The sequence below is a fragment of the Balaenoptera musculus genome, chromosome 7 (genome assembly GCF_009873245.2).
Source record: "Balaenoptera musculus isolate JJ_BM4_2016_0621 chromosome 7, mBalMus1.pri.v3, whole genome shotgun sequence".
Classification (NCBI taxonomy): domain Eukaryota; kingdom Metazoa; phylum Chordata; class Mammalia; order Artiodactyla; family Balaenopteridae; genus Balaenoptera; species Balaenoptera musculus.
This window is the reverse complement of record NC_045791.1, coordinates 55,411,614-55,668,167: the sequence shown is the minus strand read 5'-3', so window position 1 is coordinate 55,668,167 and position 256,554 is coordinate 55,411,614. Positions and strand designations below refer to the sequence as shown.

The 256,554-nt window shown below is 42.4% G+C and overlaps 2 protein-coding genes, 1 non-coding gene and 1 pseudogene across 6 annotated transcripts; 3 read left to right on the top strand and 1 right to left on the bottom strand.

Moving 5' to 3' along the window:
- Positions 1-9,895: 9,895 nt before the first annotated feature.
- On the top strand, positions 9,896-25,906 carry CHRNA1 (cholinergic receptor nicotinic alpha 1 subunit). Its single transcript, XM_036856972.1, has 9 exons — positions 9,896-9,976; positions 15,483-15,628; positions 15,732-15,776; positions 16,844-16,953; positions 19,360-19,555; positions 20,050-20,287; positions 22,710-22,933; positions 24,099-24,338; positions 24,645-25,906. Exons 1-9 carry the CDS (start codon positions 9,934-9,936, stop codon positions 24,774-24,776), a joined length of 1,374 nt encoding a protein of 457 aa, XP_036712867.1. The 5' UTR covers positions 9,896-9,933; the 3' UTR covers positions 24,777-25,906.
- A 37,468-nt stretch (positions 25,907-63,374) lies between these two features.
- On the top strand, positions 63,375-182,722 carry WIPF1 (WAS/WASL interacting protein family member 1). Of its 4 annotated transcripts, XM_036857739.1 has the most exons (10): positions 63,379-63,496; positions 100,431-100,513; positions 106,680-106,747; positions 158,004-158,092; positions 162,057-162,186; positions 167,552-167,680; positions 170,731-171,522; positions 175,251-175,463; positions 176,177-176,290; positions 179,680-182,722. In XM_036857739.1, exons 4-10 carry the CDS (start codon positions 158,042-158,044, stop codon positions 179,733-179,735), a joined length of 1,485 nt encoding a protein of 494 aa, XP_036713634.1. In that variant the 5' UTR covers positions 63,379-63,496; positions 100,431-100,513; positions 106,680-106,747; positions 158,004-158,041; the 3' UTR covers positions 179,736-182,722. The 4 variants fall into 4 exon arrangements, with proteins under 4 accessions (XP_036713632.1, XP_036713635.1, XP_036713634.1 ...); XM_036857740.1 differs by lacking the exon at positions 100,431-100,513 and having other exon boundaries at positions 63,377-63,496; XM_036857737.1 differs by lacking the exons at positions 100,431-100,513; positions 106,680-106,747 and having other exon boundaries at positions 63,375-63,496.
- A 9,267-nt stretch (positions 182,723-191,989) lies between these two features.
- Positions 191,990-192,584, top strand: LOC118898027 (annotated as a pseudogene).
- Positions 192,585-212,902: 20,318 nt separating this feature from the next.
- Positions 212,903-213,006, bottom strand: LOC118898654. Its single transcript, XR_005020794.1, has one exon. It is a non-coding gene; the product is annotated as a U6 spliceosomal RNA (small nuclear RNA).
- Positions 213,007-256,554: the final 43,548 nt, after the last annotated feature.

Here is a 256,554-nt window from a genome sequence, read left to right as displayed (position 1 = left end):
CAACAGTGGAACATTCTTGGTCCAAATTGAAACTAATTAAAAGTTATTTAGGGAACACAAGTGAATAACAATGTTTAACAGTTTGCACCTCTCAGAATAGAAACTCAGGCAGCTGACAAAAGGAAATTGAAAAACATGCATGGTTTTGACTCTTCCAGATGACAGCAAAGACTGAAGTTTGCTTATGTAACCGATACAAACCCAGAATCCTACATGGTCCAGTCTTGGACCCAGCCCTGCAGGAAAATATAATTAAAACAATTCAAATCTTTTCTGTCTCTTGAGAAAATGCCAAAGGTAGGAGTGTACTTTAAATCTCCAGCAAAGTTCCTTAACAATACTGTTTGGACTCGTCTCTCTCGGACTAGCACTCTCTCCTTCTCTCTCTCCCTTCCCAGCTCCAGAGACCCAGCCAGAGGCTTTTCTCTCTCCACTCCCTCTTTCTCTGCCCCAGTTTTTCACTTGTCATTCAACTTGGCCTCAAAGGCTTCTTTAGTTTTCCTTCAACTGCTATTACCCAGACTCTGGGTTACAAAGAAAAGTTCAAAACACACCCTTTGTTACAGGCAGAGAGTGGGAGCGGGACACATTTGATTTTGCATCAGATTCATTTTCCTTGATTTGCGTTTGTCCCAGAGAACGTGAGAAGCCGGTTGCAGAAGGATTTTGTCATCAAAGCATTTCCTGAATTAATCAAGTGGTTAGACCCTGGCGCTGCAAGGGCCAAGGCCTTGCTGCAGTTCCTGTGAACTTTGCTTTGTCTTATAGCCAGTGCACATTTCTGCCATGAGTCACGTGTCAGAATGCATCCTGAAATCAACATATCCTGTGAGGCTCAGAACTTCTGCTTTTATTTTATATAAGTACATAAACTATTATGTAAGCTTTCCTTTTAGAAGGAGAATATATACACACACACACACGCACACCCATACGTATATAATTTTTTTCTTTTAAGTCCAAGTGCAGTTGCTCTAGATGAAGCAAAGGTGAGAGGCAAGAAGCACCACCCCTAGGCCACATCTCCCCTCTGAGCGGCCTCTTGGAGCACAGTTTGGACCATGAGTGTAGTGGCCAGAGCACCATATATGGAATTAGAAATATCTCTGCTACTTTCGACCTAAGTGGGCTTGGACACATTAACATACACCCACCCCTCTGGGTGGCTGTGAGAGTGAAATGGTAGACGGCTGGATCTCGGCAAATGGCGATTTCCTCCCTATCATTAGTCTCAAGGGGACAAAGCAGAGAGAGAGAGCAAAGGTGGATGGGGGCAAATCCATACCAGCCTCTGGAATAAAACAGCACCAAGATAGGGTGGACCCATGGTGAGCGGGCAGCAACCTGTTTTGTACGTCATAAGAAGCATTTCTGTAACCCAATGATTACAGATCCAGTAATTCCTACAAAACCGTCAGCCTGAACTGCCTGGCACTAAGCTTGGCTGAAAAAAAACTGAATTAAAAGAAACTGACCATTTCAGATAGCCTGAGACAATGACAGAGGTGGGTCAGTTGGTGTGAACTGGATAAAATCTCAGAGCCAGAAGAAGTCCAGGTTTTCAAATGAGTTTCATTTAGCTCTTGAGCTGTCCAGTAAGGATTCTTGGGAACTGTGAACTATAAAATAGACTCTGTCGGGGGCCTGAGAGCTGACCCCTCTTTCCCAACTCTCCCGAGGGGAGACCACTGCTCCGGGGTCCCCAGGAACACATGTGAGCCTCCTGCCTTCAGGTTTCCGGGTGGACGGCACCCCGACAGGCCCTGGGGACCGCGGGCGGTGCTCCAGGCAGGAGAGCCGCCCCACCGTCACTTCAATGACCCACTGTTGCCACCTGCTGGCCGCTGGAAGGAGGCGCTCAGCGCTGGGAACAGGAGGGTTTGGCTAGGGGGTAGCCAAAATACAGACACAGACTGAGGGTTTTCTCCAAAGAAGTGACCTTGGGAGGATCCACAACTATTCCATTCGCTAAACCACACAAGAAGGTGGACTTTTGTAAAAGCAGTACCCTTCATTCATGCATTATTTAATTAGTCAATTACAAACACTTTTGTAGCTATGTACCAGGTACCCTGAGAGGCACTGGAGCAATTGATTGCCATCCCTCATTCTACCTCCAAATGACATGATCAGTGTGATCTTCTCCCCTATGCATTGAACTAAGCTTTACATTTATTCATTCCATCACCAATAATTATTAACCGAATGCCTACCGTGGGACAGGCTCTGGGCCAAAAGCTGAGGATACAGCAGTGAGCAAAATCAGGCGCTGTCTCTGCACTCACTGGTCGGCAGTCTAGTGGGAGAGACAGACATAAATCAGATCATCACACAAATAAATGTAACAGTACACAACTGTGATAGGTATAACAGAAAAATATAATTGTGATAAGGGCAGACCTGAATGGCTTTGATCAATTCTAAAACAGGGATTTGGGCTATTTGATATGCATTAAAATTATTTAAAATCTTTTCATTCTTTGACCCAGTCCTTCCACTTGTAGGAGCTTATCCTAAGGCAACAATCAGAAAATTACCTGGTTTATAAGGATGTCCACTGCATGATTGCATATAACAGCAAAATAAATAAATAAATAAAGGAAATCATCCAAAAGTCCAGTGATAAGGGGTTGGTTAAACAAATTATCATACACTCAAAAAATAGAATATTCTACAGCCATTAAAAATGAAAATGTAGAGACATTATTTGACTGGGAGCCTATTATATACTCTGTAAGTTATGGAAAAGTATGTATAGTAAATCTCATTTTTGAAAACATTTTTATGGGTGTTTTCTTCCAGCTCCCTACTACACAATCAATTTTTTTTCTTGTTACTGTTGGGTCATTATGATCATCATGTAAATATGCTGTTATTTTTCCCTTCCCCAAAAAGGGCACAAAACAAAAAAACTTCTATTGACGACTTCTCTCAGCAGCTACAACCTCATTTCCTTGTTATGCTCTGCAGTAAAGCCCCTCTAATTCCTCCCCTCTTAAACCTACTCCAGTCAGGTTTTGTACATGTCAAGGTCACCAGTGGCCGCCATATTCCTAAGCCCTGTGGTCATTTCCGTCCTCGTCTCATGGGCTCCATCAGCAGCATTTAACACAGCGGGCCACACCTTCTTCCTTGCAGAGCCCTTCACCTGGCTTTCAGAACCCCATCCTCTATTGAATCTCCTCCTGCCTCAGTGTTTCCTCCTTCTCAGTTTTTGCTGCATCCTCCTCTTCTTCCCAACTTTTTTTTTTCAATTGAGGTATAGTTAGTTTACAGCATTACATAAGTTTCAAGTGTACAACATAGTGATTCACCATTTTGAAAAGTTATACTCCATTTATAGTTATTATAAAACACTGGCTATATTCCCTTTGCTGTAGCTTATTTCTTTTATACACAGTAGTTTGTACCTCTCAATCCCCTACTCCTGTCTTACCCTCCCCCTTCCCTCACCCCACTGGCAACCACTAGTTTGTTCTCTGTATCTGTGAGTCTGCTTCTTTTTTGTCCTATTCACTAGTTTGTTGTAATTTTTAGATTCCACCTATAAGTGATATCATACAGTATTTGTCTTTCTCTGTCTGACTTATTTCACTAAGCACAATATTCTCCAAGTCCATCCATGTTGCTGCAAATGGCAAATTTCCTTCTATTTTATGGCTGAGTAGTATTCCATTGTATATACATATACCACATCTTCTTTATCCGTTCATCTGTTGGTGGTCACTTATGTTGCTCCATATCTCGGCTGTTGTAAATAATGCTGCTGTGAACATGGGGGTGCATGTATCTTTTCAAATTAGTGTTTTCATTTTCTTTGGATATGTACCCAGGAATGGAATCACTGAATCATAGGGTAACTCTATTTTTAGTTTTCTGAGGAACCTCCATACTGTTTTCCACAGTGGCTACACCAGTTTACATTCCCCTCAACAGTGCACGAGGGTTCCCTTTTCTTCACAGCCTTACCAACATTTGTTATTTGTGGTCTTTTTGATGATAGCCATTCTGACAGGTGTGAGGTGATAGCTCATTGTGGTTTTGATGTTAGTTCTCTTCTCTGCCCATACTCATTCCTTTGATCTTATCCAGTCGTGGTTTTAAGCACCATTTACACTAGTCTAGACCTCTCCTTTAAACTCCTGACTCCCTAAATCCAACTGCCGGCTCAGATTTCCAATAGACACCTCAAACTAACAGAACTCATGATTTTCCTCCCTTTTAATCTGCTCCATCCACAGCCTTCCTTAATTCACTTGTTGGCACATAAAACCTTCATAATGTTCAAGCCAAAACCCTGCAAATCATTTTTTTTTTTTTAAACAGATTGGAGTTTATTTATTTATTTATTTATTTTTGGCTGTGTTGGGTCTTCGTTTCTGTGCGAGGGCTTTCTCTAGTTGCGGCAAGCGGGGGCCACTCTTCCTCGCGGTGCGCGGGCCTCTCACTATCGCGGCCTCTCTTGTTGTGGAGCACAGGCTCCAGATGCGCAGGCTCAGTAGTTGTGGCTCACGGGCCTAGTTGCTCCGCGGCATGTGGGATCTTCCCAGACCAGGGCTCGAACCCGTGTCCCCTGCATTAGCAGGCAGATTCTCAACCATTGCCCCACCAGGGAAGCCCTGCAAATCATCTTTAATCATCATCCTCTTTTTTTTTTTTTGCATCCAGCTCCAATCCTTCAGGAAATCCCGTTAGCTCTAGTGTCAGAATATAGTTCCCAGATCCAACTACTTCTCATGGCCCTCACTGCATCCACTCTGGTCCCATCCACCACCATCCACCTCCTGGATTACTGTGTAGCTCCTAACTTGTCTCCCCTACAGCCTCCGGTCGCCACAGGAGCCAGAGTTGCCCTTTTACAACATGTGTCAGATCATGTCACTCCCGCTCAAAACCATGCAGGGGCTCTGCATCTCACACGGAGTAAAAGTCTACAAGGTGTGCTGAGTCCCCTCTGCCCCCAGGCTACTCTCTGACTTCATCCTCTGGCCGTCTCCCCATCACCCACTCTGCTGCTGCCGGGCTGGCTTCGTTGTTCTGCCTTCAGCACGCCAGGCCCATTCCCCTTGGGGACCTCTATTGCTGCTCGCTCTGCCCAGAATGCTCAGCCCACAGATATCTGCGCCTCCTTCAAGTGTTTGCTCAAATGCCTCATCCTCATTGAAGCGTACCCTCGACCTACCACGTTTACAATTGCGATCCCCTCTCCAGCTGCCCCGATCCCCCTTACCCGGCTCTACTTTTTCCATAGCATTTTGACCTTTTAAGATACTAAACAATTCACTTATTATCTGTATATATATTTATTTTTTTAATTGGAGTATAGTTCTATATATTTTTTTATTGATAATCTCCGCCAACTAGAATGCATTTTTCCTGAGGAACAGAAATCTTCATTTTATTTACTGATGTATTCCAAATGCCTAGAACTGTGCCTGGCACATAGCAATGCCCGATGACAAAAATTTTTAATAAATGAAGGCATGGGCGGAATGCTTTCACAATGGATATGGATGTCAAATCATCACATTGTACACGTTAAATATCTTACAATTTTATTTGTCAATTACACCTCAATAAAACTGCAAAAAAATTCATCTTTTCCTGAAAATATCATTTCCCTAGCATAAAAACCTAAAACTTAAAGGAAATCTTTTGACTTCAAGTAACATAAAGCAGGGTTTGGGGTCAGTGAAAATAAATACACAAATACATAAAACATACATAAATGCATGGAAAGAGTCTGAATGTATATAAAATAACCCATTAACCATAGATATTTCTGGTAGAAGGATCATGGGTAAAAATTTTTCTTTTTGTTCATCTGTGTTCCAATTTTTCTATAATAAGGTTGAATTACTTTAATAATAAACTTTTCAATGAAAAAAATAGGTTTACTCCTGTGGATGATAGCAGTTATATTTTTTTTAGTCTGCAGTTCCAGTGGTTCACCCACAGAAGAGAATAGGTAAGATGGTGGAAACGTGGGAAAGGCACCCACTCACGTCATCGTGACGATCCCCTGCCCAGACAGCACGAGAAATTCTGTCTTGATTTGTGTTTCCCCAGAAGCAGACCCAGCAAGGGGTTTATCAGAGAGGTGGCAGGGTGGGGACACTGAGACAGAAAAGAGATGGAAACGAATAAAGGCAAGGCTGTCAGGCCACGTCCACTATGGGCAACCAGGACTCCATCCCATGGATGAACCCTGGGACGCAGTGCAGAGAGTGCCTCAGTTATCCCATCCGAGGCGGGAATTTATCCTCCGACAGTGGTTGAGGGCTGTTTTGTGGGGCATTAATTCCCTTGCACTTCCATCACGTCCCGTCCTACAGCCAGAAAAAAAAAAAAAAAAATCTCAGGTAGAGGGTTGCAGGTGTGGGCAGTCAGTAGATTTCTCCAGGTCGAGGTGAAAGCCAAGGGAACGTGGCTGGGCACTGAGAGGTTCTGCAACAATTCCTTGGTTAAGTCTCTGATTTTGCTCTCTGGGCGGAGCTCCCTTGTCCATTGCCCTCCGTGGCTCCTGGATGTGCCCTCTGCGGGGCTTCTTCCTGGTCCGTTATCTCCAAGGCCGCATGTGAGGTGAGCAGTGCGGAGAGTGCCCTCCTGCAGAGACTGTAGCTTGCTTTCCCCCAGTGCGTCTTTGGGCACCCAAGGACTGATTCAAGGCTTGGGCAACCAAAGTTTTGGTAGTCTGAGTTCAAGAACTCTTTGGCCCCTTCCCCGTGTCCTCAAGTCCATTCTCTACGTCTGCATCTTTATTCCTGTCCTGCCCCTAGGTTCATCAGAACCATTTTTTTTTTTAGATTCCATATATATGTGTTAGCATACGGTTTTTGTTTTTCTCTTTCTGACTTACTTCACTCTGTATGACAGACTCTAGACGAAGTGAGAGAGTGGCATGGACATATATACACTACCAAATGTAAAATAGATAGCTAGTGGGAAGCAGCTACATAGCACAGGGAGATCAGCTCGGTGCTTTGTGACCACCTAGAGGGGTGGGATAGGGAGGGTGGGAGGGAGATGCAAGAGGGAGGGGATATGGGGATTATGTATACATATAGTTGGTTCACTTTGTTGTACAGCAGAAACTAACACAACATTGTAAAGCAATTATACTCCAATAAAGACGTTAAAAAAAAGTAACTCTTAAAAAAAAAACAGAATTCTTTGGCCATACAATTCCTTCAAATATTTAGTAAGCTTCTGAAATCTTTCTTTGCAGTCATTTGCACGTGACAGTATGCACACCTAGGGTTCTTTACCAGACACAGTTCTCAAGCCCGATTTACCTCTTTGCACCCTAACCCCTAGGCTTCTCTCCTCCAACTTAATGGAAATCATCCTGAAGCCCTCTGGGAAAGAAATTGGCCTGAGCGTGAAGAGAGCAACCTTAAACGATTTTTGCTACAGTGGTGAGACCAGGTATTGAGAAGTCCTAATGGGCTTTTGTTTCTCAGGGCCTTTTTTTTTTTTTTTTCCATGTTATCACTTACTCTTAGGGTTCAAAGCAGAAAGCTCCAGATTTCTGGACTCATCCTATCCCTTTCATTTCTGTTCTTGAACCAACCAATTTTTGCCTGAGCTTGACTCTTCCTTGTACAGACTCCCTAAGCAAAGCCAAAAAGAACTGGGAATTCCCTGGAGGTCCAGTGGTTAGGACTCTACCATTCCACTGCAGGGACCATGGGTTCGATCCCCGGTCAGGGAACTAAGATCCTGCAAGCCACACCATGTGGCCAAAAAACAAAACAAGCAAACAAACAAACAAAAAACCCCCAAAACCCTAACACTGACTTTGTGTTTTCCAACCTCTTCTAGAGCCACTGGCTTGGTACATACTTTGCTCATGAAGAAATCCAGGACAACAGTTTTATTAAGTAATTTACTATTATCTTCATCTTTTCTGCCTCCCGTACCAATTTTCTTACTTTCCCCGCTGTGCTACATGTTTTAGGATCCCCAATGCAAGGGAGTAAGTTTTGTATTAATAATGATAAAACTACCTTCTGTACAAATAAACCCAAGAATTTTGATGGCTTGACACAGTCAAAGTTTTCTTCTCTCTCATGGAATAGAGCTGGGTGGTAACCAGGCCAATGGGGCGCCCTCCTCCCTGGAGTCACTCAAGGATTCAGGATATCAAAAGCAAAGCCCCCTTCAACATGTGGTTTCCAAGGTCGCCCTGGGTGTCATGTCCATTCCATGTCCATTCCAGCCAGTCAGAGACTAGAAGAGCATGGACAAGCTCCAGTGGGAGGATGGTGAATCTCAAAATTTCCCCTCCCATTTCATTTTCTAGAACTCAGTCCCATGGCTCCATGTAGATGTAAGGGGCAGGGTGAAAGGATGTATTCCTGGCTTTGTAGTCGCAGTGCTATGCTATGGAAAGGAGGGAACCAATTTTTCCGTTGACAGCACATCTCCCACAATTTAAAGCAAAAAATATATAAATAATGCAGACTCGGGCTTCCCTGGTGGTGCAGCGGTTAAGAATCCGCCTGCCAATGCAGGGGACATAGGTTCGAGCCCTGGTCCCGGGAGATCCCACATGCTGCGGAGCAACTAAGCCCGTGAGCCACAACTACTGAAGACCGTGTGCCACAACTACTGAAGCCCGCGTGCCTAGAGCCTGTGCTCTGCAACAAGAGAAGCCACCACAATGAGAAGCCTGCGCCCCGCAACAAAGAGTAGCCCCCGCTCACTGCAACTAGAGAAAGCCCGCGTGCAGCAGCGAAGACCCAATGCAGCCAAAAATTAAATAAATGAATAAATAAATAAATTTATATAAAAAAAATAATGCAGACTCCAAGCTCTCTTCACTACACTCCCAGCCCTTTCCCTAATTATTTCTTTGGATTCACTGGAATGGGGGAATTGGCCAGGATGCTGTTTTTGGGCTTGAGGTGAGGGACCTTCTTCACCTGATTCAATTTGAGAAGGAAGCAAGGAAGGAACCGGCAGGGTGTCTTTAAATAACTGCTCCCTTTTCTATTTTGGTAAAAATCCTTCTCTGACTGAGCAATTACTAATGACTGGCTTTTGGGATTTTTTTTTTAAAACAAATAAATTGAAAACCTGAAGCACTCTGCTCTTTGCTTCCCTGAGTGAGAGTAGGCAGAGGAATGACGGCAGGAAGTAGGAGCCTGGAACAGCGCTTATGCAGTGGGACAATTTTCCCATTAATTACTTCTCACTTGAATAACAGGACATGGGAGGTGGGCTGTCTGCTGTCGCTAATGGCGCACTGCAGGATAGGTATTGCCTGATACAGAGACAGGGCTGGGGACAGCCACTCCGGGGACCATTGTAAAACCGGTTTTACGGAAGAAGCCACCGTTGTTTAAAACCAAACCCAATCAAACATGGAATTCTCTCCAGCGGCACCAACCCCACTCTTCTCAAATCCACTCCCTCACAAAAGCCCCAGGCATTCTCAGCCTAGAGGGAACCAGAGCAAATAAATTTTCCTCTTTGTAGAACGTGGACTTTTGTGATTTAGGATGATCAGCGTCTTACACACACAGCTGACTATCTACTCAGACCCAGTGACCCTGATCAAATCAATCCACACAGATGAGGCTCTGGTTTATACAAAAGGGAGGGAGTTGCTCACGGGGCAAAATAATTCATTCCCTGCTCTAACGTGTTGGTTTTTTTTTTTTATGAAGACCTGACTCATGGTGCATTGAAAACAGAGTGCAGTTCACCCTCAACTTGTCAAAGGTCCAGCAGTTGTGTAAAGTGTACACCCTGCAATAACGTAAGGACCTCAGCCCCGGGGCTCCAGGGCTCCGGGCAGCCCAGCTGTCACTGCCGCAAACAGGTGGTGTAAACGATAGCTTGGCTCAGCCCACTCACTTGCCAAACCCTCCAGCAGCTGAGTGTCCAGCCAGAGAGCGGCAGAGGCGACCACTCCACCACCAGCCCATGGAGCCCCGGCCACTCTTCCTGCTCCTCGGCCTCTGCTCAGGTAAGTGCCAGGGCTGCGGGGCTCTCCTTCGAGGCTGAAGCACTAGAAGCCCCCGAACCAGAGTCTTGCTTCTTTGATGGGAACACAGAATGGCAGGGCTTCACCAGCCCCAGGCTGCTCTGTCAGTTTCTCACCAGATGTTGGCTTGATTGGGTTTGTGGATAAAGATTTTTAGTTGGGTTATCCAATTAAAATAGGAGCTGCCTGGTCAAAAGCTACAAAGTAGACATGCAATCTCTCTTTCCTTCAGTGCCTGCATCTTAGTAATCCGTATGATCTGATTCACCTCTTCTACCATCCTGGAGCTGCTATCATAGTTGAACAACTATAGGAACTTAGAAGGGTGACTTATAATCACAAGCAATATGGTTAACAAATCTCTTTATGGCTCTAGGAGAATTCTGAAAATGAACAGGATAGATTGACAGCTCCATGTGCTGGAGGGAGAAACCTTTTCATAACTGTAACTAAACTCTCTCCATGAGAGATGAAATATTTTGTAATTTTTTAAACTTCTGAAGCTAAAAAAAATTCATATGAATGCATTACGGCCTACTTTTTTTTTTTTTTAAAGGACACTACTATATGTAGGTTTGGGTTTGAATTGAAACCATAAAACCTTGCACAGCCCTTGACCTGCATTCAACTCTGGAATGTGTCACAACACAGCAGCTGAAAAGCTATCGTGAATCCCAAACTTCCGGTCGAGGGAAATAGATGTTTGCTGATTGCTTCATATAAAAGTTTACTGGTGATATCATCTCAACTGAGAAACAAGGCAGCTGACATTCTGTGTTTTCTCTTCTCTAATATTGCTCTGACAAACACAGGTCTTCTGAGCAAAAGAGGTGAAGAGCTTTATTATTAATGTTTTTCAATAGCAGAATTGAAGGAAATAGCCTAAACTCTGATAAACTATATATCCTCTGGGATTTGGACCCGATCCAACCAAAGCTGGCTTGGTGGTGATGGTGGTGGGGGTGTGTGTGTGTGTGTGTGTGTGTGTGTTTGCAAACACTACACTCAATGGAAATTCTTAAGTGATATGTTTATATATAAAAATCCTTAAGAGATCTTTTAGGACACCAAAGATCTCCAAAAATGCAAGTTTAGCTATTTTTTGAAGTATGTGATATGTATTTAGATCAAACCTAGAGTTTGCTGGTGTCAATTCACATGGATAGTTAACAGAAATTTAGAGCAAGATGAGGCAATCCAACATCTTCAAATTTATATTATAGGGAAACTGAGGCTAAAAGACATGAACTGACCTTCCCAAAGTCACTTCATGTACAAACTTTGGAATGTGATCAGACTCCATTTTTTATGTGCATGGTCAGAAAACACAGCCTGAAATTGAAAAGGTAGCAAGAAACACAGCACCAGGCTGAGATAAGAATTACCCAAGGTGACTATTAACAGGACAGAATTCCTTTTGTCCAACCCACCAACCTGTTCCCCACATAAAAATACAGATTGGACTAGTATGGTACAAAAGAACATTTTAAAATTGTCGCTGGGTTCCCCTACTTAGATTCAGTCCTTTGGGGGCAAAAGTGAGGGACACTTTTCCCTGTGTTAGTGGAACACATAATGATCTCTGTTCTATTTTTATAGCACTTTCATTACAACTTTTCCTCTCCCCCAGCTCAGGAATCCCAAGCACTTCATTACCACCTTTCTTATGGCATATTACTTCCCAGCTTGTTTACAGTTATTTATGTAAATGGAAAATATCAATGTCCATGAAGGTAGGAAGACAGGATCTGTATCAGATTCATGCTGGAAAACCTCAAAGCTCCTCAAACAATGCTTTGCACACAGCAAATGTTCAACGAATATGTGAATGAATTAATGTTACCACCATCTGAATGGGGATGACCAGCATGATTTTGCTGAAAAGGGAGGCTCTGACATTACGTATGTGTTTGTCTGTGTGTTTGTTAATTTACATCCTGCCTTTTAAGGAAAGTATTTACTGTGATTTATTGAATCCGGGAAGAGATGTTCCAATTCTCCAGACCATACTGGAGTTGGGAACAGAATCCTAGAATTCTGAGTTCAGGTCCTATAAGTTTTCTATCATTCTACCCTGCCTTGGGGAGGAAAAAAGAAAAGAATACCAATGAATATGGTCTAAGAAATGGAGACCTCCTTGGAAATTCCTTAAAAGTTCATTACGAAAGGCACAAGGCCCCTTGGCCTTGGCGAGGGTGCAGAGGAGGAAGTGAGTGTCCCTGGAACCCTGACCGTGCCTGGCTCCCCAGTGCTCCCTACTCCCTAGCAGAACTTAGGGTTGGCCTGCATAGTTTTCCTGCCACAGAATGCTGAGCATCTGCTCTCTCTGTTGCTTTCTAGTATGTTCTTCCTGTCAAACTGGAATAAACGGTCACTTAAAAATAAGCAGTCCAAGGTAACACCAAAGCAATAACCTCAAACCCAGTGGCCAAGGCACTCAGTGATCCACGCCAGTCCCCCACTGCTCCCACCGTGGGCTGGGTGGGCCCTGGGATAGACAAGGCGTGGAGGACAGAGGACAGCTGCATCCCAGGGGCTCAGTGGGGCACCTGCAAAACCTGGGTCTTTGGACAACATGCTGCTCTAAGGGTCCTCAAATGCAGGTAGTTTGGGGGAGATGCCACATGAAAGCTCTGCACAGACCCTTTTAGGTCCAGAAAATTTGGGAAACTAGAAATGAAGAGGTAGGCTAGGTAAGGCATTCAATACATAGAGTCCAGGAAGGTCATAATGAAGATATCTGAGCTATACTGAAACCTTCAAAAATCCGAATGGACGTGATACATTTGCCTTTAGGGAGGTGGTGAAGAGCACAGGCCCTCTCGTCAGACGGCCTCCACTTATAATCCCACCTCTAACTAGCTGGGAGCCATGAATACATGGCTCAGCTCTCCAGACCTCAGTTTTCTCATCTGTGAAGTAGGAGTAAAGACTGACCTCATAGGATTTTTATAAGGATTCAATAAGGTAATACAAATACAGGACCTTTAATAAAGCTCTACAGGCTAATTAAAACACATACTTTTGGGAGCATGAAAATGTTTCAATTCATTCCATAGCATTGGTTATTTCAAACTGATATAAAGTTCTGGATGAGAAATAATGGTTGAGAGCATGGGCTCTGGGTGTCCATCCTGGCTCCACCATTTATGAAATCTGGGCCTCAGTTTCCTCATCTGTAAAGCGAGGACCATGATAGTACATACCACACCCAGTTATGAGGATTGAAAGACTTAGTACATATAAAGCACATAGAAGAGGGGCTGGCACAAAACAAGTTGGGTGTGTTAGTTATTATTTTTGATGATCAATAAAGATAGAAAACGGAATTACTTTTTACTTAATAATTATTTTGTTGACAAATGCTTCCAAACTTAGGATCCAAGGAGAAAAAAAAAAAAACCTGCCTTAGCGGTGATCGGTTAACACAACTGGGAAAAAAGGGAAAGCATTTCACTCATTTCATTTTTAAAGTTGTCTTGGCCCAGGGAAAAAGTGTAGTTTCAGCAATAACCTGCGGAAAGGGGAGATCTGGTTACATGAATCCGGGCAAACGGATTGGGTGTCTACTTCCTCTCCCAGCCCTGAACAGGCAACCCCTAAACCACAGCAGGCTTGAGTTACGGAGATTCTTCATAAGGCACTTGTTGGAATTTGGAACACATTTTCTCATAGGAATAATGGCACATGTAGCTGTACAGTTTCCAGCACATTCATAACATTAAAAGTGAGCGCAGGAGCACGGCACAGAATGACCGGCTCTAACTTCAGCTCTGCCCTAGCCGCATGACCGCAGACAAGTCAGCCCACTTCTTGGAATCTCACGCGAGAATGTCTGCCTGCCTGCCTGCTGGTGAGGACCACATCACGTTGGACACACAAAGCCTGTGGGCTCTGAGAATACTGGATGATATTGCCCTCCATCCTGAAGGAAAATGTAGTAAAGATTCCTTGGAATCATTCATGCTCCAAATAGGAGCCCCAAACCCAGGTCAGCAGAACATGTGGTTTTCACTCTTAGCAACTTAATTGGGACATGGGCCCATCAGCAGTGATTATTTTTTTATTTTTAAAATTATGGAAAAATATATAAGTGAGTAAGATTTACCATGGTAAAATATACATTACATAAAATTTCCATTTTAAAGTACACAATCCAGTGGCATTAGGTACATTCACAATGTTATGCAACCATCACCACTAATTCCAGAACTTTTTCATCACCCCAGAAGGAAACCCTGGGCCCATTAGCAGTCACTCCCATTCCCCAGTCCCCACAGTCCCAAGTAACCACTAACCTACTCTCTGTTCTATGGATTGACCTATTCTGGATATTTCATATAAATGAAATCATACAATATGTGCCCTTTTGTGTCTGACTTCTATCACTTAGCATAATGTTTTCAAGAGTCATTCATGCTGTAGCATGTATCAGAACTTCATTCCTTTTCATGGCTGAATAATATTCTACTGCATAGATATACCACAATTTGTTTATCCATTTATCCGTTGATGGACATGTGGGTTGTTTCTACCATATCGCTATTGTAAATATTGCTGCTATGAATATTCATGTACAAATTTTTTGTTTGCTTTGGGGGTTTTTTGTTCGGATTTTTTCTTTTATAAATTGAAGTATAGTTGATTTACAATACTGTGTTAGTTTCAAGTGTACAGCACAGTGATTCAGTCATATATATATGTATATATATTCCTTTACAGATTCTTTTCCTTTATAGAGTATTGAGTGTAATGCCCAGTAGGTCCTTGTTGGTTATCTATTTTATATATAGTAGTGTGTATACGTTAATCCCAACCTCCTAATTTATCCCCCCCCACCCCCACATACAAATTTTTGTATGACCAGTTCGTTTGTGGATATACCCAGGAATGGCATTGCTAGGTCATATGGTAGCTCTGTGTATAACTTGTGTGAGAAACCACCAAACTGTTTTCCACAGCAGCTGCACCATTTACCTCTCACCAGCAACATATGAGGATTCCAGTTTCTCTGTAACCTCACCAATATTTGTCAATTTTAACTTTGTTAATTATGGAATAACAACCTAGTGGGTGTGAATCAGCATCAGTCTTGGGCTGTTCATAGCATCATGAGCTCTGAGGCCAGCCAATCTGAGATTTCATTGCATCATGACCAGATTCTGAAATACCAAGACCGACTTTGTGTGGACCTTTCTTCTTGTGTGTGCGTGTTCCTAGCAAACTTGATGCAGTCAGATGCTGGGTGAAGGAATGTCATCTGTCCAAAGTACAAGTGCATGATAATCTGGCATGCCCCACTGGGAAGGGACCACACTGGCAGCTGCACTTGGAAAGGAATTCAAGGCAATAATAGCTGCATCGGGGAGCCCTTCAACGAGGGGGCCTGCGTGCCTTCCATGAGCTGGCCACACCTCAGTTACTCACGTTAGTGTGTGTGGAGGGTGGGAGCAGACTCTGACAGTGAGTGTGTTGTTTGCTGTCTCAGCTGGCCTCGTCCTGGGCTCCGAACATGAGACCCGCCTGGTGGCAAAGCTATTTGAAAACTACAACAGCGTAGTACGGCCCGTGGAAGACCACCGCAAGGCCGTGGAGGTGACGGTGGGCCTGCAGCTGATACAGCTCATCAACGTGGTGAGACAAGAGGGCTCCAGGCTCTCCACACCTCCCGCCCCGGGGCACCCTCCCCCGGCTCCCCTCTTGTCCTCCTAAAGATGGGGCCTTATCTTTTTTTCAGGATGAAGTAAATCAGATCGTGACAACCAATGTTCGTCTGAAACAGGTAACTCAGCTAGATAATTGCATTCATGTTGTTTTTATTCACCCTGAAATTTAACATGGGCCCAGAGGGAATCAATTTAGGTAACAGGGATATGTACCAAAATGTTAAAAGTAGATATTTTGGGGTAGTGGGACTGTGGATCATGTTTTGGTGTTTATTTTTTTATTGTACTTTGTGCTTTTTCTGTGTGTATTAGTTTGCTAGGCCTCCTGGAACAAAGTCACAACCTGGACAGCTTAAACAACAGAAATTTGTTGTCTCACAGTTTTTGAGGCCAAAAGTCCAAAATTAAGGTGTTGGCAGAATTGGTTCCTTCTGAAGTTTGTGAGGGAGAACCTGCTCCAGGCCTTTCTCCTTTGCTCAGAATTGGTTGTCTTCACGTTCACATGACTTTCTTCCTGAATATGTATCTGTCTTCACATGTCCCCATCTTATAAGGACACCAGTCATATTGGATTAGGGCCCACCTTAATGACTTCACTTTAACTTAATAACCTCTGTAAAGACCCTAACTCCAAATAAGGTCACATTCTGAGGTCTTGGGGGTTAGAACTTCATATTAATTTGGGGGAGACAATTCAACATTGTGTTATCCAAATTTGCTGCATTGGGTATATGTTACTTTCATAATGTAGAAGAAAATATAATACTTTAAAAAAAAATGATGTTGCCTGCTTGAGAAAAACATTCCCAATAGGGTCATTCTCCTTTCCTAAGGTGGGCAGTGTACCTGGTAGATCTGCTACCACTTGGTGGCGTTACTTGGGGCTACCTTTGTTTTCTCAGGTGTAAAATGGGGTCAATAATCACTCCTGCCTCATGGGAACATTGTGAGGACTAAATGATGAATATGGGTAAAATGCTTACAACAGTGCCTGCATGTACTCAGTGCTCTGTGTTTGCTCTTACTTGTTACTAAAGGGAAAACTGAATTCTGAATCAAACCCTTCTTACTGGAGCACAATTTCTGTCCATACCTGAATTACCGTGCTCATCAGAGCTCTTGATAACCCTAGATTTAAAAAATATTTTTAGTTTTTTAATCAACCTAATGTCTTCATTTCTAGCAATGGGTGGATTGCAACTTAAAATGGAACCCAGACGACTATGGTGGCGTGAAAAAAATTCACATTCCATCGGAAAAGATCTGGCACCCAGACCTAGTTCTTTATAACAAGTAAGCACAACAGACAGGATGAGGAGGCGGACATTACAGGGGCAGGTGGAGCCCAAGTGCCCTAACGGAAGGGCTGCCACTCTTGGCATGCGTCTCACCACGGTTCACATTAAATAACCCTTAAAAACCAAGAGCCAAGTTGACATGCTAGGGTTGCCATATGGTGTCTCATGTTATGAATAGAAACAATTATCAGAGCCAAATTGAATCAGGGCTGCAGGGTGGGGGACATTTAATCCCTGAGAGCTCCTGTAGGGTATATGGCAACTATCCAAGGAACCCAAACATCATATAATTGAGTTCCTTGGAATTAAATGTCCTTCCGACCAATAGGTCTGAACCTCCTGGGGTTGTTATTCATCACATCTTCACAGCATCCCAAGATGCCGCGTGCTGCTGATGGCCTGGGATGCCTATGCGGCCCATCCGCTGGGCTCTGTGACAGACTGCACGTTGTGAAATTATAATGTGATTCAAGACACTCCAATTTAATGACACGTTCATTATCATACGCCCTTCATTTGTCAGGGAATGTTCATTGCAAAGAGCATCCTTCCCAGGCAGGAGCATTCAACACTGGCCTAGAGGATCTGTGGTCTGACATCCTACAGCACGTGTCTGGAGCGAGCAGGCTGTGCGTTCTAGCAGACTCACCAGGGAAGGTGGCCAGGGCTAGTGAGCAGAAATGATACCTTTTAAGACGACCCTCCCCAACTTTGATATTTTATTACATATTTTCCAATCCGACCTGGGATTCAAACTTGAGTCAAAGTACACAATCATTTGTGTAAACTTTTGGACAAGTACGCTCATAGGACAGAGTGTCTATCTCTCAGAGTTAAGTTTCTCTTTCACTTAGAATCTGAGGGAAGCAATTAAAATGCTCGGGTCCTTTTGATAAGCTCACTCAGAAAGACCCTCATAGGGGAGAGAATCCTGTTTCACCTGCTTAGAAGGAGAGACATAGACCATCCTTTCCCTCTGCTCTGTTGGGAGGGTCTCAAGCTGCATGGTTTTCTGGATAGAGCCTCTTCTCAGTCCCAAGGAAAAATTAACGAGAAGAAAATCTCTTGATTTATGAAGTGAGGCACAGTATATACCACATGTCCCTGAAAGCCCAGCAAGGTAGACCCCACCCACTTTTCAGCACCTATTATACTGTCCTGCTCTCTGCCAAGGTCCTGGGGCACGAGCTGTTTTGGGGTGAGCAGACCACCCACTGAACAAGCCCTGCAGAAACAGTTTGTTATTTTTTAGTATCTACCATGTTGTCTTTTTTAACGAGAAATTATTGCCAACATTGGAAAATTGGGACATTAAAATCTGAATTTTTAACTTCTCTAGAAAAATCCAACATTCAAAAATATGGCAATTTTGGATTAAAAGTCTTGATTCCCAGCTTCCAAGGAAGAATCCAATATCAGGCAACATGGAGCCTTCGCTCCCACGCAGACACCATGGCAGAGCCGAGTGGCGCCTTCCTCAGAGGAGAGAGGGTCTCTCCCCTTGCCAGGCTCAACCCTCCCTCCTTCCTTGCCTGCCTGGCCCTGGAGGCATCTGAGTTTGTGACCCCCACCCCACTGGGATCTAAATAGTTCTTTAAAGGTAATAGACCCCTTCTTTAACCTGCTTGTCACTGTAATGAGCCACTAGATATGTTTTTATTTAAAATTCCTGTTTTTTTCCTCAATTAACTTTCAAAGTATATCAGAGAAGGGATACATGGAGATTAACATCACAAATACTACTGAGGACTGGGAAGAAAAATCTGGGATGCAGTGAATCCGTGTCACCTCTTATTCCTTTAAAGCTATAGATTCTCAGGTTCGTCCCCAGATATCTTGATTCAGCACTTAGATGGTGCTCAAGAATCTATATTTTATTTTATTTTTTATTGAAGTATAGTTGATTTACAGTATTGTGTTAGTTGCAGGTATACAGCATAGTGATTCAGATTTTTTGCAGATTATATTCCATTATAGGTTTTTACAAGATATTGAATATAATTCCCTGTGCTATACACTAAATCCTTGTTGCTTATCTATTTTAAGTATAGTAGTTTGTATCCATTAATCCCATACTCCTAATTTGTCCCTCCCCCTCCCTCTCCCCTTTGATAACCATAAGTTTGTTTTCTGTATCTGTGAGTCTGTTTCTGTTCTGTAAAGATTCACTTGTATTATTTTTTAGATTCAGGAATCTATATTTTAAACAAGCACCCCAGTGATCCTTATTATCAGACAAATTTGAAAAACATTGCCACAGATAAAAAGTGATGCAGCGCAAAAGAAAGCTTCTATAATTAGCACCTGAATAATTAACAACTGTCTCCCGTTAACATCCCCAAGCAGAATTGAAGGCTCATCTGTCACTTGGATCCCTGTTCCTCTTTTATCCCAACTGTAGTGCAGATGGTGACTTTGCCATTGTCAAGTTCACCAAAGTGCTCCTGGACTACACTGGCCACATCACGTGGACACCTCCCGCCATCTTTAAAAGCTACTGCGAGATCATCGTCACCCACTTTCCCTTTGACGAACAGAACTGCAGCATGAAGCTGGGCACCTGGACCTATGACGGATCCGTGGTGGCCATCAACCCGGTAGGTGGTGACCTACTGTGAGGAGGTTGGATGCAGGACAAGCGTGATTCAGTCTCCAACTCTGCTCCTCCATTATCATAGGCTCTCAGCACCCGTTCGAACTTTGGGGATTGTCTAGTTTGGTGGTTCTCAATTGGTTGGGAAGGTTCTTGATGCACTGCATAAGAGAATGACCTGGGGCTTAAATAATTCTCTATGCCCAGGCTCAGGCCCAAGAATTCTGATTTAATCGGACTGGGGTGGAGCTAGGGCACCCATATATTTTAAAGCTCCCAAGTGACTTGAATGTATAGTCAACATGGAGAATCCCAATAGTCCAAACCCCCTTATTTTACAGGAAAGGAACCTAAGACCCCAAAGCGAAGGTGAGCCAGGGTCCCTCCTGGGTATGTGACAGTGCTGGGATCGGCTGCCTTGTCACAGCTGATTAGGAAACCCTACCCCTCCTCGGGGTGACGAGGCTGGGAATTCAAAGTTTCATTCCATCTTCTCAGGAAAGCGACCAGCCAGACCTAAGCAACTTCATGGAGAGTGGGGAATGGGTGATCAAGGATTCCCGGGGCTGGAAGCACTGGGTGTTCTACGCCTGCTGTCCCTCCACCCCCTACCTGGACATCACCTACCACTTTGTCATGCAGCGCCTGCCCCTCTACTTCATCGTCAACGTCATCATTCCCTGCCTGCTCTTCTCCTTCTTAACCGGCCTGGTGTTCTACCTGCCCACAGACTCAGGTGGGTGCAGTTGCCATGGCGGCGGCTGCTGACCCTGATGGATCTCGGGCTACTATTTTGGGGGAAGCCAGAAATAACTACGGCTAATAGACAAATACAGGCAGACAGACCCAAATCACCATCCCTGGGAGGACGCATGTACTGAGTGGCCATGTGCAGTGGTGAAGTCCCAGCTGGGGCAGACTACAGAGCAGGCAGAGAGCTGAAGGGGACTCTGAGGATGCGCATACATAGCTCAGTCTGGTTAAGTGAATAACCACCAGCACCTATTTGCTGAATACCTGCTGCGTGCCCCGAAATGTGCTGGGTAAGGCGTGTATCACAGACACTACCGATGCCTCGTACCCCATGAGGTCACTTGCTGTATGTGACTAATCAGGTCTTGCCTCCTTTGCCCATTGCTTGCCCCTTGAAAATAGCTTTTGTGTATCTATTCTCCAGACGGCAGTATCTTTACACACAACACCATACTTCCCAAGTGGCAATTCTTTCTCCCATATCAGCCTGGACGACTTACTTACCTCCTACTGAGTAATCACATCTGTGACATAATTTCACCAGACACCAACAATCTACAGAAAAGGGGGAAAGGGAACACATATGCCTGCAAGCAAGTCATTGCTCTTAAACGATTTACGGCAGACAAGCAGGGAAGAAAGAAAGGTGGTAAGGTGGTCCTCAAACTTATGACAGATAACAATTTCATCAAAAGGCCGAAAAAAAAAAAAACCCACAAAAGTCTAAATCCAACTTTCCAACAAGGAAAAAAAACTTACACATTCACTCACTCAACATATACCGTTTAAACAACTGTTACAAGACAGGGATAAGGTAGAGAATAAGGCAGAATTTTCCCCACAGAACATATGTTCTAGGGATTGTACTCATTCTTAAACAAATGATCACAAACAAATATTTTTTTCAACTTTCTAATCAAATGAAGCTTCTTAAAGTGAAGAGAGAAAACTCTAGGCAGGGCAATATGGAAACTAATCAGAGTTTCTATAAATATTAAATGATTTATGCTTGAAAGGCATTTAGAACAGTGAGACAGCTTGATAATTGTTAGCTATCATTATTATCATTAATCAAGAAATTTGATGTACCTTGACCAATATTTTATATTTATAATTCTGTTTTCTTTTTTACTTCTGAAGACTTTCCTACCCACCAGAAACTGACAATTTCTTGTTTGCATCCATTCTGGATCCTGTGTATATTCCTAGCATCTGGACGCGTCCAGAATGGGAAAAGCTCCACACTGGAAAGCAGGGCCACACGAGGGGTTTCCCAGGACACAAACACCAAGATCAGCCCAAGGAAAGTCCCTTCCAAAGGCTCTCTACTGCATCTGAGCTGGTCAATCCCCACAAAAATATTCCAGTGCCATCCAGCCCCTGGCTTTCTTGTTTACTTGTCCAACCAAGACACCATCCGGGAATTGTTCACCCTGAAACTGTAGGGCCTGGAGAAAATATTCAGGGGAAGGGGAATCCCTCATCCCTTAGTATGAAAAACAAAAAAAGTCAAAACAAGAAAAAAAACCCAAATCATCCCCTTAGATGAAGATGAGAAAGTGAGTGGTGTGAAATCATTGATTTTGTCCTTTCTTGGCTTTGGTCTTGCAGCTTGTTCCCACAATGAGAAAAAGATACATGTACTTCTGGGCTGCCCATCCAACTGCTGAGTAACAAGTAGGCCAGGCTGCAGTTCAGTTTTGTGAGGTTTAAGACTTTCTGCTGCAGATGGAAAAACTGCCATCTGGGGTCTCGATTACAACCCAGAACATCTCTGGGTTCCCTGAGTTCCACCAAGAAATGGAATGCTGGGCAAGAGGTGAAGTAGCATTTCCTGCTTGGCAGCCTCTAATGGAAACACCTGCCACTTGCCATCATCAGCAGGGTTAAGTTGCCAAGGTCTCATAGGAAATTCTGCAGAAAAAATTCCCCACAACGAGACCTTGAGAACATGCCGGTCACATTCCTCTCACCCTTGGGTTTTGGTGGTGTGCTCATTTGCTAGGGCTGCCTTCACCAAGGACCACAGACTGGTGGCTTAAGCAACAGAAATTTATTTTCCCACAGTGCTGGAGGCTGGAAGTCCAAGATCAAGGCATCAGCAGGGTTGGTTTCCTCTGAGGCCTCTCTCCTTGGTTTGCATATGGCTGTCTTCACCCTGTGTCCTCACATGGCCTTTCCTCTGTGTGTGTCTGTGTCTTAATCTCCTTTTCTGATAAGGACACCAGTCATATTGGATGAGGGCCCAACCTAAGACCTCATTTTAATTGAATTACATCGTTAAAGGCCCTATCTCCAAAACAGTCCCTGAGGGGCTGGGGCTTAGTGTTTCAACACATAAATTAGGGTGGAAGAACAATTTAGCCCATAACAGGTGGGTTGTGTTTGTTTCTTCTTTTGTCCAGGAGAGAAGATGACTCTGAGCATCTCTGTCCTGCTGTCCTTAACCGTGTTCCTTCTGGTCATTGTGGAGCTGATCCCTTCCACCTCCAGTGCGGTGCCCTTGATTGGCAAGTACATGCTGTTCACCATGGTGTTCGTCATCGCATCCATCATCATCACCGTCATCATCATCAACACACACCACCGCTCCCCCAGCACCCACGTCATGCCCGAGTGGGTGCGGAAGGTGAGCGAGCAAGGCCCCGGCACACTTTGCACAGGGCCGCCCCTCCCTCAAGGCATCCGCAGGTCTACTCTTCTGTGTGGCCAGTGGCCTCCTAGGTAACCCTTGTGGGCACTTAGGAACGGAAAGTCCTTTCTGGGCTGTAGGGGTTTTGGGGAAGGAACTTTCTTTGGCTTCTTGCTGGGTATAAATAACTCAAGCAACCGCCCCAGGGAGATAAGAAAACCAGAATTAACAAAGCCCATTCCAAACTCAACCTTAAAGAATCTCTTTGATTAGAGAAGATGAATAAATCACTATCCTTTTATTCAAATGCTGTGAAATCTTGAGATGTCTGTTTTTATGTCTTCCAGTTTGTGAACAGACTGCTTATATTTTTGCTGGTAGAATCATCTGCTGAGACTAGAATAAGGGCTAGAAATTGGGAGTCGGGGTAGGGAGCGGGCTTGATGAGAGACTGTCAAAAAGTTTTAGTGAGAAACTTGGTCTCAAATATTTACATTACTGAATTTTAAAATGTGTTAACATTTCCAATATGTTGGTTCTTTTATACATCTTCACAGAGACACTAACGTCCAGTCTTTTGTGCACAATGCAAAAGATTTGTTATGAATTGACAGAGAAACTACTGTTTGCAATGTATTCTTTTGAGAGGAGAGACAGTCCCTGCTTCTCTAAAGGCCAGGTGACTCCTGGCAATACCTATGTTGCATTTCTTCAGGAACAAGAAACAGAAGAAAACAGTCTAGCTGTTTTGTGGGGCCGGAACCTTATATGTATCTTTTTAGTGGGAGGGGCCCTTTCTTTAACCTTTTGATCATGAGGACACAGGCCTTGAAAGAAGTGGGTGCCTACAGGGGATCTGGAAGCTTAAGCTTCATTCGTTTCTTATGAGTCAGTAGCTGCACACAGGCTCCCTCCAGTGGCAAGCTGCTGGCATTACAGAATCATCTCTGTTAGCCTTAGTAATTTGACAGGTCACAGGATACAGATGAGGAAGCTTTGAGAAAATCTAGTATAGTCCTTTTGTTTTAGGGACAAAGAGGCTGAGGCCCAGAGAAGCTGAATGATTCGCCTAAGGTCACATTGCTTATTCAAAATCAGAGTTTGATGCTTGCCCTGCTGACAATAATTCCCATACGTGGACTTCTTTTTTATTTTATTATAGGTTTTTATTGACACTATCCCAAATATCATGTTCTTCTCCACGATGAAAAGACCATCCAGAGAAAAACAAGACAAAAAAATTTTTACAGAAGACATTGATATTTCTGACATTTCTGGGAAGCCGGGACCTCCACCCATGGGTTTCCACTCTCCCCTGATCAAACACCCCGAGGTAAAAAGTGCCATCGAGGGCATCAAATACATCGCAGAGACCATGAAGTCAGACCAGGAGTCCAATAACGTAAGCTCTGTGGCTTGGGATCTGCACCTCTTGTTTAAATGGTCAAATGCTCGAGCACAGAGGGATGGGTTTGGCTTGATGGGAAGGTTGGCATTCAAGGGGCAGCTACTGACCTAAGATGTGCCCAGTGACCCCCAGGCCATCTTAGCAAGTCATCATATTGTGAATAACCTATTTAAAAAATAAAGATCATAATGCCAGTGGAGGGAGGATCAACAGATTGAAGGGCGCCTAGATGATGGATAGCATGAACATCGTGAGTCCGTGATCGTCTTACGGAAATTCTAACACATTTCTCTCTCCCAGGCGGCCGAGGAATGGAAGTACGTTGCGATGGTGATGGACCACATTCTCCTCGGAGTCTTCATGCTCGTCTGCATCATCGGAACGCTGGCTGTGTTTGCAGGTCGGCTCATTGAATTAAATCAGCAAGGATGAGCAGAAAGCCGAGCTGAACCTCAGTGCCGGGGAAATCTGTCTACTTGGATACACGCTCACTTATCAAACATTTAATTTTCTGTAGTTATTATTCATGACAAAAGTTTCTGTTTACATAAGGTTATGGCCTCAAAGTGTCTTCACATTGCTTCTCCCTTCACTCCTGCTGTGGCTGCCTGGAGAGCGAACCTTTTGCAGTAAATGAATCTGGATTGCTACATGAAGCGTTCATTTCCAACAGTGTCCAGAAGAATTTTGCCCAGGATAACTGAGCTTTTCTGTTAGTTTTTAATTTTTTAAATTTTACCCAAAGAGTCTATCCTTTGCTTAAAAGTCAGTTTTGTACCTGCTAAAAAAGGCCCATCTACCAGTCCCAAAAAGATGAAACATTTGACTTGGAGAGAAAGAAAGCAGTAGAAGACAATAGGAAAATTCTAGAATGGCCACCACAATGGCCACCATGGCAAACTGTCTCAAAAACTCACGTTTTAAAGTAGGTTTCTAGAACTTGGAGGTGAGGGAAAGTCTTCCCAGTCTAACACAGCACCTGAGCTTGATGCTCGGGGTTTGAGGGAAAAGAGGTCCTAACCTGTATTGAGTGTGGGCCCAGGCACTGTGGGAATGGGCTCACAGGCATGTTTTTATTTATCCTCAGAACTCTCATGACTGTCCTTGTTTTACAAATGAGAAAACTGAACTTGAGGGAGGTTAAGTTCACAGCCCAAAATAACAAGTAGAGCTGACATTTGAACCTAGACCTTGTGGGTTCAAAGCAGCTCCGGGCTGGGCCAATTCATCTGCTCGCTTGCTCTTTGGATCAACTCTGGCTCCATCTGGGCCATTCTGCGACTCTGGTCAGTGTTTCTGAGAGGTTCAGTCCTAGTGTCAGCCATCTTTCTGCCTTCCCAATTAAGCCACCTGCCTTTTCCCCCAGTCCTTACCCCACTCCTGTTTGGGGTTCTAGTTCTATAAATGAAATCAGAAATGTGTGCACATATCATCATCATTTCTGCAATTCTGGACAAGGAGAGAAAATTATTTCCTTTCTCCATAGCAACCTATAAGCCACAAGGCAGTTCACCCCAGAACTAGAAAATGTGCAGCCCTGGGCTCAGTAATGGCCATCAGATCCCCAGAACACATCTGATCCACATCAGTACCAGGGAGAACGGGGAATGGCAGTGCCAGGCAGCCTGTCTGAATGCAGGTGGGTTCAATCTACATCTCCATGGGACTCCCCATCACACACCCGTGGCAGGACTGAGTGCCTTCATTTAAGAGTAAACTAAAGGGAAAAAGGTTTGGCAATTCCTCAAAAACCTAAACGTAGATGGGAGGGAGGCACAAGAGGGAGGGGATATGGAGATATATATATATAAATATATATATATATACATATAGCTGATTCACTTTGTTATACAGCAGAAACTAACACAACATTGTAAAGCAACTATACTCCAATAAAGATGTTAAAAAAAAAAGCTAAACATAGAATTGTCATATGATCCACCAATTCCACTCCTAGGTATACACCCAAAAGAACTGAAAGCAGGGACCTGAACAGATACTTGGACACCAAAGTTCACTGCAGTATTATTCACAATAGCCAAATGGTGGAAACCACCCAAATGTCCATCAATAGATAAACAAAACGTGTGTATATATATATATATATACACATACATACATATACATACATTTATAATGAATTATTCAACACTAAAGAGGAATGAAATTTTGATAAATGCTACAATACAGATCAACCTTGAAAACATTATGCTAAGTAAATATGCCAGATGCAAAAGGACAAATATTGTATGACTCCACTTACAGAAGGTACCTAGAGTAGCCAAATTCATTAGACAGAAAATAGAATAGAGGTTACAAAGGTTTGGGGAAGGGGCGAGTTATTGCTTAATGGGTAGCGCTTCAGCCTGAGATGATGAAAAAGTTCCGAAATGGACAGTTGTGATGGTTGTACAACACTGTGAATGTACTTAATGCCACTGATTGAATGGTTAAAAATGGTTAAGATAGTAAATTTTATGTGTATTTTACCATAATTAAAAATAAAATAAAAATGAAAAAAGATGGCCAGTTTCACATTCTGTATATTTTACTACAATTAGCCAAAAAAGAGAGGGAGAGAGATTCAGCACCTAAGTCTGCTGCTTGCCTAATTTATCACAGTCTCCCAGGACTCACTATTGATTCAGAGGAGGAACTTAAAAATCATGTTGTCCATTCTAAGAACAAGGAAACTGAGGCTCAGAGAAGTGACCTCCCTCAGCTCACAGAGGTAGTTAGTGACAAGCCAGGTCTCTTAACTCCTGCCCTCATGCTGTTTCCTTTACATCAAATAGCCCATTTCTCCCCTAAAAGTGAGGCCCTCCAACATGTTCCCTGCTCACCACCTGTCCGGGAAGCCAGCAGGGTGGCGCTGAGTGGGTACAACAATGTCACAGTGTGAAGCCCCACCAGCCCCTAAATTCCTGTTGCATCAATCTGTCACCAAGTCAAGGACTTTCACCTTTGGAATCTCTTCCCTTCATTAAGGGCTGATCTCCTGATGAAATGGGAGGGGAGGCTGGGATCTGTCTCCCCACCTAGAGGTGAGAGCCCAGCCCTGTCCTGCCCCATGTGGCTTTATTGATGAGTGTGTCTGGGTAAAGGGGTGACTTCTTGGGAAATAAGGAGCATCCTCAAACTGGAACAAGACGGGTAAGTTTTCCTGGGGGATGGGGATTATAGACTGAAAAATGGAAGCAGAAATTATTCAGAGCTCGAATCCTGAAGTTATTATTTTTTTTCTTTTCTGGTTGTCAGAACTGGGGTTTTATCAAGTTGGAAATTGTATTAACAATTAAACAAATCAGATGGGGAGACGTTTCGAGGCTGAGGTGGGAGGTATTTGGTTTTGCTCCAATCACTGTGGACCACGATGCCGTCGTGTTCATCCTGGGGGTAGGGGGCGAGGCGGAGGAGCACAGGCGGCTGCCTCTTTCCTCGCTGCCGTTCGCTGAGTTCTCTCCTCACACCCCAACAGCTGGGTCTTGCTTTGAAGCCTGAGTTCCCCTGCTCCTAGTTCTCAAGCCACCATCTTCAAAGTCATTTCTCCCACTGCTACCGCTCGAGTCCTAGCCCTGCTCCCGTTCTTCAGCGGCCAAAGCCACTGCAGTCTCTCTCCTCCGCCTGAGTTCTTCATCTCTTGCTCCCCCAGATCACCTGTCACTGCCTCCGGCTGCCGATCACTATGACCCATGGTCTCCACTTCCGCCTGAGTTCTACCTCTGCCGTTGCTGTAACTTTCAGCCGCTGCTGTCCAAGTCCTTCCCACCAGCCCCGTCCAGGTCTGTGCTGACTGCTCCACGAGGACACTTGCACTCTGCTGCCTGAATTCTCCAACTGCTCCAGCCCACGGTCGGTCTCAGTGCTCTGCCTGCTATCTCTTCTCCCCGTTCCCACCCGCCAGTGTACCCTGCCCCCGCTGCTGGACCGCCCAATCTATCCTTTCGACTCGCGCCCTCACCCCCGCAGTGGCTGTCACTACTGCTGCTGCAGAAGCTAGGCCTGTCATCCTTTCCTCAGCCTCAGATGTTCCGTGCTCGGAAGAGCCAGGCGAGGAGGGGGTGGGCAGGAGCAGGGCCGCCCCGGGGGGTGCACACGCGTACCTGGGGGCAGCAGGGCCCAAGCCTGCCCTCAGGAGAATCTCCCACCAGTCAGCTGCTTGGGTCTCCACCGCCGAGGGCAGGGGGCTCCGGCCTCACGCGGGTTCTGGTTTGTTGAGGTCAGCTCAACCTCCTGGGAGCAGCTGGACCATCTCTGCATCTTCGAGGATGACGGCGTGTGGAGTGGGGCGTGGCCCTCATAATTTTCAGACCAGAGCTGCAGTTTCCAGTCCTCCTCACTCTCCGCTTCTCTAAGTAGGTTCCAGGTACAAGGCAACTGAGGCATTTGGTGCTGGGGTGTGGTCAGGCCCTGACTGAGGTAGGCGTGGGCAGCTCCTCCGCGCACCAGGTGGGCACTGGAGCTGCGACGTGGCAGAGCAGGTGCAGCACGGTGTGGCCCCACCATGTGCAACCTGGTGCCCGCCACATATGACTTCTGCACCCTGGATGCCTCCCCAGGACGGCTGCCGGGTGCAGGGCTGTTTGGCCCAGCTCATCTTGCAGGCCCAGGCCGCAAGCCTAGGAGGAAATCCAGGAAGGGCTCATGCTGATGAATCACCACCAAGTGCAGTGCCAGGTCCCCCTCCTCAGTGATGTGGCCGAAGACGAGGGGCAACCACGACAGCCCCCAGCTGCCCAGTACCAGTCCTCCCAGGGGCACTTAGTCTGGACCCAGAATCCAGGCCACTGTCACACCATTCATCCACATCCTCAGCTTTCCCCAAGCATGCTACCTGCCTTGGCCCCGCTGAGGCCCGTAAGTCTTCTTTTGGACTGGTGGTCTCACTGAGGAGGGTGCCTAGGGAAGTGGGGAGGACCACTGTCTCAGTTTCCTAAGGCTGCCGTAACAAACTGCCACAAACTGCGTGGCCTGAAACAACAGAAAGTTATTTTCTTACAGTTCTGGAGGCCTGCTATGGACTGAATTGTGTGTCCCTCCCGCAAATTCATATGCTGAAGCCCTAACCCCCAGTGTGGTGGTATTTGAAGATGGGGCTTTGGGGAGTTCAGGTTTAGATGAGGTCATGAAAATGGGGCCCTCATAATGGGATTAGTGCCCTTTTAAGAAGAGACACGAGAGCGCCTGCTGTCTGTCATTCTCTCTGCCATGTGAGGCCACAGTGAAAAGGCAGCAGTCGGCAATTCAGGAGGAAGGCCCTCACCAGAACCCAACCATGCCGGCACCCTGAGCTCAGACTTCCAATCTCCAGAACAGTGATAAAATTAATTTCTGTTGTGCCTTGTTATGACAGCCAGGGCTGACTAAGACAAGGCCAGAAGTCCAAAATCAAGGTGTTGACAGGCTGGTTCCCTACGGAGGCTCCGAGGGGGAATGGCCTCCACGCCTCACTCCTAGCTTGTAGTGGCTGCCGCAACCTGTGTCGTTCCTCGGCTTGTGGCAGCATAACTACAATCTCTGCGTCTGTCTTCAATGACCTTCTCCTCTGCCTCTGTGTTGCCTCCTTTTATGTTTCATAAAAACACCTGTCATTGGATTTAGAGTGGGCCTAAAAGATGATCTGATCACAAGATCTTCAACTCGGTTACATCTACAAAGACCCTATTTCTAAAGAATGTCACATTCACAGGTAGCAGAGGTTAGGACCTTTTGGGGCCCCCATTCAACCCACTACAAGCACTAACCAAGAAGCCATGTGGGAGAGAGTGGCCATGAGCAAGCGAGAGATCCTTCCAAGAAGCCCCAGAGGGAGCCAGGAGTGGAGAGAGCATGCTGAGCTCAGCTCCTGCAATCTCTCAAACCAGACTCAGAATATCACCCCTGCACCCTCAGCCCACCACCCCTCCCCGACCCCAACCTGGAGAGAATTAAAAAGCAGCTGAGCCAACTCATGGTTTCTTCCTCCCTCTGTGGCCGGAGGATATCCCAAGTGGTCATCGCAAATGCCCAGGGAGAGAGCTGAGCCTGTAACCTCCAGCCTCTCTCCACCCCCAAAGTGTCAAGCTGCCAGCACCTGGAGGAGCTTTTTAAATACACAGGAAGCACCGGGAGGAGGCCCCGCCAGAGGCCAGAGCCCTCGGTCAATCAGGTCAGTGCCACCTACGGGGCCAGGAGCACCAGGACTCCTCTGGCCAGGGCAGGCCTGGTGGCAGAGCCTCCTCCTGACGGCCTTTGGCAGCTCAGTCAGCAAGAGGCACAAGACCTGGTGCAGGGCAGGGAGGCCAGTTGGTGAAAGGAGGGAGGCTGCAGGCTTCAATGATAATCCTTTTCGTGGGCATGAAGCTTTACAGCCCACAAAGCACTCTCACCTCTTCTATCCACTCAGTCCTCACCGTACCCTGTGGGTAGAGGTTGCTGCTATCGTTGTTCGCATTGGACACGTGAGAAAACTGAGGCTCAGAGAGGAGAGTGTCAGAAGGGTCTCAGCAAATAAAAAGCTGCTGAGCTGCTGCACAGCAATGGAAACCATCAACAAAATGAAAAGGCCGCCTACTGAACTGGAGAAAACATGTGCAAATCATGTGTCTGAAAAGGGGGTAATATCCCCCAAATATAAAGAACTCATATAACTCAATAGCAAAAAACAATCTGATTTTAAAATGGGCAGAGGACCTGAATAGACGTTTCTCCAAAGAAGACATACTGATGGCCAACAGGAAAAGATGCTCAATCACTAATCATCAGGGAAATGCGAATCAAAACCACAATGAGGCATCACCTCACACCTGTCAGAATGGCTATCGTCAAAAAGACAAGAAATAACAAGTATTAGAGAGAATGTGGAGAAAAGGGCACCCTCCTACACTGTTGGTGGGAATGTAAATTGGTGCAGCCACTATGGAGAACAGTATTTTAAAAACTAAAAATAAAGTTGCCATATGATCCAGCAATCCCATTCCTGGGCATATATCCAGACGAAACTATAATTCAAAAAGATACATGCACCCCAATGTTCACAGCAGCACTATTTACAATAGCCAAAACATGGAAGCAACCTGTGTCCATCGACAGATGAATGGATAAAGAAGATACGGTATATATATAATAGAATATTACTCAGCCATAAAAAAAGAATGAAATATTGCCATTTGCAGCAATCTGGGTGGACCTAGAGATTATCATACTGAGAGAAGTAAGCCAGACAGAGAAAGACAAATATCATGTAATATCACTTATATGTGGAATCTAAAAAATGATACAAATGAATTTATTTACAAAACGGAAACAGACTCACAGACATAGAAAACAAACTTATGGCTACCAAAGGGGAAAGGGGAGGGGGAGGGATAAATTGAGAGTATGGGATTAACAGATACAAACTACTATACTAAACTACTATATATAAAATTGATAAAATACATAAATAAAATAAACAGTAAAAAGGATTTACTGTATAGCACAGGGAACTATATTCAGTATCTTGTAATAACCTATAATGGAAAAGAATCTAAAATATATATGTGTATATATATATATACACACACACACACATATATATATAACTGAATCACTTTGCTGTACACCTGAAACTAACACCATATTGTACATCAACTATACTTCAATTAAAATAAAAGACAAGAAATAACAAGTGCTAGAGAGAATGAGGAAAAAAGGGGCCCCTCATGCACTGCTGGTGGGAATGTAAATTGACACAGTTACTATGGAAAACAGTATGGAGGATCCTCAAAAAATTAAAAATAGAACCTATGATCCAGCAGTTCCACTTTTGGAATTTATCCAAATAAATCAAAAATACTAACTCAAAAAGATATATGCACCCCAACATTCACTGCAGCATTATTTACAATAGCCAAGATATGGAAACAACCTATATATCCATCAATGGATGAATGAATAAAGAAAATATCACACACACACACACACACACACACAGAGAAGAATATTATTCAGCCATAAAGAAGAATGAAATCTTGCCATCTGAGACAACATGGATGGCCCTTGAGGGCATTCTGCTAAGTGAAATCAGTCAGACAGAGAAAAACAAATATTGAATGATTTCATTTATATATGGAATCTTAAAAATAATAATTTATAATAAAAACCCAAAACCAAGCTCATAGATTCAGAGAACAGATTGGTGGTTGCCAGAGGTGAGGACTGGAGGGGAGGGGGACAAAATGGGTGAAGGGAGACAAAAGGTACAAACTTCCAGCTATAAAATAAATAAGTCAGGGATGCAATGTACAGCATGGTGACTATAGTTAATAACACTGTACTGCATATTTGAAAGTGCTAAGGGAGTACATCTTACAAGTTCTCATCTCAGGAAAAAATTTTTTGTAACTATGTATGATGGATGTTAACTAGACTTATTGTGGTCATCGTTTTGCAATGTATATAAATATCAAATCATTATGTTGTGAGCCTGAAACTAACATGCTGTTATCTGGCATTCATACCTCTATTTTTAAAAAAAGTTAAAAAGCAGATATGCTTACTGCCATGTGGTGTCTGGATTAGACTCTGGAACAGTTAAAGGACCTAGTGGAAATCTGAATAAAGTCTATAATTTAGTTAATAGTATTGTACAGGGCTTCCCTGGTGGTGCAGCGGTTGAGAGTCTGCCTGCCAATGCAGGGGACACGGGTTCGAGCCCTGGTCTGGGAAGATCCCACATGCCGCGGAGCAACTGGGCCTGTGAGCCACAACTACTGAGCCTGCGCGTCTGGAGCCTGTGCTCCGCAACAAGAGAGGCCGCGATAGTGAGAGGCCCATGCACCGCGATGAGGAGTGGCCCCCGCTTGCCACAACTAGAGAAAGCCCTCGCACAGAAACGAAGATCCAACACAGCCATAAATAAATAAATCAATAAATTTATTTAAAAAAAAAAAGTATTGTACCAATCTTAACCGCTTAGTTTGGATAAATGTACCATAGCTATGTCAATAGTGAGGGAAGCTGGGAGAAGGGCATATGGGAACTACTGTTACGATGGTCTAATTGCTTGTGTCTTCCCCAAATTCATGTGTTGAAATTCTAATGCCCAATATGATGGTATTAGGGAGTCAGGCCTTTGGGAGGTACTTAGTCATGAGGGCGGAGCTCCCATGAATGAGATTAAGAGGTCCTTGTTCAAGAGGCTGCAGAGAGCTAACTGGCCCTTTCTACCAGGTGAGGACACAGCGATAAGTCTGTAGTCGGCAACTCTAAAAAGGATCCTCACCAAAACCCAACCATGCTGGCACCCTGATCTGGGACTTCCAGCCTCCAGAACTGTGAGGAATAAATTTCTGTTGTTCACCCAGTCTGTGGTATTCTGTTATAGCAACCCAAACAGACTAAGACTACTATCTTTGTAAATTTTCTGTAAATCTAAAATTATTCCCCTATAAATATTTTATTAAAAAGCAGAGCTGGGAAGGGAAGGGAGTAAAAAGGAAAAGCCAGAAACGGTACTTGACTTCTTTCAACTCAAGTTCAGGATCCCTTCCACATTCTTCTGCAGTTGCTATTGATAAGGATGTGAAGAAATTGAAACCCTTGTGCATTGGTATTGAGAATGTAAAATGGTGCAGCCACTATGGTAAACAGTTTGGTGGTCCCCCAAAAAGCAAAACAGAATTGCCATACGATCCAGCAATTTTACTTGACGGTATAAACCCAAAGGAATTTAAAGCAGGAACTCGAACAGATACTTGTACCCCAATGTTCAGAGCAGTGTTATCCACGATGGTCAAAAGGTGGAAACAAGCCAAGTGTCCATCAGTGGATGAATGGATAAACAAAATGTGATGCACACATGCAACGGAATAATATTCAGCCTTAAAAAGGTATGGAATTCTGACACATGCTACAACAGAGCTAAACCTTGAAAACATTATGCTAAGTGAAATAAGCCAGATGCAAAAGGACAAATATTATATGATAGCACTTAAATGAGATACCTAGAGTAGTCAAATTCAGAGAGACAGAAAGTAGAATATGGTTACCAGGGGCTGGGGGGAGGGGCAAGTTATTGCTTCATGGGGTACAGAATTTCAGTTTGGGATGATGAAAAAGTTCTGGAAATAGAGAGTGGTGACGGTTGGACAACCTTGTGAACATACTTATGCTGCTGAACTGTATACTAAAAGATGGTTAAAATGATTACTTTTTGGGCTTCCCTGGTGGTGCAGTGGTTGAGAATCTGCCTGCCAATGCAGGGGACACGGGTTCGAGCCCTGGTCTGGGAAGATCCCACATGCCGCGGAGCAACTGGGCCCGTGAGCCACAACTACTGAGCCTGCGCGTCTGGAGCCTGTGCTCCGCAACAAGAGAGGCCGCGACAGTGAGAGGCCCGCGCACCGCGATGAAGAGTGGCTCCCGCTTGCCACAACTAGAGAAAGCCCTCGCACAGAAACGAAGACCCAACACAGCCAAAAATAAATAAATAAATAATTCTTTAAAAAAAAAAAATGATTACTTTTATGCTATGTGTATTTTACCACAATAAAAAGTATTGTTTTTTAAAATCACAAACTGCTCCTTTCTTATCCTTGAAAATAGGCCCTGAGTGAGGGCTGGGTGAAAGTGAGGCCCAGATAGAGAAACTGGTTTCCTCTTGGGGGAGATGAATCCTATCCTTAAGGGGCCTGGCTCCCTCCTCCAACCAGGCCCCAACATATCTTCCCTCAGGAAGTCACTCGGAAAGGGAGAGCAGAGAAATTGTCCCACTTTACATTTAAAACCACTTTGGGGCAAGTGGCCCACCCACCAGCCAGGGAGCCCACATGAGCAGAGTGAGGAGGGGTCTCCTGTCTCTTCCCAGCCCTGGATACCTCTTCCCCAAGCCTTTCTCGTCCTTCTATCAGCTGGGAAAGGCCCTGTTAAGGTACTTTGCAAGAGTATACGTTTTAGCCAGAAAAATAAACCTCTTCAACAATCTTTATTTTTTGAACATCAACTGAACGTAGTGTTTCTAAGTCTGTGTTTCCATTCACCTTTCTATAGTCCTTTGCTATATATCACTTATCACTTTGTTTTCTTGTATACCTGTCTGACGTCAACTCCTAGCTTGGAATCTTCCCGAAAGGCAAAGATTGCATTTTATTTCTGTTTATATTCTCAGGTATTAGTCAGGTAGGCGCTCAAAAAAAAAAAAAAAAAAAGTACTGAATAAATGACGAAAGAAGCAAACGGGTGGTGAGTCAAGCAAATTAAATTGTGTTTAGATCCTCCTGTTCTCTCACTGACATCCTACCTTGGTGTCATTGGTCCAAACAAATGCCTACGGCTTCAGCTGTGTCATCTGAATGTCTCATATGCCATGTTCGTTAACATGATCACTATAAGGCTTTCAACCTGAGAATAGGCATAATTCTAGGAAAAGCAGGTCGGGGAGCACTTCTTACACGTCTAGGATGCCTACTCCCACTGTGACTCACACGCACAAATCTCCCCTTTTTATAAAGACCCCTCTAAAGGCCTTTGCCTCCCCTACCACTGGCTGCTCTTTTTGATTTTCCTTATCCCACATGTGGGGCCTGATGACCTCCTGTGATGTCTGCTTCACTAGTTACTCTATAGATGTAAATCATCTGTCCTCGACAAGACCGTCCCTACCTGAAGAAAGCAGCTGGGTTCCTGCTACCCATATTTCCTGTGGGACCTTGGGCAAGCTACGTAACCCTTCTGAGTCTCAGTGTAAGAAACGTGGAGAGTGATGTCCTCCAGGACGCCGGGGAAGGTGCCGATGACACTCCGCAGGTGCTCCTTAAACAATACCCTCCAGAGCAAAGATTATGTCTTAAACTGCTTTATATCCTCCACCGAGCCCAGGAGAAGGTTGAGTACCTGTTATGTGTCCATAAATATTTGTTGAATTGAATTTTTCTCCATTACATTTTTGTAATTGAGATATAATTCACATACCATAAAATTCACTATTTGAAAGTATACAATTCAGTGGTTTTTAGTATACGAGGCTATGCAACAATCACCACTATATAATTCCAGAACATTTTCATCACTCCACCTCCATTACATTTTTTAAAGCTTTATTTGGCTTTTAATGAACAACGTACACTTTGACTACTTCTCAGTCAATATAATTATTCTATTTTATAATCACTAATAGTATTTACTGTATGTCAGACACTGTTCTGCACATTTTATGAAGAATAAACCCTATGTGGGAAGTTTCATATCAGCATCGGCATCATCCCGTGTTACTGAATAAGAAACTGAGACATGGAAAGGACAGGAATCTTACTCAAGAACACATAGCTAGAAGCAGCTGAGCTGTAATTTGAACTCAAGATGCCTGAGTCCATGCTCCTCACCACCCCTGCTACCTCTTGACTGGAGCATTAAGATTTAACAACCAATCAACCAGAAATAAGCAAACATATAACCCTTAAGCATTAAGAGCCCATTTTCTTCCTCCTTTATTTATTTATCAGTCACACTTGGCTGTGATTTTTTTCTAAACGTGAATGAAGAGCCCACCACTGGCCCTGGGCTAGGCTTTGTAAGTGACACAAAAATCAAGAAGCCCTGGTCCTTGCCCTTCAACAGTGAAGAGCATGGAACAACAGTACAGGTAGAAGGTGATGTACAAACACGGGCATTCAGACATGGGAGAGTGTGGCCGTTGGTGATGGCAGAAATCTGGGACTTACCGTTCCAAAAAGAATCATAAATAATGAAATAGTTCTGGGAAGACGAGAGGGATTGTTTTCTTTCTTTAAGATGAAATTCAGATTTCTTTACATAGGTTGAATTTGGTCATGAATTGGGCAAATGTTCTTTCACTTTAAACTCTTTCTATTATTTCATTCGCAGGTGACTAAAAACACATTGCTCTCCGTTTACCTTAATAATGCTACCTCCCACATTTAAATTTTCTATACACTGTCATTTATAGGGGCTGTTTTTAGATAACAGTACACACTTTGACAGAAACAATGTCACTGAAAAATAGTATGTAGATTTGATTTGGGGAATTCAAGTGTTTTTTTTAAATGTACAGTACTAGGAAGCTTGCTGTTGGAAAAATTCTGTAAAGAATCTGTTAGTAAACCAAGAAATCCTTTGAAATCATATACACAATTACTTGCTAATTTCCCCCCTAAACTCTGATTACTATAAATATCAGGTGTTCTTATTCAAGACACACCTGAATTTTGGCTACTACGTAATCTACACTTTGTAGCGCTTTGCAAAAGAAATTGCACATCCTAAGTTCAAAGGTCTGGACTCAACTAACATCTCTCGTAGACTTTGATCCTCATGAAACCTTGGGCACGTAGAAGTGACTGTTATCTCAGATTTGTTGCCCACATATGAGGTCCTAAAGCATTTTTATAAGCAAAGCTCCCATTACTGGGAAACCCTGGATTATTTAGGGCTCTGAAGAACAGTCCGCCTGGTCTAAGGTATTTGTTTATAAAACATTTTTTTATATATTTTAAAATATTTTTAAATATATTTTTTCCTACTAATCATGTAGAAAATAATCATTCAGAAAATAATGCACCATCGATAATAATTTTATTGTATTGTGATAGGAAATTTGGGGTTGGTGGGCTATTTGGGGGGAGGGTACTTAAGTGGCACAATATATTACACTGTAATTTGAGAAAAAATGGGCAAACCTAGAGAAATACTACTATTTTAGTTAAGTAAGCTGGGCAGCAGCTCCCTCTTGTGCTGAACAGTAAGTACTGCAGCCACTGAATTGAAATGTGAGAAAGCATCCCTTGGTATATACACACAAAACTTGCTTAAACTAAGAGCTTTCCCCAAATGCTCTAAGCCCAAGAAAAACATAGTGTTTAGTAACTCTTTATTTTAACTAGCACATATACCACCAGTAATACTTATTTAATTAATCCTTCAAACATTTATTGAGCACTTACTGGGTACAGGGATCTAGGGACACTCGGGTGATTACACAGTTGCAGCTCCCACATTGCTCACATAGTTTGGTCCATCTAGATGTCACCTTTCTCATAATGCTTTTGCTGGTCCCCTGTCAACTGTGACCTCCGCCTCCTCTGAACTGTTTCCCTTTTCCCCACCACCCCCCTGAGACTGAGTCATCTCATGCCTTTCCCCCACTGTCCTCCCTTTACCACAGTTGGTCATTTTCTTATCACCCTACTGGGTTGTAACCTCTTGGAAGGCAGAGGCCACATCTGATCCACTCCTAGTTTTCCCACAGCCCCTCATTCCATGTTTGTTCAGTGAGGATTCAAATGTATATTTGTTCAATTTAACAAAATTAGAAAGCAACAGGGCTAATTAAAAGCAGATTCCGGTGGAGAATGTATTTCAGCGGCTTTGTACACATAACTCTCAAAAATGGAGCAGGTAGCGTTTTGTTGCTGTCAAAATGCATGTTGAATTTCTCATCAATTTCTGTGGTATAATAAGGACACCAGTGGAAGTTTAGATTTATTCTACCCTAGAATCCATGATGTCAGAAAGAGTCTGCTCCGTCACCTGCCTGCCTGTCATGAAAGGACGCTGCAGTGCAGAGGTGTGCCTGTGAGTGCCACGTCGGGTACCTGAATGTGAATGCTCGCTCTGACCCAGACACCTGGGGCACCAAGGTTCTAACTCAGTGCTTCCCGGACTTCTGGATTTCAAGTGTAAGCGTAAAATATTTCAAAGAAATTGTTTTCAGGGACTGACATGAGTCTGCTAACATCTTATATCACTAACTATGAACAGTTTTTAAATCATCATTTATTATGACCTTCATTTTATGGGAAAAAAAAGAACTTTTAACACCAAAAATAAGGAAGGGCATAATCTCAGAATAAAGAAGTTTTTTTTTTCTATTGAATACATTTAACTCAAGTTTTGGACTGCACATGTGAATCCAAACATGGGAGAGAGAAAGCGGAGGGCAGACGCCAGGGCACACACCTGACACCCATCTTCCGCCCACGTTTCTCCTAATTGGCTTCATAGTTTCTTTTCATTGGATAATCCTCTCGTTCAGGTTTGCCTTGTTGTGTGTGAGAATGAGCAAGAAGTCACGTCCCTGGGGAACAGGAGCTAAAGTGGAAACCAGCTGATGCTGAAACCCGAGTGAGGGGATTGTCAAATGAAAAACTCTGAATCCGATAGAGGAGAAAGGCGGGCGGAAGGTGGGAGCCAGGTGATGGCCTTCGGTGCCACCCTCCACTTTCTCTCCAATTTCTTGGTCCCAGTGTGTGGTTTGGTTGGCTGGGTTGTAGGGGAGCATGCGGACGGCCTCGTGTGGGTTATGGGGAGGAAGGGGAAAGAGAGAAGGAACTGACCCCACTTGCTGGGAGCTAACTTCTCTCCTGACCACGAGGTAAACAGCCGAATAAGAGCCTGCAGCTGTCTTGTGCTCTGCTTTCTAGAAAGGCTTTCAAATAGCCTCTTTTACTGCGTCACCTCCATACAACCAAGCCGTCTGATCTCAGGAAGGGACCGGTGGTGGAATTCTCTCCCTCGCACTCCAGGACTCAGATTAGAAAGGGGAAAGGCTCTCAGTTGCTCCTCTCACACCCAGAAAAAGGGGATACCTCTGTGTGTGTGTGTTTGTGTGTGTACAGGGGCTTAACCCAGACTGAGTGTCTGCGGGCAGTAGTGAGAAAGAAACCTATAGCTTGCATCCCTCGCATCACTCCTTAAATTGCCTTAAATACACCACCCCCTCCCAAAGAGGGGGAGCCCATCAGTGAACGGCCAACGGGGCTGATGGCCCACCGAGGCAACATCCCAGCCAAGAGGCCAGTCTTCCCAGGTCCCTTCTGCAAAAATGACAGCCTCGGTGCTCACATTAGTCCTGGCTCTGCAGAGTCCAGGGGGAGCCCCGCCACCAACAAGCAGGTGTCCCCCTGAGTCAGACAGGACCACTGCGGAGCCCTGGCCTTGGCGGTGGACACCTCTTCCCAGACCCACTCCTGCCCACAGCACAGGCCCAGGACTGATTCTCACGTGCGCCTGCAGCACTCAGTGTGTAGGTGACCATGGTTCATCTCCCTCCTTCTCTTACCGTCTTTTCTCACACCAACAGGAGAGAGAAAGCTCTCAAATCACCTTTGAGGTAAAAAAAGAGAGCAAATGAAGTAAAAGCCCTGCTAATCTTCTCCTCTGAACATTCTGGGTAAATAACATACTGAAAATGTCAGGGTTGAGATAGACAACACCTAAAACTTTACACCAGTTACAGTAACCATCCTCCTGCCTTCAGGGCATTGGACGTACAACTCATCGCCTCACTCTGAGCTTTCCAAACTCCTCTTTATCTTTCCCCGAAAGGGCTCATTCTGTCCTTAATCTCTTAAAGCTCCACGCCCTGAAAGGGTCTGAGGTTGTCTCCATTTGTTCCTCAGGAGATCTTAGTCATCTTCCCTCCAGTTTCCCTGGACCTTCCATCACCTTCCACCATTCCCCTCACCCTCATTTGGTTTCTCTTCCCCCTTCTCCTAAAGCCAGCTCCAAAATAACCTGTGACTACTGGGAGAAAAGAACCAATGCAACAGTTTGTTTCTAAGAGGCAATCCCTCTTCATGGCATTGGCTGTAACAGAGTTTTACTTTTATAACTTAAGTCCCTGTGACCTGAGACTCTTAAACAAGAGTTGCCAGATAAGGTACAGTATTAACCAGTTAAATTTGAATTTCAGATAAACAACAACTAATTTTTTATTACAAGTACGTTCCAGGCAATATTTCAGACCCTGTGTTATGATGTGATTTCTTTCATGTCATGATTCCTACTCATCTGGTGTGAAACTCATAGGATTTAAGCTGTGTTAAGTAATTCAAGATGGAATTGCAGTGGCCAACACGAACTTCCAAATTAGTTGTTTTGGAACATCCGGTATAGGACTGCGGTGTCTTCGTGTGATAAATTAAGTGTTACTTTAGATAAGGAAATTGTTTGGTAATGTCCTCAGAAAAACTTCACTGGAACAGGAGGAGCAACTGATAGAGACAAGACCCCCTGGGGCGCAGCCTTATTCGTTTCTGGCAGACTCCTTAACATGGGACCACTGAGTCCAGGGACTTGAAGGCTTTTCACTGGAGAACCCAGCTCCACACTGCTGAGAGCTGATCCAGGGACACCGGAGGCCCTGTCAGAGCAGAGGGTGACTTTCTATTCACGCTTGTCGCAAGACCTGTTGCTGGACCAGAGACCACTGCCTGTGTTAGACGCCTCCTTCCCAAACTTCTCCTGGGAGTGATTTATTATCCACCCTCTTTTCCTCCCTACTTTGACTAACCTGTGTTTCATGCTAATTGTGTGCAATAATCCCAGTGATTCATGAATTGAATCTTGGCTACATTTACTTTAATGTAAATTTAAATGTAAATGTAGTTTAAATGTAAATGTAGTTTACTTTACTCTCTAACCCCGTAATTCTCACCTTACTGCTGGGCCCTGTGACACAACCTTTCTTTGCTAATCTGGCAATCCTGTCTTAAGTAGATGTAACGATAGAAGTGACCTACCACTCACTGAGCACCTAGCATGTGCCCTTTAATTAAGGAGACCACATGCGCCACTTTGTCAGGGACAGTGCCGATAGGCGGGCTTCTGTGGAATTACTAATAACGCCCCGTTCACGCTCTCAAGTGTTTCACTTTGGATCCTTATAAAGTATGTTCCATTTTCATTCCCATGACAATGCTACACAAGGACGTTTTATTACCTTCATTTTGCAGACAAGTCAATTGATTTTCAGGAGAAAGAAATAATTAGCCTAACGTCATGCAGGAAGCGAGGAAGTAGCAGTGCCAGGATTCTGGCCCAGCCTGCCTGCCCACTCAAGGCCCTTCTCTGGGCAGACGCTGCCCCTCTTGGGAGGGAGGCCGTGGAGCTGGTGAAGAAGTCCCAACTTCCACAGGGCTTACTCCCTTAGTCCCTTCTGGACTTGGAATCAAAACTGTGCCCACCTACAGAAGATCTAAACAGACATTTCTCCAAAGAAGACATACAGGTGGCCAACAGGCACATGAAAAGGTGCTCAACATTGCTAATTATTAGAGAAATGCAAATCAAAACCACAATGAGGCATCACTTCACACTAGTCAGAATGGCCATCATCAAAAAGACCACAAATAATAAATGCTGGAGAGGGTGTGGAGAAAAGGGAACCCTCCTACACTGTTGGTGGGAATGTAAATTGATACAGCCACTATGGAGAACAGTATGAAGGTTCTTTAAACTAAAAATAGAGCTACCATATTATCCAGCAATCCCACTCCTCAGCATATATCGGAAAAAAACTCTAATTTGGAAAGATACATGCACCCCAATGTTCATAGCAGCATTATTTACAATAACCAAGACATGGAAGCAACCTAAATGTCCATCAACAGATGAATGGATAAAGAAGATGTGGTATGTGTGTGTGTATATATATATATATATATATATATGTACGAAACCCCTTTTACAATCTCAGACAGGGTCTATGGGTCAACTTGCTTCGTAGCCACAGGCTTCCATGGATTACATGTAATTATTGGATCCACCTTTCTTATTGTTTCCTACGCCAACTAAAATTCCACTTCACATCCAACCACTTCGGCTTCGAAGATGCTGCTTGATACTGACATTTTGTAGATGTTGTATGACTATTTCTTTATGTGTCTATTTATCTATGAGGCTCATAGTTCTTTTAGTATTAGTTAGTACAACTGACTTCCAATCAGTTAGTTTCGGTACACCCCAAAAAAGAACAATAAACCTAATATTGACCCTATTAACAAACACAATACTAGCCTCACTACTCGTACTTATTGCCTTCTGACTTCCTCAACTAAACATCTACACAGAAAAAACAAGCCCATACGAGTGCGGATTCGACCCTATAGGATCAGCTCGCCTACCTTTCTCCATAAAATTTTTCCTAGTAGCCATTACCTTCCTCCTTTTTGATCTAGAAATCGCCCTCCTGCTTCCCCTTCCTTGAGCTATCCAATCAAACAACCTAAACACAATACTCACAATAGCCTTATTCTTAATCTCCCTACTAGCAGCTAGCTTAGCCTATGAATGAACTCAAGAAGGCCTAGAATGAGCCGAATATGGTATTTAGTTTAAAATAAAACAAGTGATTTCGACCCACTAGACTGTGATCAAATTCACAACTACCAAGTGACCTTAATCCATATAAATGTTCTCATAGCCTTCAGCATATCCCTTGTAGGCCTATTAATATATCGATCCCACCTAATATCCGCATTACTCTGTCTAGAAGGCATGATACTATCACTTTTCGTTCTAGCAGCCCTCACAATCCTAAATTCACACTTCACCTTAGCTAACATGATACCTATCATCCTCCTAGTTTTCGCAGCTTGTGAAGCAGCCATCGGACTAGCCCTACTAGTCATAGTCTCCAACACATATGGCACTGACTACGTACAAAGCCTCAACCTCCTCCAATGCTAAAATTTATTATCCCTACGATTATACTAATACCCCTAACCTGATTATCAAAAAATAATCTAATCTGAATTAACTCCACAGCCCACAGTCTCTTAATTAGTTTCTCAAGCCTACTCCTCCTTAACCAACTCAACGATAACAGCCTCAATTACTCACTAATCTTCTTCTCCGACCCCCTTTCCACCCCACTCCTAATATTAACAATATGACTTCTTCCCCTAATACTGATAGCAAGCCAATCCCATCTTATCAAAGAACCACCTGTCCGAAAAAAACTCTACATCACAATACTAATCATACTACAAGCCCTCCTAATCATAACATTTACTGCCACCGAACTAATCCTATTTTACATCATATTTGAAGCTACACTAATCCCTACTCTTATTATTATCACCCGCTGAGGTAACCAAACAGAACGACTTAACGCAGGACTATATTTCCTGTTCTACACATTAATTGGATCCCTCCCACTATTAGTAGCACTAGTATATCTACAAAACACAACGGGGTCCTTAAACTTCCTACTTCTACAACACTGAGCCAAACCACTATCCGCCTCCTGATCTAATATCTTCATATGACTAGCCTGCATGATAGCCTTCCTAGTAAAAATACCCCTTTATGGACTACACCTCTGACTACCCAAAGCACATGTAGAAGCCCCCATCGCAGGCTCCATAGTCCTTGCAGCCGTACTACTAAAACTTGGAGGCTACGGCATACTACGAATTACATCCATGCTTAATCCCCTAACAGAACACATAGCATATCCATTCCTCATGCTTTCCCTTTGAGGAATAATCATGACCAGCTCTATCTGTTTACGCCAAACAGACCTAAAATCACTCATTGCGTACTCCTCAGTCAGCCATATAGCACTCGTCATTGCAGCCATCCTCATCCAAACTCCCTGAAGCTATATAGGGGCTACCGCTCTAATAATTGCCCATGGCCTTACATCCTCTATACTATTCTGTCTAGCAAACTCAAACTATGAGCGCATCCATAGCCGAACTATAATTTTAGCCCGAGGCCTACAAGTCCTCCTACCACTAATAGCCACCTGATGACTACTAGCAAGCCTAACAAATCTTGCTTTACCCCCAACCATCAACCTAGTCGGAGAATTACTCGTAGTCATATCAGTCTTCTCATGATCAAACCCCACTATCCTTCTAATAGGAGCAAACATTGTAATCACCGCTCTCTATACCCTATATATACTAATCATAACACAACGTGGCAAACACACACACCACATCAACAATATTATCCCCTCCTTCACACGAGAACATGCCTTAATAGCCCTACACATTATTCCTCTTCTACTCCTATCACTAAACCCCAAAATCATCTTAGGTCCCCTTTACTGTAAGTATAGTTTAAAAAAGACATTAGTTTGTGAAACTAGCGATAGAAGATTAAAACTTCTTACTTACCGAAAAAGTATCGCAAGAACTGCTAACTCATGCTCCCACACCTAACAGCTGTGGCTTTTTCAAACTTTTACAGGATAGTAGTTATCCATTGGTCTTAGGAACCAAAAAATTGGTGCAACTCCAAATAAAAGTAATAAACTTATTTACCTCCTTCGTCCTGCTTACACTGCTAATCCTATTCACCCCTATCATAGTGTCCAATACAGATCCACACAAAAACAACAAATACCAATCCTATGTAAAAAACATTGTCTTTTGCGCCTTCATCACCAGTTTAATCCCCGCAATAATATACCTCCACACAAACCAAGAAACACTCATCTCAAACTGACACTGAATCACCATTCAAACCCTCAAACTAACACTTAGCTTTAAAATAGACTACTTTTCACTCATATTTATACCAGTAGCCCTATTTATTACATGATCCATCATAGAGTTCTCAATATGATATATACACTCCGACCCCTACATCAACCAATTCTTTAAATACCTACTCCTTTTCCTAATTACTATACTAATCCTTGTTACAGCTAACAACCTCTTCCAACTCTTTATTGGCTGGGAAGGAGTAGGAATCATATCCTTCTTACTCATTGGCTGGTGGTTCGGACGAACAGACGCAAACACAGCCGCCCTCCAGGCAATCCTATACAATCGCATCGGAGACATCGGACTCCTCGCATCAATAGCATGGTTTCTCTCCAACATAAACACATGAGACCTACAACAAATCTTTATACTCAATCAAAACCCCCTAAATTTTCCTCTTATAGGACTCGTACTAGCCGCAGCTGGAAAATCAGCCCAATTCGGACTCCACCCTTGACTCCCATCAGCAATAGAAGGTCCTACCCCAGTCTCAGCCCTACTCCACTCAAGCACAATAGTTGTAGCAGGAATCTTCCTGCTAGTCCGCTTCTACCCCTTAATAGAAAATAACAAGCTAATCCAAACAGTAACTCTCTGCTTAGGTGCTATCACAACCCTATTCACAGCCATCTGTGCCCTCACCCAAAATGACATCAAAAAAATCATTGCTTTCTCTACCTCTAGCCAACTAGGCCTAATAATAGTAACAATTGGCCTCAACCAACCTTACCTAGCATTCCTACATATTTGCACACACGCCTTCTTTAAAGCCATATTATTCCTATGTTCTGGCTCCATCATTCATAACCTAAACAACGAGCAAGATATCCGAAAAATAGGAGGACTATTTAAGGCCCTCCCATTCACCACAACTGCCCTTATCATTGGATGCCTTGCATTAACAGGAATACCATTCCTCACCGGATTCTACTCCAAAGATCCCATTATTGAAGCCGCCACTTCGTCTTATACCAACGCCTGAGCCCTGTTACTAACCTTAACCGCCACCTCCCTTACAGCCGTCTATAGCACTCGCATTATCTTCTTCGCACTACTAGGACAACCTCGCTTCCCTCCCTCCACAACCATCAATGAAAATAACCCACTATTAATTAACCCTATCAAACGATTACTCATCGGAAGCATCTTCGCTGGCTTCATCTTATCCAACAGCATCCCCCCAGTAACCACACCCTTAATAACCATACCCCTACATCTAAAACTAACCGCCCTCACAATAACAACTCTAGGCTTCATTATCGCATTCGAAATTAACCTTGACACACAAAATCTAAAATATACACACCCATCAAACCCCTTTAAATTCTCCACCCTGCTAGGATACTTCCCCACAATCATACATCGTCTACCTCCTCACCTTGACCTATCAATAAGCCAAAAACTAGCAACCTCCCTACTAGACCTAACCTGACTAGAAACTACTTTACCAAAAACTACAGCCCTTATCCAATTGAAAGCCTCTACACTAACCTCCAACCAACAAGGCCTCATCAAACTCTACTTCTTATCTTTCCTCATCACCATCACTCTCAGCATAATCTTATTTAATTGCCCCGAGTAATCTCCATAATAATTACAACACTAACAAACAAAGACCAACCTGTAACAATCACTAACCAAACACCATAACTATATAGCGCTGCAATCCCTGTAACTTCTTCACTAAAAACCCCAGAACCCCCAGTATCATAAATAACCCAATCCCCTAACCCATCAAACTCAAACACAATCTTCACCTCTCCACTCTTCAAAGCATAAATCACAATTAAAGATTCTACCACTAGTCCTAAAATAAATGCTCCTAATACAACTTTATTAGAAACCCAAACCTCAGGATACTGTTCAGTCGCCATAGCCGTCGTATAACCAAACACAACTAACATTCCCCCCAAATAAATCAAAAATACTATCAACCCCAAAAACGAACCACCAAAACTTAAAACAACTCCACATCCAGCACCACCACCCACAATCAATCCTAATCCTCCATAAATAGGTGAAGGCTTTGAAGAAACCCCCACAAAACTAATTACAAAAATAATACTTAAAACAAAAACAATGTATGTTACCATTATTCTCACATGGACTTCAACCATGACCAATGACATGAAAAATCATCGTTGTTATTCAACTACAAGAACACCAATGACCAACATCCGAAAAACACACCCACTAATAAAAATCATCAACGATGCATTCATTGATCTCCCTACCCCATCAAACATCTCCTCATGATGAAACTTCGGCTCCCTACTCGGCCTCTGCTTAATTGTACAAATCCTAACAGGCCTATTCCTAGCAATACACTATACACCAGACACAATAACCGCCTTCTCATCAGTCACACATATTTGCCGAGACGTAAACTATGGCTGAGTTATTCGGTACTTACATGCAAACGGAGCCTCCATATTCTTCATCTGCCTCTACGCCCACATGGGACGAGGTCTATACTACGGCTCCCACGCTTTTCGAGAAACATGAAATATTGGAGTTATTCTACTATTCACGGTCATAGCCACTGCATTCGTAGGCTACGTCCTGCCCTGAGGACAAATATCATTCTGAGGCGCAACCGTCATCACCAACCTCCTATCAGCAATCCCATACATTGGTACTACCCTAGTCGAATGAATCTGAGGCGGTTTTTCTGTGGATAAAGCAACACTAACACGCTTCTTTGCCTTCCACTTCATTCTCCCCTTCATCATTATAGCATTAGCAATCGTCCACCTCATCTTCCTTCACGAAACAGGATCCAACAACCCCACAGGTATCCCATCTGACATAGATAAAATTCCATTCCACCCCTACTACACAATTAAAGACATTCTAGGCGCCCTACTACTAATCCTAACCCTACTAATATTAACTCTATTTGCACCCGACTTACTCGGAGACCCAGACAACTACACCCCAGCAAACCCACTCAGTACCCCAGCACACATTAAACCAGAGTGATATTTCCTATTTGCATATGCAATCCTACGATCAATCCCCAACAAATTAGGCGGAGTCTTAGCCCTACTACTCTCAATCCTAGTCCTAGCTCTAATTCCAATACTCCATACATCTAAACAACGAAGCATAATATTTCAGCCCTTCAGTCAATTCTCGTTCTGAGTATTAGTGGCAGACTTACTGACACTAACATGAATCGGAGGACAGCCTGTGGAGTACCCATATATGGCTGTTGGACAGCTTGCATCTATCCTATACTTTCTTTTAATTCTAGTATTAATACCAATAATTAGTCTCATTGAAAACAAGCTCCTGAAATGAAGAGTCTTTGTAGTATAACGCGCTACCCCAGTCCTGTAAACCGGAAAATGGAGAACAGCACATCTCCCCAAGACTCAAGGAAGAAGTACTACGCTTCACCGCCAGCACCCAAGGCTGAAATTCTATATAAACTATTCCCTGAAAAAAGATATAAGACATTCACAAAACTACAGTGCTATGTCAGTACTAAAAATAATTCATTTTACTACATACATGCTATGTACACCGTGCATGTCTGTATATATATATATATATACACACACACACACAATGCAATATTACTCAGCCATAAAAAAGAATGAAATAATGCCATTTGCGGCAACCCTGATGGACCTAAAGATTATCATACTAAGTGAAGTCAGAAAGAGAAAGACAGATATCATATGATATCGCTTATATGTGAAATCTAAAAAAAATGATACAGGTGAACTTATTTACAAAACAAATAAACTCACAGACATAGAAAACAAACATGTATTACCAAAGGGGAAAAAGGGGGGAGGGATAAATTAGGAGTTAGGGATTAACAGATACACACTACTATATGTAAAATGGATAAACAACAAGGATTTACTGTATAGCACAGGAAACTATTTTCAATATCTTGTAAAAACCTATAATGGAAAAGAATCTGAAAAAGAATAGATATACATGTATGTATAACTGAATCATTTTGCTGTACACCAGAAACTAACACAATATTGTAAATCAACTATACTTCAATATAATAAAAAACAAAAACAGACAAAAAAAACTGTTCTCACGTTCATTGTGCAAGATTCTTCTCCAAGCAATGAGATCCCCACTGCCAATTTAACTGAAGTAGGTGAAAAGCTCTCCACTCACTTCAGAGAAGCCCACTGGAGTTTCGGGTTCATACCTTAAAAGGACACACTTCTTGTGGTGACACCAGAGTCACTGAGAGGAACTGTGAAAACAAGGTGTTAGAGACAACGATGAGATGGGATGACATACTGGCCTTTCCTTCAATCCTAACAGCGCAGGTTGGCAGGCCCAGAACAGGCAGAGACGGGGATGAGTCTCCCGTCTGGTCATCATGTTTATACCTTCAGGATTCTTCTATTCTTTATCCACACAGTACACCTAGCACATACACTCATTATGTGGAGGCAAAACGTTAGACGCTCCCCAAACTTGCCGCTGAGCCCCACCCTCACGGGCTTAGGGGCTAGGGGGGAATCCAGGTGAGTCGCCTGGGGAGGGGTCAGGCTGGTTTACTCACCTGGCCCAGCCTACCCTCTCTCTCTCCTTTGCCTGGAAGGGTTTGGGTCCTGTCGTCCCTGGTACCCAGGGAGTTCCTGCACCCGTTGGTTGGGCAGCAAGAGGCACAGCGCTCCAGTGGGTCAGGGACACGCTTGAGCCTGCAGCGTGGACTCCAATCAGTACGTGTCCATCGATAAAAGCGAGCGCGAGCCTCGGCCCGGCCTTTGCTGCACATCTCCCTCAACGCTCCAGCATCCCCGAGAGCTAGGCACAGTCACCGGGCCAATTTTAACAGAGGGAACACTGAGACTTGGAACAGACAGGTGGCTGTCCAGGTCACACAGGCAGACCTTTCTCCAGGTTGGGGAGCCAGGACGTGAACCCGACCGTCTGGTTCCTGCTGAATCATGGCCCCAGGCGCAAGGCTCTTGCGGTTGGGGGCAGGGCTGGAAAACCGAGCAGCAAAGGCTCCTGGGCAGGGGCGGGGGTGGGGTGAGGCTGGCGAGCAGAGCAGCAAATCCTGAAGGGCGCTTAGCACGTGCAGACGCCACCCTAGATGCTTGGCACAGATTACGTCATTTAACCACCACCTCGGCCCTGTGAGCCAGGGTTTTGTAGATGACAAAAGAAGCACGGGGAGATTAAGGAACCTGCCCAAAGTGACCTAGAGAGTTAAGTGGTAGATATGTCAGTGCTTCTACGTTCTTGCTTCCTGAACTTTAACTTGAATATGAATCACCTGGGGACCTTGTTAAACTCACTAGGGCTGGTGCTGGGCCCCAAACTCTGCATTGCTAACAAGCTCCCCCCCACCCCATGCTGCTGCTGCTGACGCACGGGTCAGTTTTACGCTGTCTCGCCTTTTGGTAGTTCAGCTGCCTTTTTATCATCAATTAAACTTGTCCAAATGGCTCAGGGTGTTAGCAATAACTTCAGCTAATTTTTATTGAGTGCTTACTCTATATCAGGCCCTGTATTAAGAGCTTTCTGTGGATTATCTCATTGATCAAAGGAAGTAGTGTCCCATTTGACACATGAGGAAACCGAGGTGCACAGTTTAAAGAACTTGCCCAAGGTCACAAAGCCAGTGAGTGGCAGTGCTGGCCCCATTTGTTCTTGCAGCGCACCTGGGAAGCAGGGAAAGAGGAGCATTGCTAGCTCATTCTATATATGGAGAGATTGTTCAATATTTTAAAGCAGGGCCTGGGATCCATCTGGTTCTCATAATACAAAATCCAATGCCTTTTCCCTCTCCCCCTCCCTAACCATGAACAAACAATTCCAGTAAGAGATTTCTTCCTTCAGACAGATCTCAAGGAGTCCTAAACCAAACCATTATCATCCCCCTGGGACTTGAAAGAACTTTCCTTGCTCAGCTGTCTCCATTTTCTTAAAAAAATCCATTATGCTGGTTAGAATCCCTGGAGGCCTGCAGCATCTCGGGGAAGTAATCAAAAGCCTCCAGAACTCCTGGAAAGTCCCTTCTATGGCAGACAAGGGTGCATTTTCCCAGAGTTACTTATTACCAGGTTTAATTGGCAGCACTGGTGCCAGGTAAGTCAGGCCCAAGACCCGATGTAAACTTTCAGTGACTTTATGCAAAAATCCACAGGACGTGGTTGTTTTCCCTCCAGCCCCTCAGTCCTCAGCTCCTCTCCCCTCTGCTTTCAGGTACTGTGCCCCTCCCTCCCTTCTTTATTACACACTCTCTTCTCCAACTTGCTTTCCAGAAAGGAGACTGGTGACTCCTTTCTAAACTGCATTCTAAACTGATGACAGATAATGTTTAAACAATTGTATCGGGACTTCCCTGGTGGCACAGTGGTTATGAATCCGCCTGCCAATGCAGGGGACACGGGTTCGATCCCTGGTCTGGGAAGATCCCACATGCCTTGGAGCAACTAAGCCCATGCACCACAACTACTGAGCCTGCGCTCTAGAGCCTGCGAGCCACAACTACTGAGCCCACACGCCACAACTACTGAAGCCTGCGTGCCTAGAGCCTGTGCTCCGCAACAAGAGAAGCCACCGCAATGAGAAGCCCACGCACCACAACGAAGAGTAGCCCCCGCTCACCGCAACTAGAGAAAGCCCACACGCAGCAACGAAGACTCAACGCAGCCAAAGAATAAATTAAAAAAAAAAAAATTGTATCAATTATTCCAAGTGCTGGGAATGGGAATGGAGGACTCAGAGATTCAAACAATTCCTGCACTTGGGAAGTTTACAGTTTAGTAAGGGTAACAGATACAGAAAGAATTTCAGTAGGAAGAGATAACTTTTCAGATGTAGACATCTCAAGGGCACTATGGGAGCCCAGAGACCTTATCAAAGGAGATGCTATCACAGGTGAATTCTGAAGACTGGGCCAGAGGCAGCCAGTGGAAAGGCATTCCAAGCAGAAGGAACAGCATGAGCCAAAGCACAGAGGCATGAAACAGCTCAGATGTGTGGGAGCAATGCCGTACTTTGAGGCATAAAACGTAAAGCAAGGAGTGGCCAAGGACAAGACTGGAAAGTAAAATAGAAGGAACGTCAAGGGGCTTGGACTTGCTTCTGTAGGCACTGGTTCTCAAATTGCGCCTCAGGGTTCATTTTGGAAGCCAAGCATGGACAGACGTCTGAGCTCCCACCCTGCAGCTCCCCTGCCCTTCCACCAGGGCAGCTCGGCCTTGGCTGGCTTTATATGTTTGGTGTTGTGCATAAAGAAAAGAGTTCTGCTGTCAGAAGACGTGTGCAACCACTGCTGTACCTGACGGGGCACCGTCTCAGAGGAACTCGGGGCTTCAGGGATTGGGGAGAGGCTGAATTTGGGGTTTCCTCTAGTTGGCAGATGGCCAAGGAGCTCTTTCTCTCTACAGGCCAGGAAGTGGCCGTTTCATTTCCTAATTCGATTCTGTGATGAGTAAGGAAGTGGGAGCTGCTTCCTTCTTCCCGGCTGAAGGGAAAGCCGAGCTGGCTAGCCCAGCCTGCCCCACTGACCCCTCAGCCCTCACTGGCTCCAGCGGCCACACTGGCCCCATCAGCCCCTCCGAGTCCAATCTCTCGAGTCCAGCCCGCAGGGGCTGATCACTCCAGTGACTCTTGATACCAAGTTATGACTATGGGTTTGACAGGCCCCACCGTGCTGCCAGAACTGGACTTGCCGATGGAATCTATCCATTTGAAAGTTTTGCTGGGCCTCCCCATGACCACCGTGACTGACCTCATTGATGAATAGCCCACGTAAGCCAGTCTTATCTTCCCCTCCTGCCAGAGGACCTGGCTCTTCCAGCGCTCCACACCAGCCTCCCTGGCCTGCCTGTCACTTGGTCAGGTCATGAAATTCTGGTTCTTTGATGTTCTCCACATAAACCAAGCCCCTCAGCCCCTAATCCTGACTGCTGCTCTGCGGGACACGCCCCCTGCAGGCTGCCTGGCTGGTACTGCCCCGGCCCCAGGAAGGCAGCCTCGGTAATTCATCCTCCAGCACCACCTTCCAAGAGTGCTTACCAAGCCACCGCCAGACACTCACTGAGCCAGGCGAAGCTGACCTTCTCTGTGGGAAAGCGTTAGTCCAGAGACCAACAAACATGTTGAATGTGCATAGTATCAACAAAAATGTTTGAGGGTGCAACTCCCCGCCATAGACTGATGATGACTTACAGATTACAATCAGGTGTTACTGTGATACTCCATTGTGTACATTATTAAACATACACAAAAGTATAAATTAAAGTGAATGAGTTAGAGGTAAACAGTATTTTTAAGTGTTTTATTTATTAATGGTACAAAATTTTTGCTCTCACTTTAAAAATGCAACAAAAATATTCTTTCTAAGAGGACTATAATTGAATATGTTTCATTTTTTAAAAATTAATAGACTATTTTGAGGGGTAGTTTTAGATTTACAGAAAAATTGAGCAGAAAATACAAAGAGTTCCCATATACCCACTCAGAACACTCCTCTCCCCAGTTTCCCAGATTAATAACAGCTCATATTAGTGTGGTACATTTGTTATAAAACAATGAGCCAATATATATATTTTTTAACTTTTGTAAAAAATTAATTAATTTATTTATTTATGGCTGTGTTGTGTCTTCATTTCTGTGCGAGGGCTTTCTCTAGTTGTGGCGAGTGGGGACTACTCCTCATCGCAGTGCGCGGGCCTCTCACTATCGCGGCCTCTCTTGTTGCGGAGCACAGGCTCCAGACGCACAGGCTCAGTAATTGTGGCTCTCGGGCCCACTTGCTCCGCGGCATGTGGGATCTTCCCAGACCAGGGTTCGAACTCGTGTCCCCTGCATTGACATGCGGATTCTTAACCACTGCGCCACCAGGGAAGCCCTAATTGTTTTTTTTTTAACATCTTTATTGGAGTATAATTGCTTTACAATGGTGTGTTAGTTTCTGCTTTATAACAAAGTGAATCAGTTATACATATACATATGTTCCCATATCTCTTCCCTCTTGCATCTCCCTCCCTCCCACCCTCCCTATCCCACCCCTCTAGGTGGTCACAAAGCACCGAGCTGATCTCCCTGTGCTATGCGGCTGCTTCCCACTAGCTATCTATTTTACGTTTGGTAGTGTATATATGTCCATGCCACTCTCTCACTTTGTCACATCTTACCCTTCCCCCTCCCCATATCCTCAAGTCCATTCTCTAGTAGGTCTGTGTCTTTATTCCCGTCTTGCCACTAGGTTCTTCATGACCTTTTTTTTTTCCCCTTAGATTCCATATATATGTGTTAGCATACTGTATTTGTTTTTCTCTTTCTGACTTACTTCACTCTGTATGACAGACTCTAACTCCATCCACCTCACTACAATGAGCCAATATTGATATATATTATTATTAACTAAAGTCTGTAGTTGGCATTAGAGTTCACTCTTTGTGTTGTACATTTTATGGGCTTTGATGAATGCATAACGACACGATCCACTGTGACAGTATCATACAGAGTCATTTCATTGCCCTAAAAGTTCCCTGTGCTCCGCCTATTCATCCCTCTTCCCTGCCCCCAGCCCCTGGCAACCATAGATCTTCTTAGTGCTCCATTATTTTTTACAACCTCGGTTTAACCCTTTGTGATAAGATTGGATTTGGAGGTCCCATTCCAAGTACACTACTTGCTTTTGAACCATGCGGTTGGCGTAGCAGAAGCGGCCTCCCAGCGGTTACCTGCTGCCGACGAGGGAGAGCAGAACTGGGTGCACTTAGGAAATCACGGTAATTTTTTCAGTCCCACTCACCTGTTATGTAAAGGTCTCTATTGAAATTCAGCTGGTAAATTCCTCTGTTCCCTGCAGTCAGTAATTTATTCTTGAACGGTTATTAGAATCTGATGCATTTTACAAGTTTAACAAAGGGCTCAGCCGTCCGCCTCTCTTCTAAAATACGTTGATAGGAAGATTTTTAAGCAGATCTAAAATTCTTCTCCAAGTTTTCAAAGTAAATAGATATAAGGGTTTTTATAGATAACATACTTGATTTTTTTAAAAAACAACACCATAGGATGATAGAAATACTTCTAAATACCTCTTTTCAAAAATACTTTCTAGAGTACAAATTTCTTTTCAAAGGCTGTTTCTCTCACATCATTAAAATGTCACTTTACATTAAAGGGATAGATTAAGAGAACTTATTTTTTTCTAAAGTATTAAATAGGTAGCACACTGCTAACGACCATTTATCATCACAGAAAAGAAGAGCAAATTTAGAACACTTGCCTTTTTTGAAAAAAAAGGAGTACACACACTTGAAGTTTTAAAAAGTTTTAGGTTTAGTGACATCTTTAAGTACTTTCACACAGATAATGTCTTCTCAAATTACAGATTTTCAGTCAATCCCATCTCACAGATTCTACTGTTTAATTTTATTATCACTATTTTGATATGTTTTATATTTTTACGTATATTTAACTTTTGTGATTTTTAAAACCTACTGCAGAAGGTTGAGTTCATCACTTGCCTGGGTCCGTGACACATTATCATTCTTCAAAATACCCTTGGGATATTTTAGCAAGTGCCCTCCTCACCTTTTAAAGGGTTGTCTTCCAGATCAATCATATTTTAACAGCATCTTCATAAAGTGTTTTTTTTAAAGTGACTATCAATTTGCCACAATAAATAAAGTAAACAAATTCAGCCTTCCCTGCCCCCTTCCAGCATCCTCCACTTCTGCAGGTGTATAGCATGGAAGAACCATCCCAGCACGGCCACACTTCCACAGGGACTCCCTGTGAATGCTGAGACTGGGAAGAAAAGGCCCACTCTGAGTCCTGGGGGTCACCCCACTTCCTGGTTATGCTATTAAGGGTCCACTTCTCCCTGGTCCTCCAGCTGTGCCGCCTCATCTCACTGAAGTTAGGCACCTGGATCCTTGTTACAGGAGGAGGACATTTGGAAAACCTTGTGCCTTTGGAAGCCCCTAAGGTCTTCGCAGGTACCTGCCCTGGCACCTGACCAATGAAGCAAGGCTTAATCATCCATCAGAGTCATCAGAACAAATGCCTTTCATGTCATTAAGTCCATTCCCCACATAAATAAAACCTACAGCCCACATGATCTTCCTGAGACACTTACTCGGGACCTGCCTGCCAGTTATGAGTTTCAATCCTTGTACCTTCCTCACTGCTCCTGTAGGGGCACCAGAAACCAGCAGTTGGATCAAACTCCTCTGGACTTGTGCTCCCTGCCACCACCCTTTCCTGCCCCCTATGCCGGACACTGAGGATTAACTGCCTTTCAGTTCCTCTTTTATGTGAAGGGACATGATGTCAGGTCCCCGGGAAACATCGGTTAGTGAACAGCTGTGCCTGCCCGTGCTGGCCATATTCCATTCCTCCCTCCAGCCCTGGGGGGCTGACCTGTGCGGACAGCATGGCGGGTTTCCTTGTCCTCTGGCTCCTGGCTGGGTTCACGTGGTGGTGACACTGGCAGGAGAGAAGCCAGGGTACTTATGCCTCCAGTCTCACCCCAGGGTCACCGCGGCTTGACACCATTCTTCATCTGAAGGTCACAACTCCCGCCAGCAGCCCCCTCCCAGAGCTGAAGCTACCCTCTCACATTCTGTCCCCTTCAGGCCTGGGGGCAGTAACGGCAGCGTCCCTTGTTCCTTTTCCTAAACACCTTTGTAAACAATTCCTTGATTAAGCTTTCCTATATTACCTCATTTGAGAAGATTTCTGTTTCCTGATGGAAACTGCCTGCTGTACTGTCCAAACAGCAGCTGTGGTGTAAATGCCATTCTTTTGTTCTTGATGTGATGCTGGGTCAAATAGGAAAATGGGTGTGAGTAATGAACAAGGATGATGATGGTAACAGCAAGAATAATGAACTTTTCTCGAGTGCTTGCTCAGAATCAGACACCATGTGTATTCTTTCACACGCATTCACTCATTTGAACCTCGCAACACTTTCATGAGAGTGGTAGGCAGCCTCTAATGACTCCAATGACCCCTGACTGCTAATATTCACACCCTTGTACTACACCTTCACCCCAAGTGTAGGCTGGATTTAGTGACTTGCTTCTAATGGCTAGAATATGGCAGAACAATGAGATGTCCCTTTCAAGATTACAAAAAGACTGTGGTTTCCATCTTGGGTGCTGCCCGTTGCTCACTTATAATCTGAGGGAAAACAGTTGCCATGATGTGGACTGACCTATGGAGACACCCATGTGGCAACGAACTAATGTCTTTAGCCAACAGCCAGTGAGTGAACTTGAAAGTGAATCCTCCCCCAGTCAAGCCTTGAGATGATGGCATCCTTGCAAGAGACCCTAACCCAAAACACCCAACTAAGCTGCACCCAGATTTCTAACCTATAGAAATTATGAGATAATAAGTGTGTGTTGTTTTATTTTTTATTTTTTATTTTTTTTAATTTTTATTTATTTATTTTTTATTTATTTATGGCTGTGTTGGGTCTTCGTTTCTGTGCGAGGGCTTTCTCTAGTTGTGGCAAGTGGGGACCACTCTTCATCGCGGTGCGCAGGCCTCTCACTATCGCGGCCTCTCTTGTTGCGGAGCACAGGCTCCAGACGCGCAGGCTCAGTAATTGTGGCTCACGGGCTTAGTTGCTCCGCGGCATGTGGAATCTTCCCAGACCAGGGCTCGAACCCGTGTCCCCTGCATTGGCAGGCAGATTCTCAACCACTGCGCCACCAGGGAAGCCCGTGTGTGTTGTTTTAAGTCATTAAGTTTTGAGGTAATTTGTTACATGGCAACTGATAACTAATACAAAGGGATGCCATTTTTATCCTCTCTTTAGAGATACAGAAACTAATGCTTAGCTACCTGCTCCAGCTCATGCAATTAGGAAATCAAAGAGTCAAGACAAAAAACCTGACAGAGAGTCCGTGCACTTAACCATTACACTTATGGCCTCCTGATGAAACAGTTTATGAAGGGAATTTAATTGTTTATAAGAATTAGCTATTTCCATTCTTCAATGTTGTCATTCAAAGTATAAATTGGTATCACGTTTTGGAGAGAAATTTGGCAGGATCTATCAAAAGGTGCAAACCCTGCCACCCTGCACCTCCACTTCTAGGATGCTAATTTACAGAAGGACACAGGTGTGTCGGCATTTAAGAGCATGAATCTTTATTGCATATTTCTAAAAGGCAAATAACTGGAAGCAACATAAATGTCTGCTAATAGGGGATTTGGTTGGATTATGATTCATCATACAGTGAAAGGCTACATAGCTATTAAAAAGAATGAAGTAGATTTATATTTAGGGAAATGGAAAGATAAACTTATGTATCTACAGTAGGTAGGATTCTAGGATGGCCCCAAGATTTCTACTCCCGGGTACACACATATTTTCTCCAAGTTGTTCAATCAAGCACTAATATAGAAGCTGCTGTAAAGGGATTTTGTAGATGTACTTAAGGCCCTAAATTAGTTGAGTCTAAGATAGGGAGATTGTGCTCAATGGACCTAATGTAATCAGCTGAGCTTTTAAAAAGGATTGAGCTTTTCCTGGTAAAAGACACTGAAAGCGTGAGAGGGATTCAATGTGAAGGAATTTTCCATTGCTGGCTTTGAAGATGGAGGAAGCTAGAATGCAGGTGGCCTCTAGGAGCTGAGAGCAGCCACTTGGTGACAGCCAGTAAGTAAATGGGTACCCTAGTCCTATTACCATAAGGAACTTAATTCTGCTAATAATGATTTGAATGAGCTTGGAGGTGGATTTTTCCCAAAGCCTGCAGAGAAGTACTCAGCCCTGGCTGAAACCTTGATTTCAGCCTGTGATGCCTTGAACAGAGAACCCAGTCATGCCATGTCCAGACTTCTAACCTACAGAACCATGAAATAATAAATGGATGTTGTTTTAAGCTGCTAAATTTATGCAAGCTTGTTATATAGTAACAGAAAAACAATGCAATAGATTATTTAGTGGGAAAAGAAAGGCAAATTACAGAAGAAAATGTATAGTATGGCCCCATTTATTTGGCTTTTCATACATATTTGTTGATTTTTTTTAAAAAATAAGGATATATAGGAAAAAATATGGAGAAGAATATATATCCTACTATTACAGTGGTTATCTCTGGAGAATGGGATCGCAGGAGTCTTTAGCCTTCTATACCTATGCTTATGGAATACCTGAATTATTTAGAATGAGAATATATTTTTAATAAGGAAAGAAGATGATTAATTTGCTATCTTGGACTAAGGTTTAAATTCATCACATTCAATTCTTACTGTCTTAAGTTTTTTTGGAATAAGGTATGGTACTAAGTACACCCTGATTCTCTGCAGCATCCCTTGACCTAGCCTGGTGCTCTTGTCCCACATAACATTCTATGTTCTCCTGCATTAAGTCAGAAGAGAGAACCCAAGTCACTTGTCAGTATAGAGCCTTTAACCAGATATACCTGAACCCCAGTAAGTCTGTTCAAAGATCAATAAGTTTTCTTCTTTTGCTATTTGGCACCAAGGAATCTGGATGCTAGTCAATTCAGGTCATTGGCACCAGCAGAAGGTCAGAGGTGGAACAAACACGAGAAGTAGGGTCAAGAGACAGTACGCATAGTAGTTAGAGTCAGGGTGTTGCTGTCAAAATAATCTGGATTCTGATGTTCACAAGCTGAGTGATCTTGGGCAGGTTGCCTAAGTTCTTTAAGTCACAGTTTCCTCATCTGTAAAATGGCGACAACTATCTATACAGTTAATTTGCCTTGAGAATTAAATGAGATACTATATGTAAAAGGACCTAGCTTAATGCTTGGTATATTCATTCATCCAGTGGTCATGAGTACTAGAAATGTGCCAGGTGTTGGGAGTACTGTGGTGAACCAGTTGCCTTCACATGTCCCTCCCCCAAAAGGGAACTACTGTTGGAGGGGTGAGGAGACAGGCATTTAAAAAGTAATTGCAATAAACAAATAATTGTTATAAGAGGGGAGGTTCTAAAACACCACAGGCCTAGTTTAGAGGTTAGGGTGAGTCCCAAAATAGTAGTTCTGAAATGGTAAGCACATATATGTCATTAATAATATTGGGTTCTGGTAAATTTGTCTTAATTTTGCCAATCTCAATGTCCTTCTATCTCCCTCCCTTTTCCTTCTTTCCCAAGATCATTATAATATTTGTAACCTAACTTTGCCTTCAAGCAGCATTCAAGAAGTCATTTTTTCTTCATTCATTTCAAAGTGTCCATGACTGCAGAGGTTTAGCATAATACCTTTGCCTAGTGCCTGGTACGAACTTCATTTCATTCTTTTTTTTTTTTTTTTAATGAATTTATTTATTTTTATTTTTGGCTGCATTGGGTCTTCGTTGTTACACACGGGCTTTCTCTAGTTGTGGAAAGTGGGGGCTACTCTTCATAGCGGTGCGCGGGCTTCTCATTGCGGTGGCTTCTCTTGTTGCGGAGCACAGGCTCTAGGAGTGCAGGGTCAATAGTTGTGGCTCACAGGCTCTAGAGCGCAGGCTCAGTAGTTGTGGCACACGGGCTTAGTTGTTCCGCAGCATATGGGATCTTCCCGGATCAGGGCTCGAACCCGTGTCCCCTGAATTGGCAGGCGGCTTCTTAACCACTGTGCCACCAGGGAAGTCACCTAATTTCATTCTTCATTTCATATCTTTTTTTTTTTTCCCCCTTCAGCCAAGCTTTGTGGCTTGTGGGATCTTAGTTCCCCGACCAGGGATGGAACCCCAGCCCTCGGCAGTGAAAGCGCAGAGTCCTAACCACTGGACCACCAGGGAATTCCCTCAGTATCTTAATTTTAAGGTATAATTTAACATTACCCAAGGGAAGAAGGTATTTGTGGTAGAATTTTAGGTTTTGATCTTTTTAAGACGAAAATTTAACTTTTTCAACTTGAAATTATTTGAAACTTACAACTAAGTTGTGAAAATAGTAAAAAATGTTTCCACGTACCCTTCACTCAGCTTTCCTAAATGTTAACATCTAACATAACCATAGCCCACTCACTGAAACTAGAAAATTACCACTGATAAAATACTATTCAGGTTCTGACCTTATTGAGAGAAATGCTGTCTGAGGAGAGAGAGCCAGGGCACTCTGGACAACTGATCACTGACTTTATGGGTGACTTAAAACAGTAGACAATTCTGAATACCGTTTATTTTTGGCTTCCAATGATGAAATAATGGGAATGGACATATATTTTATCTTCCTAATTTTCTTTTTTGTGTACAAATGCAAAATTTATATGGATTCTTGAAAGACACACACTCAAGAGAGTTCTTATCCCAACCAATATTTAATCAATTCCTTAAAAGTTGCCAGGAGCTCTACTGGGCTTTGGGGAATTAAAGATAAGTAAAAATTCCTGTTCCACTTGTGTGCCGCTACTCTGCTCATCTTTAGAGGGATTATCACATTTAATCCTTACAACAATCCTAAGAGGTAAGAGCTATTGTTATCCCTATTTGACTGAAGCAGAAGTTGAGGCTTAGAGGGCTGATAGGAGCCAGCTCCTGGACTTAACTTCCATGATACACAGTGGTAAGTGCTACTGACTTTTTTTTTCAAGTCTGGAATAATATACTGATATATGAAATCAATGGTCTTCATTTTATATAAAACATTGCAAGCATATGCATATCACTATAGAAATGGTTGAAAAAGAAAAGCTTCGAATGATGAAATACATAATGAACCTTTAAAAGATGGGTACACTTAGGGACAAATTTTGTCACTGGGAAGTTTATCCATGTCACCAACCTCTTTCCCAGAAGAATTACTGTATCTGTTAAGAGCATGTCAAGGTACAAGTGTGCACATGGGAACTGGCATAGGAGCAGACAGCCTAAAGTCAAGGATGAAACACCTTCTCAGCCTAGGACATCAATTCTGAAGTGCCTATGTTCCCACCTTTTCTGCTTTTATTTAAGGGGATACACAGCCTTGATATTTTAACAATATGATTAAATGGTTATTATATCGATCGTAACTTGTTCTTTTCAAATGCACACGTTCTACCATCTCTGTCGTATTAGTGAGTATTAACTTTTCTTTGGAGCCTGGAAACGGCGGCTTTCAGAGCCGGTCAGTAACAGCTCCAGCAACAGAGTAGAGCCTCAGTTTTCTCCAAATGTTTGCTGTTGATGCCACCGTATTTGAGGATGCGGGTGGCTGATGACAAATCCATCCCCACTAGGAGCAAAACCATTCAATCCCAGCCGATTCTTGGTGCTGGCGGTAGGGGGAGGGGGAGGGGCGGGCATCTTTACACGAGAGGAGTAGCACTACTGTCCCCACGCAGTGTTCAGGAAGACAGATGTGGATGGACCCTGGGCCTCTGTGGGCGCCACTCCATTTTAAAATTCATTTTTAAGATGAATTTCTATTGAAGGTGTCTCAAAGCAGGCCCCTTCTTTTGAGAACAGAGGAGAAGGCGATGAGAAAAGGTCTTCCCTCGGGGTTGGGGGGTAACCCCGGCAGCGGGAAGCTGGAGAGCTTGCAGACCTTGGGGGAAAGTGCCCTCGGCTGGACACCCCTTCCAGTTCCCGCTCCTCTGCAAACACAGGGGAGGGAGACGGAGCGACACACGAGCCCCAGACTCCTAACCGCCCCACTACTGCCACGCTCCTCCAGGGTCCCGAGGCCGCGGGGCGCAGAACCTCGGCACCAGGCAGCGCGGGCGCGGCGCGCAGACAGGAGGGCGAAGGGCCGACGGCTGCCTCGCGGCGCGTCCACATGTGGCAGGGCCGCAGGGGGGTGGGGACGGGGAGCCGAGGGGGAGGGTTTACATCCCAGCGAAGTTCCCGGATGGTCGCAGCCTCCCGGCGCTGAGCACTTTTCCTGCCCGGCTGCTCAGCCCTACGGACTGGGGAGAAGTTTCCCAGAAAAAAATGCCCGGTGCGCCGCGAGGCCCTGGAGCCCCACGGAGCCGCTGCGCGGTAAGGGACGCGCCGCCGCCGCCACCGAGGGCGCGACCGGGTTCCGGGGACTCAGGGCAACGCCCGTGGAGACCCTCGCAGCCGCCGGGGACCCCGGGGAGGGGCTGGGCGGCGCGGCTCGGCGCCGGGTGGGCGCGGGCGGGGGCCGCGGGGACGTCGGGGCTGCGTCCGCTGCGGGCGGGGGCGCGGGCGCGCGGTCTCCTGGGGGGCTCGACTCGGGCCCGGCGGCTCGCGCGTCCTGCCGGCTGGCCGGCGGGCGGGGGAAGAAGGGGCCGCGGACCGATGGGCTCCGGACGCGGGCGCCTCTGGGGCTGGGCGCGCTGCTTGGCTCCGCCGAGCCTGGGGCCGCCCGGGGGGCTCGGCCCCGCTCGCGCTGTGGGTACCCGCGGCAGGGGCTTCGCGGGGATGCGCTGGGGCGCGTCTTCCGCCTTGCTCCCCATCCCCAGCGCCGGCGGATGGGGATTTTCGGGCATCTCCGGGGCCAGTTCCTGCTCTGGAGCCGCTTCGCTTTCTTCGCTGGGGAATCGTACCCATCCCGCAACTCGGCTTCCCAAACTCGCCTCCCGCCGGGTGCCCCAGGCTGCTGCTCGCGCAGTGGGCGGTGTAGACGCGCGCGTTCGATGTGTGCAGTGACCTTAGAGGACTTCTAGTCCCCGTCAGCGCTTTTCTCCCGGGGCCTCTCCCGAACTTTCCGGGCAGCTTCACTTCAGTCTCATTCCCTCTACATTTTCTTTTTAAAAAAGAACAGTTAAAGTTGCAAGGGTAAGAGAAACCAGCTGACCCAGTCAGGGGGACCCAAATCTTCAACTCGTGGTTAGACTTTGAACTCTTTGAGATTAACAAAGGGTGCGTCTGCGAGGGGCCCAGCCGGGCCAGGTCCTCTGGTCCTGCTCAATCCCGGAGGAATACATATTCCTTCCTGGGCCACGGGCTCCTGACTTCATCTCAGTTCTCTGGGAAGCCTCTCAGGTTGTCAGCAGTGACTGGATGGACTTGGTCCCTTTTTCTGAAAATTGCGTGTCACTCTTGTCCCCTGCATGGTCACTGGACCCCACCCCCAATCGCTGGCCGTGGGTAGTCCCAGGCTTTAGGCGGTGCAGCCGCGGAGCCCCTGGACAGAGTCCCGCCCTAGGTGGGTTTTCTTTTGCCAGTTTCCCAAGGCAATTCCAAAACAATACTGCAGCTTCATTTTGAGTCATTGGCATATTTTTTCCTCCTCAAAAAAATGCCTTTTTCTCTAGCGGATAAAATAACTCCGAAGGATTTTCCTTTTCAGTTTGTATAAAATACCTTTTGACTTCCGGAGGTGAGAGATCCTGCATAGGCCATCAGTATTTGCATCTTAATCCCTCTTTACAGGGCTTACAACTCTGCCTTCACTCTTGCTGTGTATCTTTACCTGCCTGACATCCCCACGAGGTTGAGTTTCTCAGGGACCAAATCTGCAGCCATCTGTAGGAGCCCATTACCTGTTGAGTGGAATTCTGCAGACCAGACTCTGCAGATGTTATTAAAACATTTTAATATCATCTTCTTCCTTGGGACCTACCCAACCTCTGCCATAATTTTGGCTCCCTAGGCAGCACATAAACTCTTAGGTTTGTGTGATGTAGAACAGAGAGATTTGTAAGCCAGTTAAAATCAGGTTCTGGTACATTTAGAGACAATGAGATTACTTCCAGGTGGAGAGATTCATGCCTTCTTTCATTTGTTTGTTCATTTCAGCAATTAAGTGTCTACTGTGTGTTCAACCACTTTCTGGCCCCTTAGGCATATCATGCATATTGTGTACCTTGAGCCTCACTTATCTCATCCAAGAAATGGGGTTGATAACCTTTGCTCTTCCTCCATCTCATCGTGTGAGGATCAGGTGGGATAATGGCGTGTGAAACAGCAAAAAGCAGCACAGCACAAGGCATTGGAGGGCCACACAGACCCAAGAGCAATAAAGGGCTAAAGTGGTGGGACGGGGCAGTGAGGAGAGGGTGGGATGCCTTTACTTTTTAAACGCACTGTCTTAGTTGCTCTGGCCAGGGATGAGCCCACTTTTGTGGGAAGTATTTGTTACTGGGTCTGTGTCACCGTCTTAGATATTTCAGGGTGTTCCTCACTACGGTTGTAATTTTAGGAACATACATGGCTTTTACAGTGCACATCAGGAGAACAGAATTAAAGAAAAGAGCCTTTCGCTGTTGTTGCTGTAACCCCTTCAGTTTTAAGCATCTGTTATTTGGGATTGTGTCTCCCAGAGCCGTCATCTTCCAGAAGCCTGCCCTCCCGTGAGGTCTACCAAATTCCTAATGATTTTCATACAGAGGTTTCTCTGCCACTGTGACCCAGCAATCCACAATTACGTTGCAGTGCTGGACAGTTTGGTAGGCCTTGTGAATAGCCAGGACCCACGTATGTGAATCGGCTCACAGTTGAAATCAAGCAACATGCTCATTTGGCATTGAGGGTCCCTTTTAGGGGTCACTGTTGTGCCCTGTGCCAGGGTAGAAGGGGAGACCTAGCTCAGAAGGAGATGGGGTTTGATCCCTGAATGCTTACCTTCTGGTAGAGATGAGACATGGTTTTGAACAGCAGGAATGCAGGGTAGAATGTGGTAAATAAGATGAAAAAAAGGTACAGATCAAATACAGGGAATTTAGAGGAGAGTGAAATTACTTCCAGCTGGAGAGAGTCAGTCTTCCCTCATTGGTCTATCTAACAAGTATTTACTAAGTGTCTTCCATGTGCCAGGCATGGGAAGATTCATAGGCACATGTCCATTGTGTTCCATCTTCCCTGCTCCAATTGAGGAACAGTTCAGTTTCTTCCTCCCTGGGAGAAATGAATACTTCCTTATGGGCCTCATTGCCCAGCCCAACATTTATCAATTGTTCTCACCTTGTAGGGATTACGGTCAGGTTAAAATAATTAACTCTGTGCCTTTTATACTTTGAAGTAATAAAAACTCTGAGGCTCACCATATTCCCCAGAATACCTTCAATTAGTTGAGTAATGCTATCTACCTAACACGCTTTAACCAGTATTGAAGTATGCTGGTCCTTAGTCATGGGTGTGACTTAAAAAGGCTTGATTCTGTAAGGCTGGGGTGAGGCCCAGGAATCTATTTTTGAAAGCCCCCCCAGGTGGTACTGACGTACTACCACCTGCAGAGTCCCTAAAGGTAAAACCGTGAGCCTGGAGGTCAGGCAGATCTTCCATTCCCAGCTCTGTCTTCCACATGTTCTGCGACTTCTGTTTCTTTATCTTTAAAATCAGAGTACTGTAACCACCTGTACCTACGGGGTTGTTCTGAGGGTCGGATGAAATCATGGATGTGAATCACTTGGCAGATTATCCAGGACAGTGCTGCTGCTAGGTATTTGTGGGCTATTTTTTTTTTTCTTCAACTAAGACAGCAAAAGAGATGATTTATTGTACACATGTTACATTCAGCCACAGCTGAGAACAGAACTAGTCCAGAATGTCACAAGTCCAGGGCAAAGGACTGAAAGGGACCGTTTTGATACCAGCAAGATGGGTCTCTCGGAGGTGGTCAAGGCGATCAGAATGGCCATAAATGTTCCAGATCCATTGAGACAAGTTCTAGACAGTTGGCATGCAGTCCGACGACTTGTACCAGCGTGCCTGGCCTCTGGCTTCCCTTGTTTCTGCTCCCGTGGCTTCCATGGGTGTACGAGTTTACTTGGACCTCTGCCCCATCTTTCTTCTTTTGCGCTTCAGCCTGCGCCTTTGCTTCTTCCTCCACCACCACCTCCTCTGCTTCTCCCCAAACTATCCTTCCTCTCCCAACAGCTCTTGGGCACCCTTGAGAACCCAGTGATCCGGAACGATGGCGGCCTTCCCTTGCCACGTCTCCTCCCACAATCTCCAGTTCTTACAGCCTCAGCTCACTGGCAGGGACTGCTTACCTTCGCTCTCATGGCGCAGAGGTTTCTCGGAAGATGGCGCCAAGGCCGAGGCTGTGGGTCATCGTTATTATCAGTGTTAATTTGCACAAAACACTGTGTAGGTATTCTTCTTTCCATATGGAAATAAAAAAAGAGCCTAAACATAGGAACTGCTTTGTATATAAATTAGCACGTAATAATCCCTCGGCTGTCTGTAGTTTATTGAGCATTTCATACTGATCACCTCATGTAGTCTCTTAACAGCTGAGGAGGAGGGACGTCACAGAGGAGAACGTCAGTATGGGGGGCGAGGGGAGGGCTACCAGCCTGTGGTATCTGCTTAGCCAGTCAAGCTACTCTGTTGAGACGACCAGGGCAGATAAAGGGCCAGGGGAAGAAAGATGTGCTACTTTCCTGTCCCTTTGGCACCAGGAAGTGCTGGGGTAACATGTTGTGGTAGTCACGTGGTGGCCCTCATCCGTGGGGGGTGACCGGGGGGACTGCCTGTCCCCGGCCAAGCTGCTTTGGTCGCAGGTGTCGCGCCCACGCCCACCGGATGGGAGCAGCACTGCTCTCGTGTTCCCTGGCGGCCAGGAGTCAAGAAGCGTTGACGGATGCCTGGGGAGCGTGCTCAGCATTGCAGCCTTCAGGTCAGGCGTCCATACTTGGTGAGAAGTCAAAAATAATTGACTTTGCTAATACTCAATAAAAGAAGAACGTAGCTAAAATAAACAGGCAAAACAATCACCTACAGTTTTCATTAGTTTAGAAGCTTCAGAAACATGGTTCATATTGTAAAACCATGTTGCTGTGATGTTATACAAGTAGTCATCCCTTGGTATCCGAGGGGCATTGGCCCAGGACCCCCTGTGGATACCAAACTCTGCAGATGTGGAGGGCTGACTATAACATTTTAGCATACTAGGGATATATTGTTTCTCTTCTAATAAGCCATCTTTCCATTGTAACTCAGTATCTTCCTTTTAATTTCCTTTTATTGCTTATATTAATTTAAGTGAATCAGATTTTCAAAGCTCTCTGTGATCTGGCCCAAGCTTTACAAAATCTCTCCTTCCTTTCCTTCCTTCCTTCCTGCCTTCCTTCCTTCCTCCCTCCCTCCCTCTCTTCCTCCCTCTTTCCTTTCCTTTCTTTCTTTAACATTACCACTTACTATGTGTCATTTAATTGAATCATTTAATAGTCACACAGCCCCGTGAGGTAGATTCTATACATGTATGTGGAGCCTGAGACTGAGAGAAGTTCAGTAACTTGCCCAAGGTCACACAGCTAGTGACAGAACTAGTATTCAAGCCTGGGGCAGTCTGATTCCAAACTCTGCACTTTTAACCCTTAACTTCACCTTCTGCTGTATTATACGCCACTTTTCATGCTGTGGACTCCAGCCAAAGATTCTTTTCCATTCCCATCTGTATGCCTCTGCTTTGCCATTTCTCCACTTGACACTGCCCTTCTCCTCACTTGTATGTTGAATCCTATAGATTCTTCGTATTGGCCACAAGTACTTGTTGAGAAGAAAAATAGCAGACTTTGTTAACACTCAATAAGAGAAGAATACAGCTAAAATAAACAGGAGACACAATCACCTACAAATTTTGTTAGTTCAGTGGCTTCGATGAACATGGTTCACATTGTAAAAACATGCTTCTGAAGAAAAGTCGAAACGCCGTCTTCTTCCGGAGTCGATTCCTCCCTCTTCTTAGTAAATTCTCATTGCTGTCTGTTTGGGCCTCACCTGTGGCTCGGAATCCACTCTATTCCGTATTGGAGTCACTTGCATGTGTTTTTTTTCTCCCTCATTAGATTGTAAACTCTTTGCAGGAAATAACTTAATTTTTTTTTTTACATTCTCTCAGAAACAGTAGGTTCTTGTATAGTAGGTTCTCAATTAATGTTTGTTGAATGGCAGTTTATTTCCACCACTCTGGTTGTAAGGTTTGAGGTGAGTGAATTTTTTACAAAGGCAGAGTAGATTTTGATGTTGGCTTCTGAAGATGCTGGGAAACAAGTTTCATCCTAAGAGTGATTTCATCCTTCACCATGATTGATATGTATAATACATTACTTTTCATCACATACATAATTATCTTTAAATGCTGTTTATCTTTATTTCTTCCAAATTGAAAAATAACAATGATCCTAATAATAAAGGAATGGGATTTTGTGTTCTTGTGGGGAATGTGGAAATTATTATTGTAGAACCTAAGAAGTAACATTTCCTGATCTAATACCTGTATGTGGTTCACTTCCACATTAGTGAGTGTTCAGGCTCTCCCACCCACAGATTTTCCATCTTTTTCTTTGAGCTAAGAGGTGATGTACAACTTGAGAAAGGAGTTTAAGCAAAATTGAAGGACACTAGCCTCTCCCCAGACTGCCACAGACTCCTTTGTACTTGGAGGATAAATAGTCCTCTTAGGTAAGAGGTGTCTGCAGGAGGAAGGAAATGGTGAATAAAATGGAAAATTGAGGGCCAAATAGTTTCCTTGGCCAGAGGAGTCAATTACGATTTAAAATAAAAGTTAATTTTACATATGTTCCATATTTCTTACATAGGCAATACACATCTATATATGTTTATATATATATATATATATATATATATATACACATTTACATTATTTAAATATATTTTTTCTCTCATAGGCAATACTTGGTTACTTTAAATACTGAATATGTAATGTGTACACCTTACCTCATTGTAACAGCTAAACACAGTTTGATTACATTCCTCCTATTCTCCCTCCTCCACCCCACATGTTTGAGACTGGGTTGTTTGCATTTTGCTTGCCTGATAGTTTTAGCATTTCTTGGGTATATTGCTACTATGTTCTTAATAGTTGCATGGCATTCTGCTGTCGGCGTGGACATATTTTCCTGTTCAATGACCATCTTCTCATCTGTTCGCTCTTGCTAATGATGCCCAGACAACTAGTCCATTGAGTCAAGTCAGACAACCAACCAATTCAGTGACAGCATCAATATAATCATTTAGTTGGCTTACACAGACCAAATGGGCAGTTGGTTGAATTTCTAGCTTTTCAACCATTTGTGTGTCACCCAGCCCGTTTCTGAAACTTCCCAAGCATTTTTCTATAGGCGTATGCAGGAGATTAGATCTGTTGACTGAAGAATTTAGGCCTGGGAGGGACCAAGAAAGAAATCTGGCCACATCTTTGATGCAATTTTGAAGTGTTGAACATGTTATCAAATAATATTTCAGGAAACTCTGAGACTATTTTCTGCCCTAGGCAGGATAGATTTTGAAAGCAGAGAACCTTTAGACCTTGGAGAAGATCTTGAGAAAACATGTACCCTAGCTATTTTTTTAAAAAAATGTAAGCAGTGGGATCAGTGTCTTCACCACAATAGACTTGTGTTATGGGGTTGGATATTTAAATAGTGGAGACAGATCAGCCAGAGATAGAAGGGGAAGAAATGGGTGCTCTTGAGCAGGCTCATGTAATGTAAGGAGCACATGTATGTGCTGCGGGAGGGACTTTCAGGAAGGACCAGGGTGATGGATTGAGACAAAAGGGTGGGGGCAGAGAGAATAAAACAAGACGAAACCAGTTATCTTTCCCAGGCCCCAGAAGGCAGGCTGGGGGACACTAAGACAAGTTTTCAGATGGTACTAAAATTTCTAATTCAATTTTTGAGGGCCTAGAAAAAGGCAAAGTAGTTGAAGTCTTTTTAAAAATCTTTAAAAAGTAGTAATTTACTTTAGCAGTGCCTATTCTTATCTATTAGAGCTAGAATTTGATTGCCGTGCATGGTTTAAAATTTAACCCAAAGCATCAGTTTAAATAATCACAGGTTTTGTGAGTAAAATTCCACATTATTCTTTTCCCTAGAGTTTTAGCACTGTTTAAAAAAAAAGCCTCACATGTTGTTTGAGACAAAATAAAAAATTAGATCATTGTTAAAATCGGGGATTACTTTACGTGATACTTTACAAAGATGTTGGAGCTAGAACCTTATTAATTAAACATTGTAAACCTTCCCCCTCTTAATCTTCTCCCTTTGATGAGAAACTGGCAGAAGAAAAAGAGAAAACAATTCTCAGTTGGTTAAAGGACTGTGCATGGGGTATTATGGTATTACTTTAACCATAACATTCCTTTCTGTATAGAATTTTTGCATACATCATCTCTACTTTGCTGTGATGAAACATGTCCCTTTTGTCAACCACCAAACCAGGTGCTCAGTCTTTGTAATTCAGTCTTTGCTGAAAATGTGACTCTTATCACTTAAAAAAAAATTACAGTTTTTACCTTGTTGAGATTACAAAAGTATTTTGTGCTTGATATAAATAAAACAAAAGAGAAAGATGTATACAAAGAAAAAGTTAATTTTTCTCCTATGTCTCTCAAATCTAACCACTCGAGGTAATCAATATTACCAGTTTGGGGTGTGCCCTTCTTTTCTCTTTGCTTATAAAACTATATACAAATATATAAGCACATATATAGTTTTTCTATTAAAAATAGAAACCTTATACACATTGGGCTACATGATTTTTAATTGCGGCATAATTGACACAAAACATTGTATAAGTTTAAGGTATACAAGAGTTGATTTGATACACTCATATATTGTAATATATTACCACCATAGGTTGGCTAACCTCCAACATGTCACATAATTATCATTTCTTTTTAGTGATGAAAACAGTTAAGATCTAGTCTCTTAGCAACTTTCAAGTATTTAAAACAGTATTGTTAACTATAATCACAATACTGTACATTAGATCCCTAGAACTTATTCATCTTCTAACTGCAAGTTTGTACCCTTTGACCAACATCTTCCCAATTCTCCTACCTCCCCCCACCCTACCCCGGCCCTGGTAACCACCATTCTAATCTCTGTTTCTACAAGTTCGGCTTTTTTAGATTCTACATTTAAATGAGATCATACAGTTTTTGTCTTTTTCTGACTTATTTCACTTAGCATAATACCTTCAAGATCCATCCATGTTGTCAGAAATGGAAGGATTTCCTTCTTTTTCCTGGCTGAATAATATTCGTGTGTGTGAGATATTTTCTGTATCCATTCATCCATTGATGAACACTTAGGTTGTTTCCTTATCTTGGCTATTGTAAATAATGCTACCATAAACATGGGGGTGAAGATATCTTTTTTGATATCCACAAGATTTACTTTTTATTTATTTTATTTATTTACTTTTGGCTGCATTGGGTCTTCATTGCTGCACGTGGGCTTTCTGTAGTGTGGTGAGTGGGGGCTACTCTTCGTTGCGGTGCGTGGGCTTCTCATTGCAGTGGCTTCTCTTGTTGCGGAGCATGGGCTCTAGGCACGTGGGCTTCAGTAGTTGCAAGCAAGCGGGCTCAGTAGTTGTGGCACGTGGGACCTAGAGTGTGTGGGCTTCAGTAGTTGCGGCACATGGGCTCTAGGACGCATGGACTTCAGTAGATGTGGCATGCAGGCTCAGAGGTTGTGGCCCACGGGCGGTAGAGCACAGGCTCAGTAGTTGTGGCTCACGGGCTTAATTGCTCCGCTCCATGTGGGATCTTCCCGGACCAGGGACTGAACCCATGTCCCCTACATTGGCAGGCGGATTTTTAACCACTGCGCTACCAGGGAAGTCCCAAGATTTTTTTTTAATTTTTTTTTTTAATATAACAAAACATTATAGCCATTCTCTCCAAATTAAAAACTCATTTATATTATAGCTGATTGATATTCTGTAATTTAACCATTTATATTATTTCAAATTTTGTGCTACTACAGTTCTTCACCGAATATCCGTGTGTTCAGAACATACTAACATACAGAAGCTTTGATTTCTGTCACAGTCCCTAAAGTGGTATTACTTTCTAAAAGTTGTAGTAATTCATAGTCCTACTAAAACTATTTGAAAATATCTGTTTCCCCACATCCTTGCCAGTGTAATTCATTTTAGAAGTATAAACTTTCTAATCTCTTTTTCCTGTTTTGTTTCAAGTGATTTCTTTAGGGAGCACTTGTTACTCTCTTTACCTTTTTTTTTTTTTTAATTCCATTCATTTGAATTATTCATGCCCTGTCTTTTCCTTAATTTTCTAATGTGCATATGGTTTGTCTTCTAGACCTGGAGAAGAGAAACTTGAGCCTAAGCTCACTGAGCTTAATTGTTCTGTATTGAAATGAAACAAAACACTTGATATCTACATATAACAAAGTAAATACAGACCTTTTGATTCCAATTTTCTCTTTCTGAAATATATTATGTAAGAAATTGTCTCAGGAAATATAAATGTCTCACCAGGAAAAATGGAAACTTATAAAACGCAAAGATGGGAAATTTTAAAGGAGTTTTAAGCTTGCACAGCTAACTGGGTTTCCCTCTTGAATCTTAAAGTCTGAAGACAAACATTCTTTGAGAGCATTAGTTATAAGTTATGCTGAATTACATCAAGAGGAAAAAGTGAATCATAGCAGATAGGAATTTAAACCTGGAGTGTGGTTGAAGGCCCCTGCCCTTGTGGCTCCTGCTTGTTTTTCTGGGAGGTGAGACTAGATTCCACTGCTCCTGTCCTTGTAGTTGCTGAGTTCACTATAAAATTATTTGTATATAACTCCAGCAGTACATTGGTTAATCAGAAACAGCTGTACAACTGGATTCATTTATATGAACAGAATAACTAAATCAATCTGCAAAATTTCTTGTATTTGGGTAGGTCGGGCCAACATTGTGTAGCCCAGAATAATAACAGTGCTTTGTAACTAACCTGACACAGATGGCAAAAAGATTGTGTCTGGGCAGCAGACATTGGAACTGAAAATTAAGAAGCCCTGTGAGTCCTTGATATCTGCCATAATAAAGTGTTGCTCTATTTTTAATGTGAGTGTTTTAAAGGCTAGGAAGCTTCATAAAGGGATGTCCTGCTTAAGAAAGAACACATCAGAGTTGGACCCTCTGAGAGCTGGATCTCCTGAATGAGGCTGAATGGTCCAGATCAGTGTCCCCGGAAAGATCAGTGTGTACATCCTGCCAAACCGTCAGGACAAGCCAAGGGCCTCCTGCTGGGAAAAGGCCACAGACTAGCCGGGCAAGCTGACGTGTCTGCCTGGAGGGAGCCAGGCTAAAGCAGGGAGAAGCACAAGGTTCCAGGCGAGACTGAGGCTGAAGTCCTGGCATAATGGAACCAGAGGAATTCCTCAGAATGTGTGTTCTTGTGCAGAACCCTAAGGTCCACGGGAGCTGAGTGAGTTCACAGAATGCAGCCTTGTCCGTATGCCTCTCACAGTCAGTCTTAATGGAGACTTCAGTGCAGTAAGATGGGAGGTCTGATGAGAACAGGAAAATCTCTAGACCCTGAGTCTCCATGGGTGGCCCAGTCCTGCAGGACTGAACTCTCCACCACTCAAAAAAACAGGTCATTCTCAAGGCCAGAAATCCACTGGCCCTCAACTAGCCAGAGTCCTAAGTCCGGACTGGGTTCTGGGTACCTGGTTGGCCTTGGTAGGTAGCAGTATTAGATTTTAGCCAGAGAGTGGCAGTGAGGGAAAGTGGTGCCCAGGAGGAACTGGGCACAGGCCATAGTTTTGGCATTGGGATTTGCAAACACTCAGCTTCTTGGGGCCCTCATATGCTGTTGCCTGAGGGCATATGTTCCCTCTGCCCTACCTTCACTTTCACTCTGCCCCTGGTTTTGGATGTCCATCAATCCTCAGAAATAGACTCTTGAAAGTCAAGTCACATTTCAGGTTAAGACCTGATATCAACCAGCTTATTTACTTAATTCCTTTTGCACTGAATCCTCTGCTAAAGGTAGAGTAGGAAAGTGAAAAGTGCAGAAGAGCAGTAGACTACAAATTTACCATTGTTTTATAATCCCAGCTTTGTTGCCTAGTGGTCACATGACCTTGACAACAATAAAACACTGTGCAAAAATAGAGTAGGGGAATTTGTAAGAATGGGAAGAAGACTGAGGCTAGGCTAGGACATTTCCAGGTAAGGCACTGTCTAAACAATGCAGTTGTTAACAGTTTAACTTATCAGTCAGAAATTTGAAAGTCTGAAATGTTACTTTACCTGTTTTTGACTAAGTATTTGGTAAATAAGGGAGAGAAATAGATGTTTATCGCATTCCTCATTTAGCTAAAATACTGTGGCTGTATTACGTGGAACTCATAGGGTTCTTCGTTAATACTTGAATCTTATTGTCTTCTTGAAAAAAGACCATTAGCTATTATCCCAAGATTTTCTTGTAATGTTATTTGTGGGAGTGAGATGTGAGCCAGGTGAGTCCAGGTATGCCTGGCAGATCTTGTTTTATTTACATCCAATGAAAATCACACTAGCTCGTGTGTGCCTACACACATCCATTATACTCACTTTTATTCTGTATTAGTGCACACATGGTCCCAACCCTGAAACCATATGTCCTCATCATCTACCACCCACGGGTGCATGTGTACACACACACACACACACGTGCACACACATGTCATTGGCTTACCCCTTTTAAAGAACACTTCAGATAGAGCCAGGAAGTACCAATTCTAAATGTTGCTGGGAAAGCACATGGATTGCTGAGTTTTGTACACATCTGCCTTTGCAGTGTCTTAGAAAGCAGAGGTCATTGCTCACTAATGTGCCCTTTGTACAGTCTCAGACCAAACACCATATGCAGGTGACTGTAAGTGTGTGCTTTGGAGGATGTTCAGTACGATGGTGGGGATTCCCGGGGGTGGAGAAAAATACCCACTTGGGGCTTTGCCTTGGGAGTTCTGCAGTGACCATTGATTGGTGGTTGTGACCATTGCTGGTTGAGTGTCTTGTTTGTGTTTCTTAATCCTGGTCTGAGGAACAACACATTGCTGTTTTGGCTCAGAGGCAGACCATCTTGGAAGGCATCCAAGAAACTGCACACTGCTCTTGCTTCTTGACATTGGTGCTAACATTACAGGGTCTCCAGTTGTGCATAGAAAGATCCTGGACCAGCACACTGGTAAATGGTACCCCTGTGGACTCTTTGCTTTACAGAGAGGTTAGACAAACTTGGCCACCCGGGAAGCTGAACCTTAGGACTGGTGCCCGAGGGAGCCCAACCACCATTTGTAGATAAGGTGCTAGACTAGGAGAAGATGCTTTCTGAGTTCCAACCCAGATGCCCATGGAAGGATGGAGGCCTAGTAGAAACTTCCCCTTTGTTCCCTTCAGCTCTGGCCCCAGCAACACAGAGGGAGGAAGGAAAAGGGAGGAAGTTCCTGGTGGTGGAGAGAGTACAGAGGTCAGCAGTGACAACAGGGAAAGAATCTGGTGGTCCTGAGCTACGGGGAGACGCCTCAGCAGTGGGAGTGAAGGGACTCGGATCCTAAGCGTCCTCTGCAGGGTGAGAAGCTTCCTGACCTAAGGAGGTTGCTGGGTGGGGGCCCTGGAAGTGCAGGGAAAAGTGGTGAGCTGCACTAAGCCCTTACAAAGAAGTCATTAGGAAACAGAAGCAAGAGGGTGCCTGCCTTCTCTCGCTTACTCACAGAAGTCAGGAATGAATTATTCCTCTTCAGATTTCTAGTAATGATGTTTGGACAAGTAGTAATAATAATAGCATCTAATAACATAGATATTGCTTAGTATGTACCAGGTAATGTTCTAAATGCTCTGAATTAACTCACTGAATCCATGTAACAACCCTATGAGGCAGACACTATTATCTTCATTTTACAGATGAGGAATTTGAGGATAGTCAGCTTGTCCAAGTTCACATGGCTAACTTGGCAGAGGTGAGATTCAGTCCAGTCCGTGTGGCTTCAGAGCCTGCTCTGAACCACAGTGCCCACCTGCCCCTTCAGTAAGGGACATTCAGTTGTAAAGGACCTAGGTGGCCCCAGCTTTCTTCATGTAGATGGTTGACCATTGATCCATTGTTCTGGGGAAGTAACCTGGACTTCCTGTTTCTCTGCATACTTCTGGGTTAGTGTCACCAACACATTGCAAAAAGGACAGCCAGAAAAAATAAAGACCAACAGCTGACCTGTCAGCAGAAGGGCCTGCTCTTTTCATGGTGTTTGGAGTACCACATTAGCTTTACTCCGAATCACCCACTTTAACACCTGACACTCATCACAGCCATACATTCTAAATGACCCCTAAGACTTCAGCAGTCTCTAATGAGGAAGAAAATCTTCCTAGAGTGTCACAAATGCTGCTTAGTATCATTGACTAGTGACACATGATGTTCTCAAGAATAAATGAATGGGGGCTTTCCTAGAGGCACAGTGGTTAAGAATCTGCCTGCCAATGCAAGGGACACGGGTTCAATCCCTGGTCCGGGAAGATCCCACATGCCACGGAGCAACTAAGCCTGTGCACCACAACTACTGAGCCCAAGTGCTACAACTACTGAGCCCAAGTGCTGCAACTACTGAAGCCTGCGTGCCTAGAGCCCACGTTCCACAAGAGAAGCCACCGCAGTGAGAAGCCCGCGCACCACAATGAAGAGTAGCCCCCGCTCGCCACAACTAGAGAAAGCCTGTGTGCAGCAATGAAGACCCAACACAGCCAAAAGAAAAAAAAAAAAAAAAAAGAATAAATGAATGACATTCAACCTGTGGAGAAAGAGTATAATATTCAACTATGAAATGTAGAATCTTTCATAAAATCCCAGAATGTTGGACATGGGAAGCCAAGTGAAGATGAACACCATTTTACCTAACCTCTTGGTAGAAGGAGAACCCCAGAGAAGTCATGTGACTTTCCCAAGGCCAATGGCTAGTTGGTAACAGGCCTGCTGAGTTCCAGTGCAGTTCTCTTTCCCCTGCCTGAGACTGTATAAAATATTCTGTAAGTGATTTTCTTATTAAATTACAGATGAAACATAGAATGGTCTATTTCTTTGCTGGGCAGGGCCAAGGTTAACACTGACTTAAAGATGTGAGGGATGCAGCTGGACACCTCCTTCAGGTACAGGACGCAGTAAGCCCAGGTGAGGAAAAGGCAAGGCAGGGTTCCAGTGGCAGCTGCTCCCAGGGAGTTTGCAGTACTGAGCCTCTGCCTTCTAGAAAGTCCCTGGTACCGTCTGCTCAAGTCTCTTTTGGAGGTTAGGGAATCAAACTGACTCGGCTTATAGCAGAGTTCAGTGAGGGATGTGAGGGAGAAGAGGAAATGGTCACTTCCTATCCATAAAGAAAAAATGTTTCTCAGAACCCTGCTGCTGTCAGGCAGCCAGGCCTTAGCCAAGCTCTGGCCATATTGGCCTTGGGGCCCGAGAGGCCTGCCCGCTACAGGGCTCTTGCTCCACTGCTGGGATGGAGAACATCGAGCCCTTCCTGGAAGAGGCTCAGGCAGCCTGCGGAGGCCTGCCCAGGGGACTCTGGGCAGCCCTGCCCCTTTCTGCAGCCAGAACCACAGGGCTCGACAGCCTTTCTGCAGACAGGGACAACTACAGGTCACCTTCGTACCTGCAGAGCAATGACCCAGGGATCCCCACAGGCAAGAATGGAGAGGAAGTCACATAAAGACAGAAACCCAGGCCTGGAAGGGCATCCAGAGCTGTTTTCCCCACCTCTGGGCTGTACTGCCTCAAAATAAGCCCAAAGTGGGCTGTAAGGGAAAATTGTCAGGGCTGATTTCAGCCCTGGTCAGTGTGATCCCACCCTCAGCAAAAGCATTTGGGGGGAATCGAGGGGCGTTCTCCACAGTGCCTGCAGAGACCTGGACCAGCAGTCCCTAAAGGTCCCCTCCCCAAGGGGCAGGGCTGCTTTACTCCTTCAGGCCCCGCTGGCAGCTTCTCTGGCCATCACTTCAAAGCCCAGGGAAGGACAGAATAGAATAGCTCTTCAGAGAGCAGGAGGTAAAACAAAACCCACTCCATTCTCAAGCCCGGTCCGATGTGGGAAGGTTTTCAGGGAGGTGCGCTGCTCTGAGCCCCAAGGGGCCTTTCCAACCTCAAATCCACAGGTCACTGCTCTTGGTCAGAGGGTAACAGGATCTTTGTGTTTTTCTGATGTGACCCGGAACCCTTCTGTTATAGAGTTAAGGAAGAAACCAGAGGCGGAGCTAGGATTCAAATTTAGAAGGTTGTGCTGCCCAGGTCTGCGGTCTCCGCGCCTTGGCTTGGTTGGATCGACAGTTTCGGTGACATGTGCTGTGCCAGCAGCAGGCGCCCCCTGTCCCGCCTCGCTGGTACTTGCAAGCTGCTGCCGCATTGCTGCTCCTCCCCCTCCTTAAGCCTGGATGGCGTGCGGGGTGGGAAAGTGGCTTCCGGCCCCCTGCGTGGTCACGGGGTACGGAGGGGACTGCTGTGGGCCAGCCCTGGCGGGTGCAGGTGGGGCCCACCTTCTCCTGATCTCACCGTCCCAGCTCCAGTGTAAACTGATGAACTCTCACGAAACCAGCAGTGGCCTGCTTGCCAGGAGGAACTAGAGGGCAGCGTGTGCTTTAACTGACCCTGTTCAGTAAGTCAGCCCAGGGAGTTCTTCCTTTTTCCCCCCATGAGGTACCTCAGAAGGGCCCAAGGCACGAGAGCTGCACGAATAAACTCGGTCCTAGTACAGAGGCCACGGGCAGGAACCTTGTACTGTGAAGATTCTGGGGTCTGGGAATTTAAGAGACTACGCGTGGTTTAGAGTTTAAAAAAACAGCAGAAAGAAGCATGCTTAGAGTGCCTTATTCCTTGAATGTCAGATGTGACAGATCACAATGTCAGATGCCAGATGGCATCTGGGCAATATTTGAAAAGAAATCTCTCTGTGAACAGTGAGTACTCCATATAAAGAAGCATTATCTAAACTAGCGTTTCAAAACCTTTTTTGACCATGACTCACAGTAAGAAATGTATTCTTCTCTGAGATCCAGTATAGATAGATAGATTGATAATAGAAACAAAAGCTTTATAAAACAATTCCCATCCTTACCATGTGCAGTACATTTTTATTATTTTTTTTAAAAGAAAAGAAGCAACAGCTGGTTGCAACCCATTAAATCGATTTGACAGCCAGATAATAGGCAGCAATTTGCAGTTTGAAAAATACTGATTTAAACAGAAATGTATCAGGCGTGTAGAAACCAATTCTCGTTGTAGCTCTGGCAGATCTCTGCAGAAGGAGATCCAGTAACACAGGCTTTGTAGTCCTTGAAGAGGTTTTCCTTGCGCTTCCAATCGCTGGAAGTTGGTGAGATGGTGATGGAGATGGAGGACCAAGGAAGGGAGGAGACGAAGCTGAGTTTTAATTCTGCTCATACAGAGAACACTGAGTGTCCCTGATGCCTTGTCCTGGCGCAAGTAAGACAGACCCTGCTTGTCCTGCAAGGGTGCTCACAGTTGAATAAGTGTACACTCATCACCATCCAACACGGTTTATAGTGAAATGGAAGCATAAACAGGGTGATACAGGGCAGCTGAAGCCCCTTCGTTCCGAGTTCCCTAAATGGAGGAGCCACGTTACAGGGAAGGGTATATATTCAGTGTTACATCCCTAGTTCTGTCTCACATATAATAAGTATTCAATAAATATTTATTGAAAGACCTTGTTATCTAATTAATACTTGCAATGAGACTAGTAATAATCCTAATTATCTATGGTAGTATTAAGAAAACATTTTTGAAGGGCACTTTAACACACTTGATTCATAATGGAGCATAAGAAGGGACAGGACAGTTTAAAAAGACCCCAAAAAGTTGGGATTAAAGAGCAGAACTGCTAAACCCCACCCAGGCTTCAGGTCCTCCGCATAGCAAGCCTTTAAAAAGTTGAGGTTGGGCTTCCCTGGTGGCGCAGTGGTTGAGAATCTGCCTGCCAATGCAGGGGACACGGGTTCGAGCCCTGGTCTGAGAAGATCCCACATGCCGCGGAGCAACTAGGCCCGTGAGCCACAACTACTGAGCCTGCGCATCTGGAGCCTGTGCTCCGCAACAAGAGAGGCCGCGATAGTGAGAGGCCCGCGCACCGCAATGAAGAGTGGCCCCCGCTGGCCACAACTAGAGAAAGCCCTCGCACAGAAACGAAGACCCAACACAGCCAAAAATAAATAAATAAATTAATTAATTAATTAAAAAAAAAAAGAAAAGAAAAGAAAGCAGAATTCCCTAGTGGCAACAGGCAGAAGGCTGTAAAAAAAAAAAAAAAAAAAGTTGAGGTTTGTCTGCCCTGACTTGTAGGTGTGGGCGACTCATTGGTGGGTCTTGGGACAAGTTGCTCTGGCTCTTTGCTTGGAGGTGAGAAGTCAAAGTGGTGAGGCGCAAGTTGCCCCTGGCCAAGCAGAGAACACAGGCAGGAGTGCCTTCTGACTTTCCACCCCTGCGCATCTGAAACTGCTGCGTCTACCCACTCGGGTCAAGCAGTTCAAGATGATGTGATTCAGGCCTAAATCACCCAAGGTTCTGGGTGGTAGGTTTCTGGAGAGAGGAAGGTGCTTGCAGACCACTCTCTGTCGGGTCCTAAATGGAGTCTTTCTTTCAAGTTCTGGACCAACCCAGCACTAACCGGGCATTAAGGCTCTGAAGTGGTCAGGAGCCGTGGAGACCCTGGTGTGGGTGCCACTGCAGAGTGGGAGGAGCTCCCTGGCGCCCTCTGAGCGGAGCTTCCTGTAAGGGTCCAGCCCCTAGGGCCAGCCTTCAGTATCTAGCTGGGCCTGTTGGTCCAGACCCCAACCTGCCATCCTGCTGCTACACTGAATTAACTACAGGTCCTTCTTTCAAGCAATTGTGGGGCGAAGGGTGGGGGAGTGGGGAGTAGGCAGGGAAGCAGGGGTGTGAGGAGAGGAGAGGGAAAGACAACATGTGACCTGAGAAAAATACTTGAATAAGGATGGTTTCTGTCCAAATGAGGTCACCTCACTTGAAGAGCTTGGACTAAGGAGACACCCCTAAAAGTAGGCAAATTTAACCTCAGGGTGACTGCTGTCCATTTTAGACATTAGTTCAAGTTTTACATGGCCCAAGCCTAGAGAGAATAGTTAGGGATGACCGGGAACTAGGATCCAGTCACAAATAATAGGTAGCCCTTTGGCTCTGGAGCTTGAATACGGGCTTGGGACCTTGGATGCATGAGGGGCTTCACAGGATGGCAGGTACACCTAGCAAACTCCGTCTGCGTTTAATAATTTGCCTAGTTACTTACACCTATTTAAGATAAAAAACGTTCTTGGATAAAACCAAATCTAAATGCAAAAGAGCATTGAAAATAAGAAAGGCAGTCCCGGCGCCCCAGGTTCTAGCTCCAGCTCTGTCCCTGTCCGTGTGACACTGGGCCTCAGAGTCCTCATGGGTAAGTTGAGGGGGAGTGGGGATTTGGAGATGCTTCCCCAGATCTCCCTCAGCTCAAACACCCTGTGGCTCTCTGCAGCCGGAGACACGTTTTCTGGCAGGAGAGAGGCTGCCAGAGCTTCCTTCTCAGGCAGCCAATGAGTACATTCTTTCCTGTGCCCACATATGGAAGCGATTTCTAGATTATCCAAGGCACTTGTGCCGCTGAGCTCAACCAAAACAGAGGAGCTCGGCAGTGGAGAGTGGAAAAAGAGAAAAAAAACCTGTGTGCGTTCTCTTACCTACGTACACTTTCACATCTGGAATCCCCCATGCAATTTGCCTATCCGTGCTATCTCAGGGGTGTGCCAGTGGGTTTGGGGCATTCCACAGGTAAAATCAAAACTAAATGAGGATTGAGCTCACTGCTTCTCCCCTGAAGCCGAAGGCCCTCTGCCTTTCCCCTCTGGAAGCTTATGGCTGGAGGCTGGGGAGGAGTGCAAATTCCAGAGTTTTGTTCCCACATTTATGGTAATCTTTCTCTCCCTCTCCAGTCTGTTAATAAGGACTATTAATGGCTGCATTCAAGGTTCTCTGTGAAGTTGAATTGGGAAACATTAGCCAAGTGCTTTGAAGGGGAAGATGTTTTATTAGTTCCTTCTCTGCCCAACCCTTTACTTACCTTCCTCTTCTGAACTCCTCAGGGGTTTTGGTAGTGGCTGAATGGTAGCTCTTGTCGCTTGTAAACCAGAGGCACGGGGCATTTGCTCCTGAATTTAGGTCAGGAGAGTGACTTTTTCTAGGGCACGACCTTATTCAAAAAGTCTCATCTGTGGTCCTGGTCCCCATAAACGTTCCTAAGGCCCTTATTTCCTCCTTCTCTCTCTCACCCTTGACCTTAATTCCTGGGAAAGAAGGTTACTGAAAAGGACATGTTTATAGAGAAGTGCTTTTTGTTCCCCTTTCAGTTTGTCTCTAACTTCTCTACTGCCTAATCCCCCACCAACGTTAAAATTTAAAAATTAATCTGTAAAGCAGTGATATTCTTCCTAGATATGAAATTCGAGTAATTAGAGCTTTATGAACGTTTACCAACGCTTGTTAAAACTGTTGCATCAATGTTCTCATAACGATCCAGGGTACCACCTCCAGATAACTTGATGGAAAAAACTCTCAAAATCAAGACAGTAGGCTGATGAATGCCGAAAGACTCTTAATGGGAACCACATTCTTTTTTGTTGTTCTTGCTGGGTCTCCAGCGTAGAGCCTTCTGGTCAAAGCAGCCCTCTTATTCCCTTCAGAGAGCATGTTTACGGCTCTGGTTTGCTTCATCTGGGATTGCTGCTCTGGAGGACCAGAAATCAAACATGACGTGAAGATAGAAACACTTACGGGAACCTCACATGCCTGGCTGCCCTGTTTCAGGACGCTCAGATTAGCTCTGCTTGGCTGTGAATAGGGTGGTAATTCCACACATAGATTTCCCCCCGTGGGATTCTTGCTTGTTTTAAAGCAGCTAAACTTTGCCGCTCTATAGAACCATAATCAGGAATGTTTATTTTAAGCCCCATCTCTGCAGGCCTCTGTGCTAGATTCTCCTCAGCACTGTTCAGAAAACATCAACCGACCTGCCTCTTGTCTGCCAGGTGCTGAGGGCCTGAAACCACGCTCCAGGAGAAGAGTTGCTGAGTGCAGGCCTGTTCCTGCCACACACACATGTGCAGTCTTAACTCGGGGCCAGGTTAGGTACCTGTGCCAGCCAGAGCGATGCCACTCCCTGCTCTGCTCAGAAGGTGAAGACCATTCAGTTCATCTGTCCGTTCCCTCCAGGGACTCCTTCCCCTTCCAGGGCGGCCTCTTGTCTCTAACGCAGCCACAGACACACCCACCCAGACCCCAGGCTCCCACTGACCAATACAGCTGAACCCACCTCTGCAGGTCGGTCGCCCCCAAACCTCACTCCTCTGCAGCCTGTTTTTGCTTCATCTCTTCACTCACCAAACATTTGCTCAGTGCTCACTATTGAAGCTTGCTGAAGGCAGGCTCCCTGTCTCTGTGGAATGTATGTTCTAGGAGGGAGAAACAGCAAACAAGTAACTCAGATAAATTAATGAATGCTTCAGTAATTAAGGCTTAGTTAATTACTTAGGTAGATTAGTAGTGATAAGGGCTATGAAACAAGGCTGACAGGATGATGGGATGGAATGGTAGGGGTGCTACTTGAGGTACAGCTGTTAAGGGAAGTTTATGAGAGTTGAGATATGAATGACAAGGAGCCAGACGTGAATATCTGGGGAGAAGTGTGCATCAGGCAGAGGGAATGGCGAATGCAAAGGCCCTGAGGTGAGAACAAGCTGGACAGGTCCCAGGGAAAGAAGGAGGGCTGTGAGGAGAGGTGGGGAGGACGAAGTCAGAGATGCAGGCCTGGCCAGGTACTCTGCAAGGACCATACTCTAATCTAATAGGGTTTTAGCCCATGGAGTGATGCCACCTGCTGTGTTTCAGTAAAATCGCTCTTGCCTCCATCCCATCTCCACCCAGCTCTGAGCTCGTGGCCTCACACCCTGACTCACCCCTGCTTGTTGGTTAGGGTGCCCTCAGCTCTGCCCACCGCGCGCTGGCCCGGCTCTGGCCCTCCCATGCCCGCTGCCCGAGTTCAGGCCCATCACTTCTGCAGCCCCGGCACCAACTGACCAACCGTGCCTGGGGATTCAGAGGGTGGGTGAGTCAGTTGGCCCCGAGCTGGACTGAGCGCTGGGCAGAGAAGAGAACGAGGTGCTTACTGGGCTGTGAGACCTTGGGCAGGCTCCTTGCCCCCGCCGACTTCAGTGCCCGCTCCTTGCAGGTGCTGTCCTGCTGTAAGCTGCAGCGGCCGGTGCCACCGTCACGGTAACGGTATTCATCAGGCGCTTGCTCTGTGCTGGGCTGTACTTGTATCACACTCACTCCTCTGAGACTGGCACTGTTGTCATCCCCATTCTACCATGGAGGAAACTGAGGCACAGAGAGGTTAAGTAACTTTTCCAGAGTCCCCAGCTAGCATGTGGTTGAGCCAGGATTCAAAGCAGATGGTCTGATAGCCCCATGTTCTAAAGCACTACCTTCCACTGCCACATGCAGTGGGGATGGCAGTTCCTTCCCAGCCGCCTGACAATCCTGAACAAGGTCCTTTTCCAGAGTGCTCAGCCCAGAGTGCTGCCCTCACTGGGGACACCAGATGCCCCCTGCTGACACACTCAGCCTCAAGCAGTCAGCAGCCCCGTTGAGTTCACCGGGTTAGGGTGGCATCTCCAACATCAGCCAAGCCAGTGCTGACTGGCCTCTCCAGGAGGAGCCCAACAGCCCCTTCCTAGTCGACCTGTGGGAAGCCCACTCTGGGCACATCCACTACCTGCCAAGTAACAGTCAGGAATAGTAATGGGGGCAGGTGATTACGGAGCACTCCCTATGGAATTCTTATTTTACCGATGGAGAAACTAAAGCACAACCTGCTTAAGGTCACAGAGCTAGTAAATGGCAGAACCAGGATTTGAACCCAGGCAGGTTGGCTCTGGAGACCCTTTAGAGTACAGTTCTTCATACTGAAGAATTCCTCTCCTGTGGTTTCCACGTGGTGGTCCATACTCTAATCCTTGTAGCCACAGAATGGTCTAATTTTATTAACATAAGACAGACCTGTCAGTATTTGAAGACAACTATCACATCTCTCTTGGTTCCAAACCACCACACCAAGCTCTCAGGGAGCAGTTCTACCCTGAGTCCCTTTCTTTCTCCCAGAAAAGCACAAAGAGTGCTTTGTAATTCTCCATCCAAATCCAGATACTTGTGAGAGGCAAGGGAGCACAATTAATAATTATGCTGGGACAACAGGCATAAATGTGGACTGTCCTGGGCAAACCAGGAAGTGGTTCGCCCTACCCCCAGGCACAGCAGAAATGCCACCGCTTGGCATGCCTTCTGAGCGCTCTGTTTAAGTGGATCATGGGGAAGTTGAGCTGACTTTACACAGATGCATTATTGATGGGAAATCAGGTTTCAGGAGTCTACCATTAGCCAGACTTCTTGCAGTGGAAAAGTGCTGGATGTAAGGTCAAGTCCCACAGTTGCCACTGTGAACTTGGATGAGTCACCTCCCATCCCGGCTCACTGTTTTCTTATCTGTAAAATAGAGGTTGATTATCCGGGAGTCCCTTCTAGTTCTAAATCTCTGATCCCACGTCAGCCTTCCCAACACAAGCAAAGGTCTAAGTTCTCACTTTGAAGCCATGAACATGGAACTTGGAGGTTTTAACCCATTTTCTGTCAGTTTAGCAGCTCTTCTACCAGCTTATTTGCCAAACCCCAGAGGTAGATTTTGAGAGTAAGATCCCCTTATCTTGTCTACTCTGGGGGTGTCAGTGAAACTGTGCTGAGCACTAATTATCTTCTTTAAATAATTCTTCTCCTCCGAGACAGCCATGGATTTTGTCGATACAAACACAGGAGATAGAAAATGGCCTCCAAGGAAAGTGCCTGTTGACTTACGGAGAAATTTCTTTATTTAAAAAAAAAAAAAGAAAACATTTTATGTTCCATAAAACCTGTACCTCTGAAATAATTTCAAAGTGTTTTCACATAATTTATCACATTAGATCCTCAAAATGGCCGTGTAAGATAGGTGTCATCTTCGTTGTCTGGATATTGAAACAGAGGCTCAAGGAGACGAAATGGCTTGTCTGAGGGCGCACAGCTGGTTAGTGGTAGGACTACAACTCAGATTCACGTCTGCAGGATCCTTATCTAAGAGTCTTTGTGCTGCACCAGTAGTTTTCACTTTGAGTTTTTTAGCAGAGAACTCATTTTTTTTCAAGCAGAAGGGAAGCTTCTCTGGATAAAGTCGAGTGTATGTGCCTTCCGTGGTGCTCTGTGAGGGGGTCCCCCGCAAGCCGCACAGAGCGTGGCTTGAACAACCCTGCACTTTTCCAAGGTGCCTCACACTGTTTTGCCCTTTTCTAGGGTATAGAGTGCTTGTGGGATTCTGCACAGTTTCACTGTACATGAACTTGTTGCATTTAATAAGCTTCACCGTGATTCTAAGTCACCTGGTCAAACATCTGGGGGCTTGTGTCAGCTGCGTGGACATGGTCTTCGCTAGGAGGTTTGACTCCCTCCTTCCCGCCCCCCTCCCCTAATCCCCAAGGCTCAGTTATAAACCTCTCCACCCTGTTTCTCCACCTTGCTCTGCGGAATCCCAGTCCCACCTGTACCATTCACAGACTCCTGTGGCCTTTCTGGATAGGACTTGCCTGCCTTCGTCGTTCATCCACCCACCCAATAAACACATTAAATACGTACTAAATAAAATCATGTGAAAAGGCCCAGCCTAGCAACTGGCACATAAGGAAAATGAGTTCCCATCCCTACCACAAAGCTTGGTACCCCTTCATTTCCTTGTATCTGAGATGACTGGCTTCCCCATGACAATCTCCCAGGTCCCGTCTCTTGAGAAACGCTATTGCTCTTATGCCAGCCTTTTCTCTTCCCTTGAAGGTAAAAATGGGGTGCTTGGCTCATTTTCACTGCCTGCGTATCCTGTCCTCTCCCCACAGTCAAAGCACAAGTCTGTGCCGCCACCAGAAGTTACCCCCAAAAGAGGAAAATTTAGAGAACAAGCTTCCCATTCTCTGAGGTTGCTGGGTTGCAGGGAGCAGCCAAGTGGCATCTATTCACAGAGCCCCCCTATCTAGGAGAAAAAAAAAGAGTGGGAAATAGTTCCCATTTTTTAAGTCTAGATTTTGCTCTCTCTCAGCAGCGTTTAAATGCTCAGTCTCACCAACTGACAGGACATGTAATAAATGCTGAAGGTTTACGTTTATGCTTAAGGTTCTGTTACTCTTGCTTAGAGTCTGGAGCTTTGCACACACTGGGAACTGATCCTTCTCTTTCAAAACATGCAGCATTCATGCTGCCAGATTTTTCTTAAATCTGCTTCTTCAGTCTCCACCAGATAAGATTTATTAATTGGAGATAGTTTTAAAAGACATGATAGGACTTCCCTGGTAGTACAGTGGTTAAGAATTCGCCTGCCAATGCAGGGGTCACGGGTTCGATCCCTGGTCCGGGAAGATCCCACAGGCGGCGGAGCAGCTAAGCCTATGCGCCACAACTACTGAGCCTGCGAGCTACAACTACTGAAGCCCGTGCGCCTAGAGCCCGTGCTCCACAACAAGAGAAGCCACCACAATGAGAAGCCCACGCACTGCAACAAAGAGTAGCCCCTGCTCGCCACAACTAGAGAAAGCCCGCGCACAGCAACGAAGACCCAACGCAGCCAAAAATAATAATAATAATATAATAGAAGACATGATATATTCTCAAAAATATGTCGATAATTTTACCTACTAGAGATCATTCAGAAACATCAAAGCATTAGTCCAGTATAAACTGTTAGAAAATATTTTTGACATTCTGTTTTTTGGTTTTTGTGAAAGACAGATACTTAGCTTAGACCCTCTTTCTTTTACGATGATCCTTTTTCTTTCTGAAAGAGCAGTAATTAGGAGAAGCGTCAATCCAAAATTCCACCAAACCGCTGTAAATTTAGCACTTTCTCTTCGTTCTGTCTATCTGCGTGGGTTTTTAAAAAGAATCTAGCCATATCCTGGATTATGTGATAGTGCCTCAGCTGTCTCCATGGGACATCAGTATAGTGTGTGTGTGTATGTGTTTGTGTAAGTGATTGGATGCCTGGGCTAAAGTCATGGGTAGCTGTCTGTTTTACTTCTACTGATCATTTTAGTTTCTAGTCAAAATTGGCCGTTTTGTTCTTTGGGTGACTTTTCACACTGAACTGAACATCTGATGCTCAGTCCAGCTAAGCCAGGAGCCCCTACAATGTTCCAGTCTGCCCTGAACACAGCAGCCCGCATGCCCTCATCCACAGCTTTGGATTTACCCTACTTGTAAGTAAGAGGAAGTGGAACAGCAGGATGGGCTGGTAACCTGCTAGTTTCCATTAGCGTCTTAATGTTCACATTGCATCCTTGGTTGGACTCCTTTATTTTTAATGTCAGACCAGGAATCCTTTAAAAAAAAAGGGAAATCTTTTCATTGGAAAATATCTTAAAACCGAAGAAAATGACAGAGGAAAATTGTGATGTATTTTAAATGGAAGCTGGTGGTATGAGTTCCTCTATATCCTTTTAATGCTGTTGCTCTTTTCTTAGATCTGCCTTTTAGAAACTTTGACTTGTCTTTGCATAAAATTTATTCTGTGATTTTTGTATTCCATTTTATTTATATATTGAATTTATTATGGTTATGTGTTGGTATGTAACAAACCACCCCCAAAACTTAGTGGCTTAAAACCACAATCATTTAATTGCTTACAATTCTGCAATCTGGGCTGGGCTCAGCTGGGCAGCTCTTCTGCCATTCTTGCCTGTGGTCAGTCTGGGGCTGCATTCAGATGGCAGGTTAGCTGCAGCAGAACTGAGCTGGGCTTCTCTTTTTCTCCAGGAAATGTCAGGACCTTTCACTTTCCAAGTGGCCTCTCCAAGTGGTCTTTCCATATGGTCTCTTCAGCAGTATTGCTGGACTTTTTACATGGTAGTTAGAATCAGAAAAGCAGAAGCTGCCAGGCCTTCTTAAGGCTCAGGCCCAGAACTAGCAGGTTCTTCACTTTCTTTTTTTTAAATCAAGTCACAGGTACAGCCCAGTTCAAGGGGAGGGGACTACACAAGGTGTGAATACCAGGAGGCATGCTTCATTGGAGGCCAGCAGTGGAACAGACTACCCCACAGTCATTCTTCAATCAAATGATACTTATTAAGTGCATGTCATGCACCAGGCAGTGAGCATACAATGGTGAACAAGCAAAGCCTTGTCCCTGGCCTTATGGAGTTTATTAGTCTGTGGGGAGCACAGGAAATGAGGAATCAGAAAATTACCATGCCAGTGATGAGTGCTGGGATGGGAAGAGTGCTAGGGGCCCTGGGAGCACACCTGGACTTCACGGAAAGACAGAGGAGGCATCCTGTGGAGATGGCTAGAGGGCTGCTGGGAAAAGAACAGCATGCTCCCTGGCCAAGAGACAAGAGAAAATATGGCTCTTCCGTGGAGCTGAAGAAGTTTTGTGTGGCTAGCGAGTGGAGTGTGGAGAGTAGAGCTGCGTGGGTATGTTCGGTGGGGGGAGGGGAGGAGTCACACCTCGGGTTCAAACAAAAGGCCCAAGAACTAAGCAGGAGCCTCCTCACTTACTGAGAGCCTGGTACGCCATGTTTGGACTAGACTTGATTTCAGTTGTGCTAGGAAGAGAATTTTAAGCAGATTTGCCTTTCAGAGACATCATAGCTACATCATGCTGAGAATGGAAGGACCTGGGCCTGGAGACCCCAAGAAACTGTTCTGGGGCCAGGCAGGGGAGAGTGGTGGATGGCTCAGGGGACAAGTCCAGAGATACTAAGAAGTAGAATCTGCAAGTCTTGGTGATTGGTTGATTGGTTATAGGAGTGAATGAGAGGGAAGAGGCGAGAGTTACCTTCAGGTTTTTGGCTTGGGCGGCCAGTGATAGTCTCATCCGCTCCAGTAGGGGGAGCCCTGGAAGAGAGGCAGGGTTGGATCCCATCGAGGTGGGCTGGAAGTAGCAAGGAGAGCCAACTGGAATGTACCACGTTTGATTCCTTTGGGTTTTAGTCCACTGCAAACCTTTTTCAGACTAACATGTTGTGAGAACCTTATTAGAACCTGCTTCTTCTGCTTCCCTCCCCCACCTCTCTCACCGACTATGTTGCTTTCTGCTTCTCTCCTGTCCTCCCATGGGGAAGAGTAGAGTGACCAGGTCTGAGGCAGGAGTGTCCAAGGATGGCACCTTCTTGAACCTTTCACTTTGAGGGCAGTGGGTTGGAAACACTGGTGATGGAGAGTTATAGGATTTGAGGTTGGCAGCTTGCAGAGAGCAACTCAGGTCCCAGGGTTGAGAAGTGCAAAGGCAAGGGGATTTAGGACAAAATTGGAAAAAGGAGAAGAGAAAAAAAAAACACGCCAGTTAAGGCAAGGAAAATGAATCATCTGAGGCGGAAATACTGAACAGAATAGAAAAAGCAAAGAGAAAGAGGCAGCCCCACAGCTATGACCTCTGTCATGGAAGACTCTAGAATCTTGTTCTTTCATGCCTCCTTTTCACATCCACATTCTAAAAGTTAGAAAAGTAAAATAAGCCTTTTTCCTGAAAGCCTCAGTGGGCCTTCAGATAAGCTTTCTTGTAATATATGAAAAAGGGAAATGAGCAGTTAATACACTAAGGTAACCTCTAGTCCTTTTGTGGAAGAAAAGGAACCCTAAGAAAGGGACATGCATACAAACCGTTAAAGTCAATTTTTTAAAAATTGTTGTCTATTCTCAAGCGATCTGACAGAAAAATATCTGTAGCCTGAGAAGATGGGGAGAGAGCCTGTCCCTGTGATCAATTTTTAATAAACGTAAATGGTATAATAAATTATACATTGAGGAGTGGTGTAAAGCATTAAACAATGAAGGATAAATAATTTAAATGATTAAAAACTGCCTCTGTCATATGTTTGATGTATGAGAACTCTATTTGACTTTTCAAGGAAATAGAGGAGGATTTCTTTTTTTAAAGGGGATTTTTCAAAATAGATTTTTTAAAGGGAAAATCATGTGATGGTCTGCCGAGAGAGGGTGTTGAGCACAGAAACACCGATTTCCATGATCCCGTATCTTGTGCTCGTTTGATAAATATGTGAGTTGTGCCTTGCTAGTGGATGGGATTCTATCAGGTGATCAATGGTGGAGGCACTGCCCATCTTCTAGAAGGCTGAGACAGATCTCCAGATCTCTTTCCCGGTGTCCAGAGAGACGTGGTCTGGGCGCTGGAGTACAGTGACCTTATACAGTCTTAAACTTCCAGTATTCTGTGTAGGAGGGACTGTCTCTGCATATTCAGTGCCTCAGGTAAACTTCCATTTCTATCCCAAAATTAGAGTAACTGGATGGGTTATAACCAAAGAAGTGTTGACCAAGGCTTGCCCCTTTCTTGGACACCACTCACCTGTGGTTTAGGGGAGCCACATTCATCAAAAGCACCATATTATAACATGCAGTGGCTAAGAGCGCAAGTATCGGGGTCAAACCTGTCTGGGTGTGAACCACTGTGTACCACTCAGGAGCTTTATCACCTTTGTCAGGTTAATTAACCTCCTTGAAGCGCCATTTCCTTATTTGTAAAATGGGTTCAGTAATACCCCAAAGGACTGTTGAGCATTAAATAAGGAACAAATGTCAGTAGCTTCGCTCAGTGTCTGGAACATAGTAAATGCTCAATACATGTTTATTAACTACATAATTATATATTGAGGGTTTATTTTCTGGTCTCAGAGGAGTGCAAAATAGAACAATAGAACCAGGACAAAAAACTGTAAACCTAAGAAATATCCACCATGTAATCTCAATCAAAGATCGTAAGCTGTGGTCTAAGAGCCATTTCTGGAAAATGCAGTATTTTTTAAAAATCAAATTCAGATACCTTAAGGCAGAGGGCACATGTGCTTCAGTTAACCCCAGTCTGCAGTATTTCCATTGGCTTTTACTTCTCTACCTGCCCAGCTCTGATAGAAGTTTGAATTTGCCATCTCATGCTGAATAGTTAGTTCTATAAAGTTAAATTGATTTCCCCTAAGTTTCCTTAAGTGTTTTAATTTAGCTTGGGGCATCTGATTGCTCTATAGCCTTAGTGGAAATAGGGGAAAAATTTTTTTCCCAACAGAATAATTTTGATAAAATTAAAGGCAAAACAGGCCAACAAATCTGCCAGTTGTATACTTTGTTGTTCTTCCAAATTAATATTTTCCTAACATCCATGTAGGCATTTTATTGCCTCCCTGGCAATTCAGAATCTGATTATCCAGAAATATAATTGCAGGCACTTATGGTTGATATTCTGAAAACACAAATGCTGATCAATAAAAGTTCAAGTTCCAAATGTTGGTGCACCAGACAACGGGAAACTGAAGGCTCACTCTAGGTATTTGAAATCATGGCTGCAAATATGTTGACACTTCTCCCATTGAGAGGTGGGTCTGTGTCCCCTTCCTTTGACTCTGGTGGGGGAAGGGGATTGTACTTCTTTTACTAAGAGAGTAAGACAGAAGTGGCCTCATGTGACTTTCAAGGCTAGGTCATAAAAGGCCATACTTCTGCCTTGTTCACTGGGAACACGGAGACTTGAGCCACCAAGTAAGAAGTCTAGCTAGATGTAAGTGCTGTGGTGGACAGTCTTGGTGAGCCCATCCTTTAGCCTTCCCAGCCTTACATCAGACATAAATGAAGAAACCATCAAGGAAGTGGATTCTCCAGCCCTAGCCTTCTTGCCCCCAAGTTGTCAATGATCCCAGCTAAGACCACAGATATTATGGAACAGAGACGAGTTGTCTCCATCATGACCTTTCTAAATTCCTGACCCACAGAATCCATGAGGATAATGAAATGGTGGTTTTACAAAGCTGAGTTTTGGGCTCATTTGTTACACAGCAGTAGATAACTAGAGCACTCACCCACCATGGTGGGCTGGCTGTATAGCTTGGGTAGTTACAGTATCACATCATTGTGTTTATAAGGTCTTGACTATAAGAACCACCTGGTCCCATCAAAATGTACCATATTATTGCTAGGTTTTTTCCATACAAGATAAACATGGGAGAGTGAGCTAATCAGTTAATAGATATGTATTGAACTGAGACCCAGTAATAGGTGGCAAACCGAGCTCTTCTGCAATTTTAGAGCTTGCTCAGAGGAGTATGTTATTGTTTTTCATTTAGCAGTAAGTCCGTGTCACCACCTCTAAAGTAGAAATAACAGCTTTCTTCAATGATGATGAATTAGGCAATGCATTAAAAAGGACTTAGGGTTTGTTTTTTGTTTTTTTAAAGAAAAACATTGTTATACATATAAACACTTAATGTCATAATTATTTTAGGTTAATGGATAATGCTAATAGTTTGTGCTATTAAGAGCATTTACAAAGCAATCTGAGCATATACAGGAAAATTAGGCTATTAGGACCTGAGGTAGCTTGTGCTTCAGAAGCAGCTGAACTGTAGTAACAGTCTTAGTACTTACATTTGGAATTAGTTTAGTGGTCTTTTTATGAACAGTCTGAATTCAGTCTGAATTTTGAAAATCAGGGTATGGCAGATCACAGGGCAGATCCCTGCTGAGAGGCTGTGTGGAGAAATCTTTATTTTTTCTAATCGCTGCCTTTTCAGCCCAGCCAGCAACAGAGAAAGCCAGCTCCTTGTGGGTCAAAACACATAGTCCTAGATCAGGGGTAGCAAATACACAGCACATGCAATGCCAGTAAACCAGGCTGTCTGTAGACACGTTAAGTTCACCATAGTGCTAGTCTCAAGTGTGCTTGTGTGGCCATCACACGTGAGTCCTCATGGCAGGCACCTGCTTGGCCATTTCTCACTGCCCATCCTTCTGAAGAGAGCCCATGGGCACCTTGAACCAGAACAAAGATCACTAGCACAGGTATGACTGAAGATAGATTGGTTACTTTCTATTTGTCAAAGACTTTCTATCTTGTTTGGACACCACTCTGTTAAAAATATTGTCAGGAGGTGTACTGTTTATGTTTAATCCTAGAAAGAAAACTGAAAAGCTAGGAGATTTCATTTTTTTTTTGACTGCTAAGGAGAGCAGTCGAGATGGTATTATGATTCAGTGAAAGTAGAAGGTCCAAGAAACACTAGTACAGGAGATTGTAGAAGGAGGGACAAAGGGAATTTTATATCCAGTTTCACCTTAAGATCTATAAATTACTAAGCAGGTTAACTTAGAATTGGAATCAGCATTTTTCATTTTCAAGCTTTTATACTTTGTGCATACACAGAGTGGACCGTTTATAAAACTGGTGAACTGGACTGTGGATTTGAGAATGAGGAATTCCTCTGTTCTTTGTTTTTGGGAGGCAGTGATCGTGCATTCATTCAGTAAACACCTGCAAGGTGCCAAGCCCCTTTCTTTCCCCTAACCTCCAGATGGACTGGTAAGGAGTGGTCTAGGGGATGACTGGTCCAGTGGAGTGAGGGGGTGAGACTCTACTGGGAGGGTTGAGAGGAAGGAAGGAAGGAAGGAAGGGAGGGAGGGAGGAAGGGGCTGACCTTCGACCAAGGCCAAGATTGGCATCACAGGAGACAGAACACCTCTCTCTTGAGGTGCTTATTGCCTTAAGTTTCACTCTTTACTTCAGAGATGTACTGAGAGATGGAAAGTAATTTCTTTGTTTCGCTACATATTGTTCCAGATTTTTTGTAAGGGATGATAAAGCAGGCTGCGGTGGGGAGCATGTCATTAGCACATTCTCATGTGTTAAGATAGTCACTCACCTCTGGGTATGCCTCCTCTTTTCCTTTAAAAGGGCCAATAATGTTCCAAACTTCCGGTCTCCTTTCGAGAGACATGAAACTATCACAGGTACAGGACAACAGTAGAAGGTTGTTGTTGGTTTTTTAAAATCTGTCTCAAATCTTTCCTTCATCAACTTGGCATAAGGAGAACGTGAGGGAGGGACCGTCCAGAAGGAACGGTGGTTTATAACTGAGCCTTAGAGTCACTGCAGCAGCAGAGTTTCTGAGCTGCCGTTGTCAGGATGGGGAACCACGTTGAGATAAAGAAGTATCTGGTCCAGTGCAGTTCAGTGACGTTTACAGTTGTGGCTGAGGTAGCAATTTCCTCTATTCGGAATTACTCTTGATCACTGTTTCCTTGGTTGACCTCCACATGAACTAGCTGGTTGCCAGTTATGAGCCCTGGCATGTGAAAAATATGTGTTTTTGAAGATTGGCATAACACCCAGTGTGGCATGCCCGTGACAACCACAGATTCACATCCGTCATCTCAGGAGACTCGGGGCGCACTCATTGCGCGGAATGGTGAGTGAGATGGCTGTCACTGTGTATGTTGTTTTTTCTCTCTTTTTCCTTCAAGCATAAAGAGTTGGATTTCTGTAAGTAAAATATGCCTGTTATTGCAACTGCGCAAACGAGAAACATAATCCTAGGATGTGTCTGTGCACCGTTAGCACAGTTTGGTCGTGGGTTCCTAGATTTTTTTCTTTACAATTTGGATAGCAAATTGGATTGCAAGACAGTTTATCATTAATGACAACCCAGGGTTGTGTTGGTGTTGCTTTGCTTTATTTGTTTTTGTAACCCTAAATCCTTGTCCTTAATCAAGCTAAATGAATTATTTTTAACCTGAATTTATACATTTAGTTGTACATTTAGTAGCACACTACTTGTTACAACTTATCTTCCCCCTGCATATTCCTTATTGCTTAGGAAAGCTTTACACCTATAAAGTCTAGTTACTAAAAATGTCAACGTATTTTGATGAATATTACAATTCATGGTGGTCATTTTCCAGTAAAAAGGGAAGTATAATTTATTAAAACAGAAACCATAAGCAGTTCATCATAATATTCCATTAACTCCTATTCTGCCTACACTTCCAACAGTGTTATTAATGATCCACAGTGCCCCTAAGGTTAAAATGCAGTTTATATAAAATGTTCAGGAAACATATTTCAATAAGTACACTTATGTTATTAGATTCAGAGATGTTTGATCATTTTTGTACATACGTTTGTCCTTGGAAGTTAGTTAGTAGCTGCTATGTTGCTTTCAGTACAATAAGTATATCATTGAGAGATATGCAACAGTAATTTAGCAAATAGCACCTTGTTTTATTTTAGGTACCTCTCAGAGCACCAACTTTATTTCTAGGCAAAGAAAATAATAGGTAATTATATATAAAATGTATTGTTACTCATTCAGAATGACTGTGAGTAATTAATAAAATCTTGAGAGATGTTTATCTTTTGAAAGTTTACCTCATGTATAGAATCATGTAATTCAGCCTGTCTGCAGCCACTTCAAAATCCAAATCATAATCCAGAAAATATGTGATAAACACATGTGGTTGGGTTTGATGTTGCTCAGCTGGATATGACCCACACTCTAATTATAACCTGAATAAATCTAGAGACCCCACATGGTCCAGATCCAGCTTGGAGTCTCATTCAAAGAAAACATCAGAAAGCCAGAAAGCCTTGAAGAGTAATATATCTCTTTCATCTAAGGTTTTCTAAAAGGCATGGCTTAAAGGTGTTACAGTTCGCACCACATTAACAATTTCTCCAAAATTCTGTGTAGCCATCTGTTCCTCTCCCTACACTCATGGCCACTGCTAAACCTCTCTGTCTTTCTCATCCACATAGTTTTTCACTGGCTATGAAACCCTTCATCATTCAAAAAAAATTAATGGAGATATAATTCACAAACCATTTTCCTCCTAATTTTTTGATCAGACACAAATACATCCATCTCTTCCAAATTTAGAAGTATAAATGCTACACCACTTCCAAAGTTAGAGTATCCATATGGATTTCCTGTTCTACTTCCTGGATGGACTGTGCCTCTCTAGAATGACTGGAGGACCTGTAGCTCCACTGCCTCTGATTTCTGAATATCTTTTATTTCCTGTTTACCCAGCACCCTCAGAAATAAAGCCCATTGCTTGACTCTGATTGCATTTCTTTTTCTTTTCTAATAAATTTGTTTGTTTATTTATTTATTTATTTTTGGCTGCATTGGGTCTTCGTTGCCGCGTGCAGGCTTTCTCTAGTTGCGGCGAGCGGGGACTACTCTTCGTTGCGGTGCGTGGGCTTCTCATCGCGGTGGCTTGTCTTGTTGTGGAGCACGGGCTCTAGGCGTGCGGGCTTCAGTAGTCGTGGCACACGAGCTTAGTTGCTCCGTGGCATGTGGGATCTTCCCGGACCAGGGCTCGAACTCGTGTCCCCTGCACTGGCAGGTGGATTCTTAACCACTGTGCCACCAGGGAAGTCCCTGATTGCATTTCTTGTAAGAAATTCTAATGTAGACTTTCCTAATAAAATTTCCACCTACTAACAGTAACAGGGGCCACCATTTATGCACTGCACTGGCTAAGCTCTTTGAATGCAGCATCACAGTCAATACTCAGAAGGTTATCTGCATGTTACAGATGAGTAAACTGGACCCAAAGAATAACGTAATTCACTGCAACTAGTAAGTGATGGATCTGGGATTTGAACCCAGGTAGTTTGATTCCAGAATCCTTCCTTTTAGGAATGACCTGAGCTTGTTTACCCATTCTACCCTATTGTATGTGCTCTTAAATGTGGAAGGGAGGGATGCATCTGAGTAGGAAGATTGTGAAAACAGGCAATTAATTAGCTGTTCTCTTGGTCCCATGTTATGTATATGTGTGAGAAAAACACAAATCCTGAATCAGGGCTACAGATCTGCATAATACCCACTCATGATCTCTCCCAATAACCTTGGTTCACCTCTGAATTGTAAGATTGCCTTATATTCTTCTTTTCTCTATTCAGCCTAAAAGAAAGGAGCAAGAAATATGTGAGAGGGTCTTGGTTCTCAATACTGTCTACAACCTCTGGAGTTCTGTGTTTATGAGGCTTCTTAAAACTCATCCTGGGTGAATGTCAAGGCTTTCTGTGTGCCCCTAGCCAGTCTTTTTTTGAACAAGGGAATTTGCCATATCCTTTCAATGTTTTGATCAACAACAAAGATGAGTGAGGGGCCTAGTTTTTTGGAATTAAACTGCGTGAAATTGGAAACGACCAGTTTGGTTGTTGGCCTCAGGTCCTGTAGTATGCCAAAGAATGACTCTGTCAGGTAGGGCTCTGGCTTTAAAGACAGCTGGCCAGAGCCTCTGCTTGATGATTCTGGCTTAGATTACATTACAGTGGCATAATCAAATGTACCAGAGTGCAGTGCATCATCAAGAGAACTTTCTTGACATTTCATCTTCTTTTTAGCTGTTCCAAGTGCTCAGAAATGTGCATGGTGTCTTTTTGCATGATTGCTAATGAGGAAAGCCTTTGGCATGACATAATGCTCCCCAAATCCCTGAGGGTCAGTGTAGAAACAATTGCTCTGGGGTCCGGCTGGACTGTTTGACCTACATTGTGAAGCACTGACTGCCAAGGGTGTGCCTTGCTGCAATTTCTCTCTGCACAACATGTATGTGGTGTGCATGGGTTTAGCTTTCTCTGAGACAGAAGTTTTGGTGTATGTTGGAAATGACACTGGACTTGTAGTCAGAAACTTTGGGTTTAAATCCCAGTTCTATCACTTATTTACTTGTTTGAACAAATCCCTTCAACTCTTGGAATCCCTTAGTCTCCCCTTTTGTATCATGAGAATGCTTAAAAAAATATTTACTTCATAAAATTGTATGCGGCTAAATTAATTTTTAAAATATGTTAGAACAGAAACACTCTTTTAAGGTATTTAATCACTTCTTCTTTGTGATCCAAACCAGGATCTCAGTCCAGTAAATTGAGAGTTAATGGCAGGGCTTCAAACAGTTGCTTCACCTTTATCCCTATTCCCTCCCTCCCACTGGGATTCTCCATGAAAAATTAAATATGGAATTTTAATGTTAACCTTTATTCAAACACATGCACTTATAGAAACACATACAAAGAATACCTGCTTAGGTATTTTATGGTCAGAATTTTCTCCATCACCCCTGCACCTATATCAAAGTTTTTAAAAAGTGGAAACCACCTCCTTTTTAGGGGGAAAAAAGGATGGATTCTTGCTGATTACTGAGCTTTCTTAATTAGACATTAAGAAACTGAGAATTCTAGCCTCCTAAGCAGGTCTAGCAACATTTATTTTCTCATTTGGATTCTTCACCTCTTTAGAGGGTATGTTTACATTCTTGTGATCTTACTGTTGCACTCTTACCTAATTCTAGATTAGATTTCTCAGCTGATGATGACTTCTAGTGACTGGAAGTGAAGTAGCAGGAAACTCACCCTGACAGCCTCCCTTCTACAGGTACTTCTACAGATCTCCAAAGTGCTTGCATGTCTCAGAGTCCAGAATTTGCAGAAGCATTCCTTAAGATGTTCCTGGCTATATCCCAACCACTGCCCCTCTACCCCACACTCATCCACAAGATTTGTGAAAGCTATAGTAGCCGGTCCTTGTTGTAGGAAAGGGGAAGGGAAGTGAATGGAGACCTGGTCACATACTCTTTTAGAAGGGTTTCTAATACCTATGTAGTGTCATTCCCATATATACACAAAATCTATTATTGTTATTAATATGAATCTACCATTAAATTTCCCAAAGCAATAGACTGACCTTACCAATTAACAGGGTCCTACTATGCAGTTCTCTGATGTTCACCAAGAAAGGTCACATGTATTTGATCTTTAGAAAAAAGTATAGGTAGGATTTCTAAACCATTAGATATTAAAACACACACACAGAGCTAGGGGTGCTACAATAATAAAAACCATAGTCTATCAGCAAAGGTCAAGAAAAGAGGGAAAAAAAGTAAGAAGAAAACCATATGATAAAATAGCAAGCATAAGATAAACATATAACAATAAATGTGACTAGGTTAAATTCCTGTATTAAAATCAGTGACTCTCAGGTTGATTAAAAAGATAATCCAGCTAAATGCTGTCTTTAGGAGCCTTTGTATACCAAAATTACACAGAAAGGCAGAAAATAAAGGGATAGGTTGGTGAATTCTAACTAACAAAACAAAAATACGGATAGTAATATTAATTCTAAAAAGCGTGGGATTCAATGTAAAAAGAAATACTGAACAAGACATAAGAGAATAGATATAAATCAAACAAGATTCAATAACAATGAAACTTTATGTACTGAACATTTAGCACTGAATTAAAGTAAAACTTGTTGAAAATACAAGCAAGGGCTTCCCTGGTGGCGCAGTGGTTGAGAATCTGCCTGCTAATGCAGGGGACACGGGTTCGAGCCCTGGTCTGGGAAGATCCCACATGCCACGGAGCGGCTGGGCCCATGAGCCACAATTACTGAGCCTGCGCGTCTGGAGCCTGTGCCCCGCAACGGGAGGGGCCGCGATAGTGAAAGGCCCGCGCACCGCGATGAAGAGTGGCCCCCGCTTGCCACAACTGGAGAAAGCCCTCGCACGAACCGAAGACCCAGCACAGCCAAAGGCGAATAAATAAATAAAAATAAAAGTAGCTATTAAGAAAATACAAGCAAAATAATGCAAATAAAAATATAAATAAATTTAAAAATTTAAAGCATAAATAAACTTTTCCATAATCATAGTGGGAGACTTTAACAAAATACTTTCAGAATTTTATCAAGTAAATAAAATTAAGTAGGAACAGAAGATTTGAATAACATAGTTATTATTATTAACCTAACCCAACAAATAGGAAGTATACACAGTTTTTTTAAAAGACCATGGATCATTTTCAAAAATTGATAAAATACTACACCACAAAGAAACTTAAACTAACCAAAAAGTAGACCTATAACAATAACATAGCATTGAAAGTTACACAAGATGGCTCCTGCCCTTACCTCCATCCAAGCACTTGGAAACTAAGATATGGTCCTTTTAAATAATTCTTGGATCAAAAAGGAAATCACTACTGCAACTATAGACTATTTTAAAATTAACAATGAAAATACAGTGCACTGAATTATGGGGATTGTACTAAAAATATAGTTAGATAAAAAGTTAAGACTTTTATTTAAAGGACTGAAAAGAAAATAAGCTTAAAATTTAAGAAGCTAATAAATGAAAAACAAAATTAAACAACAAAGTAGGGGGAGGGAAATTATGAAGTTAAATTATTTACCTTTATGAGAAAAATTGTGAATTTTTTCCAATAAGAAAAAAAATTTGATTGGCAGTAAGGCAAAAGTTCAGAGTTAACAGGAAAGCTGCTGGAATGAGGCTGGAAAGCTGAGTTAATGGGCTAAAAGACACTGTCCCTGTCCTCACTGTCACTTAGGTTTAGCTGAGGTGAAAAGCATGTACAAAAAATAATTAGAGAACAAGACTGTATTCAATAAAGTGCCCGTTTGTGAGTTATAGATGGTAAACCATCTATAGCAAAGAGAAGCATGAAGCTCTGAGTCTCTGGCTTCAAACTTATCAAGGGCCTCTGGGTGGTTATTTAGCTCCTCTAACTTGGCTACTTATCTGTGAAGTGGGGATCAGAGTACCTACCTCAAAGGGTTGCTGTGAGAATTAAAGTACACTGGGCCCTCTGTATCCACCGAAGTGGAACCTCGGATACACAGGGCTGACTGTAAGGGACTTGAGCATCCGTGGATTTTGGTGTGTGTGTCGGGGGCGGGGTGGTGGTCCTGGTACCAATCCCCTGCAGATATCAAAGGACAACTCCGTGCATGTGGTAAGGGCTGCCAAAAAAAGTCAGTGTAGCATCTCTTCCAATCTCTTCTGGATGCTGGTGAGATGGTTAGGGCACAGTCAGTACCTTAGTATATTTTACACAGGAGTAGGACACATAATAATGTTTAGAGTACCCAAGTTCTATCTGCCTGGGTGAAAAGGCATTTTTCTGGGCATTTTATCTGTGACTGTCTTGAAATATGCCCGTGGTGATTAGGTAAACGAGTCTCTGTCCATTAAAAGAAAAAAATCTGTAAAGCATGACACTCCCAAAGCAGCGGCAGTTCATGAGTTCCTGGCCATAGAGAAAGGAATGACCAGTTTTGCCATTACATAATCAGATGGCTTCCCCAAGTAGGAAAGGGGGGGGACCAAGGAGTCTTTCCTGATCTGCTTCTGACCAGTAAGCACTTTTAGTCCTCATCTGTAAGAGTGAGACATCCTTTTTGCAACCATTTAGTGTCAGCATTAGGCTCCTCAGGCATGATGACGGATTCTGAGATCTTGAAAAAGTGACATGGTAAATATAAAAGGAATCAGATAGTAACCCATACAAAATTGAAAAGAACTTAATGCTTGATGAGAATATGTGGTTTGAGGTAAAGTTAGAATGTGTCTGGGAGTAGGTAAAAATCTGTAGATGCTACACATCAAACCACTTTAGTCAAAATATTTGTTCAGTGGGGGAAAAAATATCAGTGAAAGTAGTTAAGTGATGTCTACGGTCCAAACAAGAACTAATCGACTGCTCTACTTCCTCCATTCCCAAGACACCATCAGCTGTAAGGTGTACCATCAAATTTATGACAGGTGAGGAGGCGGGGGCAAGGACATGGTATTAAATATATACTTTGGTTCCAGAAATGTTAGAATATGAAGGAAAAAAGCACTATCAACACAAACATGCATCTTGGAATTAAGGAAATGCAGAATTTCACTCAGTTGATGTTTTGGTGTTTTCTTGCTGGTAGAGGATAGGACTAATTTTATAAAAACAATTTTAAAAATGTTTACTAATACATGGGGCAGAACTAATGACAATTGAAGGCAAATTTAAGTTTTCTCAGACCCATAGATTTATTTTCTTTTATTCTCTTGTCAAGACAAAATAAGTAATGGACAGTTGGGGCGGTACTATACGTGATAAGTGTGGAGCATATTTTAGTGCCAGAAAATAATGAAATGCTCAAAAACAAAAACCAAGAAACAGAATATTGGTGGGAGAATGTCGAAGGAGCACAGGAGCCAACTGAAAGAGCTCTCACCAGTCAAAGGTAGAACAATTTGAGCAACAAAATTAGTAAAATAGTGTTGAATTATAACCCAAAGTATAAAATGAATACCTATGAGGCCATACTGATATAAATAAATGGTTGAAAAAATTGTTGAATGGGGAGAAGAGAGAAATCTTCCGTGCAGAAGAATTCAAAATAATTTGTATAGATACTCCACCCTCAAGCTTTTCCTTCCGAAGTGTATGGTATGGAAGGGGGTGAGGAGCAACCTTCCAGTGGAGAAACCTGACAAACACTACCTCGGGTGATCAAGGCCAACATCAACAGTATTAAATTATGTTGATAGTATATATGCTTGATCTGATGTGATTAAAATGGCAGTTTACCTCTGTGGTCTTCCTCCAAACAACACATCACCCCAGTATCATGAGAAAGACAACAGACAGATCCCAATTGTGGGACATTCTACAAAATACCTAACCAGTACTTCTCAGAACTGGTCATCAAAACCAGGGAAAGTCTGAGAAACTGTCACAGCCAAGAGGAGTCTAAGGAGACTTGATGACTAAACGTAATATGGTGTCCTGGATGGGATCCTGGAACAGATGAAGGACATTGGGGAAAAAAATTAAGGAAATCGAAATAACCTATGGCCTTTAGTTGATAATAATGTGTCAATATTGGGTTTCTTAATTGTTATTTATCTATCATATTAAATGTAAGATTTTAATAGTAGGGAGATTGGATACAGAATGTGTGGGAACCGTACTATCTTCTTGATTTTTCTATAACTACAACTGTTCTAAAGGATAAAGTCTATTAAAATTCTTTTAATGCCTAAACAGAAAAAAAAAAAAATTCATGGACAGGAGGCCAGATTCTAGAGTTTAAAAGGAAGTTATAAGGCATTTTGTTGAGACCTTTAAAAATTCCACACAGAGCATGGCTGAAGCAGAACATATGTAACTGCTTAGTTGAAAAAAAATGGAACTGGCAGCTTAGCCCAGAATGTGACACTTCTAAATAAATTTAAATGGACTCATTATTATTTATCATCGATGGAGTATTTTGTTTTTCCAAGATGGCAAAGTTTTACCATTATTCCTATTTTAAAGCGAATGCCGTGCTTTCAGCCACCTTGACTCACTCAACTGGCTAATCTAACTGTACAGTTCAATCAGAAAACCAACCATCAACTGTCAAAATGGTAAAAACAGTTTTGCATGTTTTCAAAGCCAGAAATGCAATCATGTGGTGAGACTTCAGAGTTTTAGTGTTCTCCAAAGTTCTGACTCCCAGGGTTCGTTCCCTCACTCGGGATTCTCACATGGAAAACTTCTTTGAGGGAATTATAGGGTAATATTTTCAAGACTTGGAACAGTGAGCTTGTCTACGGTTACCTTCCTAAAAAACAACTTAAAAATGCCTTTAAAAGCATTTTTTAAAAAAAGAATTGCGCCAGCGTAGCCAAATAGAAGCAGCTTTGGGGTTTCTGCACTGGGTCAAGTTGCACAAATTGCAGAATATTCCCCTCTGTCCAGGACATCGTTTTACTCCCACATACCACTTCCTACATCCACAAATTCCAGTGTATTGGACCTCCAGAGAGCTAGAGGAATTATAAAAGGAAAGAGGCGGGTACTGACCACAGGAACAAGTAAGCTAGAATGGCAGCCCGGGGCTTCTTGCTTGGTCCTGCCTCAGCTCTGCTCCAGACCTCCCCGCTCCAGGCCTCTCCCAGGTGCTCTTGCCAGGCCAGCATCAGGGCCCCCCATGGCCAGGGCTCACGTGCCGCCAGGAACCCCCCAGCATCCCACAGGAAGACAAAGTCAGCCCTTTCAGGGGAAACCAAAAGGCTGGCATATTTTGGAGACCAGCAGGGGGGAAGTGTGTGCCAGTTATTTAGCCCTGGGAGGCAGGGAGTACTGTGGCTTTGTTTGCTGAGCCCAGAATTAGGGCACACAGTCCGTCAGCAGGACTAGCTAGACTGGATGTGAACTTGAGACTGTCCCCGGAAACTCAGGGTGAGTGGCCCTTGTCGCTGCAGGGTGCAGAACCACGAGCCAGGCCCTGGGTATGCTCCTCCGGGCTGGTGTCCTCCAGAGAGGATCCTGGGGACAGCCTGGGTGCAGCACCACGGCCGCCCTTCCTCAGCAGTTCCCGGGGCAGTAGCACCAAGGCCTGTCCTGGTGATAGGACAGCACCTAAGCCCCAGTGAGCTCAGCCGCCCCTACCCCAAGATGGGCAGCCCTGGGGCCCAAAAGTCTCTGTCTCTCCCTTTCTCCGCCTCCCTCCTTGTGGAGTCGGAAGAGCCAGGAGCCCGGATACTACTGTCCCCTGCCCCCCACCCCCTTTGCTTCTCTCCTCTTTACCTGAGCCCTAGGGATGCCTGAAGCCAGCTGGGGACCCCTGCGAGGACACAGCATTTCTTCAGACACAGGATTACCCCAGCGTGAAGCAGGCAGGGAGATGGTCTTATCACATGCCTCTGACCGCTTCTTGAACGAGTCAGAGAAGGTGCAGTGAGGAAGTATAATGTCACATGCAACACTTACAGGAAGCTGGCCAGAAGACAGAGGGGGAACTTGAGAACCTGGGTCATTTCAGCGGATTAAAACAACACAGGTTAGTGCCTTTTTTTTCTTCCCCTGAAAAATCTTTCATAGCCATTCTAAAATACCTAACTGGTTCTCTTTCCTTAAACCATCTTTAATTCTTTGCAATGTGAAGAAATTGCTCCGGCTTTGAATATAAGATCCAGGGCGTAGCTGGTAGCCACACGTTATTAGAGGAACAAGCAGCAAGCCATTATTATGAAAATGAAATTCTCAGAACCTCCCGCTTCCCTATTCAGAACTTCTGTACCCTAAAAAACAAACCTTCAGATGGTCGTTAAATTACTTATTTCATGGAATCCAGCTAAGCCTCTCCTTGAGTTTCCCTATTAGCATAAACTGGGACACATCATTTTGTGTTTGCAGGCAGATGCCGGGTGTTCAAAGGGCGGTAGAAAATGCAGCAATAATGTGTGGACAAACTCACTGCAAGGCTGCATGTAGAAGTTTGTTGTTTTTATGCACTTTTTGCCTGGCAGAACGAATCTTTTGGCTTGTATTTCCTGTTAAAATAATTTCTTGTATCATTATAAATTCTTAAGTTCCCTTTTCTTTTATATATTTTTTTCTGCCCTCTTCCTTTCTGTGTTCTTTTTTTTTTTTTTTTTTGGCAATTTTCCTTCTTTTTATTAACAGAAAATGGGAGTAGAGGGGTGTGGGCAGTTTGAATGTGGGATGAGGAAGTCCCCTGCCTCCCCCTGCCCCAGGGTTTCAGAGCATAGCCTGGGGCTGTTATGTGCAGGGTGTATAGAAGCCATGAGGTCTGTCACTAGAGCTTTGTGTCTTCAGCTTGTGCTTCCTCTAGAAAGGAAGATTTGAGGAGTCTAGAGAAGAGCCCAAGAGATGGTTAAAGCATTGGAAATTAGAGCCCAGAAACAGCTAAAGGGCCCAAGATTATTCATCCTGTGGTCCTTGAGGGACAGTTTAATACAGAACTTCAGTAAAAGGCTCTTACACAACGGCCTGCCGCTTGCAGACCTGTATGACAAAGGAAAATGTCTCAAATCTGAGTGAGAGGAAGGAAGTTACTACCTTCTTGGACTATCATTAAGCACTAAAACAGGTTAGCCAGAGAGATTGCCGAGCTTTTTTCTGGGCCGTTTGAAAACGAACGAGCCTTCTTCTGTGGCTGTTCACGTGTTAACAGAGGCAGGGAGAGAAAGGCAGAGAAGAGCCCAGGTTTGGGAGCTTCTTGTTTCCTTCTCTTCATTCCAAAGTGTACTACAAAGTGTCTGTGCTGAAAAACATAACGACAACGGGGTGAGGGGTTAGGGGACCCATGTGTTGTTTATGTCCCAGTACTGCAAAATAACCAAAACTGTGAGGCAAGAGGAAAAAAATCATTGTCGATGTCCTCAGATTGCCACATTTTTTTCGTGTTTTGCTACCATGTTATGCAAGAAGATGGAGAGGAAGCTGACAGACTATGGGAGGATTCTAAGTTGGAGATCTCTCAGCCCAAGTGGTTTCAGAAACCCTGCACTAGCTCTGACTGAGGCAGCCCACGTTTCCACTGGGGGTGGGAGCTGGAGGGGAGATTGGACTTTATTTGATGTTTGAAGCCCTTTGCACAAATAAATGCCTGGAGGAGACACACGGAGGAGCACTGCCGTGGACAGGTCTCTTGCACATGGCACCAGGAGCTCTCCTGAGCACCAGAAAGAGGCTTACAGCTTAGCCGTGGCTGGACATCCCTAGAAGGAGCTCTTCTTTCGGTTTTGTTTTGATTTTTAATTGGTCCTAGAGGTTTGTTGTTCAGGGAGTTTTGTATTCTGCTAATCTGCTGCTCATAGCAGAAAAGGGCTTTTTATTTTGTTAAATACTTTCCGGATGGACCTGACATCTTTTTTCTTGGAGTGCATCCTTCCGAAAGCTGTTTCCCTTTCTCCTGGGGGAATCTGTTCTCTCCCCAGCCATTTCTCCAGCTTTCTACCTTCACTGTGCTCCTTTGTGTCTGAGATGCAAGACAAGGTTTATAAAGTGTCATTATTATGCAGCGCCTCTGATCCCCAAATCTGGAAGTGGTTTCGGAAAAAGAAAAAGACAAAAAGAAGAGAACTCAGAATGGCAAGAAGGTGGTAGATCGTGTTGGATGGTGGAGAACACCTGGAATATTAATCTCACGTGTAATTCTTAGACAGGAAGTACTGCCAGTTCAGTGTGAAGGTCAAAAGTAGAAAGAGAGAAGTGGTCATCTTTTATCTGGAGAAAAGATGCTGAATTTTATGGGGAGGGACTGCATGGGCATGTTACTGAATTCTCTAAATAAGAAGAGGAAGGGGGTTGACTTCACATATCCCTCCTCTCCTGGACCCTGACATTTAGGCAGGCCTCTTTTCCCCAGAATCCCAGATAATGCAGAGTAGCACTTCAGAATCAGCATCCACAGATGTTTGGGTGGCCTGAGTTTCAGAGGAGTGAAATGGTGAGATATTCAAAATATTCATGTTAGTGGAGAAAAAGAAAATAAAAAATAAAGCTCTGATGAGTGCAACCATATAGTTGAATTTGTCCTCGGCCGTCGTTTTGAGTTGGCATCAGCAAGTCTGTAGGCCAGCTCTCTGGGCCTCTCAGAGAGAAGTTCCTGGGTGTGTCTGAGGTATTATTGTTATCAACACTAGCATACTGGGAGCCATAGATTTGGGTTTTTCAACTGTGGTAAAACACGCATAAAATTTACCATCTTAACTATTACATGTGTAGTTCAGTAGCGTTAAATATATTCACATTGTTGTACAACTCATCTCCAGAACTTTTTCATTTTGTGAAATGGAAACTCCATAGCCATGAAACAACAACTCTCCATTTCCCCTCCCCCAGCCCCTGGCAACCACATTCTACTTTCTGTTTCTATGAGATTGACTACTCTAGGTACTTCACATAAGTGGAAGCATACAGTATTTGTCTTCTTGTGACTGCTTTATTTCACTTTGCATAATGTCCTCAGGGTTCATCCATGGTGTAGCATGTGTCAGAACTTCCTTCCTTTTTGAGGCTGAATGTATATGTACAGACCACCTTTCCATTATATGTACAGACCACATTTTCTTTATCCATTCATCTGTGGATGACATTTGGATTGCTTCCGCCTTTGGCCTTTGTCACTAATGCTGCTGTGAACATGGGTGTCCAAATACCTCTTTGAGACCCTGCTTTCAATTCTTTTGTATATATATCCAAAAGCGGTATTGGTAGATCATATGGTAGTTCTATTTTTAATTTTTTGAGGAATTGCCATACTGTTTTCCATAGCAGCTACACCCTTTTACATTCCCACCAACAGTGCCCAAGGGTTCCATTTTCTCCACAACCTAGCTAATAACTTGTTGTTTTCTGTTTTTTTTTCTTTATAGCAGCCATCCTGATGGATGTAAGATGATATAGTTTTGATTTGCATTTTTCTAACAATTAGTGATATTGAGCATCTTTTTTTTTTTAATTTATTGTATTTATTTATTTTTGGCTGCATTGGGTCTTTTTTGCTGTGTGTGGGCTTTCTCTAGTTGTGGCGAGCGGGGGCTACTCTTCATTGTGGTGCTCTGGCTTCTCATTGCAGTGGCTTCTCTTGTTGCGGAGCTCAGGCTCTAGGCACGTGGGCTTCAGTAGTTGTGGCACATGGGCTCAGTAGTTGTGGCTCACAGGCTCTAGAGCGCAGGCTCAGTAGCTGTGGCGCATGGGCTTAGTTGCTCCACAGCATGTGGGATCTTCCCGGACCGGGGCTTGAACCCGTGTCCCCTGCATTGGCAGGTGGATTCTTAACCACTGCGCCACCAGGGAAGCCCGAGCATCTTTTTATATGCTTGTTGTTGTTTGTATATCTTCTTTGGAGAAATGTCAGTTCAAGTCCCTTGCCCATTTTTTAATGAGGTTATTTGGTTTTTTGTTGTTGAGTTTTAAGGGTTCTTTATGTATTCTAAATATTTAGGGAACTGTAGATTTTTTAAGTATTGTATGTGCAGGTTCTAATCTTCACATTATCTACTAGGAACCAGCTGCCTCCTGTGATCTACACCCTTGGGAAAGAGCATGAGTTTCAATAATATGGGGTTTTTTTTCCAACTGTATGATTTTTATCCTAACTCTGGAGTGCTATACAAAATCTCAGTCATTTTCAGCTTATAAGCAGTTTGGTTTTTGAGAACTGACAAAGGTGAAGAGAAGGAAAAGAAAGGGAAGAGCTTGGGGTAATGCTTTTTATTCCTTCCATAATTTATACTTTTTCAGCTATGTAAACGTCAGGAAAAAGGCTTATCCTCAATTCTGTTGACTAAAACTAGACCCTGTGCAAGAATAAACATACTTTCTGAGAATCATCCAGTAATTATGTCTTCTTATACCACCCTCCCTCCAAACCCACAGGCTTGAATTCACCTCAGATTACGAAACCATTATCATTTTCCTTCATGAATGCCTCAAGCAAAATGTATTTTGCTTCTGAGTAGAAAGGACCCAAAGAGGACTTGGTCTGCTGTCTCAGGAAAAGGAGCAAGAACAGCGGGCCTCTTCTGGTGCTGTGGCCAGGGGGTTTGTGTAGATTTCAGATTTTCAGGAAGGAACTGGTAGGGAAGATGTGATGGGCAGGTGGGCGCAGTGCTGTGTAGGGCTGCTTTTGCTGGAGGTGCTACTTCTAAATGGAGTATCATTGTGGTTAGGGAAGGCATTGCCTGTGTGCCCGACTGATTCTTCACTCTACTGTTTCAGTTTCCCTCCACTTCTTCATCAGTTAGAAAGTTGGTTCTGTTTCCCCCCCCACAAAAAAAAGCCTTAGTGTCCCTCCTCTCCTCTCCCACACCCACCCCCCCCAAAAAAGCAAGCTATCAGGAAATGACAAGAACAGTAGCATTTGTTTGTTTGTTGATGAAAGGACAGAGAAAGCTTTGTCTTGAAAAGAATAACAAAATAAACTGGGAAAATATGAGTCCTGGAGGTGGAACCCTGTTATGATGCAATAAACCGACAAACTTCAGAGGCACCTCTTCCTAGTGTACATGACATCCTGTGCCAGTTCCACCCGGAGGTATTCATACACCACCAACATTGTAATTTCTCCATACTAATTCGAAGTTACTGCTTTGAGACTGTCAGACTAGCTAGATACTTACCAGAATGTCTGTTTTTGATACTTTCTGGTATGAATTAGGCTAGCTTTCTGCTTTTGTTTGTGCCTGTGTTTAAATAATATGTCATATTTTAGGTTCACTCATTGTATTGGTTTGTAATCCTAGTGTGACTTAAAAACAGAGACTTTTTTTTTTATATAGTAGGATACATGTTTGCACACATGCATGTACCCACCCCTCCTAAAAATTCTTTAGGGCATATGCTTCCTCAGTTAAAAGTCATTAGATGATATCTTGGCACCTACAGTTATTTAGAATATGCTGCTCACTTCAGGCTAGGCAGTTATTCATGTATTATACCTATAGATTCGTTTGGAGGGTCTGCTAGTGAATTGCTCTTCTTTCAATAAATCACTGACTTATTAAATGGTGGTTTGGAGCATCTTTGATTTCCAGGCTGGCTACGGAAAGATTTGGTCTTCCTTAAAGGCTTTAGAGACCTGTAGAATGATCCTGGCTCCTGGAAACTGGGTGTGGGACCAGTAGAGGGGCTGCCCAATACCTCACCAGCTTGCTACGCAGACAGATGCACAGAGAGAGCTGCTAAAGGACAGGAATTGGTGTTCCAGCTCCGCCCTCTCACTGTGGTGTGACTTCTTAGGAAAGTCCCAGTTCCAGAAGTCATTTAACCAACTGAACATTCTTGATGGGCTGCCACCAGGGCTTCGCCTAAAACCTCTTTCAAAGCAAACAACATGTGCCTTCACTCTTTCTCTCCTTCCCTTTGCGTTCCCCCTTCTTGCCCATCACCTCGTGAAAACTGAGACCAGAACTCACCTGCACAGACAGCTTGCTTCCTCCGCCAGCCCCACCTCTAATCTTTATGTTCCACTTCCTCAGAGCATTTAATACCCTTCCCTGCAAAACAGGGACAAATCAAGGCTGATGAGCATAGTTGCCAGAATGAAAGTGTTTGAGTGGTTTTTCATAGGAAAAATAATTGGGGGGGAGGGCGGGGGAAATAATGTTATTATGAGATAGATCCTGATGAATATGGAAGGGTGGATAGTTTACTTTTTTAAAGCTTTTTTAAAGGATTCATAAGGAGGTAGCAGTAGGGGAAAGGGAATTGAAAAGGCCAGAGGATAATTTGCTCTAAAAGACAAAAAAGTTAGGTTATTCAAAAACTATTTTTTTCTCCTACTTCGGTGCCAGGAACATCTGGCCTTGGGAAAAGTTTCGGAAACAGGGTTTCAGATGCTGTTGTCATTATTTAAAACTTAAAGAGGTAGGTAAAAAATAGAACTCTGGGTTTTTAGAAATAGAAGGGATCTTCAAGGGTTCAATCCCCTCATTTTTACTTTTTTATTTTTATTTTTTAAATTAATTTATTTTTGACTGCATTGGGTCTTCGTTGCTGCACGTGGGCTTTCTCTAGTTGTGGCGAGCGGAGGCTACTCTTCATTGCAGTGCAGGAGCTTCTCATTGCGGTGGCTTTTCTTGTTGCGGAGCACGGGCTCTAGGGGTGTGGGCTTCAGTAGTTGTGGCACGCAGGTTCAGTAGTTGTGGCTCACGGGCTCTAGAGCACAGACTCAGTAGTTGTGGCTCATGGGCTTAGTTGTTCTGTGGCATGTGGGATCTTCCCGGACCGGGGCTTGAACCCGTGCCCCCTGCATTGGCAGGTGGATTCTTAACCACTGCGCCACCAGGGAAGCCCTCCCCTCATTTTTAGATTTGGAAACTGAGGCCCCGAAAGGTTAGGTGATTTGTCTTGGCCAAAAGAGCTAATTAGTGAGAGTGGTGAACATCAATCACGGCTCCTGGCTCCTGGCTCCAGCACGGGCTGCAATGTTGAGAGCTCCCAAGGACTTGGAGAACTTCTACCCCTCTGGGATCTACAGAGGCCAGACCCATGCCTAAGAGGGGCAGGCCAAGCGACCGAGGAGCTTATGAGCTCACAAAACTCCAGCCAAGTGACCTCTGTTTCTGGAAGGTGGCACAGCAATATGGGTGTAACCTTATCAGTAGACTCCTAATCCATCCTACCTGGAGAAAGTTTGTGTGCAGTGAACAGTGATGGTTCCCTTGGAGCAAAGAAGAGGACAGCCCAGAAAGGAAAAATTCCCAGCAGTTGCCCAGGATTGGCCAGTAAGAGAGACCCTCAATCTTGTGGACATGACTGTGGATTGAGAGGGGTTGTCCATGGAGCAGTGTGGCTGAAGATCAGGCCCAGATTAAGTAACCTTTCCAGTGACCATGGCCCAGATTAAACAGCCTTCAAGAGGCTTACCCATCCTTAGCCCTGATTCCAAGATCCCTGAACCACCTTCTGAACATTAAATCAGCTTCCTTGCTACCGCTATCTCAGAAGAGTATATTCTGGACAATGACCATGGTCACTGGAAAGAAATGCCATCATTTGTGAATTCTGGTGTGCCAGGGAGCCTCTCGTGAATTTGTAAGATGGGTCGGTCATTCTGAGTCTGATCCCTCTGACTCCCAGATAAGAAGGAGATTTGGGGACCTCTGTGGCGAAGTCCCTGTGCTGGAAGTGTGGTGATCTACCCCTCCCCAGGAATGCCACTCCACAGGGTCTTTCCTGGGCAAGCAGCAGCCTCTCCTCAGTGTCAATTCTACTTCTTTGTCACTCCTCTTTAAAATGCCACAAGCATTATAAAAAGAAAATGAAATATAATATGTGGGTCCTGCAATTGGACATTACAAGCCCTTTTTTGGACTCTTGATATTTTATGGGGTCTTTTTTCTGCCCTTTGGGGGGCATTTTCCCTTAATTCAGAAATATTTACTGAGCACCTTCCCTGTAGATCTTAAATTCTAGGTGGGAGATGTGGACAATAACAAAACCCTAATAAAATCGTATGTCACGTGGTATAGTACAAGGTTAAAAGTAGCGAGGACTGTGGAAGAAGTGCAGCAGGGTAGGAAGAGTGGCAAGGCAGGGGTGGGTGTATGGATTTAAGTGGGGCAGGTAGGGTGATTGTCACGGAGAAGGTGGCATTTGAGTGAAGACTTGGAAGAGGTGAGAGAATGCGCCTTGCAGTTACCGGGGGAAAGGCACAGGGGCCTTGAGGCAGGAGCAAGCCTGGCATATTCAAGGAATAAGGAGGAGCTGGTGTGACCAGGCAGAGTAAGTGAGGAGGAGGGAAGTAGGGGGAAGTACTGGAGGGCCTTGTAGGCCCTTGTAGGACTCTGGCTTTCAATCAAGAGTGAGAGGGAGCTTTGGGATCACTTTGAGCCATGGAGAGACGATGATCTGGCTTTGTTCTTTAAAGGATGCCTCTGGCTACTGTATTGAGAATACAGTACAGGAGAGTAAGAGTTGAAGAGAGAGACTATTCCAGTACTCTGGTGAGAGATGAGGGTGCCTTGGACCAGGGTGGCAGCACTAGACATGACGGTGAGGGATAATCAGAGCCTGTTTTTTTTTTTAATTGAAGTTTCATTGATCTACAATGTCATGTTAGTTTCGGGTGTACAGCAAAGTTCATGTTCTTTTCCATTATGGTTTATTACAGGATATTGAATATAGTTACCTGTGCTATAAGATAGGACCTTGTTTATCCGTTCTATATTTAATAGTTTGCACCTGCTAGTACCAAACTCCCCATCCAACCCTCCCCTGCCCCTCCCCCCTTGGCAACCACAAGTCTGTTCTCTATGTCTGTGAGTCTGTTTTGTAGATATGTTCATTTGTGTTGTATTTTAGATTCCACATATAAGTGATAGCATGTGGTATTTGTCCTTCTCTCTCTGAATTGCTTCACTTAGTATGATAATCTTCAGGTCCATCCATGTTGCTGCAAATGGCATTATTTCATTCTTTATGGCTGAGTAGTATTCCATTGTGTATATATATCATATATATATATATATATATATATATATATATATATATATATATATATATATGGTATATATATGATATATATATATACCACATCTTCTTTATCCATTCATCTGTCAATGGACGTTTAAGTTGCTTCCATGTCTTGACTATTGTGAATAGTGCAGAGCCTGATTGTTTTGAAGGTAGAACAAGATTAACTGTTGGATTGAATGATGATAAGTGGAAGAGAGGAGTCAAGGAAGACCTCAAGGATTTTACCCTAAGCATAGGAAGAATGGAAGTGCCATCAGACTGAGACGGGGAAGGCTGTAAGTAGATCAAGGGGGTGGCAGGGAAGGGGAGATCTATGGAGTTTAGTTTGGGATGTGATGAGCATGAGAGGTCTGTTAGACAGACATTGCATGGAGATGTTGAGTAGGCTTGGATATGTGTCTACACACAGGAGATAGAATCCTAGAAGAAATTAATCTTCCGTAATGGTCTTAATGGTTGAATATTACTCCTCAATGCACCTGTAGCTTCTAAAACTCCTATAAAAAACATGAAATGGAACTCTGCATAAGGACTTACTCATTGATTGATTTCTGGGACTGAAATCAGAGAGAGAATGTTTACTTAAGTAAACGAGAGTGGAAGGATCAGGGTTTTTGTTTTAGGCCTTGCCTTTTACTGTTTAACCCTCAGGGATTCCATAATTCTTCTTCTTCTTATTTTTTTTAACATCTTTATTGGCATATAATTGCTTTACCGTGTTGTGTTAGTTTCTGCTATATAACAAAGTGAATCAGTGGTATGCATACATATATCCCCATATCCCCTCCCTCTTACATCTCCCTTCCACCCCCCTTATCCCACCCGTCTAGGTGGTTGCAGAGCACCAAGCTGACATCCCTGTGCTATGCAGCTGCTTCCCACTAGCTATCTAGTTTACATTTGGTAGTGTATATATGTCAGTGCTACTCTCTCACTTCGTCCCAGCTTACCCTTCCCCCTCCCTGTGTCCTCAAGTCCGTTCTCTATGTCTATGTCTTTATTCCTGTCCTGCCCCTAGGTTCATCAGAACCATTTTTTTTTTTAGATCCATATATATGTGTTAGCATACGGTATTTGTTTTTCTCTTTCTGACTTACTTCACTCTGTATGACGGACTCTAGGTCCATCCACCTCACTACAAATAACTCAATTTTGTTTCTTTTTATGGCTGAGTAATATTCCATTGCATATATGTGCCACATCTTCTTTATCCATTCATCTGTTGATGGACACTTAGGTTGCTTCCATGTCCTGGCTATTGTAAATAGTGCTGCAGTGAACATTGTGGTACATGACTCTTTTTGAATTATGGTTTTCTCAGGGTATATGCCCAGTAGTGGGATTGCTGGGTCATATGGTAGTTCTATTTTTAGTTTTTTAAGGAACCTCCATACTGTTCTCCATAGTAGCTGTATCACTTTACATTCCCACAAACAGTGCAAGAGGTTCCCTTTTCTCCACACCCTCTCCAGCATTTATTGTTTGTAGATTTATTGATGATGGCCATTCTGACCAGTGTGAGGTGATAACTCATTGTAGTTTTGATTTGCATTTCTCTAATGATTAGTGATGTTGAGCATCTTTTCATGTGTTTGTTGTCAATCTGTATATCTTCTTTGGAGAAATATCTATTTAGGTCTTTTGCCCATTTTTGGATTGGGTTGTTTGTTTTTTTGATATTGAGCTGCATGAGCTGCTTGTATATTTTGGAGATTAATCCTTTGTCAGTTGCATGGTTTGCAAATATTTTCTCCCATTCTGAGGGGTGTCTTTTGGTCTTGTTTATGGTTTCCTTTGCTGTGGAAAAGCTTTTAAGTTTTATTAGGTCCCTTTTGTTTATTTTTGTTTTTATTTCCATTTCCCTAGGAGGTGGGTCAAAAAGGATCTTGCTGTGATTTACATCATAGAGTTTTCTGCCTGTGTTTTCCTCTAAGAGTTTGATAGTGTCTGGCCTTACATTTAGGTCATGAATCCATTTTGAGTTTATTTTTGTGTATGGTGTTAGGGAGTGTTCTATTTCATTCTTTTACATGGAGCTGTCCAGTTTTCCCAGCACCACTTACTGAAGAGGCTGTCTTTTCTCCATTGTATATTGTTGCCTCCTTTGTCAAAGATAAGGTGACTGTGCGTGGGTTTATCTCTGGGCTTTCTATCCTGTTCCATTGATCTATATTTCTGTTTTTGTGCCACTACCATACTGTTTTGATTACTGTAGCTTTGCAGTATAGTCTGAAGTCAGGGAGTCTGATTCCTCCAGCTCCGTTTTTCTTTCTCAAGATTGCTTTTGCTATTTGGGGTCTTTTGTGTTTCCATACAAATTGTGCAATTTTTTTGTTCTAGTTCTGTGAAAAATGCCATTGGTAGTTTGATAGGGATTGCACTGAATCTGTAGATTGCTTTGGGTAGTATAGTCATTTTCACAATGTTAATTCTTCCAGTCCAAGAACATGGTATATCTCTCCATCTGTTCGTATCATCTTTAATTTCTTTCATCAGTGTCTTATAGTTTTCTGCATACAGGTCTTTTGTCTCCTTAGGTAGGTTTATTCTTAGGTATTTTATTCTTTTTCTTGCAATGGTAAATGGGAGTGTTTCCTTAATTTCCCTTTCAGATTTTTCATCATTAGTGTATAGGAATGCAAGAGATTTCTGTGCATTAATTTTGTATCCTGCTACTCTACCAAATTCATTGATTATCTCTGGTAGTTTTCTGGTAGCATCTTTAGGATTCTCTACGTGTAGTATCATGTCATCTGCAAACAGTGACAGTTTTACTTATTCTTTTCTGATCTGGATTCCTTTTATTTCTTTTTCTTCTCTGATTGCTGCGGCTAAAACTTCCAAAACTATGTTGAATAATAGTGGTGAGAGTGGGCAACCTTGTCTTCTTCCTGATCTTAGAGGAAATGGTTTCAGTTTTTCACCACTGAGAACGATGTTGGTTGTGGGTTTGTCATATATGGCCTTTATTATGTTGAGGTAGGTTCCTTCAAATGCCTACTTTCTGGAGAGTTTTTATCAAAAATGGGTGTTGAATTTTGTTGAAAGCTTTTTCTGCATCTATTGTAATGATCATATAGTTTTTATCCTTCAATTTGTTAATATGGTGTATCACATTGATTGTTTTGCATATACTGAAGAATCCTTGCATTCCTGGGATAAACCCCACTTACTCATTGTGTATGATCCTTTCAATGTGCTGTTGGATTCTGTTTGCTAGTATTTTGTTGAGGATTTTTGTGTCTATGTTCATCAGAGATATTGGCCTGTAGTTTTCTTTTTTTGTGGCATCTTTGTCTAGTTTTGGTATCAGGGTGATGGTGGCCTTGTAGAATGAGTTTGGGAGTGTTCCTCCCTCTGCTATATTTTGGATGAGTTTGAGAAGGATCAGTGTTAGCTCTTCTCTAAATGTTTGATAGAATTCGCCTGTGAAGCCATCTGGTCCTGGGCTTTTGTTTGTTGGAAGATTTTAAATCACAGTTTCAATTTCAGTGCTTGTGATTGGCCCGTTTATATTTTCTATTTCTTCCTGGTTCAGTCTCGGAAGGTTGTGCTTTTCTAAGAATTTGTACATTTCTTCCAGGTTGTCCATTTTACTGACATATATTTGCTTGTAGTACTCTCTCATGATCCACTGTATTTCTGCAGTGTCAGTTGTTACTTCTCCTTTTTCATTTCTAATTCTGTTGATTTGAGTCTTCTCCCTTTTTTTCTTGATGGGTCTGGCTAATGGTTTATCAAGTTTGTTTATTTTCTCAGAGGACCAGCTTTTAGTTTTATTGATCTTTGCTGTTGTTTCCTTCATTTCTTTTTCATTTATTTCTGATCTGATCTTTATGATTTCTTTCTTTCTGCTAACTTTGGGGGTTTTTTTGTTCTTCTTTCTTTAATTGCTTTAGGTGTAAGGTTAGGTTGTTTATCTGAGATGTTTCTTGTTTCTTGAGGTAGGATTGTATTGCTATAATCTTCCCTCTTAGAACTGCTTTTGCTGCATCCCATAGGTTTTTGGTCGTTGTGTTTTCATCATCATTTGTTTCTAGGTATTTTTTGATTTCCTCTTTGATTTCTTCAGTAATCTCTTGGTTATTTAGTAGCATATTGTTTAGCCTCCATGTGTTTGTATTTTTTACAGTTTTTTTCCCTATAATTGATATCTAGTCTCATAGTGTTGTGGTCGGAAAAGATACTTGATATGATTTCAGTTTTCTTAAATTTACCAAGGCTTGACTTGTGACCCAAGATATAGTCTATCCTGGAGAATGTTCCATGAGCACTTGAGAAGAAAATGTACTTCTTTTTTTTTTTTTTGGCTGCATCTCGTGGGATCTTAGTTCCCCAACCAGGGATCAAACCTGCGGCCCCTGCAGTAGAAGCGTGGAGTCTTAACCACTGGACTACCAGGGAAGTCTCCATAATTCTTATTTTTAAGAAAAAAATTTTTAGCAGCATAGGCAAAAGCAAAGTTTTTTTTTTTTTAGATGCTCAATACCTAAAGAAATCATGCTTTTCTTTGCGTATATGTCAAGGCAATTGAAGAAAATATTATGAGGTTCTTTTCATCTTTTAATGTTTATGTTTATATTATCTTGATTTGAAATTGCATTTATTGTGATTGAAACAAATGTTAGCTAGTTATACAAATATTAATGAATTAATGTATGTTAGCTATTTTCCTGGAAAAAAAGGAGGTATGTTAACTTCATTCAGTAGGGAGAACGCTGAGTTCTCATAGGTTGGATCTAAGTCTGTGCAAAACCTATTGAATACATTTGACCTCTAAATTCGCCCTTTGTCTGCTTTTTAGTCAGCTTGAGTGAACAAAAAAGATCTATTTAAGAAATACTTAAATAGGTACACTGGAGTAACACTGGAAGTTCCTACCCCAAACAGAGACTAAAAGTTTTTATTCTCAGTCTTGTACTCAGTTTATAAGAGTATCTATCCATTTTGTCTTTGTCTCATTAGACCCTCGACCAGCCTACAAGGCAGGCTCTGTGTGAGCCCCATTTACAGAAGTTTTTATATTGCCTCAGAGGGGAAGTGACTGGGCTGCAGTCCCCTGAGCCAGAATTCAGACCCAGGGCTACCTGTAGCCAAAGCCTCCCCTACTCTGCTTACCAGAAGCAAGAGCAAAGTAAACCAACCAGAGCATTTTAGTAAAATAATGTAGACCAAGAGGCACTGCAGAATGACCTCTTTTATGAAAAAGTAAAACATGGGCTCCATTCAGGAATTTCAGGTAGTTGCTAAACCAGTCCTTGAAATGAGAGGGTACACGAAAAGAGTCTCTTTTTTCATCTCTGCCCCGTACGGTGGTGGGGCTGCTTGGGTGGTGTGATGCCTGTGGACTAAGAACAGCCCCTCCATCAAACTTACAGGAAACACCGAGCCCTCTCTTGCGTAGAAGTCCATTGGTGCCAGCTGGCAGCAGCTGTCCAGGCTGCTCCTAGAAGGTGCCTGGGAGCTGGGAGACTGCAGCCAGCCAGCCCTGAGAAGACATGAGCAGGGGGTTCTGAGAGCCTTGGAAGTGGTCCAGGACCTAGAGGCACTGACCTCAACTCCAGGCGCAGAAAGAAGGGCTGGGCTGTGTCCCCACAGTACAAGCCAGACGGAGTGCCGAAGGGCAATAGGGTCAGCTCCTACACTGGAACCCTCCATGGGCACCCTTGGGAGGAGCAGCCCCCCACTGCAGCAGATGATATTCACACTGTTAGCACTGGTGCAGCCGCGCTGGTTTCTAAAATACTGAGATGCTTCAAAACCCGTTGGTGACTCATCACCAACCTCAGTCACCCGAGTACACCCCAGCACCCCTAAGACCTCTCTCATATTTCAGCAACTAAGGATTAATGCCTGGCACAGCAAGGGGTGCCCCAGGACCCTGCTCCAGCATCAGACATTGTTTGGATTGGTTATTGCCTGTGCCTTATTGGTTGTTAAATATTTTGAATATAACTCCTGTCTCACCCCCAGTACAATGGAACACCTAGGCATTTCTGTGAGCAGGCGATGACGAATTTTGATTGGGGTCCAGGAGGGCAAAATTTAACCTATAATTGTGTACCAAGGTCACTGGTTCTCCGCTCTGGGCCTGTCGTTAGCATCCCAGGCTATTCTTCACCATCTAGAAGGAAAATACCTGCAGTGGCTATGGCTGGAAAGATAATAAGCAGAGTCAAGCAAGGCCCTTAGAAATATAATTTTGATTCGTGTTTTCAGAGGGCCCCAAGTTTAAGAAGATAGGATTTTTTAGGAATACAACATCCCTCCTCTATTTGCTTTCTACTCCGATCCTACTTGTCATTAGAAAAATGGTGATCCCTTTGAAACATGACTTGTTTGTCCCAGTAGATCAGTTTCTCCTCCTGCCCAGAGGAGGTGAAAGTTTCATTATAAGCCGAGCTCCACTAATCCTGATTTATTAGTATCAAACACTTGCTTTCTGCAGCTGTGGGAACAGTTTTCAGAGTTTTCAAAGTCGATTTATTTTAGAGTTGGACTTGCAGTACCACAAGGTTAAGAAAAAAAAAAAGGATTCTTTCACAAACATGGTAAATGCCCACACATGGTGGTTCCAGGGGTATGTGAGGAGTCGTTGTGCCCATCCACAAAGCATCAGACTGAGTTTTAGGTGGTGCGAGGTATGCCGAGTTCTTTAACACAGGGGGGTTTAAGCTGAAGTCTGTGAACATAATACACCTTTATTTTCACTAACCTCTAACTGAAAATTTGCATGTCCTGCAAGTATGAATGTAGCCAACAAACTGCCGTAGTCTTAGCAGCGCTTGTGACATCATCACCAATAGAGGTCATTGACATTTTACATCATTACCTGGTAGGCAGCTTCTAAGATAGCCCCCAAGGATTCCCCACCTCCTGGAATTCACACCCTTATTTAAATCCCTTCCCTTCATGTGGGCTAGATTTAGTGATTCATTTATAGTGAACAGGATGCAGCAGAGAGGATGGGATATCATTTCTGAGATTTAATTATAAAAGACTATGGTTTCCATCTTGGGGGCTTTCTGTCACTCTGTTGCTTACTGTGAGGGAAGCCACCTACCTTCTGAACTACCCCATAGACCCACACGGCACAGAAGGGAGGGAGGCTTTGACCAAGAGCCAGCGAGGAACTGAGTCCTGCCAACATGTGAGTGAGCTTGCAAGTGGGTTCTCCCCTAGTTATCATGTGTGCTAGAAAAAATATCTAACAACACACGAAATCCATGGTTTCGTGGATCTAGTCACTTAGGATGACACTAAATTATGTATTCAGATTCTTTTAAGGTTAGTTGAATTAAATAAAAATATTAAGTAAATGATATCATTTGGGTGGTATGCAGCCATCCCAGGATTATGAAGTCGGTTTGCAAATGTTTGACATTTGGGAACCACTGCCTTAGGAAACTTATTGGGAGACCAGACACATATACAGATTAAGAGATAACCAGTTCAAGTTCAAGTGGATCTGAGTTCGATCAGATTGCTTCCAGGATATTTGATTACCTAATAAGTAAGGTTTAGAGGGGTAGTCCCTATCCTTCACCCCTTTCAAACTTCCAGTCATGTGACGCTGCCCCTTTGCCACTGCCTCTCAGAGCACGAGAAGGGGGTGGTGGGTAGCGATTTGGGGGGCTCAACAGGTTCCTCATTGTTCTCTCATCTGTAAAATTAAGTTCTGTTTAATTTAATTCCACAAATTCCAAGGCCTAGAGACACATCATGTTGGTGCCTAAATCACCCTTGCGGCTCACCGTCTAGTCCCGCATAGTCCGGTGCATAGTCCCCTTGAAATGTCGCTGGTCGGAATTGATACGGGCTGGGCTGTAGGTGTAAAGGATACATAGGATATGAAGATTTAGTACGAAAAGATGACTGTAAAGTATCTCATTAGTAATTGATTCATGTTGAAATGATATTTTAGATATATGGGGTTAAAGAAAACATATTCTTTTTTTAAAATTAATTAATTTATTTTTATATTTATTTTTGCCTGTGTTGGGTCTTCGTTTCTGTGCAAGGGCTTTCTCTAGTTGCGGCAAGCGGGGACCACTCTTCCTCGCGGTGCGTGGGCCTCTCATTATCGCGGCTTCTCTTGTTGTGGAGCACAGGCTCCAGACACGCAGGCTCAGTAGTTGTGGCTCACGGGCCTAGTCGCTCCGCGGCATGTGGGATCTTCCCAGACCAGGGCTCGAACCCATGTCCCCTGCATTGGCAGGCAGATTCTCAACCACTGCGCTACCAGGGAAGCCCCTAGAACTTATTCTTAAAGTTAATTTCACCTGTCACTATTTTTCATGTGTCTACTAGAAAACTGTAAATTGTGTATATGGCTGGCATATTTCTAATGGGCAGTACTGCCTGCAGGCGAGAGGAAGTACGCAAGTGTATGCGGGAGGATGTTGGAGTGGGAGGGGTGGTTAGCCCTATACTGCTTATGCTGACCTGTGACCTGTGCTTGTCCCTCCCTGACCTCCAGATTGTATTTCCATTTGCTTTCTGGATATACCTGATATCTTGCCAGATCTCAAGCTCAATGCGAGCAAATGCCTTCCCTCTAAAACCTGGACCTCCTTTTGCCTTCCCCACCTCATTAATGGCACCCCCGTCTAATCAATCTCTATGTCATGTTATTTCTCAAATAACATTCAGTATTATTTGAATCCATGTCCCCTTTTATGTTTCCTCTGCCTCTTCCCTGAATTATACCTTCAAAGCCTGTGGGCTGGACTAGTGCAGATAAGTCTCCTGCCTTCAAAGACTCCAGCCCTTCCCCTCGCTGCCATCAGAGTGAGCTGATAAAGCACAACTTTGACCATGGCACCACTGCTTAAACGTCTTTCATGGGCCAGGCACCTCCAGTTTGGGAGTCCAAATTCCTGAACACTGCCCGACCCCGGAATACCTTTCCAGCCTCATCTCCCCAGGCCGCCATGTTTCAGCCACATCTGACGAGCAGCCTTACTCTCTCGCCGCCTGGGAGGCTCCTCTCCCTCCTCTGCTCAGTAGACTGCTTTCAAGCACAAGCATAGCTCCTGGCCAGCTCCTGTGTGAAGCCTTCCACATCCATCACTCTGCCACCACCACAGCACCTGTGCACTCCTGTCACCACCCAGTCGCGTGGATTATGATTGTTTGCTCACGTCTTCCTGCCCACCTCCCCCCAAGAATGAATCCCTCGTTTCTTACCTTGTGACACTTCCCCCCTGCTACCCCAACACCTAGCACAGCCCCTGGCCACATTATCTTCTTAGTGAATGTTGGCCAGATGAGAAGGTAATAGATCAATGCTGAATATTTTAATGCTTGTGGGGGAAAAAATCTTATTATAGATTTAAACAAGGATCTTAAGAACAGAGTAGTACTTAGATGTGAGCTTTTGCTTTTGTCCATAAAACAAGTTATTCTGACTTGATGTCAAAGATAAAATAGAATTTAGATCAGTAATGGTTTCCTTTTCAAATATTGTATGCTGTTTTTTTCCTTTATACTTTCACTCTGTTGCTTCTGTTAGGTTGTCAACCTATTCTAAAGAAATGACTCATGGGGCAAGACAACTAGATTCTAGTTCTAACTCAAATACATTGCCCAGGTCCCTAACCTCTCTGAGCTTTGGTTACCTTATTTATAAACCAAAACAGTTTATTCAGTGATCTCTAAAGTAATTTCCATTTTAAAAATTCTACACCATTTTAAGGCTTCAGAGGCTTGAAGTTTGGGACTGACGATCATAGGCTTATTTTACTCTTGTTCATAAGTGGCTCTTCTGAAATTTACTTTGGAGCATAGAGTTTCAATATATACTCTGTTCTGACCCATTGAAGAAACCAAATTAGGATATAGCTTTTCTAAAACTGTAATATTCAGTGTTGGCAAGAGTATGGTGAATGGGGCATTCCTTTATGATGCCAGAGGAAATGTGAGCCTTCCCAATGTGTGTATGCACTGCGTATCAAGAGAGTTTAAATTGTTCAAACTGTTTGATCCAATACTTCTGTTTCTATAATTTATTCCATTGCATAATCCTAGCTGAGCACAAGAATCTGTATATAATGATATTGATATTGGCACACTTATAAAAGGGAAGTAAGAGATAACTAGATGACCAGAAATAAAAGAATGTTAAATAAATTTTGATGTAGGATATCATGCAGTCATTAAAAATCAAAAATTGGATTCCAAACTTACATACATTACAATCCTAATTTTAAAACATTTCATGTATGTATAAAGACCAGAAGGAAATAATCCGAAAAGTTAACAAATGTATATTTCTACCCAGTAGGATTATAGGTAATTGATCTTCTTTAAACTTATTTATGTTCACCAGTTTGCACGGTAGACTTTGGAATTTGGGGAAGACAATTACTTAAAATGTATTAAAGGCCTGTCGATGCAGAGCAGGGTTGTGGTTGCTGTAGGGGTAGATGAGACAGTGTGACACCCGGTGTCTGGGAGCACCCATCTTGCAAGTGCTACAGACATATATGAACATCGTTTAGTGGCAATGGGGCCCGTACCATGAACAAGTGGCCGACCCTGAGCTTCAGTAGGATGGAGAAAAGGCCGTGGTTCGTACTCCTGAGATGCCCTGCTAGAAGCACCGCTGCTCTACCGTGTCTGGGGGGAACATGGCAGCCCCACCTACAGGCACGTACTCTTTCCGAGCGAGTCCCAGCCAGCACGAGCATAACTGTTGCCCTCCCCACAGCCTCGCTCTGACCCGGAATCCTAGGAAGGGAAGACCTGAAACTTAGGAAGGACGTTTGAAATCCTAGGAGGGAAGCCATCTTCAACATGTCTGTTTTTGTTCTGGTGATTTATTTTTCATTTTTTTATTGAAGTATAGTTGATTTACAATATTATGTTAGTTTCAAGTGTACAGCAAAGTGATTCAGTTATACATATATATGCGTGTATATATATTCTTTTTCAGATTATTTTCCATTATAGGTTATTACAAGATATTGAGTAGAGTTCCCTGTGCTATACAGTAGGTCCTTGTTGGTTATCTGTTTTATATATAGTCATGTATATATGTTAATCCCAAACTCCTAATTTATCTCTCCCCCACCCCCTCCCCCCCATCCCCTTTGGTAACCATAAGTTTGTTTTCTGCCTCTGTGAGTCTATTTCTGTTTTGTAAATAAGTTCATTTGTATCATTTTTTTAGATTCCACATATAAGTGATATCATATGATATTTGTCATTCTCTGTCTGACTTTACTTAATACGGTATGATAACCTCTGGGTCCATCCATGTTGCTGCAAATGGCATTATTTCATTCTTTTTTATGGCTGAGTAATATTCCATTGTATATATGTACCATATCTTCTTTCCATTCATCTGTCAATGGACACTTAGGTTGCTTCCAGGTCTTGGCTATTGTAAATAGTGCTACTGTGAACATTGGGGTGCATGTATCTTTTCAAATTAGAGTTTTCCCCAGATACATGCCCAGGAGTGGGATTGCAAGATTATATGGTAACTCTATTTTTAGTTTTTTAAGAATTGGTGATTTTTCAAATGTGCTTTTTTAGACATTATTTTATCAATGAGCTCAGGATACAATATAGTATTATGCAAAAATAAGACACAATATGTACAAAGATAGGATATCATAGTACACATATCATGCATAAGTGATATACGCGTGTTATATATGGAAGTGTGACCTTACAGAGTAGACACTAGAAGCACATTCTAGTGGGTTGGGGTTTGCAGACCAACTCTCTTTCTACCAAGGATAAGGTTCCCGAGAGCTGTAACAGCTTCCAGAGCTCATAGCAGTTCCTGGCACATAGTAAGCATTAAATGGTTCTTGAATTAATAAATATATACTTAAGTTACTGAGATTCATAATGAGTGGCACCAAGAAAAATGCTAATTTTGAGACAATAGGGGAGCAAGAAATAGACACACTGTCAGGCCTCCCTAATAGAGGGACTTTATTGCAGGAAGGTCAATAAGGAAACGGGGTACCCAGGACTAGCCCCACAGGGAGACACATGTTGGTTAGAAGCATGGACTCTGGGGCCAGGCCATTTGAGTTCAGGTTGTGTCTCTACCACTTAAAAGCTGTGTAGCCTTGGTCAAGTTACTTAATTCTCTGTGCTTCATTGCCAACATCATCATCATCATCTACTTCATAAAATTATTCTGAAAACGATTGGATTAATATTTGTAAAAGGGCCTATAATGCTCCTTAACATATAGTGAGTGTGCAATGAATGTTAGCTAATATTATTGTTCTTGTTACTATTAATACTGTTAAAATCGTTGAAGACGAGGATGCAGTTTAGGGACCTGAAAAACCATGATGTGCCAGGAGATGGATCATCTCCTCTCTCTTCATGTCCACTGCTTAACTGGGTCAGCTGTTCCTTTCTGTCTCTTGTCTGGTGCCATCGGCTGACTGCCCCTCCCTCTCCATGATTCCCAGTTCATCCTTCTGGGAGGAACCTGACTGCCCTATGTGAGTAGAGTTTTTCATGCCCGGCCAGCTCAGTGTGCCATCCAGCCTGAAGACTGGCCACTCCTGGCCAGGGACCTGCTCTCGTCCAGCTGGCCATGGCTAGGGTGGGTCTAGCTGCAGTTGGTCTCAGAAGGGAAACACAGGCACAAAGGGAGCACTTGTAATTATGGAATTTTAAATTATTCTGAAAAGAGGACTTTAGAATAAAGAAAGGGTTAAAAAAAAAACTTAACACTGTTGAAGAGAGCCGTCGACTTCTGGCATTTTCCACCTAGTACCCCGATTCATTTTCTAAGGCCCATTAGTCACTGTTAAGATCCAGAAAGGAAATTATGTGAGTAAGAACTGTGGAAATGAAACCTCAGAGACCTTTTTTGAATCCTTGCCCTCCTAAGTCATGCCCTTTCCACCTCTGCATCAGTTCACATTGTAGCTCGTCTACTTTCTGGTATCTTATTCAATTCTTTCTATGCCCATGGACCAGCCAAGAAAGCATCGTATGATGTGTAAACTACACATAGAGATGTTGATGGGCCTTTTAATTGTTTTCGAAAGCTGAATGATGCCTTTGGGAAAGCTCATAGGGAAGATACTAACATTACATGGTGTGCAATCTCATGGACCACACTTCCTTCTCTCACTGTCACTGCCATGGACCCGCATCTTTTCACCACTCCCTGTATCCTCAAGGTGATCAGACAACATTTCACTCCCTAGAAGTCGACCACTGCCCTTTAAGTCCCCCCTATCACTTGAGTCAAGTCTGATAGAAATGGCTCTTTGCTCCAATGCTTGTAGCTCCACAGGAAGCAGACAGCAGGAGACGAACCTTTAGGGGGTCACCGCTCACAGGCTGTGTAAGACCATTGTTCTTTCTGGGCCATCTCTCTTTTCCAGATGCCTATGATTTGGTATTTCTTCTGGCCAGAGAATAGCACTGGAAACATTGAACAGAAAGCATTCTGTCCTTTATTACTCAATGTGTTTTTACCAGAGAAGCCCAAAAGGTTATGTTGGGTTTTATGAGCTTCAGAGGATTGCTGACTGGTGTTCCGCCTAGAAAGACAAATGTCGAAAACTGTAGCGTGGAGCTGCTCTTGTGGGTGGGCTACCGAGCTGAGACAAAATCTCTGCTTCCTGCACCCAGCCTGAATATTGTGAAGGGGAAGGGAAAGCATCCTTTAAAATACTTTAATTGTCCCCTGGGTACTAAAAGTTTTAAACTAAAAATCTTACTACCCAGTTGACGGTCAATGACACATGTTTCTGATATTAAAATTCAATCACTTTTTCCTGTCTTCCTCTCACAAAGATGAAAATCAAATAAAATAAATAAGCCTTCAGCTGTGAGATGAATTTCCTCAAATGATCAGAACTGAAGGGCTTTTGGAACTTCCTTCACCCTATCAGCAAGAAAGACGTCAAAGCAGTGATACAAAACCAGGACTGAAAAACCAATTTAAAGACTTTTGCTGACATATCTAATGATCTTCTCAAATGAAAATTATTTGAAAATAAAAATAAGGATCTTTTTAAGATTTTGGTAGCAATCTCCACCTATTCTGTCAGAAAAGTAGCTGCTTTTACAGAAAATTCCAAATGGTTTTCAAAACCAAATATAAATGTGATCTTTGTTGTTGATGTGTTGGCTTAATTTGAAGAATATTTTTAAATGCTCAAAAGTTGAAAATTCAATATTGTTCATTTTAAAAGATTGTAGATGTATTTCAGCCTAATGTTCACACAAAAAAAAAAGTTTTAGGTGCCCTGCTCCTTTCTTAGCTCTGTAAGGACAGCATTGTGGAAGGAAAACCCATGGAAAGCCTTCGGTGATGGAGAGACCATATGTTAGAGTCTCAGAATGGCTTCTTATCTACTACTGGCTTCAGGGAGGGACATCAGATTCTAGGACCCACCGGTCTCATGGAGAGAATGGTGTGAAGTCCCCTTACATACATGTGAATCTGTGTGGGAAGCCATGTGGGGTGGGGTATCTTCTCTTATTCCATCCTGGCTCCAGGATGGATAATCTTCCCCGTTCATCCCCTTTGGCACAGAACAGAATCACTGGATAATTGCTGACCCTCAGTTTTCCTGCGTGTGTGTGTGTGTGTGTGTGTGTGTGTGTGTGTGTGGTTATAGCCAAGGTAAACTGGTCTCTTGGGTTTATTTTGAGTTGAAAATTAGCTGAGCTGTTTGTTTCCTCTGAGCCATATACAGATGCTTTTTGAACTATCTTTGTGTTTGAGGGATTTTTTTTTTTTCATGGTCTCAGCACACCACTTCCTCCAGGTCATTACTTTGAAACAATTTTGCAGAGGGAGATATTCCTGCCGGCAGTCAGCCTAGCCAAGCAAAGCGATGATTGAGGGATGGCAGCAAACCTTTACAGTCTATTTCATGTTTGTGCATGACTTCATGAAATGATTCCTCATCCACTAATTCTGGCAGACAGGGTGGGCTGTCATCTGACCTTACCAGTAGAAAACTGCATTTTGTTAATATCAGGCATTGGCTCCCCTGTTTGAATGATATTCAAAGTTTAGGCTAAAATAATGTCCTCAGATGACCCTTTGCCTGCTCTCTCTTTCTGAGAATTCCATGGAACTCTCTTGAATGTGGATTTCTACTTAATCTTTGGTACATCCAGGCTCTCTGGTTCTGATAAATTTTTAGAAACTGCAAGTTTGAGTAAAGCAATTCTTAACTTTCCTTTAATTATACTTTAAATATTATACTTTATTTATTTTTTTTTTTTTTGGCTATGCCACATGGCATGCAAGATCTTAGTTCCCTGACCAGGCATCAAACCCATGCCCCTTGCAGTGGAAGCCTGGAGTCTTAACCACTGGACCACCAGGGAAGTCCTAAATATTTTTAAATAAATGACCTTTGAATACTTTGAAATGTTGATATGCAAACATATGCAAGTGCTTTTACTAACATGTTTTATAAATATCATTCCTTTTTCCATAAATTCATGAATTTCTTTTGTTACGAAGATAGTAATATTTTACATTATCTTACAAGTAAATTCTAAACCTTTCAGTACTTTTATACTTATGCTGAGGAAAATAGAACTAGAGATTTTAAATATATAACCATAATAAACTTATAGTGATTTTATATTCCCAGATTTATGGATTAAAAAGAAACTGATTTGACTTTCATCCAGTTCTGATTTTATATTTTTTAAAATGTAATTGCTTTCTTGTGTGTGGGAGGGAGTGGGAGGAGTTACACTTAAGGAAAATACCCACTGAGTTGACCCAGTCCTTCCGTGGACTTTATTTTTGTAAAAGCCCAAATGCTAGCAAAGCAATAACAGGTCCCAGTTACTTCCTAAGTAATATATATTGTACACTGCCTTTTACACTGTTTTTAAGTAATTGTTAATGAATCCAGGGTATAATATGTGGTGTTGTTCTCCATTGTTCAACCTTGTGCATCTTTATGCCTATAAAGACTTTGAGATACCTCAACTTTATGTATCTCTCAGCATTTCTGAGAAACTCTCATCTGTATTTGCAAGATATAGGGAGAGGGCGGAAAGCAAGGGAAGAAAACCTAATCTCCACATTTGTGCATTAGAGGCTGAAGAGAATTCAGTAGGCACTGCTGATGAAGAATATTAGAAATGTGCCCCTACAGAGTATTTTGCACGAGGTAGGAGTAAACCTAGGATGACTAGAAAGTTCTGTGTTCAGAAGCCTTTGTACTTTGGAAAATAAAATTTCACATCGGTGATCTTCAGATTGGTTTTCCGTGAATTCCCTGCCAACGAGAGTTGGATCCGCAAAGCGTTTCCTGTGTGGTGTTCAGTTCTGCTGAAGCTTTCCTTGACTCTGGGCACAACTGTGTTTCACGTCTGCGTCCCTCATCTCGTGGTGGCTGAACCTGGGCATGATGATAGGAATCGTTTTGTTTTCTCAGTTGCTCAGAGACCCCAGATCTTGTCTCAAGGCCTGCTTTCTTTCCGTTCATTATGTGCCACCTCTGAAAACAGTCACAGACCATTACTGTTCTTTCTGCACTCCGCAACCACTAGAATAACGCAGACTTGAAAAGAAGTTCTTTCTTCCATTTCCCAGTTGGGTGAGACAGTCCCAAAGGGCTTTGGGACATTTTCTTAGTGCACTGAAGATAAGCCTGCTCTCTGAAGTGGAGGATTTGGGGTCCCCATCCTCCTCCTGGAACTCTAACCTACAGTTGGCAGGGAGCCTCTCCAGGTGAAATGAAAACAAGGCAGTGAACATAAACTCAATATATGAATCCCTGTTTCTCCTTAACTTTTAGGAGAAATGGTATTTTTAGGAAGTTTCTGGGGCATTTTTTCTGAATTTGTGTTCATTAAGTCTAGTGAGTTTTGAAATTGCCCAAAAAGCAGAGGCATTCGTAAAAGAGAATTGTGTAGATCAATGCCAGCTTTTTGAAATAGGCCTAAGTAGACTTGAAAACGAGCTGTAAAACCAATATAAAATGGAGACTCTGAAAGTACGAGTACCCAGGTTTTCTCAACTATGACATAGAGTAAATTCTTTATTCTTTTTTTTTTTTAAAGAAATTCACGTTCTTTTATTTATTTATTTATGACTGTGTTGAGTCTTCGTTTCTGTGCGAGGGCTTTCTCTAGTTGCGGCAAGTGGGGACCACTCTTCATTGCGGTGCGCGGGCCTCTCACCATCGCGGCCTCTCTTGTTGCGGAGCACAGGCTCCAGACGCGCAGGCTCAGTAATTGTGGCTCACGGGCCCAGTTGCTCCGCGGCATGTGGGATCTTCCCAGACCAGGGCTCGAACCCGTGTCCCCTGCATTGGCAGGCAGATTCTCAACCACTGCGCCACCAGGGAAGCCCAAATTCTTTATTCTTAAATTACATTGAATTATCCTTCTATAAACAAAAAGAGCCACTGCATCTGCTGTGTTCCCTCTTTTACCAAGTAGCACTAACTGGGGAGAAGTTTAGCTCACTTAATTATAGTAATGATAGCTGATGTTGCTGAGTATTTAGCGTTGTGCCAGTCACTTTACCCCAAACTATCTACCTTTCTCATTTAGACATATTGAGCATCTTCTAAGTCCAGGAGAGAAAACTGTACCAAGTAAGGAATAGCTCTTGACTTGGGAAGACACAGGTGGAAAGGAGACCAGAGAATGTCATTCCAGCCCAGGTCCTCTGGTGAATCATCAAATAGATAACTGTAGTTACTTTGAATGACTTAGGCTCAGAAAGGTTTTTATCACCAAGTTTTCAATCAAAAAAATTCTAAGTTAGATTTTACTTTTTCCAGAATATTTGCAGAATTACTAAGGAAGATGGCAAACATAACAGAAGCTTGGATGCTCATTAGGTCAGCCTAAATTACTCCTTAGTTCCTGGGAACTTTGGTCTTGTGAAAAATGGAATAAGGTGACTCAGGGTCATAATGGTTGTTTTCTGTACTCAGACTTCAGACGTTTACACGTCTGCACGTGTATAACATAAATCAGGGCATTCCTACTTCTGCCTTTGAGACAGGAAGAACCGTGGTCAGATGTGCCCGGATGTACTGCTCCTTCCTCCCAGTATGGGATGGAAACATTTCTTAGACATTGAACATTCTCAGAGGCTGCACAAAATTATCCACAGTTGCAATCTCAGGGAATTCTTTTGTAAATTTATATCTGTTGGGAGTAGGAGTGATTCTGGATTTATGAAATTTTATTTATAAACACACAGAAATGGTCACTGCTATCTACCCAGTCCCCCAGTGGTCAGAACATTTTATTTTGTCTATGAAAAGTCATGGAGCTTTTAGGTGGTCTTTAAATTCAAAAGTGGAAGAAATAAGGGAAAAGATTAAAACCCTGTGATTTAAAAAAAAAATCCAGATAACAGATGGAGAAAGATATACTAATAATGGAGAAGACAATAAATACATATAAAACATTGTTAACCTCATTAATAATCAAAGAAATGAAAATTAAAATGGCTCATACATACAGTTTTTTTGTCTATCAAACTGGCACATTTTGAAAAGTGATAAAAGCACATGTTGAAAAGAAATGAAATGGGTGCTAGTGAGAATATGAATGCTAAAACTAAGAAAATAGTATAACAACATGTATCAAGAGGAAAAAGGAAAAACTTCATATCTTCCATTCTAGTAATTGTACTCTAATAAATTTATCCTAAGGAAATAATCTGAAAGGACCACAAACATTTACATACAATTGTATTAATCATAGTAGGATTTGTAATAATAAATTAGATGCAGTTTAAATATCTAACAACAAAGAGTATTTACATAGGTAATGGAACATCTATAAAAATGAAATATGCAACTATTAAAATTGTGTTAGGATAATATTTAATAACACGGGGAAGTGTGAGAAAGAAGAGTATAAAACTATATATATACAGTATGATTCCATTTCAGATGCATGCACAGAAAGGAAAAAAGACTGGAAGGAAATTCCAAAATGGTAACTGGTTTTCTCTGAGTACTAATGGGTCACTTTAAAAATTATATGATTCCTATTTTCTAAACTTTTCATGTATGACGTTTTCATAAGAAAAAATATATATATATTTAAGTGAAGCAAGAAAACTATAAAATGTAGGAAAAACTTAAGAAAGTTTACCCTAGACAGTGTGACTGTACTGTACAGCATCTCCCTCCAGCCAAACGGCTTCCTTTCTCTCAACAAAACATCCACTAATTTAATGTCGTTTGGGTTAACAACTCCTCTGTCTGTAAAGATAAAAGGCAACAAGTCGATTTCCTCCTGACATCTTGATGAGGTCATCTTACCCTGTGGAGGGGAATTATGACTTCTGGGTAAGAAGTACTTAGGGACAGGAGCCCCTTATGCCCTGCGTGCGGTCAAGGGAAAGTGTAGGGCCGGCTTGGGGATGGGGCAGAGGCTGAGGCTGGCACAGCAATCATGAAGCCCTCTCCCCTCCATCACTTCTGAGTCCTCTCCCTTGAAGAATTGGAACTAAAGTTTTAGTTTAGTCATGTTGTGAATTAAATAGACTTTTGTGGACTGGCCTGGCAGCGTGCCCTCAAGTATGTTTGTATGGAAATGGTTCTCAAATCGAAATGATTACCCCAGGACTTTGGTGCGCTATACGTTTACACCAGAGTCTGCCTGAACTAGCCCTTCCTCTGGCAGTGACCTGGGTACTCTGTAACACCTGTGCGGCACGGAACGGGGGGTGAATTGTTTTCCTTCCATCACATCGTCAACTCAGATGTGAACGTGAGCTCTGTGAGGGTGGAGATCACTGTGTGATCTCCCCTGTCTGATCCCTGTGGCAGCCGCAACACCTAAAACAGCACTTGGCACGCAGTGGATACTGAGTGTTGAGTGACTGCCTGGGAGCCCTCGCAGCGTTCCTGCTCCCTAGTCAGCCGTGAGGTCAGAGACAGGTACATGGGGAGAGCAGATAAAAGATCATAGAAGATTTGATTCCTAGGAAGTAGTCTTCTTTGTGCGTTTTTCTTTCTGGCTGGAGAAGACTGGCCAGGAGGTTGAGCATGGGGCCAGAGGAGCTGGAGTTGGAGAAGCGAATCTGGAAGGAAGCAGCTGTGGTGACTGAGAGGGGCGGTGGCCGGGATGGGAGGAGCTGTGGACCCGGCGGCGATTATGCTTGACCTTAGCCATGGAACCCAGACAGCTACATATTTGCCTTGCTTGACAGAGCTGCCACCCCAAGGCCAAGAGTAACACCCAGCTTGGGTTCTGTTTAATTGCTGTTTAGTCTTATTTTGTTTTTTATTTCTTAATGGTGGTAGGTAAGGGTGAGGCAGGGAGAAACCAGTTTGATTTTTTTAAACTATGTCCATTTACCTTCCTGAGGGTGTCCTACAAAACATAAACCACATGTGGCTTTTACACCTCAAGTCTTTGTGGTTTGCTTTTCTCAACCTAGTCAATATTTAAACGTAGTCCTGGAGTTGCTTTTTACGTAAGCCATCATTCCGTCCATTCTGTTGGAATGGTTCTCAAACAGGATGAAATGATCCAAGACTGAATTAAGCAGCTTCCATGCAGCAGGGGAAGAGTCATTTAGTCAGCACTGAGCAAAAACAAAAAAACCCAATAAACCCAAACAAACAAAACACACACACAGAATGGTAGAGCAGATCACCTTGTGGTCGCACCTCTTCTGATCTCTTGCCCCTGCACCTGTATTTGGAGTTGAGGGAACACGTACGTGCATTGGGTCCAGCGGAAGGCATTTCCGTTGTCTGATAGGGCAGCCATCCCTTTAGAGACAACCTGGAAGTGTTTTTCCAACAGTCTGTTTTCCCAGTCAGTCATTTGGAGATTCCAGAGCAGCCAAATGGGAGGCGGAAAGTTCTTGAAGTGGCAAAATCAGATGGAATCTGGGGTCATTCGAGCAGAACAAATTGTTTCAGCCAAGCCACTGAGCGAAGCAGGGCCTGCTAAGAAACAGGGGCAAGAAGCACCGCATGCAGCTGTGACCGTTGGGAAACAAAGTGTGAGATTCCCTCCCAGGATTATAGGTGAGCAGCTGTGACGGTCCCCGTGGGTTCCTCTCTTTATTTCCCAGGCTGGACAAGCAGAGCCATCAAACTGCCGTGCCTGACTTTAAAGGAGCTCAGTCAGGGGTATGCACAGAAGCGGTGGCTTGCAGCCCTGTCTGACCCCGGGCTCACTTTGAATAACGGTATTTTCTAATGCCCCCTTCACAAGCTTCGATGAACCTTCACCAGGGAAATAATCTGACCTCACACGTCATGTCCCCCCAGATCCATGTAATCTTTATCTGTACTTAAAAAGAGAAATGAAAGGAATGTAATTTATTATAAAATAACTTCAATTTGTAAGCGATCGGGTACAACTGATTAGCAAACAAAATGGAGTGGTCAGGGGTTTGCAGATACCCTGATAATCACTGTGAGGCAGACAGCTGCAACTGCAGGCTAATTTGGGTAAGAGAGACTTAGGTACCACAAGTGGCGATACCTTGGGACACATTTTCCAGCAGAGGTGAGCAACTCTGGGTAAAAAGCTGAGCAAAACATAGTATTTCATTTATATGACAGTTGCATTACTGGAAAATTCAGGGACTAATACAACAGTGCAATAATTACTTTGAATTGTATGTAAAATGGAGTTAAGTTCTCGGCTCAGAAAACTAAATAGTTTTTTCACCTACATCAGTGTCCAACAGGACCTCTGTAGGTCATGCGGGTCAGTTCTTTATTGAGTGGGACAGTCTGGTACATTGCAGGTTGTCTAGCATCCTTGGTCTGAATCCCAGACGGGCCCTCCCCGTTGTTGTGACACCCACAAACACCCCCATTTCCTGTCCCCGTGCAGAGGATCTGGGTCTGCTTCTCCACGTAACAGCTGCACTAGCCTGGCCCTGCTTCTTTGGAGTCAGGGGGTCCCAGGGGGAGTCTCGGGTCAGTGAGCCCTTCCTGCAGGCTTCAGATGAGTGCCATCAGGCCCAAAGGTGCAGAGCTGGATAGAGCCTTTTTTTCCTGAGAAGCCCAGGGAAGGGCTTTCGTGTGCACATGGTTCGATTCTCCAGCAGGAGACACTGAGTAACCAGCCATATGGCTGGAGGGAAGACTGAACAGGGAACAGTATGGCTGTTGTCCCCAGCCCAGAAATCATTGTAGAGACCCCATCCTGGGCTTCATACCTAATGATTAGCAACCAGATTAGCAGCCAGAAGGAACACACAGCTATCCATATTCTAGCAGCTTCTCCCTGGGTGTGTGTGCAAACAGATACATGGCAGGATGTGAAAACAGGGCTTTCCACCCATTGGCCCCTTGAGTTGTAAGAAACATTTTTCTATATCTCACGTGGTTTTTTTCCCCTGGGGGCCACTTGTATTGAATGTTGGTGACACCTGGGAAATGTTTGCATTTTAATTAAATCATTAAGGATAAGACGGGGCTCCTTCCCACCAGGCCCTCACCATCTAGAGATGTGTTGTCCAGTGTGGTAGCGGTTCTTGAGCATTTGAAATGTCACCCATAGTAAAATACACACCTGTTTTTGAAGACTTAATAGGAAAAAAGAGTGCAAAATGCCTAATTAATAGGTTTTTTATTGTGAGTACATGTTGTAATGATAATATTTTTGAAATAGGGTGTTAAATAAAATGTTATTAGTATTTCACTTTTTTTCTTTTTAATGTAGCTAGTAGAAAATATAGAACTGCACATATAGCTCAAATTATTTCTACTGGACAGTGCTAATCTAGGGGGAGCGTTGCTTTCTTTTGTTCTTTGGTTGGTTGGTTGGAATTTAGATTTTTGTTTTTTTCTTGCCATTAAGAGGGTCTCCAATTTTGAGAGTTGAATGCTTTTCTAGGAAGAGCTACTTGGGTTCTGAATCAGTATAAGGGAGCCCTCAGTCTCTGTCCCTTTTCATCTATCAACCAAAGAGATCATTATGAGGAGAAAAAGGTAACTTCTGTAACTCCCAGGTCTGAGCATGATTGTAACAGAGTGAGCAAACCCCTTTAACAGCCTCTAGTGGATGAAGAAGGGAGTGAGCCTCGAGTCATTTTTATTTTATTGTTTAAACTTTTTATTATAGAAACATTTCAAATGTATACGAAAAGTAGTCAGAACATTATAACAAACTGCCACGTATGCCTCACGCAGCTTCAAGAATGATCATCTCTGGCCAATTTTGTTTTCTTTAAACCTCTAGCTATTTTCCCCCTTTTTCACTTCAGGGCAAATCTAGACATCATACCTTTCTATCCACAAATATTTCAGTATGTATCTCGAAATATTTAAGGACTCTTTGTAAAAAACAACATAACCTCAATAACATTATCATGCTTAAAAATTAGCAATAATCTTAATATTATTAAATGTCAATCAATATTCAAATTTCCAATTGCCTCATATTTTTATTTATTTTAATGAAGTACAGTAATTTACAATTTTATGTTAATTTCAGGTGTACAGCAAAGTGATTCAGTTTTATATATCTATGTACATATTCTTTTTCATATTCTTTTCCATTTTGGTTTTTTATGGGATATTGAATATAGTTCCCTGTGCTATAAGATAGGACCTTGTTGTTTATTTTATATATAATAGTTTGTATCTGCTAATCCCAAATTCCTGATTATCCCTCCCCAACCCTCTTCCCCCTTGGGTACCCATAAGTTTGTTTTCTGTGTCTGTGAGTCTGTTTCTGTTTTGTAAATAAGTTCATTTGTGTCATTTTTTAAAGATTCCACACATAAGTGATATGATGTGTGTCTTTCTCTGACTTAATTCACTTAGTATGATAATCTCTAGGTCCATCCAAGTTGCTACAAATGGCATCATTTCGTTCTCTTTTATGGCTGAGTAGTATTCCATTGTGTACACATACCACATCTTCTTTATCCATTCCTCTGTCACTGGACACTTAGGTTGCTTCCACGTCTTGACTATTGTAAATAGTGCTGCTGTGAACATTGGGGTGCATGTATCTTTTTGAATTAGAGTTTCCTCCAGATATATGCCCAGGAGTGGGATATAGTAGTATGTATCTGTTAATCCCAAACTCCTAATTTATCCCTTAGTCTCAGGCTCCTCTCACAGCTTGTTCACTGCAGGGCTTCATTCTCAGTCTCCATGTGTGTACATGTGGCTGTCATACCACCAGTCCCAGCCCCACACATCTTAGAAAAAGTCTCGTTGCATCTCCTTGGTACGAAGTAGTCCCATGCTCGTCTCTGAACCAATCACTGCAGCCAGGGAACCGCAGGCTCTAACTGGCCAGGGCTGGTCACTTTCCATTCCTGGAGCCCGGGTAGAGTTAGCCCAACTGAAGCCAGAAGAGCAGGAGTGGAGATCAGTGGATGTCTCTCTCCCCAGATCTGAGGCTCTACTGTAATTCAGAAGAATGGATGCTGGACAGCCCCAAAGCAACCAACGTATACTCTATTTACCCATCCAACACACACACACACATCTTCCCACACGTACAGTTTCAAAAATGCTCCCACATAATAAATCACACTCACCCTCCTCCCCAAAATAGGTGGCCAATCCAGGTCCAAGTCCAGCGCCGAGTCCAGACTTTCCACAGTCTTGTCCGTCAGTGCTGAATGTAGTATCTCACGGTCCAGTGCTAGATTATAAATTTAACACCCAGTATACAATGGTGGAGGGAGAACAGTAGAAGAATTTCACAATTAAACTTCCATTTGGGAAAGGAGCGGAGACATTGGTCTCCTGTCTCTAGCATATTTTATAACCCACTGAACAGATTCTAGCTGTGTGGCAACGGAATGAGAACTTCGGTCATCCAGTGGCTTAACCTCCTTCTCTCTGGTGGGCCTTCCTTATCTGTTGCCTTCAGAGCCGTCTCTCAGAGCAGGGCTGCACCTGTTCCACGGCCTACACCCTGTTCTCCTGGCTTCAGAGATCTAGGGATTGACTTAGGATTTGAGCAATCATAAACTGTTTTCGACTGTTCTGGGGCTTTATCCTCTAGTACTTAAAAACGTGGTAGGATTCTCTAACCCCTGAACTCCATGGACTAGTGAACAAAACTCAGGATTGTGTTGAGTCGTACTCTTTGACTGTGGGGCCAAGCCTGGGCATTTCTGTCTCCCAGCAAATGAACCATCCTCCACTCCCAAATTTTGTGGCCTCTGATTAGGTACAGTTTGAAACAGTGGCCTGAGGTGGTGAAGCCACTAATAATTTCCTCCTCGCTTCTGAGATGGAAACCAGTGTATCACAGTGAATGTAACGGGCCTTCTACTCAGATGAGAGACCACAGTGTCTTTGGAGGGACGATGGGGAATCGGGCTTCTCCTAGGTTTCAAACTTCTTTCCTGATATTGTTCTTACCGTCTGGCCCTGCTCTGTCTAATGTTAACATAGTGTAGAGAATTTGGGTTTTTAAACCCACAAAGCTCCAGATTATTTGACTCTCAACCATCTTGGTTGCACCTCACAGGAAAAAAAAAAAAAGGCCTCTATTAACAAAGCCCTTTTTCCCTGCCTCTGGGCTTCCAATCAGTTTCATCCTAAGTTTATCTCTTTCCTGTGGCTCTCACTGAAGGCTGCAAGTAGCCGACACACTCCAACCTTCTACATTTCTTCTCCGAATCCTTTAATGGTGCACCTTCAGGAGGCTCGTGGTCTTAGACCCAGGATTCAATAGGTGGCGCCATAACCAGCAGTGTTGCCATCACATAGCCAGGATGGCCAACCTCCTAGAGCAGGAGAGCCCGCACTAGCTGTCATCCAACCTTAAATCAGCCAGTTGCACATTTTAGGGTTAGTCACGTTCAATATTCACTTCTACTACTGATTTCTGTATCACGTAAGAGTGTTTGTATTGCCAGTGATAGAAAACCTGATCACACTAGCTTAAACAAAATAGAGAATTTATTTGCTAGTATAAGTTAAAAGTCCAAAATAGTGCTAGCTTCAGGTATAGATGGATTCAGCCAACAACGCCAACAGCTGGGTTTTCTCCATCCCCAGCTCCCCACTTTGGTGGTCTCATTTTCAAACCCCATGTGGGTGAGAGGATGAGTGAGCCAATTCCAGCCCCTCCATCGTCACAGATCCAACTCCAGTCTCATCCCTCAGGAAGAGTCCTCTCCTCTGGCCACAAATTCCCTTGGTTCTGATGAGGTCACAGGCCATCGCCAAAAAAGTCTCTGGGGCCACATGAATGCAAGGATCCCATGAGCCAGCTCTTCGTGTATCTGGAATGGGAGTGAATTCCTCTGGACCCACAGGGTCTGGGAAGGAGGGAGGGAGGGAGGGAGGGATGTGTCTCCAAACGAAAACTGAAGGACATCATTGTAAGTAGGGTCAGTGGATGCTGAGCTGCCAAAACATAAGGAAATATATTGCAAATATTTCCCCAAGTAAGATTATACCAATTTATATTAGCAGGACATAGAATAGTACAAAATTTGTTTTTAATTTCTCTGTTTCTGAGATTATTTTTAAAGGATCAGCCCTCTATGTAACTGTACTGGTAAGTGTATGAGGAAGAAGGTAATTCCTTTGTTTCTGCTCTTTTAAATTGCATAATTCCTATATTTTAACAAGTTGCAAGTAAAATTTCTCTTACAATGAATGCATACATTTAATTTGGTACTGTTTCCTTTTCCCCCGAAAAAGCTATAAGGGGGGTATTTTGCTATTGAAGAAGGTGGTGTTTTAGAATGGAAGGAATACAGTATTCTAAAATATGTTTCCACTACCAGGGAAATACTGAACTATAACATGTAGTCATGAAAACACAACTTGAAAAACCAGAATTATGAAAAACAATTGTTCTTATATTTTATACATGTCACTGTTGCCCTTATTCAGTCTCTGTTGATTTGGGGTCACCATAGGAGGGTCGTTGGCTGTGATTCTTTACGGCTTTACCCAGACTGGTGAGAACCACCGTGTTGTACTATAATCTCTGTCCGTCCTTCGTTTTCTGTTTCTGTAGATTAACATGGAGGATTCTTCATCTGATTGGTCCGGAGACTGTTGATTATTGTTTTACTCCGTCATTAGGCTGGGACTGGTCTATGTATTGAATAGGGTGATATACGCATTTAAGATTCTCTTTGAAGTCCAGAACTGTGATTATCTTTATTCGCCTTGGGGTCTCAATCCACTTTTCTTCGGCCTTTGATTATAATAACATCCCCAACAGCAGTACAAACCCTACCCTCAACTGGTCCCCTCCACATCACAGCCTTCTCTCTACCCCTTTTCCTTCCACCTCTTCTTATGCTTATAGAGAGGAATTAAGTGAAATCCTCCTCTGAACTTAAAATGAGGCTTAAGGCCATAATGACACTGGACCATGGAGAGAGAGACTGGGCTTCTGGCACCAGCTCTGCTGCTGCCTGCTGTGTGACAGAGGCAGGTCACTTAACCTCTCTGGACCCCCGTTTCCTCTTCTGTAAATGATGGTGTGGACTCTGATCTCTGCAGTCTCATTCATCCTTAAGATTCCTTAGTCTGAGAAACTGACACGGATCTGGAACACCTGGGCACAGAGGAAGGGCAGAGAGCGCTTTCACGTCCAACACCTACACCCACTGCAGAGGGTGGCGTCCAAGGCCGCTTTGTCAGTGATGCAGTTGGAACTGCCCCCCGCCCACCATGTGATCTCTCCTTTGTCTCCATCTTTTCCTGCCTTATTTCCTTTTTCTTTTAATTTCTTCCCCTTCCTTTCCGATTGGATTATTTATTTGTTTTTAACTTTCCTAACCCATTTTTCTCTTCCCCACTGCCCGATGACATGAGCCACTTGCACTGCATGAGACTCTGCACACATTGCCAAGCCCCCGGGTTGGCTAAAGGGTTTACTGCTGATCTCCAGTGTCCTTTCCCTGGCAGATTTCCCTTTAACCTAAGCCTTCCCGAGAAGAAAGTGGCAAGTCTAGGCTTGGCATTCCTTAGTCACTGCTTTAGGGGGAACAGCCTTAGGCTCTTAAACGAATGTTATGCTCTGGTAGAATTTTAAAGAGAGATTGATTTTCTTTTTCATTCAACAAATAATATTTATTGAGCACCTACCAGGAGTCAGATGCTGTTCTAGATGCTGAGGCGACAGCAGGAAACAAGATCCTATGGAGCTTGAATTCTAGTGGGGAGGGATGTACAAGTAAATAAACAATTAAATGAAAAAATGCCAGGTGGTGACATGTGCAATGTTTAAAAGAAAATGGGAGTAGAGATAGGACATGAGAGGGGGCATTTTTGCTGACAACTGGAGAATGAAAAGGAACCAGGGAGGTGAGTGTACCAGGTGAGAGGGCTTACAAGTGTCAGGGCCAGGATGCAAATGAGCTTGTGCATTTAAGGAACAGAAAGACCTGGAAGGAAATTAGCAAGAGGGAGTTTACTTGAGATGAGGTCAGAGAGCTGGGTGTGCGGGGGGACGCAGATCTTGTGGGTCCTTGTGGGCCTAGGCAGAGCTTGGATTTTTAAAGTGAAATGAGAAACCGTTGGAGGGTTTTAAACAGGGAGGAACATTATCTGATATATGTCCTATGGTGCATAGTGGATACCTCATAAATGTATCCAAAGTTGACTGTCCTTACAAGTTCTCATTAAAGATGAAATAGACCCAAACCCTAGACAACTACTCCCTTGTGTGTCTCACAGGCTCCAGACTTCTAAGTGACATACCCCCTTCTAGTTGAGTTTTTCCTAATGGGTGAGAATAGTCATGAACTGTAGTGTCCTAGGGTGGGTGTGTGTGTGTGTGTGTGTGTGTGTGTGTGTGTGTGTGTGTGTGTGTGTTTGGGGCACATTACTTATTAGAGAACTTCAAAGTAATTCTGTAAATACATAGAGAAATCACCCTATTGCCCGTGTTCTCCTTTTAGACCCAACTATAGTTAGACTTCCCCAAAGAGTCACTCAGGCATTTACCTGGTAGGTGATCAAGTTCTGTGTTTTCCCGAGCTTAGTGGAGGGCGAAGGAGATAATAGCTGCAGGCCTCCACCTCTGTCCAGCCTCAGGCCTGCATGTATTTATTCATGTATTGAGTGTCGCTTGGACTCCAGGCCCTACGTTAGTTGAGAAGAATAAAGTCTGTACCATCAAGTGGCACCAGGCAAAGTAGAAGACTCTAGGTCACTAATCGTTGGAAGCTCCACTTCTAGGAATTCTGCCGTGGCTTGGCATCATGAAACTCCTTGTGAGGCTAGACTCATAGCTCAAAGAATTGAGAGTTAAAAGAACCTTGGACGTCAACTATCCCAGTACTTCTCCAGAATGTGCCTCTGTTTTTCATTCTTTCAGCTGATACCATTTTCTCCGAGGTACGTGGTGTGTGTCACAGATATCAGTCTGAACCTTTCAGGTGGATTGAGAAAAAATTATGAGCGTTTTCAGATTTTTATACACTTCTCAAGGTTTCGCTATAATATTTTTTGCCTGTATTCCATTGCCTACCCACCTCTTAGAGTCCTTTGGGAGTGAGGGATCTGAGTTTCCTCCTTGTGTACTCATCATCTCTGTGCTTCTGTCAAGCATCCTCTGGGAGAGTTATTGTCACCCCGTTAAGTGTGGCGGACGGAAACAAAACATTTTGGCCTAGAAAGCTCTGATCTTCAGCTGCCTTGAGGTGTACAGGCTTACTTCGGAGATACTGAGGATTCCGTTCCAGGCTACTGCAATAAAGCGAATACCGCAATAAAGCAAGTCACACCGATCTTTTTGGTTTCCCAGTGCGTGTACAAGTTATGCTTATACTCTACTGTAGGCTGTTAAGTGTGCAGTAGCATCATGTCTAAAAAAAATGTACATACCTTAATTAAAAACTACTTTATTGCTACTGTAAGTCAACTATACCTCAATTTTAAAAAACTTCATTCAAGTGGTAATCGTCTGAGCCTTCAGCGAGTCGTGGTAGTAACATCAAAGATCAGCAATCACAGATCACCATAACCAATATAATAATAATGAAGAAGTTTGAAATATTGCTTGAATTATCAAAATGTGACACAGAGACACAAGGTGAGCAAATACTTTTGGAAAAATGGCGCCAATAGACTTGCTTGACTCAGGGTTGCCATAGACCTTCAATTTGTTTAAAAAAAAAAAAAATGTAATATCTGCAAAGTACAATAAAGCGAAGCACAATAAAATGAGTTGTGCCTGTATATTATTTATCCTGACTTGGGCACCAAAATCACGTTTCAAAACTCATTTGCCTTCATACACCTGACTAGCTCTCTTCACCTGCGTTTGTAACTTACCCCCTACCCGGCTCTGTAGATGAGGAAGGATCACTTACGTTATTTATTAGTGCTGCTTAGAGTTTTTAGTTCTTGAGTGACTCTTTCCCTTAATCCTAAATGTTATCATCAATATCAAGAGCGATGCTTTAAAATGGAATTTCTTGAAGGAATGTCACGTTCCGTGAGCAGTTATTTTTGTGGAGGTGTCTAGAATACAGTTGGGCTGTTAACCAGATGGAGGTGCTAATCTCCTCTCGTCCCTGTACCTAAAGGTATGTTACACCTGGTGGGAAGGAGAAACATGTAATTTTCCAAATTTAGGGTTTTTTTTCTTGCTTGCTTCTGAAGTAAAACCCATCTAGCCTTTTTTTCTGCAGAAAAGGAGGAAGGAACAAGCAACAAATTAATCAGACAGGAAGTGAATAACCACAGAAGGATGTCTGCCTCTGACTCAGTGTGTCACATTTAACGAGAGGCCAGAGCTTGTCCAAAATGGCTGTCCAAAAACGACCCCACGTTTGCGTTAGAAGATGATGCCTTTCTCAGGGACGGTTTTCTCTCTCATGTCTTGCTTGCTCCCTGTCTGCCTGTGTCCCTGATCATGCCTTCCCGCAGTATCCTTTAACGGTAAGAAAAATTATATTCAAACTAAATGTATTTCCTTTATTCAGTTAGAGGGAAGGACTCAATGGCTTTTGATGGACCATAGTATGTTGAGATAAAGTTGTTTAATTTTTCAGTAGAGTACCATGTGGTCGAGTCCTGTTGCACACAGGACTAGTTTCACTGCTATAGTGATTGTGGGCAATTTAGAACTTGCGTTTTGAACCAAAATGTAAGCGAGATTTTCAAGAGAATTATTCCTGACCACTGGGCAAGTTTGGATCCACAGGAATTTTTTCTCCCATTTAAAATGGGGGTTTATGTCAGTAACTGTATCCTTTCGGTGGATGGTGCAATTGTCCACATGACCGCCTTTGAATTGTCACTTCGGCTGGCAACAGTAAGTGCTTTTAAAGCAAAAGGAGCCACTGGAAGCTTCAAAGGAAAGTACCGTGGAGCTAAGCTCTTGCCAGTCTGTTGCTACAAACCTGTTACTTAAGTTCAAATCCCAAACCATTTCTAAGCAGAGTCTTTTAGGACAGTTTGTCTTTTAGAATCATTCTGTTCAACATCCTAACAGTGCGGTGCACAATTACTATTGCTAATCAAATTCTGCAGCATTCATTGTTACTAGTTACATTTAATATGATTAATATTTTGACGTAAAATATTGTAATTTTCGTATTTCAAACGGTGTACCCAGAGATGTACGGAGCAGGATTAAGGAAACTTTTTTGTATCAAAAAAATGCTTTTTTTTTCTTTGGGGCATATATGAAAAAGCAACTTGACTTATATTCCTTTTACCCCATGGAGAAATATAAAATAAAGCTTTAAAAAGTTAAGAGGGCACGTACAACTTTGGTCAATAAGTATAAGTTCTTTTAAATAATTCAATGGCATAACTAGTGTATACAGTAGAAAATAGACAAGTGGTAAAATGAAGAAAAGACTGTAGTAGGGTTCTAATTAAGAAAAGTAGGACAGCTTGGTAGAGAGAAAGATAGTGGGAAAGCAGGATAAAGAATAAGACAGGATAGTGAGAGAGGAAGATGAGAAGCCTGAAAAAGATTTTGAGGTCCATTAGTGTGGAAACCATACCCTTACTAGTCACTTGGGCTGTGGGTCTAACATTATGTATTAACTTCATAAAGTTATGTTGCTTCTGAACTGGAACATCGTTCAGTCAAAATTGTCCTTTTATAGTCTAAAGAGGTTAAATGATTTATCTAAAATCATAGGTTGTTTTCTGATGCTCTTTGAAAAGTTCATCTGTTGGTTAATTGCTCACAGCTCTTCAATTACTCTAATATCTAAACTTTTAAGGATTACACATACTCTGAATGAACTGCAGTATTCAGAGACCTTCCCATGGTGCAGAATTTTCCCTGGGGTCCAGCAGCAATTTCACTCTGATAGTTGACGAAATCAAATTCTAGATCTGCCCTATAGGCTGGAAGTTCCCCAACCTGTGCTAAAATGTAAGAGGAAGTGAGCTACCTAATTCCTGGACCTTTCAAGTTTTATGCACTTTTGAAGTCTGCTTAACATTTCATGAACACGTCATTTTCGTTGGGAGTTTCTGGCTATTTAAATTGTGATTCGTTCCTGCTTTAAGGTTTGACTCATTTTTGTTTTTCCAAATTGTCATACATTTACTTATTGTTGAAAAGAGCATTTCCCCTGGACTATCAAATACCTCTGTCTGTATTTTGCAACCCTTAGTCCTGAAAATTAAAACTGAAAAAATGAATACTAGAATAAGAAATGCCTTAATTAGTATGCTTTTCTGAGAAATTTAAAATGCACTTTATATGCACCTCCGTTTGCCATTCGTTTGTAATGCAGAAGTTTGCATGGGTGTGCACATGTGGGCTACATCATCAGCTTGTGGTTTCTCCTTCTCATGGTTAAAAAAAGGAAAAGACGATATTTATTGAGCACTAACTGTATGTTAGGCTCTTGACTTTTGCTTATTTTATTTTTTTTAAATGGCTAATACTTATTTAGCACTTGCCTCATTTAACTCTTGAATAGTCCTGTTGAGTCGGTACCCTTCTCGCCATTTTATTGTGGGAACTGGACTTAGGCTAAGCAGTTTGCCCAAGGCCACTAACAACTAACTGTAATTTCAAGAGCTTTTTTCGTTAAGTACTTAGGAGGGCACAAGATGTTCTTTTCTAATCCTGAGAATCTGGGATTGTACAAATGCTTTGTTTTAAATGTCACAGCCACAGTAAATATCTTTAAGTGAATAATCTCAGGTAAGACCATTTCCTTTCTAAGTCTTTTGACCTTTTCAGAAGTAAATTCGGTGACTCTTCTGCTTATATTATAAGGCTACACTTTCAATGGTTAAATGAATAAAATATGTTGAGTATGTTGACCTATATGCTGTGAGTATGTGTGCATGAGTGTGTGTGGGGTGTGTGTGTGTGTGTGTGTGTGTGTGTGTGTGTGTAGTGGAGAACGGGGAGGGGCAGATCTTAATCCTCTGGTAAAACTAAATGTGATGCTGAGGATTTAGGGAAATGTAGTTTTGAGATTTGAGGCCCTTAAAGAGAGTACTAAAAAAAAAAACCAACCAGTACTTGTTAGAGATGGGAAGTCGTGGGAGGAAAATTGGTACTTTTTAGTTAAGTGGATAAAGTAGAAAAGATTTCTCTTTCCTTTCCCATAGTTAAACAAGGACAAGTAGGTGGGTCATTAAACTTACCTTCATTTTCTCATTTTTGAGAGGGTTTAGCTGTCTATGAATTTGCACTAAGTTTTCAATTAAACATGTAGGACAGTGTATTAAGAAAATAATTTTACTTCATAGCAACCTTTATTTCCCCAGCAGTTACTCTTAAAATAAAATTGTGGGTTTGTGTCCAGGCTCCCCTCTAATTGTAATGACATTGTAGATGCTTCAAAATGTCTTCTCTGAAAAATTCCCCCTACTCCCCAAATTATCCAACTCCTTATCTAAAAGAAGTGTTTCTGAAATAGCCAAGGACCCTCCAAGTACAGCAGAGACACAAACCCTTACCATTGAGAAAACAGCCCGTAAGCAGAATTGACTTAAGCTATTGCCTTAAATGATGATCAACGGAGAAAAGAGCAATTACATTTTGAGAAATGAGGGGTCCTGTGTACAGCAAGCGCGCGTACCACATTCAGCTCAGATTGAGAAGAACAATGATCATGAACTAGGTGAGGCAGTTGCTTTGCTTATAAAGGAAAGCTTGTTTCTCTTCTCTACCTTTGGCTTCTTCTTGGGTTGAGCAGCCTTTTCTGCTTCTCCTCTTGCATTGATTGCCTCATTGCCTTCAGCCCTCTGGAGCTTGGACTGAGGAGAGGAAGAGTCACAATAATAGAAACAAACTTTATGCAAACGTATTAAAAGTTGCTAAAATGGCCAAAACGACATGCCGGGCTTGGGGGTGGGGCACCGAGCTGTTGCACTGGGCCTGGTATCAGAAAATAGAAACTACGGGCAACTGCAGCTGTGAAAAGACTGCTAAAGAAACAGGATGGCTGTGGTTTGCTGTGAGCATCAATTTTCCTGTTGAGCATTTTTACAGGAAGTTGAAGAACAAAGCCAACTTCATCTTAATTAGTTCTGATGGTTTGCAGATCTTAAACACATCCAACTAAGTTTGTCTCATGGAGGAGTTTCTAAAGAATAGAACCAAAAATAATCATGAGTAGGAATCCCCAAACTACCAATGTTAGCAGCAATTTGAGTTTTTGCTAAATGATTTTATTTTAACGGTATAACTTGGAGTAGATTCATTACCTTTATAATGAATGCCTTTGCAATCATTTTTTTATGGCTGCAATAACTCGATATGAATTTAAGGGCCTTTCCTTATTAAAACACTGTCGAGTTGTATGTATTATAAATTTCCTTCTGTTAATATTTATTGGTCAAACAGTTGTGCATGTGTGTATTTATATAGATACAAAGAGGTATGTGTGTGTTTGTGTATAAAAGCTGGAAAAATATACATCAAAAGGTTAACAAGAATTATCTCTTGGTATTATTAACCCCAACCCTTTTTCACCTAATATTTAATTATTATCAAATGCTTCCTTCAATGGTTAAGTACAACTGTCGTGTTTTATTTTCATCTTTGTATTTTTATATTGTCTATCATTTTCTAAATGAATATATGCTACTTTTGGAAGCAGAAAAAAAATTCTCAAAAATCTAACCTGAAGATGCCAAGAGCACACAAGAAATATATACATGAAAATGAGTTAAGAACATTATATATAAAGTAAAATATCAAGGAATATAAATAAAAATAAGATAGAGAATAGAAAGTAATGAGGGCAACAGAACATTGGACGTTAGGATCTTTTCAATTGTATTATTTCTATTATGTCCTTTCCCTGTACCCACCCCCCACCACACACACACACGCACACACACACAGTGATGAATTCAACCTTTTTTGAACAAAAAGTTTACTTTTCTCCCATTCATTTTAGGTAGAATAGTATTTAAGGGTGACTTTTGGCACGATTTGCATAGCAAAATGCTTTATATTTTTGACTGGTCCAAAATCGTGATAAAACATAACTGGATAAACCTGCTTCTTATCTTCTCTGCTAGAACTTGGCCGATTCACACCCACATCCTCCGGATTAGAGGCCGGCCTTCTGAGGATTATTTCATTGGACAGTGCTGGAAATCTCTCCCCTCTTCCTGTCATTGTATAGTGTGGGCCTCACATGGCCCACATCTAGAATGAATTTGACATTGGTTGGAAGAAACTAAGAAACAGTTTATTTAAATAACTTGCCAGTTCTCTTGATCATTTTATATTCAGAGATAATTCTGCTTTCTTCGATGAGCATATTGAAGAAGAAAGCATAAGTTTCCTGGGGCAACTCTGGACTGAACTCTGGGCTCTGATTGAGTGTCTAGTTGTCCATGCTGTTGGGGGAATACGTCGCTGTAGGGTGGGGAGCAATTCACTCTTTCTCACAAGGTGTTCCCCATAACCAGTATTACACATTTAGCAGATGGCTCGGGACCACCAGCTGCCCTGGTTCATCTAGGGTCAGTGTGTGATGCTGTCCACTGAGAGTTTAAACCATGATGCTGACCTACTAGACATGTAGTAAAACCAACGAAACCATCCATGTCTCTCACAGAGCTAGGAAATTCCAGAATTTCTAAATATTGATGTATGTTGTGTATATATATGTACGTGTGTGTAGGTGACAAAGAAGAGCCAATTAGTGGATTTTTGAAGTCATTTATGTAAAATATTCTACTCTGTTCTCTCAACCCAAAGAATCAATTCCTTTATGAAAGGTTTATTGGTAGATCCCTCCCCTCATCTCAATAGTTTCCACCTAAAATTTGTTGATCTTTTTAGGGATTCAGTTATTAAATAAAACTTTGGTAATCACTCACGTTCCGTAGGGTTCAGGTTGATTTTTTTAATATATATATTTTTAAGTTATTTATCTATTTATTTATTTATTTATTTATTTAGGCTGTGTTGGGTCTTAGTTGAGGCATGCAGGCTGTTCGTTGTGGCACGTGGATTTTCTCTTCTGTAGTTGTGGCGTGCGGGCTCCAGGGCATGTGGGTTCTGTAGTTTGCGGCATGCGGGCTCCAGTTGAGGCACGGGAGCTCAGTAGTTGTGGCGCGTGGGCTTAGTTGGCGCGCGGGCTTAGTTGGCCCGTGGCATATGGGATCTTAGGTCCCCTACCAGGGATCAAACCCGCGTCCCCTGCATTGGAAGGCAGGTTCTTTACCACTGGACCACCAGGGAAGTCCCCCCTCAGGTTGACTTTTAATTTCTTTAATGTATGACAGACAATCCAGAGATAGTTTGGGTGAGAAATCAATTGATGGATTTTATTCAAAAACTATTATCTTATAATTTTCACTGTGGATAGCAGACATGATAGATAGCATGTATTGTTAAAACTGTGTTTATCATTTGCTAGGGCTGCCATATCAAAGTACCACAGACTGGGTGGCTCAAACAGCAGAATTTTGTTATCTCACATTTCTGGAGGTTGGAAGTCAAAGATCAAGGTGTCAGCAGGTTTGGTTTCTCCCAAGACCTCTCTTCTTGGCTTGCAGATGGCCACCTTCTCCCCGTGTCCTGACATGGCCTTTTCTCTGCGCTCACACATCCCTGGTGTTTCTTCCTCTTCTAAGGACCCCAGTCATATTGGATTAGGGTCCACCCTAATGGCCTCATTCTAACTTAGTCACCTCTTTAAAGGCCATCTCTCCAAATACAGTCACATTCTGAGGTACTAGGGCTTAGAGCGTCAACATATAAGTTCAGTCCATAACGCTGTGTGTGAAAACAAAAAACCCATTTCTATCCATGTGGTTTTCCTTGTGCACATAAAATTCAGCACACAAGGTGAACATTTTAGAGAAGTCTGACTTTTCTCTCTATGATGAAAGTTATTTAAACAGTGAAATGATTCTCTAAAAGCAATTAATTCTCAGAAGTGTGTACTGTTAGAAGTTCTGTGCCTGGGGTCAGGGGGAGGGTAGGAGGGCAAGGATCAGCAAATGGGTAGGGCCGTGATCCTGCAACTTCAGGGAGCCTGGTTCCCCTGCAAGAGATGATGGCCGACACTTGGGAGCCCCTGCCCTAGTCACTGCTTCCCTTCTTCTAGGGCCCCTCCCTCCTGGGTACAGAGCTGCCTTTCCTGCCGTGCTCCCATCTCCCAAGGGAAGAACCAAATGTGGGAGGCCAAGCCCTCAGGCTGCCTCATTCCCAGGGGGGCAGCCCCGCCCACACAGGACTCTGGGCAAAGCCAGGGCCTCAGCTCAGTCACCAGGCCAGGCCGCCCTCTGCCAGGTGCTCGAGCGGTACTCACACCAGCAGGGCACGTGCTCACCTCAGGAACTACAGCTCTGGACCCATCTGTTGATTGCTTACTCTACCCGGGCCTGCTGTACTGTTTCATTTCATCCGCCTTGTACACCCATTTGACAGATGGGAAGGGGAGGCTCAGAGAGCTTAGTCTTATCCCAGGTTATTAGCAGCAGAGCAGAGTTTCAAAATCATGTTCTCCTGACCCAGGACTCATGTTCTCACAGGGATTCTAAACTTTTTCATTCATAGGCCACGCTAGTATCTGGTAAAGCCCAAAAAAGTCAGACGGCTTCTCTGACTGTTGTTAAATGCATAAAACAAAATACAGAGGATTACCAAGGCAACTAGTTACAGTGAAATAGATACAAGATCTAGCAGCAGACATTGCCACAACTTCAAAAGAGATCTGCAACAATTTTAATATGATATGAGAATATGATGTGAAAATATCATGTGAAAAGCTGTTGGTGAAAAGGTTTCAGGTGTGGTTTGTGGCCTGTATTCATAATTGAAGGAAGTACTACATTGTAGTTAGAGTTTAGGGGAAATTAATATGTCCTTTTTTTCATCCAAGTTCATGAACCCCTGAATTCTGTCCACAGACCTTGTGGATGTGAAGATCCAGGCTAGGAAGGCCTGTCCGTTAGGATCTAGGCTGCTGTTGAGGCCCTACAGTCAGGCCCAGTCTTGCTTCTGACGTGGGCTCTCAACTCCAGGAGACCAGGGAAGTCCCTGCTCTCCCAAGGCCTTGGGCTCTACTCCCCTGATGAAGTCAGGAAAGTAAGCGCCCAGGCTTAAAGCTAGCCAGCCCCTCTGCCATGGGACTGGTTCTTTGCCCAGGCCTTGGGATGCCCAGGGCTGATGCTGGGAGCCGTTCCAATGACCAGCACATGGCTTGTTTGTGTGATACCTGGCTCTTCCATTCCCACATATTTAGAGAGAACCCTGCTTTGTGCCATGTATTGGGAAGACCGGATGGAGTTCACGGTCTGGTGGTAAGACAGCCGAGAAGGGGGCCTGCTGGGGGCCCGGCGTCGGGGGGCACGAGGTTGGTCTTCTTTGACCCGTGTGCTGGGGTGGCAGGATCAGACTCTGGGGTTTCTCACAAACTTCCCTCAAGGCCCAGCCTGGACAAGTCCAGACCAGCCACTGTTCAGCTAGCAAGAAGCCAAGAGACCATGGAGGCCTCTGGAATCACCTTTCAGTGTGGAGGTGGGGGTGGGAGTAGTTTGTCTGGAGGAGAGTGAGGGGTGGGGGCAGGGGGAGTAGCAGTGGAGAGGAAGGAGAGCTTAGCCTGGGAAAGGTGAGAGCGCCCACCCGCAGATCCTCTCCCCATTGTTCATCGGAGGTGGCGGGGCGGGGGGAGGCCCAGCCTCTGTGCTCCGGAGGTTTATTTATTAATGCACAGAGAGAACCATGATAGCAACGACAGAAAACTGTAAACTACTTGGATTAAAGGGGCCTCACAGGGTGGCAGTCCCCTGAGAGCGGCCCTGTTCCATCATCTGGCCCCTGAGGCGTACAGAAGTTCAATTTGATCTTTGCAACCAGAGACTGGCTTACGAGAACCAAACCCGTAAGAGGTTCGCGGTAGCTGATCAGAATCCACTTCTTCCTCAGTATTAGGATAACAGGATGGCAGGTTAGCTGGTGAGCGGAGGACCTGACGCAGTGGAGTGTTGAGGGGCCTTTCATCCACCGAGCACGCGGACGGTCTGTCCCATGGAGCCCGTCTCCCGGGCCCTCTGGGTGGACCCGGCCACCCCTTCCTTGGTTAGCCGCCTCCTCCAGCTCTGTTCAGACCATTGCTTTGGCCATAGCAGCTCTGACAGTTAGTTGGGCCTGCATCCTGTTTCAGATCCCCGTCCTTCCTCCTGGTCCTGGGACACAACCCTGAGGCTTCTAGAGGTGCCCCTGCAGCTGGAGCACCCCCTTCATAGGCCTCCAAACACAGGCCCCCCCAGCCCTCCTTATTACACTGCCTGTGTAGCCCCACGGGAGACCGATTGGTGTCACCCAGAAAAGACCAATGTAAGGAACAGATTTTAAAAGAACCCCTGTCTGAGACAGGCTCTTATTGAAAACCAGATTCTGACCGAGTTTACAGGTGAGCTGCAGTACTAGTTAGCCCTTTACCTGCCTAAAAATGCTTATCTAAGAAGAGCAGGGATCAAAAGGACTTGATGTGAATGACTTTCACGGGTCTTTTAGCAAGTTATTAATTTCTCCGAGTCCCAGCGTCCTCCTCTGTAAAATGAGTGGAATTATGCTAGTTTGCAGTGTGGTCATAAGTATTCAAGACGACAGAAATAAAGAGCCCTTTATCATCCAATTGACTGTTAATAGATGAGAGCAGCTCTTGCTGCTCTAGAGTTTTTTTAATTTCATTTTCTAGATGGCACTCAGAATAGAACTGTCAGAAGCTCTCTTGATTCCTGTCTTCCAGTAGCTTTGACAAGTTTGGCCATGTCCTCTTAGCTTTTCCATTCCGTTTCTGTCACAGAAAGCAAGCCATCCAGCAAAACTTCTATAGAAAGTAACAGCTGACCCTTGAACGATGCGGGGGTTAGGGGCGCTGACCCTCTGCACGCAATCAGCCCTCCATATCCACGGGTCCTCTGTACCCGGATTCCGCATCCTCGGATTCAACTACCCATGGATGGTATAATACTATAATGTTTACTATCGAAAACAATCCACATCTGAGTGGACCCGTTGTTCAAGGGTCATCTGTATTTGTTTCAAGGTATAAGTTTTCCACATTAACTTTCAGTGGTTGAACTAAGTTAATACTTTAAATTATTTTTTCTTTTGGCCGTGCCACATGGCTTGTGGGGTCCTGGTTTCCCGACCAGGGATCGAACCTGGGCCCCCGACAGTGGAAGTGCAGAGTCCTAACCACTGGACCGCCAGGGAATTCCCTAATACTTTAAATTCTAAGAGGTTGTTTTCTGCAATTAAGAGACTATTGAAAATAGAAGATAATTCTGAGGTTTGAAATTCAGGACACATGTTCCACAGAAACAATGTTATTCAGGTGGTCAGTGTTCCAGGCTGCTCACTTGGTTTAAGGCTCTACCACCAGGCTTCTCGAATGCATATGAATCACCCAGGGATCTTGTTAAAATGCTGGAACAAATTCAGTGCAGGCAGAGGGGCTGAGATTTGATGTTTCTAACAGCTCTGGGTGATGCCCCGCTCCAATCCGGGAGCCTTGCTGATCCAGGAGTAGCAAGCTGTGGGTGGGAGACACTGGGATACTGAGGGGTGAGTACGTGGGTGAGGGCTGCGGCCTGGGGCTTCTGCTCAGACCCAGGGATAGGACTCCGAGGACTGGGGGAAAGGGAGACGGGGTTCATTGCTGGCACAACTCTGGGGGCACGTCCTCGCCATCGTTTCTTCAGCCCCTGATGCTTCTCAGGCTGCCCCCTTCGCCGCTGCTACCCACCAGGGCTTCCCTGCGCTGTCTCACTGCCACGGAGTCTGGCCTTCCCTTTGTCCCCAGAGCAATCAGACTCCGCAGAAAGCCTTTCTAAGGAAGCCTATTTGTAGTAAACAGCCCAGAGTCAGAGGTTTGATTCCTCCTCTCTTTTTTCCCTTTTTTTTTTTTTAAAGTAAGGTTTTATTTATTTATTTATTTAGGCTGCATTGGGTCTTTGTTGCTGTGCACGGGCTTTCTCTAGTTGCAGCAAGCGGGGGCTACTCTTCGTTGCGGTGCGCGGGCTTCTCATTGCGGTGGCTTCTCTTGTTGCAAAGCACGGGCTCTAGGCACGTGGGCTTCAGTAGTTGTGGCTCACGGGCTCAGCAGTTGTGGCTCACGGGCTCTAGAGCACAGGCTCAGTAGTTGTGGCGCATGGGCTTACCTGCTCCGCAGTATGTGGGATCTTCCCAGACCAGGGCTCGAACCCGTGTCCCCTGCATTGGCAGGCGGATTTTTAACCACTGCGCCACCAGGGAAGTCCTTTTTCCCCTCTTTTTTTTCCATTTGGATCCTGTAAGGAAATGCCAAGTAGCATAGAGGTAGGAATCCAGCCTCCTTGCCCATCTTATCTTCCCGTATCCCCATCTCCTTTCCCCGGAGGACTGTAAGAACTTTGAGGGCAAGTACAGAAATATAGATTCATCTTTGCATTCCTGGGTGCTACCCAGACCTAGACAGATGTCAGGAATCTCAGAGAAGAAAAGCAGCGCAGTGGAGAAGAAATGTCAGGAATGTCGGAGAAGAAAAGCGAGGGCACGGAGTGGGCGGGGGGGCGGGAGCACGGGAGAGGACTGCGCCATGGAGATGAGTGAGGAAGAGGAGCCACTTGAACATCGGACTTGGCCAGGATACATTTCTAGCAGTTTCCTAATAACCTCCCAGCTTACTCGGGCGGCAGGCCAGGGTCCTTCCCCCGACCTGCTTTGGTGGTGGTGGGATTGAGCAGCATGAGGCACTGGATTTTGCTTCCAGTATCTCCAGACACTTCGGCTGAGAAGCTTCCCCTGCTGACCTCCTTCCAGAATAGTAACATCCTAGCCATGCCTTAAAGGAATTCCACCTCTTATAAAAGTTGGGCTTCGTGAATAGCTGCCACTTTGATGGGAAAGCGGGAAGGAAGATTAGGATGGAGTATTACTAAGAAGTCTAATACATGATGGTGCTTTGTTTCTTTTTGTTTTTACAGATTTGTCAGCCAGACTGCTGAAAGCGTCACTGTCCAGGATGCCCGTACCGCCCCCTCCAGCACCCCCGCCACCGCCCACGTTTGCTCTGGTGAGTGGTTCTCCCCATCCACGGCCCATGCACGAAGCAAGCTAAACAAACTTGAACCTGGCACACATGTATTTGTTTTCAGTGTATTCACATTCTGGCTTAAATATGAATGATACGGTAAGCTTTCCAGGTACTGGAGTAAGCCAGAGCCTGAGATGCAGCAGATAACAATACGAAAATGTTTTGTAGTCTAAGGTCTCATGTGATGCGTAGGAAACGCGTGGAATGTGGATTAGTTAGGTTTCCTCTGCCTCGTCCATCAAGGAGACACGTCCTGTTCATTTGAACACGCTGGCCCAAGACGGTTGGCAGGAGCGGTTCTGCCCAGCCTGCACTGTTTTCAGCTTCTAGCCTTTAACATCTGGGCAGGATAGTCCAGAGACCCAGTCTGTCTGTCTGAAAATGCATCCATTAAAATGTCCTCCAGACTCACTTTCTTTCTCTCTGCCTTTCGCCACCTTTCTTCCCACTCTGTTTTTGACAAATAACCCCCATCTTCCACTCCACCCCCGCCCCCACACTTACTTCGCCCTTTAAATCCATCCTCGCATTTCCATGTGTACTTTCCTAAGGAATTTCTTCTCTGTGCTCATCCTGGCCCCCTGATGGACCTGTCCTCAGAAGTTAGTGCACCCTCTTCCAGGAAGCCGGCAGCCCTCCCCGCAGTGATACGGAAGGTTTCCCAGACGCACCCCCCAGTATGTGAAGCCTTCGCTGCTAAGGAGCCTCCCAGTGATGGGCCCTTCACTTTTCACTTGGGGAAACTGGAGCTCAGAGAGGAAAAGTCTCTTGCCTAGGCTTCCATGGTACACATTTTTTATAACCCATCTAAGGCTGGAACCTAGTTGGAAGAACAGACCATTGATTAGCTCGTTGCTGTTCCAAGTGTGATCCTCCAACTCCTGGTTAAAGTCCCCAAAAAATAAGTACAGAAATTTAGAGTAAGCACTTAGAAACACTTATAGCAATCTGAGAGTGGTGTTATGTCTATTGTTTCTAAGATTGTATTTTGTGTGTCTTTTTTAAACTGATTCATTTTTCTAATAAGTCATTGTTATTTTAAAAAATATTGGTCCATGATGGATTGGAAATTTTTTTCTTAAAAATTCGTCCTTCCCTTAGATAAGTTTGAAAAGCTGTGATCTGGCTAACATAGAAGGACTAGTTTATATTTCCCCAAAAGTATAGGTTTTGCACCATCACTGAGTTGTATGTGCCTTGATTTTTTTTTTTTTAATTTTAATGCTCATGTGTTTAATATGTATTCTAAAAGTTGTAACTAGCACACCCAGGGTTTAATATTGAGTTAATTTAAAAGAAAATGTTCACTGAGAAATAGTATAGTAAATAATATAGTGAATTGACTTAATGAAAAATATTAAATAATAACACAGGTAGCATGAGAAGATGACAAAAGTCACAAAAGTTGTACCAGAATGGCTGAAGTTTGGGACACCCTGGTTTATCCTATCCACTCATTTCTATCCATTATCACCTGACTAAAAGCAAGATCCTAGAGAGACAGGATATAGAGATGAGAAAAGGGAAAGGTTGGTGGCCATCGTAGGACACCATCCAGTGGAACAGCACAGTCAAGAGATAAGTCAGCACCCAAGGAGGTCAGGTGTCAAAATAAATTTTGAGGCAGAACAGGAGGCCAGGGAGGGCTGCTGGTCCAAAACCGTGAAGAGAACCAACGTGGACATGGCACTTAACCTCTCGACGCCTCAGGTTTTTTCATCCTTATAACGAAGACAATAGGTAATTCAAAAAGCTCTTTCTAAGATGTCCAAAGCATGTTGTTAAGTTATAAAAACAAGTTTCAGAGCAATAGAGGATGATCCCATTAGCAAAAGCGAACTGTATATGCAAAGAGCCTTTCTGGAACTGACTGCCAAGAAGCTCTTAACAGGCTTGCTTCAGAGGAGGGGTGGAGGCCAGTGGGAAAAGGGCATTTTATTTATTAATTTTTTTTCAACTGAGATATAATTGACATATAACATTGTATAAGTTTAAGGTAGACAGCACATTGATTTGATACATTTATGTATTATAATTACCACCATAGTTTTAGCTAATGCCTCTATCACTTCACATAATTATCATTTCTTTTTTGTGGTGAGAACATTTAAGTTCTGGTCTCTTAACAGCTTTGAAGTATATAATATAGCATTGTTAACTATAATCACTATGCTGTACATTAGATCTCCAGAACTTATTCATGTTTTAGTTGCAAGTTTGTACTCTTTAACACCTCCCCATTTCCGGGAAGGGGCATTCTAGACCCCGCGTTTATCCTTCTGTCAGGTTATAGGGAAGGCTCCGGAGTCAGGCTGCCAGGCTTTGAATCCGAGCTCCTCCTCTTACCAGCTGGGTAACCGGGTTGATGAGTTAACTTCCCTGTGCCTCAGTTTCCCTGACTCTAAAATGGAAGTCATGACTCACAGCGTTGATGAATTAGTATACATAAAATGCTAAAAACGGTGCCTGACCCATAGTAAAAGCAATATAAATGTTAGCCGTTATTATCGTGAGCAAGTACTACTTTATAATTTAATTAAGACCCTTTCAGCTTCATACACAGAGATTCTGTTTAGCCTGCTTCAGGGTTTGTCTTAGCTCTCCCTCTGCCTCTAACTATAATAAATAGCTGGGTCAGGTATCAAGCTAAACTTGCCCAGGTTTACTCCTTGTGGCCCTTGCTGGCATCTGTGAAATCAGAGCCTTTCAGAAGGGCTGGGGCGAGCCTCAAAGGACTCTCACGGCTGCCAGAAGTACCACTGGGTTTGGGGAAGACGACTCTCCCCGGGACCAGGCCAGACCGAGCCAGTTTCCAAGTGTGACAGACACGGGTACACGCCTACTTCCGAGTCCATTTGCTAGCCTCTTAGTGTTCCCACTCCCTAAAAGAACCCTGAAAAAACAAAATCCCAATTTCACAGTAAGAATCTTTCCCAGGAACTCTGAAATTATAGAAAATACCCAAAGGTTATTTTTTATGTTTTGGCTGCTCCTCGCAGCTTGTGGGATCTTAGCTCCCCGACCAGGGATCAACCCCACACCCCTGCAGTGGAAGCACGGACTCTTGACCACTGGACCGCCAGGGAAGTCCCCCCAGAGGTTTTAAAGCAGCACCTTTGTCAGCTGTGCAGTCTCTGTGGGCTAAGCTTTCAAAGGGATTAGGGAACTATGTTCAATATCCTGTAATAAACCATAATGGAAAAGAATTTAAAAATAAAAAAATTTTAAAAAGGGATTAAACATCAGGAACACCTTAGGCCAGAGGAACATGAAGGGAGTTTGGGGGGTTATGGAAATGTTGTATATCTTGATTGTGGCGGTGGCTACACGATTGTATATGTTTGTCAGAATTCACAGGGCTGTACACTAAAAGGGTGATTTTACTATTTGTAAATTATACCTCCAATCTGCCTTAAATTAAAAAGAAAAAACTCTCTTGTCAGTGTAACCGGAGGGAATTATTTTCTAAAATTTTGGTGGATTAAAAAAAAATACAGCTGACCCTTTTTGATAAAGACAATTTTCCTCTTGCACCAGGTTAGTTCCAAAAGACAAGAAAGAGATGTTCTTCAGAGAACATTCTAGAGGATCAAGCCTCATAGTATCCTGCAAATTCCTTTCAGACTTAAAATTCCCTACTCGTTTCTAGCCATCCACCCCTTGCTCTGTTGGTTACGGCCAGATTGTGGTCTGAATTTGCAGAGACTTTTATCAGGGAGTGACTCTTCCTGCATTAAAAATGAATGTAATTTATTGCTGCATCTGCTCCCAAATGTCTGGGTCTTAAAAAGAGTGACATCGGGTCTAAAACTTGTAGAGAATTTACAGCCTATTGCCAAGAATCTTAATAACAAGCTCCCAATACGCTAGCTGTCCCCACCGAGTGTTGTAGTACATGATTTTAATTCAAAAGATGAATACGAGTTTGCGTGTTTCCTTTCAGGCCAATACAGAAAAGCCTGCCTTGAGTAAGTCAGAGCAGGCTGGGAGAAATGCTCTTCTCTCTGACATCAGCAAAGGGAAGAAACTAAAGAAGACAGTCACCAATGACAGAAGTGCACCGATATTGGACAGTAAGTGAAAAAAGTTATTTTCCATGGAGATAAATGGTTTATGACCTAACAATCAACTCTACTCTTCCCACCAAAAAAAAAATTTTTTTTTTTTTTTGGTTAACAACAGCTGCAAAGCTAGCAGAATAAGGGACTGTATCACTCATTGTAGGCCATGGCTCTGGCTTGGGTTCCCTCTAATGCTGCAGGAAGCCAGTATAATAATTCTTTGTCCAAGACACACACAGCAGCAATTCTCTGAATTATTCACAACTCTTTACAGCACTTTCTGGAAATTAACCCTTTGTTCATCTTACCACAGAGCAAAAGGCAGCATGAAATATGGAAAGAGCCCTAGTCTTGGAATCAAAGGATGTAGGTTCGAGCCCTGACCATCTCCAACCCTTTGTCTTCATTTGTAAAATGGAGATAATACCTGTTCTACTGCCCTCACAAGTTTGTTATGAGCATCCAATGAGACAATGCTTATGAAAGTGCTTTGTTGCCTGGAATGTATAATTCAAGTGTAGTTATGATTATTAGGGGGTTGGAGAGAGAGGAAATGAGATCACAGCTTTGCTTATTGACCCATCATAAATCTGAGATACTTTCTGGAACAAGGCAGGGTATGTATAAACAAACAAGTACCCACCATACAGGACTACTTATTAACATTTACAACAGAATGAAATATTACAGATGGCTAGATCTACCGGAAGTTAATTATCGGGCCTCAAGACTATCACCTCACACTCCTCACATGTTTCCACTGCCAGCCAGATGTGCCCAGAATTCATCCTCAACCACAGATGCCACTTGGACTCAACAGGAATTAGACTGTCCTAAACTCACCAGAGGGAGCTTTGTAGACAAGTGAATAACGATGTAGGATTTTAGCCAAGTGGAGGAATTTCTAGGAAAAGTGCCTAACGAGTAGAAGAGAAAGATCAGCGTTAGGTGAGAACACTGGTGTGGGAGGAAGGTGGAAAAGAGGAAGACCAAGACAAAGGCCTTTGAGTTTTGCTCTGTTACCGGGCAAGGTGGTGCAGATGGAATGCACCACACCTCAGTGGAACTAGGGGGTCTTTGACTTTTGATGAAGTCTTACCTCTGGGTCAAAATGCCCACAAGATGGTGTGGTTATTGTGTAATCAATCACTTAGTTTTCCTGTTCTGTGTCACAAGGTTCTCCCTGGGGTTGCCCAGCCTAGTCACTTCTTTCTGGGGAGCTTTGGTCCAATAGCCATTGAATCATGGTGCCTGGGATGGGGCCAGAGGAACTCCACAAACTGCCAACCTCTAGACCAGAGCCCAGTGGTTCTCTCCACTCTGAGAGGGAGCCTAGGCTCTGGAGAATTCCCTAGATGTTGAAGGAGAATGGACAGTCTGGGGCCTAGTCCTGAATCCACTAGTGGAAGTTCATTATATTCTTCAAGAAGATACACTTCTCTCGTTAAATGGAAAAGAGTGTTAGTTCTCCCTCCCATCTGCTCAGTGATGTTTAAGAATGCACTTTGCTTTGTGGACACCAGATGCAACCCAATGCATGCCCTTGTTGTCCATGCACTTAACTGGACACTACACTGTTGTTTGTTAGAAGCTCTTTGCAAGTGGCAAAGTCCATCCATGGTTTTGTATTTGTTTGCAGGTGAAACCTCCCTGGGTTCTATGTCAAAATGTTGACCATGGTTATACATGATATAACTCTTGAGGTCAGCTTTGTCCTCCAATTTAATTGTTAGCAGAGTGACCTGGAGCCAGTTAGCTATCCTCAACTAGTGTAGCTTCTCTATCGGAAAGCTGTACAACTGCTGCAAGTTAAGAACACTAGTGGACGATGTCTGATAGAACAAGTTCATCGATCTCTTTGAATGTTCAATACCAGGTAAAGGTGTCCTATGAAATGCAGTATTCCAGAATGTATCGTTCATCAACGAATAACGTTTTAATGACAAGGGCATTATTAATATTATTGGCAATAATTAAAATTAGTAAAACTTTTAAATTTTATATGGAAGCAATTTTGCATACACTTCCAGAAATTGTTATTCTAATTTGATATATCGTACTAGGCGAAGTAATTCTTGTGAGTTCAGTATCAGATTGTTTCTTCTATCAGCAGAGTTCCCAGAGTATCCCAGAAAGTTCCACACCTAGAAAAGATACAGAGCTGACACAGACTTATGATCAATCTAATCCAGAAAAAAAGAAAACACAAATGAATAAATAGAGCTCAGAAAGCAGATTAAGTAAAAGATTCAAAGCAGATTTTCTAAAATTAAGGATGCTACAATGAAGTTATATGCTAAAACATTTTGAAATCTTAAAGAATTTAACTTTTTAAGAAAAGTACAAGTTTATCAAAAATCATTCATGAAGCTTCAGTGAGCAAGGAAAAAGTTGAAAACTTTATCAAATTACTTTTCCTCTAAAAAGCTTTAGAGCCAGATGATTTTATCAGAAAATTATTTCAGATTTTAAGAAACAACAAATTCAAATGCTATATAAATCATTCCTAAATGTAGGAAGACATGGAAAGCTATCTGTTAGGTATAATGAGATTGGCATGGTCTTAGTATCAAAACATGACAAAGGCAGCATATATACAGAAAGAAAGCTGGTGTATCAGTGTCTCAGGGGACACGTGGCAATGCCTGGAGGCATTTTTAGTTATCACAACTTGGTGAGGGAGGGTTCCTACTGACACCTAGTGGGTAGAGGCCAGGGATGCTGTAAACATTCTACAGGGAACAAGATGGTCACCCACAACAAAGAATTATCTGACCCAAAATGTCCGTAGTTCCAAGGCTAAGAAACCCTACTATAGACAACTTATGATCATAGACGAGAGGATACTAACTAAAAATCGAAAAACTCTAATTCAATAGTATATTAAAAAAATAATTCACCAAATCCAGAGTTTGTCTCATTTTTAATGTTAGAAAGTCTATATATCCATCATATCAAATAAGGAAAACCATATAATGATCTCAGTAGATCCTGGATAGGCATTTGATAAAATTCCATGCCATAAGAAAGTCTTAAAAACCCAGAGTGGAAGGATCCTTGCTAACCACGAATACTTAGAAAGAAAAAAGTTATCTCAAACCAACAGTCAGTATGTAACTTGGGGGCTTCCCTGGTGGTGCAGTGGTTAAGAATCCGCCAGCCAATGCAGGGGACATGAGTTCGAGCCCTGATCCAGGAAGACCCCACATGCCGCCGAACAACTAAGCCCATGCGCCACAACTACTGAGCCTGTGCTCTAGAGCCCGCAAGCTACAACTACTGAAGCCCATGTGCCTAGAGCCTGTGCTCCGCAACAAGAGAAGCCACCCCAATGAGAAGCCCGTGCACCGCAACGAAGAGTAGCCCCTGCTCGCCACAACTAGAGAAAGCCCGTGCTCAGCAACAAAGACCCAATGCAGCCAAAAATAAACAAATAAGTAAATTTTTTAAAAAATGTAACTTTGAAACATTAGAGGCATTCTCATTAAAATCAAAATATGATTTCCTTTATTTTTAAAATACTAATAACGTTAATAATTTTTAAGATAAACATATAAATGTATATTTATTCTTTATAATTATTTTAAAATAAATTGTCTTTAAATTAATAAAACATTAATAACTTACACTGTTATGGAAGCTCAGTCATCAAAATAATTTCTTATATAAAACAGAAATAAGATACACAACTCTTAGAAAAGAAGGCGTACAACCTTTATTATTTGCAGAGCATTTGTCTACTAGAAAATCCAAGGTAAAAAATAAATTGTAATTCTGAAAATGCAGGAAAGTGATTTATTAGATATCAAATGAAATTTCCTGATGCCAATAATAACCAAATCCAAAATATAGTAGGAAAAACATTCCTTTCGTAATTTCAACAAACAAAAATGTATTTGAAGTGACCCTAAAAGAACTATGGGTGACCCGTATCATGAAAATTACAAAACTTTACTGAGTAAATCAGAAGACATGGGAAAATATACCATGTTTCCATAAAGTCTAAATATCATGAAAGTGTCAGTTCTCCCAGATTAATTTGTAGAACTCAAGTAATACTTACCAAAGACTCAACAAGGTTTTCCAGGGGTAGAACTTTAAACAGTACTTAACCTCATAAAACATATATACATACATAAATTGTTAAGAGACAATTTTTTAAAGAGGGTATAATCATGGCTCTAATACAGATATAAAATAAACATATATCAAAGATTTTATTTAGCTCATTAATTAATGAGGGAACCAATATAATGTTATCAATTCAAAGGAGAATTCAAAGTACCACACATATGTAGGCAGGTGAGTGTTGAAATGAATTTACAAATAGGTGCAAAACGGGTCAATCAATTGCATTACACTGAACACAACCAATATGCATTTCTATGGACAAATATCATTTGCATTATCAGTTTTGTACAATTTAATAGAGTTGCAGACTAGCTCAAAGGCAATGGGAAATAACCCAGAAGGCTAGACTGGATACTTAGTAATCTTTTTCTTTCCTCTTCTTCCTTCTTCTTCCTTTCTTTTTTTGTTTTCTTGTTTGCCTATTTTGAAATCTTTCACAATTTTTTGGCAACAAATGCAAAATAAAACAAAATCTTTGCATCGTCTCAAGTTGCAAGGAATTTTAAAAATGTTAAAGTCTACTGTTGGGTTTTATGATATTAAAAAATTGAAATCAACCTGGAAGGCCATCAAATAGGTAGATGGATAAATGAATTACAGTACATTCAGTGTTCTAAAACACAATGCAATCCTTTAAACTCATGTTTTCAAAAAATATTTAGTGACATGGGAAATGCTAACAAAGTACTGACTGAAAAAAGCAGGCTAAAAACTATGTAGTGAATTTGGTCATAAGAAAAAATATGGAAAATGAAAAAAAACCAAAACCTGGCAGGGAAAAATACACCAAAACAGTGGGTATTTCAATGAAGCAAAATTATGGGATATTTTATTTTCTTCTCCTTTATTTTTACTATTTCCTTTCTTCTCACCTTTTATTGTATCTCCTCCTCCCTTAAGACTTTCTTTCTTTGAAGATACTTTTATTTACCAAATCCTATGATACACAATAGATATTAACTCATGTGGCAGCCAGCCAAGCGGGGGAAAGTCATTATCTATTACTGATTCTTCTACCACTGGGCTTGCGACTGCCCTGGAGTAGAAAGAACCCTCTGCTTTTCTGACGGGGGATAGGGTGAATCCTTAAAGTCCTACCCTTTAATGAAATTCCAGGTGTCCACCATGGGCTTAGGTTCTGCCAGCTCCCTGTTGTATCGTGATTGTTTACTTGGGCGAGGACTGGTGAAGTTCTCTGGTGGTGTCTTCATACATATGTAAAGACTGTGTTTTCTTCCTTCTGCAGAACCTAAAGGAGCTGGTGGTGGTGGCGGAGGCGGCGGTGGAAGTTTTGGAGGGGGTGGACCACCCGGTTTGGGAGGACTGTTCCAGGCTGGGATGCCAAAGCTGAGATCCACAGCCAACAGGGAGAGTGGTAAGGAGAGTTTCCTTTTCTTAGTTACTGTAGACAAGGCTGAGTCTGGTGGTTTTGAGACTTGGCATCCCCTCTAAGGCACTGTGCCCTGTGAAACATTTTAGATTTCTTGAAATGTTAACACTGTTTTATAAGAGGGACTCAAGGGACTTCCCTGGTGGCGCAGTGGTTAAGAATCCGCCTGCCAATGCAGGGGACACGGGTTCAAGCCCTTGTCCGGGAAGATCCCACATGCCACGGAGCAACTAAGCCCGTGTGCCACAACTACTGAGCCTGTGCTCTAGAGCCCGCGAGCCACAACTACTGAGCCCACGTGCCACAACTACTGAAGCCTGCGCGCCTAGAGCCTGTGCTCCGCAACAAGAGAAGCCACTGCAATGTGAAGCCCGTGCACTGCAACAAAGAGTAGCCCCGCTCGCCACAACTGGAGGAAGCCCGCACGCAGAAACGAAGACCCAACACAGCCAAAAATAAAAGAAATAAAATAATTAAAAAAAAAAAAGAGGGACTCTATTTAGCATCTTTTTTTTTTTTTTTTTTTCTTTTCTTTTTAACTCAGGATCAGACAGCTCCATCGAGCTGTTAAATATTTGCCCAGTGTCCTTGGGGCAACTTGTACTTTTTTGTACTTTTCTAAAGGGTAAGCTAGAGCGGGAAGAAAAGGAAGGAGCAAATGGGACTTGCCACCCCCGGAAACTGCCTGGTGACCTGGCAGATTCAGCTTTCTTTGTGAGGTAGTCTGACCCACCTGTCGAGTGTAGTAAATACTTATGTCTCTTTTCAAACACACAATGGAGCATGTCATATGGAATATAATTACATATCTCACAAAATCTAAAAAGGTGTTTTGCCTGACAGACATTTGGCATTTCAGAGCTAGTGATTCTAAGTATTCTCTGCAGGAAGCCATGGAAATGAGTCCTACAGGATCGTCTGTGAACACGATGGCAGAGGAAAAAGTTAAACCTGGTCATGCCTAAATAAAAAACCTTACAGAGTGTGTGAGGCTCTCCCCTGACTATGACAGCTCAAGAAATTTCACCATGAATCTTCATTTTTTAATGTTTACTGTGTTAGAAGAATTTTATTTCTAATTCTATGGTCTTTTAAAATGTCCCCTGGGAAAGTGTGACATTGTCACATTCATAGGAAGATAAAGTCACTGAATCTTCAGGGTTACCTGGCTATTTTAGTTTTGGATTGTCAACATCTAGAAGGAGACTCAAGAATATGAGAGCTTCTATCTTGCCAGGCCTGCATTTAAATTTGTTTGTTTAAAACCCACTGAAAGGACTTGAGGCAACTGACAAATGCATACATTCAGTACTTTAACAGTAGGTGAAGAAATTCAGGCAAAAGACAACTGGAAGTAAAAAAATGAAATGAAGATGGAATTTAAGTTAGTACACAAAATGCTATAGTATTTGCATAGTATACTATCTGCATAATGGGTCCCATCCCTGTGACGTATATGTGGATAGTAACTGCACCTTTAATCCAAACTTGGAAGGTAAAACTTATCACAAGTTGGTGACATAGAACTATACCACACAGTCAAGGAAAATATAGCTCATTTCTAGTGCTAAAGTCAAAATAAAAAATTCTCTCTAGAGTTCACATTATTCATAAATCCAGCCAAATGTCTCTCATTGTGCCTTGGATAAAATCTGAACGCCTTCTGGCCTACAAGGCTCTTTATGACCCGGCCCCTGCTGGCCACTCAGGCTACGTTTCGTAGGGTTCTCCTCCATGCTCACTGTGCCCCACGCACATAAAAGCCTTGGTTTTTTAACTTGAAGCTCATTTCCACCTCAGGGCCTTTGCACCTGCTGGCCCTCTGACTGAAGCACTTCTCTTCCTCCTCTCCATGGCGGGCCTTAGCTCAAATATCACATCCTCAGAAGGGCCACCCCCATCTATCCTGGCCTCTCTGGGCATTCTTCATCTCATCAGCCTATTTTAGTTTCTTTTTAGTCCTTATAACTATCTGAAAGTATTCATGTTTACTGGTTTTTAGTTTATCTCCCCCACAAGAACGTAAACTACAAGAGAGCCAGATCTTTTCTGTTTTGTTTACTCCTCTGCCTCTAGCATCTAGAATAATGGCTGGCGTATAGTATAGCAGGTACTCAATAAATATTTGGTACATTAATTAGCTCATGGTTGAACTGGGTGAAGTTTTTTTCAGACTAAGCATTTTTTGAGAATTAGTTTGGGTTCCAAGAGAGTCTGGGGTGGTGGTTTGAGTTTTTCCATAACTTTGGTTCCTCTTTAGTTCTTCCCTTTGTTGAACCAAAGCAGTTGAATATTAATTATGTATTAATAGTAGGGTTGTTCTGTCCTGTCAGTATTAAAGTGGAAGTTGACCTAGTAGGGAAAAACGTTGTATAGTTGCCTACTTGTTTGTAGATTAAGACCATCCACTGGTGTCAACTCTTACTAATTAAACTTTGACAGTTTCTTTTTCCCTTGACAGTTTCTTATTTCAATCATAACTCTTCCACTGTATTTTTCCATCCTCTCTTAGAAATTTATCTTTAAAGGTTCTAGGCAAGCCCTCCCATACAGAAACTTATATTGGGCTAACTAATTTCTTCATCTAAGATGGCTAAATTATTTTTCAAACCTGAGAGGTACAGGGTGGGGTTACAGGGATAGTGACGGGGAGAAAAGAAAATCATTAGCAGAAATCCCATGTACCAATGCCATGCTGTTCTCACCTCTTGTAATGAATGGGGATGTCTCCAGAACTCTTACCAACTTCCTCCTGGTTCTTGTCCATCCAGAATGCCAAGAGAGCTCTCCAGAATCCCTTTGAAAGATGATGGGTTGTGGAATCTGGGAGTAGAAGAGAAACAGAGAGCTGTGATCTGTCCCTCTGCTTCCAGGAAGGACACAAAAAACCTAGTTTATATAAATAATAGTTACCTATCGTTTACAGCATCTAGGAAAGGGCTTCCAGTAGCTGGCAATTTACTCTAGTTCTCTGATTTCCTTTAAGGTTCCTAACTTTCTGATTTTTTTTTTTTTTTTTTTTTTCTGTTCTTCAGATTCTGGAGGAGGCCGACCCCCGATTTTGCCACCAGGAGGAAGACCCACATCTGCCAAACCTTTCTCTCCCCCAAGTGGCCCAGGGAGGTTCCCTGTGCCTTCTCCAGGCCACAGAAGCGGACCTCCAGAACCTCAGAGGAACCGAATGCCTCCCCCGAGGCCCGACGTGGGCGCGAAGCCTGATAACATTCCGCCTCCAGTGCCTAATACTCCAAGACCCGTTCAGTCAAGTCTGCACAACCGGGGGTCCATCCTAGTGCCCGGGGCCCCCAGGCAGCCCAGCCCCGGGCCCACTCCTCCCCCTCTCCCCGGAAATCGAGGGGCTGCTTTCGGTGGAGGCTCCACCCGCCAGACCCCGTCAGGCTCCTCCTCGCCCTTCTCCAACCGGCCTCCCCTCCCCCCTACCCCGAGCAGGGCCTTGGATGACAAACCCCCTCCTCCGCCTCCTCCAGTGGGCAGCAGGCCCTCCATCCACAGGGAGGCCGTCCCCCCGCCTCCCCCTCAGAACAGCAAGCCCCCGGTGCCCTCCACCCCGCGGCCTTCCCCCTCCGCGCAGGCCCCGCCCCCGCCCCCGCCCCCCAGCAGGCCGGGCCCTCCCCCAGTGCCCCCAGGGTCCAGTGGCGGCGGGGACGAAATCCCGAGGCTCCCCCAGCGGAACCTGTCCCTCTCGTCGTCCTCGTCGTCCTCGTCATCTGCGCCTCCCTTACCTTCACCCGGGCGGTCGGGCCCTCTTCCTCCCCCGCCCAGCGAGAGACCCCCTCCTCCGGTGAGGGACCCACCGGGCAGATCAGGTATGGCCAGAGCGCGGTGAGTTGTGCCCCTGTGACCCAGCCAGCCCAGAAGTCACTACCAACTGCACATGAAGAGAGCCCAACAAAAGCTTAAGAACTCTCAGGCTGCTTTGACCTTGGAAGTGACACATAACCCATATGATTTCCTCTTGACCTCACGTAACCTCTGAGGAGAGTGGGACCCATACTTCTGTCCACGTTTCCCAAGTGAGGAGACTAAGTAACCAATGAAGTGAAATGATCCCAAGCGAGTTAATGAAGAATAGGCAACTAACTCACCTTCCATCTCACCACTCTACCTGCCATCTCCTGAAAGGGAATTTCTGCTGTCTTAACTGGGAACTAAATTCCCATCTCCTGCAGGAGGGCCCATTATTCCAACAAGAAGGGCAGTTATTTAAGAGTGAATGAACTTCTCCTGTACTTCTCTTCATTGGTCAAGCTTTGACACATACTAGAGTCCATTTTGCTGTCTGTTCACATCTCTGACTCATAGATCCCTTGGAGAATCAGATAAAGGTATAAGGCCTTCTCTCCATAAAAATGCTCATAAGCATAAACTCAAAATTGCCTGCTGTTTCATGGATTGAAGGACGTGCTGAAGCCCTTCTGTGTCCCCACCCAGGGCTGAGAAGCCTGGATCTAAGGGGAGAACCTGCACAGTGTGAAATGAAGTGTGGGGAGTCTGTACTCTCTCTCCTACTTACAATAGGTGCTTGTTTGTTTTCTGTTTGTTATTGATGGATTCAGAAGAACTATCTAGTTTTGGAATTTAACCTTACCATACCTATAGGATGTCTGGAAATGGGGCATTTTTTGCTCTGTGAGAAGCTAACTGACCTTTGACCCCCTGACCTCAGGAACCTAATAAACACTTTTTTAAAACAGTAGTCCTCAAACTTGACCACATACTGGAATCACCTGGGAGCTGTAAAAACCACGATGCCTGGGTTCCTACCCCAGGGCTTCTGGTTTCATTGGTCTGGGTTACAAACTGGGCATCAGGATATGTGGAAGCTCCCTGGTGACTGTAATGTGTAGCAAAGTTTGAGAACCACTCCTTCAAACCACTTTGCCAGGGAGAGTCAGCTACAAATATAAAAAGTTGGTAGTCTATTCAATCTAGACATTGTGGCATCTCATTAAGTATGCTTCAATGAACAAATAAGAACAAGTAGTCAGATGAATGAAATGCATCATTTTCTTCTTATCCAACAGGTATGGATTTTCCCCCAAAATGGTTGAGCTGTTTGCTTGGTTCTACCAAATGATTTAATCAACAGATTAAATATTCCCCCAAATAGGATAGGCAGTGATATATATTTGTTGTTTCTTTCAATTACATTAAGTCATACCTGTTTATTATACAAAATACATAAAAGTATAATGAAAATAAAAATCATCTATAATTCTGCCACCACCATCATCCAGATATAACATTGTTTATATACCCTTTCAGTCTTTTTAAAATGCATATATATACATGTTTGCAAAATTAGTATCATACTACATATATTGTTTGCTAATTTGCTTTTTATTTAACATAGCTCATTAACATTTTCTGATATGACTAACTCTTCTTTTACAACCTGACTTTTAATGGCTGCATAATATTAAATCAAAAGTACCTTGGCTTATTTATTAGTCACGTGGTCATACAGGTCATCTCTAGAGTTTTGCTGTTGCAGATAATGCAGGGATACATTCTTGTAGCTAAATATTTGTGCACATCTCTGTGTATTTCTTTTGGATGAATTCCTAGGAATGGAATTTCTAGGACAATGGATGTGCATAGTAAACTATGGATTTCATAGGTATTGCCAAATTGGCCTCTAGAAAATTCCCACCAATTTACATTTCCACAAGGAACCTATGAGAAGTCATCAAGGGCCATCTATATTTTGAGAAGTGGCTTGGCTTCATTGTTAGGGGAGTGTTTTAGAATTTGACAGAATGGAGTCAAATCCTATTCTTCCACTCATTAGTGTACTGATTTGGGCTCTTTAACCTTCCAACACCTCTGAGGCTCACCTGCTGTCCTGACACTCCTCGGGGCTGTTGTAAGAATTAAATGAGACCAGTGTGTATAGTGATTATCTTATTTCCCTGCATGTAGTAGCATTCAACAAATGATCATTTTCATTATTATACTGCCAACAGGAAATAGAAATCTGTTTTCTGTTATGCTTGGCTAGGTTTGGAGCAGAGGGCTGGAAGGTTGGAGAGTAAGGAACATGAACAGTTACTTTAAAAGAGAGATCAAGTTGATCAGGTTACATAGTACCAGGCCGCATAGTATTGGAAGTCTAGTTTGCATTCAGTGACAGTTATGTGGTGGTACTACCACTGCCATCAAGCCCACAGCGTGTGAGCCACTTCTCCCCCCAATAAATCTACTCATACTAACTGGGACTCCAGCAGTGAGAAGCAGATGGGGCAGTAAATAAACCCTACCAGATTAGGCACTGAAGACTCCTTGAGAGACGAACCAGGGCTGGGCATGCCTCCCCCCTCCATTAGAGATCTGAGCCAAGACTTCCAGACAGAAATATCTTTGATGGGTGGGTCATTCACTTTAAGGTCCTCTAGTTGGATTCTGAATCTGTAATTAACAAGACATATTTATATTTATAGCACCATAAGACGTTGTGTTTACATAAAGACGTCAGCATGTTGCTAGTGGAACACACCGCTGAAGGTCAGGAATAATTACTAAGGCCATTTTGATTTGCATGAGAAATGCTCAAGTTCTTTTTTTCTTTTTAAAAATTTACTCATGACCCAAATAGCCTCTGCATTTGGAGGATGGGAAAAGCAACATATGTTTCTTTGTACTATCAAAAAGAAGAATTTACTTTGAATTATTTACTAAGAACTTAAAATTTTCTGATTATACCACACCACTGCATTTTTAAAACATGGTTTCAAATACTATATAATACTTTTTATTTGCTTTTTGACTAAGTATTTCTGGCAACAGTGCAGTGAGAAAGGTGTTCCTTCGTAGACAGGAAATCAAGTTCCACAGGATAACCAGCCTGCACAGGGTCAGGATCCTGCACCAGCATTTACAGCCATGCACACTGATTAGCTGATTGTCACTCCCTCTGTTAGTCTGACTCCCCAAAGAGGAAGAACCAAGAAGGAACTCTTACTGTTCTCGGGATGACTGATGTTTGGTTTCCTGATCCCGCTTCTGCCTGGAAATAGATCATATGCATCACAGAAACGTGCTTGTATAATTAGCAATAATACTATGCATTTAAAGAACTTAGTCCCTCTGGAGACCTAAAATAAGTTCATAACTATCTTATTTTTAAAACAGCATTTACTTAATAAGTAACATGTCACAGTAATTAGTTCAACAGCTATTTAAAAGGAATTTTAAATGTTTTTTAAAGTATACAGTTGTCAGTATAAACAGATGATTGACTACCTATTGTCAACTGCATCACCTCCAATCTCAATACTAACTCAAAGCCAAACAGCCATTTAGCTATCAATGTGCACTTGTTCCATGTATGTGTGTACATTTGTGCATTTCTGTGCTTATATGTGTCTACTCGTTTCTTGGCTAAACCTCCTAGGAAGTCTCCACCATTTCTCCACATTCCCTAGTAAAAGGGCATGTATCCAGCAGGCACTCAATAATTGCATGTTGATGACCATGATAATAGTAATGTAGGGTGTAAGGTATAGCACTAAATGTCATTTTTCTTTTGCTCCAGGCCCTCTCCCACCACCTCCTCCAATGAACAGAAATGGCAGCACATCTCGGGCCCTGCCTGCCACCCCTCAGTTGCCATCCAGGAGTGGAATAGATAGTCCCAGAAGTGGGCCCCGGCCTCCTCTTCCTCCCGACAGGCCTGGCACTGGGGTGCCTCCCCCACCTCCACCATCGACATCAATTAGAAACGGCTTCCAGGACTCTTCATGTGAAGGTGAGGTGTGGTCCCAGCTCCTTGGAAACGTACAAGCTATAGTAGGGCAGCAGTTGAATGGCAGGTGTGTTTGTGTCTGTTTGTGTGACCCTCACTGTTATCATACTGCACAGCACTAATCTAAGCACTCTAGGGCCCACCATGATTTCAAATGAAAAATAGTAATCCCCCTTCCTCCACTCCCCAAAAAGGCAGATCATTTTTCTCTGTTCCTTGTTTGAGTCTCATTTTGGTTAACTTTCCAGAGATTCCAGAATTCTGAAAAGAACCATTTTTGTAGCTAACCTTATTATACCTACCTTTCTGAACAGTTCGTGGTGGGTAAGAGGCCCAATGGCCTGCAGATACTGAGCAGCTTATCTCTGCCATTGTTATCAGAGGGTCCGAGTTATTCCTTCCACTGGTGAAGGAATAATTAAGAAAGGCATCCCGAACCTTAGTCCCCAGCTCCTGAGAGGGACTGGCTGGGTCCTCGTCACTCTAGTTAAAGTCACTTGGATCTGTCTTTGGTTTGATATGCAGACCAGTATATTTTATCGCTGTGCTAATCAGTGACATTTGTAGCACACTTCCGGCTTTTCTCTAAACTTCTAGACATAAAACCAGAAGCGATCTCTGCCGTTCTCTCTGTATTTCATTCTGTGCCTTTCGTTACATAAGTCTTCAGAGCAGATTGTCTGTTACTGAAGATACTGTTTGTTTCTCTCCCTCAGATGAGTGGGAAAGCAGATTCTTCTTCCATCCGATTTCTGATTTGCCACCTCCAGAGCCATATGTACCAACAACCAAAAGTTATCCCAGTAAATTGGCAAGAAATGAAAGCCGGAGTGAGTATTTCTACAAGGGCAATTGGATGCCTTCATACTTGAGTAGCCTGGGTTATACACAGCTGAGGGTTGTATAGGAAATCCAGGTCTCTTGCCTAGAGTGGGGCGATTTCAGAGAAATCGCTCCTGGATTTGGAACCATATAAATTCTAGTAAACTCCCCTTCTACACTCATTGAGGAAAATGGAGACATCCAGAATGCATATGAGAAATGATTATTTTAATGTGTCATTACAAGGTCAAAATACCTTTAGTTTGCTAGTAGGTTAAATTTTATTATTTTGCTTGTTTGGACAATCTTTCCCCATTTTGATCTTCCTAAGATGGCACAATTAGAGCCATCTTCTATTCCTACTCATTTTGAGACTGGCAGAATGTCTCACTAATTATAACAAAAACTCACTAACTGCTTTGATCATTTAAATATAATCATAACTTTACATAGCATTACATGAAAATTTTAAGTATACCCATAATCTCTCCACATAACAGATATTTTCATTTTACCAGGTTCTCTTCTAATTTTTATCCATCTAATTCTGATTAATTTATATAGTTTAATAATTATAGAGTATGGGTTTTGCTGATGAGATTTATATAACATTGCTGAGTAAACGCTTCCCTATTTTTATCACATGGTTTTTATTCTACAGAATTCCATCAAGTCAGCATATAATAATTTAGTTTACCATTATTGGACATTTAGATTGTTTTTTTCCTTATAGATGTAATGCTACCATAAAGAAGTGAATCAATTTTCCCCTACTGAAAAGAAATATGTGAACAAGAAGAGGAAATAGAAAAACTGATATTTCACAACAATAAGTGTATAGAACTAAGGAAGAATTAGCATGAAATATACATATATCACTGATGAGGCCGCATCTTGTAACAGCCTTAGCTTCAGAACCAAACTCCCAAGCCAGAAATGAGTGGAGAAAAAGTATCTGAGCATGTCAAAGAACTGTCACATGACCCTAGCCTTGTCCTCACTGCCCAGCAGAGCTCCTTCACGTACTCTGAGCCTACTGACTCTTTCTTAACACACAGTTCTTAATTTTTGCTTGGTTGTTTTCCAGCCTTAGAGCAGATTAGTATCAGCTGAAGTCAAGGTTGGTTAGAAGCAAAATCACTGACTTTGGGGAGAACAGATAGGTGGCAGTCTTGGGTTAAAGGAGGAGCTAGGAACACAGAGCTCTGCTAGGTATCACAGCACTGGGACAATACAGATGTTTCTGTTGGGTTATTAAGAACAAGACAAATTGTGCTTTGTGCTTCTGTTGAAGAATTCAAAGAATTAGAAAATATTTTAGAAAAATTTCCCTGAATAAAATGCCAGAAGTAAACAGAATATTGCTGCTTGAAAGAACAAGTTTAATTTCTAGAAAAACTTATTTATGTGGAATACTGCATTCTAGATGATGCCTAATAAAAGAGGCATAACTGTAATAAAATTATCATACAAGAGTTGGTGGTTGAAATTTTTGGTGAAAAAGTCTTCATGTGGGAACAGTATCTTCGAGTTCTCTCTCTCCCCACCCCACTCTGTGCTATTTGTATATTTACGTCAATAACAGAACCATCCTCCCCAGCCCCTCTAGATTTTTAATTTAATAGCTGAACACATTCCTTCCCCTCAACTTCCTGTCTTTATGACTGTCCGCAGCTTGAGGATTGGAACTAGGCCCTGCTCACTACTGCATCTTCCGAAAGTGGCACAGAGCTTGAAATACAGCAGCATTTAAAAATATTTCTTAGATCGGTAAATTAATTTCCACAGCCCTCCAAAAATGTTTTTGTAGGTTCAAAAAAATATTTCTAGCATTGGGCATGTTTAATATTTTATAATGATAACGGATCATCTCTCTAACACAAATAAAGTACTCTGGAGTGGTTTTATCCTGCTCCTGTACCTGCCTCAGCCTCCAGGCCCGCTGCCTGGCAGGGCACCCAGACAGCCCTGAACAGTGCCTCCTAATTGCAGCTTTGCACAAGGCCAGCCCTTGTTTTGCTCAACATTTGCGGTGTGTCAACTGACAGTCAAGGCTCCGTGACAGATAGCTGATTTACATCCAGATGAGTCTTTCCTCAGGTCCCTGCCCAAGAAAAGACTTGGTTGGGATAAAAAGAGGAAGAGGCAAGGTAATGGACTGCCACTGTTTTCCTCTAACTCCTCCCCTCGCTCAGAGATTTGTTCTAACTCAGGAATCCCGAAGTGGGCTACTTTGGTTGCTGTCAGGGAACTGGTGGCCTGCTGAGGAATCCATCAATGCCAGTGCACCTGAGTCTCAGAACCGTGGCCTTAGCAGACCTACTCGATGGACACGAGTCCCTGGTAGACCTACTCACAGCATCTGAGCACCTGGCTTCATGCCTAACACCTGTTAGATCCTCAAAAAACAATGTGCATGGGACAAATGAATTTTTAAATTGTGAATGGATTTTAAACCTAGTTATGGCATGCTGACAGCCCATGAATATGCATAGTTTTTAAAAGAACACTATCAATAGAGTGAAGAGAAAACCCATGAAATGGGATAAGGTATTTGCAAATCATATATCTGATAAAAGATTAATATCTGGAATACATAAAGAATTCCTACAATTCAACAACAACAAAACAACCCAATTTTTAAAATGGGTTGAATACTTGCATAGATATTTCTTGAAATAAGATATACAGCTTGCCAATAAGCACACAAAAAGATGCTCAACATCACTAACCATTAGGAAAACACAAATAAAACTACCACTTTACACCTATTAGGATGGCTGCTATCAAAAAAGCATTGTTTAGAAATTAGAAGATACCTAAATGCCCAACAAAAGGGGAATGATTAGATAAATAAACTATAGTATACTTATATAATAGAATGCAATGTGTCATTAACAATTATATTTGTAAAGAGTAATGACTTTGAAAAATGTTCAACTGGACTATATATGATCCTGTTTTTGGAAGAAAAAAGGGAACTGTTTATATATGGAGAATATATACATAATGTTATTGGTTATCTCTGGGTGGTAAAAGCATTGGTGAATTTTTGTTTTGTTTTTCTCATCCATATTTTCTCAATCTATAATATATATATATTATATATAATGTGTAATCACACATACTATGTGAAGAGAAAAAAAGTGACTTTTTAAAAACTTTAACTTCGCACAAGTACTTGGTAGCCAGTGGTAGGTCATCCTTCTCTAGTACAATTTGTTCAGATCCTTACTTGCTTCTTCCCTTCATTTCTCATGCACATGTGCAAGTTATTTACAGCCTTGATCATGGGGTGGGGGCGGGTAGTGGGTTCTTTTGCAACCATTCTTAAGTCTTACAGTGAGAACATAAGCTTTCTAACCAAAATTTATATTTTGTCTATTTCTTCATCAAGGTGGATCCAACCGAAGAGAAAGGGGTGCCCCACCCCTTCCTCCTATCCCGAGGTGATCCTTGCCTGCTCTTCTCCACCCAAGCCCAAGAGCTCCTTCTGCTGTTGCTGACCGAGTCGCACACCCTCCTTCTCTTGTCTTCCCTTGTCCCCTTCATGATGGCAATAGGGAAGAAGGGAGGTGATGTGGGAATGCGTGTGTGCGGGGTGGGTATGCAGTAAAGAAATGCACCTCGCTTTTTATATTGTGTATATTCTTAAAGCTATTGCTTGCTTCAGCTATAGCCTGTTGGCTGCTTTGGGGATCAGTATAGGCTTTTGTGGCAAGTAGGCAGCGATGAATTGTGTCCCAGCTTTCAACCAATGAAATTCAAACATTCACTGCTTTTTTGCTACAGATCACAATATTAAGGTCCCTGAGAGCTGTTTTGCTTCCCTGCCTTTTTTGCATGTTTGGCCTCCTGTTTCCATGAACCACAGACCACCTAAGCAAGTTGCTCATGTGAAATGTTTGCAGTTACAGGCTGTCCAATCTTTGGCGGTCTGGGACAGAGCTGTCCAATAGAAATATAATGTGAGCCACATATACAATTTTACAATTTCTAGTAGCCACATTAAAAAGAAAAATAGGTGAAATTAATTTTAATATATTTTATTTAACCCTGACATCCAAAATATCATTTCAACCTGCAATCAATATAACAATTTTAATGAGATATTTTATATTCTTTTTTTGGTACTAAGTCTTCAAAATCTGGTATGTATTTTACACTTAGAACACATCTCCATTCAGACTTGTCACATTGCAAATGCTGAATAGCCACACATGGTTGGTGGCTACCATGCTGGACAGCGCAGGTCCAGAAGATAGAGGCTAGTGCAAAAACCTCTTGTTTAAAAAACAAAAAAAGCAAGATGAGCTTTAGCAATTCAAGAGGTAACTAAAAATAAAGTTAGGACCCTACACCTTGTTTGGCAAACAGCTTTCCTTAGATTTTGCTCCCTTATTTTCCCTCTTCCCTGGAAATCTGTATACAGATGTTGCTTCACAGTACCAAGGTCAGAAATTGATATAATAGGGTTTACAGTCACGTGGAATAAAGCCATTGGAAAGAAACTGAAAGCCAGTTGGGGCTCTGGGGCTTAGAAGCAGCTGCCTTGAGCTCACCTGTCGGTTGGCCTCCTGCCTTACGCATCGAAAGTGGCTTCATTCCTCTCCAGCCCAGCTTGCTCCTTAGGGCAGGAGGCTCATAGGCTCCATAGTTGTGGGGAAAGTCAGGGAAAGGTAGCAAATCAGAAATGTGGAAGAAGGGGACGGTTTTGAGTTGATGGACAAAACTCTAAAAATCTAAATCTGATGATTACGGGGTTGAGAGAAAGAGACTGCTGCAGGAAATTGGAGGGAACTTGTTTTGAATCTTTCTGGGAGAATCATTTGCCTTGGATCTATGCAAATAAAGCTCCCCCAGAGGACCATAGGGATGAGCCAGCCTTGCCCTTTTTGTATGGTTTTGTTTACAAAACTTTACTGGGACTTTTAAATCTAGCTATACACTTGGAAAAAAAGATTTCCATTTAGATGTTTTATATGGTTAATTATGTTTAAAATTTACCATTACTTATTTTTTTAAAGTTCACGGTTATATATGTATATGTATATCTACCTAAACTTTGTATTATGGTTTCAGTGAATTGTTCATGTATTACTGGGAGATGCTAACAAGAAATCAATCCAAAGAAAAATTTGAAAGAAGCATTCCTATTTATAGAATAAATGTTTCATTTATATAAAAGCAAAAGAACTTAGAGTTCTAATAATGGGATGTCTACTAAATTATGAAGTTGCCCATTTGAATCTGTTGTATTTTTATAACTTTCCTTGCCAAAGTCCTGGGCTTATTAAGTACATTAGAGAATTTGGGTTCTCCGCCCACCACCATTAATTTATCTTTCATATGTTCAGTCGGGGGCCTTTTCCCAAAGAAAATCAAGAAACATAAAGGTGTAACAAGCTTGGCAAAGTATTTTCAAAAAAAGTTTTTAATCTCTAATATTTTGGTAATATAGCAGCATCATTTTATTTTGAATTCTTTGATCAGATATCAATAGTTGGTAAAAATCCCTATGATAAAACCTAATGACCCACTTCAGAAAAGATGGAGTTGGGCCTTCCTAGCAAATATGGCAGAGAAAAGTCTGACCCAAAGAAAATGGGTCTGAATTTTGTAAGGTGTAGTAAGTATGGCCAATTTCCTTATATATCCCAACTTTGCAGATACCATCCTAAGTTTGAAACAGGGTCACAGCTCAAAGTTGCTATTCATCCAGGATAGAGATGTTTTAAAATGTATTTTTTAAGTGAATATTCCATTAATACATGTACACCCTTTCTTTGAAAGTTAGAAACCTAATCACATCCCAAAGTTTGAATAAGTTCTATGCTAAAATCTTCAACTATGGCAGATCACAAAAATTAATAGTTACTTCCCTGAAACCAGAGCTTACATATGTTTTTTCCCCATAAAATTTCCAGATAAATGTATTCAAGATGCAATACAGTATCTTAATATTCACATATTTTATATTGAAATGTATTACAGTATTAAAATTCAGTGTTCAGTATTTATTTCAGTATGCATTTTATTTAGTAAAAACCAAGAAAAATGTTTAATCCAGTGGTGCCTTACTTGGTGATTTGCAAGAAATTGACTTTTTATGTCTAAGTAGCAGATTATTTGCATATTTGTAAGAACTGTTAGGCCTTTATAGTTTAACTTGTAATACCAATTTTGTTATTTTAGTAGCAGAAATGTGATGACTGTTAAAGTGCCCAAAATTTTCTGGCATGAAATTAATTTTTCCCTATTTATAGTCAGGGACTGTAAAGAAAGAAAATGTTTTTCATACCACTGCATTATGTAAACATGCACATTTTGGTACCTATGTCATCAGGGTAGTTTATATGGTGGGGTAGGACCTACCCTAGACATCTGTGTCTTTGTAAGTTAGCCAGACAATAAATAAATGCAGAATGATAAGACTGTCATCTGGTGGGTTTTATTTTAAGTACTCTCCATGCAAATATAAATAAATGAAAAAGCAAGTGTCTGTTTTCTGCTTTATACTCTGGTAAAGAAAGACAAACTCAAAAAAAAAAAGAAGAAGAAGGTCCACAAAGTAAGTAAATATTCAGCGCATCCACTTTCTAATCCCCTTGATTTCCTGAGAACTTGCGTTTTAGTCAAAATCTGTAGTCTGCGTACTTGAGGCAAATGCTTCTTCTACTCTGAAGTAAATGATGGATGGTGGAAGCAATGGAAGATGTAATTACAAAGATTATACTGACACTGATAAATAAGGAAAGGCCAATGGGAATTTAGGAGGCCTGATAGTTTTTCTGCTTTGGGGGGTTTTTTTGGACAATTACTGTATTTCTAAAAAAAAAAAAAAAAAAAAAAAGATTTGAAAACTGAACTTAAACATTTGTAAAAACAGATTCTTAATTTATAGCTTCAATAAATTCAGTACTAAGCTCTACTACAATAACCTTTCTTTCTGGACACAAAAATTCTCTTTTAAAAACTCCATTGATCATTCCCATTGTGATCTCAGAGACACTGTAACCTACTTAAGTGCTTGAGATGGAAAAAGCACAGAGAAAACCTTAAGTTAGTTGTCTTTGACTTTTAAAATCCCTCTCCAATCTCCAGGTTAGTGTAGCTTCCTTCAGTCTTGGTAATCTTGACACTGAAGCATAACTGACATTGACCTTTGCCCCTTTCCTCCTTGGGGATGCCACTGGAGGGCAGGCAGAAGCACAAGATTTAATTTCCCCCACCTGGCTTCCTAGACAGGAATTAATTGTAAACATCTCTATTCCTTTCCTAACTGCTTTATCTCTTTTATTGGCTTTCCAACCTCAGTCTTCTCCTGCAATTATTCCCAACAGCAATTAATTCACTTACAGAATTTCTCAGGGTTCAAAAAAAGGTATCCAGAAGTGAATTCAGGTATACCAGAATTCCGCATTAGGGACACATGCAATGGGGGAGGTGGTATGCATCTGCTGTTCCTTGTGTCTATGACTACGATGTCCTCTCTTCTCTTGGTCTAACTTACTCCTCAGTTTTCAAAATCTCATCTTTTGCTGACTGCTTGAATATATTTTTCAGGGACTTACTTTACCCCCCTCAACATTACTGAGGGACTTCCCTGGTGGCGCAGTGGTTAAGAATCCACCTGCCAATGCAGGGGACACAGGTTCAATCCCTGGTCCGGAAAGATCCCACATGCCACGGAGCAAATAAGCCCGTGTGCCACAACTACTGAGCCTGCGCTCTAGAGCCCACGAGCCACAATTACTGAGCCCGTGCCCCACAGCTACTGAAGCCCACATGCCTAGAGCCCGTGCTCTGCAACAAGAGAAGCCACCGCAATGAGAGGCCCACGCACCGCAACGAAGAGTAGCCCCCGCTTGCCGCAACTAGAGAAAGCCCACACGCAGCAGCAAAGACCCAATGCAGCCAAAAATAAATTAAAAAAAGAAAAAAAAATTACTGAGACTTCTTCATGCTGCTGTCCACAGGTATTTGTTAGTCCATGCTATGACTATATCACATTTATTTATTCATTTCACTGTTGATGGAAATTTCAGGTTGCTTTCAGTCTTTTTATTTATTACAAATAATGCTGTTATAAATAATTGTATACTTGTCTCCTGGTGTACATGTGCAAGAATTTTGCTAGTGTCTATAAGTGTGTAGGAATGGAATTGACGGGTCAACTTTAATAGGTGATGCACTGATTTCTACTGTGCTGCAGCATATGTGACATCCTCTTGCTGCATGTCTTTGTGAACACTTGATTATCGGCAAGGTTTTTAGAGACGTTTCTTTAGCATTTCTTTATTTATTTTTTATAAATTTATTTATTTATTTTTATTTTTGGCTGTGTCAGGTCTTCATTGGTGCACACGGGCTTTCTCTAGTTGTGGTGAGCAGGGGCTACTCTTCGTTGTGGTGCGTGGGCTTCTCATTGAAGTGGCTTCTCTTGTTGCAGAGCATGGGCTCTAGTAGTTGTGGCACGCGGGCTCAGCAGTTGTGGCTCGCGGGCTCTAGAGCACAGGCTCAGCAGTTGTGGCGCACAGGCTTAGTTGCTCTGTGGCATGTGGGATCTTCCCGGACCAGGGCTCGAACCCGTGTCCCCTGAATTGGCAGGCAGATTCTTAACCACTGCGCCACCAGGAAAGTCCCTCTTTAGCATTTCTTGTAAAGCTGGTTTGGTGGTGCTGAACTCTCTTAGCTTTTGCTAGTCTGTAAAGTTTTTGATTTTCTCCATAAAATCTGAACGAGAGCCTCGCTGGGTAGAGTATTCTTGGTTGAAGGTTTTTCCCTTTCATCACTTTAAATATATTTTTCCACTCCCTTCTGGCCTGTGGAGTTTCTGCTGAAAAATCAGCTGATAACCTTACAGGGATTCCCTTGTATGTTATATGTTGCTTTCCCCTTGTTGCTTTTAATATTTTCTCTGTCTTTAATTTTTGTCAATTTGATTAATATGTGTCTCAGTGTGTTCCTCCTTGGGTTTATCCTCTATGGGCCTCTCTGTGCTTCCTGGATTTGCGTGAGTGTTTCCTTTCCCATATTAGCGAAGTTTTCGGCTATTATCTCTTCAATATTTTCTCAGGCCCTCTCTCTCTGTCTTCTTCTGGGACCTCTCTAATGTGAATGTTGGTACATTTAATGTTGTCCCAGAGTTCTCTTGGACTGTTCTCACTTCTTTTCATTCTTTTTTTCTTTATTCTGTTCCACAGCAGTGATTTCTACCAGTCTGTCTTCCAACTCACTTATTTGTTGTTCTGCCTCATTTATTCTGCTTTGATTCCTTCTAGTGTGTTTTTCATTTCAGTTACTGTATTGCTCATCTCTGTTTGCTCGTTCTTTAAAGCTTCTAGCTCTTTATGAAACATGTCTTGTATCCCCTCAGTTGGTGCCTCCATTCTTTTTCTGAGACCTTGGATCATATCTACTATCATTACTCTGAATTCTTTTTCAGGTAGATTGCTTATCTCCATTTCACTTAGTTGTTCTTCTGGGGTTTTATCTTGTTCCTTCATCTGCAACATATTTCTCTGCTGTCTCATTTTGTCTAACTTTCTGTGTTTGTGGTCTCTCTTCCTCAGGCTGCAGGATTGTAATTCTTCTTGGTTCTGGTGTCTGTGCCCTGGTGGGTGAAGTTGGTCCAGGGGCTTGTGCAGGCTTGCTGGTGGGAGGGACTGGTGCCTGCCCACTGGTGGGTGGAGGTGGGTCTTGTCACTCTGGTGGGCAGAGCCGTGTCAGGCAGCTGTTAACTCAGGATGACTTTAGGCAGCCTGCCTGCTGATGGGTGGGGCTGTGTTCCCACCCTGCTGGTTGTTTGGCCTGAGGTGTCCCAGCACTGGAGCCTGCAGGCTGTTGGGTGGGGCCAGGTCTCAGTGCCAAAATGGCAACCTCTGGGAGAGCTCACGCTGATGAGTATTCCCTGGGGCGTCTGCCACCGGTGTCCTTGCCCCCCAGTGAGCCACAGTTGACCCCTGCCTCCCCAGGAGACCCTCGAAGACTTGCAGGTAGGTCTGCCCCAGGCTCCTATGGTATCACAGCTTTGCCTTGGGTCCCAGTGCACATGAAACCCTGTGTGTGCTCTCCAAGAGTGGAATCTCTGTTTCCCCTTGTCCTGTGGAGCTCCTGCACTCAAACCCTGCCAGCCTTCAAAACCAAATGCTCTGGGGGTTCCTCCTCCTGATGCCAGACCCCCAGGCTGGGGAGCCTGACATGGGGCTCAGAACTCTCATGCCTGTGGGAGAACCTCTGTGATATAATTATTTTACAGTTTGTGGGTCACCCACCCAGCAGGTATGGGTTTTGATTATATTGCAAAAACACCCCTCCTACTGTCTCCTTGTGGCTTCTTGTCTTTGGAAAGAATATCTTTTTTGGTAGGTTTGAGTCTTTTTTGTTAATGGTTGTTCAGCAGTCAGTTGTGATTTTGGTGTTTTCATGAGAGGAGGTGAGCTCAAGTCCTTCTACCCACCATTGTGTCTCCAACTCTGATAGTTTTTTAAATTATCTGCTCTGTGTTTGTATACATACCTTACTATAGTATAATGGTTAAGAGATTAGGAATACCTGCTTTCACCTCTTCCTTCAAGTCACTTAATTGCTCTAAGCCTCAGTTTCCTTATCTAGAAAGTGAGAAACTATCTTATAGTATTAATAAGTGCATTAAATGAGATAATGTAATCAGTGCTTAGAATAATGATTTATTCTCAGCACTCAATAAGTGATGGCCACTATTAGTAGAAATAAATATTTATATAATGATCCCAAATTAACTGGAACCAAACTGACCAGAAGGGGATGAACTAGTGTACTATTTTTTTTATAACTATTTATTTTTGGCTGCGTTGGGTCTTCGTTGCTGCGTGCGGGCTTTCTCTAGTTGCGGCGAGCAGGGGCTACTCTTCGTTGCGGAGCACAGGCTTCTCATTGCAGTGGCTTCTCTTGTTGCGGAGCAGGGCTCTAGGTGCACAGGTTTCAGTAGTTGTGGCACGTGGGCTCAGTCACTGTGGCACACGGGCTTAGTTGCTCCAAGGCATGTGGGATCTTCCTGGACCAGGGATCGAACCCATGTCCCCTGCATTAGCAGGCGGATTCTTAACCACTGCACCACCAGGGAAGTCCCTAACTAGTGTACTTTTAAAGGAAAGGGACAATAGCAGAAAAAATATCTGTATCAGAAATGTAAAGCAAACTCTAGACAGAGGTCACTTGATGTGCTGTCAGTCCCTCACACCTCACGGGCCTGGGAAATGAAAATTCCTATTGCTTCAGTAATAAAAGAAATTATTAGATTCAATTTGAAATCATAGAAATTAAGACCTGGAATCAATCTCATATATAGGGCAGCCTTAGACTTTACGATCCACAGTGGAACACTTTTGAAAGTGGAAGGGAATGCTAATCATAGTCACCTTGGTACAACTGGTATAAATCAGGGCTGCCTTGGCAAACTGGGCCATGTGGTCACCCCACTCAGAGGTCATCAACTCCAGTCCTCTGATCTTGCAGATGGGTAATTTAAGACCCCAAGTAACATACTACCGATGGCTAAGCAGCATTACTCTGCACCACACCACACTCCCTTCTTTATAATCCTTCCTACCTCTAGCTAAAGTCTCTGTTTCATGTGTCTTTCAAATTTGCTGGAAAGAAAGGTCAAATGACAAGTTACAGAGTCAGAGAATGAACCCTGGACACACAAACTTGGATCTGAATCCTAGCTCTGCCACTTGCTCCCTGGAAGGCCACCAACAAGTTATTTTAGTCCTGAGATCTAGTTTTCCTCCACTGCAAAATGATTACAAGGCTTAAATAAATATACAGACATCAGCAAAATACCGGCATATGTCAGGCGCTCAGTGAAAGTTCCATTTCCTAATCCTTTTGCTGTCAAACCTAGGCCATGTTCAGGAAGGAATTTTCAGTGCATTCAAAAGAGTCTGATAAAATTTAATTACAGAATTCTTAGGAATAAAAAATGCTTTCAAAACTATCCTTATCTGTTCAAACTGGAACCATTCATTTGGTTCATTCATCCATTCAAGAAATTTTTATTGAGCACTTACAGCTACACCACAATTAAACCAATGTCCCCACCATAATTCTACCGGTCAAATGATCTCTGAGAGGCAGTTAAGGAGGCCAGCATTCCTGTTCCCACCAGGCACGGGTGCTACTTCAGTCACCCAAGCAACAGAGGACTTTCTATTAAGGCTGGAAGTGAATACTTTATTTTCCCCCTCTAAGTAATTATTTGGTTTCTTTTCTCCTTAAACTCAGTGGGTAAATTACATTGATTGATTTTTTTTTTTAATTCTTAAACCTACAGGAAAATTGGAAAAAAGAAAGGACTGTATTTTTAAAAAGTTTTGATGGCCAATAAATGATGGGGTTTTTTTGTTGTTGTTTTTGATTAATTTGAAAAGTCAACTCAAGGATTCCCAGTTCCCTAAGCATTCCAATTAACTGAAGGCTTCCTGGATGCATAATTTACAGTGGCCCCTTCTCTGCTGTCTTCCCTACAACCCGGCTTCCCTCCACTCTGAGCACTTGGCACTTGATGTCTATCTCTGGAGCTACAATTAGCATATACATGTGTCTCTTACTGGTAAATGTTTGGAAATGCCCCACCCATCAACATTCTATCACAAATCCCTTTGTCTTAAAATGTTGCTTCCATTATTACAGAGGCACATTTACAGGAAGCTAATGAAACCAGCTTTGTGACCTCCACTTGCAAGGACTGATCCCTTCTAATTACTCACTTTTATATCAAATATTTAAATTTATGATTATATAGGGTTTTTTTTTTTTTAACAATAGAGCACCCTAATTTGTCTAAAGCTTCAGGCCTCACAAAACCTGGATCTGTCCTTGCATTATGGCCCTCCCTAGCTTCTGATGCAGAACCTGAACAAAGTGGATGTCTTAAAAACTTTAAGCCACAAGCTTTCCGTAAGAGTGACATGAGAATCCCAGATAAATATGAGACAGCAAAAGTGTTTGCCTCCTCTCTACTAATAGAGTGGCCTATAGATATCAATATTTCTAAAATCATTCAGTCATTGCACTGCCCACATTGCATTAGAGTCAGTTAAAGGCCCCACAATGTCACCTATCTAGGAAAACATGTTCGACTTTTGAGGTGCCTGGGAAACAAGTCTGGATGTTATTAGACATTGAGCTCAAATTTAACTTAAATCTTGACCAGGAAGATGTCTGTCAGAATACCTGTAATACCCATCATGGACTTAACACAAATGTGTTTTAGTCAAGAGTAATTCCCACCCTTTTCCTGTTTTCTGTTTTCTTAAGTTAGTAAGTTAAAGGTCACCTGTCAAAATGCTATCTATTTCAGATAGGTCCCTGAAACGAATAGCAGCAGATAATTGAGAAAACCCTAATGCTTTATGGAGTTATTGTATTCCCCTAGGTGCATTTTCACATTTATTCATTTAAATCATCAACAAACACTGATAAACTATGATTTATTGGACTTTCCTGGTGGCACAGTGGTTAAGAATGTGCCTGCCAATGCAGGGGACACGGGTTCGAGCCCTGGTCCGGGAAGATCCCACATGCCACGTGCACTGAAACTACTGAGCCTGTGCTCTACAGCCCATGAGCCACAACTACTGAGCCCGCGTGCTGCAACTACTGAAGCCTGTGAGCTGCAACTACTGAAACCCACGCACCTAGAGCCCATGCTCCGCAACAAGAGAAGCCACCGCAATGAGAAGCCCGCGCACTGCAACGAAGAGTAGCCCCTGCTCACCTCAACTGGAGAAAGCCCACGCACAGCAATGAAGATCCAACGTGGCCAAAAAGAAATTAATTAATTTTAAAAAACTATGATTTATTAAGCATTGGAAATACAAAGATCTGCATTGTACAATAGGAAATACTAGTCCTAGAACCAAAGAGGTGAGTTTAAATTCTAGATCCAACAAGAACTTCAGCCAGTAGGCACAACCTCATTCTACCACTGGTTCTGGAATGCTCCTCACAACTAACACAGGTCTGTTTGGTTGGCTGTGTGCATGAAAGGAAAATTCCCCCTTGATGCTTACTGCTTAGAGGTACTCTTGGAGCCAAAAGCATGGATAGGTCCCAAATGAAGCCACCGTGGAAAAATGGAAAAACTTAGCTAACACAGTAGAGTAAACATGGTAAGTTTATACCATCAAGACACTCTTCTTAATTTACTTATCTGGATGATGACATTTATCTATTGTCTTTATTTTTCATATAACTACCACAAATTATTGATCATCTACTATGTACTACAAAGTGTGCTAAGGTCTTTGCAAATATTACATACGTTATTTGCAAATATTACATGTGTTATGAATCTCTGTGACTTTACATGTGGTGAAATCAAAATTAGAAATTTACCTCAAGCCACTTATCTTGAATGGATCCAGAAGTCAAACTCAAGGCTGAGTAAATAAATTTGAATGAGGAGACATAATATCATTGCCCACTTTCTCTTTGCCAGTTCTAAAAAAATACTGATATTTCATAGAAGCAAGGACATTTTAATAAGCCAAAGCAAGGGAAGACCTAATCTTAGAAAAAAAGACAGACTCAAGCAAACACCTCGACTCTCCTCACTCCACTCCACAGTGTGGCACTGGATCTAGGGTGGTCAGGACCTGGGTAAAGACTTGAGCTAAGGACTCAGAGGCAGCCCAGGACATAGTCCAGGTGGGGCGGTGGCAGCCACAGTTGGTGCTCACTCAAAGCAGCACTCCAGAAGCAGCTCAAACTTCTGACAGCAACGTGGCCGTCCAGATTTTCCACAGCTGCCTCACTGCATGCCCCAGCCCAAGCTGAGCCAATGCTCTGGCCCCGCTCCAGTCCCACTCACTCCATGGCAGCACAGCACTAGATCTGGGGCAGCCAAGACCACGGAAAAGATGCAACCATGGGCTGCATCGAGCAGAGCTGCAGACTTCTACACAGGCAACACACTGGTCCTCTGTAAGAGCACAAGCCCCACTTGCTTCAGCACTCCCCTCCTTTGGGGCAAAGGTCCCAGTGTGGGAGAAGGAAAAATACACACTTAAAGGGAACAGAGCCAGTGCAAGCCTGACCCTCAGGGCTTCTGCTCCAGCAACTAGGGATCAGACCCCGCCCCTGCCAGGACGATGACAGCCAGCGAGCAGAGAGGAAGTCCCACCTCAAACTGTGCACAGGCTCTAGCTCCTCCATCACCAGCCACACTCCCTACCAAGGTGAAAGCAGCCAGCACAACCTGAGGAAAGACATGATTGGCATCCATATAACTTCCAGCCTTCCCACCAAAGGCTCTGGGCACACGCGCTCTGCGTAGGAAGGCTCCCACATGAGAACACCTCTTTAAGACCACAATAGGTAACGGTTTACCTAAATTCACAGACAGAGAAAGTTAAGTAAAATGAAAAGGAAGAGGAACTACTCTCAATTGAAAGAACAAGAGAAAACCCCTGAAAAAATAAATAATGAAACAGAAATAAACAATTTACCAGATAAAAAATTCAAAACAGGGTGGCATTCTGGCACAGAGTGGGGCCGGCACAGCTAGTCGGAGGGGGCATGGAGTGGGGCCCCCCTCCCTCAGCCATGAGTCCCACCTCATCCCTCCCCCCCCCCGCCGGTGAGGCCCACCTGACCGAACTATCCCCTGTGGCACAAGCCCAGGGTGGCTCCAGGCGCCCCTCCAGCAGAACCCCACCATGGGCAGCCAGAGCTCCAAGGCTCCCCAGGGCAATGTGACCGCCAAGGAGGCAGCAGGCACTCCCCCCACAAAGGTCAATGGACAGGAGAACGGCCACAAGAACGGCCGCGTGAAAAGCAGTGGAGACTTATCCCCCAAAGGTGAAGGGGAGTCGCCCCCTCCCCCATGAATGGAACAGAGGAGGCAGCTGGGGCCACTGGCATTGCCATCAAGCTAGCACCCCCTAGCCAGGGCGCTGAGGCCAAGGGGGAGGAGACCCCCAAGAAGAAGAAGACATTCTCTTTCAAGAAGGCTTCCAAATTGAGTGGCCTGGCCTTCAGGAGAAATCGGAAGCGGGGGGGGATGATCTGTCTGCCTCGTCACCCACAGAGGAAGGGCAGGAGCGGGGGGAGTCAGTGCCTGCAGCGAGGAAGGCACTGCCCAGGGAGGGAAGGCTACCGCTACCCAAGAGCCAGGAGCCCCAGGCCAAAGGGGCAGAGGCTGGTGCTGCCTCCAAGGGAGGAGACACAGAAGAGGCAGGGCCCCAGGCACAGAGCCATCCACTGCTCGGGCCGGAGAGTGGCCCTACACCAGCGGGCGGGCAGAATGAGTAGCTGGGTGGGGGCAGGTGGGTGATCTCTAAGCTGTAGAAACTGCGCTGTCCTTGTGGTCACTGCCTGGACCTGGTGCCCTGGCTGCCTTCCTGTGTCCAGAAGGGAAGGGGCTGTTGCCCCCTAGCCACGTTCCCTCTCCTCCTCTCCCTCTTGTGGATTCTCCCATCATCCATCTGGTCTTCCTCTTAAGGCCAGTTGAAGATGGTCCCTTGCAGTTTCCTAAGTTAGGTTAGTGATGTGAAATGCTCCTGCCCCCAGTCCTACCTCCTTCCCTGTCCCCATCCATGCAGAAGGCAATTGCTCGTTTTCATCCCCAATTCTTTTCCAGGCAGGTTTTGCTTACTCCTCAAATCCCTGAGCCAGAGGTGGGGGTGCCTACACTCCCAAACCTTGAGTGTCCAGCCTTCCCCTGCTGAGTTTGTAGTCTCTTGTGCTGTGCCTAGCGGCCCCTGGGCTGGGGAGGACACTGCCCCTGTCTGGGTTTTTATAAATGCCTTACTCAAGTTCAAACCTCCAGCTTGTGAATCAACTGTCTCCTTTTTGACTTGGTAAGCAAGTATTAAGCTTTGGGGTGGTGGGGAGGTCTGTAATGTGAAACAACTTCTTGTCTTTCTTTTTCCCCTCCCAGTGTTGTAAATGACTTTTAATGGCCAAACTCCAGATGTGTACTTTTTTTTTTCTAACTGCTAAAACCATTTTCTTCCACCTGGTTTTACTGTAACGTTTGGAAAAGGAATATATGTCGTCCCTTTAAAAAAAAAGTTCAAAACATTAGTAATAAAAATGCTAATCAAATTAGGGAAGAGAATTGATCTAACATAGATCATTTTAACAAGGAACTAGAAAATATAAAAGACCCAATCAAAAATAGATAATTCAATATCTGAAATAAAAAACTCTAGAAGCTATGAATAGCAGACTAAATGACACAGAAAAACACATAAGTGATTTGGAAGATAAAATAATGAAAATCACCCAATCAGAATAGCAGACAGAGAAACAAATGAAGAAGAAAAAAAACGAAAGTAACATATGAGATCTCTGGAATAATATTAAACCCACCAACATTCACACTATAAGGGTTCCAGAAGAAGAGAGAGAAGGGTATAGAAAATGTATTTGAAGACATTATGGCTGAAAACTTCCTAAAACTAAAGAAGGAAACATATATCTAGTTACAGGACGCACAGAGGGTCCCAAACAAGATGATACCAAATAGACCCACATCAAGACATATCATAATTAAAATGGCAAAAATTAAAGATAAAGAGAATTCTAAAGGGAGCAAGAGAAAACCAAAGAGTCATGTACAAGGGAATTTCCATAAGGGTATCAGCTGATTTCTCTGCAGACACTTTGCAGGCCAGAAGGGAGTGGCATGATATATTCAAACTCCTGAAAGGGAAAAACCTGCAACCTAGGATACTCTACCCAGCAAGATTATCCTTTAGAATAGAAGAAGAGATAAAGAACTTCTCAGACAAGCAAAAACTAAAAGAATTCAGCAATACTAAACCTACCCTAAAAGAAACCTTGAAGGATCTTCTCTAAGTGGAAAAGAAGAATCTAGAGGAAAGGGTAAATCCCATTAGGAAAGGCAGATATACAGCAAGAATTGAAGATTACTTGAATAAGCCAGTATGTAAATTATAACACAAAAAACTGTAAAAGCAACTATAACTACAACAAACTGTTAAAGGGATAAGCATGAAGATGACATTAAAAAAAACAAAATGTGGGGAAGGAGAGTAAAAAATGTAGATGTTTTAGAATGTGTTTGAACTTAAATGACCATAAGTTTAAATAAAGTAGGTATAATTATGGGTCAACATATATGAACCCCATGGTAACCACAAATGAAAAACCTACAATGGATACACAAAAAACAAAAAGAAAGGAACAGAAGCATACTACTAAAGAAATTCATCAAACCACAAGGGAAAAAACAAAAAGAAGAAGAAATGAACAGAAAAGAACTACAAAAACAAGTTGAAAACAAATAATAAAATGGCAATAAGTACATTCCTATCAACAATTACTTTAAATATCAACAGACTAAATGCTCCAATCAAAAGACATATGGTGACTGACTGGATTAAAAAAAAAAAAAGACCCTTCAACATGCTGCCTACAAGAGACTTACTTCAGGGCTAAAGACACACATAGACTGAAAGTGAGGGGATGGAAAAAGATATTTCACACGAATGGAAATGACAAGAAAGCAGGGGTAGCAATACTCATATCAGACAAAATAGACTTTAAAACAAAGGCTATAACAAAAGACAAAGAAGAGCATTATATAATGATAAAGGGATCAATACAAGAAGAGGACATTACACTTCTTAACATATATGCACCCAATATAGGAGCACCTAAAGCAAATATTAACAGACATAAAGGGAGAAACTGACAATAATACAATAATAGTAGGGGACTTTAACACTCCACTTAGATCAATGGACAGATCATCCAGACAGAAAATCAATAAGGCAACAGTGCTTAAATGACACAATAGACCAGTTGGCAGGGAGATCAGCTTGGTGCTTTGTGACCACCTAGAGGGGTGGGATAGGGAGGATGGGAGGGAGGGAGACGCAAGAGGGAAGAGATATGGGGATATATGTATATGTATAACTGATCCACTTTGTTATAAAGCAGAAACTAACACACCATTGTAAAGCAATTACGCTCCAATAAAGATGTTAAAAAAAAAATGGAGGGGTACTTAAGCAAATAAAAACCATTCGATAAAAAAAAAAAATAGACCAGTTGGATTGAATAGATTTATCTACAAGACATTTCATCCCCAAACAGCAGAATACACAATCTTTTCAACTGCACATGCAATGTTCTCCAAGATAGACCACATACTATCCTGAAGAACATACTGGGATACTAGGGCACGAAACAAGCCTCAACAAATTTAAGAGGATAGAAATTATATCAAGCATTTTTTCTGACTACAATGGTATGAAACTAGAAATCAACTACATAAAGAAAAATGGAAAAAGAACAAACATGTGGGGACTAAACTACATGCTACTAAAAAACCAATGGGCCAATGAAATCAAAGAGGAAATCAGAAAATACCCCAAGAAAAATGAAAATGGAAACACAGCTTTCCAAAATCTATGGGATGCAGCAAAAGCAGTTCTAGGAGGAAAGTTTATAGCAATATAGGCCTTCCTAAATAAACAAGAAAAATCTCAAATAATCAACCTAAACTACCACCTAAAAGAATTAGAAAAATAAAAAAGAAAGCCCAAAGTCAGCAAAAGGAAGGAAATAATAAAGATCAGAGAGGAAATAAATAAACAGAGATAGAAAACAATAGAAAAGATCAGTGAAACCAAGAGCTGGGTTTTTGAAAAGATAAACAAAATTGAAAAACCTTTAGCCAGGCTCACCAGGAAGAAAAGAGGACTCAAACAGAATAAGAAGAGAAATTACAACCGATACTACAGAGATATAAAAAATCATAACAGAATACTACGAACAGTTACATGCCAACAAATTGGACAACCTAGAAGAAATGGACAAATTTCTAGAAACATATGGCTTGCCAAGACTGAATCAAGGGGAAACAGACAATTTGAACATACTGATCACTAGAAGTGAAATTGAATTTGTAATTCAAAAACTCCCAGCAAACAAAAGTCCAGGATGGGACAGCATCACAGGTAATTCCACCAAAATATACAGAAGAACTAATACATATCCTTCTCAAACTATTCCAAAAAAGTTGAAGAGTATGGAACACACCCAAATTCATTCCATGAGGCCACTATTGCCCTGATACCAAAACCAAACACACTACAAAAAAAGAAAATTACAGGCCAATATCTTTGATGAATATAGATGCAAAAATCCTCAACTAAATATTAGCAAACTGAATCCAACAATACATAAAAAGGATTATATACCATGATCAAGTTAGATTTATTCCAGGGTCAATATTCCCAAATCAATCAACATGATATACCACAATAACAAAAGGAAGGATAAAAATCACATGATCATCTCAATAGACAAGAAAAAGCACTTGATAAAACCCAACATCCATTCATGATAAAAACTCTCATCAAAGTGGGTATAACAGGAACATATCTCAAAATAATAAAGGTTATTTACAACAAACCCACAACCAACATCATACACAATGGTGAAAAGATGATAGCCTTCCCACTAAACTCAGGAACAAGACAAGGATACCCACTCTCACCACGTCTTTTTAAAAAAGAATCGGAAGTCCTAGCCACAACAATCAGACATGAAAAAGAAATAAAAGGTATCCAAACTGGAAGGGAAAAAAGTAAAACTGTCACTATTTGCAGATGACATGATACTCTGTATAGAAAACCCTAAAGCTTCCACCCCAAAACCATTAGAACTAATAAATGAGTTCAGCAAGGTCACAGGATACAAGATTAATGTACAAAAATCTGTTACATTTCTATACACTAATAACAAAATATCAAAAAGAGAAAGTAAAGAAAAAAATCCCATTTAAAATCTCACCAAAAAGAATAAAATACCTAGGAATAAACTTAACCAAGGAATAAACTTAACCAAGGAGGTGGAAGACCTATACTCTGAAAACTTTTGATGAAGGAAATTGAAGATGATACAAAGAGGAAAGATATCCCATGCTCTTGGATTGGAAGAATACTGTTAAAATGGCCAATCTGCCCAAAGCAATCTACAGATTAAATGCAATCCCTATCAAAATACGCATGACATTTTTCACAGAAGTAGAACAAATAATCCTAAAATTCGTATGAAACCACAAAAGACCCCAAAAACAATCTCGAGGAAAAAGAACAAAGCTGGAGGCATAACCCTCCCAGATTTCAGATTATACCACATAGCTACAGTAATCAAAAAAGTATGGTACTGGCACAAAAACAGACCCGTGGATCAATGGAACAGTATAGAGCCCAGAAATAAACCCATGCACTTATGGTCAATTAATCTAAAACAAAGAAGGCAAGAATATACAGTGGAGAAAAGACAACATCTTCAACAAGTGGTGCTGGGAAAACTGGACAGCCACCAATGAGATTAGAGTATCCCCTCACACCAAATAAAACAATAAACTCAAAATGGTTTAAAAACCTAAATGTAAGAATGAAAACCATAAAACTAGAAGAGAACAGAGGCAGAACACTCTTTGCCATATAAATTATAGCAAAAACAAATGAGACCTAATTAAATTTAAAAGCTTTTGCACAGCAAAGGACACAACAAAAAAGCAACCTATGGAATGGGAGAAAATATTTGCAAATGATGTGACTGACAAGGGATTAATATCCAAAATATGTAAACAGCTAATACAATTCAATATCAGAAAAACAAACACCCAATCAAAAAACGGAAAGATCTTAATATTTTTCCAAAAAAGACATACAGATGGCTAACCGGCACAAGAAAAGATGTTCAACACCACTAATTACTAGAGAAATGCAAATCAAAACCACAATGAGGTATCACCTCACACCTGTCAGAATGGCTATCATCAAAAAGTCTACAAACAACAAATGTTGGAGAGTATGTGGAGAAAAGGGAACCCTTGTACACTGTTGGTAGGAATGTAAATTGGTGCAGCCACTATGGAAAACAGTATGAAGGTTCCTCAAAAAACTAAAAATGGAGGCGGAGTCAAGATGGCAGTGTGGGAAGACACAGAGTTAGAGTCTCGCCACAACTAGGGCACCTGCCGGCCGCTGGTGGGGAACTCTGATGCCCAAGGAGGCGGGAGGAACCCCAAAGTGAACAAGTAGGATGTAGGGGGACTGAGGGGGGAGGAGAAGTGGAGGCCAGACAGGATTGGCATCCCTGAGGCTGGGGAGATCAGGAGAGGCAGGTGGGAGGAACTCTCCGGGAAGAGTGGGAGAGGAGCGAAGGCGATTGCCCCGCCCATTTGGGCCCAGGGAGCCTGCGGAGCTCCCAGGTTGATCCCCGGCCCTCTAAGGCCCCCTCCAGGCCGTGTGGGTACTTGAGGGCATAGGATGGAGGTCAGGGTGATCAGGAGAGGCAGGCAGGAAGAGCCATCCTGAGGAACAGGAGAGGAGGGAGGGCAACTGCCCTGCCCACTTGGGCACAGGGAGCCTGCTGAGATCCCAGGCCAGTCCCCTGCCCTCCAAGCCCTCCCCCTCTCCCCTGGCCACACTGGTCCTGGGGGCATAGGAGGGAGGCCCAGGAGATCAGGAGAGGGAGGCAGGAGGGGCCCTCCCAGACCAGAGGAGCAGGAGAGGAGGGCGTATGCCCTGCCCACTCCAGCCCAGGAAACCTACTGGGCCCCAAGTGAGGTCCCCTGCCCTCTGAGACCAGGGCTGGGGGTCACACCTGGGCCCCTTCTGTTCCTTGAGCCTAAGCCCAAACCCTCACAGTCCCCAGGCCTTTTGCAGCCCTGTGGGTCCTGAGCATTGGCCCTGCCCACAGCCCAAAACTCGACCTTGCTTAGGCCCTGCCCTCCACAGCCAAGGCCTTTTCCCCAAATTTTTTTTTTCTTTTCTTTTCCCTCCTCCTCTTTTTTGCTATTGTGGTACTAATGAACTTTCCAGTTGTTGATTCATCTATATTTTTATTTTTACATTCTTTCTAACATATCTGATAGTTTCCTAGTCTAATTTTATTTTTTACTTTGATATTGTTTCTTTTTTTGCCGCCCCACACAGCTTGCGGGACCTTGGTTCTCGAGCCCACGGTTGGGTCAAAGCTCCGGCAGTGGGAGCTCCGAGTCCAAACCACTGGACTAACAGAGAACCTCAGACCCAAGGGAATACTCATCAGCGTGAGGTCTCATGGAGTTCCTCATCTCAGCACCAAGACCCAGCTCTACCCAATAGCCTACAAACTCCAGTGCTGGAAGCCTCAGGCTAAACAACCAGTAAGACAGGAACACAATCCCACTCATTAAAAAAATTAGATGGCAAAAAAATGTCACAGATGAAGGAGCAAGGTAAAAACCTCCAAGATCAAATAAATGAAGAGGAAATAGGCAATCTACCTGAAAAAGGATTCAGAGTAATGATAGTAAAGATGATCCAGAATCTAGGAAATAGAATGGAAGCACAGATTGAGAAAATACAAGAAATGTTTAACAAAGATGTAGAAGAAATAAAGAACAAACAAACACAGGTGAACAACACAATAACTGAAATGAAAAATACACTAGAAGGAATCAATAACAGAAAAACTGAGGCAGAAGAACAAATAAGTGAGCTGGAAGACAAAATGATGGAAATAACTGCTGAGGAGCAGAATAAAGAAAAAAGACTGAAAAGAATTGAAGATAATCTCAGAGACCTCTGGGACAACACTAATTGCACCAACATTCGAATTATAGGGGTCCCAGAAGAAGAAGAGAAAAAGAAACAGTCTGAGAAAATATTTGAAGAGATTATAGTTGAAAACTTCCCTAACACGGGAAAGGAAATAGTCACCCAAGTCCAGGAAGCACAGAGAGTCCCACACAGGATAAACCTAGGGAAAACACACCAACACACATATTAATCAAACTAATAAAAGTTAAATTCAAAGAAAAAATATTAAAAGCAGCAAGGGAAAAACAAAAAATAACACACAAAGGAATCCCCATAAGGTTATCAGCTGATTTTTCAGCAGAAACTCTGCAGGCCAGAAGGGAGTGGCAGGATATACTTAAAGTGATGAAAGAGAAAAACCTACAACCAAGATTACCCAGCAAGGATCTCATTTAGATTCAATGGAGAAGTCAAAAGCTTTTCAGACAAACAAAAGCTAAGAGAATTCAGCACCACCAAACCAGCTCTACAACAAATGCTAAAGAAACTTCTCTAAGTGGGAAACACAAGAGAAGAAAAAGACCCACAAAAACAAACCCCCCAAAATTAAGAAAATGGTAATAGGAACATACATGTCGATAATAACCTCGAATGTAAATGGATTAAATGTCCCACCAAAAGACACAGGGTCACTGAATAGATACAAAAACAAGACCCTTATACATGCTGTCTACAAGAGACCCACTTCAGACCTAGGGACACATACAGACTGAAAGTGAAGGGATGGAAAAAGATATTCCATACAAATGGAAATCAAAAGATAGCTGGAGTAGCAATACTTATATCAGATAAAATAGACTTTAAAATAAAGCCTGTTACAAGAGATAAGGAGGGACACTACGTAATGATCAAAGGATCAGTCCAAGAAGAAGATGTAACATTAGTAAATGTTCATGCACCCAACATAGGAGCACCTCAACACATAAGGCAAATGCTAACGACCATGAAAGGAGAAATCGACAATAACACAATAATAGTAGGGGACTTTAACACCCCACCTACACCAACGGACAGATCATCCAAACAGAAAATAAATAAGGAAACACAAGCTTTAAATGACACAATAGATCAGATAGATCTAATTGATATTTATAGAACATTCCACTCAAAAGTGGCAGAATACACTCTCTTCTCAAGTGAACATGGAACATTCTCCAAGATAGATCACATCTTGGGTCACAAGTCAAGCCTCAGAAAATTTAAGGAAACTGAAATCATATCAAGCATCTTCTCTGACCACAACGCTATGAGATTGGAAATCAATTACAGGAAAAAAACTGTAAAAAACACAAATACATGGAGGCTAAACAGTGTGCTACTAAATAACCAAGAGATCACTGAAGAAATCAAAGAAGAAATAAAAAAATACACAGAAACAAATGAAAATGAAAACACGACAACCCAAAACCTGTGGGACACAGCAAAAGCAGTTCTAAGAGGGAAGTTTATAGCAATTCAATCTCACCTCAAGCTACAAGAAAAATCTCAAATAAACAATCTAACCCTACACTTAAAACAACTAGAGAAAGAAGAACAAAGAAAACCCAAAGTCAGTAGAAGGAAACAAATCATAAAGATCAGAAATAAACAAAACAGAAACAAAGACTACAAAAGCAAAGATCAATAAAACTAAAAGCTGGTTCTTTGAGAAGATAAACAAAATTGATAAACCCTTAGCCAGACTCATCAAGAAAAAAAGGGAGAGGACTCAAATTAATAAAATTAGAAATGAAAAAGGAGAAATCACAACTGACACTGCAGAAATACAAAGGATTTTAAGAGACTACTACACACAACTATATGCCAATAAAATGGACAACCACGAAGAAATGGACAAATTCATGGAAAGGTACAATTTTCCAAGATTGAACCAGGAAGAATTAGAAAATATAAGCAGACCTATCACAAGTAATGAAATTGAAAGTGTAATTAAAAATCTTCCAACAAACAAAAGTCCATGACCAGATGGCTTCACAGGCGAATTCTATCAAACATTTAGAGAAGAGCTAACACTGATCTTTCTCAAACTCTTCCAAAAAATTGCAGAGGAAGGAACACTCACAAATTCATTCTACGAAGCTACCATCACCCTGATACCAAAACCAGAAAAAGATATCACAAAAAAAGAAAATTATAGACCAATATCACTGATGTATATAGATGCAAAAATCCTCAACAAAATACTAGCAAACAAATTCCAACAGCACATTAAAAGGATCATACACCATGATCAAGTGGGATGTATCCCAGGGATGCAAGGATTCTTCAATACATGCAAATCGATCAATGTGACAGACCATATTAACAAATTGAAGAATAAAAACCATATGATCATCTCAATAGATGCAGAAAAAGCTTTTGACAAAATTCAACACCCATTTACAATAAAAACTCTCCAGAAAATGGGCATAGAGGGAACCTACCTCAACATAATAAAGGCCATGTATGACAAACCCACAGCAAGCATCACACTCAATGGTGAAAAACTGAAAGCATTTCCACTAAGATCAGGAACAAAACTATTACCATTCTTATTCAACATAATTTTGGAAGTTCTAGCCACAGCAATCAGAGAAGAAAAAGAAATAAAAGGAATACAAATTGGAAAAGGAGTAAAACTGTCACTGTTTGCAGATGACATGATACTATACATAGAAAATCCTAAGGATACCACCAGAGAACTACTAGAACTAAATGAATTTGGTTAAGGTTGCAGGATATAAAATTAATGCACAGAAATCTCTGGCATTCCTATATACCAACAATGAAAAATCAGAAAGAGAAATTAAGCAAACACTTCCATTTACCACTGCAACAAAAAGAATAAAATACCTAGGAATAAACCTGCCTAAGGAGGCAAAAGACTTATACTCAGAAAACTATAAAACACTGGTGAAAGAAATCAAAGATGACATAAATAGATGGAGAAATATACCATGTTCTTGGATTGGAAGAATCAATATTGTGAAAATGACTATACTACCCAAAGCAATCTACAGATTCAATGCAATCCCTATCAAATTACCAATGGCATTCTTCACAGAATCAGAACAAAAAATCTTACAATTCGTATGGAAACACAAAAGACGCCGAATAGCCAAAGCAATCTTGAGAAAGAAAAACGGAGCTGGAGGAATCAGGCTCGCTGACTTCAAACTATACCACAAAGCTACAGTAATCAAGAAAGTATGGTACTGGCACAAAAACAGAATATAGATCAATGGTACAGGATAGAATGCCCAGAGATAAACCCACGTGCATATGGGCACCTAATTTACAACAAAGGAGGCAAGAACATACAATGGAGAAAAGACAGCCTCTTCAATAAGTGGTGCTGGGAAAAATTGAATAAATATAGCTTCATGGAAATCTCACACGTAAAAGAATGAAATGAGAACACTACCGAACACCATACACAAAAATAAACTCCAAATGGAATAAAGATTTAAATGTAAGATCAGACACTATAAAACTCTTAGAGGAAAACACAGGAAAAACACTCCTTGACATAAACCACAGCAAGAACTTTTTTGACCCACCTCCTAGAGTAACAGAAATATAAAGAAAAATAAACAAATGGGACTTAATTAAACTTAAAAGCTCTTGCACAGCAAAGAAAACCAAAGACAAGACAAAAGACAACCTTCAGAATGGGAGAAAACATTTGCAAATGAAACAACAGACAAAGGATTAATCTTCAAAATATACAAAAAGCTCATGGAGCTCAATATCAAAAAAACAAACAATCCAGTTAAAACATGGGCAGAAGACCTAAATAGACATCTCTCCAAGAAGACATACAGATGGCCAAGAGGCACATGAAAAGATGCTCAGCATCACTAATTATTAGAGAAATGCAAATCAAAACTGCGATGAGGTATCACCTCACGCCAGTCAGAATGGTCATTATCAAAAAATCTAGAAACAATAAATGCTGGAAAGGGTGTGGTGAAAAGGGAAACCTCCTGCACTGTTGGTAGGAATGTAAATTGATAATAACCACTACGGAGAACAGTATGGAGGTTCCTTAAAAAACTAAAAACAGACCTACCATATGACCCAGCAATCCCACTACTGGGCATATATCCTGAGAAAACCAAAATTCAAAAAGAGACATGTACCACAATGTTCATTGCAGCTCTATTTACAATAGCCAGGACATGGAAGCAACCTAAATGTCCATCGACAGATGAATGGATAAAGAAGATGTGGCACATATATACAATGGAATATTACTCAGCCATAAAAAGAAACAAAATTGAGTTATTTGTAGTGAGGTGGATATACCTACAGTCTGTCATACAGTGTGAAGTAAGAAAGAGAAAAAGCAAATACCGTATGCTAACACATATATATAGAATCTAAAAAAAAAAATGGTCTGATGAACCTAGTTGCAGGGTAGGAATAAAGAGGTAGACATAGAGAATGGACTTGAGGACATGGGGTGGGAGGGCAAAGCTGGGGTGAAGTGAGAGTAGCATCAACATATATACACTACCGAATGTAAAATAGTTGGCTGGTGGGAAGCAGCAGCATGGCACAGGGAGATGGGTTCAGTGCTTTGTGATGACCTAGAGGGGTGCGATAGGGAGGATGGGAGGGAGGCTCAAGAGGGAGGGGATATGGGGACATGTGTATGCATATGGTTGATTTGCTTTGTTGGGCAACAGAAACTAACACAATATTGTGAAGCAATTATACTCCAATAAAGATCTACTGAAAAAAATTTTAAAAACTAAAAATGGAACTACCATATGATCCAGCAATTCCACTCCTGGGCATTTACCCAGAAAAAACAAATACGCTAATTCAAAAAGATATATGCACCCTAATGTTCATAACAATACTATTTACAATAGCCAAGGCATAGAAGCAACCCAAGAGCCCATCAACAGATGACTGGATTAAGAAGATGTGCTACACACACACACACACACACACAATGGAATACTACCCAGCCATAAAAAAGAATGAAATTTTGCCATTTGTGGAAATGTGGATGGACCTAGAGAATACTATGCTTAGTGAAATAAGTCAGAGAAAGACAAATACTGTCTGATATCACTTACATGTGGAATCTAAAACCTAATACAAATGAATATATATGCAAAACAGAAACAGACTCACAGATATAGAAAACAAACTTGTGGTTACCAAAGGGGAGAGGTAAGGGGAGAGGGACAAATTAGGGGTATGGGTTAACAGACACAAACTACTATGTATAAAATAGGTAATAAGAATTTACTCTGTAACACAGGGATGTATAGCCATTATCTTGTAATAACCTATAATGGACTATAATCTGCAAAAATACTGAATCACTATGCTGTACACCTGAAACTAATAAAATATTGTAAATCAACTATACTTTAATTTTTTAAAGTTACTAAAATAATAAATACATACATACATAAAAGACAGTAGGCTCAATTGAATAAATATAGCTTCATGGAAAACTCACTACATTATCTTTTTCCTCATTGGGATATAAACTGGCTCCAGTCCTGGACCAGCATTTACTACCCAGGGCACATCACCTCTTGTAAGTGACCTAGTTTCTTTCAATTCTTTGGTTCTTTACAGCTTGAGGGGTAATCATAATCTCTACCTTGAGGTTTTGAAAGGGATGTTATATACTTGTACTTTTCAGCTCATCTTATCAGATAACTGTTAACTTTTATGGTGATCTTAGGGGAGCCACTAAAATTCAGAGATCATTTCATTAAACACAGGTATCTGAAAGTCCCCATCTCAGAATCAAATGTCAATGTGAATAGTTAATTTGCTCCTGTGTACCTCCCTTCCTTTGTACTGCCCATTATTTGTGGGGCAGTTATTCCATTTACATTATAAATTTTTAGTATCGAATTTATTTTTTACTCTCCTTGAAGTTGGAAAAGTCATGTAGTTCTTTTAAATTCCAAATAATAGAATTTGCTTCCCCATAATGGCCAGAAGTGAATGTTGTGTACTTTGCTCCAGTCATATAAACTTGCACTCATTCACAGGAAAAATGAGGTTAGAAAAAAAGACAGTCACACTCTAAAAAATTGAAACAAGTGGCTCTGCAATTTCAAGGAAAGTTTCACATACATTATATCATTTTTACCCCACAGCAGCCCTATGAAGGAGGAAGAAACTGACCTCGCATGTAACAAATGCAGGGCTGAGACATCGGGAGATAAAGAGACTCTAAGGTCTCATAGCTAGCTGGTGGGTGAAAGGAGGCCAAGACTAAACCCCTCTCTGTTTCAATCACACTCTTTGAATTACATTTTTACCCTTATCGTCTTCATTCATTTAACAAATATTACTGAGCATCTTCTCAATAAGAAGGCAGGGGGTGAGTCTAGCTGAAGATACAACTGTCAGTATACCACATAATTCCTGTGTTTCAGGGAGCTTACAGTCTTTTGGGGGTGGAGGCAAGTGCACAAATAAGTTTAGAACTAGGCAGAATACACGTGCTGTTCAAAAGCTTTATTTACTGAACCACTGGGATCCAAAGAAGGTACAACTCATGTGCAATTGGTTCAGCCTTACTGCCTCACATTCACATGTGCTTCTCTGCTTTTTCTGAGTGAGATTTGCAGTGTTTCTCACAATGAAAGTTAAGGATCACCTGCACCAGAATCACCTGGAGTGGTTATTACATACAGATTCCTGGGCCCCACCTCAGACCTACCAAAATAAATATGTCTTGGAACCCAGGAAATTTTTTAAAATATGGAATGCTTCGGAGATTGGTTCAAGATGGCAGAGTAGAAGGACGTGCACTCATTCCCTCCTGCGAGAGCACCGGAATCACAACTAACTGCTGAACAATCATCGACAGGAAGACATTGGAACTCACCAAAAAAGATACCCCACATCCAAAGACAAAGGAGAAGCCACAATGAGATGGTAGGAGGGGCGCAATCACAATACAATCAAATCTTGTAACTGCTGGGTGGGTGACTCACAAACTGGAGAACAATTATACCACACAAGTCCACCCACTGGAGTGAAGGTTCTGAGCCCCATATCAGACTTCCCAAGCTGAGGGTCTGGAAACAGGAGGAGGAATTCCCAGAGAATGAGACTTTGAAGGTTAGTGGGATTTGATTGCAGGACTCTGACAGGACTGGGGATACAGAGACTCCACTCTTGGAGGGCACACACAAAGTAGTGTGTGCATCAGGACCAAGGGGCAGGAGCAGTGACCCCATAGGAGACTGAACCAGACCTACCTGCTAGTGTTGGAGGGTCTCCCGCAGAGGCAGCGGGTGGCTGTGGCTCACTGTGGGGACAAGGACACTGGCAGCAGAAGTTCTGGGAAGTACTCCTTGGTGTGAGCCCTCCCAGAGTCTGCCATTAGCCCCACCAAAGAGCCAGGTAGGCTCCAGTGCTGGGTCGCTTCAGGCCAAACAACCAACAGGGAGGGAACCCAGCCTCACCCATCAGCAGACAAGCTGATTAAACTTTTACTGAGCTCTGCCCACCTGAGCAACACCCAGCTCTACCCATCACCAGTCCCTCCCATCAGGAAGCTTGCACAAGTTCCTCATCCACCAGACAGTAGACGGCAGAAGCAACAAGAATCACAATTCTGCAGCCTGTGGAAGGAAAACCACATTCACAGAAATACAGACAAAATGAAAAGGCAGAGGACTATGTACCAGATGAAGGAACAAGATAAAACCTCAGAAAAACAATTAAATGAAGTGGAGATAGGCAACCTTCCAGAAAAAGAATTCAGAATAATGATAGTGAAGATGACCCAGGACCTCGGAAAAAGAACGGAGGCAAAGACTGAGAAGATGCAAGAAATGTTTAACAAAGACCTAGAAGAATTAAAGAACAAACACGTAGAAGAATTAAAGAACAAACAAACAGAGATGAACAATACAATAACTGAAATGAAAAATACACTAGAAGGAATCAATAGCAGAATAACTGAGGTAGAAGAACAGATAAGTGACCTGGAAGACAGGATGGTAGAATTCACTGCCATGCAACAGAATAAAGAAAAAAGAATGAAAAGAAATGAAAACAGCCTAAGAGACCTCTGGGACAATATTAAATGCACCTCTAAATGCATTCACATTATAGAGGTCCCAGAAGGAGAAGAGAGAGAGAAAGGACCCGAGAAAATATTTGAAGAGATTACAGTCGAAAATTTCCCTAACATGGGAAAGGAAATAGCCACCCAAGTCCAGGAAGCACAGAGAGTCCCATGCAGGATAAACCCAAGGAGAAAAATGCCGAGACACAAAGTAAGCAAATTGACAAAAATTAAAGACAAAGAAAAATTATTGAAACCAACAAGGGAAAAACGACAAATAACATACAAGGGAACTCCCATAAGGTTAAGAGCTATTTCTCAACAGAAACTCTACAAGCCAGAAGGGAGTGGCACAGTATATTTAAAGTGATCAAAGGGAAGAAACTACAACCAAGATTACTCTACCCGGCAAGGATCTCATTCAGATTCGAAGGAGAAATCAAAAGCTTTACAGACAAGCAAAAGCTAAGAGAATTCACCACCACCAAACCAGCTCTACAACAAATGCTAAGGAACTTAAGTGGGAAACACAAGAGAAAAAAAGGACCTACAAAAACAAACCTATAACAATTAAGACGATGGTAATAGGAACATACATATTGATAATCACCTTAAATGTGAATGGATTAAATGCTCCAACCAAAAGACACAGGCTCGCTGAATGGATACAAAAACAAGACCCATATATAGGCTGTCTACAAGAGACTCACTTCAGACCTAGGGACACATACAGACTGAAAGTGAGGGGATGGAAAAAGATATTCCATGAAAATGGAAATCAAAAGAAAGCTGGAGTAGCAATACTCATATCAGATAAAATAGACTTTAAAATAAAGAATGTTACAAGAGACAAGGAAGGACACTGCATAATGGTCAAGGGATCAACCCAAGAAGAAGATATAACAATTATAAATATATATGCACCCAACATCGGAGCACCTCAATCCATAAGGCAAATGCTAACAGCTATAAAAGGGGAAATCGACAGTAACACAATAATGGTGTGCGGCTTTAACACGTCATGTACACCAATGGACAGATCATCCAGACAGAAAATTAATAAGGAAACACAAGCTTTAAATGACACAACAGACCAGATAGATTTAATGGATATTTACAGGACATTCCATCCAAAAACAGCAGATTACACTTTCTTCTCAAGTGCACACGGAACATTCTCCAGGATAGATCACATCTTTGGCCACAAATCAAGCCTCGGTAAATTTGAGAAAACTGAAATCATATCAAGCACCTTTTCTGACCCCAACACTATGAGACTAGAAATAAATTACAGGGAACGTAAAAGACACAACACATGGAGGCTAAACAATACGTTACTAAATGACCAAGAGATCACTGAAGAAATCAAAGAGGAAATCAAAAAATACCTAGAGACAAACGACAAAAAAAACATGACAATCCAAAACCTATGGGATGCAGCAAAAGCAGTTCTAAGAGGGAAGTTTATAGCAATACAATCCTACCTCAAAAAACAAGAAAAATCTCAAATAAACAATCTAACCTTACACCTAAAGGAACTAGAGAATGAAGAACAAACAAAACCCAAAGTTAGTAGAAGGAAAGAAATCATAAAGATCAGAGCAGAAATAAATGAAATAGAAACAAAGAAAACAATAGCAAAGATCAATAAAACTGAAAGCTGGTTCTTTGAGAAGATAAACAAAATTGATAAACTTTTAGCCAGACTCACCAAGAAAAAGAGGGAGAGGACTCAAATCAATAAAAGTAGAAATGAAAAAGGAGAAGTTACAACAGACACCGCAGAAATACGAAGCATCCTAAGAGACTACTAAAAGCAACACTATGCCAATAAAATGGACAACCTGGAAGAAATGGACAAATTCTTGGAAACGTAGAACTTTCAAGACTGAATCAGGAAGAATTAGAAAATATGAAGAGACCAATCACAAGAAATGAAATTGAAACCGTGATTAAAAATCTTCCAACAAACAAAAGTCCAGGACCAGATGGCTTCACAGGTGAATTCTATCAAACATTTAGAGAAGAGCTAACACCCATCCTTCTCAAACTCTTCCAAAAAACTGCAGAGGAAGGAACACTCCCAAACTCATTCTATGAGGCCACCATCACCCTGGTACCAAAACCAGACAGAGATACTACAAAACAAGAAAATTACAGACCAATATCACTGATGTATATAGATGCAAAAATCCTCAAAAAAATACTAGCAAACAGAATCCAACAGCACATTAAAAGGATCATACACCACGATCAAGTGGGATGTACCCCAGGGATGCAAGGATTCTTCAATATATGCAAATCAATCAATGTGGAACACCATATTAACAAATTGAAGAATAAAAACCATATGATCATCTCAATAGATGCAGAAAAAGCTTTTGACAAAATTCAACACCCATTTATGATAAAGACCCTACAGATAGCAGGCAGAGAGGTAACTTACCTCAACGTAATAAAGGCCATATACGTCAAACCCACAGCAAACATCATTCTCAATGGTGAAAAACTGAAAGTATTTCCTCTAAGATCAGGAACAAGACAAGGATGTCCACTCTTGCCACTATTATTCAACATAGTTTTGGAAGTCCTAGCCACGGCAATCAGAGAAGAAAAAGAAATAAAAGGAATACAAATTGGGGCTTCCCTGGTGGCGCAGTGGTTGAGAATCTGCCTGCTAATGCAGGGGACACGGGTTCGAGCCCTGGTCTGGGAAGATCCCACATGCCGCGGAGCGGCTGGGCCCGTGAGCCACAACTGCTGAGCCTGCGCGTCTGGAGCCTGTGCCCCGCAATGGGAGGGGCCGCGATAGTGAAAGGCCCGTGCACCGCGATGAAGAGCGGTCCCCGCACCGCGATGAAAGAGTGGCCCCCGCTTGCCGCAACTAGAGAAAGCCCTCGCACGAACCGAAGACCCAGCACAGCCAAAAATAAATAAATAAATAAATAAATAAAGATTTACCTTTTAAAAAAAAAAAAAAAGGAATACAAATTGGAAAAGGAGAAGTACAACTGTCACTGTGTGCAGATGACATGATACTATACATAGAGAATCCTAAAGATGCCACCAGAAAACTACTAGAGCTCATCAATGAAACTCTTAAAGTTGCATGATATAAAATTAATGCACAGAAATCTCTTGCATTCCTGTACACTAACAACGAAAGATCAGAAAGAGAAATTAAGGAAACAATCCCATTTACCACTGCAACAAAAAGAATAAAATACCTAGGAATAAACCTACCTAAGGAGGTAAAGACCTGTATTCAGAAAACTATAAGACACTGATGAAAGAAATCGAAGATGACACAAACAGATAGAGAGATATACCATGTTCTTGGATTGGAAGAATCAATACTGTGAAAATAACTATACTACCCAAAGCAATCTACAGATTCAATGCAATCCCTATCAAATTACCAGTGGCATTTTTTTTTTTACAGAACTAGAACAAAAAATCTTAAATTTGTATGGAGCCACAAAAGACCCCGAATAGCCAAAGCAATCTTGAGGGAAAAAAACGGAGCTGGAGGAATCAGACTCCCTGACTTCAGACTATACTACAAAGCTACAGTAATCAAGACAATATTGTACTGCCACAAAAACAGAAATATATATCAATGGAACAGGATAGAAAGCCCAGAGACAAACCCACGCACCTATGGTCAACTAATCTATGACAAAGGAGGCAAGGATATATAATGGAGAAAAGACAGTCTCTTCAATAAGTGGTGCTGGGAAAACTGGACAGCTCCATGTAAAAGAATGAAATTAGAACACTGCCTAACAGCATACACAAAAATAAACTCAAAATGGATTCAAGATCTAAATGTAAGACTGGACACTATAAAACTCTTAGAGGAAAACATAGGAAGAACACTTTGCAACATAAACCACAGCAAGATCTTTTTTTGACCCACCTCCTAGAGTAATGGAAATAAAAACAAAATAAACAAATGGGACCTAATGAAACTTAAAACCTTTTGCACAGCAAAGGAAACTATAAACAAGATGAAGACAAGCTTCAGAATGGGAGAAAATATTTGCAAACAAATCAACGGACAAAGGATTAATCTCCAAAATATATACACAGCTCATGCAGCTCAATACTAAAAAAACAAACAACTAAATCAAAAAATGGGCAGAAGACCTAAATAGACATCTCTCCACAGAAGACGTACAGATGGCCAAGAGGCACATGAAAAGCTGCTCAACATCACTAATTATTAGAGATATGCAAATCAAAACTACAATGAGGTATCATCTCACACCAGTTAGAATGGGCATCATCAGAAAATCTACAAATAAATGCTGCAGAGGGTGTGGAGAAAAGGGAACCCTCTTGCACTGTTGGTGGGAATGTAAATTGATACAGCCACTATGGAGAACAGTATGGAGGTTCCTTAAAAAACTAAAAACAGAACTACCATATGACCCAGCAATCCCACTACTGGGCATATACCCAGAGAAAACCATAATTCAAAAAGACACATGCATCCCAATGTTCATCGCAGCACTATTTACAATTACCAGGTCATGGAAGCAACCTAAATGCCCATTGACAGATGAATGGATAAAGAAGATGTGGTACATATATACAGTGGAATATTAGTCAGCCATAAAAAAGAACGAAATTGGGTCATTTGTAGAGACGTGAATGGAACTAGAGACTGTCATACAGAGTGAAGTAAGTCAAAAGAGAAAAACAAATATCATATATTAACGCATATATGTGGAATCTAGAAAAATGGTGCAGATGAACTGGTTTGCAAGGCAGATACAGAGACACAGATGTAGAGAACAAATGTATGGACACCAAAGTGGGAAAGTGAGGGGGGGGTGGGATGAATTAGGAGATTGGGATTGACATATATACACTAATATGTATAATATAGATAACTAATAAGAACCTACTGTATAAAAAAAAACTAAATAAAATAAAATTCAAAAAATAATATGGAATGCTTCATGAGTTTCCATGTTATCCTCGCACAGGGACCATGCTAATTTTCTCTGTATCGCTTGAATTTCAGTATATGTGTTGCCAAAGCAACCATGACGTGGGAATTTTGTATTTTTTAACAAGCTTCAAGGTCATTCTGATGTACATTCAGGATTTAGAATCACTGTTTACCTTGCATTTGGTCTTTAAAAGAATATATTCATATATATGAGAATATATTTTTATATATAGAATGTATAAAGTAATATGAAGATTAAATGATAAGATGGCATTCACTTTTTGTCATACTGTTCTACTCCATTTAACATTGCCCCACGCATGCTGATTCATTAAAATGCTACTGGTCTCTAAAATATTTTCATTAAAATGTTCTCTCTCAATCTCCCTCTTTCCCTCCCTCACTCCCTTCTTCCCCTCCCTCCCCCTTTTTCATCTATTACCAAATTCTGTGATACATTTCCCTCACACCGAGAGCTACCTTAACCTCTCGAAGAAAAACTGTGTCACTGACAGCACCGCACAGTCCTGGTTAGTGAGCATAAGCACTTGTACTAAGTATGTTCTACCATGTTTTCTTGAATTAAGTGTGCTTGCAACATGTGACAATTCCCTATACCATTTTCTGGTGAGTTATGGTAAATAATTTTCACTCACAGTGCTATGAAAAGATAGAGTGCATTTCTTATGGTACTGCCATAAGAAGTATAAAGAGCATCATGTTGGATGTTAAAATTTTTTAAACAACTCAAGATGACTTTAGGGAAATGGTTGTAACAAAGGGAAAGGATCAGCAGAGGTTCAGGGTGGTGGAAATCTTTTGACATTAGAAAGGATATCACAACATCCCTCTACCAGGGAGGATAAACTAACAATTACGAGTGGTAATGGGAAGAAACTATGGCTTGTGACATCTGGGGATTTAAAGAGAAGAAAAAAATCCACGTAAGAGGAACCTCTGCACTCAGGAATTTGACCAAAAGAGCCTGTTCACTTAAGCTGCCCTGGAACGCACACTGCTGCAGTTAACAGGGAACACCTACAGCGCTGCTGGGACTGCCGCGTCCACACCTGACAACGTTTCACTGCAGCCAATGGGAAGAGCTGCAAGATGCTACAGCAGTGGTTCTCAAACCTCAGAGGATCACCTGGAGGGCTTGTTAAGACAGAGTCCTGCGCTCCACGGCCAAAGATTCTGACTCAGCAAGTCTGGGGTGGGGACCTGAGGATTTACATCTTTAGCAGGCTTCTAGGTGATGCCTGACGCTACGGGTTCTCAGAGCACACTTCGACTGGCACTGACCACTATGTGTAATAATGGAACAGTTTTTTCTTTGCATTAAACTAATATGTATTCATCAAACCTAAACACTGTGTCCATTATTTGCATCATGGCTGAAGAAACTTAGGCAAGAAGAAAACTCGTTGGACTGGCACTATTGTACCTGAAACATAATTATGTCTTACAATTACCTAATCCTCTCCCTTTGACTATCAATCATATCTATTAATCTTTTGTTGGTGTGCCTCGTCTACATATCATGAGGGGTGGGGTGGAATCCAAATGTTAATACGTGTTAAATTATGGAGTTTTAAAAATCAAATCAAAATAGCAAAAATCATGAAAAAAATAATTCATGAAAGCTGACAAGCCTTCACCCTTATCATCTCAAGGTTATAAATAATGATCAGAATTCTTTCAGCTGAAGTACTTACGTTGCATCTTGATGTTTGACCATCATAAATATACAACTGAGCTATTAGGCTCTATTTTTCACTGCAGATCAAACTGATGCATCTTTGTGTGGTGTAGTCTGACATAGTAAAATTGTTACTCTCTAGGTAGGATATTCATAAAACTGTAATTATTGTAATCAGAACAGTCTTGAAGCTCATAAGAGGGGTTTGCCAGATTCATGATGGGCAGTTTTCAATCACTTCACATATAATAAAGAAACTTCTTAAAGAAGCCCTAGGAATCACTAATGTCTTACGGGGGAAACTATTCTAAGCAAACAACAAAGGGTGTTGGGAGACGGTAGTGAGAACTCAAGCTGGCCTCCTCTGCCTGGCTTTGGGCAGGACTGGATGGAGTCCTTTAACATATTTCCTTCGGTTTACACACCAACAGGTTTAACTAGCGTGCTATCTGCTGGGAGAGTGCTTTGAAAAGAAAGAGATCATGGAAAGACCACTGTACTGACTAGAATGCATTTATCATTTTCCTGCTTGAGTTCATAACTTGCTAGAGAAGTAGCCCCAAGTTGCTGTGCGTGCACTCCACCACGTGGGGAAAATGTAGCAAGTGCCATCAGTGGGATGGGGCCCTTGCTTAGTTGGAGTTCCCAGTGTTCTTAATGTCCCAAATGCTGGTTTAGGCAGCATGCTTAATAAATGTAGAGATACCACAGGCAATCGTATGTTGGCGGGCTAGAGAAATAAAAACCAACAAAATAAAGTCGACAGGCTGTTCAATTTGAAGAAACTAATTTACTCAAATGAGAAAGCAACTCACTTTTATTTCCACTGTCTCTTTTAAAATTATCCAGTGAGGGAATGTTCTTTCCCTGCCCCTGGATGAAAACCTCCATAATCCTATGACTGGTTTTAAATCACTCCCAGGTAATGAAAATTCCTACAGCCACATTAAGTCTCTCAATTAATAAGTGAGAATAGCCAATCTTGTGTAATAATCAACTCCTGGAATCAGATTTAAAGGTGAAACTTTTCCCTTTATTCTCTGGGGCCTTGTGCAGCGAAGAAACCAGGGAATGGGGCAAGATCCACCTTTTCCTTTCCTCTACCTACTGTTTCCAACTATCTGCCCCATTTCACTAAACGTGGTTATTCCAGGGTCAAAGTGGGAAGAGGGAGAAGTAAGGGCGGAGTGGGGGGAGTTCTTAATTGACTGGCTTCTCTTTCTGAGCTGAGCATACTGAAAGCTGCCTCTTCCTGGTGTGCAGTGCCCTCACGGTTCTTCAGACACCCACCATCCCCCATTGCTGGGGACCTCTCACCCGAGGCTCCCCAGATTAGCTAAAACTTCCTCAGCTCTGCGTCAAAACTCCAGCTTCTCCCCTCGAAAGCCTGAGAGCCCCTCTAGGTGGCCCTGTTGGACAGGAACGAAGTCTCCACCTCTCCCTCTCTCCCCTCCTCCTCTCCTCTCTCCTCCCACCCGGCCCCTGCCCCACTTCTCTTTCTCTCTCCAAACGCCGCCGGCCTACCCAGTCCAGCCACCTCTCCTTCGCAGCTACTGTTAGAATTCTCTTTCCTTTTAGTTTCCAAGTGGGAGCAAAACTCCAGTCGCCAGCACCCTCCAAGCTGCAGGTGTAAAGCTTCCTGAGTGAAGCCTTTTCCATGAGAAAGCAATTTTGGAGTGGGAGGGGCTTTCAGATTATCTTCCTCCAGAGAAACCTCATCACATATCTTCCCTGTCCATCTTCAACCCCCTTTTTGTTACGGGGAATGGCTGTTCTCTGCTCTTGTAGAGAATCCTGAACTAGCTGTAACATCCTGGAATTTTCCCGGCACCACTTACCGACACTATTCACTCACTGGAAAAGTTTAGCCTGGCCCCTCTTCTTCCTCTTGGCAGTGGTCTTGCCCTCAGGCTTGTACTGGTTCTGCCCACAAGGTTGTCCTAAATCTGGGGTTTAGTTAACACCCCACTTGGCTGCCACACTAAGTCCTGCTCTCCACTCAGCCTCTTTCAGTAAGGAAGGTGATATTTTGACCTTCATCTGCTACCTTTCGTGTTGTTTCACAATTTGTTCAGAACCTGGGTGGGGAAGACAGGTGCTACTTATTGAGCCCTCCTCAGAGGCCCAACATCTTTTTACCTTGAGTGTTCCTAAAGGATTGGAGTCATATTACCAGTTTTTTGGATAACCGCTTTAAAGATTTCTATCTTTTTATGGCTCTCCTCTTTGGCTTGTCACATATTTTATCTTGATGTCTCAGTAAGAACTTCTTATTTGACATCCTGAAATGTGTCAAATGGGAAATAATTAGCTAAAAGTTTTTAGGGTTTCCTTGAGGAGTAATTGATTATAACAACTATTTGATGGCATATATATAGCCATGAAATGAAGATCTTTTACATAAAACTTTAAAATATTTCAGGAAGAAAAATGACTTTCAAGGAGACTCAGATTCTTTCTTGGTTTTGCCAAAGACGAGCTATATATGATCTTGGGTAAGTCGCTCCATCTCTCCAGACCTAATTTTTTTCACTTATAAAATGAAGAGTTTGGCTTAAAAATCTCTCTGGTCCTTTCCCACGTATTACAACGAACCTGTGAGACCTTGAAAGGAAGTGGAAGAGGGCTTCCCTGGTGGCACAGTGGTTAAGAATCCGCCTGCCAATGCAGCGGACACAAGTTCGAGCCCTAGTCCGGGAACATCCCACATGCCGCGGAGCAACTAAGCCCATGAGCCACAACTACTGAGCCCGCACTCTAGAGCCCAAGAGCCACAACTACTGAGCCCATGTGCCACAACTACTGAAGCCCTCGTGCCTAGAGCCCACGCTCCACAACAAGAGAAGCCACCGCAGTGAGAGTAGCCCCCGCTCGCCACAACTAGAGAAAATCTGCGCGCAGCAACAAAGACCCAACGCAGCCAAAAATAAATAAATAAAATTTATTTTTAAAAAAAAAGGAAGAGGGAGAACATCTTTGTTGCTCAGCAGGCAGCGCTGGTGATATGGGGGGAAGGTTAACACCACAGGCTCCCATGGTATTCATGAATGTGGCCCTTGCTCTGCTCACTCAGACATAAATGCTTACTGTGTATATCTGTATACTAAGACACCTGGATGTGAAAGATTTAACTCTGTGATTTAACTTGTGAACATGAAGGAGAAGCTACACTGTTCACCAATACTGCTAAACACTTGATGTTTTTTACCCAACAAACATTTACTGAGCACCCACCATTCTTTGTACAGAAACGTGAGATTGGGCTTGGGGTGCAGTGGGTACAGAGTTTCCTCTCAGAGCACCACGGTTACATATGAGGGACAGACCTACAGGAAGCCCATAATCAGGATGGGTTGAAAGTAGAGTGAAGGCCCTGTGATGGTCCACACCCTTGGTCCTGTGCTTCCAGAGACAAAAGATATTTCCATTAGGAGAATGACATAGTGCTTCTCTTTTCCCTTTCCTTTCTTTTTTTTTTTTTTTTTTTTTAAAGACATGACTATCAGTCAGGATTCAAGGTGTTTACAGCTTGACTACTTCACAGAAAAACGTGTCTATAAAACACCTGGTAGTTGTGAAAAGGGGTAAGGCCCACAGAACCAGATAAATATATTTATTCAGCTGTCCCAAGCCATTACCAGTCTCCTTACACCCAAGGATTGTCTGTCCCCTCCTAAATTTTATTTCTAATATTCTGGCTACATAGGTAAAAAAAAAAATTTTTTTCAGAAAATCAAAGTCCTACCTCCATAACTATCCTTAAGTACAAACATTCTTTATGGCATTTCAGACCAGCTTTGATACTCTGAACCAGAAAGATGGTTGCAAGTGCATTTATCTCGTGTATCAAACACAGTAGATGAAAGAAAAAGTTACCTGTCAATGCAGTTCAACAAGTATCTCCTGAGCACCTTTCGTGTACCTGGCTCACTGAATTAAGGACACCAAAGATAGCAGAGATTCTGGTATGTTCTCCAAGCCGCAGTGTCAGAGTAAACAGTGAGCCTGCTGCCTGACCCACAACCTATAGACAGCAAGGCTGCCCGCAGTGGGCTCTGAAGTTACCCTTCGCTCCTATCTCATCTCCAAAGCTGAATTCCAACCCTGCCTTCTTCCTTTCAGTGACTTTTCCAAGATAAGCTATGCTCACCTGCTTAAATGTATCACCTTATGCATTTTCAAAGGCTTTGAATTTTATTGTGCTAACGGACATTTAACTCACTCAGAATTCTGATCAGGTAGCTTTTCATAGGGAGGTAGGCTCTGCCTTACTGTGTCTAAGCACTGGCTATGTTTAAATCCCTTCTAGGCAGGATCCCTAAAGGAGGGTATTTCCATTGAACACATGGGTAATTTTGCTTATTTAGCGAAGGAGAAGGGACACCACCTGAGAGGTATCCCAAACAACGAGACATGTTGGGAAAACCTCCAAGCAGGCAGAGAAGTTGGAAGGGGTTGTGCCATAATTAAGGTGATCATATTTTCCTAATCAGACACAAGGGCAGATGGCCTGACACATGGTCTGAAAACAGGACAGATTTTTGAAATCTGGGATGTGTGATCACCATCTTCACAGTGAATGAAGCCAGTGAGGCCGGCAGCTGTTCAGAGTGAAAGTCATTACCGATGAGTCTGTACACTGAGGGATCCAGAGGAGTGGGTGGAAGCCTGTTGATGTCATCCACTTATGAGCCAGGGCTTCCTCACACAGCACAAAGAAGGTCTGTTACCGAGGGTTTCATGGAACCACTTGCTGTCATCACCTTGTCTGCAAGGACAAAGGTGCAATCTACTGACCAAAAAACAATGAAGCTCTGCTTCCACATAACAGTCTGGGAATGCAAAATACAAGCAGGAGCATAATGTTATAGGTCAATTATATCTCAATTTTAAAAAACCAGAAGCAGGAGCAAGCACAGACAGATCATCAGCTATCCTTTACTTTTTTGGTTCTATAGCTGCTCCTTAGACAGATTTCAAACATCACATATTTTTGAAAAATTAAATCCTCATCACTCTGCCTGCTAATCTTGTGCATTCAATTTGAAACTTGGGAATTGTTTTGTTGCAAAGGAGGAGATTCAGAAATTTCAGTTCTCCTACTTAATACGAGTATTATGTCCAGCATAATGTAATAGGAGAAAAGTCTCCCTTTGTTGCCAGCACTCAAAGTCAACTCTTAGTTATGTGCTTTGAGAATGAGCCTTGGAAAATATTTCAACTCTCATTCCTATCACCAACATAGAACGTTTAGGCCTCTATCTCCACTTTTAAGTTACTGTATGCTTTTTCTACTTGTATCTTATCAAAAAACTGGTTTTATTTTAAAAATGACATCAAAACAAGTTTATTTTGATGATTCAATGATTTATGCTATGTGTACCACCATTTTAGCTCTATTAGAGTGGTTAAGAGAGACTGATTTTATAGGAAACTCAAGGCCAAAGTCTATAGGGTTTTTTTCCCTACATCAGGGCTTTAAATAGTAAGCAGAAACTCAAAAGAAGTGTATTTGAATATACCTGGTGTGTTGTTTATAGCTGCAAATGATCAACTAAAAGTGGGTTAAATACCCCTTTTTATAATCTCACATAAGAAGTCTGGAGGTATGGCATATGCAAGGTTGGCTATTTCAGTGGCTCAATGACTTACTGAGCATCTGGATTCTTCCCACATTTCCATCCCATCATCCTGGGCACATTGGTGTTAATCCTTTAGCCTGCTCCCTATGGTCAGAGGACGGTCATTGCAGCACCAAGTAACAACCTCACACCTCATGTAAAGAACCAAAGATGACAGTATCCTCGTAAAGAGGGAAAGAAAGAGTTTCCCAGAAACCAGGCACTTTGGAAAGTGGTCAGCCTCTTTAATGGGAAGTGGGCTCTCTGTCAGCGCATAAAAAGGGTGAGAGGGACGGCAGTTCAATAGACAACCAACAATATCACCATAGGTGGGACCTGAGAAAATGTTTATTTACATATATTGAAAGCTAATGGAACCTTCTGATTATTTTCCAAGGAGATTATGTCTGTGAGATGAGTTTACAATCAAGTAACCATTTTCTAATCAGTTAAAACAGTACACTATTGATACGATGTATAAAATAGGTAACTAATGAGAAAAAAATACAACATTGTAAATCAACTATGCACATGGCTGATTTACTTTGTTGTACAACAGAAATAACACAGCATTGTGAAGCAATTATACTCCAATAAAGATGTATAGATAAAAAAAACTATACTTCAATAAAATAAAAACAAAACAAACAAAAAACAACCATAGGTGCTTTTACAAAATTAATCTTCCTAGTACCAATGGGAAGAGTAAGATTTCAGTATAACAGAGGCCAGTGGCAACACGTAAGCATCAGATGCAAAGTATACGTAATTATCATAATTAACAGCGAGTGTGGAGTATCAGGCAGAACACCCTGACCTGCAGGGATCTGCAGTGATGGTTAATAGAAGATGGTGTTTTTAGGGATGAGAGAAAAAAAAAAAACAGTAAAAAGGAGAGGGTATATGTAAGGTATGTCTAAGGGTGTGTATAGATTGATGGTTGAGTTGAGGGAGGTCAAAAATGTACAATCTTCTAGACAATGATAATTAATGCCTGTTAGCATCATATGTTTCCTAAGGAATTATATAATGCCACATATGAAGTGTTCTTGCCAAAAAAACCAAGCCAAGTCAGATTAAACCTCCAGATCTAACACTCAGCTTACAGGATGTACAGGGAACAGAGGAATTTGTTAAGCAACATCTCAGTGAAATAATCAGCAAAATCCAAAAATGATGCAGGAAATTTAAACCTGATTAGATATTTGATGATATTAAGGAAATTTTATCAATATTTTGGGGAGTTATAAAGGTATTGTGGTTATATTTTGTTTTGCAAGCACCCCTCTTTATTTTGCTCGTCACTTAATCCGAACATGCAGTTATGTTTTTAAAAAGAGTCCATATCTTTTAGAGACACATGCTGAAATGCTTACAGCAGAAATGAAATGACATCTGAGATTTACTTCAGATGCCTCAAAATAAGCCAGTGGGGGGACTTCCCTGGTGGTCCAGTGGTAAAGAATCCACCTTGCAATGCAGGGGACGCGGGTTCCATCCCTTATCAGGGAACTAAGATCCCACATGCCATGGGGCAACTAAGGCTGTTCGCCACAAATACTGAGCTCAAGAGCCTCAACTAGAGTCCACGTGCCCTGGAGCCTGTGTGCCACAACTAAGACCCGACGCAGCCAAAAAAAATAAATAACCCAGTGGGAGCATAGGTGGAAGTTAAAGTGGGAGGAATGACACGCTATGAAGATTTATAGTCATTTATTCACTATCAGTAAAGCCTCTGTTTATTTTGAGAAGGTATAAATCTGGCGCACTTAGAACCAAGAAACTTAATTTTTAGACTTCATTTGCTTTCTATAAGTACAGCAAAACCAAAAATCAAACCTCTTCACAGCAATAAGCCAGTTTTGTTCCAATAGGAATTCAAATCCAAAAAAACAAATGCAACACACACACACACACTGAACAGCACAGACAGGATTCAAATTCTCAGAAATATGAGAGATGAAGACACCCTCCAAACTCCAGATTGTTTGCAAAAGTTCCATGAGCACCGCCCCCAATAAGGCATCTAAACAATATAGGGCAAAGCTGTGATCTGATACATGTAGGTATTTTCCTGGCTATATCTAAGCATCTCCTAGACTTCTACTTAAATCATCTTGAGACTACCTCAAGAAACTAGTTTGGTTCTCCCTTTTACCAGGATGAAAGAATAACAAGAGATAGGGAAAAACTGGAATGGGAATTGCCCAGCAAGGACCATAAAGGGTTGAAGGAAATAATCGTTATTTTTGGTGTTGTTCTCCCTCTACAACCTTCTTACTTTCTGACTCCATCCCTCTTCATCTCCCACCTGAGCTTGTATTGTGCCCACGTCCTCTGGCTTCCCTGAGCCTTTCTCATTTCTGCCCTCTCTCTAAACTTTCAATGCTCCCAAATTCAATTACAAATTCCGAAATTAAGGTTTCAATCACAGCAATATGTAATAAAACACTACTAGAATTTTAGATTTGTTTGATCCCCCAAAGCCATCTTCCATCAGAATTCGAATTCCCATTCTCTCCGTGTGCTGACCTAATGTAGCAGTTAGGATTCTAACTACCTCTAATGGACATTCTCAGCTCCCAGCTCACAGTCCTAAGGACCTACCATCCTTACGTTCTCTCTCATCAGAATGCTCAGCGGTTGCATCCTAGAGAGGTAGTTATTAATATGCCTTCAATAACAAGCTAAGGAGGGGCTACAGAGAAGAGAAAAACATGCCCAATCATTCTAATTTACTTTCATGTAATAAAAATTCCCAATTAAAGGTATAGTTTAGTGTTTGGAAATGAGGGTCGTACCAATTACTTGAACAAGGTACTGGTAAGCTTTGTTCTTCTACCCTGATGAAAATTTTGTCACAGAAATCAAGACGTAGGCTTTACAATGTATGTGATAAGGTTCATATAATCTAGACAGTTCCACAAAAGTTTTTTCCTTCGGGGTAGTCAAGGTGACTCATAACTCCCCCAGTCCTATTTTTTATGCCCCCCCACTGAGATAACATGGAAATGTTTTAAACTATTGGACTTTCCTAAAACTCAAGACCCATGCACTGCGTTTCTGCCCTTAATGCCACGAAAGGGTGCCGGTGACCTGTTACACTTCTATTTGGCACCAGGGGTTCCCATGAAGCTTCAGGCTCCAGACTTGCCTGTTAAAGTTCCATCTGTTTCCTCTTTTACCCAAATTCACTGTGTGGGGCAATGACATTAAAGACTTTCCTCAAAGCTGAAAAAATAAATAAATAAACTATTGGACTTTCAGGCAGGAATATATTTTAGAAAAGGTCTCTAAACCTTACTAGTCAGCAGAGTCACCTGGGGTTTTTTTTTTTCCTGAATCAGATTCTCAGCCAGAGTGGGAGAAAGTAAGTGGCTGGGTAGGAATGTTTTTAAACTCTCCACGAAACTCTAGTGATCAGTCAAGTTTGGGCACTATGTGAGAGTACAGGGCCACCTCCCAGTACCTCCTAAGTCATACCACTTACCTGCTCGGAACCATAAAGAAAAGGGAGAAAAGCCTCTCTGAGCTCCAGCCGGCTTCCCAACTACCTGGCAAAGTGCATCGCTTCTCTGTTCTCAGAGCCCTGTAATCCAGGCCACCCAGTTCAGCTGTTCCTACTTCCATACAAGCAGGTGATTCCTCCTGTAGAAAAAAGAAAATACACTCGTTAGGACCCTAAGTATGGAGCTTTACAAATAGCTAATTTACCAATGACAACATCTTTGCAAGGTTGGTATCGCCACCATTTTGTAGCTGAAAGAACTGGGGCTGAGATGATTAGAGTGCGATTTTGCCAGGTTTTCCCCATGGTTAGTCTCAGAGAGCAGATTTGGAACCCAGTGCTGTGGGACAGGAGAGATTACTGATGTAGTCATTTGTGCCCTGTTCTTACTTCTATTGGAGACTTACTTGGTAGAGGGAAAGGTGATTTCCCCCTTCCTTTCCTCTCTGGAAGGAAACCTGGCTTTTTGTTCTGAGGCACAGGACCCTCTTATGCTCACTTGTAAGAGCTTTAAGAGCTTCTTTGTGGTTAAGAACTGGAAAAAGCCAGATTTACTTTATTTTTTTTTATTTATTTGGTTGCACCAGGTCTTAGTTGTGGCTCGAGGGCTCCTTAGTTGTGGCATTCGAACTTTTAGTTGCAGCATGCATGTGGGATCTAGTTCCCCGACCAGGGATGGAACCCGGGCCCCCTGCATTGGGAGCACGGAGTCTTAATCACTGCACCACCAGGGAAGTCTTTTTTTTTTTTTTAATTTACAGACTTTGAGAATTCTTATCTTTTCAAGAAAAGAAGCTGGAATTACCCTAAAAAGGGAGGAGATGGAAGGCAATGTTTCACAGGGAAGACAGCTATGCCCCTACCCTGAGAAGATGGGTTCCCAGAGGCTGGAGAGAGGTGTGGACATTACTTGCATCCAAGTGTGTAGAGCAATTCAGAGTTTTCCAATGCACCACTATAGCTGCAAAAGGGCAAAGAACGTGCCCCCCTCAAGCAAATTTAGGCAGCTGTCCCATCTCAAAACCTGACTCATGGGGAATCCCAGAAAGAGGAAAGGAACTAACATTCACTTCATACCCATAGCGTACCTAGAACGTTTACCCTTGAGCCCAGGGCGTCCTGAGAGCCTTCAGGTGTGGAGCCAATGGCAGCCCTGCCTGGGCAAGTTTTCCTTCTCTTTCCCATCTCCCACAGCTGGCTACTGAGATGCACAAAAGGCTGTACTTGTGTACAGAGCCCTTGGGGTCACGCTCGGAGCTTAGCTACCTGCTCATGGAATGCGGTCATCTGCTCACAGATTCATAGCATCTGGTTCTTTATCAAAATAAACAGGATGAGTGAAAGAAGCCAGATATGAGAGAACACAAACCATATGTTCGATTATATGAAGTTCAAAACAGACTAAACTGACCCATAATGACAGAGGTTAGTACTATAGTTACCTTTGGCCAGGTATTGACTGGGAGGGAGCACAAGGGAGCCTTCTACGGGGCTAGAAATATTCTATAGCTTGATCTGGATGGTGATTACACAGGTGTAAACACGTGTGAAAATACATTGAGCTGTGCCTTTAAGATATGTGCACGTTACTGTTATGTATATGTGTTACCTCCACAAAATAAGTACATAATAAAAGCAAATAAGCCAACAAACTTGGATACTAAACAGTAACCTACAATGACCTACCAGCTCCAGCTTGCCTATTACTGGGGCCATTTAAACCTCTCTTGCTGACTCAATCCCTTCCTAATTCCTAAAATTAATCTGGCTCCCTCCACCAAAACCACACAGGAAATTTTAACCACCAGAGGAGAGCACTCAGCCAATAGCCCTCACCCATGGGGGTAACCTGTAGCATGATGTGTGTGTGCAGAGATGTCAGCCAGACTGCCCAGGTTCAAATCCCTCCTCTGCCACTTTGTGATTACAGCCTTAAGCAGCTTACTTAAATTCTCTACACCTCAGTTTCCTGATCTGTGTAATAGGTTTAAAAATCAGGATTAAACAAGATTAATCCATGTAAAAGCACTCAGTAAATACCCAATATTATTAAATGCCAAGCCTATGATAAGCACTTTACCAATATTGTCTCTTTTAATTCTTAGAGCAACCTTGCCTGATAGCTGGTGTTATCACCATTTTAAAGTGAAGAAACTGAAGTTCACAGAGGCTAAATTTGCTTAAGGTTACATAGTTGGAAAGGGGCAAAATCAGGGTTTGCACTCAGGTCTGTTTTGTCTTTTCCTGTTAAGGGCCTTCCCCGACCCCCAACCTGGGCCCTCCCAACCCCTGTGTTCCACTGGCTTCCTCCTGGGCCTCCATGTTGCTGAGACGAGACCACACGGCCCACTCTTCAGGGAACTTTCTAGTCCTTCAGATTCTGTCTGAGCCCCGGGTTCAGAATAATCAGCCTAAGTAATAGGCAACAATTGGATCAAGATGGTGAATTGAGCTCATAAGATCATGTCACCTTCTACCCAAATTTTCTTACAATGACAGGTGCAAAGTGTTGTTTTTTTGTTTGTTTTTTTTGTTTGTTTTCAAAGGATTAATTTATTTACTGTTTTCTTTTTAAATGTATTTATTTATTTATTTATTTTGGCTGCTTTGGGTCCTGGTTGCTGCACGCGGGTTTCTCTAGCTGCAGCGAGCAGGTCTACTCTTTGTTGTGGTGCGCGTGCTTCTCATTGCCGTGGCTTCTCTTGTTGCGGAGCGCGGGCTCTAGGCGTGCGGGTTTCCGTAGTTGTGCCGCACAGGCTTAGTCGCTCCACGGCATGTGGGATCTTCCCTGACTAGGGCTCGAACCCGTGTCCCCTGCATTAGCAGGCGGATTCTTAACCACTGCGCCACCAGGGAAGCCCCAAAGAAATTCACATGGCACTGATAAACAGGAAAAGGCACTATTACCAGAAAAATTTGAAATACTTAAAAGATAAAAGTTAATCAACATTTACAAGAGTGAGGAAAAATCACATCCCCAAACTGGCTGCAGAAAACAAACCAAATAAATGATTAAAATAATGGAAAGAGCAAATCCAGAGTTTCCATACTCAGAGGGACATTTACAATAATACAGAAGGCTCTGAATCAACCATCAGGATAATTTATTAAAGAACTGTATTCAGGGGCTTCCCTGGTGGCGCAGTGGTTAAGAATCCGCCTGCCAATGCAGGGGACACGGGTTCGATCCCTGGTCCGGGAAGATCCCACATGCTGCGGAGCAACTTAGCCCGTGCGCCACCAACTACTGAGCCTGCACTCTAGAGCCCGTGAGCCACAACTACTGAAGCCCGAGCACCTAGAGCCCGTGCTCCACAACAAGAGAAGCCACCGCAATGAGAAGCCAGCACACCACAACAAAGAGTAGCCCCTGCTCGCCACAACTAGAGAAAAGCCCGTGTGCAGTAACGAAGACCCAACACAGCCAAAAATAAATAAATAAATTGATATATTTAGAAAAAAGAGAACTGTATTCAGAACATGGGGCCCAATGGCCTTCCCCTGCCCCTAAACTAGCAGAAAGAAACCATCAGGAGTGTTTTCACAGGGACAGAGGGGGATAGGAAGTGAGCACCCAAAAGGAAGTGTTAGATGACAAGGTAGCTCTACAAGGAACAAAATGCTCACAGGTTGCTGCCAGAGTGAGGCCTTCCTGGCTTTAGTATCACGACAAAGAAATACTACAAATGTGTGGTGTATTGGTTTTCTATTGCTGCCATAACGATTTTCCACAAACGGTGGCTTAAAACAGCACAAATTTATTACTTTACCGTTCTGTAGATCAGAAGTCCAGGACTAAGCTCAAGGTGTCAGCACTCCTTTCTGGAGACTAGGGGAGAATTTGTGTTTTGCATTTTCCAGCTACCAACAGCCATCACATATCTTAGCTCATGGCCCCCTTCCTCCATCCTCAGAGACAGCAACATTGCATCTCTCTGACCCTTCTGTATTAGTCACGGCTCCCTCTGATCACAGATGGGAGAGCTTCTCTACTTTTAAGTAATCATGTAATTGGGTCCACCTGGATAATCCAGGCTCGTCACCCTTTCTCAAACTAACTTAATCACATCTGTGAAGTCCCTTTGCCATTTAAGGGAACATGTTCACAGGTTCCAAGCGTTAGGCCATGGACATCTTTGGGACCATTTTTCTGCCTACCACATGTGGTTATTGGGTGCCTGGCAAATAACCCCGCTTTCATGTTTGGCAATTTGAGTGTTAGCTGTTTCACCCAGGACCTGTATCTGGAGTGATACCCACAAAGACTGGCGGCAATGACCTAACCAGACTGTTCCTACAGAGTATCCTTGGTTGTTGCCCCCTTGGTTCCTGCTGGCTTTCCAAGCCTGATTTTCAGCCTTCTAGGTAATTCTGTGAGCTACCCAATAGCCAGCCAACATATTATTTTTCTGCACAAATTAGCCAGAGCCAGTTTCTGTTACTTATGATCAGAGAAGAAGCAGATTAGCATCAGACTTCTCATCAGCAATATTGGGTGCTAAAGACACCTGCGTAATACATTCCAAATTCTGAAAGAAAAATGATTTTGTACCTAGAAATCTATACCAAGGGAAATGTACAATCAACTGTGAGAGCAAATTGGAGACATTTTTAACATACAAGGATTCAGGAGTTTTGCCACAATCACACTATCTCTAAAATAATTATGGCTCTCAAAAATGCACTTGAACAAAACAACAATGACAAAAGGTAACCCAAAGAAAAAGATAATATGGGGTAAAAGGAAAAAACTGAGTCAAAACAAAAAGTAAAACTTAACTAGAATAAAACTAATTTGGTAAATTGCTTATACCTATAGAGGCAAAAGGAGGAAGTCAGAGTAAAAATTTCTTGTTTAATGGGAAGACATGAAGGTAGATTAATTCTTGATGCTGATAAAAAACATGTATAACCATGAGAGTTCAAATTTTAAGTTAACTAAATAACCGAAACTGAGTTCATAACTTTGTCAACCCCTGAAGAAAATGGAATAAAGAAAACTTGCTCAAACAAAAGACAGCAAGAAGAAACAGAAAAGAAAACAAACAAAAACAAAAACAAAAAAACACCTGAATAGAAAACATAAGCCAAGATAACATGAGTGTATTTAAACACATTAACAATATAAAATGTGAATGAGTTAAGTTCCCATATTAAAAAACCAAGTTTTAATTTGGAGTAAAAAAAAGTCCAGCTACATATGCCATTACAATTAAAAGGAAAGAAGGCTATTTCCAAGTGATAAAAATCACAATTCACTAACAAGACATGAGAGTCAAGAACACGTTCTCTTAATACAGAATTTTAAAATTTAACAAGGAGAAATAAAAACTGATCAATCTGTACTGATGGTGGAAACCTTAATATATCTATTGGAAAAATTAATAGACCAAAAAATATTTTAAGCTACTATATTTGAGTAATGCATAAAACCACTTGGAACTACAAACAACTTTGTAAAGATCACAGGGACTTCCATCGCACAAAATCCAACCATCTTCATTGTACTCCATCTCTCAATGGTAATTGACACTTGGTGCCCCTCTCCCCAAAATGCTCTCTACCCGAGCTCCAGAGATGCCACGTTCTCCTACTTTCCTACTGCTTTGTGGAGCAGTGTGCCCACCCTGTTTTGCTGGCTCCTCCTCCTATTCCTGACCAGTATCAAGGTAGTCCAGGCTCAGTCTTTCCTTTCTTCTCTCCCTCCACTGCCTTCCTAGATGGCAGTTCTCACCTAATTCTCAGTCTTTAAATATCATCCCTATGCTAATGACTCCCAGATTTATTTCTCCAGTCCTGAACTTTCCCCTGAGCTCCAGATTCCTTTATCTAGCTCTACTTGAATATCTAATAGGCATTTCAAATTTAACATGTCCCAAACTAAACTCTTGAGTTTCCCTACATACATCCTAAAATTTTTGTTGTTGTTGTCTCAGATTTTTTTACTGTGGTAAAATACAAGTAACATTTACCGCTGTCGCCATTCTAAAGTATAAAATTCCACAGCATTTAGTATCTTCACAATGTTGTGCAGGCACCTCTATTGTCTAGCTTCAGAACTTTTTCATCACCCCAAATGGAAACCTCCATTAAGCAGTCACTCTCCAGTTCCTCCTCCCACCCTGAGCCCCTGGCAAACACTAATCTATTTTCTGACTCTGTAGATTTGCTTATTCTGGATATTTCATATACATGGAGTCATACAATATGTGGGCTTTTCTGTCTGGTTCCTTTTCACTTAGTATAATGTTTTCAAGGTTCAGCCATGTTGTAACAGGTATCAGTATGTCATTTCTTTTCATAGCTGAATAATATTTCATTGTATGGATATATTACATTTTGTTTATCCTTTCATCTATTGATGGGCATTGGGTTGTTCCACTCATACACACCAAGGTTTTTCTTCCAGTGCCCCCCACTGTCTCCCTCAATCATCTCTGTCTCAGTTGGTGGCACTGCCACTGACCCAGTTGTTTAGGCCCCAAACCTAGGAGTCATCCTTGACTCCCCTCTTCCCCCGGCCCCACCCAACCCCTGACAGCCAAACCGTCAGCAAGTCCTGTTATAACATCCAGGTATGTCCCAATTTTGGTCACATTTCAACACTTCCCCAGCTACCACCTAGTCGAAACTACTGTCCCTCTGGCCACAACTAAAGGTCTTTTCGTCCCATTTCTTTCCCCTCCAATTCATTTGCTCAGAGCAATCAAAATTATCTTCTATAAATATTAATCAGATCATGCCACATCAGTGCTGAAGACCCTTCAACGGCTTCCTGTTACACTGGAATAAAATCTAAACGTCTTGCTATGGCCAACAAGGTCAGCACGAACCAGCCCCTGCCTACCTCTGTGAGCATCTCTCCTACACTCTCCAGCCACATTAGTCTCTCTTGGAGTCTCTCCCACACCAAGCACTTTCCTGACCTGGGGCCTTTCTACTTGCTGAGCTTCTGCCTGGACACACACCTTCCCCTTTAACTTTGCTTGGCCGCCTCCTTCTTACCTCTGCAGAGAGGTCTTCCCTGACTCTCCTATCTGAACTAGAGCCCTCACCCCTAGTCTCTCTAACCCCTTGCCCTGTTGGGTTTTTCCCTCATACAACTTAGAACCCTATAAAATTATATTTTTTGTATCTGTTTATTATCTCTCACCACCCCCCTCCCGCTCCGCCAAGAATGTAAGCTCCAAGAAAGCAGGTACTTTGCCTTCAGCCAAGTCCCCAGGCCCTAGAGCAGTACCTAGAATATACGAGGCATCTAGGAAATACCTGTCACTTGAATAATGAATGAATTGCATTATACAGAAAGAGTACTTTGTGCTCAATAAACAGAATATCCATTCTTTGCAAACATCCTTGAATATTTATATGATTAGGCCATGAAGTGCTCTTCAGCCATGTTGGTGAGTATAAATTAGTGTTAGCTTTCTGGTGAATAATTTGATAATATCTATCCAATTTTAAAATGTAAATATCCTTTGAACCAGTACCATATATTAAAAAGTCTCTCCTTCCCCCATGAATTTCATTGGCACCTTTGTGATAAATCAAGTGATCTTCTATATGCGGGCCTATTTCTGGACTCTATTCTGTTCTGCTTATCTATTATCTATTTGAGCACTTTCAATTATGATATGGAGCTTCATATGGATCTAAGGAAAGTTCCTTTTCCACAATATAATTTTTTTCTATTGTTCTATGTCCTAGAACTGATTACTCTATAGAATAATAGATTTAGTAAAGATTTAATGTTATGGTAATACAGAGAATAATTTTGGTTTTGGTAGGAAGATTTTTACCATATTTAGAAGAATATTCTAGGATATTTGTGTGTCTAGAGGCAGGGGGTAACATTTTTTTAAATTAAAGGTACTGCCACTTTGCATTTTTATATTGTTGTTCAATGTTCCTCTCCCCTCCCAAAGTTCCTGAAGGACGCTGAAATGATACAAATATGTTGCAAGTAACACTGAAAAGGTGACATTTTTTTTATTAACATCTTTATTGGACTATAATTGCTTTACAATGGTGTGTTAGTTTCTGCTGTAGGTGACATGTTTTGAATAGTACTCAGGTATTAGAAGCAAAATATCTTGTAAAACTAACTCTTGGGGCTTCCCTGGTGGCACAGTGGTTAAGAATCCGCCTGCCAATGCAGGGGACACAGGTTCGAGCCCTGGTCCAGGAAGATCCCACATGTCACGGAGCAACTAAGCCCGTGCGCCACAACTACTGAGCCTGCGCTCTAGAGGCTGCAAGCCACAACTCCTGAAGCCCAGGTGCCTAGAGCCCGTGCTCTGCAATAAGAGAAGCCACTGCAATGAGAAGCCCGCGCACCACAACGAGGAGTAGCCCCCACTCACCGCAACTAGAGAAAGCCCGCGCACAGCAACAAAGACCCAACACAGCCAAAAATAAATAAATTAATAAATAAATTAAATAAAATTAAATTAAAAAAACAAAAACCAAACAAAACAAGAAAACTAACTCTTGGTTTGAGAAATTGTCGCTGTGTTCCATGGTGCTGAAGCAACTGAATATACAACCATGTAGAAATGTAAATGGACAAGACTCAAACTCTTTGTCATGCTAAGGACTCTAGCAAAGTAGACTTACTTGTCCATTATGCAAACAGGAAGAGGAGAGAGCCAAGAATCCTCTTCTGATAATGTTTATACCACTTGGAAACATAGGTGTCAACTACAACATTATCACCAGGACAACAAATAAGACTATCCTAACAAACCATAACAAGTAAAACAGGTGTCACTGAAGGTTATGTTCACATGACATGGCAATAATTTTTAAAATCTCTAGCATCTACAAGACTCCTTTGCTCAAATAATAATTCCAATGATAGATTTATATTAGAGAGAAGAGAATGAGCTGGTAAGAGTTATGAATATTTGTGCAAGACTTCATACCACATAGGAAACAAGAGTGGTGTCCTTGTGAGAGTTCACATTTACCACCTTCCTCATCAGATCCCTTGACCAAGTTTTAAGATGAGGAAGAATGCCTCTCCCTTTGTAGCTGCAGTAGAGAAGAAACATTTTCTTCATCTCTTTACTAGACATTTTTTCTATATTTTCAAAGTACATCTCTGAAATATCATAAGTTAGCATTAAAAGCACAACACAGACCTGTGGGGCTCAGGTTTAAAATGGAAAAATGGACTGTTAGGATTTGACTTGATAGTAGTGAAATAGTAGGAATTCATCTTCCACATTACAGAAGAACAAGAGTCAGACTGACATCAAACTTCTTATCAGAAACTCAGGTACTAACACACGGTGAGGAAACAGATGCCAAGCTCTTTGGTAACATGATTATAAACTAGAATATTGTATCCAGACAAACACAATTAAGGGTGAAAGTAGAATGAAGACATTTTCAGACATGCAAGAACTTGGAACATTTACTTCTTAACATGCTCATTTTGGGGAAGTTGCTTGAAAATATTTTGCAGCACAACAAGGAGGAAAAAAAGGGGAAGACCAGTGACCCAGGAAACAGCAAAATAAATCCAAGGAGCAGGAAAGGGAAGTTCCCATATGATTTGCTGTGGAGCAAGATGAAAGAGCAACCAGAAGAGATTGGAGGAGAATGTGATGCCCAGGAGGGAGGGCAGTAGGAAAAAAAGGGGTGGGGAGGAGAATGGTAATAAGTGATAGAATAACAATATAATGAAATAATTGGGAAAAGTTGAAAGTAAGCAAATGGCACAAAAGACCAAAAAAAAAAAAAAAAGTAGAAATACCAGAAAAAAAAAAACCCACACAATTTAAAAAAGGAAATGAAAGCATAGTGTGGCCCTTGGTTTCAAAGTAAAGAGAGAACTACCCCTTGGGGATAAAAATTTAGTGTTGGAGTGCAGTGGCCCATAAAATTGAATGGACAAAGTCCATGTAAATTACAGAAGGCCTTCAAAGCTGGACTCAGAGATTTGTGTCCACGGTCTGATAAGCACAGAGAGCCATACTGGTTCTTGAGGAAGAGAATGAAAAGTTAAAGGCAGCACTGCAGTGATGTTAGCTGGCAGGAGGAGAAGCAGAGAGCCAAAGGATAAGTCTGTTGCAATTTTCCAGGCATGAAGTGGAGGAATAAATGGACAATAGAGGAGGAAAAGAGAACAACCAGAAAGGCATTTCCGACAAGGACTACAGGACTCTGGTACCAGGAGTGGGTCAAGGGTGGGGATAGTTCCAATGATTTCTGGTCTGTGAACTGGGAAAGCGGTGATGGCTTTTATCTAGTATCGCTGTTTTCCTATTATGCTCATACTTCTCCTCCTCCTCCTCCTCCTCCTTCTATTCCTCTCTCCAAGTTGACATTAAGCTCCTTGATTGTAGAGACTGAAGCCTGTGTTTGTTTCCTTGACGGGAGCACTGGGTCCTACAACAAGAGTCACTCGGCTGGTACTTGTGATTGTGCGACTGTAGGTGGTGATGATGATGGTGGTGATGATGGTAACAATGATGTTTCAGTGCCTTAAAGACAGTGGGGAGGAGGAGTGACTTGGGGCGTAAAATAATGATGGTAGAATTAGAGCTTCTGAGAGATATCAGCTCCTATGGGGAGTTCGAAGAAAGTACTTTTGAAAATATTGCTGTTACTTCTGTAGTGAAATACCTTCATTTTTCCTTTCTTTAGTACCCTTTACTTAACTCCATCTATACAGGGATCCCCTGCTTTTCCAAACTTTGCTCTATGCCACTTCCCTTTTACGAAAGACCTACATAAGTACCTGTTTTCACTTATTAAAAGAAATCTGAAAAAGATTTTCACTTCTACAAAACAAGGGAAAAAAGGGAAAATAGTGTTCCGTGCTTGTTTTGCAGCGAGCTATTATAGAGGCAGCGCGCACCCTGAGCGGTACAGTAGCGCTGCCCACCTCCTTCCCCGGTAACTACATACACTCAGCATCTCAGCATCAAGCCTCCACAGCTTTGAGCTGTGTCTATGAGCACTTGTGCTTTATCTCGATTTATTCTGTGCATCCTTTAGCAAGATGTGTCCTAAGGTAACTGCTTCTTTGCTTTACGTCATTTTGGCTTATAAAAGGTTTCACAGGAACACTCTACTTTCAGAGAGAGGGGAAACCTGTACTTATGTAGAAATAAAACCAACCAGTATTGGAAGATCTGACTACAGTCAAACTTACTTCCAAATTCTTCTTTCAAATCCTTTTTTGACTGAAAACAGACTCTTTTTTAGGAAGCAGAGCTATTTAAACAGGCTCTGCCCTGGGAGTATGGGTCTTTCACATCTTGTTTCGTTCTGGTTTCTGAAGATTAAAAAAAATGTTACTTTCCAGGCTTCCCTGGTGGTGCAGTGGTTAAGAATCTGCCTGCCAATGCAGGAGACACGGGTTTGATCCCTGGCCGGGGAAGATCCCACATGCCGTGGAGCAACTAAGCCCGTGCGCCACAACTACTGAGCCCGTGTGCCACAACTACTGAAGCTCGTGCGCCTACAGCCCGTGCTCTGCAACAAGAGAAGCCACGACAATTAGAAACCCGTGTACAGCAATGAAGAGTAGCCCCCGCTCACCGCAACTACAGAGAGCCCGTGCACAGCAACAAAGACCCAACACAGCCAAAAATAAACAAATAAATAAATAAATTTATAAAAAATAAAAATGTTGGGACTTCCCTGGGGGACTCTGTGCTCCCAACGCAGGGGGCCCGGGTTCGCTCGCTGGTCAGGGAACTAGATCCCACATGCATGCCACAACTAAGAGTTCGAAAGCCACAACTAAGGACCCTGCCTGCCGCAACCAAGACCTGGTGCAACCAAATAAATAAGTAAATAAATATTTTAAAAATAAATAAATAAATAAATAAATAAATAAATAAATAAAATAAAAATGTTACTTTCAAAGAAAGCACTAGGTGGCACTTGTGAAGTATTCAATAGTTGCCTCAGATCCTTTTTGGAAAAGGTTTGGTAGGAAAAAAAAATGCAATAAATATTAAAATGGGAAAATCTTCATTATAATAATGAAGATCAGTATCTTATGATTGTGTTTACTGTGTTACTGTGTATGAGCAATATCTTTATGCAGCGTTTGCATTTAAAATCTAGGCTTTGCTTCCTTTATAAAAACTGCAAGAGGGGAACCAGCATTTCTATAGTACGTGAAAACCCCACATCACTAAAATAATAAACAAGGGGGTAATATCTGATTTGCAGAAAGATTGACTACAGGTGTTCTTTCAAACAGTCAGTTTCTCTATTGTGTTTAAAATATTTTCATCTGTAACAAAAGATTATAAATTAAGTTTTCCAAGATCCATCTATTATGTAAAGCAAAATAAATTATCACCAATTTAAAATAAGGCACTATAGATTAAAGGTTTTTTGAGTAATATTAACCAAAAAAATAATAAATTTAAAGCTGATGTTTTAGGACTTTTTTTTTTTTTTTACCATCTTTAAACTGATAACATAATGACTTTAAGCAAATTCATTGTCTTTTCTGGTATTTGGCAGTTCCTATTTGGCAAGTTGCTTAATTATCTCATGGTCCCACTTTACTATAAAGAGATTTCAAGTTTTTTTAACAGAAATGTGGGTTGAGAAGGTATTATTGCAAGAATAATATAAATAATAGAATAATTATTTCAAGAATAATATAAATAATAGAAAATACTGTTGCTCAGTACCACAGCAAAAACAGTAGCCTGTAGACCCTCTCACGGTATTGCATCTTTTCTCTACCTACTGTCTAGGTCTTCTCAGTAACCATTTTACGGATTAGGTTCACTCACGGCCCCATCTCACTTTTCTATCCTATTCTTCCCTTGCCTCATTTTCATTTCTCATTTTAAATGTACTTTTCCTTGCTTTGTAGGATGATTTAACACAATGCAATCCTTTTGGAACAAGACGGGTTATAAATAAATTAATAATAATGCTAATATGCTGTCTTGTAATTGCACTGATTTGTAGGTTTGAGATGAAATTGACATTTTGAAGGTAGTATCTCATGTAGTAGTAAACTCAGCATGTCAGAATTCAGAGCTAAATATGCAAAACTGCACCAGTACTGAACAAATCTGGATCTCAGTGTAACAGTCGAGTTTCTTTGGTTGCAAATGATAGGAATGGATTCTGGCTAACAAGCAAAAAGGGACTTTAACAGAGTACTAGCCAGGAACTCATGGGATGGACAGGGGGCTAGAGGGCCAGACCTGGACACAAGACAGGAATGAGGACAGGCTCCTGGAGTCCAGGCAGCAAAAACAACTTACAGATCTTGTCAAGGTGCTGCTGCTCCAATGTATACTCACACTTTATTTCCCATCCTTGTATGTCCCTAACCCAAGGTTAAAAGTTCTAAGAGTCTAGATTGTTTAATGTGTTCTGTGAATTCACAGATTTCTAGTGCTACAATCATGGGAAATTTAGTATGGAGTAAAGGCTCTGTCTTGAAAGGTTGCCAAAATATAAAGAAACATAAATTTGGAAAAATAAAAATCCCAGGAGTCCAGGTGCCTTCCCTTGGGTCACATGTGGCTCCTTGGTTACCCTGGGATGAGAAATATTGATTTACATCCCTACCAAGATTGTCCACAAAAGGAGAGAAGTAATTCCCCAATAAGAAATTGGGGTGTTCCTGGGAAGGGAAATGATTGCTGGCCACTCAAAAAACAACCTAGGTGCACTAAACTACAGGAAGAGTAGATTGTTAATTTCTGTGTCATATTGTAGACCCCTGTAATGGGTTGAATAGTGTCCCCCCCACTCCAAATTCATGTCCTTGCAGAACCTCAGAATGTGATCTTACTTGGAAATAGGGCAACTGCAGATATAATTAGTTAAGGATCAAGATGAGATCTTACTGTATTAGAGTGAGCCCTAAATCCAATGAGAGTGTCCTGATAAGAGACAGAAGAGGACACAGAGAGACACACAGAGAAAACATGATGCGAAGATGGAAGGAGAGATTGGAGTGATGTGCCTACCAGTCACAGGATGCCAAGGATTGCCGCAACCACCAGAAGCTAGGAAAGAGGCATGGGATGGATTCTCCCTCAGAGCCTCCAGAAGGAATGAACCCTGCCAACACTTCTGGCCTCCTGAATGGCGAGAGAATAAAGTTATTTAAGCCATTCAGTTTGTGGTAATTTGTTACGGCATCCCTAGGAAACTAACATAGCCCCTAAGTTTTTGCAAAACCCTAAGTGGTAAAATGCATTTACTAAGCACCATGAAAGTAGGTGCTTAGTAAATGCATTTTAATGAGAGTGAACAAAAGTCCTTTTTTCCTATTTCAAAAGAAAATAAATCTATGAATCGTTTTGTTTATTTTTTCCACAAAAAGCTACTGAATACCTCTTATGCACCAGGCACTATTCTAGGGGTTGGAAATATAGCCATGAACAAATTAGCAGTGAACAAATTAGGCAAGCTCATGGAGCTGCATTTATAGGGGAAACAGTTAAACCAGTAAACAAGACAAATTTTATCAAGATCAGGACAATGAAGAAAGTGAAGCTGGATGCTGTGATATAGAGTGATATACAGGAAGTGAGGAGTCAGTACAGACTGGGTGATCAGGCAAGGAGGAGAGAGCTGAGACCTCAATTATGAAGAGCCAGATGTTCATGACCCGGAGGGGAGTATTCCAGGCAGAAAGGACTGAGAGAACCTAGAGCTGAGTGACCACCGACAAGCGAAAGGAGATGAAAGGGCAGCTGTAGGCAGAAACAGATCACAACTTCTCTTCTAGATATGTCATGGAAGTGGAGGATTTTAAGTAGGAGAATAACATCATCTGATTTAAATATTTACAGTCAGTCCGTTTGCTATGGGGGGAGAAGACTGTACAGGCTAGAAGGAGCAGGGGGCACTTGGGAGACTGTAGCATTAGGCCAGATGAGAGGAGGTGGAACTCAGATTAGGGTGGGAGAGGGGTGCAGAGAAGTGGACTAATTCTGGGTATGTGTGAGGCGGAGTTTGACAGGACTAGTATGTATTAGTTAAGTGCCTTCTCTTGGTCCAGTATGGCTTGAATTTCTATAAAAGACACAAAAAAATATTATTTTACCAAGACTCTAATATCCAGGAGTTTTGCTTTTAATTGGACAGATGTGTATTCATCTGATATATTTATAAAACATATACAGACTCAAAATGCTTCGTAGTGTGATAGGGGCAATAAATGTAGGAAAGAAGGCTCCAGTGTGGGTAAAGCTAACAAAGAAAACTTCATGAACTTGAGATGGGCCTTCAATGATACATAAGACTGAAGGAGAACATTCCAAGTTGGATAAGCCAGGAACAAAAGAGAAAAGTGAAGAATGAACATGCGCTATTTGGGGTAGGTGAATAAACTAATCTGATTGGATTAGAGAGGTTGTATACAGTGGATAATGCCAATTAAATAAGATCAGTAGAGTGATAATAGATGATAGGACACTTTGAGATCCAGGATGAGTTTAGAGTTAATCTCTCAGGCCAAGGCTCAGCAAACTTTCTGAAAGGGCCAAATAATAAATGCTTTAGGTTTTGCAGGTCGTAGGGTCTCTGTCACAACTACTCAACTCTCCACTGTGGAGTGAAAGCAGCCATAGACAACACTTTTTAAATGAGTGCAGCTGTGTTTTAGTAAAATCTTACAAAAACAGGTGGCAGGACAGATTTTGTTCTTGGACTCGAGCAGCAGAACAATAAAAGAAAAGTGGTGTTTTATCAATTTTTGAAGTAACCATGTAAAGGTTCCGGGCATTTCTTACTCAACGTCCATTTCCCTATTCCTCCTTCCTCAGAATTTCCAGACTTTCAGTCAGATGTCAGCTTCTCTCTCATGTTTATCAAGAAGCTGACTGGACTCCCAGCACTAGAGGAGTGGTCTCAGATTGGTCTAAATTCACCAGCTCATACCATTCCTCTTTCTACAATGATTGGATCATATAAGCCGCAGCTAAGCCACACAGCATGCCATTTCTCAGGCACACGTGTCAGTACAGGAAGGGCATCTGGACTAATTTTGTCCAGTAACACATAATGTATCCTTTAGAGTAATGGGCTTCTAGGAAAGAAGCTTTTTCAGTTCTCTGGAAGAGCCACCATAAGGGATACTTCTTCCCTTTCTGGGCAGAGTGATATATGGATATGAAATTTGAATTTCTGGATTCATTTTGCCACTCGGAGAGAAGCCAGGTTTGGAATGAGGCTGACAAGACTGAAGGCAGAGCAGAGAAAGGTAAAGAACCCAGGTCTTTGAGGACATGGTTGAAATATTAAATCAAACCAACCCTGAAGACTATCCTACCTTGGACTTTTTAGTTCTATTAGCCAGTAAACCACATTCATTGCCTAAAAATTGTCTGAGTTGAGTTTTGAGGTACTTGAGATTAAAAGTATTCCACTGTCTTAGAAAAATAATATGGAATGGGGAGACACTGAAAAGAGTTAGACCAGGTGGGAGACTAGGTCTGCAGTGATAAGGCACAAGGCAGCAGTGAGAAGAAGAGTCATTGGAAAGAGAGAATTGATGTGTGAGGCAAATCTGTATCAATACAACCAGAATTCTTACACTCAATAAAAGGCTAAGGGGAAAAATTTAAGGAATATAGGGAATGAAAGTTTGAGCCCACTCCCAAGGAAACAGATGTAAAACACAAGAGAACTGGAAGGTTGAAGATGAAAGAGACATTTATTTGAGGATTCAGCCCAATCACAGTCCAACAGTTGATATCCGCTAGCAACAAAAGATGTAAAGTCATAAGTATTTAAAATATATAAAGTACTCATCACAAAACGTACAACCAGGTTCCATAAAGCAGTGTGTAAAACCATTAAGTATGGTAAAAAGAAAAAATAATAAACATCTGTGAAAATAAGATAAACTAGTGAGAACTGTTGGGTTATTTTTTGGAATGTAAGAGGGGTCATTAAGAACCAAAAGGAAGTGGGTAGGCTCACTGGATGACAGATTGGGAAAACCTTATTAGAAAGGGTAGGACTGATCAAGCCATTCCAGTTACTCACGTCTTCATATATTTTGGCCAGGGGACATTCTGTCAATAGAACATGAAGTCCACTGACATATAACTTCTGGGAGCCTCAGTAAAATAATAGGGTAAACAAGGGAAACAGATAAGAACTGCTGGAAGAAAGAGGCCCAGCAATGATTCATACAAAATCACTAAGCCTTTTCATATTTCAGTGATGAAAAGGTAAAAAGAGACTTTTGGTTTCTAGTCCAGCACATAAGAAGCTTGGAAGTTGCCACTCCAACCTAACAATAGGTAAAAGGCAAAAATCAACACATCTTCTTAGACCCAAAAAAGAAGTGAAGTCACAGGGCAAAATGCTGCTCCCAAAATTGGAGAGACCAACAGGCAAGTACTGAGAATCACAGCTTACTGGAGCAGCAACCTCTGTGGGAACCAGCACCGAGGTAGGGAAATCTGAACTATGATTTACAAATTGCTGGAGGCTCAGTGTGGAGAACTCTGAAAACTCAAGGGGGCCCCAGTCATTGGGGGCTTCCACATATTTGTGAGTTTTACCTTCTGGATCTCCACCAGGTTCTCACAGTAAACACTGAAGAAAAATCCCACCACAACCTGCTTCCCCACCATTCTTCTGGCAGAACTATTCTGCAGGAACTATTTTGAAATAAACCAGAACATTCAGTTCTTAACAAGGTCTGCCTTCAGGAGAAACTATTTAACCAGAGCCTAACCTGGTGGGGTTTTATCAGAGCCTAACTGGCCTAGGGAAGGGAAATACCCAGTTCAAGCCCCCTCTAGCCATCCTGTTCCATCTCAGGGTATTGGTGGGGGGACTGAGAAGCACATGTGAAGTTCACAGTCCAGAGGCACAGTCTCACTAAAAGACTGAGACCTAATCATAGGACTATAAAACACCTCCCTTCTTCCCCCGCCCCCCACAAACCCAGGCTCCAAGTGGGCCCCCACCAACCTAGGCTCCTGGCTGGGCCCAGCACCAGGCCGACTACCAAAGACCAGGCTTTTGACCCAACCCAGCACCAGGCCAGCTCCTATAACCCCAGGCCCCCGTCCCACCTCAGTGCCATGCTGGCCCCCGTGGATATAGACTCCAGATAGGCTGCTACAGACCCAGGCTTCTAGCCCACCCCATCACTAGGCCAGCCCCTGAGGCCCTACCCTCAAGGCTGGCTCCCATGGACCCAGGCTTGCAGTCCGCACCAGAACCAGTCTGGACCCACAGACACAACCTCTAGGCTGGCCCTTGAGGCCCCAGGTGACAGGATGCCTCCTATAGCCCCAGACTCCAGGCATGCCCTAGTGCCAGGCTGGCCCTGTGGCCCCAGCCTCCAGGCCAGTTCCTGTGAAATCAGGCTCCCAGTCCATCCCAGTACCAGATAAGCCCCATACAGATTCAGATGATGGGCCCACCCACTGGTCCTTGGCACCTGGTTGGCTCCTGTGGACCCAAGATCCAGGTCTGCCCATATAGACCCAGGTCCCAGGCCCATCAGTGCAGACTCAAGCACCAGGCCTGCCCCAGTGAGCCACCATGGACCCAGACACCAAGCTGATCCCCTCTTACCCAAACACCAAGCCTTTCTACCTACTGACCCAGGTACCAGACCTGCCTGCCCAAGGAATCCAGCAGCAAGCCTGCCCATAGACACACCAGACGATCCACCCAGAGTCTCTGGATAGGCTGACAGGCTTTGCCTGTCAAAGTCAGTCTGTAAAGACTGGAAGAGGTGACTACTTCCTCAAATGCACAGGTACCAACGCAAGGCCAGAGGGATCATGAATAATCAAAGAAACACGACTCCACCAAAGGAAGCTATTAAAACTCCAGTGACTGACCTTAAAGAAATGGAGATCTATGAACTGTCTGACAAAGAATTCACAATAATCCTCTTAAAGAAATTTAGTGAACTAAAAGAAAACAGATAGACAATTAAATAAATTTAGGAATATAATGCAGGAAGAAAATGAGTTCAACAAAGAAATAGAAACCATAAAGAAAAGAAAGACAGAAATCTTAGAGTTGAAGAATACACTGCCTGAAGAATTCAACAGTTTCAACTGAGTTGAAATAGACTCAATCAAGCAAAAGAAAGAATTGGTTAACTAAAGGGCAGGTCATTTGAAATCATCCAGTCAGAGGAGCAAAAAGAAAAAAGAATGAAAAGAAGAAAGACAGTCTATGTGAATTATGAGATACCATTAAAAGAAACAATCTACACATAATTGGAGTCCCAGAATGAGGAGAAAGGGAGGAAGGAGAAGAAAGCTTATTTAAAGAAATAGTGACTGGGCTTCCATGGTGGTGCAGTGGTTAAGAATCCCCCTGCCAATGCAGGGGACACGGGTTCGAGCCCTGGTCTGGGAAGATCCCACATGCCGTGGAGCAACTAGGCCCGTGCACCACAACTACTGAGCCTGAGCTCTAGAGCCCACGAGCCACAACTACTGAGCCCATGCACCGCAACCACTGAAGCCCGTGCGCCTAGAGCCCGTGCTCCACAACAAGAGAAGCCCCTGAAATGAGAAGCCCACACACCACAACAAAGAGTAGCCCCCGCTCGCTGCATCTAGGAGAAAGCCTGCGCGAAGCAACAAAGACCCAACGCAGCCAAAAATTTTTTAAAAATTAAAAAGTTAAAAAAGATAAAAAGAAACAGTGACTGAGAACTTCCCAAATCTGAGGAGATGTCTGGACGTCCAAATTCATGAAGCTAATAGGTCATCCCAAAATTTCAACCCCAAACGATTTTCTCCAAGGTACATTATAATAAAACTATATAAAATCAAACACAAAGAGAGAATTTTAAAAGCAGCAAGAGAAAAAACTTCTTCACATATGAAGGGAACCTGCAAAAGTCCATGACCAACAGATTTCTCAGCAGAAAACTTGCAGGCCAGGAGAGAGTGGGATGATATATTCAGAGTATAAGAACTAGAAAATCTGCCAACCAAGAATACTTTACCCAGCAAAGTTGTCTTTCAGGAACAAAGGAGAGATAGACTTTCCCAAACAAACAAAAGCTGAGGGAGTTCATCACCATGTGTTATAAGATATGCTGAAAGGAGTTCTTCAAGCTGAAAGGAAAGGATGCTAATTAGTAACGTGAAAACATATGTATGTAACTGAAAGACCCTCAGTGGAAAGAACCTACTATAGGAATATAATAATTGTAGCAAATATTTATTGACAACTTACTAGTGCAAAGGTACTGTTCAAAGGTATTAATTTATTTCTCACAGCAATTTGATGAGGTAGTTACTATAATTACCCTGATTTTATAGACGAGAAAACTGAAGCACGGAAAAGTTAAGTCACTTATCCAAAGCCATGCAGCTTTCAAGTGGGAGAGCTGACGGTCTGATGGAGGCAGTCTGGCTTTGGAGCTTCTGTACATCCCTGCCACTTCCAGAGCCCAGGTGGGGAGGAGTCAGATTCAGGAAAGACTAGTGAGCACAGAAATTAGTAATAATGAATGGGTAATACGTTTTCTAAACTTTAGTGAATTGAATTATTCTGTGGTTTTTCAAAGAGGCAAAATTAAAATTCTGAGCAATACTAATAAGGAAGATGGTAGGGTGATAGGGGAGGCGAGCTGTGTTCAATAGTGAAGTGTTTTAAATTTCTTTTCTTGTCTAGGAAGGGGCCAGAGATTAATTTCAGACCTTGGGTATTTTTTTTTTTTGGTTGTTTGTTAACTTTAAATACATGTGTTAATAATTTAATGGTGACTACTAAAAAAATAAAGCAAATATTCATGAAATTTACTGAAATTCCCATTAGAGAATTAAGTAAATGAACTATGACACACATATATAGAATACTATAACCCAGTTTAAAAAAAGGATGTGTGAGTTGAAATGGAAAAATATTCTCAATATATTGAGTAAAAAAAAAGAGATTATAAAATGTTTGCATTTTAATAAACATATATGTGCTTTTGAGTGTGTATATATATATATGTATACATATTTCTGCATATGTTAACTGAGATTATTTCTGTTGTCATTACTGAATACTTTTTGTTTTCTACTACATACATTTTGGTACATTTTTTAAAGTGTGCATGCATACTGTCCGTTATTATAATCAGAAAAGAAAAAGAAAAGGTTGTGATTTGGGGAGAAAAGAAAAAAGAAAATGTCATGTTTTGCTCTGTCTGGCCATTCCACTATTTTTGGATATTTTGTCCCTATTGACCTCAAACTGCAGTTTATATGAAACATTCTTTGTGGATCAGGATCCTCTGTGTTACTAGAAATACTTATAGCCTTCAACATCACTAAAAGCAAACAAAGAAAAGCATGGTTGAGGGAGGGGAAATAAGACAAAAATGCAAGCACATCTTGACATGTAGTCCAACCCCAGGTGCGTGATCAAGGGGAGGAGGGACCCAGGCCCCGTGCACACAGGCTGACATCCTGCTCCAGCAAGAGAGCTTGGTTTTTTCCTCAGATGACAATACCAATAGTTGTGGCTAGGGAAGGAAAACTGCGTTCTTTGAGGAAAAGAACAGCTCCCTGTGACTAGAAGTTTGACCAGCGTGGCGGTCTCACTCTACAAGTTGGCTTCAGCAGCACAATTGCTCTCACTCAGCATTTTGGCACGTTGGTTCACTGTATCCTCTACCAGACGTCACGCCCAATCAGACCAGTTTGTCCAATGATAACTCTGACAACTGACTGCAGCCCATATTATCATGTCTGCTACCATGAACCTCTGCTGTCCCCAACACACACAGAGACAGACTTGTGCCCCCTACCCCAAGACTGGGCAACCTTATTCTTATAAACGAAGCTCCATTGACTACTTACAGTATTCAGGGAACTGAGCTAAGTGCTAGGAACCAAAAACAGGGGTTTATAATCTGTCAGGAAGACATACACTAGGGGCAATTAGGCTCTTACAGGATAGAATTAATTTAGTCTGTGAATAATCTGGTTTGTTGGTGTTCCTATGAAAATTTGTGTGGTAGCCGAAAGTGGCCCTCCAGAGATGTCCCTGTCCTAACCCCCAGACCCTGTGAACATGCTATCTTACACGACCAAAGGGACTTGGAAAAATTACACAAAGCAAATGTGCGATTAAGAAAAGGACCTTGAGAAGGGGAGATTATTCTGGATTACCCAGGTGGACTCAATCTAATCATATGAGTCCTTAAAACTGTGGTCAGAGGGAGATGTGACTACAGAAGGAGGGTCAGGGAGATGCAACATTGCTGGTTTTGAGTATGGAGCAAGGGGTTCACAAGCCGAGGTGGCCTCTAGGAGCTGGGAAAGGCAAGGACACAGATTCTTCCCTAGAGCCTCCGGAAGAAACCCTGACTTTAGCCCTGTGAGGAGGATTCTGGACTTCTGATCTCCAGAACTATAATAAGTCTGTGTTGTTTTAAGCCACTGTGTTTGTGGTAATTTGTTACAGCAACAATAGGAAACTTATACAACATGCATAATATGCATATTTCCCCAGGTGGAGTAGGACCCGAAAAGCCTACAAAGGTTCAGTGGTTCTGAAGCGCGCATAAAGGGCTACGCAAAGGCCAGCTTCCTCACAATAGGAACATCAGCTAGGAAGCCTCACTGAATGCCTCTCTACTAGAGCTGGGGACTGCAAGGGAGGCAGAAGGTCCACTCACACTAAGCTTCCCCTGGGCCACGGGCACATGCTGACTCCTGGCACAGGATGGGGAACACTACTGAGGATGTACCCAGGGCGTGATGGTGCCACTCCTAAGTGATCTAGTCCGTATGCCCAGGACAGAGCTGTAAACTCTAATTGACCGGAATTCTTCATGGAGCTGACAGAAACGCTGTAACTCAAGGGTTGGTCAGGTTGAGGTTTATCAGCAGAGAGGGGACACTGGGAATTGTCATAGCGCACCTGGGACTGTGAAGAAAGTGCAAGGGAACCCAGGCCTACAATTCTTGAAGTGAGGCTAAGCAGGGCCCTAGGCTGCTACAGGGACTTTGGAGACACACAAGATCCTTGTGGCCTGCTTCAGTGTCGAATGCTAACCAGGGCTCCACATCATGGCACAGATAAGAGCCCAAAGGCAATGACTGTAGGAGAGAAGGGTATTTGGAGGGGATCCAAGATGACAGGGCCTCAGATTTTTGGACTCACCAAGGCAGAGGGAATTTGGAAGTGGCAGAAATGAAAAAATATCAGGCTGTGCCTTTTTACTGAGAGGCAGACTGGGGGAAAGCACACAAAGCAGTGAGGAAGGAAAGGGCCACCTGCCTAGCCGGCCAAGGCAACTGAATCAACCCTGTCAGTTCCCCCTCACATCCGGAGGCCCATCCAATCCTAGGCAAGGTTGCAGGGACAGCAGTAACACTTCTTACAGTGGAGAGAAGGGAAAGCTGCTATTGGTGAGCAGCAGAATCGCCCCTTGGGCCCACCCAACTATCAAACTCACTTGATAAGAGGGAAACAGGCCCTCCCACAAAGGGTGGTGCTATTCTGCACAGGGTAGCCTAACACAAGTCACACCTTTGAAAATGGACTATTTTTTTATCAGTAGAGATGCCTCCTTTGTTGGGACAACTGTCAATTAGATCATCTGAGTATATGGAGAGTATCCTAAAGGTTTGGCTTTGTTAACGCAAATCATAGTCCCCACTATGTAACAGGTGGAAAGTTGGGGCCAGAAGCTTATTCTCATCAGCTTGAGATGACATTAAGGATCCTACACAGAGGCCCTATGACTCTGATTAGATAGAGCAGAGTATACAACTGAGCCAAGTCAATCACAGGTGGGCCCAACTGGATATCTGACACAATCCTGGAGGCAGGTGGAAGACAGTAGACAACAGACATTTATAAAGCAGTGCAAGAGCTGGAGCCCCAAATCCAACAGCCAGTTCCAAAACTGAGCCAAGAACCTGAGGGAGTAGTTGGGTATGAAATGCCAGAGCAGGGGTTCAGATATGGGTTGTCTTCTAGGAATTTTATCAAAAGATTACTTTCTTCGAAGTAGTTGGTTTTTCATTAGAGCTGACATGGAGCTGTACAGTGACTTTTAACTCAAGGACATCTTAAAGGCCCTGCTAGACATTTGACAAACATGAGTATATCCCTGCTAGACATTTCACAAACATAAGTATATCCCTGCTAGACATTTGGCAAACACATAAGTATTCCCCTGCTAGACATCTGACAAACATGCAATGAGTGTAACCACAGCATGATTACCAGTCATTAGTCCACACGTCCTGCATTTGCTCACTCTTCTCAAGGCTTAAGGTCTCATCTCTTCAGTATCTCTAGGGGAAATATACATTGACTTTAAGATAATTTATATTTCCGTTAGCTGATACTACTCTATCTTCTTTTTACCACATTTGATAGATTTTTATCTCTGTACATTCCTACTTTATTTTATTCTGCATTGAGGATTTTTGGATCTAGACTGTAGCAGGAGCTATAGAAGCATTCTTCTCTGTGCTGGGCAGGAACTTTCTACACTTTGAATCTAGAGTGGGGCTCTAATAGCATATAAGAATTTGGAAAATGGTACAAAGATAACAATTTTGAAAGACATTTAACTTTTAGAAGAAAATGTAGGTGAATATCATTATGACCTTGATGCAGGTGAGGATTTCTTAAATAAGACACCAAATGCACAAACTACAAAAGAAAAGATTAGTAAAAAGCCGTATTTTAGAAAATAACATCTCTGAAGAAAGATAAGAGGAATTATGATTGTTTCTCAAAAACTGAAGCTTTAAGAGATGGTGAAATGACTGCACTGAGGTTTTGCTACATAATCCACGATACAGTAAATGTACTGGTTTAGTTACTGAATGTGCCAGAAAATTACTTGACCTAGTTTTACCCCCAACATGAACATTCTGACTGGAATTTGATAATGGCACTACAGCGAGGACATGGTGTACATACACGAGAAACGAAGACAGTGGTCAGTTTTATTTTGTTTTGCTTTTGTCCACAAATCAAAAAGAAATGGGTCTCATGTGAGAAATATGTCCTGATGGGAAAACCGCTATTGAGATGGATTTGCAAAGGAAGTTACCAACTCAATGTGCCCTTTTTCATATAATAAGAACACATTTCTCCCCATAAAGTACCAAGACTCTGGAAATTTTTTCTGCCCTCCTCTGAGACAAATATTCCTGCCTGTCCTTGAAACAGATTTATAATTTCTAGTTTATTCCCTAAATGAGTAGCTCTCACTTAGAAATTTGCATTAGAATCATCTGCAGAATCTTAAAAAAAAATACGGGTTTTGGACCCAATCCCAGTGATGTTGATTTAGTAAGTCTGACAGGCACCCTGGCATCTATATTTTTAAAAATTATATTCCCCAAGTGATCATTTTGCAATGCATACAAATGTTAAATCATTATGTTGTAAACCTAAAATTAATATAATGTTGTAGGTCAATTATGCTTCAACTTAAAAAAATTTATTCCCCAAGTGATTCTAGTGTGAAGCTGATTGAGCACTGTGACAGACCTTTGGGCTCCTGACTATGATTAATCATTCTACTTTTTACCCCTCTGTACCTCAATTCTTATGAATGATCCCTGCCCCATGTTATTCCATCTGTTTGTTCACATGACTCTCCTAGGTCCTTGATCAGTAACCTATGCACGAAAATCATACTGAACACATAAAGTGTGGAGCAAGCAGGTAGCCTGTTAGCACCAAATCGCTAGCATGTACAGGCATACCTCGTTTTATTGCATTTGGCTTTATTGCACTTCACAGATAATTGTGTTTTTTACAAATTGAAGGTCTGTGGAAACCCTGTGTTGTCAGGTGACGGTTAGCATTTTTTAGCAATAAAGTATTTTTTAATTAAGGTATGTACATTGTTTTTTAGACATAATGTACATTTGTATGCATTGCACACTTAATAGACTATAGTGTAAACATCACTTTTATAGGCACTAGGAAACCCCAAAGTTCATGTGACTTACTCTATTGCAATATTCGCTTTATTGTGGAGGCCTGGAACCAAACCCACAATGTCTCCAAAGTATGCTTGTAATAATAGTGAAATGAGAAGATGAGAACATGCTGAGAAAGAGAAAGAATGATAGAGTGCTTGAAAGCACATCAAGACTGAGGCTTAAAAGAGGAAACAATGGAACAGCTCTTGTCAAATTGGAGGAAATGTCTAAACTCTAACCTCCGCCCTCTATCTTTTTATAGAACATTACCTACAGCATAATCCCTGCACCAGCTGGCTCCTTAGCAACAGCTTCCCATTGGTCGCCTCCCCTCAGAGGGACTTATATAAAGCTTCTCTTATTTCCCTTTCCAAGACTGGAGGAGACAAATTTCTCTTCTTCAGGTTACTCCGTAATTACTTTCATGAACCCTCTACATTTTTTGAACTAGCCACTACAAAAAGTCATGAAGGCTTTTTCCTCTCCAACCTCTTCACACAGGCTAAACTCCCTGTAACAGAGGTCATGCTCCTTTCCTGCTTACCACCTTCCAAAGTTAGCAGAGGAATTTTGGACAAACAAGAAAAATGGTCATTTCCTTCATACTCTAATTTCTGACACACATGGTTGGATCAGTGAGATTAAAGTGGCTGAGAAGAAAGATTCAGGGAGATGCTTCTGAATTTCTCTGGGATCACTGCCTGGGTTTGAAGATTCCTAAAAACTGTTTCAATTGCCCTCAGGAATAGTCTCCTTTTGGCTCTAAAATAAACAATTACATTCACTATGGCAAATATTGGGCTTAAACATTTTTTTTAAACGAAATTCACATTTTATTTAGGTTGAAATAAACTATACAAGATTGATTTTCTTCACCAAAAATAACAGCAATATTTTCTGTATTATTCCTAGATAAACCACAGAACACTTATTTTTGTAGGTTTTCTAGGTTTTGCTTGTAAATCAAGATGAGGCAGTAGATACAGTCATGGAAAAAGACAGAAGAAAACAGACAAATCAGTTGTCAGTATCCATGGCCTCTGATCCTGTCTTGACCATGAAACAGAAGTGTTCAACATATACCTGCTAAAAAGCTCATGAAGATGCAGGCTCAATAAAGGAATGCAAAGAGCAACAACCGGATGTGTAACAAGGGAAGGCTCTTCCATTCAAACTTTAACTATAACTTGTTCCTTTAACTTCATTTGATAAAGACAAAGTCTAGGGACTTCCCTGGTGGCGCAGTGGTTAAGAATCCGCCTGCCAAATCAGGGGACACAGGTTCGAGCCCTGGTCCGGGAATATCCCACATGCCGTGGAGCAACTAAGCCCGTGCACCACAACTACTGAGCCTGCGCTCTAGAGCCCGCGAGCCACAACGACTGAGCCAACCAGCCGCAACTACTGAAGCCCACATACCTAGAACCCGTGCTCCACAACAAGAGAAGCCACCACAATGAGAAGCCCGCGAACCACAACGAAGAGTAGCCCCTGCTCGCTGCAACTAGAGAAAGCCTGTGCGTAGCAACAAAGACCCAATGCAGCCAAAAATAAATAAATAAATTAATTAATTAATTAAAAAGACAAAGTCTACACTAAAACTCTTGTTTGGTGAGCTCACATGTTTCTCTTACAGTCTGATAATTTTCTTAACTGTCCTTTACAGATTTTCAACAGCATACTTAAAACTCCTACCATTCAAAGGTCAGTCATGAGTTTCATTGTAACGTTTTATAAAATGTATACCTCTGGGCTCAAACTTTTAATAGTAGTTCTTCATTTGACAAAAACTATTATGTTAAGAAACAAAATCCTTAACCAGTTACTGAGGCAACATATGAAATTAAATTTCTAGGACTTTTCTAGGAATTTTATCAAATGTTAGCATTACTATAAACATCTTGTCTCCAAAATGTTTATGTACACCCATGGGAGAGGGCTTGAGTTAGGCCATCGGAACTAATAATAAGCCAGACTTGAGGATATAGTTAATAGTGATATTAGCTATAGGCTATAGAAGCCTAGGTGCCAATTAATACTGCACTGAGAAACTTACTTTTATCAGTTTTATTCTCCAAGAAGAACTGTCTCCAAACCTAGTGCCCAGGACTCTTTCTGACCCAGTCTGGGTAATGTTCTTGTAGTTCAGAAGTCTTAAGTTCTCTTTCCTGTTTCAACTTTTTGGAATGGCTTAGGGAAAGCTTGCATAGAAGTTAAGGTAAAAGGAAAGTCTAAATAATTTTTGGAATTCTGGGGACATTTAAATATTTGTAGAATTGATTCTTGGGACATTATCACATTTATTCTATGTCACAACCAATGATAATTCTTCATGATTTGGCTTTTCCAGCCACTGTCAGTCACAAAACCATCTGGTTCCTCTGCTGCTACACAGAGACTTGAGTTCTGATACTTCTCCTTCAGTTACTTTTGTTGATAGTGGAAAGAAGCAGCACAAGAAAGAGCAGGTGTTTCCGTTCTAAGTTCTCTAAATACAGAAATTTCATAAACATGTTTAGCTGGCATTCCAAGAGTTGGTAGGTTAACAAACATTTACCAAGTGCCTACTATGTGCCAAGCACTGTTCCAGGTACTGAGGATACTATGGAAATCAACACAGATAGAGTGCCTGCCCCTTCAAGGAGGGAAGGACAGTGGAACTCCTGAAACACATACTCTACTGGAAGAGTGCTTCTGAGGTCTGTGCTTAATTGTTATGCTGAGGATATGATAGATAACCTTTTCTTGAATTAGCTATTTACTCAAAAGTTCCACCCAGGTTTTAACTAGAATCAGCTAAAGAACTTCTTACTCCAAAGTGAAAACTAAATCTGAGGTTTTTGCCTCTTCCTCTTTATATCACACAAAATTTGTTAGTTCTACAGTGTTTCATCTTAGACATAATTCAAATTACAAAATGTTCTGCACATTTATAAGATTCTTTGTTGAGTGACTGCCTATTACATAAATTTGTCTATGAGCACATTTTTAAATGAACAGAGTAACAGTAAAAACAGGAGTATTTTTTGTTTGTTTGTTTTTCATTCCCATTTACCTGATCTCTAACCCCTTTACAAAAAAAAAAAAAAAAAAAATCAAAACAAAACCACAAGTATCAAGAAGCTAAATCCTGAGACAAATGGGATGGGCTCCAAAGTCATCATGTTGCTATTGTATGGTTTCTGCACCCTTTCTTATCTAAATCATTGATTTAACTTTCAGTTTCATAATCTAATTCTGGTTTCATTGTTTTTCTGCTTAAAACTTAAGTGCTGGCCCAGACAAAAGCCCTTGCCTACGTAACTACATTTGAGTCTTACCTGAAGTCAATAAGATCAATAACAAGGTGAGATGTTTAGATTCTATTTTCCCTCACTGCTTTTGTAAGAATATATATGTAATACACATATTACATGTGTATATAAAATCTATATATATTTATTTTTACCAGTTTATTATAAAAGGATATGATGAAGGATACAGATGAACATCCAGATGGAAGAGATGCATAGGGCACAGTATGTGGGAAGGGGCTCGGAGCTTCCAAGCCCTCTCTGGATGAGCCACTCTCCAGGCACCTCCATGTGCCCACCAACCCAGAAGCCCTGTAAGAATATTTTAATAGCAAATTGAAAAGGGGAAAAAGTTATTATGTATTTACAAAAACACAATATTAAATTAAAAGATAATTTTCAGGGTTCTATCTTGACAGATCAGAAATTAAATTAATTATAGCATTTAAAATAACAAACAGAAGCCATAGTTTCAGAGAATGTTTATATAAAGCTATAAACCTGGGCCAAGTGAAAAGCTGGAAAAACTAAGAAATCCAGCCACTATAAAAGAGCTATACCACAGTTGCTTGTATCAAATAGCTTCTTGTGGGGGAAGAAAATTTTTCCTTTCCCCTTCTAGGTTCCTTCGACTGGTCTAACAATCAAATTAACATAAGGAAGATAAACAAGAGAAAAACAAATAAATTTAATTTGATACATACCTAAGAAGAGAACAAAGCAGGCTGTTTACATACCTTTTTAGAAAAAGAATCAAACATTTGTGAAGATTTGACAAAACAAAGGGGTTTTTGCTTGGGGTAGCAAATTAATGAAGGAGTAACAAAGTTTGCTTATACACCTTTCCCGGCCTCAAATTCCCTATCTCAATGCCCTTCATCCTCATGGCATAGGGAGGATAACTTCCTATGGGAGCTTTGTTTCCTGCTTTCAGGGGAACAAAGGAAGGTCAGAGTGTTCTTATACGAGCTGTTTCTCAAGTAACTTTAAATCAAAATAATCAATATGCCACCTTGGCATATTTGGGAACAGCCTGCCCCAAGCCCCATCATTCCCATTGAATAGAAAGAAGGTATCTTGGATAGCTGGTAGGCAGTTATGTTTTATTCAATCATTCAAAAACCATTTATGAAACAGCTACTGTATGTCACGGAAAGCACTATTATAAATGCTAGGGATACACAGATTAACAAAAACAAGGCCTTAGCCTTGTGTAAGTTCATATATTGCACTGTATCAGTGCTCTTAAATTGTTCTATTTTATAGGTGGATTTTGTACACCTACCTGGTTTAATACTTAGCAGTGAATTTTAGAAAAATATTTACTATTATGATTCAACATTTCCATATAGCCAAAATATACACTTTATGACTTATTTCAGACTTTTTCCTGATAAAATACATACACATTTTTTGGTAGAAATTTTGGGAACTTTTCTACACAGAAAAAAAAAAGTCGTGTATTTTTATCACTCAAAGATAATTACTATTGGCATTTTCTTCTAGAATTTTTTTTATACATTTGATTTCAAGTAACAGAAAACCCAACTCAAACTTGTTTAAACAATAAAGAAAATTGATTGGCTCACATGAATGAGAAGTCCACAGGCTGACTGGCTTCAGGTGAAGCTTGATCCTACAACTCAATATGTCATCAAGGACCCGTTTATTTCCTTCCCTCTGCTGTGCTTTCCTTGGTGTCTGCACCATTCTAAGACTGGTTCCTCTCGTGGTCCCTAGATGGCTGTCAGTATCTTCCTGGCAGTAGGAAAGAACGTCAGCATTCTCAGCAAATGTTCTGAGAGCCATTCTATCAAACCACCTTGGTGCCACTGCCCATCCTGACTCAATGATTGAGTCCAACGAACATACTGATCGGTTAGCATAGGTTAGTTAGTTACATCACCTTTGAAGGCGGAGTGAGATCAGCTTCTCTGGAATCATATGAATCTCTAAGGAGAAATTGGTACTGACAGGAAGGGGACAGGCAGTATTAAAGAAACTAGAAATCATTTTAGACATATTCAAACAACACATTTAAGTCACTCTAAACACTTGTACTATTTTATCTTCCTCTTCTTTACTCATCTTTGATTAGACTCTATGGATGGCCCAGAGTCCAAATTTTTCAAGGGAGATCATCCTCAAAATTTTGATAGAGAATATTAAGTAGGTATTGAAAATTATGACACAGATCTATATTTCTGAATAAAAATGTTATATATTAAATGAAAAAGGTTACTAAAAATCACGTATATGAAAAATAATGTGTATTGTATGACCCTATTTTTCTTAACTGATTTATATATGCATAGGAAAAAGTGATACATATATAGTAAAACGTTAACAGAAGTTATCTTAGGTGTGCTTTTCACTTCCTATTTCCAGTTAACAGTATATATAGGTCAGCATCTCACAGAATGACTGGCAGACAGGATAGTGGAATTAAATTATTACCTTATGGCATTCATCAGTAATTGCTTATCTAAGAATGACTTTTTTTTTAAATTTTATTTATTTATTTCTTTATTTTATGGCTGTGTTGGGTCTTCGTTTCTGTGCGAGGGCTTTCTCCAGTTGCGGAGAGTGGGGGCCACTCTTCATCGCGGTGCGCGGGCCTCTCACTATCGCGGCCTCTCTTGTTGCGGAGCACAGGCTCCAGACGCGCAGGCTCAGTAGTTGTGGCTCACGGGCCCAGTTGCTCCGCGGCATGTGGGATCTTCCCAGACCAGGGCTCGAACCCGTGTCCCCTGCATTGGCAGGCAGATATTCTCAACCACTGCGCCACCAGGGAAGCCCTAAGAATGACTTTTTGATGAAGTCCTTCATCTCCGTAAACACTTTGTTCCTAGAGTCATTGTCCCCCTGCCAGCTGCTCTTACTTGTCCACTCCATACAGGTATCTCCAAACCACATCTTTGGCTCTGTTCTTTCTCTCTTGAGCTTCTGTTTTCTCTTTAGGTGTCTCCTAGAAATCTCTACTTACATGTGCTGATACCTTCATGAGCAGTTAGTTCACAGGACAGTGAGCACTTAGACTCTCATTCACTTGCTGGCTGTTCTTAGATCAATGACTTAATCTCCAGGACCTCAGATAAAGAAGATGATGATAACTTCTTCAAGAGAGGAGACTAAGTTTCTTGAGGTTTTAGATTTTAGGCCTGAAACCAAATTCATTATCTTCTTGTAACCACTTCCCTCACTTGAAAGATTTCTTCCTTTCATCTTCAGATAATAGAATGATAGGAAACAGTAGAACTTTAGAACTAATAAGGATGTTAGAGTCTCCCTAGCTCAATTCCTTTTCTTTACTATAATGGATGAACAAATACATACCTTCATTATCTCCTTCCTTTTCTTGCCTTATCAGTAATCCAGTCCCATCAGTTCTCCTTTTGTAATGTCTCTCAAGCCTCTTTCATTCTTTTCATTACCACCACCCCAGACTACATCTTTATTTCCTCGTGGCTTGGTTTTTCCCAAGGTCATGTTTTTCCTGCTTTCAGTCTTTCAACTAATCCTGGGAAAGCTTCCAGATTGCATATCCGAAAATAGTGTGATCACTAAGACATGTTCTCATGAAAAACGAATTTGATGGTTTTACTGTGGTCAGAGG

Coding starts and splice junctions, on each gene's coding strand:
- CHRNA1 (XM_036856972.1), top strand. CDS start 9,934: ATGGAGCCCCGGCCACTCTTCCTGCTCCTCGGCCTCTGCTCAG. Junction 19,556..20,049: donor CCGTGGTGGCCATCAACCCG/GTAGGTGGTGAC, acceptor CCATCTTCTCAG/GAAAGCGACCAGCCAGACCT. Junction 24,339..24,644: donor CAGACCAGGAGTCCAATAAC/GTAAGCTCTGTG, acceptor TCTCTCTCCCAG/GCGGCCGAGGAATGGAAGTA.
- WIPF1 (XM_036857737.1), top strand. CDS start 158,042: ATGCCCGTACCGCCCCCTCCAGCACCCCCGCCACCGCCCACGTTTGCT. Junction 158,093..162,056: donor CACCGCCCACGTTTGCTCTG/GTGAGTGGTTCT, acceptor GTTTCCTTTCAG/GCCAATACAGAAAAGCCTGC. Junction 171,523..175,250: donor GGACCCACCGGGCAGATCAG/GTATGGCCAGAG, acceptor CTTTTGCTCCAG/GCCCTCTCCCACCACCTCCT.